This window comes from Sarcophilus harrisii, chromosome 4, assembly GCF_902635505.1.
Source record: "Sarcophilus harrisii chromosome 4, mSarHar1.11, whole genome shotgun sequence".
Classification (NCBI taxonomy): Eukaryota; Metazoa; Chordata; class Mammalia; order Dasyuromorphia; family Dasyuridae; genus Sarcophilus; species Sarcophilus harrisii.
The window spans coordinates 434,068,097-434,356,454 of NC_045429.1; the positions used below are offsets into that span (position 1 = coordinate 434,068,097).

Here is a 288,358-nt window from a genome sequence, read left to right on the forward strand (position 1 = left end):
TTGCCATTTCCTTCTCCAGCTCATTTGACAGATGAAGAAACTGAGGTGAATAGGATGGAGTGATTTGTCTAGGGTCATATAGCTAGTAAATGTCCAAGGCCAGATTGGAATTCAGGAAGATGAGTCCTCTTAATTCCTAGACTGGCACTCTATCCACTGTCCCACCTAACTGCCCCCCTATCTAATCAGAGTTGTCTTTCAAAACAGTTGTTTTGAGTGGTCTCTGGATTTTGATGAGAGGGGCTGGTTAAGCATCTGTAGTCAGTGACCGCTTCCGCTCACAGAATGCTAGACTTTCTATTTCAGGTACAAGGTCATCGTTCAGTGCTTTTAATAACAATAACTAACATTTATAGAGCACCTATTATGTGCCAGCCACTGTGCTAGGTACTTTATAATTTTTTTTTTTTTGGCAATAGTAGTTTATTTTTCCAAATATACATAAAGGTAGTTTCCAACATTCATTTTTGTAAGATTTTTTTTTTCTGATATTTTCTTTTTCTTTCTTTCTTTCTTTCTTTCTTTCTTTCTTTCTTTCTTTCTTTCTTTCTTTCTTTCTTTCTTTCTTTCTTTCTTTTTACTTTTTTAAAAATTAAAGCTTTTTATTTACAAAACATATGCATGGGTAATTTTTCAACATTGACCCTTGCAAAACCTTGTGTTCCAAATTTTCCCCTCCTCTCCACCCCCTCCCCTAAATGGCAGGTAATCCAATACCCGTTAAATATGTTAAAATATGTTAAATCCAATATATGAATACACATTTATACAATTATCTTCTTGCACAAGAAAACTTGGACCAAGAAGAAAAAAAAAACTGAGAAAGAAAATAAAATACAAGAGATTTTGTGTCCCAAATTTTTCTCTCTTCCTCTCTTACCGTCCCCTTCTCCAAAGCAGCAAGCAATCTGATATAGGTTAAACATGTACATTTTAAATACATTTTGATATTTGTCATGTTGTGCAAGAAAAATCAGGCCAAAAGAGATTAGCCACAAGAAAGAAAAGTACTTTACAATTATTATCTCATTTGATCCTCACAACAACCTTAGGAGGTGGTTGCTATTATCATCCTGATTTTATAGACCAGGACACTGAGGCCATCAGGTTAAATGACTTGCCATAGTTGTAAAGCTAGTAAATATCTGAACTTAAGCCTTCCTGACTCAAGGCCCAGTGTTCTATCTACCTGGCTACAATTTTTAAAAATAAGAAGAATATTGCTTCCTAAATAATCTGTTCTAGTGCCAAATGTCCTTGGTCACCAAGAAGCTCTTTTTTCAAGCTAACCTGAATTTCTGGGGCCACATTTTGGAATGACATTGATGAGCTAAAAAATGTCTAATCCATCTAGGGATGTGGCATAGGATAATTAGGAAGATGAAGGACTTTAATTTCAGGAAATCTAAAGATCAGTTGAAAGAACTGGGGATTTTTTTTTTTTTTTTTGAAAAGAGAAGTCTCTAACTCCATAATATCTGTCTTCCTTCAAGTGTAAAAGCGACTGTCTCATGGAAGAAGTGTTTGACTGACTCTGAGGCCAGAAGGTGGAACAAGGACCAATGGGTCAAAGTAAAACCTTCCTAACAATTAGAGATGTCCCCAAAATGATAAAGCAGATGTTACGTGCTAAGAACTGGGGATGTAAAAAGAGGCAAAAGGAAGTCTCTCTCCTTAAGGGGCTTGCATTCTAATGAGGGAAGACAATCCTGGAAAGCAGAGTTTGGGGAGGAGGTCAGTGCCAGAAGTGAAAAAAAGGAGGTAGAGGCAGAATGGACAATGCAAGAGTGAGATGAAACATGGCTGCGGTCCTTCTCAAAATGATGGGCCATTGAGCAAAGAAGGGTCCCAGAGGGCAATGGGGCAGATGAGGAGGAGGTGAAATCTGAAGAGATTGGAGGAAAGAAGTGGTGGGTTTCCTTTCACTGGAGATCCTTGAGCTGAGGCTGACTGGACACTTGTTGGCTGAGATGTGATGGGGATTGCTTCCTATTAATGGGTTGTCTGCTGAGGTCCCTTCTAATTCCTAATTCTCTCCCTTCTGCTTTGAGCCCCCATTCTGAGCTCTTTCCCAGAAACTGATTTGTACCCTTCCAATATTAAAAGAAGCAAAGAGAAACCTCCATCTTGTAGGGGGGACCTCTGAGGAGATCTCATGGAAAGACAAGAGCTTCCTGAGCTGGGAAGACATGGACATGCTGCAACCTTCACATGGGAATGAAGGAACTATAGGGTGATAGGATTATGTGAAATATCAAGGATAGTCGAAGAACAAGGGATCACTACAGTCTCCAGACTAGAAATGTCCCACCTACTCAGAGGATCAATGTAAGCCCAGTACTGTGCTGAGAGTGAGGGAAGGAAGGAAGGAAAAACGAAAAATGAAAAAAATGAAAAAGAGATTCAAAAATGAAGGAGAGATATGGGTCTCTTTCCTCAGGGAGCTCAGAGAATAGAAGGGAGAGAGAAGACCCATTAAAAAACCCCACAAAACCACTAAACCAACCCATCATTTTCCAACCATCAATTTCCATTTCACAAAATTCCAACCTCCATGTCTTTGCACAGGCTATATTCCAAGTCTGGAATCCTCTCCCTTCTGAAATCTTCTCTTGGAATCCTTTAACTTCCTTTAAGGACTAGTTTTTCCTTTCAAGAGACTTTACCTTCCAGGCATTAGTGTTCTATCCTACTTGGAATTACATTGTACCATATTTATTTTGAATTTAATATGCATTTAATCATCTGCCTCCAATAGTGGCAGCTAGGTTAGGGTGTTGGAGACCTGGAGTCGGGAAGACCAAATCTGGCCTCTGACACTTATTAGCTATGTGACCCTGAGCAAGTCATTGGAATTCTTTGTTTGTTCAGCTATAAAATGGAATAATAATGGCACCTGCTTCAAGGAATTGTTATGAGAATCAAATGAGATGATATTTATAAAGTCCCTAGCCCATAATAAGCATTTAAATGCTTATTTCTTTATGTAAACACTCTAAGGGCAGATACCATTTAATTTTTATCTGGTATGTAATAGGTACTTAATAAATGCTTATTTATTTGAGAAGATCAAGTCTAGAGGATCCTGCTCAAAGCCTAGATTTGTGCCATGGTCAAACATGCCTCAATAAATGCTTTTTGAATGAATGATTATACCAGTGCAGACTAAGCATTGACCTGGGGATATCTGTTTTTTAAAAGAATTACTTTAAAGCTCAAGCACAGATGTTGAAGCATATGTCCCTCTTCTGGCGACTATAAGGGGAAAACGGGAGTGGAATATTCCATATTCTGTCAGAGACATAACTTTATTGGTTATTTTTGTTTAACTGTTTTTGTTTGTGATAAAGGAGAGTTCAGTGGTGGTAGGGGAAGGATTTTGGGGAAATGTTTGCAGTATAAAAAACAAGAGGCATTAATACAACTATAAAAAAGAAAGTATATAAATTAAAGAGTAGATGGTTGATCAAAAGGAATTAATGTCTAATGGTGGAATTTCACTGAAGCTATTTTGATACAGAATTGTGACCTTCCTGGTGTTTATACCCCTGAGGTGGCAGGCCTAATCTGGGCCAGCAGGGTCATAAAAAGAGCCAGACAGACACATTACACAGACCTAAGGCACATTTACCTCTGCTTTTGACCCAGGATCACAGACACTGATTCTCAGCAAACCTGCCTCCGTGTGACTTACACTCATCCCATCACCCCAAATTTTGACTTCTGGAGAAAAACAATCCATATCAGTCATGTCAACTCATTCCACTTGGATTTTTTTAGCCCAAAATACTAGAGTGATTTGCCATTTTCTTTTCCAGTTTATTTTATCATGCAGTTGAGGCAAACAGGGTAAATGACCCAGGATCACACAGCTAATTAATATCTGAGGAACAGGGCTAGCACTCCATCCTCTGCAGTATCCAGATGCCTTAAGGTGGGAGTGATAGGAGTGATAGCATTCGAATTTTAAGAAAGACCCCAGTCTATAGCAATTTTTGAAGTCATTAACTGAATCCGTGTCCCTATCTTGATGTTTATAGTAGACTAGAACTAAGCAATTTGAGTAAGAACATTGTAAGGAAACATGGGCCGGGGGGGAAGCTAGTTTTATGGCCCCCACCAGCCCCTTATTGCTTTCTTGTTCAAGATCAAGACTGAAATAAACAGTGTGTGGAAAGGAGAGAGGATGGGGGCAGGGAAGGAGAGGGCTAGATCTTGCCTGTCGTCCCCCCCTTCCCTGCCTCCTCCAGTATTGTTCCTTCTCCCTTTCTGACAGCTACTCCTTACCTCTTCACGGCTCCTCCCGCAGCTCAGTTATGACAATATTGAAACAGGATGATTAAGTGAAATTACTTTAATTTGATCTGTTTAATGGGAAGAGAATAGAAGTGTGTTTGAAGACTCTGGCTTCTGGGATTTGTGAAATCCAGCGTGTGGGTTAGGTGTTTCCTAGAAAAGAACCCTATTCTTGGGCTCCTGTTCTCTGCCTCCCTCCCACACAGCCTTACTGTGCAAAGTAGTTACCACACACACACACACACACGTGCCACACACATGTACACACATACACAAACACACGTGTGCACACAAACACCTACAAGCATGCATGCACCTAAACAGAAGAAAAGGGAGGACATCAGAGGAAAACATCTCTTGAGTTTAAAATGACCTTCTGGGCCATCTAACCCACCTCCTATAAATGGCAAATAAGGACCTGAGTAAGACCCAGAGAGCTGGTCACTTGTCTGTGGATTCACAGGTAGGAAGCCTCAGAGGCAAGACTTGAATGTGGATCTTCTCATTCTAGAGTCAACACTCCTGTGATCTCATTTGATCCTTTCAACCACTTTGTGAGGTGGATTATTAATCAATCAATAAACATTTATTATTTTTATTATTTATTTTTTATGTATTAATATTAATATTAAAATATATTAATTATATTTATTATTATTATTATTATTATTATTATTATTATCACTCACTACATGACCAGCACTATGCTAATCACTGGCTTGTTATCATTATCATTACCATATTCCAAGTGAGAAAATTGAGATTGGAGATGTGGTATTGCTAAGTTTTCTTTTATCTTTTCCATCATCAGGCATTTCCCCCTTTTCCTCTCCTCCAATTAAAAAAAGAAAAAAGGAAAACAAATCTCTTGTAACAAATATACAAAGTCAAGCAAAACAATCTCTTATCTGGACTCTATCCAACAAAGTAGCACCCTCTTTTGAGTCAAGGAGGGACATCCTTCTTATTTCATTAGAGAAATTTTTACATGGTTATCACAATTCTCCAAAAGTTTTCTGAGTGTATACATTTTGCAGGGAATATGCTAAAACCAGTTATCTATATTGCTTTGACAATCCTGTTAACATAAAACGTCCTTGTCTAAATTAAGACTTGTTTGATAGTGATCATGAGTCCCTTCAGTGGTTAATTTTAGCATAAATCCTTAAATGATAGCTTTTTCAAACTCAAATGCAACTGGACGTCTATTCTATGGTTCATCTATTCCCAAAAGGGATTAATCTACCAAAAATATATAGGATGCCATTTTTGCATGATGATTTTTCAAAAAGAAACAAAAGTCTGCTACAAAGTAGGAAAAGAGTATAAGAGAAATGATAGGTCTACAAAGCACAAAAATCTTATCCAGTTATGTAAAATGAGAAATAGATATTTTCTATAGATCAAGGGGGGAAAGCATCACTGAGATTTTTTTTTACTAGTTTTCCAAACATATAGTTATTAGGATTATTTAAATATCACTTAAACCATAAAACTAATATAAATGATTCTATAAGATAATAGACACAAGTTACATATCATCAACCCTTATAGAGGGACACCCTTCTTGTTCCCTTTAGAGGAATGGCTGGTCTCTGAGTCTGGGAGACCTTTCTAAGCCCTACCAAGAGGGAGACTCCTCTTCCTTCCTTCATACTCCCTTCAGAATCCTTTCAAAAGGGCTCTTACTGTTCATCTAATTCTGATTTTACCAGTTAAGCTCTGAGCACAGTGCCTGGCATATAGTAGAAGCTTAATAAATGCTTACTGAGGTGAGTGAAAAAGCATTTATTAAAAGCTTACTATATGCAAAGCACCATGGTTTAGAAGATCTGTTTTTGGTAATGTCCAAGCTTTGCCACTTAATGCCCTTTTTGAGTAAGTCACTCATTTTAAGCCTCAGTTTCCATCGCTATAAAAATGAAAGTGCCAGGTAGGTGACTTCTGAGTCCTGTCCAGCTCAGAGGTGGTGTGACAGGTTCAATGTCCAGGCAGAGTCATCAGCTTCCTAGAGATGCCTTTATCCCCTGCCACTCATGCTATTTTTTATGGCTTCAATCTCATTTCCACAGCAACTCCTCTTTTTCATATCTAGCCATCCACATTCACTTGAACTCAGATTGTAATCCAAAGAAAAACAATTTGAATAGTTGGTTGATGCAGAACATTGTTGGTAGTAGCATTCCTTAGCGGCAGAAAAAGCCTCAAATATCCCATCCCTCAGAATGATGTTTCTTTCTCCACTTACTGTCTCCACTCACTGGACTCCATTCGTAGGAGGAGAAACCAAGATTTTCTCTGGCTAGATATAAACCTTTTCCTGCAGGAGGAAGAGATTACACCTGTCACTCATCGCTTTCTAGGGACCATTAATTTGAATGTAAAAGCTTTGCCTAAAAACCAAATGATTCCTGAAAGTCTTAATGTTTTTTCATCATCTTCAGTGGGATGATGGGATGAAATTTTCAAAATTCTCTTGCTGATCTTGGCTCAAATGATTCCTCCTGGTCTCCTATTGCTACAGTCAAAAACAGCTTCATCATTCACAAGATGAGGCTGGGAGGGATTTAATCATCTTTCTCTATGACCAGTCATTCCCATTCCACATGGATTGTCCTTAACCTCCCTTTAATAGTCAACACACATTCTTTCAACTAGCATTCATTAAGTGTCTAATCTGTGTGAGAGGCTGGGCTAGATGCTGATATTACAAATACACAAATGGCCCCTGTCCTCAAGAAGTTGACATTCTATCAGGAAAAACAATATGTACATATACAAATAGATATAAAATAAATATAATTTATTTGCAGGGAAATAGAAGCTGTTGGGGATCTGAGGGCATAATGTGGAAGACAGTGCTTGGGAGGATATGTGAAGGAAATGAAGGATACTAAGAGGGAAGGAAAAATGAAAAAGGGATCTAAAATTAGAGGAGAGATTCAATCAGAGGAGGAGACAGGGCCACCTTTAGGAATAGGAGAAAGCCTGAGAAAAGGCGCACAGAGACAGGATGGAAAATCATAGTTGAGAAATAGAAAGGTAGCCACTTTGGCTGGATCATAGAGCGAGTAAAGGAAAGAAGTCACTGATAAGCCTGGCAACGTAGACCACAGTCAGGTATCGAAGAGCTCTAAATGCTAAATAGAAAACTCCAGTTTTGTTCCTAGAGGTGATAGGGAGCCACTGGAGTCTATGAAATAATTAATCATTCATTCATTATTTATTATTATTCTATTCTATTATTTATACATATACTTTATATAGTGTTATATTATATATACTGTATGTGATATACACTGTATATAGTATATATATTCACTAAGAGATTAACAAAAATTAAAGGAAAGTGACTATACTTTGGGAAAATCATTTGGCAGATGGGAGGTAAGTTGAAATAGTTGTTGTTTATACTTCATTCTTGAAAAGGTAATGGGACCATGATAAGCAAGTGAATTGGACTGAAGTGAGGGAGGGCTGTGCAACATTACCTACCTCACTTTCTCCTCCAGAGTCATCTGGGTCCAGTTGGAAGGGAAAGACTTGAGAAAGAGAGATCAAAGAAGACCCTATACCATTAGCTCAGGTGAAGGGTGATGAAGACTTGAATTAGACCAGTATAAGTACAGATGTGTTGTGAAAACAGAAACAACAACTATTTGGATACGTGGGATGAGTGATGACCCTGAGGTTGTGAATCTAGGTGACTTGTGAAAGTTGTGGAAAAGGGAAGTTTGGAAAACAGTAAGTTTGGAGAAAATGGTTAGCAGTGAACCAGAAGATGGTGTTGTCCCTGAAGTCAAGGTAGAAAGAATTGTACAAGAAGAGGGAAGGGGAGTGAACAGAATTCAGAGCTGGAGAAGTCAAGAGAGATGAGGATGAAAAAAGGGTCATTGGGTTTGGCGAAGAAAGGTTATTGGTGACTTTTGAGAGATCAGTTTCAGTAGAACTGTGGGGGTGGAATCTAGATGGAAAGAAATGAAGAGTAAGTGGGTGGGGAGGAAGTGGAGGTATAGACAACTGTCCCAAAAAGTTAGTAGTGAAGGAATGAAAAGAGATGCAACACAATTTATAAGACAGAAGGGGACAAGGAATGTCTTTTTTGTTGTTGTTGAAGAAATGGAGAGATGATCGCTTTCATAAGGAGATTGACAAGCCATTTGTGAAGGAAGGACTGAAAAAGCAAGAGAAAGAAGAGAAGACTGCTGGGAGATGGTCTAGGAGGAGACTGGAGAGAAGGGCATCCAGGACACAGGGGTAAGGAGTAGGAATCACAGGATGAGAGTTATAAGTCTGGAAGGACTTCAGAGACTATCTAGTCCAATATAGATGAAGAAACTAATGCCCTGTGAGGTTAAATGCCTTGTCACCCAAGATGATAAGTAGCAGAGATGGGATTCATGCCTAGGACCTCTTCCATTAAAGCCACAGCTCCACCAGAGACATTACTTTTCTTTAAGTGGGAAGGAGGAGTGAGTGGGTGATGATGAATTCAACAAAATCTGATGAGGAGAGGAGAGGAGATGAGAGAGGTTCCTATTGGATCACCTTTATCTTTTCATTGAAAGGAGAAGGCATCCTTGGTTGGAAAAGATCCTTGAACCTCGGTTAAAATGTCATCTCTGATTCTTATTATCTGCTTGATCTTAATCAAGTCACTTAATCTCACTGAGCCTCAATTTCGTCATCTGTAATATTAAAAAGTTAGACTAATGACCTCTTCCAGCTCTGATCTAGGATTCTTTGAATTTTCTCTAAATATAGAAGAGATATGGCTTTAAATGCTTTGAATATGATACTAAGGATAAAAGTCCCTTTTGAAATGTAGGCAATTACTAACTTGTAATATAAACTACTAGTGTTTTGGAAAGGTTGAAGACTTCTCTTTTTGGAGTCAGAATCAATTATTCCCAATTATTTTGATCGTCAACTATATGAGGGATCATAGGCAAGTGTTTAAAAAGTAATTAGTGAGCTTTCAAGTCTTTTCTTTGAAAGTTTGTAGTTATTATGGTTCGGTTTTTATATGGTGTTCATCTATAATATGTATTAATGGTTTTAATATGAAGTGAAATATTTTGAAAACTACATATATTGCTTATAAAAAGAAAATGGAGTGGACAAAGACACTTTAGTAATTGAGGAACTGGACTGGAAAGTATATGAGAATATGTGAAATTTCACCTAATTTTGTCATTGATAAAACTGAAAAGCTAAATTTTGTACTTGAATGAATGTACTTAATGTCGTGTTAGGTACTTTGATTTAAATGTCTATAATGTGTCTACCTAAATATGGAAGAGGAAAAAAGAGCAATGTAAGGGATGGATGTAAGGAAAAATTCCCTTAGCGTTATCCAAAGGTGGAGGGGTTACTCAGTTACTCAAACTCAAACTCAAACAGCCTCAGAGGTTGGCTAGTTTGAACAAAAAGATCTCTGTCTAGAGCTATAGGATTTGGGTTCAAATACCACCTTTGATCTATGAGAGAGGTAGATTAGCTTAGCTTAGCTTTCCAGGCTACGATTTTCTTCAGTATTTATGATGGTGAGCCCTCTTATAACCTCATCACACAATTCATCCAAATCCACCCAACTTCAATTTGCTTTCTGCATCCCGATTCAGCCAAACAAGGATGAAGTTCCACAATGCGAAACATTAAGCCTTAGAAATGCACCAAATGCAGTTTAAAATTTTATAATTCCCCTCTCTGATACCATTTCCTGTTCTTTCAGTTTTCCCACTCTCTCTCCCACACTAGGAATAATATTTCACCTCTCAAGAATCATGGCCCTTTACTCCATTCCCCTTTTCCCAATCTATCTCCCTCTCTCTGGCTTCACCTTCTAAACTATCCCTGACCCCACAGTCTGCTGATTTACTTCCCTGAAATCCCCAGCCTCCCTAACCTTCTGTTCTCTCTATAAATCTTTGTCCTTGGACAACCCCCACTATTCACTTTCTCTATTCCTGTTCCAAGGTTATAGAATGTTCCTGGAGAAAAATCCAAAGATCAGTCTGATTTTTCTCCCTACTAATTCATGGTACCTAATCTCCGCTGGGACCTTGAAGCTAAATTATAGATTTAGATCTGGAAAGGACCTCAAAGGTCAACTCTGCATTTTACAAATAAGGGAACTAAAGCCCCAGATCATAGAGATAGTACCAGAAGTGGTATTTGAATTCTTATCCTTTTACTCCAGAGCCAGTGTCTTTCTGAAGCTCTCAAGCAAGATAGCAGGTTATAGAGAATGACCTGGAGGTCAGTAGGAAATAGGAAAAAGGATAAGAGACAGTGATTATTGGAATGGAGAGCTATCAAAAAGGGACCAGTCATTGAAGGATAGTGTTAGAGGGTCTGTTAGTGGCTCTGAAGAAGAAGGAATAAGAGCTGAGGGAGTGCTGAAGGCCCACTCCTTTTCAACCTCCTTGAGCCAGGAGGGGAGTGGGAAAAAGAGCAGCCTCCAGAGAAAAAGGCAGGGAATGGAGAGCCAAGTTTCCACTCAAAAAGAGGAGGTGATAGGAATGTTGGTTGGAGAGTTTGAGGCTTTAGAAGAATTTGCTGAGAATAGAGCAAGGATTTCAGAGGGCCCAGCAGAATGGGTGAACTGTGTGAGAATGGATTGGCGATGATTTGGATAGGAATAAAGGATGCAGATGAGGGAAAGTAGACCCAGCTTGTTCCTAGCTTGTACCTGGGTGACTACTAAGTCCCAGAGGCAGATGGACTGCTGTGTCATGTTCCATCAATGGAGAAACTTGCACAGTGAATCTGCCCTGAGAAGGAGGTGACAACATTATTGGAAAAAAGGGCATTCATTTGGGTTGGGGGTGGGGAAGGATGTCAAAGTGGGTAGAGAAAAAAGTACAGCAAGGAGGAGAATCAAGCATTATGTAGTCAAATGCGCCCGTAGGTGGAATTCACCAGTGGGAGAAAGAAATCTGTATTTTCCAAGGGGAGATGGATTTTCCAGGGTGAGAAGGCAGCTAGATCATAGTGGCAAAGTTTGAATAGTCAGAAGGACACTCAGGAGGAAAATTAAGTTGAAGAATTAAGTTGAACCTCAGTTTCTATCTCTGTCAGAGTGGAATAATTTAATGACCTCTGAGGTTCTTTCCAGCTCTAGATATATAATAATACAATTTTTCTGGTTGTCACTTTCCTTTTCTGTAAAATCTCTATGATCCTGAAATCAATCCACCTCTCTGGCTGGATTTGATATGACTCTTTCTAAGTGTGTGACTGTGCTCTTAGGCAAAGAACCAATCCTGGGCCCTTGGAACCATCCTTTCAAGTGTAGCCTTCTCTGCCTGCTGGTAGGGCTGGCACTGTCAGGATGCTAACCATCTTTATTGAACTGCCTTTTACAATGCAAAGACCATCTGGGCATGCTGACTATGCAGTAAATCTCAGCTCAAGGGGAAATGGAGTGATAACAGATTCAAAAAATAAATCTCTAGACTTATTCCAGCTTGCTTGGATAGATGCTGATGTTTAAAATGTGGACGTTTCTAGCTCATCAATCCTAATCAGAGCATCACAGACTTAGAGCTGGCAGTGTCTAATTCAATTTCCTCATTTATGGAGAAGAAAACTGGTGCCTAGGGAGGTAGAGTCATTTGCCGAAGGTCACCTAGGAATCATGGGGGATTTATAAAAAGTATGTTTGGCAAGGGATCTGAAGGGAGGGTGACTAGATTAATTTCAAGATTCTTGAGAAAAGATAAAAATAAATAAAGGGCAAAAAGGTTAGACAAGGTTTTATCAAATCAGAAACAGCCCTAGAAGACAAGTAAAAATGCCCTGGGTATGGTGAGAAAAGCTGTGCCCTTGAGAATCAGGAAAGTCTGAATTTTCCTTCTTGTTATCATCACTGACTTGCTATATAACCTTGAAAAAGTAAAGGCTGTTTTATTGTATTTTAATTTATTTTGTTGAAATTGCTCCAATGGCATTTTAATCTGGTCAGAGCTGCACTCAGGAGTCTTGGAAACTGTATTTGCCACCTCTGCCCTATAGAAACCAGGGGGTGAGTGTCTATTTTGAGATGAGAAATAAAGTCTTTACATTCTCCCCATAGCTCAAGCACCACTTCCTCCCCTCACAGACACATCCAAGTGTCCTAAATGCTTAATAAATGCTCCATCTTTCTCCCTATACAAGCAAAAAGGGGGGGGGTGAGAGAGAGAGAGAGAGAGAGAGAGAGAATGGAAGAAGGGAGCGAGGGAGGAAAGGAAGGAGGAAGGGAGGAAAGGAAGGAGGGAGGGAGGGAGGGAGGAAGGAAGAAAAAAAGGAAGGAAGGAAAGAAGGAAGGAAGGAAGGAAGGAAGGAGAGAGGGAGGAAAGGAGGGAGGGGGGAGGGAAGGAGGGAGGAGGAAAGGGAGGAAAGAAGAGAGGGGAGAGAGAGGCGACAGAGATGGAGCCACTCCAGGGGCCCGGAGACTGATGGTGAGGAAACCGAGGAGTCTCGAGATCGAGGACCAGAGCTAGGTGGTAAATCAAGGAATGTCAGAGGGCATCTAGTCCAATCCCTTTATTTTGCAAATGAGGAAACTAAAGCACTTGATAGATTGTGACTCCCTCAAGATCATCTAGCAAACAGCAGAGGTGGGAATTCAAACTCACAGTCTCTCACTCCATTTATCTTTTCATTATTTTTCTCTGTTTTTCTGGCATTTGAGACGAAGCCAGAAGGATGGGTAGAAGGAGCCAATAAGCAGATATGGGAACCTGGGGGAAAAGAAGGAGACTATTCCAGATGCGATAGTTAAAAGTAGCCCATAGAATTTATAGAGGAAACTATATATCCTCTCCTAAGATTTGAAAAACATTTCCTAGACTTCTTTCATTAAAGTCTCACAATAACTGGACCTTGTTTTTTACTGCTGTATAGAACTCCTTGATGAGAAAAGGGCACTGAGAGGCCATTTTACAGGTGAGATACAGAGGAGAAAAGTGATTTTTCCAAAGTAGAAAGGGATTGCTTTATGTGGCAAAGAGCGTGAAGGAGCATCCTGATTCCAGTCTTGTCTCTGATACTTTTTAGCTGTTTGACAGTTTACAAGTCACATACTGAACCTTGGCTTTTTTTGTCTATAAAACAGATCAATAGTACGGTACCTTCCTTGTGCTTGTTGTCAGATTCAAATGTGATAACAATAGTTTATATTGCTCGTTGTGGTTTGTAAAGTGCTGATGCAAATTGCTTTGTGGAAGAAATTGCTTCTGGAGAGTAGCATTAACAGGTAACAGGTTACAGGTTAAGTAACCTTAAATCTGGTCTCAGACGCTTAATACTTCCTAGCTGTGTGACCCTGGGCAAGTCACTTAATCCCAGTTGTCTCAGGGGGAAAAAAAAGTCCTAACAGGTTTTGATCATGTTCTTTTATTGCTCTCTCTTGGTCTGATTCTACTGATGCCCCAAATTCTTGGGCCTTCTTCCCTCTGAGGACACATGGCCTTGTGAAATGGGCATTACTTTGCCTCTGCATTTGTGATGAGTTTTTGAAGGTCAGGAGAGGGAGCCCCTGGGCTTCCGGATTTGGCAGCCATCCTAGTATCAATGTGTTGAGGAGAAATGAATGACCTTTGGCAGTAACCTTTGGGACTCAACCCAGCAGGAGCTGAGACAAAGACTCATTTGGCAGCCATGTAGCATTTGGACTTAAAAGTTGATAAGACCAATTCTCTGAAGGAACTGAACTAAGTCTGAGCTGATTCATTGCAGACTTAAGCATAAGTTGGGCATGAGGGGAAAGTGTGTACGTGAGGCACTGAGGAAAAGTGTGTGTGCAAGTCATTGAGGGGAAAGTGTGTGCTTGAGGCATTGAGGGGAAAAGTGTGTATGTGAGGCAGTGAGGGAAGGTGTGTGCTTGAGGCATTGAGGGGAAAGTGTGTGCTTGAGGCATTGAGGGGAAAGTGTGTGCGTGAGGTATTGAGGGAAAAGTCTATACTTTTGTTCTTTCTATATCTTTGAAATCAATAATATTTTATAAAAGCTAATTACTGTTAATTGACTAAATGGAATTGGGGCCAATGGTTGCTGTAGATTTACAGATGCAACTTGTGGAGGTGCAAGCCAAAGACAGTAGAGAAGACACACTCTCCAGCCTTCTCAGGTTATTCCTAAAACTTTGAGGAAATAAAATTGTGCACACCCTTTGACTCAGCAGTACCATTACTGGGTTTATAACCTGAGGAAATCATAAATGAGGGAAAAGGACCCGCATGTGCAAAAATGCTTGTAGCAGCTCTTTTTGTAGTAGCAAAGAACTGGAAAAGGAATGGATGCCCATTAATTGGGGAATGGCTGAATAGGTTATGGTATGAAAGTAATGGAATATTATTATTCTATTAAAAATGATGGACAAGGGGCAGCTAGGTAGTGCGGTGATAGAGTAGCAGCCCTGAAGTCAGGAGGACCTGAGTTCAAATTTGACTTTAGATACTTAACACTTCCTAGCTGTGTGATCCTGGGCAAGTCACTTAACCCTGATTGCCTGAGGGGGCGGGGGAAGATGAACAAGCTGACTTTAGAAAGGTCTGGAAAGATTTAGATGAACCAATGCTGAGTGAAACAAAGCAGAACCAGGAATACATCATACACAATAATAGCAAGAATGTTCGATGATCAACTATGAAGGACTTGGTTCTTCTCAGTGGTTCAGTGATCAAAGCAATCCCAATAAACTTTGGACAGAAAATGCCATCTTCGTCCAGAAAAAGAACTGTGGAGATTGAATGTAAATCAACATAGGTTATGTTTACTTCTTTTTAATGTTTTTTTCCCCTTTTGCTCTGATTTTTCTCTCCCAACATGATTTATAAAGCATTGTGTGTTCAGAATAAATAAATTATTTTTTAAAAAAACTGAGGAAAACATACAGCAGCTTTATTGTGGGAAACAGAGGCCAGAGTATATACTACACCTGTATTATCACATTTGGTTCTCTCAACAATTGTCACTTAACTTGGGGGTCTTGATTTAATTTTCTCATCTTTAAAAGGAGGAGACTAGACTAGATGATTTCTGAAATCTCTTCCAGCTCCTAACCTATGAGCCTATGAATTGCTCTCTAAAAGTGATGCTATTGTTATTTTTTTAATGAGTCAATTGTGCTTAAGGGACTTGCTCAAGATCACATAGCTAGGAAGTGTTAAGTGTCTGAGGCCACATTTGAACTCAGATCTTTTCCCCTCCAGGGCTGGTGCTTTATCCACTGGACCATCTAGTTCCTCTGATGCAATTATTCTTATCTTTGTGTTATAGATGGGTAGCTGAACCTTAAAAAACTACAGGGACTCCCCCAAGGCCACATGAGTTATAAATAAATGATCTTGACAGGACTTAAACTTGGTTCTTCCTGACTACAAGTCCAGCTCTGCACCCACTATGCCAGGGTATTTCTAAAGACAGACTACCATAGGCATGTGTAAGGAGCTTTCCAAACTTTATAGGGTTGAAGAAATATCAGCCAGAAGTGCAGTGATTAAAGTGCAAAGCCTGGATGAGTCTTCCTGATTCAAATTGACTCTCACATACTTCCTAACAGGGTGTGACCCTGGGCAAATCACTTAACCCTGTCTGCCTCAGTTTCCTCATCTGTAAAATGAGCTGGAAAAGGAAATGGTAAACCACTTTAGTATCCTTCCTGAGAAAACCCCGAAGTCACAGAGCCAGACATGACTTAAAAACTGAACAACAAACAAACAACAATAAATACAGAAAGAGTGACCTTTCCCCAAAAAGAATTCCCCTTCCTTTAAGCACATAGGAAGTGGACAATTTAATTCTTCAGTATCAAGGTCAGAAAGACTCAGGAAACAATCTCTTTACTAGCAGAAAAGATAATGAATCTCTCCCAGCCCTGGAAACTCATGTGGAAAAGAAATCTCTTTTTCACTGACAATTCTCCATTAGAAATGCAGGCTTTGGTTTTGTTATCAATAGATGGGTTTCATGCAACGAGTTTATTCCTTCTGGAAACTAAAACCCAGTACAGTCTGAACAAAGGACTTTTTGTGAGAGGGGAGCCAAAAGTTCTTCTCCCTGGGTCGCTGGGGCTCCTTACCCAGAAAGCAAAGGCGGTGGAAGAATTAGCCATGTCTCCCTAAGGGAATATTGGAAAAAGCCAAGATCTGCTCTGGTTTCTGCAATCCTTCCTCCCCTCCTCATCCCCCCACCCCCCTGCCCTGCAGCCCATGTTCCCACTTGGCCACCCTCAGGGACCTGGTCCACAGGTTGGGCTCCACCCTTCTGAGATGAGGCCCTATTTTTTCAAGTGTGAAAGGTCTCTTCTCCAAACTGAGAGCCACTCAGCCAGAGGGAGGCCAGGGTAGCAGAGAAAAATCTGCAGCTCTGAGCAAGCTTGTCCAGAGGCAGCCCAGGTCTTTGGCGTTTAAATCAATGGGGGTGACTTCTAGGTACTTCCTGCTGATCTAAGAAAAGCAGAAATCCAGGAAACAAATGCTATGGCCTTGTGGTTCCCCTCCCACTTCGGGCCCTTCGAATTCTGTGGTCATTGGTGGAAACCTCATCCTTTCACTACCAGTGACTGCTGTTTGCAGCTGTTCACACAGTAGGCTGTCTTAGTTTTGGAGAGAGCTCCCTCTCTCCTTCAATCTCTGGACTATTTCAAGCCTCCTTATATTGGGGGATAGATATCTTTCCAGTGCTGGCGTGGAAGTGAGGGGCCTTCTCCTGGAGAACAATGGGTAGAGGTTTTCCAGACTGGGCAAGCTTCATTTTGTCAACAACAGAAAGGGGGCGGGAGAGGGAGAGAGAAAGGGAGAGAGCCATACAGAGATAAGAGAGAGAAAGATAGAGACACACAGAGAGAGAGAGGCAGAGAGAGACAGAGACAGAGAGAGAAAGACAGAACGAGAAAGCAAGAGAGAGAAAGAGAGAAAGAGAGAGACAGAGAGAGAGAGAGAGAGAGAGAGAGAGAGAGAGAGTGTTCAGTGATAGTAAGAAACAGAGGACATTACAGAAGCAAGACCATCAGACTTTCACACAAGCAGCAGCTAGGGAGAGCTATCCAATCTTGCTGTGCCTGTGGGAGGTATCGAATGTATATTTCAATTCAATTCAGTAATATTGATTAAAGTTCCCAGCAGGCTCCAAGCTAGCGCTGGGGCTACAAAGCCTGACTCTTCTCAGTGTCTACAATCCAAATGGTTTGGCGTGTTTCCTGAATGAATAAATGTATGCAAAATGCGAGCCAGTGTTATTTTTGCGAGGGCACTTTCAGTAACAAGGCTGTATATAGAACATAGAGTATTTCTCCTACCCTTATTATCACCATATGCTGATGGAAGCTCCACAATAAGGGAGTCTGGATGGTGGGGGAGTGGAAAGGAGGTGCAAACGTGGAGTTAGGAAAGTCTAGTCCAAGGCTTCCCGGATACCTACAGGCTCTGAGACCTTGGGCAGTGGCTTAAGCTTCCGCTCATTCGTCCAACTATTGGCAGAGGCACTTTCCTCAATAGGAATTCCCAATGCCAAGGAAATCACAGTTTTGGTTAAAAAAAAAAGAAAGGCATCAGTCAGGAAGACCTAAACTCTGAGCCACATAATACCGGTGTGAGCCTGGGAAGATGATGACCTTTCTGGGTCTGTTTCTTCAAGAAGGAGCTGGACTTAATGACATTTAATGTCCCCCTTCTTCATGATTCTCTATGATCCAAGATGGAGGACCTGGGTTTGGGGATTCCCAGTACTTTGTGGGCCAGTTTCCTCATCTCTACAAGGAGAGGATATGAATCCTTGGCATCTGATGTGCCTTTGGACTCCTGCAAGCTCTCTCCCCGCGATAGTTCAGGGACTTCTGAGGTTGCTGCCAGCTCCAATGCCTCTGCTTCCCACCTGCCGCCGGGGCATTCAAGGGAAGAGGGTTTCTAGGAAAAAGGTGGGAGCGATGATCTGAGCCTTGGAGTGCCAGAGCTGGGAATGGGAAGTGGGTGAAGGGAGAGAGGGAAGGAGGTAATTGAAGCTTCTCCAATTTGTGGGTAGGACACGTCTCCTCCCCAGGGCCTGCCATTTCTCAAGAGATGAGTAAAGTTATGAGGGAGGGGCAGTTGTAGTAACACCTCAAATGCAAAGATCTTTGGTAGTTAAGACTTCTAGAAATTCAGAGGAAGGAGGGAAGGGAATAAGAATTTACATATGTATGCCAGAGACGGTGCTGATCTACGTAATATCGCGTTTGAGCCTCCCAATAACCCTAGGAGGCAAGTGCTACTGACCCCATTTCACAGATAATAAAACTGAGTCTAATAATTATTAAGTGATTTGAACTAGTTGGTTCCCGAGGCCAGTTGAGAACTTGGGTTTTCCGGACTTCCAGGCTCAGCGCTCCATCCACTGTGAGGAGAGCTGCTTAAAGAGCTAAATAAAAGAGTCTTTAGTGGTTTTCTGATATAACTCTCATATTACAGAAGAAGAACCTGAGGTTCAGAGTGTCGAGACTGCTGGCCCGAGATCACAGGCAGCCCTCATCGAAGGCGGGGTGGAAAGGCGGGTCTCCTGCTTCGAAGCTTCTAGAAAGGAACGGAGGTTCAGGGATGTGACTTGACTAAGGCCACGTCGATCATAAGGGGGCGGGCGGTGCATCTCCCGCGCGGACAGGTGGATGCGCGTCTGGCCCGCACATCGCGGCCGGCCTCTGGGCTCCGGTGAGAGAAGGGAGCTCTTGCAGGGCAGGTCTTTTGCACTTTTTTTTTTTTTTTTCCCCATGTCCAGTGCTCAGCCCAGTGCCCGTCACTTTAATAATAAAGGCTGAATTGATTGACACCCGGCCGGAAGGGTAAGCCCCGCGGCTCCTTCTCTCCGGCCCGGCTCTATCCCGAGGCTTCCAGCTGCCTGGCACAGGGGGCGGGGCTTGGGAGGAGCAGGGGGCGGGGCCCTGGAAGGGCAGGCCCCGCCCCGAGGCAGGAGGGGGAGGGGTGGTGCTCCAGAAGACTGCCGCGCGCTACGCCCGGCCGCGCCCCGCAGAGGTGTGAGCTGGACGCTGCGGGGGGCCGCCGGGGCTTAGAGCGCGCGCCGCCGGGGCAGTGGGAGAGCGGTCTTGCTGCTCACTGCCGGCTCGAGCGGCAGGTGCGCGGCCAGGACTACAAGTCCCGGCATCCCCCGCGGGCCCCCGCCGAGCCTCGGCAGCTACTCTGGAGAGCCTGAGAGCGGAGCCCTAGAGACAGCCGTCGGAGGCGCGGCGGCGCTGAGCGCTAGCTTTGCGTCGGGCTCCAAGGCGGCGGAGCCGCAGGAACAAGAGCAGGAGCCGGAGCTGGAGCCCAAGCCGGAGCAGGAGCAGGAGCCGGAGCCGGAGCCGGAGCTGGAGCCGGAGCCGGAGCGGGAGCTGGAGCAGGAGCAGGAGCCGGAGCAGGAGCCGGAGCAGGAGCTGGAGCTGAATTAGGGGCTAGACCCGGAGCTGGAGTAGCGGCAGCAGCAGTAGCACAGCGGCAGCAGCAGCAGACGCCTGCTGCAGGGAGCCCCAACCGCGCGCTCCGGCCGTCTGTGGCTCCCCGCCAGCCCGGGTGGCCGGGCTCTGGCTCGGGGCTCCTCCCGCTTCGCCCGCGCGCCCCAACCCCCCGGGTCCCGATGCCGAGGCATGGATAGAGCGGCGCTCCGAGCGGCGGCAGCGATGGGGGAGAAAAAGGAGAGCGGAGGGGGCGCGGCAGCTGCGGCAGATGTGGGGGCAGCTGGGACTGGGGCCGGGGCCGCGGCCAGCCGGGCTCTACAGCAGTGCGGGCAGCTCCAGAAACTCATCGACATCTCCATCAGCAGCCTGCGGGGGCTGCGCACCAAGTGTGCGGTGTCCAACGACCTCACCCAGCAGGAGATCAGGACCCTGGAGGTACGGAGCTGGGCAAGGTTAGGGGGGAACGGGGTTCTCTCCCCTCGACCCCTTCCCCCAGTCTGCTGTCCGGCCAGCCGGGGCAGGGGCAGGGGCAGGAGAGGATGAGACCGGAGAGAGGCGGGCTTTGGATCCGGTGCCAACTACCCCACCTCCTCCTCCACCACCCCTTCTGCCCACTCCCCTAACTTTGCAGCGTTAAGTTGCTTTCTGGGTGCTGTTGCAAATCCAGCAAGCAAGCATTTATTAAGGGCCTACTGTGTGCCAGACTCTGGGGATGCAAAAGCAAAAATGAAAGCCCTGGGGTTGGGGTGGGGGGTGGGGGGAAGTTCTGGGAGTCCTGAACCTAGCTCTCGCGCTCTCTCTCTCTTTCTCTGGCTGTCGATATCTCCTTAGATCTGTACGCCCCGGATCCCTTCTTTCCATGCTGCTGATTGGCAGCTGCACGTCTCTGAACTAACCGGAGCGAGTCTTTCCTCCAGAGTGCGGACTGCCGGAGTGGGGAGGGCCGGGGCTGGAGGGAGGTGAGGGAGAGGAGGAGACAGCCTTGTATTGCAGGACAAATTTATCCTTCTAGAGGCACGAGGTCCTTCCCCTTTTCAGGGACTTTGGGGGAAGAGGTCAGATGACAAGTTTTAGCTTCCAGCACCCCTGATGTCCCTCCTACACAGACTCCCGCCCCCCCCCCCCCTTCCCCCCTCCCGGTCTGTTCCCATTTTTAGGCCCGAGAGCTTCTTCGGCATTTCTTCTTTTGTCACAGCCCTTAACTATTCCATGTTCATTTGAGGACACTCCCAAGCCCTGCCTCCAGTCTGTGTTAATGAAGTCTCCCCTTCACAAAAGTCTCCCTTCCTCCTTCGCCTCTTCTCCTGGCCCATTCTTTCTTGCTGTGTGCCTGCTACATCCATGGTCCCTGCAGCATCTCTCTGCCAGCTGCTTGCTATGCATCAGGCTTAATTTTTTTTTTTTTTTTGCTGAATCGGCGTTTCTCTCCTTCAGTCATTTGTTGCCTCGCCATTGGGTTACCATGGTATTAAGCTAATCAAAACAATTACCCACCTTCTGTTCTGACTTCCTTCAAAAAATGGACTTTGGCTTATAGCAGATTATACTCAGGAATATAGCATTTTTGTGGGAAATAATCGCCATTGGAGGAGAGCTGATGACTGGGGGATGGGAGAAAGCTGCTCTGTGTGTGTGTTTTTTAAATGACATCTCCTTTCAAACTCTCCAAGGGAAGTGAAGGCTTAATTGGGGTGGGAAGAACAATGTAAGAAGGTAGTTAGGTTCAGAGGGTCCTTCCCTTCCCTTCACTTCCCCCTCTTCTCCCCTCCCCCTACACACAATGGGGGTGAAGATCAGTTCCTCCTTTCCAAACAGTGCTTTTGTCCAGAGACTTTAAAAGCTCTGTATGTCCAGTGACTTTCTAAGTTTTAAGCTGGGTGGTCCTTAACTGGGAATGGTCTCTGGGTTTGGGCATGGGTCATTTGTCAGAGGTAAGGTCATTTGGGCGGAAGCTTTTTTCCTCTTTCCTGCCCCAAAACATCCACTCCATAATTGTGGTTCTTGTTGTTCCTTAATTATCGGTCAGTTAGTTGATACAGAACTAGTTATAAAACATTTTAAAAAGGACGGGTCTTTCCTTTCTCCATATTAAATGGCCACCAAAAACCACCTTCTTATCCAAGTGACCCCCCTCCCTTCCTCAGGGTACAGGCTTCTCCCCTCTTACCATGGAAATCTATTTCTGTAAAGGTCACAGGTACCCTAGTAGTGGCGACTGGGGTCCTCCATTTAAACTTTTTCTTCCCTATAGTAGCTGACCCTCCTCTGCTCCTCCCTCTCCCCCTTTTCTTTTTGACATGATACTGTTTTCAAGTGCCCTTTGTGGGGACAGAATCTTGTTTCTAGAAAGAGATGTTTGAATGTGTTGGTTCGATGCAGTTGAGTGGCAAGATGAGGGGCTTGTATTGGTTCATTACAGCAGGAGGGCTGGCCCTGTGGTTGCTCTGTTTGGTTTCTGTATTGTCCAGCAGAAAGAAAGGGCTCCCTGGCCAGCTCTTAGACAGTGCCCTGCTGCTCTTGACCGCTGCTTACATCTAAGGAGGTTTTAAACAGTTAGTCTTGCTCTTGGAGGTAACACGGGACCATAACAAGACCGCTAAATTCTGAGGGCTGGAGATAGGGGCCAAAGAGGCTCTCATTCTCCTAAGTAACATGGTGGGGAAAAAATCCAAGGAACCAAGAGATCTTTCCTCTTACCCCTGTAAAGGTCACAGTTTTTAATTGTGAGGTAGGGGACCTAGGTTCAAATTCTGTCCCAGACACCTAGGACCCTACATTTTAAGTTGGAACAGACCTTAGGGGATATTTACTTCTTCCCCTTCTCCGCTCCCCTGTTTTAGAGATGAAGCACATGAGCCCTAATGACAGAGAAATAAATGGCTTCTCTGATTTTAAATCAAGTCCTTTTTCTCCTCCATTAAACTTCTTTCTCTGTATACTTGAGGAAAGGCCTGTGCAAAGGTACAGGGATGGAGGATAACCAGGAGGTCACTTTAGCTGGGCAACTTGCTTTATCTGTGGAAAAAAAGGGATAATGACTCCTATACTTAACAAATAACCTCTACTGTTCTCTTATTTGAGTTGTTGTGAGCACTTTGTTAAGCTACAGGGTCTATAGAAACGAGTGATTACAGTTTGTCTCCCCCCACCCCTTTTTTTTTTGGCCCTTGTGTGGGTCATCCACAGCCCCTGACCAGAGACTGTTGGGTCAGTGCCCTGGATGGTCTGGTGACCTCCCTTCTGTGCTTGTGGGTATTTCATTTGGATAGGGATTTGTCCAAAACAGCTCGAAGCACCCCAGGGATCCGAGAGGATTTGCAATGGTAATGAGGGGGAAATACTCGGTTCTTTGTCCTCTCTCGCCTAGTGGATCCAGATTCCTTCCCTTGTCCCTAAAAGAAGAGACTTTTTTTTTTTTTTTATTTTCAGGTCAGAAAGAGGAGATGCAAGTGTCCCCTTACACCAGGTGCTGTGACTCTCACAAGAGGGGGCCTTTTGGTAGAGATGAGAGAGTGAGGAGGAAGAGGTGCCCCTTTGGGAGCAAGCCCTGCCTTTCTGCAGCACTTTCACAGTATAAAGATGCTTTTTAAAAATCTTTCCATCTATCTTTCTATCCAACTCTTTCTCTCTGTTTATCTTTCTATCTGTCTACTATCTGTCCAATCACATATCTATCTTTCCATCTTTTATCTATCCACCTTTCTGTCTGTCTATCTATCTAAGCATCCATCCACATGTCATTTTAACTTCCTTCCTTCCTTCCTTCCTTCCTTCCTTCCTTCCTTCCTTCCTTCCTTCCTTCCTTCCTTCCTTCCTTCCTTCCTTTCTTCCTTCCTTCTTTCCTTCCTTCCTTCTTTCCTTCCTTCCTCCATCCCTTCATCCCTCCTTCCTTCTCTCCCTCCCTCCCTTCCTCTCTTCTCTCTTTTTCTCTCTCAGAGCAATAATGCTATCAAGGTGGCAGAACAGCATAGTGACTTCAGAAATGGCCCAGCTGGGTTTTTTTCCCCCCTCAGATCTGCAGAATTCTCCTGAATACCAGGCAACTGTTGTCTCTGGATAAACTTCTTGCAACATTGGGGCTGGGGTTCTTAAAGCCAGGTTTGGTCAAAAGGCTTATCTTGTGTAATAAAAGAGAAACACAGAATCTTGAAAATATTTATATTGGGGTGAGGGAGAGAAAGTGTTGGGGGGAGGGAGAAGGGAGAGTGGATGAAATGCCTCTGCTGTACCTCCCAGGTTTGGTGTGCTGGGAGAAGGTCTTGGGATCTAGGGTACAGGAAGACCTAAATTCATAGCTCCAGATGTTTATGTGTGATTGGGGATAAGACTCTTAACTTTCCTGATATTAGTTTTCTCATCTGTAAAGTGGAGATAGCACCTACTTAATTGGGATGTTTTCAGAAATTAATGAGATAATATATGTAAAGTGCTTTGTATATTTTAATGCTACTATACAAATGTTGGCTAAATGCCACCACTTCATATGTACATATAAGTGTAAATCTAAATCTATCAATCTGTCTGTCCATTGAGTTAGCCTTGTGATGAAGAGCTTGAGAGCCAGCTGTAGACTCTGGAAGTCCTGAATAGGAATAATGTCAAGTCCCACCTCTCATTCTCTCCCTTCCCCTCCTTCCCTCACTCCCTCCTGTTTGTCTCTCTCTGTTTTTCTCTCTTTCCCTTTCTCCCTCTCTTTAATTTTACTTTCTCTGTCTGTCTCTCATTCTCTCTCACTCTCTTTCTTTCTCTTTCCCTCTGTCTTTTCCCTTTCTGTCTCTCTTCTTTTCTCTCTTGTTTTCTCTTTGTCTCTCTGTCTGTATCTCTGTCTCTTCTTCTTTGTCTCTTTTTTTCTCTCATTCTTCTCTGTCTCTATCTCTTTGACTCTATCTCTGTCTCTTTCTCTCAGACACATACACAGAGTCATCCCAGTAATTCTCTAAGATGCTAAATTGTAGAGGAAGCAAATGCTCAGCTACATCTGTAGAGGAAGTTTCCTTTCCTGGAGTTCTTAATTCTGATAAAAACTCAGGTCTGGGAAATATAGATATGTGTGTATATTTACACCAATGCAAGGTTATATGATATGACACTGAGTCTGGAATCAGGAAGAATGGAAGTTCAGATCTGGCCTCACATGCTGTGTGACCCTGGACAAATCACTTAACCTTATTTTCCTTTCAGTTGGATAGTATAATAGTATCTATCTCCAAGGGTTGTTGTGAGGATCAAAAAGATAGTAACTGTAACTGTGTCTGACATAGATTGTAAGCTGTTATCAATACAGTGCAGTGCAGTACAATACAGAATATCTTTTTAAAAGTCTTTTTAAAAATTTTGTATATATGATAACATTGTATCAGTTGCTCAATCCTGATTGGAAATTACTTCTATCAAGACATAGAAAAAAAAACATAGAGGGATTTTATGTACATAGACATGTGTGAGTTCCATTCTGTTCTCTGAAATAAGGCTCTTTTTGGTGGCCAGAACACAGGTCTTGCTGTCAGAGAGACCTGACTTTAGCTTCTTATAAGAATTATGACATCACAACTGATGACGTGGCCTTTCTATGCCTCTGTTTCCCTCCTCTGTAAAATCATATAATAGCTGGAGCATTTCAAGGGCTGTTCAAGTAGTTTTGCATCTATAATGTGTTCATATATATCTATATATCTATTGTGTGTGCATATATGTATATATGTATACACATACATGTCCATATATACAGATATGTATGTATATACATATATAGGCATATATGTATATATACACATAAAAAACAAATGTGTATAGACCTGATATATATATATATATCACAAATATAGCTATATACTTAGGTAAAGCCCTTTGCAAACCTTAAAGTCAGTTATTTTGAAGAATGATAATAGCAGCTTTCATTTGCATCTAAAGTATCTTCCCAGAGTACATTTTCTCTTGATCCCCTTGGCAGCCCCCTGAGGTAGGTAGCACTGTGATTATCTCTGAACTAAGAAGCCTTTGAGGGCTGCTGATTTTATCAGGGTGGGTGTTTTGTCCTCAGGCATTAATCCACTGTTACTACTTCGCTTGGTCTCCTATCATGAGATTCTGCGATTGAAGAAAGGCCCTAGTTGGTGGCCTTCCTCCTGGAGACAAACCTTCCTCCATTTAACCAGGCTGGGCCCAGATTCCAGATGAATATTAAAATATCCATGAAATTCTTTGTAAAGATGTTTTGCGTATAAACAAAAGCTGCTGTTATTATTCTCCTAATGGTAATAGAAGGGCAGTACAGAGGAGGCCTGATAGGGAGTCACTTTCAAATGACCTTTAGCGACTGTGACTTTGGGCAACTTTCTCAGACTTTCTGAAAGCCCGTGCCCATAAGGAGTGGTAGAAAGGAATTTCTATCAGTGAAATCACCAGTCTGGTCTCAATTAACAATGAGAAATCTAATTAGTAACTGACAGTTATATAAACAGACTTGACTGTGGAATTCCCATTCTTCGGATGTATATATCCAAGCCCACAGAGATGAAGTCATGCTATGTTGCAAAACCAGCAAGCAGCAGGGTGGCAACTATCATTTAAGTTTTCCCATGCCAGATTCCAAGGTTCCTTCAGAGTCAGAATTGGTGCTCCTGCATTCTGTGACTTGATTCTGCTGACCTCCCTGGCTTCCCTTAAGTCCCAACTGAAACTCCACCTGCTACAGAAAGCCTTCCTTAACCCTCCTTAATTTCAGCCCCTTCCCTCCTCTAATTATTTCCCATTTATCTTTCTAGAACTTGCTTTGTATATATAGATTTGCATATTGCCTCCCCCATTGGATTGTAAGCTCCTTGAGGGCAGGTTTTGTCTGGCACAGAGTAGGCATTTAACAAATGTTTATTAGATTGCATTATTGAATCTTGTCTGTACTATTAACAAACTTTTCCCCCTTTCTGGGTCCCAGTTTTTTCCTCTGGAAGATGAAAGGGTTTCAAGGGGTAAATCACCCGGCATCCCTTTCAGGTCAAAGATTTGAGAAAAGATGAAAAAGAGTTCACAGAAATATTTGAAATGAGAACAATGTTATTTTAGAGATGGTGGATTTGGGATTAGGGGAGCAAGGGATTAGGCGAGTCATTGGATCTCTCTGGGACTTAGTTGTCTAAATGAGATGGTTAGACAAGATGGCCTCTGAGATTCCTTGTAGCTACAGTTTATAACCTGTGGGTCCCTTAATCTCCTTGTACCTCAGTTTCCTCATCTGTGAAAAGATGGGGTCAGACAAGATGACCATCTGTGCCATCTAAGGTAATACTTGGACTAAAATCCTATCAATTTCTTGTGAGGAAAGTGCATTGAAAACTTTTAAGTGTCTACTATTCATCCATTCATCATACTATTGATCTATGTGTATGTGTGTGTGTGTGTGTGTGTATATATTTATTTATTTATTTTTATTATTTTTATTTTTTTTTGCTAAGGCATTTGGGGTTAAGTGACTTGCCCAGAGTTCACAGCTAGGAAGTGTTAAGTGTTTGAGTCCAGATTTGAACTCAGGTCCTTGTGACTTCAGGACTGGTGCTCTATCTACCACGCCACCTATCTGCCCCCTATATATATATGTATATAAAGTAAAATAGTATATATAAAATCTGTTATCATCCTTATCTCACATTCCCTGACTCCAGGACTGGTGCTCTATCCATGTGCCATCTAGCTTCCCCTTCCCCCTTATCATATGTCAAGTATTTTACAAATGTTATTTTATTTGTGCTACAAAAATTTAGTTTGAAAGGTGCTACTATCTCTATTTTTCATATAAATATATATGTATGTGTATGTAAATATACATGTACATATATACATAATATACACATATGCACATGCATGCAAACATACACATATACATATATAAAAAAATCTAGAGAGGTTCAGGATTTGTACAGAGTGTCACAGCTAGTAGATGTCTGAGGCAGGATTCAAACTGAGCCCTCCACTAATTCATTGCCATAGGGACAGCTGACCTTGTAGGAGAGTTGAGGAAATTCCCCTCCCCTAGTTTGTTGTAGTTATAGGGGAGTGTGGAGGTAGATCAAAGGTTCTTCTCTTTGTGTATGCATCCTGGAGACCTTTGGCTGGGTTCTGGACTTGGGCCCTTTTTGGTTCAAGGTCAGCACTCATTTGACTACATCATCTTCTTGGTTGTTAGGGAGGGTAAATTTGGAATGTGCTGACTAGTGGTCAAGGCTGACCTCATCTCTCTTTCCCTAAATAACTAATTTTCTCAAAGTGAGGAGGAGCTATTTCAGAGAGTGTCATATTTAGAACTGCTACTCTAGACCTGATTATAGCTACCACTCCACAAAACTCTTGTGACCCAAGAACTTTCTACAGGGAAGCCAGTGCATATAAAAATCATATAATCATATTGTTTTCATTTTTGTGGTCTTAGCAGCCCAGAAGTTGACTAGGACATGTGTTAGTCTCCCATTTCATAGATGAGAAAACTGGGACTATTTCATGAAATAGAATTCTGAGCAAGGACATGTTTCCTCTGTTCTCTGACAGGCTGGGGACTGTTTGAAAGCAATGAAAGTAGAAAATACAATTTTGGGAGCCATTGGTTCAATTGTACTCCTAATCCAACCATATCTCAAGGTAGACATTGAAAAGCTGGACAGTATGTATCTAGGATGGGGAGGCAAGAATTGTTTTCAAGTGTTTGTGGTGCTATCACCCCGATGAGGCTCACAAGACAATTATTCCTAAGTTGAAAACAGAGTTCATTCTTGTTAGGAAAGTAGGATCCACAGAGAAGTCCCAATTATCACATGAAATTCTAGTCCAGGGTCCCACATGCCAGAAAGGATTTGAACCCAAAGGCCCTCTGCAGTCCTTGCTCTGTCCACTATCACTATCAGCTGTGTGATGTCCCGAGGGCAATGAACAAAGGCAAAAGAGGGAGATTGAGGCTCAATGTTTGGGGAGAAAGGGCTTCCCTCATGATGAGGGCTGTTTGTATGTGGAACATTCCCATCAGAGATTTTCTAGCAGAGCCTGAAGAACACTTGGTCATTATCAGATTGGACTAGATGGCCATTCCCCAGCCCCATCCCAGCTCCCTATTAAGTCATTCCAATTCTCTAACTTTCCCAAGGTACCCCTACATCTAGGAACTGGCAGGGTCAGGACCTGAACCTAGGATGTCTGTCTGCAGGTATAATCAGCTTCCTAGATAGAGAGATGGGGATTAAAAATGCACCAAAGCCCCCTGGTCCTTGTCCCCTCAGGACAGAGGAGATGATTCAGGAGACAATTTCCCTGTCTTCAGAGGGCTTAAGGGATTTTGACTTTCTTGCTTCCTCCTTCTATCCTTCTTCATTTAACCTCCGGTTTGTCTGATCATGTCAGACTGTCAGAAGTGGGCCCAGCTGGAGCATTCCCTGGCACAGAACTTGCCAGGTACTTCCAAGGTGTGTGGAAACCTGTAGGAACAGACCTAGTCAGTGCAGTGCCAGACAGTGGCCGTGGCTTATGTCAGTACTTGAAGACTACATTTCTTTCATTCATTCATTTATTTGGGTCTTTCCAGAACAAGAGGGAAAACCTTTGAACTAGAATCTGCCTGTAGGATTAGCAATTGGAGAAATCTTGACCTGAAACGTGGAATGCGCCTGATCTGGGACAGTTTCTAGAACCTGATCTTGGAGATGTCATTTTATAAAAGGGGAAACTGAAGAAAAGAGAAATGACTTGTTTAAATGGCTACAGGCAGTAAAGAGTAGAATCAGGATTTCAATCCAATTTAGTCTGGTTTTTATTAATCCCTTATTGTGTACAAAGACATAAGCAAAACAAGAAATTTCTGTTGTGCTGGAGAAACAATATATACATGTGTGAATAGAATGAGATACAGCCTGGATCTGTGCTTTTACTAGTCTTGATATAGAGAACCCTCTACTGAGGAAGCTCAGTGCAGGTTGGCAGCTTGCGGCCACATGCAATTTTTTTTTTTTTTAAATAGTTTTTTATTGACAGAACATATGCATGGGTAATTTTTCAACATTGACCTTTGCAAAAACTTCTGTTCCAACTTTTCCCCTCCTTCTTTCCCTGTCCCCCCAGATGGCAGGCAGTCTCATACATGTTAAATATATTAAAGTATATGTTAAATAAAAAAACATATATACATATTTATGCCGTTATCTTGCTGCACAAGAAAAATCGGATTAAGACGGAAGGTAAAAATAACCTGGGAAGAAAAACAAAAATGCAAGCAAACAATAACAGAAAGAGTGGAAATGTTATGTTGTGGTCCACACTCATTTCCCAATGTTCTTTCACTGGGTGTCACATCCAATCTTAAGCAGAGATTTTTAACCTAGAATCTGTGAACTTTTTTTTTTTTTAATATTTTGCTAACTATATTTCAGTATAATTGACTTCCTTACTAATATTATGTATATATTTAAAATAAAATATGTTAATATTAATTACATTTAATTTGCTATTATTATTAAATATATTCATAAAATAAGATATATTTACTGATTTTTAAAAAAGACAACATGATTTTGAATAGGGGTCTGCAGGTTCCACTAGACTTCTAGAAGGATAAAAAAAATTTGGTGAGAACCTCTGACTTACAGTCACTTAGCACTGGGAGGTTAAGAAGCTTGCCCAGGGGGTCACACATGGAAGAGGCTGGACCTAAATTCAGATCTTCATGGCTCTGAGGACAGGACTTGATCTACTGTACCAGACTGATTCTTGAATATGAAATTAAATATTCCATAAATAGTCATTCTTTTTGGGGGGAGAGTAGGAGACATTATTGAAGGAGGAGGAACACCCTTTATGATCAATCAAGACTCCATGTAAGAGATGAGCATCCAGGGGTCTCTGGAGCCCAGGCTGGGGCTTGCTCCAGAGGAGCCATTTGTCAGGAGTCTCATTCTCCACATGGGTTCAGGTCACTCTGCTGCTATCTCACCTTCCAGCTGGGCAAATTGCAAATGGGCAAAAAGTTCCTATTCCTAAGAAATAGTTACTATTATAGGTACCGGTGCAGGCTGAGCTAGATGCCAGCTCCACCTGATAATTGATGAGTTTGGGGTAGCAATTTCTTGTTCTAGTGAAGCACAATGCTCAATGCACGTGGGAAGAATTCACAATGCTTTCTTTTTTGCCAAAAGGTACCTTTATTTATGGGAAGAGCAAATTGAAGAGAGAAACACCGGCAGTGGTAAATATGAAATAGATTTGGGAAAGCATATAGTTAACAAGGAAAGAGGTTTTAACAGTAAACAAGGGAAAAGGCAAGTTCCCTAATGGAACTCACAATTAACGAGGAGAAAGGGACTGTTCTATGAGGTGGGAGTACACCATGGAGTGGCAGGCTAGATCCATAGAGGAGTTAGTGAGGTATAACAAGGAGGATACTAAGAGACATGGAAGGAGAAGACTCTAGAAGGATAATTTTTTTAAAGACCATTGGATCCTGAAGTGGAGAGATCATTGGTGAGGGAGAGAGCAGTTTCAATGGAAGGATGGGTATGGAAACCAGATTGCAAAGAATGAAGAATTGAGTGGGAGGTGAGAAAGTAGAGAGGCAATGAGCCAAGGAGGACAGCTTGGTTTTCTAGATCTTTGAAGAGGTAGCCTGGTGCCGGAATGGAAAGAACTTTAGATCGGGGTTCAAATTCTGACTACCTTTAATTTGGATGATGGATAAATCGCAGCTTCCTCATCCGTAAAAACAAAGGAGAGCAGCTAGATGGCTAGGGAGAGATGATAGTTAAACTTCATGGTCCTGAAAAGTCCTGAAAGTCTTAGTGTTGTTTTACAGAGTCCTGTAAAGGGAACTTTTCTGGACATATTTGACCTGATCGTAGTCTTATTTGGAAGTCCCGGGAATTCAACTATCATCTCTCTGTAGTTGACTCCATAGTATATCTCACCTATATACCTCAACGCTTTCACATGCCGTATGCTCTAGGAGGCCACGGGTTGCTCGGTGGTATTTCTGTGGTCAGTGTAGGTCTTGGAGACTGGTCCCAGCTCACCACTGCAGATATATTCCTACCCTATGCTTGGCTTATGAGCCCTAATTAAAAAGCCTGGCACAGCCAAGGGCCTCTTTCCAGCTGACACTCCTGCCTTTTTTTTTTTTTTTAAGGGACAAACCCACATAGCCTTGTCTGTCTCCTAAAAACCGCCAAGATAAGACTGCTTATTGATAGCTGCTAAAGTACTTCTGTTTTTTTTTTTTTTCTTCCTGAGAATGCCTATATATGAGACAAAATGGAAATTTCAAGGATTGAGGAGGTGAGGGAATCTATTCTGGCCTAGGCTGGGACCCTGGGCCCCCACGTAGGGACACAATGAACAAGACCCAAGGAATTCGTTGTTCCTTTATGGAAGGAGCCTGGGATAGTGTTGGATTGGAGTGGGTGGTTTCAGATGGCAGATAGCCTGGTTTTATTTATTCTAGAATTCTATAACTCAGCGGATGTTGTTTTCTAGCCCTCCCTCCCCAAATTGTTATATTCAAAGGGGTCAGTGTCCCAGAATATTAGAGTTGTTATTGGAGTCTTCAGCAAAGGGCTCAGAACCACTTTTCTACTAAGAAGAAAAGTTTTTATCCATCTTATTAAGATGAGCCGTGTGAAAGAAGACTTTGGGGACAGGCCCAGCTCACTCCCTGAGGGTTTGGGTCAAGTAAGGAAAAATGAGTTTTTTAAACTTACATTTTTTTCCAACTAACAAAAATGGAGTTTTTCTTCCTCTCACCTCCCCCTACCATTGGAACAAAATATAAATAAGGAAAACAAAACCCATGTAACAAATATGCTTAGTCAAGCACAACAAATTCCTGTATTGGCTGTGTCCAAAAGATTTATGTCTCCTCCTGCATCTTGAGGCTGTCACCTCCTGATCAGGAGGTGGGGAGCTGGAGAAGAAATGCGTTTTTTAAATAGCAGTTGTATCCCATGCCCAAGGCTCTGTAGTTTTTTTTTTTTTTTTCTTTTTTTTTTTTTTTTTTTTTTTTTTTTTAAACGAAATACCAGTGTTTTCACAGTGTATCAGGGCTGGGATTCTGGAATCTCATATCTGGAATTCCATATGTGTCTGTAAGGCCCCACTTTGTCTAGTCTCTAAATGGAAGATAAGACCTTTAGAATGGAAGCAGCCACTTTGTATAAAGATACCTTAGCTTGGAAAGGCTCTTTAGTCAGCTCCCTCTCCTCCCCTCTTCCTCATCTCCCTTGGCCTTCTTTCCTCCTTAACCCCTCTTACATGATGAAGTGGCTGACCTTACTCCTTTCCAAGGCCCCTCTTTACCCTGCATCTGCCTTTAACAGAGAAACTTGCTATATGATTTTCTTCCCAGTTTCCCATTGTCCTTCTAATTTTGGCTGCATTAATTTTGTTTGTGCAAAAGCCTTTTAATTTTACATAATCAGAATTCCCGTGTTCCTCACTATCTCTTGTTTTGGCCGTAAACTCTTTCCTTATTTGACTCCCATGCTCCCCTAATTTATTTGCAATATCACCCTTTTTGTCTAAATCATGTACCTATTAAGACCTTAGCTTGGTATGCAGTGTGCATTGTTAGTCTATACCAAGTTTCTTCTTTTTTCTAGCAATTTTGGCTAGTTCTTATCTCCAAAGCTTGGATCTTTGGGTTTATCAAATACCAGATTACTGTGATCTTTTATTACTGTGGATTGTGTATGTAATCTGTTCCACTGATCCACCACTCTTATTTCTTAACTGGTACCAGATCACGCCGATGATTATCTCTTTGTAATATAGTTTGAAATCTGGTACTACCAGGCTGCCTTCCTCTACGTTTCTCTGCTAGCTCATTTCCTGCAGTGTCCTCCTGGACACAATAAACTCCAGTAATCCTCTAGGAATAAAATCAAAATACTCTGTTTGGTGTTCAAAACCCTTCATAACCCAGCTGTCTCCTACCTTTCCAGTCTTATTATATCTTATTCCCCAATAACATGTCCTCTTCCATCCAGTGACCTGGCCCCCTTAATGCACCATGAGCAAGACCCTCCATTACTCAACTCTGGGTATTTTCTATGACTGTCCCCTATACCTATCCCTGTTCTTTATCTCCCAATTTTTGACTTTCCTGGATTTCTTTAAGTCCCTGCTAAAATCCTACCTTCAACAGGAATCCTTCCCTAATCCCTCTTAATTTCAATGTTTTCCCTCTGTTAATTATTTCTTATTTATCTTGGTTATGACTTTGTCTGTATTAGAGCAACCAGTGAGCTATGGACCTAGAGTCATCTTTCTGAATTTAAATATAATCTCAGACATCTGTTAGCTGTATGATCGTGCTTGAGTCACTTACCCTTATTTACTTTAGTTTTCTCATCTATAAAATGAGCTGGAAAAGGAATTGGCAAACCCCCTCCAGTATTTCTGCCAAGGAAGACCCAGATAGGGTCACAAAGAGTTGGACATGATAAACGACTATTGAACAATAAAAACCACAATTCACGGTTCATCTATCCATTCATTTCATTTATCTGTTTATCTGTTTGCTTATTCATTTTTTTAGATTGTAAACTCTTTGAGAGTAGGGATGGACTTCTACCAATTTTTGTACCCTTAGTGCTCAGCACAGTACGTGGCACATGGTAGGTCCTTAGTAAATGTTTATTAATTGAATTAAAGTAGGGAGACCTCTAGATTTGTACTTTGAGGACACGGTTTGAATCCTGTAAGTCACTTTCTTTCTGTCTCTGGGACTCAATTAAATGAGGGTGTTGATCAAAGGCCCTACCTAAGTAGACTAGACCTGATCCCTGTAAATGGGAATTTGTTTTTAAAAAGGGCTGGGTGTTCTGCCTCCCTTCCTTTGTCTCAGTTAGGCACAGGTATTTATTTGCCTTAAGGTTTAAAGGTTTATCAGAGAGCCAGGATGACCCAGTGGGTGAAGGGCTGACTTGGGCGTTAGATCATTTGGATTGTAGGCTTGGGGTGCCATTGGGCAAGACAATTAATTTTCTTGTTACCTCTGTTTCATCATCACCCATAAAGGTGTTGATTGTCAACTTACTCAATATCTGGCTTCAGGGTTAGGCCCTCTTAAAGAAAATGAGTCATTATGGAGAAGGGGCAAGTCTAAAGCATTGGGTACATACAGAGTCAGTGGGGGGTGGGGGGGTCAGTCCGTCAACTCAATGTGTGATCTTGGCCAATTCGCTGCTGGACTCTCGATTGGTTTTCTCCTTTATAAGAGGAGATTGGATAAGGGGTCAGTCAGCCAGTAAACATATACGAAGCCCCTACTATGTGCCAGTTATTGTGGAATCCTTCCAAGCTTACTGTTTTATGATTGAATGATATGGCTCTAGTCTAAGAAAGCATGAGATTTTATGTTACTTTTTAATTTTTTTTTATCCAGAGAGCCATTAATGTAATAAATAATGGAAAAAAAAAAAAAAGAAGAAGGGGAAGAACAATTCAGCAAAACTAACTGACCTATTGAAAGCACCAGACTTTGTATGCAACATTCCACAGCCACATTCTCCAACTTCTGCAGAGAATCAGGGAGAAAGTGTCAGGAAGCTTTTAAGAGAAGGGAAAATGAGTCGCATTGAATTTGTGCCATTTTAGAAAAAACACTGAAGGCTTAGAACATTCCTGGACTTCCCTTTTGGACTCTATACATGGGTGTGGGTATGGGTGTATACTTTGATGGATCTATGAGCTCATCATAGAATGCAAGATTAAGAAGTGTAAGGAACCCCAGAATGAATGAAAAAACTTTTAAAATGCTCACTATGTGCCCAAAACTGTGCTATTCCCTGGGATCTAGAAAATAAAAGGGAAATAGTGATGGCTTCGGGGGAGCTTAGTGGGGGAGATAGCAGATTAAATAGAGTTTGGCACAGGGCAGGAGGAAAAACCTAGAACTTCTGAGGGTTCAGAGGTAGGGCACATGGCAGAGCTCTGGCATCCTTAGCTTCAATAAGCAGGTCAGACTACCATATTAGGAAACTAAGGGAATGCCTGGATGACTTCCATCATCTTATCTCAAGGGATAGAATTGTTGACTCCCATCTCATCTACATCCCTTCTGCAGTCAAGTAGCCCAGAGGGTGGGAGTGGTAAGGGCAGGGGACAGGATAAATATCTCATCCATTGGGGGATGAGAGGGCCATATTTGGGTCAGTTAACTCCCATCTCATCTACATCCTTTCAGCAGTCAAGTAGCCCAGATCAGGTGGGAATAGTGAGGGCAGGATAAATCTTTCTATATCTCATCCATTGGGGGATGAGAGGGCCCTAAGTGGTTCAATTGACTCCCACCTCATCTGTACCCCTTTGGCAGTCAAGTAGCCCAGAGGGCTGGTAAAGGTAGGGGAAGTATGAATTTTTCTATACCTCATCTATTAGGGGACTGGTTCAGGCTCATTTTATAGATAAACAAACTGAGGCTTTGGAAGGTTAAGTAATTCACCTGTGGTCGCACGAGAAGTAAGCATTAGAAATGGGAATTAAATCCATTTCTTCTGACTTCAGTTCCTAATTGTTCTGTACCATGAAGCCTCCTAAAAGTCTCCTCATGTAAAAAAAAAAATGAGTTTTTTAAAAGACTTCCAGCTTCAAAACTGTGATCCATTACATACCCATATACATGTACATATGAATAGACATTCTATTAAATGTGTTACAGTGTACATGTGAATAGAAATTCCTACAAATAGACAAGCATATGAATAATAGGTATTTCTATTCATATACATAGAATGCATGTGCACTCCTATATACACCTATTATAGAGACCCCTATCTCTAGATCTGTGTCTTGGGATCTTTGCCATTGTCCATTTTGCTCAGTGGGTTGAGTCCTTCTGAACCCTTTTTCTCAACGTACCTAAGTTCCCTTGGCGAAGATGCCTTAGCACTCACTCCCCAGCACAGTTGAGTTTCTTCTGTGTGCTAAAGTCTTCCCCAGATTGTTGATAGTATTCCCCGGTGCCTGCCGCCATCCTCGCTTCTGCTTCCATGGGCGGTAGTGTTCCTTTGCTGGATGAGTTACCTTTGGAAATAAAAGAGGTGAAGTAATCTTGTTTTTTGGAGGCTTTCCCTATCTCTTGCTCCTTTCCTTCTGCCCTCAGAAACACGGCAACTGTGAATTAGGCCTCTTGTCTTAACTGCTAATGTTGGGAAAATGGAGCCTGAGAGACTGGTTAAGGAGCATCCTTTTTTGGGGATGCACGGAGCTTACATCCAGTTCCAGGCAGAAGCCCACAGGATCTTGGGAGAATCTTTTTGGTCTGCTATGACCATGACCTTGTCCTAGCTTAATCTGATCAGCTTGGAGATTCCTGGTTTGTTTGTGCACAAATCCTTCCTGATAAGAAATAAATGCCCTCCTATTAAAAATGGATCTCTCCAGGTAGTCCCATCTCCGTTACCTGTGTTTCAGGGGCTCATCCCCTTCTGGGGACCTTAGGATTAGTGCTCTATTTCCCTTTGAAGCTGTATGTCCTTCAGTCCACCGAGTAGTAACACTATGACAAACAGTTTTTGATTTAGTTTTTGAAAAGTGCATCATTTATTCTAAACAGAAATAAGCAGTAAGGCTGTGAAAGGCATTCATTGACCACTCACAGGGAGCCCAGCTTATCCCTCTTCCCTCGTAGGGGAATAAGTGGCCCCTCAGCACCCTGACTCTGGTGGAAGGTTTGGGGGGCAGCTGGATGGAGGGGTTGAAAGCCCTGCTGCACACAGCCCCAGCATCTCTGTTGAGATCTCTAGCTGGCTTCCTCAGCCCCACAGCAACTCAGATGCTTTTCCTTTCTGCTCTGGAGGAAACTTAAAACCTGCAATCTTGTGAAGATCTAGTAGAGATGGGGGCCAAGAAACCCTGAGCAAAGATCCCGCAGGGCTGATTTTAGAAGCCCCCTATGATCCACATGACTTCTGTTTCATTGTATTTTTATTTATTTCATTAAATGTTTCCTGATTCATTTTAGTCCAGTTTGGGCTGCCCTGGGGAGTGTTGTGGGCAGCGTGCTTGACCCTCTCCTCCTCCCCCATTAGAACCACTGCTGCAAACCTCCTCCCCCACTTCTGAGCTCCCCTTGGCTTTCCTACTTCAGTCGAGCTGCTCAGGATGGTAATTTGTAGTCATAGAAATATTATCATGAGCTCTGAAACCTGGAGCTGGAAAGGACTTAGGGGTGGTCAAGTCCAAGTCCCTTACCAGGTGATGGCTCATCCTGCCAATGAAGGGGGCTTAAGGGAGGCTGAGCTGCTCAAAAAACCCCTCCAGGCCTTGAAGCCCACTCGCCAAAGGCAAGACAAGGTCACCCTGACTCGTGATGGCCCCAGCCAGTCCAATTAGTCTGAGGTCCCACCCATCCAATGACTTAGGGCTAGGTAAACTGAGACAAAAGGTGGCTCCTTATTTTACAGATGAGGAAGATAATCCTAGTGAAGTGACTTCCCCAAGTGCTAGGAGGGATCTAAGTGGATACAGCACTGAGTCCAGAGTCAGGAAAAGCTGAGTTCAAATCTAGCCTCACACACTTAAGTCCCTTAACACTGTAGGCCTCAGTTTCCTCATCTGTCAAATGTGCTCTCCAGTATCTGCCAAGAAAACCTCAAATGGGTCTCAAAGAGTGAGATAGGACTGAAGAATAATGAAGAATAATAACTACTCTTTACAATAGTTCCATACTCCCCTCAGCCATTATTATTACTAGATCCCATTTATTTCAGATTTAGTGATTACACTGTGAAGTTGTAGCCTGATATAGTAAAATGATCAAATGAGAGAATAATTGTCAAATGCTAAGCACAGTTGTAAGCACTAGCTACAGGTTAGCTATTATTTATTCTTATAAATAATGACAAGAATGGCAATAATATCAGAACTCAGGCTTGAATTCAGGCTGTCTGATTTCAAATTCTAAACTTTTTCCTTTATAATCTGTTGCCTTTCCATTTTTGAAATTGTCTTTTTTAGAAATTGGTATCTTTTGTTTTTACTTCTGCTGTGTTTCCTGATGTGTCCTTCTCCCTTCCCCTCCTTCTCCTCTGCCTCCTTTCCTCCCTTTCTTCTTCCCTTCCCTCTCCTTTTTCTTCCCCTCCCTTCCCCCTCCTTTCCTTCTCCCTCTCCTCTACCAGTTTCCCCTCCCCCCTCTTCTTTCTCCTTTCCCTCCCTTCTCCCTTCCTCCTTCTCCTTCCCCTTTCTCTTTCATTTTTCTTCCCTTCCCCATCTCTTCTCCTATTCCCTGTCTTTCCCCTCCTCTCCCTTTCTCTCCCTTTCCCCCTCCTCTTTTATCCTTTCCCTCCCCTTTCCCTCTCCCTTTCTTTCCCTCTCTCCCTTCCCCCACTTCTCTTCTTTCTCTTCCTTCTCCTCTCCCTCCCTTGCCTGGAGAACAGACCCTCTGGTTCAGCTTAAGGCCTTCTATCTGCCTGGGAGAAAGAAATGAGGAAGGAATTATAAACCACTGAGTCATTAGAAAGAAATGATAAAGTCCTGAGGTTAAGTTGTTGAGGGGAGGGGAGGAAAAGGTTCTCTGTGGCCAGCTAATGGGAGCAAAGAAAGAGACTTTAGAATTAATTTATTTTCACAAATTGGGAAACTGAGACCAGTGTGAAGAGAAAGTGATTTAGTTTCAGTTTCTATGTTACTAAGAATCAGAGCTGGGCTTTAAACCCAAGCAGTTCTGTTCCATCAATTCAATAAGCATTTATTAAGTACCTGCTGTACCCAGGACACTCTGGCTATGAAGCAGCCCCTTCTTTGAGGGCATCATTCCAGTTTTCTCCTGGTGGGCACAAATAAATGAGTACGATATAAAGTTATTTGGGAGTAGGAGGAAAGGTACACTAACACTTGAGGGGAAGGGGAGATTGGGAGGGACTGTAGCCCCATCGTGTAACTAACTTCTTGAAAGGGAACCAGGGTACCCAAAGGCAAAGCTAAAGAAGGAGGAAATCATTCCTAGCATGAGGATCCAGGTGAGAAACCCAGTATCAACTTTTGAGTGCCATTTTGGATGGAACTTGAAGCTGTCAACAAGCATTTATGAAGCCCATATGGAGAGAGATGAGCTAATGGATGTTAATTGGTTCAATGGAACCATTATCTCATTTCTGCTTATTAACCGTATTTAAGGAAAATACTAGAATGAGGGTTTGAGCCAATAGCATTTATTTCATTTATTTATTTTAGCTATCCGGCTCTTTCAGGGCGACCCCTAGATCTCTTACTGTAGCAGGTTTCACTCTGGGAGGGAAATCCAGAGTTTCCTAAAATAACGGTGATTTCAGTATCTCTCTCCCAATTCTGAGGAGAACTGCAGAGAAGCACATGATGACTATTATTATTTATGAGCTGTGTCATTGGACTGTGGGAGGGGGGCTGCTCATTCCCACCTCAGTGGGCAAATGGATCTGCAACTTTCAATCCAAGTTTTTACTTCTAAAAATTCTGCCTTCCTCTGCTCCCCCATAGACCCTGTTCTCTGAGCCTTGGAGAGCTGACCCGGGGGATGGTCTGGGGAGAGAGGATCCCTAGGGGGAGGGAGAATTTAGCTGGGGAGCCTCCACTATGGTTTGAGTTGAGAAACCCCGATCCCTTCAATCTGGAAGGATCCCTCCTGTGGGGAAATCCGTCATGGGGGTAAAGTAGGGAGAGGAGAAGGGAGGAGGGGAAGGGTTGGAAACCGGGAATTCCTTTTAAAAAGAAAAAGGAAATGCATATTCTGTATGTAAAGGAAAGGAAGCAGCTTCCTGTTTCTGGTGGCCTTTGGAAGAAAGGAGGAGAGTTCCTTTGTGAGCCACTGATTTCCAGGGGCAGGTCAGAGGGCCAGGCCAGTGGGGATGTGGGGCAGCTGGCCCAGCCTCTGGCCTGCTTCATGCCATGCTGGCTGGGTTTCTAGCCGCAAAGAGAGCCAGGATTTCTTTTCCTTTGCATTTCCAGGAGATAAGTCAAATGTGCCGACAGATGGGGGTGGGAGGGGAACACACGTATATAATCTATAACACATACATATAATGTATATGGCACATGGACACATATTGTTTATTTTTTTGTTGTCTCAAGGGGGCCATGTCTTAAGAGTTGGTGCCATGAGATCCTACACATATACACAACATACACAAATATACATGCTCACACAGGTTTATATCCATGTAGCTCTATATGTATACTCACAAATACAGACACATATTTGGGGGAAGAAAACCCGAAGCTTTCCCTGATTGAGGTGCATATTTGCCTCTCAATTGGAAAATCTCTTTCCAATTTGCTCGACCTTTAGCTTTCTGGCTAATCTCTCCACAGGCAGGATGAGCAGCACGGAGACGGAGGGTGATGAATGGGATGTCTGGACAGTAAAGATGTTTGCATGAGGCATTTCCTTCCTGGTGGTATAAAGCGGCTCCCAATTCCTGACCCAGAGGACCAGGGAAGAGAGAGGGAAAGGCCCCTGCCGAATTCTCTCCTATCCAATATTTGGCAAATAAGTATAGTCAGTAAAAATAAACCGAGAGAGAGAGGGAGAGAGACAAAGAGAGAGAGACAGACAAAGACAGAGAGAGAGAGAGAGAGAGAGAGAGATGGAAGGGACTTTGGAGACCCTTGAGAGCCCACAGAAATTAGGTGTCATGCCCAGGTAGTGAATGACCAGGTGGACAGCCAGTCCCCTTCTGTCTATCCCTTTTGGATCTTTCTTATTGGAATCTTCTAGGTTTCCTGCTTTCCCCTGCCCTCTGCCACAGGGCAAAGACTCTACTTCGTCAAACTCGCCTTTGTTTTATCTTTTACTCCTCCCATTCAAGGAATGGGGCTCAGAGTGTCAGAAGCTGGAAGGGATGTCAGATCTCACTCCATCACTGTTCCCTGGGAGATCACTGAGTCTCACTTGGGAAGGGCCAGTGACCATGCTGGGACTGAAATGAAAGAATGGATGGACAAAAGCACAGGGCCTGGCTCATAGTAGGTGCTCTATTAACTGTTTTAGCTCAATTACTTAAATTAACTTAAATTAAAATTAAAATTTTAAATCATCATTATTCCTTTCTACATGTTAAGCTCTGATTCAGTTCATTAGGCATTTATTGAGCACCTGCAGTATACTATACTAAGCAGACACATGGCTCAGTAGAAATTGTTGATCTCGGAGTCAGAAAGACTCCAGTGTTTCCTCATATACTTGGTGGATAGCTGAGTGCTCCACTCCTTTCAGCCTCAATTTACTCATCTGTAAAATGGAGATAATAATAGCACTCACCTCCCAAAGATATTGTGAGCTGACATAGACAAAGCACTTTGCTAGCCTTCAAGTGTCATACAAATACTAGCTATGATCCCAGCTGATCCTCATGTGCCATGAACTGGATACCCCTTACTGTTTCTACTTTCCTTCCCCAAGACGGCCATTTATTCTCAATGTCCTTTCTAAAATGTGATGGCCAGAGCTAGCTAATAGTTTTACAGATGTGTCATGGCTATGGCAAAGGAGAATAGAGTCATGTCGTCTGCTAAAAGCGGATCTTCTTGGCTTTTTTGCTTGCGGTTGTAGACTGATTCTCAGCTTGTGGCCTGCTTGGATCCCTAGATCTTGCAGAGGCAATACTTCTTAGCCATTTTCCCCTCCTCCTATTTTGTGAAATTGATTTTTTGGCTCTACGCATTAGACATTAATACACTTATTATATGTCTGTTAAATTTAATTTTCTTGGAAATACAGTTAATGTTCATGTTGGTATTCGATGACCTCTTATTGTTTTTCTAAGTGCTTTCCAAACTGAGTCTTTAGATTTCATTCTAGAAGTCTTCCCCAGATTCTGGTTTGAAGTGTTCACCTTCTTCCTTTTTTTGAAAATTTCCAGTCCTGTGACTGCTATGATTTCTGACAGAAGAATAATCCTTGAGAACCCCTTTTGGCCGAACACTGGAAACTGAGGAGGGAGACTCTAGGAGGGGGGCTGAGAATTACCTTAAGGGGAAGGGGAGGTACAGGCGCCTGTCCTGAAGAGGTCAGTGGGAACAGCCATGCTGATGTCACCCATCCAGGCGCCTCATTTGGGGAAGTGAGCTTGAGATGGCGTCTGGGGAAAATCCCCCCTCCCCTTCACTATATTCCCTTTTCTTATTCTGAACTCTCTCTCCCCAGTTTTAATCTTGTGGAGGGTCAGAGTGGGAGAGTGATGTCAGTGGCCAGGGGAGGTTATGATTGGGTAGCTCTGCCCTTAAGGGAGAAGTCCTTGTTGTTAAGGAAAAAAAACAGTATTTGGGGGGTTGAGGAAGGGCTTAAACCTTAAGCTTGGTCCTCACAAGAATATAGAAAGGAAACAAGCACTTATTAAGCAGCTACTGTGTGCTAGGTACTGTGCTAACTCTTGACAAATATTATCTCATTTGATCCTCTTAGTCCCTTTTGGGAAGTAGGAATAATTATCCCCTATTTTCTGTCTACTCCCCACTTAGCTGATTTTAAGATAATTGTGACAGTGGAAGACCTGAAAACAAATTCTTCCCTTGATCACTGAGCATCGTGACTCTGAGCAAGTCATTTAACCCAGGTGAGCCAGTTTTCCCCTCGGTAAGAGAGAGAGGACTAAGGTCCCTTTCAGCTCTAATCCATAATCCATTGTGTGTGTATGTATCTGTGTGTGTCTCCTTCAGTCCACAGAAACACATTTTGGATAATCAGTTATTACGTTTAGTATCATCTTGGAACAGTCTGAGGGATTATTCTATGTACTGCAAATATCTCAGAAAATATGTCCAATGGCATTCACTTCTCATAGATTTTGAGCGGGAAGGAGACTGGGAAGTCATCTATTTCCATTCTATTATTTGTACAGATGAGGAAACTGAGGGAAGCTGAACAAGTTGCCTGAAGTCACTCAGTGGGTGGCAGTGGTGAGAGCTGAGCCCGGGCCCTCAGACTTCAGATTGGGTGCTGCTCCTAAAGGTTCCCTGGCCACCATTGAATTTTTTCTAGCTGGCACTATTAAAGCACTCTTTGATGAACTTTGCCCATATGACAGATCTGATCAGAATCAGTTATCTTGTGAAGTTATCAAGGGGTGAATGGACAGATTAGAGCCCCTTGTGTACCGAGCACTTTATGGTTTCCCACATTCTTACTGGCCTTTGTTCTTTACCAAACTCTTTGGCGACTGAGACTGCCATCGCTATCTCCATCTTACTTTTGAGGGACTCAGGGAGGCGACTTAATTTGATAAATAAAAACAAGGCTAAAGGTAAAATAAACACATCTGGATTTTGTATGTAACAATTGGGGCATCAGGAGTAGCCTTTGGGCAGAGCCTTGAATGCCATTCAAGAGCTGTAAGGAGCAAGCAGCAGAACCCCAGGTGGATGTTTTGGGATTGGGGTGAGTGGAAGTATAGGTTCTTTCCCATTCCGTCAATAAGCATGTTATGATTGGCAACATTATCTAATCAAACATTTATTAAGCACCTACAATGTGCCAGGCGCTGCGCCAAGTACATACAAATAAAAAAGAAGTCCCATGGCTGTGCAGCCAGGTGAGACGTGAGATGTTCCGAGCCAAGCTCCCTCCTCAAATGGAGGTTTAGAGTTCAGGGCTCCACCCTGAACAGTAGAGACCAGTGAGGAGGTTTTATTTTGTTGTTCAGTCACTTCCAGTTGGATTTTTTGGGCAGAGATACTGGAGAATTGGCCATTTCCTTCTCCAGCTCATTTGACAGAGGGGGAAACTGAGGCATACAGGGTGAAGTGACTTGCCCAGAGTCACATACTGGATCTGAACTCATACATGTGATGTCCATTATCCATCCTGCTCTCAGGATGATGAAGTTATCCCAGTTGTGAATCTAGTCCAAGTCTGCAGTGAGCTATTGTTACTCCTCTTGGTGACAGAAAGGCTCCTGACCCTTCTGTACCCCTGCAGACACAGTTCTTTGAGTCATTTACCTTTTTGCATACACCCCCAAGCCCAAGACTGCCCACTCCCCGCCCAGAGAGCTATGGAGGCCTCCACCTGAGAATCCACCTCACTTGGGATTCCTGTCTGTGGCTGCCATGACTGCTTCCAATCCGTGGATGTGGATTTCAAGACTCAGCCTTCCTATTTTATTCTAGGCTTCCCGAGCTTCCGCTTATTTCTTGCCTATGGGATGTTGGTTTCTTACCTAACAGGCTTGTGGATGGTCTGGCCATTGTCCTGTCCCCAGAAACTTGTCCAACCACTTCCTGGGCTTGACTGACCCCTTGGCTGGCTAGACCTGTATCACAACTGCCTAAGAAAGCATGACCTGATATTAGGAGGTTATTTAAGGATAATCACTTGTCTACCCACCTATGGGTAACATTGGGCAAATACGGTTTTGTTCACTTGTTGACCTTGTTACATGGGAAAGAAGTTCAGCTGAGGCTTTTCTAGAATAAAATTTCTGGCCTTTAAACAGGGATTTTTAAAAAAAATTATTTTTTTATTAACATAGTTTTGTTTTTACATCATCTGTTTCCCAGTGCATCTCTTCCCCCTTCCTTTCCCATTTCTTTCTTTTTCCTCCTTCCTTCCTTCCTTCCTTCCTTCCTTCCTTCCTTCCTTCCTTCCTTCCTTCCTTCCTTCCTTCCTTCCTTCCTTCCTTCCTTCCTTCTCTTTCCATTCTTCTCTCTCTCTTTTCTTCCTGCTGAAGCAATTGAAGGTAGGAAATGTTAAATGTCTGAGGGCTGGTTGCTCTAGCCACATGAGCTAGCTGTCCTCCCTTTCCCATTTCTTAACATTTAATTTAATAATTTAGCAAAAAAATTAACAACCATTTCTTTAAAATAAAGAATATAATAAAATAATTAAAAATAATTAAAAAAAGATGGAAAATAATTTAGCTCAATTTGTCAAAATAATCTGATATTATATGCAGTAATCCACATCCATAGCCCCTCGCCTCTGTAAAAGAGAGGGAGGGAGAGGTTTCTTGTCATATATAGTATTTTTTTAGAGTGCTCTTCTCCCTCCTAATATTGGAAAGGATGCTTTATTTCTGTGCTATCTAGATCATTAGTGAAAAAGATGAGGTCTTAGATCCTAGTTTTAGCTTTGTTAATGATAAGACTCAAGTTCATTCTGGAATATATTTCTCCTCTCTCTCTGTAAAGTAGCATGGTAGAGTGGGTTCAGAACCCACCGTACTGGTAGGTATTATCTGTTCAATTGTTCAATTAACTTCATCTCTTTAGCTTTCATTGTTTCCCTCCTCTGTAAAATTTGGGGTTTGGACTGGATTTCTAGGCTGCTTCCAGCTCTAAATCTGAGACTATGATAATTAATTTTTTAAAATAGTGATTTAGGATTTGTAAAATGTTTTCATCACAGTATTCCTGTAAGTGCAGGTATCATCGTTCCCTCTTTCCAGATGGGGAACCTGAGTCTTGAAGAGGTTAAATGCTTTTCTCCTTGGGCGTACAACTTTCTCAGAGTTTGAGCCAAGCCTCTGACTTCAAGCCCAGACCTGTTTCCATGGCACCACGTGCCCTTTAAACTTTCTATCTCCTGCTTCTCAGTCACCTTATCTATAAAGTGGAGCTAAGAATGCTCCAAGGTCCTCTTGGCTTAGGGGATTCAATTTCATTCACTTCTTCCACAGGGTTGAGCAAGCTAGCGTCCTTACACCAGAATGGAATAATGGGGTCCGGGGCTTATGCTTCTGAAATGTTGCATTAACAAAAACGTATTTTCATTGCAGATAGGTCTTATAATCAGGATCATAGATAACTCTGTCTTCCATGTCCCAGCAATAACTTTTTGAGGGGATATTTGGTGGTAGCAAGCACAGTTCCCAAAATTGGGTTAAGGTTTGTAAATAATAGCAGACCAAATATCTTGGTCCAAGTTAGGGGGGGGAGAGTTTGAAGACCCACCTCTCACTCATCATCCAGATTATTTTTATCCATCTGTTTCTCAACATAAAAGATTGCTTACTGGCTGACTGATAAAGGAGCTGCTTTAAGAAGGGCGGTATTTGTATTATGCACAGTAACAGCAATATTGTAAGGATGATCAGTTGTGAGAGACTGGCCTATTCTGATCAAGTCAGTAATGTAAGCCAATTCTGAAGGAGACAGTATGAAAAGTGCATAGACCTTCAGAGTAAGAGAGAGAGCTAATGAACTATAATGCACATTGAAGCAGACTTTTTGTTTTTACTTTATTTTGGGGGGGGTGTTTGCAATATGGCTAATATGGAAATATGTTTTGCATGATGTTACATATATAATCAATATCAAATTGCTTGCCTTCTCAAGAAGAGGAAGGGGTGGAAGAATGGAAGAGAATGTGGGACCCAAAATTTTAAGAAATTTTAAAGAGAAGAGAATTATTTGATTTGTAGGGGCCCACCCCTAATATAAGGGGTAGATCCTTAGCACATCATTAAACTGTTTTGGACCTAAACCCCTTTCAGTTTTAAATCTGTGAATCTATGATAGTATATTAGTGGACTGGAACTTATTGGGAAATAGTGGCTAAGGTACTTTGGGGTGGCTAATTGAGAGTGAAGTGTGTGTGTGTGTGTTTCTATTCTCCAGCCACATTGCTTATTCTTATTCTGTTGGATGTATCTCTACCCCTCCCCAAGAGCAATTTGTATTTCTCTGTGTCATTTATCACATTTTATATCCCATTTCATTATTTGGCTACAATTCTTTTTGCTCCCTATATTAGATTATAAACTCTCTGAGGGTAAAGATTGTGTTATCTTGTGGTCTTCCTAAGTCTTTTTGCCCTCTGTATTAGATTGTAAGCTCCCTGAAGGTAGAGATTGCGTCATCTTGGGTTCTTTCTAAGTCTTTTTGCCCTCCATATTAGACTGTAAGTTCCCTGAGGGTTAAGATTGTGTCATCTTGTGTTCTTCCTAAATCTTTTTGCCTTCTATGTTAGACTGTAAGTTCCCTGAGGGTTAAGATTGTATCATCTTGTCTTCTTTCTAAGTCTTTTTGCCCTCTGCATTAGAGCGTAAGCTCCCTGAAGGTAAAGATTGTTTCATTTTGTGTGCTTTCTAAGTCTTTTTGCCCTCCATATTAGACTGTAAGTTCCCTGAAGGTAGAGATTGTGTCATCTTGTGTTCTTCCTAAATCTTTTTGCCCTCTGCATTAGATTGTAAGCTCTCTGAGGATAAAGATGGTGTCATCTTGTGTTCTTCCTAAGTCTTTTTGGCCTCTGCATTAGATCGTAAGCTCCCTGAAGGTAAAGATTGTGTCATTTTGCGTGCTTTCTAAGTCTTTTTGCCCTCCATATTAGGTTGTAAGCTCCCTGAAGGTAGAGATCGTGCCATCTTGTGTTCTTCCTAAGTCTTTTTGCCCTCTCTATTAGATTGTATTGTCTCATCATCTTGTGTTCTTCCTAGTATTAAGCCCATGGTTGATGTGCTGCTGAAGTGAGGTATTGGAGCCTTGATCCCAGAATTGGGAGACCCCTTGTGATAATGCTGCCCACTCATTCGCGCTCACTTTTGGAGAATGACCTTCAGTCTCTCAAGGGAGAACATTGGCCAACAGACCAGCTTGATCTCCAAGCCTCTGCCATGCCAGCTCGCTGCCCTTTCCCACAGACTGTTTGCCCGAGAACTTGGTCCCAGGGCACCACGGGGCCGCCTCTGGCGCTTCAAGATGACAGCTTTGTGAGCTGCAGCCTTTATCTGCCGTCCCGGAGCTGCAGTGGTTCTGATATCAAAAGAGCTTTCGTTTCTGTTTTGAGACGGCTTCTTACCTCGGTGGGGAAGTTTGGTGCTGGGTGCTGACTCTGTGGGTTTGAGAATGGCAAGGCAGGTGTATATTTTTAGGTGTTCCCGGCCGACGTTGGAACCCAAAAGTGGGGGTGGCCGCCTGATGACACATGATAACAGTACCCTTTGAGGTCGCCTTCACTTGGACCCACTCGACTCCCCACACCCCTTCTGGGGAGAAAGGAACAAGAAAATCTCAAGTTGAGGGGAGGGTGGATGGGATGAACTTCCATCCCTTGAGGTTAAATGAAGATTTGGAAGAATCCATTAGTTCATGGAAACTTGTTATTTTAGGGAGGCAGAACTTTTTGGGGGTTAAGGGGGAGGGGAAGGAGCTCAGGCTGTGGCAAAATAGTAGGTTGTGAGATGAGGTAAACCTTGCAGATAAGACTACGTTCCCCGGCAGATTCTCAAGCTAGCTTGTTCACAATCCAAGGCAGAAACCCATCCCTCAGAAGGGGAGGTGGGGAGAGAGAGCTCATCCTTGCCAGGCGGCTGTTTCTGGGGGGGATGGGGGGGCCTCTGCCACCCCACTTCTTACAGCTTAAGAGGGGAAGGAGCACGCTCTGATGACATGGTCAGCCTCAGACCAACTGGAGCTGGTCTTTGCTTCAGACAGCTTGATCTTAGCTTCCTGTGTAGCCCTGTTTGGTTTGAGCTGCTTCCTGGTCTGAGGGAGACTCAAGTGTGGACAGTATTTGTTTTCTTTACACTTTTAAGCTGTTAAAAAAAAAAAAAAAAAGAAAGCGAAATCACTTTTACTTAGGATGCTGGGTATCTCAGTGCCGTGTGCTTCTGGATCTGAGAGGTAGCATTTTGGTGCCATCTGAGCCAGAATTTGCCAGTTCACCCTGGGCTTGTGGGTTCGGAGCTGGGGGCTCTGGGGTCATTCTTCTACCCACCCCTTGCTCATTTAACCAAGAAGTCTATCTAAAGAGTCTAGAAAATGAACCTCAGTTTCCTCTGTAGAAGAAGCGGGTTGAGCGAGGGAATCTCTCATGTCTTTGGGAGCATTCCCATATGACAGGACATTTGGATTTTGGGTCAGAAGTCCTAGGTTCAAATCTTGGCTTATCATCCGAGCAACTGGGACAAATGACTTCCTGTCTCTGGGGCCTGAGTTTGGCTCTAGCGGCTCCTGCAGCTCTAAATCTGGACTCCTGTGGACCCCGGTAGCCATAAATATTTGGTTCTTTGATTCACGGGGTAGAGAATCTCTTTCTCTGAGTGACCCATCTAATCAATCATCCCTGTGAGGGGGATCTCTCCTTGGTGATAAAAATCTATGGCTGTCCACTTCTGTTGGCCACCTGTGGGCATCTGTAGCCAGGCTTGCTTCTGCTGGCAAGACACATAATATGGGTATTCATGGAGCCGCCTTCTCAAGGCTTCCTTGGGTACTATAAATGCTTGAAGACATCTCTACAGAGGGAGGCCCAGGCTCTTATATTTTGCCCCACTCTAGGGGGCTAGAAAAACCCGATCCCCTAGAGGGGCGTTGGGAGGCTGAGAGCCCCAGCTGGGGAGTATCCACCTACTCAACTCTCTGTGTGAGCCGAAGTGAGTAATTTCTTTTCTCTGGGATGTGAGAAACGATGTGGTTTGATGGTGTGGGCCCGGTGACATAAGTTCTCACTTTGCTTCTGACATTTACTGGCGAGGTGACTTATTCTGTGCTTTCCACCCTTCTTTCCTCATGGGCATGTGGCTGTAACCTTTCTAAGCCTCAGTTTTTCCATCTGTAAATTGGGGATAACAATACATGTAGCAAGAGGCTGTGTGATGTAGTGGAAAGAGGAGAGCCTGCCTAGAATTGAGAACTGGATTCAGATGCTGCCTCTGACATCCTGATTGGCTGGGTGATCCTGGCCATATCACTCAGGGTCCCCATGGAACTTTCTAAGACTAAATGTCAGTCAGTCAATACCTTAAATACCCCCCTCCCCCACATACACACGGCATTATCTCTTAGTGCCCCACTGAATATGACTAGAAATTTTCCTTTTAAAATATGGGCTTTATTGGGGCAGCTACGTGATGTAGTGGATGGAGCACCAGCCCTGAAGTCAGGAGGACCTGAGTTCAAAACTGGTCTCAGACACTTAACACGTCCTAGCTGTGTGACCCTGGGCAAGTCACTTAACTCCAATTGCCTCAGCAAAAAATAAATAAATAAAAATAAAGTAAAATATGGGCTTTATTGCTATAATCTGTAAGAACCCAGAATCCCCCAGGTTATTCTGTGTACAGAACCAAATTTATCTTTCCTTCTCTTTCCTTCCTTCCTTCTCTTTCCATTCTTTTTTCTTTCTCCCTTTCTTTTTCCCTTTTCTTTTATCTTTCCCCCCTCTTTCCTCCCTTTTTTCTTTTTCTCTCTCTGTTCTGTTTCGCACACACCCTCTTTGCCCCTTCTATGTCTCTTTCCCTCTTCCCTCTCCTCTCTTTTCTCCATCTATCCCCTCTGATGGTCTCTGTTTGAGATCTGGGCCAATTGTGTCTTCTTTGGGCAGCCGGGAGGCCTCCTGGCTCCTGGGGGCCCACTAAGTTATTGGCAGACTTAGGGGGCTTCAGGCCTACAGCACCTCAGAATTCCTCAGTTTAAATAATCCACCAGCCTCAGCTTCCCCAGTAGCAGAGACTGAGGACTCACATCCCCTTCCCTTGCTAGACTCAAGTCCCTATGAGAACTTCTCCCTCCCACTGAAACGCAGATTCTGCTCTGTAAGCCCAGCCCTTAACCCAATGTCTGGCCCATGGTAAGTGCTTCAGGAAGAAATGCTTATTCATCCATTCAGAAGTGGGAAAGTCTTTGGACTGAGCTTCAGGGTAAAGGGGTGGAGTGAAGTGGATGTAAATGAAAGGAACTGTCTTCTCCAGACTAGGACAGGGCAGCGTGAGTGGGCACCTAAGCCTGGGCTTTCACTCCATTCATTATGTTACTTGGTGCTTCTCACTTTATTTCTTCATGCTCTCAGCCCTTGGTTGGGGTCCCTATTGATTCTGAGAAGCAACTAGATGGTTAGACTGAATTTACAGAATCCCAGAATGGCATCTCTTGGAAGAAGGAGGTTATCAAGTCCAGCCCTTTCATTTTACAAATGAGGAAACTGAGTCACAAGGAGATGTAGTTTGAAAACTTAACCTTGACCTCCAACTCTTGAGCCATCTGGCTTTCTAGATGGATAGTGAATTGGTCCCAGAACTGAATTAGGAGGAAGACTTTTATCACTGTGATTGCCAGGTGTGATAGGACCAACCCTTTTAAGAGAAGGTGATTAGAACATGGATCTCACCTAAGGAGAAGAGTTTCTTTCATCCCTGAAGCTTCCCGTCTCCCCCTACTTTTAGTCCCCTAAAACGTTAACTGATCAAGTCTGAGGAAGTCTCAGCAGTCTGCAGGCCTGTTGGCCGAGTCCCAGAGAACTGCCTTTATCTCTGCTCCCTTATTTGCTGCGACTGCCAATAGCCATAGACTCTCTCCGCTGTTCTGGGGCCCTTGGCTTGCTGCCACCCCTGTGGCTACTCATCTTTCAGCCCCAGATGCCACCTGCTGCAGTTTGCCTGTGGCTTCTCTCATCGCCTCCATTTCTTGGAAGTCTACTCTTGTTTTGACTCCTTTAGCATCTATATTTTTTCTTCATTCTGGTTACTCCTACTTGGTACCATCTGCCACCACCTTTGCCCCTCAGCATCTTGGGAACTGATGACTTTTCTTATTTGTACTTTGTTTGCTTTGCATGTACCCTCAAAAGGAAGCAAGGAAAAAGAGATGTTGTTGTCAGCTCCTACAATGCACGATTACGCATCTTTTATAGAATCATTGATTTAAAGCTGGAAGGGACCTTGGAGAGATCCAGCCCAATCTCTGCATTTTACAGATCAAGAAACTAAAACTGTTCTTAATAAACCTCCTCTCCTAGGACAAAGAATTAAAAAAGGGGGAAAAAACCCCCTTTGAAAAAATTAGGCAACATATCAGAAAAAGTCCATCTTTATATAAGGTGACATTGTACACTCAAAGCCTAGAAGGAATGGCTTGTTTTTGCGGAAATGATGTGTGGAAAAGCAGCAAATGAAAATGGAGTCACTAAAGCAGGGCCTGGTGCCTTCTTCATACCCCACCACCTCCCTAGATAGTGTGGAGACTCCATTCAGTGACACAGATGGTTGTGTAGACTTTTCTCTTAGATCAGGGGTCCTCAAACTACAGCCCGCAGGCTACATGCAGCAGCTGAGGATGATTATCCCCCTCACGCAGGGCTATGAAGTTTCTTTATTTAAAGGCCCATAAAACAAAGTTTTTGTTTTTACTCTAGCCCGGCCCTCCAACAGTCTGAGGGACAGTGAACTGGACCCCTATTTAAAAAGTTTGAGGACCCCGTCTTAGATGGTCATTGAGAAATGTGAAATACTCCATCACCTTGCAGCCAGTTTAGTGGTAACCCATCAGAGAGGGGCGTGGATTGGGCTAAATGGTCAGTCAAATCCATTTAATGTTTCTATGAAAGAATCAGGCTCATAGTTTTGCACATTTGGCCTAGAAAGGGACCCAAGAGGCCGTGTATCTTAATCCTTTCATTTTTTACAGTTGGGAAGTTAGATGATGTGCCCAAGGTTGCAAGTATCTGAGGCAGGATTTGAATTCAGGGCTTCTAGATCCCCAGCTCCACCTTGGGGATTTAGGGTAGCCTCTGTGCCTCCTGGGTAAGGAGCAGCGGTGGGAGAAAGCCATCTAACAAGACTCCTTGTCTCTTCTTTCCTGCTTCTCCCTACCCCCTCTTCTTTTTTGAAGGAGGGATGAGGTGAGGGTCAGCCTGTGCCCACAGTCTGCAGGGAGTGACATCAGAAGGAGGGAAGCGGATGTGTGAGTGGGGGGTGAGGGAGCAGACACGGATATTCTCTCATCCAAGTTTGCAATTCTGAAGCTCTTTTGCAAAAATCTTTGCCAGTCACAAGACCTGAATCCTCCCCTGGCAGGCATGGAACCATGGCAGCAGAAATGAGTGCTCCGTGGGTACAGCTGAGGGCAGAGCTCTGACCCCAGAGGGCCTCCACCCGCCCATGTTGCACAGGGGGCCCTGCCTGGATGGGAAGGCTGCTGGAAAGTGGGCTTGGGGAGCAAAAAAAGTGAAAAGGTAAAATAGTCCTTGTCTGTTAAGTCCAGGAAATACAAATGTGTTAAAATGCATCTAGAAGTAAAGGCTGGGACCCCCATCTAAGCCACTTCGTGGCCTCTTTCTCTTGGAAAATGATGGTTATGGCCATAAACGATCTAGTTCCAGGGCTAAAGCATCAGGGCCACCAGCGGTTGGTTAAAAAGAAACCTTTCTGTTTGTCAGGCTCTCTCTGTCTCTTTTTCTGTCTCTACCTCTGTCTCTGTCTTTATGTCTCTTTCTCTCTCTCTTCTCCTTTCCTCCCTCCCCCCCTCTGTCTCTGTCTCTCCCTCCTTCCCTCTCTTCCTCTTTTCCTCTCTCCCTCTCCTTCCTTTTCTTCTCTTCCTCTCTCTCTGTCTCTCTCTTTCTCTTCTCTCCCCCCCATCTCTTTCTCTTCTCTATCTCTATCTCTTTCTCCTGTCTGTTTCTTTCTCTTCCTCCTTCCCTTTCTCTCTCCCTTCCTTTTCTCTCCCTCCCTCCCTCCTTTCTTCTCTTCCTCTCTCTGTCTCTGTGTCCATCTCTCTGTCTGTCTGTCCATCTCTCTTTCTCTCTCCCTCCCTCCTTCCCTTCCTCTCTTTCTGTTTCTGTCTGCCTCTGCCTCTGTATCTCCCCTGCCTCCCCGGCTGCCAGTTCTTTGTTCTCTCTGACAGGACCGACCCAGAGCTCAGACCTAGCCTATTTTCCTGCAGCTGCTCAAGTTTCTTCTCCCTTTGTCCCTTCTGCTGGAATCCTTGACCCCTGACCTCTCGGGTCCATCTGGTTTTCCTACGTCAGCAGCGTTGGACTGGAGCCCCGACCACAGACTTAGACCTTCTCTTTGGTTTAAACCCAAGGAGGTTTTCTTTAACTGGATGTTCCAGTCCTAGCCTTTAAACTAAGCCGCTTCAGCCCATTTGACAGCAAAACAGTTTTCTGCTGACTCTCGTGTTGAAATGGGAGATCGGGAGGACCTGGATTCTAGAGACTTTAGCAGCTAAGTTTTCTCCGGTCTAAGATGCGGGATCTGGCCTGAGTGGTTTCTGAGGCCCTTCCAGGTCTGCAAACTTAAGGCCAAATTGAAACATGTCAAAAACTGTTCTCAGATTCTGACTGTGCAACATTAGGTGGCAGGGGGATGTGGCCTGGGAGTTTGCTGACCTCAAGTCTGTGGTGTCTGGTGTTTTGGGTTCCCTTATCCTGGAACACAGTTGTGGACAATTTAAGCACATTGAGACTGAATCAAAAAAAAAACCTGGGGGTTTTAGTGGACTGCAAGCTAAATTTGAATAACCATGTGATAGGCAGCTAGAAAAACCTCTGTGTAAGTTTGATGAAGGGAGTGTCTCAAGAAGGGACATGATGATTTTGCTCTAGTGTGCCTGGGTCAGAACAAACCTGGATTATTGTGTAATTCCCAGGTATCACGTTTGAGAAATGAGCTGGAACATTTATCTACCAGAGGACAGTCAGGATGGATTATCGGATCCTTGATCTAGAACTGAAAGGAATCTCTATATCCACTTAGTCCACTCCCATTTTATAGATGAGGAAACTGGGGTCAGGGAGATGAAATTACTTGCCCCCAGTCACATGGTGGAGGCAAAATTTGAATTTGGGTCCCTGTGTTTTCACTATTCTTTCTACTGTCTCAGATTACTTCATTATTCAAGAATCACTTGAAACACTCCAGGATGTTTAAACTGGATTAGAAAAGATTTAGGGAGAATTTGAAAGTTCTCTTAAGGGATAAAAAGGGCTAAAAAGAAGAAGAGGGATTAGGATTCTTCTGCTCGGCTGTAGAAGGCAGAGCTAGGAACAGTGAGTGAAAATGGCAGATTTAGGCTTACCATTGAAGTCAGCAAGTCTACAAGCATTTATTAAGTACCAGCTGAATTCTGGGACTGGATTAAGCTTTGGGGAAAACAGAAAGGAAAAATATGTCCCTACCCCCAAGGAGCTTAGAATAATAGTGAAGCTCACGTGTAAATAATGAAATAGGGACAAAATATATTGCAGGTAGACAGAAAGCGATCTCAAAGGGGAACACCTCTTGTATCTATTATATCTATTAGCAGAGGCTAAAAGACTCAACCACATGGGATAGAGACAGTTTATTGAAGGCCCATTGGGGTCCCTTCCAGTTCAGAGGCTGTGAATCAGAAAGACCAGGCTTTCAGAATGTGCTGTTTTACACCTAGCAATTCATCACCAGGTATTTCTGCTGTGGTAGTGGGGATTTAGGGGCAGCCGGGAGGTGCAATGGAGAGAACACTGGGCCTGGTGACAGCAAGATTTGAATTCAGTTCCATCTCAGCCATTTACTAGCTGGGTGACCCTGGGCAATCCATTTAACCCGGTCTGCCTCAGTTTACCATCTGTAAAATAAGATGAGAAGGAAAGGGCAAACCACTCTAGAATATTTGCCAAGAAATGGGGTCATCGAGCATCAGACACAATAGCAATAGGGATCTCTGTTCCTGTTCTCAGGAGGTCGTAGGGGACACCGAGACTTCAGTTTTGCAGTCATGGGTTTGGGGGCCACGAAGCAGCTGCTTGGACCTGCTTAGCACCTTGTGAGAGGTGGCTGGTCATGCAGGAATGCAGAAGGGGGTCTCCTCCTTGACAGCTTCACTGGAGCATTTGGAGGCTGTAACTTCAAGTCTAAGACAGCAACAACAACAAAAAAGTTTCATTTTAACCCCAAAGCAAGGCTGGATACCAAATAGTTTCCTCATCTGTAAAGTGGGAATAATGACACCTTCCAGGTGCTACTCTAGCCTGAGGGGCCATGGTGATCCTCTCTTTGCCCCTTTCCCTTTTTTGTTTTTAGTTCTTTTTAAAGCATGATCTTCCCCAGTTAGAAGATAGATATCTCTATCTAAGAATGAGATAATGTGTGTAAAGTAGAATGCCCGGAGTCAAAAAGACCTGAATTCAAATACTGTCTTAGACACTGACCCAGCTGTGCGACCCTAGTCCACTCAACCTTTCCCAGTCTCAATTTCCCCATCTGTAAAATGGGGATAATAATGGCACCTACCTCAAGAGAATTATTGTGAAACTCAAATGAGATTATATATCTATATATGTATATACGTACATATATTTAATGTTTTGTTAACTTTAGAGTACTATATAATTGTTAGCTATTATTATTATTAAAATTTTCTTATGAATTGTAAATACTAAAAGGATTATAGATTTAGAACTGAGAGGGACCTTTGAGATCACTGAATCCCACCCCATTCCCCTTTTTTTGTTTTTATCAATAAGACTTAAATTAAGTGACCTACCTGTAATTGTGGCAGAATTCAAACTCCCAGTTCAGTGTTCTGTGCACTGACTTTCCTTAAATGGATTATCTCATTGATTTGGGAGGTCCTTCCCATGCCAAAGAATGTGTCCCATCCATACCTGCCCATCTTTGTACAACTCTCATTACGCTTTCCCCAAAGATACTCTAGCATGGTCACCCAATCTTTATTTTTCTCTGGGTTTTAATAAGACTTTTTATAATAAGACATTTATATATGTGTGTGTATATATGTGCGGGTATGGGTGTGTATATATATATATACAGCCCCATATATATGGGGGTTAGGGTAAGACATTCGATAAAATATTTTATAAGACATTTATATATGTATACATATATAAGACATTTTATTATAAAACATATATGTGTATATATGATAAAACATTTAATAAGATACACACACACACACATATATATGATAAGACATTTAATAAGACATCTGGATTTTAATAGAACCATTGGGGTTCTCCATTAACTGTCCCTCTGTCTTCCCATAAGAGTAGCCCATCAATTGTCCCTCCCTCTGGCCATGGGAAAAGTCCATTCTTTCTTCTGTCCTAAGAAAGACATCCCTGATGATCTCTGCGACCCCTGCTTTTGAAGCCTCCTTGGCTGGCCGCTTCCCCTTCCCCCCATGTGCCCCACTCTGTCTCAGCACAGTTCTGATTTTTCATTCTCAGAGGCTCCAGCCGCATAACAGCCCTGGCCTAATGTCAGCATTGGAGAGATGGTCCTTGGAAAGTTTGAGGTCAGAAACAGAACATCCACATTTCTACTCTTCAGCTCCCAGCCCAGCTCCCTCCCTGGCTCTTGAAAATGTATGAACTTGAGGGGGGAAGGGAGGAATGCCATCTTTATTTCCATTAATCTTTGGCTTCCTTTGTAATCTTCTGTATTTTATTTCATTCCTTTAAAAACCCAATTCTGCAAAGTCAAGGTCTCCCCAGACTGCTGAAGGGGTCCGGGGAACACATAGAAGGTCCAGAAACCTAGTTCTCTTAGAAAGTCCATTCAAATGTTTATTTGAATCTGGGTAACAATCAACATCCACATCCCACTCTTGTGTGGAGAGTCTGGTCAAACTCCTTTGAGTGATTTACTAATCCCTTCTGGGGGATTGTAAAGAAAGCAGAGATGTCATTCTCTTTAGCACCAGATTAAAGTGTAATTAAGATACGTTTCACAAAATGAATAAAAATACAGCAGAGATACTGTTAATTTGTGCTTTTCTAATTCATTATGTGATGCAAGAATCCATTACTATTTGAATTTGAAGGCATTGCAGGAAAGCACTTTACCAATGGAGTTTTTGTTTGTTTTTTTTAAGGGGAGGACCTAAAAATGCTGCATTTCCCCCCCATTTTACAGATGTGGAAATTGTGTTTTGGGGAGAGCATCAGGTCTTAGGAGCCTGGATGAAGGGATTTGACCATTGGGCCACACAGCCAGTTGTATTTAAATCCCCTTCAAGTCCAGAATCCTTCAAATCTGATGATCCTTCTACTTAGTAACTCTCTTACAGTCAGTTGCTGGAAAATGGCCGCACCTGGACTTGAACCTAAGATTCCTGACCCCATATCCCTGGCTTTTTTTTTTTTTTTTTAAATAAACCAAATCACGCTGTCTAATGTTCCAGAATAGGGTATAATACAAAGGACCTTTGAAAACCCAGAGCAGGTTAGCAGGTTCAGAGTTGGCTGAATGGAGACTTGGAAAGAGCAATCATTCTGGGAGTGAGAGAAATCCTACTTTCGGTTCTGTAGATTTCCCCCCTGCAGTTCCAGGGTAAGCAGGTGAGAAGGAAACAAAGCCGGGCACTGCCTGGCATCGGGCGCCGCGTTCCGGCCTGGAATTGTGCAAGAAATCAGCCTCCTGGAGAAGCCACAGAAGCGTTTCTGAAATGTTTCTGAGCCCCTGATGCAGAAACACACGGGGCGGCCCTCCCTGGGGGCTCCTGCTGCAGGGTTCTGGGGGCCTCTCTCAGGTACACAAAGGAGCCGGGCATCCCGGGCTGACCGGCTTTACGTCTCGGCTCGCAGAAATGTATTTAAAGAATTGTAGCAGCTTGTTGCCTCAGCAGCAAACTTGCAAGACACATTCAGAGGGATATTTTAAGGATCAGTGTGGTTAAAAAAAGTGTGTGTGTGTGTGTGTGTGTGTGTGTGTATTTGCATGCATCTTTAAAAAAAAAAAAGCCAATTGGTAAAGTGCTCTCTCTTTCTCCCTTCTCTGCTTCTCTTATTCCTCCTCTCTACTCCACTCCCTCTTTCTGTCTGTCTGTCTGTCTGTTTCTGTCTCTTTCTCCCCCTTTCTCTCTATCTGTCTCTCTGTGTCTGTTTATCTCTTTCTCTCTCACCCCTTCTAACCTCTTCTTTTCTTTCCCTCCCCTTCCCCCCCACCTCTCTTTCTCCCGCTCTCCTCTTTTCTTCCTTCTCTCTCCCTCTTTCTCTATCTCCCCCTTTTTCTTTTTGTTTCTCTGTCTCTCTCTCTCTCTCTTCTCCCTTTCTCTCTTCCTCCCTCCTTTTCTGTCTGTCTCTCTATCTCTGTCTCTCTCTGTGTCTTTCTGTCTTTGCCTCTTTCTTTCTCTCCTTAAACCTCTCTATTTCTCCTTCCTTCCCTTTCTTCCTCCCCTCTCTTTTCTTCCTTCTCTCTCCTCCTTCCTTTCTCCTCTCTTTTTTCTCTTTCTCTGTGTCTCTCTCTTCTCCCCCCTTCTCTGTTTCTCCTTCCTTCTCTTCCTCCCTTTCTCCTCTTTTCTTCCTTTTCTCTCTCCCTTTCCCTCTCCCTCCCTCCTATCTTGTTTTCTTTTTTGTTTCTGTGTCTCTCTGTCTCTTTGTATCTTTCCGTGTCTCTCTGTGCCTCTGTCTCTCTCCAGTGACAACAGGAGTGAGGTTGAAGCAAAGAATCTCTCTCTCCTCAGCCTCTTAGGACTGAAATAATTCCCTCTTTAAACTAACCTGTGCAAGACCAGGGGAAAAAGACTATTTTTATCTAATTCAGTTTCTTCAGCTCAAATGGGAGATCAATAAATATATAAAAAGAAGGGTCTATTTTTTTTAAGCATCTTTTTTCTAGGACTTACTTAGCCTGGCAGAGCAAAGCTGCTTGAGCACAAACTGTTGAAATGGTTAAGATAGAAGTCATGGAGGTCAGCAGGCCTTGGGGAAGACGCTTAGAGCCTCCTGGACCATTGATGCTGACTTTCCAGGCCTTAGATTTGTATGGCTCCCTTCCATGTGAAGCTTCCTTTTCAGTCCAACTCCTGGATAAAGGAGGATAAAGGATAAAGGAGGTTTTTTAAAGCAGGATTGAAGTCTGCAGATGTGTCCACTTTTAAATCCCTGGGCCTTCAGGCTTTTGTAATCCATCGTTCCTCCTTGCCCTCTCTCCTTCCTCTCCTCCCTTCCCAGCTTTTTTCCTTGAGGGAAAACCACTGCAACCAGGCCCACCGCTGAGGCTAGAGGCTAAGGATGGTGGAAAGCAGTCTTGCTGAAGCATCTAGATTCCAAGCTCTTCCTTAGAATCATGGGCCCCATCTCTCTTTGAAGTTATTGCATTTCATACAAGGAGCTTTAAGCCCTCAACTTAACAGTCTACACTGGAAGGTTTCTTTTTAAAAACATGAATAAAATCCAGAGGGTAACCTTTTTCTCTGGATAACTGGAAAAAACTAAATCATGAATCATAGGATTATGACTCAAGAGCTAGAAAGGACTCCATGGACCATCTCCTCCATTTTATAGATGAGTAAACTGAAGTTAGGCAAAGTGAAATTGTCTCAAATGAATTCATTGAGGATGGGGGAGATGTTGAGCAATAAAATAGGCCTTTGGACTATAAGAAGCATCTGCTCATATGTAAGGGCAGCATGGTATAGTAGAGACAGAATGCCATATTTGTAGATAGAAGATTTGGGTTCAAAGTTTAGCTCTAGGGATAGCTAGGTGACTCAATGCTTAGAACACCAGCCCAGAAGTCAGGAGTACCCGAGTTCAAATCTGACTGCAGACACTTAACATATCCTAGCTATGTGACCCTGGGCAAATCACTTAACCCCAATTGCCTCAGCAAAAAAAGAAAAAAAAAAAGAAAGAAAAAAAGATCAAATTTTGGTTCTGTTGTGTGACTTTTAAAATAAGTTCTTATTTGTTTAGAAGAATTACACATGTTTATCCTATATTGGATTACTTGCGGTCTAGGTGAGGGGGAAAGGAGGGAGAAAACTTTGGAAAACAAGGTTTTGTAAAGGTGACTATTGAAAAGTATCTTTGCATATTTGAAAAAAAAATTATTAAAATTTTAATTAAAAAATAAAAGTAAATTAAATCTTACTAGTCTTAGTTCTTCATCTGAAAAATGAAGAGATTGGCCCAGTCCTTTGACACATTGATTTAGAGCTAAGAGGAATCAGTCCCCTGGAATCTCCTGGAGATAGGAAACCCAATTCTTTAAGGTTCTATTCTCCTAGAACCTCTTCTGGTTCTAGGTAGGGACCAGGCTCAGTATAGGGACCAAGAAATTGGTGATTATTTGGGTTCCATGTTTTCCATGAAACCCTTCCTGATTCTTTCCTCTTCCCCATACCTCCTCCCTCCAAACTGGGAGTCACTTCTCCTTTCTCCATACAGTTGGTACTTAATTAATGCGTTTTTTACTTCGGAAAAAACCCTTAACTTTTGTCTTCTCAAAGTTCAAGAGTTTAGATTTTTAGGACATTAAAAGAGGCAGCTGGTACTAGACACTGACCTTGAGGTCAAAGGATATAGAAGCTGAAAGGGACCTCACAGCTCATCCTATTTTGCAGCTGAAAAAACTGAGGTTTAGAGAGGAAAAGTGGTTTGCTCAGGATACCATAGCTAGTTAGTTGCAGGGCTAGGACTAGCACCTGGATCTCTTAATCTCCCCTTTTTTCTCTCCTCTTTATCCCAATAATGTGCTCTTCATACTAAACCGAGATATCTCCCATCTCAAGTGATAGTGGATCAAGGGGAGATTTGGAGCTCAGATATCAAGCTTCATCAAATAAGCAAAGTTGTCCTGAATTTATATCTTGGTATTTGTTTCTTACTTCTCTGTATATTATTTTTGAATGTAAACCTTTTTTTTTTAATTTTTCTTTGGGAACTCTGTGACGTCTTGTGCTGGCTAAGTATCTGAATGTGTGGTAAGGGTCAGGGTCCTTGTATTTTTTCCTTTGTGAGTCCTGTGGTCTTTTGTACTTTGCTCTGAAGGACCGAGAACATGCAGTAAAAATCACTAGACTGAGACCCTCTAGGTCTCAGTTTCCCCATCTGTAAAATGAAAGGATCTGTTCTTTGTGGGCGATCACTGTTTCTTTTTGCCTTTGCTCCTTGATAAGCTCTTGTTCCGTGGCCAATGGTCTATTACATTTTCTACAAAAAGCCTTTCAAGGATTCACTGAAATAAATCAGTGCTTTGGAGCTAAGACAATTCCTGACCGTGTGGGGCCTTCCCCAGCCCTGCTTGCCTCTCTGGGCCCACTGAGCTGGAAAGCCTGGTGCCTGTTTACTAACAGAGCTAAGATGGTAAACTTGTGTATGTGTGTTAAAGTATTGGAGGCTACAAAACGTGGCCCAGCTTGCTTGTCTAGGGGAGCTAGCTCCCCAATCAGGTTTGCCCTGTTCCCTTTAATACAGCATTTAGGGTTGGTCCTGGGAGTGGCCCTGAGGTCTCATAAATCTCAGATGGCGTCAGGAGCCCCAAGATCCTTCCGTGTTTCCTGTGGGCCTAGAAGGACCGGCGTGAGCAAGCTGGGGGTGCAGGATCGATCCTGGGACTCTGGCTCCAAGGCTTGTGACTCAGCCTGGCATATCTGGGCCCTTTGCCCCAGCTGCTTAAATGGGGGACATGGTGGAAGTTGGGAATGTTGAGACAGATCTGGTGGCTAAGTCCCTGAATAAGTGGAAAACCCTTGAATATAGAGTCAGAGGGAGGAGACCTTGGAGGGTGTGTGATGAGAAAAGCTGGATTTGGAGTTGAAAAATGTAGATTAAAGTCTCAGCTTTTGTGATACTGACCTCCTGGCCTCCTATGCCCTCCTCTGTAATAAAGAGATCGCATCGGATAGTCTCTAGGACCTCTTTCAGCTCCAAATCCACTGATCTGAATATTTATATTTACACAGAACTTTGTGTTTAATGACTTTAGGGAGACCCTCTGGAATGCAAAACAGGGTTTTTCTTATATTTTATAAACTATACATTATTTTATATATACATATATATTATTATACATACAGATACATATATGTACAGATGGGGAAGTAGAGGACATGACCTTGTCCAGCATCACAGAGTCAGTAAATGTCCCAGCTGACCCTTGAACCCAAGTTTTCTCATTGTGGCCAGTTCCCTTTCTACTGGACCCCCTTAATGGAGTGTGTTGAAAGCAGGCTACTGAGAATGGGGCTGAGTAACTTATTCCTAGAAGATAAGGGGTTTTTCTTTGGTATTATGTTACGTCTTTGCTTCTGCTTTTCTAGGTTACTTTGTAGGTGAAGGAAAGTAGACTTTGGAGGCCACACCATATTCTGGAAAGGAATCTCTCGTATTTGCTTTTCTTGGGTTCTCCTTTTCCCTTGATTTATCATAAATTTAGATCTCGAAGGGCCTTTGGTCCTATTCCTATGCCCACATTTTGCAGGGAGAGGAAACTGAACCCTAAGTCTTTTGATTTCAAATTCAAGGCACCCTGTACTATATTGCATCCTTATGTTTGTGTGGATTAAAGGGACTTGAATCCTAGTAGATCTCCTGCTTTTACATGCAGATGTTCTGGGACTGTTACCTCTGACTCAAGGGATGCTACAGCAGAGATCGCTTGATTGAGAAATGTGAAAATAGCTGTAGTGAAGAGACAAAGGCAGCAAGTGTTTTTGAGAGTCAGGGAACTTTTTATTTAGTTATTTATTTTTTGTTCTCCTATCTCCTGCTAAGCTGGCTTTTTTTTTTTAAAATTTTAATTAAGATAGCTTAAATTCTAAAAGACTTGGGATAGAAAATGCCATCCACATCCAGAGGGAGTTATGGAGACTGAATATATATCAAAGCATAGTATTTTCACTTAAAAAAAAAAAATCTGGTGTTTTTTTTCCCTTTTGGTCTGATTTTTCTTGCATAACACGACAAATATTTAAAAGTAATCTAAAGGTTTAGATTGCTTGCAAGTTATCTTGGGAGAGGGGAAGTACTTAAGTGAGAAAAATTTAGAACACAAAGTCTTATGAAAATGAATGTTGAAAACTATCTTTACATTTATTTGGAAAAATAAACTACTATTGGGATTGTCTAAAAAAATAAAAAAAAAAAGAAAACCAACCTACACAAAATTAAAAAAAAAATAGTTTAAAAAGTAATTCCTAGCATTCTTTTAACTTTCAGATATGTTGTAATCTCCTCGCCTCCCTAGAGAGCTAGCTACTTGTCAAAACCAACTTACGCAGCTACTAAATCTGGTAACATATGTAATAGTTTGCACCATGGTCCCCCTATCATTGCAAAGAAGCAAAGAAGTTACATTTTCTTGTCTCTTCTTTTAGAACAAGTTTGTTCACTATAATTACACATAGGTTAATCTTTTAATTGATTTTTCTTCTTCCTAGTTTCCCTGTCTTTTGTCTGGGAATAATAACTAGAGCCAACATTTATGGACCTCATTAAAGTGTTTAACATGAATTATCTTACTTGGATTTCCCCCTATCTCTGTGAGGTTATGGGAGCATGGTGGGGTTATTCCTATTTTCCACATGAAGAAACTAAAACTCAGTTTGATTTAATCTTGATTAAATCAAGATATTAGATTAAATTAGATTAGATTAAATCAAGATAATAGAATTATATTTCTAGTAAGTGTCAAAGGTAGGATCTCTTTAAGTCCATGGATATTGCTTGATCTATTTTCTAAAATTTGCTGATTCTTTCCGGGAGGGTGTAGACCAGGAAGAATCTTAGATTTGGAATCTGAATGCTGAGCTTCATTTCTTTGTCCTGCTATTTATTAGCTGTGTGACTCTGGGCAAGTCACTTCACTTTTCTCAGAGCCTCAGTTTCCTTATCTGTAAAATGGGGGTGATGGGAGAATTGGGCTAAATGGTCTCTGAGATTCTTTCCAGATCTAGGTCTACAATACGTTAATAGATCATTGATACTAGTAATGGAGCCAAAGCCAGACTGGGCTGCAAAAGTCGAGATGTTTTGTAGATAAAAGGGGAGGTCCGGTGGAAAGTGTTTTGAACTTGAAGGCTTAAACTTGAAAATTCATCAGATCTGCCTTTGGATCCAGGTTTTGCCACTTTTCCATGTAAGCTGGGGGAATTCACTGCTCTCAGTTCCCTTATTTTTTGAGAAATGAGTGGACTATATTGAGATGTAACCCAAGATTCATGCTAAGGCTAGCTATCTGATCCTAAGAATTTATTAGCAAGGACAGTTTGCCCTTTAGGAAGAAAGCAGTAGGAGAGTCATAGTAAACCTATCTGTTAAGAAGAGTTTGTTATTAGACTTTTGGGGTGAGTGTGTGTGTGTATATACAAACACCTCTAAGAATTTATTGGTTGACACTTGGTTTTTTAAAAGACGACCCAACCATCTCATTAAGTGCTGCAAGATAGGTTTTTATTAGTCTCGTGCTGGAGGGTTTATTTAAAAATAGCTAATTGAAATGACCTTTTCAAGTTTTGGGTTGTTTTTTTTTTTAATGTGTGTGGCTTTTCTCCCTCCTCCCTCCTCTTTCCCCTTGTGAATTAGAATGTCAGTTCAAAATCCTTCTCATCCCTTTTAACTGTGGTTAAAAACAGGTCAGCAGGAGTTGCTTGTCTGTGTCCTTTCAGCCAAAGACTTCTGTGAATTCATTTGGACACCCACATCTTGGGGCTCACAGAACCCCAGAGGCCATCTATACTGGAACAAGACTTCTCTATCACTAGACAATTCCTTCTCCAGCCAGTTAGTGAGAAAGAACCTCTCATTTTCCCAGGAAGCCCCATTCTGCTCTAGGATATCCCTCTTTGCAGAGAGATTTTGCCTTATGTCATTTATAAACTGCCTCCACAATTTTCAACCATTGCTTCCTGTTTAACCCTTGAGGGCCAAGGGGAATAAGCTTAGCCCTGCTAGAGTTGGCAGCCTTTTGAGTTCTTAGAAACAGCTAGGATGTTCCCCAGAGTGTTTTCTCTAAGACTGATCCTTGTGGGACGTGGTCTCAGACCTCTGGTGCTCTTGATTCCTGAAACAGGCTACCACAACGGAACATAACACTCCAAATGGTTCTACCTTTACTCCTCCTCATGTTTTTATATTCAACTATATCGTATCTATTATGTTCATTATTGCATAATATGACATTATGCACATACACACACACAGAGACAGAGAGAGAGAGAAAGAAAAAGCGAGCAGGCTGGAGTATAGCAGTTGTGAACATAAGGGCAGGTAGAGCCTGGCCTATGTGAGCCAGTGTCCTACCCATCCTTTTCCTCTTTGCTGAACTATTCATGCTAATGATTTCTAGCTCCTCCTCAAATTATTTTGTGTCCCAGGAAGGGCTTTGGAGCCAGTGAAATGGACTATTCAAAACCTGAAGATTCAGAGAAGCAATTATTTGATTTTTTTCAATAGTATTTTATTTTTCCAAATACATGTAAAGATTGTTTTCAGCATTCATTTTTGTCATTTATGTTCCAAATTTATCTCCCTCTCTCTCTTACCTTCCCCAAGTCAGCAAGCAATCTGATATAGATAATATATGTACAATACTTTTAAATGTATTTCTGTATTTGTCATGTTGTATAGGAACAATCAGAACAGAAGGGAGAGAACAATGAGAAAGAAAAAGCAAACAAATAAAAAAAGGTGAAAATACTATAAAGCAATTATTTTTAATAAAAATTTCCTCAGTGATGTCCAGGTGAAACTCCTATAAGAAGTTTTCATGAATTTTCAGATGTCTGTTCTGCTTATCCTATGGGCTACCTTTATTCCTCAATACGTCAGTTTCTTCAGCTGATCTTATTTAATCTATAGCATGTTCTTCTTATATTGTTTCCCAATAGGTTAATCCCCCTGCATGAAAAGTGCCCTGGTCTGTCAGGAATGGGGGTGATGGTTAATTCAAGCTCTGTGTATCTTCCAATATCTTGACCACCATCATATACATATATCTATATCTATATATATTTTATATATATATATGTACATATATATATATAATATATATATGTATGTATATCTATCTATACCCATTTACATGTTTTATCTCTATAATAGACTGTAAGCTTCTAGAGGCCAGGATCCATTTTGTGTTTTGTCTCTTTCTCAGACTGTGCCTTGTACATAATAATAATAGCTGACATTTATATAATACTTTAAAGTTTTTAAAGTACTTTAAAATATTATCTCGTATCTTCAAAACAACGTTGGGAGACAGATGCTGTAATAATAATAATAATAATAATAAATTTACGTGGGACTTACTATGCTAAGGAGAACTAACTGTGCTAAGTACTTTATAGTTAATGATCTCATTTGTTCCTTACAATCACCTTGGGAAGTAAATGGCAATAATAAAAAACCATTTATATAAGCTTACTATGTGCCAGATACTATACTAAGCATTTTATAATTAAGTATCTCATTTGATCCTCACAGCAACCTTGGAGTGTGTATCTGTGCTGTTATTATCCCTGTTTTACAGATGAAGAAACTGATGAAGAGATTAAGTGACTTGCCCAGGATAATGAATTCAGGTCTTTGGACTTATGTTGCATCTATATACTGTGGCAACTTAGGTGCTCCTATAATTTTAAGTGCATAAGAAACATTTAGATTGAATTAGATTGGATCAGACCAAGCTGGTATACGGCGGTCCTCTTGGCTCCTTCATCAAGGGCACCATTGCTGTTTCTGTTACAGATTCAGAGCTGGGAAAAGATCTTTCCTTCCATCGCCTTTATTTGATAATCAAGGGGGCTGCAGTGGAAATCTGGGTTAGAATCCTGGCTTGCCACAGATCACCTGTCCCAGTCACTTATCCTCTGACAACAATTTTCTGTGAAACAAATTATCTGACCAGTAGTCCCTGGGGTCCCTTCTAGCCCTGAGTGTGTGGTCCTCCAGTCAAGTGGAGACTGTAGAAGCCTTCCCGAGGAAAGAATTAGTGGCAGATTTTTGGACTATGACACCATCAAATTAAAACTTAGCTTTTTCTGCTGATGTCTGTTCTGTTTCTGTCTCACCCCCCTTTTTCTCCTCTTGCTCCTGTTCTGGGGGTGGCTGTGCCTGTTCTAGGTCTATTTGCCATCTGTTGGGGAAGCTCTTACTGTTAACCCAACCCCCAGATGTCTAATTTAATGAGCTGTTTCTCTTTTACTAGGCTCAGAAGTGCTACAGGGTCATGGAATTATTTATCAAGGCCACCATCTGATTTTAAAACAAAATATTACAACAACAACAAAACTTGGCCTGAGGACAAGCCCTGCTCACCCTAAATAAAGTCATAGAACATTTGGTGAATCCAGGAGCGCTGGGGCAAGGAGGGGATTAGGTGGTGGGTGACAGGACCCTCTAAAACATGAAGCACTTAAAGCAAAGACTCCTCATCTTTTTGGTGTCCCAGGTTCCTCGGGGAACAATCTGGTGAAGTCTAGGGACCCTTTCTCAGAATGAGGTTTTGAAATAATTAGAGGAAATGTTAAGTTCAGCTAGAGGTTAGAGAAATTATAAAGATGCCATTTTTTTTTTTCTCATCCACTTTCTCAGACTCCCCGAAATCTATTCCTGTAACCCAGGCTAAGAACTATTCTAGAGAAAGATTTTTTGAATGAAATTATTCTCCATACTCTTCTTGCCTGAACAGTGATGCCTGGAATCTAGAAATCCTTAATTTTAGAATCAATCATTAAGCAAAGGATTATGGGATCTAGAGTTAAAACAGACTTCAGCTTATTTTACAGATAAGGAAATTGAGATCCACATAGTTTATAGGATGATTTATAGGATTATAGATCTGGAGCTAGAAGGTATATCAAAGGGTTTCTAATTTAGCTTTTCTATTTTATAGATGGGGAATTGAAGCCTAGAGAAATTAAATGACTTGTCTGAGATCACAAAAGTAGTAAGAGAGAGAATTACAATTTGAATTTGGGGTCTTTGTCTCCAAATTCAGGACTTTTTCCACTACCCAGACTGGCTCATAATTACACTCAGATACTCTGCAGATCCTTGAAATTACAAGTACTAACATCCCTACCTCAAGAAGTTTGTAGTCTTTTGGGGGAGGGGGATTAATTTGATGATTTAGAAAATATACATACAAATATGCATGATTTTTTTGGGAGAAGTGCATTAACAACTGGGGAACCAGGGGAGGTTTCTTGTAGGAGGTGGTGGCTCAAAGATAAAAATGAGACATTTCCTGTCCTTAAAGAGCTTATATTCTAATCAAAGTAGGATTTCACTGGAATTTATATATAAGATTTTCTTGAAAAAATTCAACTCAACTTGATCTTTGCCAGAGAAACTTCCAGAGTACTTCAGAGAAGTTGAACAGACTTTCTGATTACTCTAGGTAATGGCATGGACTAATGAAAAAATATCTTGATAAGTCATTAAAGCCATGAATTAATCTTTATTGTCTGCCTTTTGGGGGAATTACAATGCAAATTCATTTCTTTGGGCCCACCAAGTCAGGGATTGACAATGGAGTTGACCAAAGATTTATATAGGATTTTCTGTCATTCAGTAAGCTCCTTGAGAGCAGGGGTTGTTTCATTTTTGTCTCTATACCTAAAGTATATGATTGTTGAGCTGAATTAAAGAATTAAATCATATCTAGATTGTGTCTATGTGATTTGAATATTATTCATTAAATCCCATAGTTAGACCCGCTGTATAAGAAAAAAAATCGCTATGAACTCAACTACTAATTAGCAAAAACCTTCACTAAAAATAAGAATATTGCTATTTATTTCTTCTAGGCAGCTTTCTTAAGAGAAGGGCCATTTATAACCCTTCAACTACAAACTTAAAGGGTATGTGACCTTCCTGGAAGATAAGAGTTTCCTGTCTTTGCTGGTGCTTTATACCTGTTGCTCTAAAGAGAATCTGTAAACCAGGTCATAAGTAATAGGAAGAATGGATTTTCCCTAGGGTATTGATTTGGGGTTGAAGAGAGGTGATTTCTTCCCTGTTAGAGACCAATATCCCTCCTATTCCACAACTGAGCCCTCTTTCGGTCCCCAGCAAATAATCAGCTATTCTAGAATCACATGCTTCTCATTCTAGTTGATATTCTTCCTAGTAAGCACCTCAAAGAGTCTGCCAAACTGCTTCCACTCCTGAAGTGACTACACTGAAGTGGAACTGTTCCAAGTACCTGTTATCCTTTATGTCTAAATTCTTTTTTGCTCCAGGTAAAAAATTCCTCAGTGTGATTCCTTTTTTTTTTTTTTTTTTTTCTCAATAGTATCTTATTTTTTCAAATACATGTAGAAATAATTTTCAACATTCATTTTTGTAAGATTTTGTGTGTTCCAAATTTTTCCCTTCTATTCTTACCTCTCCACTCTAAAATAGTAAGGAATCTGATATAAGTTAAACATGTATAATCCTTTTAAATATATTTGTCATGTTGTACAAGGAAAATCAGACCAAAAGGAAAACGATCACCAGGATGAAAAGGCAAAAAACAAACAAAAAGGTGAAAATACAATGCTTCGATCCACATTCAGTCTCCAAAATTCTCCCCTTGGATGTGGATGGCATTTTCCACCTCAAATCTATTGGAATTATCCTGGATCACACATTGCTGAGAAGAGCTAAGCCTATCACACTTGATCATCCCGTATGTTGCTGTTACTGTACACAATGTTTCCCTCATTCTGCTCGCTTCACTCGGCATCAGTTTGTATGTTTCCAAGTTTTTCTGAAATCAGTCTGCTCATCATTTCTTATAGAACAATAATATTCCATTCCATTCTTTTATCCTAACTTATGTAGCCATTCCCCAGTTGATGAGCATTCACTCAGTTTCCAATTCCTGCTGCTACAAAAAGCATGATTGCTTTTATAAAGCATTTTGGAAACTTGGACCTGAAGAGTTTGTGCCTTGGATGACTGGTACATTTTCTTTGTAATCCTAATGTTTAGTACAGTACCTGGTACAAAGTAGGTGCTTTGTAAATGCAACCCTAGTGCTTGGTACAGTACCTGGCACAAAGTAGGTGCTTTGTAAATACAACTCTAGTGCTCAGTACAGTACCTGGCACCTAATAGGTGCTTTGTGAATGCAACCCTAATCCTTGGTACAGTACCTGGCACATAGTAAGTGCTTTGCAAATGTTTTTCTGACTAATTTTGCCAACTTGTTGAGAGCCTCCTGGGTTGAAGTTTGCTCATGTGTATGAGGGAATTGAGTTCCATAATCTTTAAGGTACCTTCTAGCTTTCGGTCTGCGATTCTATTTATGATAGATAAATAAGCAACAAGATCTATATGCCCAGTGGTATATTTAGGATCATTATTCCTCCTCTACAGAATTTAGAGGAGTCTAGAATTTAGAGATGGAAAGGAGTTGGGAGACCATTTAATTGATTGTCATCTTAGAAATGAGGAAGCTGAAGCTTGGAAAGGAAGAAATAACTTGCTTGTAATCACACAAGTAGTGAACAGCTAAGGCAGTATTCGAACTTGGAGTCTTTGATTTCAATTAAATTCAGTATTTTTTCTGCTGCACCATGCTACCTTCTGTATTGGGCAGGAAGGCAAGTGGGTCTTTTATAGATGAGAAAGTTGAAAGACTCACATCACGTCAGCAACTGGGCTGAATCCTCAGTTTCTCCCTTTCAGGGTTTTCCGGGACACTTGACTGCCTTTGCTGAGGTTGGCAGAATGAGGCAGAGGTATGAGTCAGAGATAATTCTGTAAAACATAGATCTCTTCACATTTAATCCTTTGACCTGACAGGTTTTGTTTCTAAGCTAGAGCTGAGACATGGACTGATATCTCTTCATTCTGACTCTTCAGGGTATATTTGGAATTTGGCCACATGGGGTTGAATAAACATTTATATAGCATCTACTGTGTACCAGGCACTGTGCTAAGCACTTTTTATAAAAACTCTTTGGATTCTTACAACCACCCTTTTATTATCCCTGTTTTACATTTGAGGAAACAGGTTAAAAAGAGAGTAATGGACTTGCCCAGGATCACATAGCTAGGAAATGTCTGAGGCCACATAAACTTTAACAAAGCTTAGATAATTGTTTCCATCTCATTGATTACATGTGACCTTAAATCATCTACAGCTCAGGACAATATGCTCTTACTTTGTACTTAATTTGTGCTCTACTTCTGCTTTTTAATAACTTTTCCTTTTGCTTGTGTCATCAAGATAAATTTAAAAAATTTTAAAAAATCATCAAAACAGCATCAAATTCCTCATCCTTTTAGAACCACAAGGACACCCCAGGAGGCCATCTCGTTTAATCCCCTCAACCTACAAATGGGAAAATTGAGGCCCTTAGAAGTTTGAAATCTTGCCCAAGGTTTCCCAGGAATTAAGAGCGCCACAATTTGAACCCAGGAATTAGAGGTTCCTAACATTCTGTCTTCTCTCTGGACGTTGCCATCTCTTCAGCTTTTTTGGGTTATATAGAATCCCCCTTCTTCCCCACGTACACACATACACACACACCAGAGAAATCCATCAAGTTTCCATCTTTCTGGTACTTTGCTCAGTGGCTGATTTCAGTCATATCTGACTTCCTAATTTGGGATTTTCTTGGTAAAGATACTAGAGTGGTTTGCCATTTCCTTCTTCAGTTTATTTGACAGATAAAAGAAACTGAGACAAACAGAATAAAGTGACTTTCCTAACTAATAAGTAACTGAGGCTGCATTAGAACTCAAGTCCTCCTGACTCAGGCCTGATGCTTCACTTTGCCACCTAGCTACCCTGTCTGACTCAGAGTTAATAAATGTTTGTTAACTGACTTTTTCCTGGAGCTGAGTTTTTGTTATTCTCAATTAGGCTTCCAAAGGACAGAAATTTCTTTTTTTTTTTTCCTTTGTAATTTTGGTGTCTACCTTGGTGCCTGGTACACAGTAAGTGCCTAATGCTTGTAGAATAAATGAAAATTTGTCCCGTGACTTTAAAAGTTTCCCAGCTTGTTACCGTCCTATTTTGTTCCCTTTATTCCTGGTTAAGTGAGGTTTTAGCTGATGGCTGGATGTATCCTCCCTCTCTCCCTGCGTCTTTCTAACTAATCAGGGAGCATTTCAGGAATTCTGAGAAGCTTTTGATTTCAACCTCAGACCATCTCTGGATCCAGATGCTTTTAATATTCTGCCTTTGATGTCTGGGATCGAGGCCCGGAAATGTTTCTATGTCACTAGTAACCAGGAATAAGACTGCAGACTCAGTGCCCTGGATCCCTCTCCCTCCCCCCCTGCCCAGGCCGACAATAATGGAAACTTAAAAAAAAAAGGCTTCTAAGGAAGGCATAGGGACCTCACCAAACAGAGATTTGAAACTTAAGAATGAAAAGTCTTTGCCTCTTGGTGGTGGCGGTGGTGGTGGTTGTTTTTAAAAGGAAGTATTTTTAAATGTTCCTCGAGATTTCGGTGTGGGTCAGGAGAACTAGAAAGCAAAACTGTGTGTCTTGAGACACAAACAGCAGGAGCCTGTTTATTATACAAGGAAACGAGCTTTCTGGGCAGCGGTGGACTTGGAAAAGCCGCCTTTTCCTTATGAGGTAAGTGGGAGAAAGTTCCGAGATTCTGCTCTTTAAGGAGACCAAGAAACAGGGAAAGTTTGGGTTTCCCAAGTGTAGGGGAAAGGGACCTGGTCTTGGATGTGGGTTGGAATCTCAGCCTTGCCACTTATTCACTGTGATTTTGAATAAGTCATTTCTTCCGGACCTCACAGCAAAATGAGGGCATTGGACTATTGTCCCACTTCTCAACCGGCTGTTCTCTGAAGAGCTCATCTTTCTCTGGAAAAAGCTGTCCTGCCGGAGCCCAGGTTTGTTGGTTTTATCAACTTGAGCTGTTTTGATAATGAATTCTCCTGTTCACTCAGTCCACTGCCTCAGGCATTCCAGGAAGCTGCCTTTCCCTCTCATCCTGGCCTATTACTAGGTGAGGTCCGTTGGGTGGTTCCCTGGGTCCCAGAGGGCAGGGTGTGGGGCAGGAGTCTGGCTTGGCAGTCGGCTGGTTTCCAGGCTGGGACAGGTGCCTCAGGTAAGCTCCTGGCCAGCATGGGAATGGAAGGCTGGAAGGAAATGTTTCTCTGGCTCTCTGAGGTTGTTGGGGGTTGGAATGAGCTGGGGGAATATTCCACCTCCAGCCCCTGTTTTGGAAGGAGAGGCAGCTGCCTGCTCACCCCAGGGAGTTTCTCTGATAAGTGGCTTCTTTTAGACCGAAAGGCCTGTAAGTTGTTGTGGGGACTGGGGGCAAGAGATTTTCCTTTTCAGAGCTGGGCTGCGTCCCGGGAGGAGCTGTTCTACTCAGGACTCATTGTTACATTAGCAGAACTCCTTTTGGGGCCCTCAGATTTGGCTGCTTTTTGTTGTCTGGGGGATATGGGATCAGAATGGGTGATGACGCTGGGGAGACAGGCTTGAAATGAGAGCAAAGCCGGCACAGGTGGCTTAGGGAGATGCTCACTTGCTATAGCCTTGGGTACAAGCCCATATATTCCCCCACCTTGGCACGGGATGTAAGCCCTGAGCTGCCCCTCCCTTCATCTCTATTTTCATATCTTCCTTATTCTCCCTCTTTAAGAAGTTCTGTGACCATTTCAGCTCCAGGGAAGCCATTCATTTATAATTAATTGGGGGTGTGGAACTAGCAAGCAAAGCTGGGTCATAAAACACAAATTGGAGAGAGAAATTTGGGAAAGATTGTTCTGACAAGAAAAGAGTGAGTGCTTGTTGGAATAAGAAGGTCTGGATTCAAATCTCACTTTTCATGTTTGCTAATTAGGTACTTGAGGGAGCCATCTTTCTGGGCTTGAGATTCCCCATCTATGGTTGAACTAGAGTACCTTGGAAGGGCCTTGCAGTTTTCAGATACCATTTTATCCTAGGAGATTCCAATTTTACTTGTGTGATCCTGGGAGATCTCTGTTCTCTCTGTGTGATCCTGGGAGATCCCAATTTTATTCATGTGATCCTGGAAATCTCAGTTTTATTCGTATGATCCTGGGTAGGATTTGGTCCTCATCTACAAAATGTGAGCATCCTAGATGACCTTTGACTAAAAAACTAGAACTATTTTAGGAGGACATGGGGAATTGACTTGACCTGGAAGAGAGAGTTCAAGGCTTAGAGATGAATATTTAGTTCTATGCTATGAAAGAAATTCACTTATGAAGATTTTTTTTTTTTTTTGGTGATCTTGATTGAGGGATGAGTCCAAATGACCTGGACTTTTAAACTGACCCAGGAGCTATCGGTGGAAGAGATGAGCTGACCAGGCTAAAACTAGTAGATTTGGGAGTTATATTCAGAAACCTCTCCTGTGAATGTGGCGCAGCATCTTCCCTCTTTATTCCTCATGGATGCTCCTGGAGAAAGTCATTGTTGAGAGAGACCATATTTTAGGTACGCTTCACTTAGTGAAGTAGCAGAAATGTCAAAACTCGCTGTTGACAGGGCCGTGGGGAATAGGTAAGCTTGGGCTGGTGGCTGTGATTGTGACCAGGTGCTTTCTGGGAGGCGGACTGGCAGTGCCGAATGCCAGAAATATGTTGGCTTGGACCCAAGCTTCTATTACAGAGACTGTGTCTCAAGGAAGTAGGTTTAAAAAAATCTCCATATTACCGAGAGTTGTAAAACGGTGCTATTTTTAATGACTAAAACCCAGAAATAATTTAAGGGCTCAGTGGCTGGAGAGCAGAGAGATCAGTATGAGGGGCTGGACATAAAAGGGAGCTGTACAAAAGGTGAAACATGGGAGAGGAGAAGGGGGAGTGAGGGGTGCTGGCTATATCCAGTGGAGACTTAAAAAAAACCCAACCTGTTTATTAGGCATGTTTTATAAGAGGCTTTTTGGTTTAGTCACTGTGAGTGTTAGTCATATGTATGTTCAATTTTTACTGTAAAGCTGATGTAGTCTTTTAAAAGGTGGTAACTCATTTAAAAACAAAAGTACAGCCTTGAAAACTAACCCTAAGCAAATTAATAATAGCAATAATAATAATGATAGTGATAATTAATAGCAGTATTTTACTTAACAAAATTTGAATTTGTTCTCTTGTCAAATTCTCTCCCACCCAAAGGAACTAAAGTAATCATTGAGAGAAAGGGAGTTAGAGGGTGAGATTCCCCATCTATGGCTGAGCTAGAGCATTTTGGAAGGGCCTTGCAGCTCTCAGATACCATTTTACCCTGGGAGATCTCAATTTTATTTGTGTGATCCTGGGAGATCTCAGTTTTATTTGTGTGATCCTGGGTGATCTCAGGCAAGTAGTTAACTTCTCTAAATCTCCATTTTCTCTTCCATAAAATATGGGGGAGTGTATGTATGGGGGATGTACTAAATGATGACTTCAAAAGTCTCTTTCTGCTTCAAAAATTCTATGGATAAAATTCAACAATTTTTTTTCCACCAAATCTTAAGAGAAATCTTGCAGGTAATAAAATAGTTGAACTCTGCCCTCTCACTGGTAGTTTTTTTTTTTTTTTTTAATTCAATTACATTTAGTTTCCATGTCATTTTAATTTTCCAGTATGTCCTTCCCCTTCCTCTACCCAGCAGCACTGACAACATAAAAAAGAGAAGAAAAAGCAGTTTAGTAAAATGCCACTAAGTCTGACGGTGGAGGTACTGGTCATTCCCCATCCTTACAGACGAGGGTGATGTGTGTGAGTGAGTGAGTGAGTGAGTGTGGATTCAGGTCCTTCCTCTGATCCTGAGTGACCTTGGGCCAAGATACTTTTTTCTGGCCTTCAGTTCCTTCCTCTCTATATGGAGAGAATCAGGCTCCTCAATGACTTCTCAGGTCCTTTTCAACTCAAAACCTAAGGTGCAGAAGACCAGGTCCCAAGAAGAAGGAAGGAGTGTGAGTTGTTGAGTAATGTCCAGTTCTCCATGATGCCATGAGCCATGCACACCAGACCCTTTTAAAATCCACTGTCTTCCAAAGTCTATCCAAGCTCATGTTTGTTGCTTCCATGACATTCTATCCATCTCATCCTCTGCCTTCCTCCTCTCATTTTGCCTTCAATCTTTCCCAACATCACGATCTTCTCCAATGAATCCCATATTCTCATTATGTGGCTACAGTATTTAAGCTTCAGTTTCAGAATCTGATCTTCCAGGGAGGGATAACTTATTTTATTTCTGTCTAGCTATCTTCCAGTCATCTTCTGGGACATGGTTAAATTATATTCCCTCTCTCCTTAATGGATCACAAGAACTAGCTCTCTCGTAGGCAGGACAGGGTTTGACATTGTGAATAACAAGATTTTCAGTCTTGCCCCTTAAAAAACGTACAGAAAGGGCCTGGAATTGGGCTAGTGAGATTTTATTATTTTTTCATTTTTAATTAATAATGTTTTGTTTTTATTTCATCTTCATTTCCTGATATGCTCTTGCTTTCCTCATCTAGAGGACCATCCCTTACTAAATATGCTTTGCAAACTTTTGGGCCTCAGAACTCTTATACTCTTAAAAATTATTGAGGACCTCAAATGCCCTTTTTTAGATGGTTTATAGCTATTGATTTTTAACTTGTTAGAGGAACATTTATCACATTTTAAAATACTTATTCATTTAAACATAATAATAAACCTATTACATTTAATAGAAATAATGTTTTGATGAAAAAAAATCTATATTTTCCCAAACAGAAAAAAGCAAAAAGAATGGGATTATAGTTTTGCAAATCTCTTCAATATCTGTTTTAACAGGAGATGGACAGCTAGGTGGGACAATGGATAGAGAGCTGGGCTTGGAGTCAGGAAAACCTGAGTTCAAATGTGACCTTATTTGTCTCACTTTCCTCATTTGTAAATATGAGCTATAGAAGGAAACAATTCACCATTCCAGTGTCTTTGCCAGGAAAACCATTGGGGTTATGAAGACTTGAGCATGATCGAAATGACTGGCTATTCATTAATAAGAGGTAGCTGGCTTCTCACATATGCTTCTGCATTCAGTCTGTTTTGATTGAAATATGACAAAATCTCAGCCTCATATAGATATATAGCTGGAAAAAGGAAGACCGCTTTAATAGATAATGTCTTAGTGTTATTATGAAAATACTTTTGACCTTCCTTGTAGACTCCCTGAAATGGTCTTGGGGTTTGCAGATCACACTTTGAGTTACAGAATTAAAAAAGAAAGGAGAAAAAAGGTAAGAAAGCTATCTGAACACATCAATCTGGTTCAGTAGTGTATTTAGTATTCCACCCCAATAGATCCTCCACATCTTCAAAGGAAGAAGGTACATTTATTTAGAAAGCATTTTATAGTCCAGGAGTGTTGTGCCCCCAAAGAGGAATGCAGTTTAGTCAATCCAAGAAGTAGAGTCCTTTTTGTCCTTCTGAAGTGGGAAAAGGAGGCTGGACCTAGTGGAGACTCAATACTTTTCATTGTGGTCTCCATAAGAGTGTAAGAACTTTTGGAGATGTAACTGGTTTTCTAGCGTTCCCTAAATTCTTCTTAAAGTGTGGGAATCTGGTTTCTGGCTAATCAGGGTCTCCTCTGGGACCCTGGGTAATGGTGAGGGTAGCCACTGCCCTGGCTGATGGGTTTTACTTTGGATGGACTCCCAGGGAAAGCCTGACCTTTAACAACCTGGAGTGAGTGTGAACAAGCATTATTCTGGACCAGAGAGGGAATGGGGCAAGCTCTTGACCAGTTCAGACTTTTATAATATTATCCCAATGTTTTTTTCCTAGGGTATTAAGCTTTGGAGAAATGCTCTTTCTACCAGAAAGGGCTTTTTAATGTTTGTTAAAATGATGAATAGAGGCAGCCAGATAAATCAGTGGATGGAATGCTGGACCTGGGATCAGGAAGATCTGAATTTAAATCTGGGGCACAGATACTTATCAGCAAACCCCAAATAAAAACTAAATCACTTATTCTGGGCCCATGTTGATGAGGGAGGAGCTGGAGCCACCAGGAGAGAACTGCCTTGGACTCTTGGACTGGGAAGGATACTAGTAATGGCTAACATTCATATAATGCTCGAAGGTTTGCAAAGCCCTTTACAATTATCATCTCATTTGGTTTTCACAACAATCCTGAGAGATAAGCACTTTTATTAAGCTATGACTAATTAAGCACTCCACCCAGTTGATATAATAGCAGAGTCCCAGATTTGGAACAGAAATCTCAGCTGTGCCCCTTAATTGTCTGACATTGGGTCAGTCTTTCTTTCAAATTCCTCAACTATAAAATGAAGGGATTAGAGAAAGTGGCCTTTTGAAGTTCCTTTGGGGCTGCCATCTTTGATCCTGTCCACCTCCTACACCCATTGACTGTGACTCCTCAGCTAACTCCCCTCAGCTTTCTTTACCACTTCTCACCTCTTTAAGTCCCTGAGATTCAGGACCAGCTGATCTGAATGGCTGGAAGGAGTTTCCACACTAGGATAATCCCTATGGAAGTCAAATCATGGAGGCTATGTCATCTCCAGTGTAGATGGAGTTAGGGCTAAATCTATAATGATTTGGGAGATGGTAACATTAAAAAAAGAAATCTTAGTTAAGTCATGAAATAATTTCTTTAACAACTTTCTGGTCTGAAATCCACTATCCCAATTCAAGCTCATTTTCTTAAATTTTTTTTTTTTTTTCATTCTGCTAATTAAACACTGGGAGTTCCAGGTTTAATTCTAGAGGCTGTACTTACTAGTTACTTGACCTTCTGCTTTTGACCTGTCTTCTCATGTAGAGAGGGAGGGACCACAAAGGTCCCCTGCAGGTTTTAACATTTTGTGTTCCTGCACCTCGTTTCAGAGCTGCAGTAGTCATATCTGTGACAGCTGCATAGGCCCTTTTGAATTTTATTTTTTCCTTCTGATGATATAAACAGGAAATGTTAAATCATAACAGATCTGGTAAATTTCTGGAAGGCAAATGAGTGGTTTTCTTCTGTGGGAGAAGAGGTGGGGGGGAGTAGTGTATATAGAATAGTATGTAGTATATTGAAATTCCAGGGCTGAGTTGACTTGATACCCCCAAAGTCTCCCCAGAGCATCCTCCTGTGAAAGTTTGAGCTCTGGTGGTCTTCTCCTTCTCTGGACTGTGGTGTTTATGAGGTCATGTTCCTTTTCTCTCTCTCACCTAAGGACTCTCAGGATTTGGGGGGGGGGGGCCTTTTTTGGTTTCCTTTCCTCCACAAGGAAGGGCCTCCCTTGTTCTTGGGATGCCCTGTAGCATTGCTGCCGAGATCACTGGGGCTGGAGACTAACATCATTTATTCAGCTGTCATTTATTAAGAGGCTTTGTATTATGTCCCAGGCACCATATGAGAAGCTTGAGGATGGATACAGCAGGAAAAAAAATGAGAGGCAAGTCTTATCCCCAAACTGAGGTCCGTCCACATGGTGCTGTGGAAAAAAGCACTGGCCTGTAGTCAGGGGACTGGTTTGAAATCTCACCTCTGATGTTTACTGCTGATATGACCCTGGGCACATTACTACATTCCCTGGCCCAGTTTCCACAGCTAAAAAGCTCAGTTCTGTGATCCTCTGCCCTTTTTTTTGTAGCAGCTGGTGGATTTTAGACACTACTTTTAAGAGTGCTTTTTTTTTTTTTTTTTTTTTTTTTTTTTTGGTGGTTGTTGTTGAGGCAATTGAGGTTAAGTGACTTGCCCAGCTCGTCAGTGTCTAAGATCGGATTTGAAGCCAAATCTAGTTCAAGGTTGCTTTTAAAATTTTATTTTATTTTATTTTTGCAAATATTACGTTTGTTCAGGGCTCGGTGGCAGATTGGTGCCATCTTGTCTGCAAAGATATGTTTTTCCCAGCTGTATTTCTCTGTCCTCCATTGGACTATGGACTTTATGTTTTGGGAGACCCTCGCCGCCATTGCTGCTGCCCGATATCTCTAGAGTCAGCCTTGGCCACCCGCAGGGAATTGGCCAACTCAGATTGACCTTACCTATTTTGGAGCTGAATGTATTCCACCCCTCATGCCCACCTGGCCCAGAGCTTCATTCCCTGGGGACAGCCCTTTTTTTTTTCCTAAAAAAATCTTCCTAAATTTTTTTCATTCCCAATCCAAATCATTAGGTTCCCCCCTCTTTTTTTTAACCCCTTAGCTTCTGAAGGGAGTGGGTCCTTTGTGGAGGCTGATGGGAGGCTGGAGAGGAGAGGCGGAGTCTAATCTCTGGACATGTGTGAATTCACAAGAGACCATTGTATGGGTGACAGCTTTCCTTGTCCCGAGCCTTTTGCAAAGGAAGAGGCTCATTTATAATCTTATGGTGCGCATTCTGGGTGTCAGCACATTCTTGGAGCTTGCCTAGCCAGGGATAATCACTGGGCGGTTTGCAGATCTGGAGGGTTATGTCTGCCTTTGTGATGCTGGGAAGATGGCAGTGGGGGTGGGCTGGGAGGGGGGAGATGGGGGATGGGTCTTAGGTGTGCATAGCTTCTCACCCCCAACCTCCCCTAACCAGAAGGCCGCCCTAAACTAGTAGGCTTGGGCACCAGAGTAGAGCTCAGATGTTTGCTAGCTGTGTGATCCTGAGTAAATCATTTGAATCCTTTAATTGTTTCAATGTCTTCATCTATAAAATGGGGATAATAATAGCACCTGCCTCCAAACCTCCCAGAATTATTATGGGGAACACTTCTATAAAATGCTTTGCAAACTTTAGAGCACTTTTTATGTTAGCTATTTAAAAATATAAGTATAGCTCATATAAATATGCTGTGTATATGTTCTATCATCATCATCCTCATCATTATTAATGTATGTGTAAGACTTAGTACAGCAAAATAAATCAAGTCAGGACTTTGGGGTCATTTGCCTTATCTTTTCTGTGCTGCACAAGTAAGCATAGTGCAGTGGAAGGGGAACTTTCCACTGGAGTGGCTTGTCATTTCCTTCTCAAGTTCATTTGACAGACGGGGAAACTGAGGCAAACAAGATGAAGTGATTTGGCCAGAGTCACACAGCTAGCAAGTGGCTGAAGCTGGATTTGAACTCGGGTCTTCTTGACTTCAGGTCTGCATCACCTAGCTGACTTAGTTTACTCATTTGTAAAATGAAAAGATTGGATTAGAAAGCCTCAGGTCCTTTCCATTCCACACATCTGGACTACCCCTTACCCCTGTGGGGGAGAGAATGAGGTCCCCTTTTCTCTCGCTGTCCCTCCCCTCTGCAGTAAGAGGCCAGATTCTTCCTTTCTGTACTTGCAGCTGAGAGAGGATAAAGGGTCCAGGACCCAAGTCCAGATAAAGACCAGAGGTGCCAGATTGTTTCACTTCTCTTTAAGGAAAGGTCTTGGTTAGTGAGAGTCAAAAGGGTGGGATCTTTACAAGAATTTGTGTGAATTTCCTGCCAAATACATCAATTGTGAAACTTTTCACTTTTGTTCAAGCCCTGAAAGACATAAAAAGGGGAGGTGGTGTTAAGATTTATTCTGGATTCCATGGCTCCCGTGTGAGAGAAGAGGGGGAGAGGGAAGGGAGGGGACAATGACAGAGAGATGAAGGGGAAGAGGGAGGGGGAAAGGAGAGAGAAAAAGATAGAGAAAGGAGAGGCAGGAAGGGAGGGGGGAGTTACAAAGAGGGGGAGAAATAAGAGAGAGAAGAGATAGTTTATTTTAGGCAATTAGTCGAACTACAACCATTTAAGTGCCTATTAGGTTCTAGGGACATGAAGTTGAGAGCCTAAAATAACCCAGGCTTTATTTGGGAAAAAAACATATGCATAAAAGTAGGTAGGAAATAGTGGACAGTAGCCACCCTGAGTGTCACAGTTTCAGCTGTTCCTTGGGCAGGATGCTGTTCCAAGGCTGGTTCTGAATTGGGGGGGGTCAGTGTTCATAGGGGGTCCTATTATTCTTTTATCACCCCTGGCAGACTTTGGTTGCAAAATCTAGGGTATGGTTGGGTTTTAGGGCACGGTGCAGCCAAGATGCCAGTCTGGAAATGTCCTGGTCTTGGGTGGGGAAGATGAGATCTCTGGATGGGGGCCTTACATATGGGTCTTTTTCAGCAGAAGAACTCTCCACCTTGGCAGTTACCGGTAACCAGGGTTACATGGGGAAGGGGTCACAGAATGAGGAATGCTTTGTTTTTTTGGGGGGATTAGTTCAGCTCTGCCCTTCCAGAGATCTGAATAAATCATTCAGGCCTTGCTTGGCTTACTGACTGGCTCCTTGGGAGTAGATTGCTCAAAGTTCATTCCCAGGTGATACTGAGTGACGTTCCTGGGAAGAACAGGTTGGAAAGGTTCCAGGGCACCCCAGATCAAGATCTGGAAAGGGATAGCCATCGGGTCCAAGCCCCCTATTTAATAGAAGGCCACAGGCCAGGGAACTGACATGATTTGCACATGACCACATAGATAGGAAGTATTCTTTAAAAAAAAAAAATTAAAGTTTTCTTTAATTCTGAACCATAGTAGGAAGTCTTAATGGTGAATTTTGGGTCCCCTGACTCTAGATTTAGTGCTATTCCCAGGGTGGGTATTTTGGATTTCATTTATCCAAGAGGAGGACAGAGAGAAAGGTCCATCTGCTAGGCTCTTATGGCTTTCCCTTCCTGTGACTCAACTAAGGACTCTAGCCACTCTAATGGCTTGGTTAATTCCAAACAAGAATATTCGCTGGAGAGGGTCTGAAAGAAAATCTTGTCATCTCTCATAGTCAATCAGTATCAATCTATGAACACATTAAGTACCAGGCCCCGAGCTGCGTGCTGGGGATATAAAGTGAGGCAAAAAACCATCCCTGTCCTGGACAGGTTACAATTCAATGATTATCATCAGGCTTACCCTCCTGTTTTGGGATTCTCTTAGTCATGGGAATCAGCCTTAGTCAGACTAGACTAAGGTGAGCTCTCTAACGCTATTAAGCCTGTTCAATAAAAAATTCTGAGCCCCCAAATTTGGCTTCCTGGGACTGTCTCCTCCCTTCCCCTTCTTCAGTTTCCCAGTAAATGATAACTTAGATTTTCTTTTTAAATATGAAAAAAGGCAGGTGCCTTTTTCACTGAAGCTTATTAGTTTACCCCTTAGTGGATTGGAGGGCTAATGCTTTCGGGGCCACCCGTCCCTTGAATGAAGGGTTCATTGCTTTCCATCTTGTTCTAGTCAACCACCTTTGGCTTGGTTTTCTCCTGTGAGATGACAACGCCTGGAGCCCCTACCCCTTCCATATTCTCGGATTCTTGCTGGGCCACCTCTGATTGCCTGAGCCTGAATGTGCAGACTTTGCCCCAGCCGCCTGCTTCTTTCTATCCTGGTGGGGCAGTGAGGAAGAAGGGTTCTCAGGGGAGTGCTCTTTATCTAGGGTGTGTTTCAGCAGGTGTTATGGAAACCCCCAAACCTTGACTCAAAGGGAGATGTGTGTATGTGGGGAGGGGACATTCTGGGAGGGGTAGGGGAGCTTCTCTCAATCTGGCCCCTGTAGCCCCCTAGTTGGCAAATGGGAGAAAAAGCAAGCTGTTTCTGAGTGGGTAGGAGAAGGGGCCCAGCTTCTCAACAAAGTAAATAGCACTCGGGTCCAGGAGCCAAGGGTAAGGGAGAAGCTGGTTTTCCCTCTCTGAGTGGGGTACATGTATGTCTGGGATCAGTAGAACCCTTTTATATCAAGGAGTCCCCTAAATCATAGACAGCAGGTGAGGGAGACTTGTCTTCAGATCCTTTTCCAGATCTAGTATCCCTTCTATCCCCAGCCACTCAGGTGGGACCTGGGGGAGATTGGGGTATAAAGTCTGCCTTTGGTGGCTGCTCTGATCTGGGAAAAGCATACATTTGGTTAACCAGTGATTTCATTGTTTATTGTAGGGACCTGCAGGTGAGAAAATCACCTCTGCCAACAGGCTCTTTCTCAGTTTATAATTTTAGAGAGTTGTCTAGGGCAGGAGATAGGGCAGGAGATACAGTGACTTGCTTGGGGGTCATACAACTTGTTTGTGTCAGAGGTGAGATATTAAACCTGATCTTCTTGACTTGATCCATTAAATTGCACTGTCTCATATAGATATGTATGTGTGTGTGTGTGTACGGGCATGTTTGGGTATATGTATAACATATAAACAAGCAGACGCCACCAGCTGTTGCCAGACGTCCAGGTCTTTCAACTTGACGAGCAGGTGGGAGTAAGTTTCTTAGGCAAGAAGAAGGCAGGGTTTATTTGTTATGGCAGCTGCTCTGGGCTTTGTGAAAAGAGGGGCAAAGTAGGTCAGTGACTCTGGCTTGTTTAGCTAGAGAGATTCTCTCTAAAAATCTAACTTCTCAATGAAATATTACCTGAAAATACTGGAAGCTGCTGGGTAAGTCACATGGACCATGAGTTTTAAACTTTCTAAGCATCAGTGTTGTAAGAAACAACATTAAAAAAAAAAAAAAAAAACCCAAATTCTTTGTAGTTTTGCTTAGCCTAAACTTTCTACTCATGGATGTGAACTGATGGAAGAAAGGGCCAGTTGAGCATTGAGAAGATGAATGTTATCTTGACCCTTGTCCCAGGGGAGGGCGTGAGCTAATGAAGCTTTCTGTTTCTCATCTCCTCAGTTTTATTTTATTTTATTTTTGTGGTAGTGGTTTGTTGAATTAGGGACTGTCCCCCTGTGAATGAGGGGAGTCAGGTGGTGTTGTTCAGAGATTGAGCGCTTGAAGAAACTTGAGAATTTGTCTATTTAAACCTTCTCATGTTTTTGAGATAAATTCTAGAGAAGTGGAAGAATTTAGGATTATAGATTTTGAGCAGTTCAACCCCCTCATTTTACAGATGGAGAAACTAAGGCTGAAGAAGTTGAAGTGACTTTGTCAGTGGTCACACAATTGGTAAACCTAAGAGTTGGAATTTGAACCCAGGTCTTATGATTTTTTACTCTCCTTCTGTTTTTTACTTTTTTACTTTTTCTCACCTGCAGGTACTTTTTTTTTGTTTTTACTCTCCTAGGTAAGACTCAGGCATCTGGCTTCTTTTCTTGGCAAATTATTTTTAATGCAATCTAAAGTCCTAATGACATAGGACTGCTTGAAAACTCTGTGTGTGTGATAGGCAAAATGGCCAGAGTTGCAGTTTCTGTTGGTTACTTCCCCTTCCTTGGATTCCCTCCTTGGGTTACTTGGGCTCTATGATGTTTTCTTGACTGGATGACTCTGAGAAGTCTCTGTTTTCACTTGCCTTCTGGGAGTAGGGATAACAAACTTTTTGGGGAGAAAAAGCAGCTCTTCTAAATGGGGACCATGATTCTTGACTGCAGGTAGAAACTGGCCTGAGGTAGGATACCTGTCCCATACTCTTTAAATGAGATGACCTCCCAGGTCCTTCTAGTTCTGGAGGTGTATCCTTTGTTCCAAACAGGTGCTAATATTGTTGACTGCACTTAGACCAGTGTGATAGCAAGAGCACAGGGCTGGAGAGCAAACCCTTGTTTGACACTTTAACTTGGGGCCAGTCATTTCCTTTTTAGGAGGCTCAATGTACCCTTCTGTAAAAATGAAGGAGCTGACTTGGGTCATCTCTCATGTCCTTTATGCCAGAGGTGTCGAACACAGACCCCAAATGATCTATGATCATTATGAATTGATCATTATGATGAAATAATCATTATGAATTATGATTCATCATTTTTCCTAATTATATTTTAATTTTATTATCAACTGCAGACTGTGGCCCGACAGCCCTAAGCCAAACCCTTCCATAATTATGAAAATTAATAAAAAACACAGTAATATGATTTTCTGAGTCAAAATGTGGGGCAGAGCATGGAGATGAGGGATTCTCATCTAGGGATTAGTTGAGTGTGATCTCTGAGATTGGTAAGATGCAAATAAGATGCTGAACCCATTCATTGGTAGAGAGAGTTTTCTCTGGCAAGTTCCCTAGACCAGTGAAATCATAGGCGCAGTCCCTATTCCTGTCCCTGCATTAAACAACTCTTGGCAAATTTAGATTTTTGCTGTCAGCTGTTTTGCTTCTGTCAAAATGTGGAGGACAGATTAATAGTGGGGTTTGATGGATGGAGGTCTCCATTTGCTGAGCTTGCAAATACCAACTTGTTGGTGGTGGGCAAGTGGCCCCAAAGCATGCTGGGAAGCAGCAGGAGACCACTATGGTAATTTAAAAAGTTATCATCTTGGGGGGGAGGGGAAATTTCAGCAAATCTCTAAAAGCCTCTTTTGGTGGTCTCTGGAAGAAAGATCCAGTAAAAGCAATTTTAATGGGTGTAGCCAAGAGCCAAAATTGTTCTTGAGTACTCAAACAGACAATTGTTGTTTTGAAAGAGTAGAAGCCAAATCTGTCACTTCTTCATTATTTTTCTTAATTAACAAGCATTTATTTTTCTCTCCCTCCTATTCCTAATCATCTTTTCCCCCTTTAAAAAAAAAAAAAAAGAAAAGAAAAAGAAAAGCCTTATAACAAACATGTACAATCTGGCAAAACACATTCCCACATTGACCAAGAACAAAAATGCATAAATCTACCATTTTCTGAGCCTCTGAAACTGGACCATAAAAGGAGGTATCTACAATCTGGTGAATAGGACTTCTCCATCCCCTGCCTCCAATTTTAATCTTGGGTAACTCAGTCCCATTGGTTGGACCATTTGGACTCTCTGACATTTTCCTATCCTCTCCCACCTACTGCTTCTCCCCCCAAATTGTACATATTAAATTTATTTACTAGGATTAGAAAAGTCTCATTCAGTTCCCCATCCTTTTCTTCCTGGTCTCTGGAGCAGGGCAATCTGCTTTCTTTGCCCCCATCCACCCTGCCCCCACCTCCTGCTTGCTTGTCTATCACACTAGGAAGTTGCCTAACTCGGTGTCAATGACACATGGGCACTAGCCTCTGGTTTACTAAGTTTGCTAAGTTTACTCACTTTTGCAACTGGAGAGTTTGTCAGGAAACAAACCATGCTTTTATAGTACAAGCTGGTCCTGCCACCAGAATGGGCTTTGGTCGGGTTAGAAAAACACATTAAGGGCTTAAGTGTCCCACAAACAGTCAGACTTGGCTTCTTTCTAGATTTCCTGACCCTGTACTCTATCCTGAAACAGAGCCTAGCAGGAGAATGTGGGGAAGGGGTAGTAGAAGAGGGGGAGCAAGCAAATTCACCCCAGATTTAGCCCTATTTAGGCTGGATGGTCTTAAGGTCTCTGCTCACTCACAGTTAGCAATTCTGGCAGTATCCTTGGATTTATCTGATTTATCGATCAGCAGTTAACCCTTTGCACATTAAAGACATCTGTAAATTAGCATTTACCCCAGCTCCTCTATCTCCTAATCCCCCTACATTTGTTCCTGAAATTTGAGAGGAAAGTAAGATACTGAGAAGGGGCGGGAGTTAATGTGTGTGCAATCTCTGACATGGAGATCAATTAACTATAGCAATTAATTAAAAATAATCAACAAATAGGGAAATGGCCAGCTACATTTATTAAGTATTTACTAGAGGGCAGATGCTATTCTGAGCTCTGGGGAGGCAAGAAAAGCTAGCAAGTGCCTGTCCCCCTGGAGTTTGCATTTTAATGAAATAAATAGTATCACACCTTGGGCATTTATTAGGTACTTACCATGAAATTATACATGGTGCTAAGTCCCAGGGGTACTGAGAAAGGCAGCTAAGAGGTTCCTATCTTCAAGGACCTCACAGTCTATTGGGGAGAATAACATGCAAATAGCTATTTGCATGCGAGATATGTTTAGTGTGTGTGTGAGGAGACAGATACATACAGACTGAGATAGAGACAGAAATAGACAGGCAGGGACACACATACATAGACAGACAGACTAAGGGATGAGTGGGTGGATTTTCAGGGATGCAAATTTAAGCATGATGTAAGGGGGAAAACGCTCCAGTAATGAAAATCATCCTGAAGTGGGCCCGGCTGCCTAAGCATTGGTGGTGAACTCACTCTCACTGAAATTTCTTGGAACAGTAATGAGATTGCCTTTTTCAGTGCATTGTTTCAGGGATGTTTTTTTGGGTATGGGTTAGCGTAGGTGACCACCAAGGTCTCTTCCATCTTTATAGTTTGTGATTTTATAAATATTAAGAAGGAAACAGAGAAAGTGAATATTTCTCCAAAAAATGACTTGGATTCTCAAAAGGTCTGAATTGATTCTTCCCAACAAATTACTTTCTGATCTCTAATTTGGATTTGCCATCAGGCAGGAGATGGCCTAAGCAAATGATCAGGTTATCTTACTTTGTCAGGTAAATTTCACTCGTATATTTAATTCTGCAAATATTTTTAAAGTGTTTGCTGTGCACCAGACAGTAGGTTAGGTGCATTGACAAATGGAATGGCCTGCTCTCAATGAACTTACATTTTCTGGAGGTGGATTGTGTGTGTGAGGAGGCACAGTATACATACAAATGAGTAAATGGAAGGTCATTTGGGAGAGGAGTGAGGACCATCCAGGAGAATTCCCGCAATGCTCTCCTGGAATGGGGTGTGACTATTTTGCTGATGCAGACTGTGGCCTGACAGCCCTGAGCCAAACACTTCCATAAATCCCACATCGATTGCTCTGGGTTTCTCTCCTGGCCTCTTGACATGGCCTGGGGATTTCTGGGACCCAGAGCCCCTCCACCATCCCTTGCTCTCCCTGCCTGACTAGCCCATCTTTTTTTCGTTCATGTGGAGCACTTTTATGCTACACATTTATAGCGTGCTCACTCCTATGTGCTCATCCATTGCCCTTTGGGTGATAATTGACTTCAGTTTTTGGAGACTGCCATAGTTCTGACTGAAAGCCATACATTCTCGGGGCTTTGTGTTTCATGACTCAAAGCCATACCTTGTTGGGACATCTGTCCCTGCGTTCACTCGCCTTAGATTGTTATACTTGTATTACTGTGAGTGTTGTGTATATTTGTATGCATGTGAGTACACAATACACATTTGTGAGTAAATACACAAATACAATGCTATATGTTATGTGTAGGTATGATATATGTATATATACACAGTTATGTGTATACACAAGCACGTGTATAATGCATGCATATTTGGATACATACCCATGCACACTTAGAACATATATGCACATGTGTATACAACATATACACATAATTGTGTATATCTATACATATCTACACACAATACACATGTATGTGTAGGAGAGGATACACACATAACACAATATATGTATAAGCATATGTATTCATTATAATGTATATGTTGTATATATAACATGTATATGATGTATATTTAATACTTATTGTATGTGCATAATATACACATTATATATATAAATGTGTACCATACATGTATGTTATAAATGTGCATTATAAAATGCATTTTATAATTGTGTATGTATAACACACAATAATGTACATAACCCACATGCCTGCATTTGGTAACATGCATGTTGTGTGTGTAATGTGTATTCTATGTGTATGTAAATAATACCCATGCCCATGCACAATACCTATGTAATATGCATATATGTAATTTGTATATGTACTACAGGGGTCCTCAAACTACGGCCCGCGGGCCAAATGTGGCAGCTGAGGATGTTTAATCCCCTCACCCAGGGCTATGAAGTTTCTTTATTTAAAGTCCCATAAAAGTGAACTGGCCCCCTATTTAAAAAGTTTGAGGACCCCTGGTATAATATATATGTATATTTTAGATATCACATTTTATAGTATGTATATATAATACATGTATTGATAATACAATAACATATACATAATAATATCCTCTATTTGCCTTGGATAGTTTTCCCCCTATTTCTTCTCTCTTATTTCTTGGTGCCACTGGTAACTTTATTGCCACTAGACCCACCCACCTCCCTTCATCCTTTTCCCCTTCTTCCTTTGAGTGAGCTATTTCTGAATTATCCATGCATCAGGAAACAAGATAATCAAGCTTGTCAGAATTCTGCCTAGACCAAGAATAAATAAGCCCCAAGGAGCTTCCCTCGGAGCCAAGTTCTTGGGGGCTGAGGGATGAGGACTGTGTGGACTTTGTGATGCAGGACATCAGCTGTGGTTGCTGGGAGACTTCTTGTGTGTGGCCCTTTAGGGTTAGGGCCTTTCTCACAGATAATTGAAGTATGTAAATAGTTGTAGTGACGTTTAAACATTTAAAGCTCAGCTCAGCTTTCCAGTGGAGGGGGCAATGTATATACACACACGTGTATATGTATTCTACATTGTGCATATATATATACTTATTATATATATGTATACATGTATATATATATATATATATATATATATATATATATATACATACATGTAATCTGTAAAATGAATCCTCTCAGTCCCGATTAACCAGCGCTAAGCTACCTGTCTCCCTAAACTGAAAGCTCAGTGAGAGAAGATATGGGATTTCATTCCTTCCTCCTTCCTTTTTTTTTGTCCTCCATAGCAAACAGCTTAGTGCCTTGTATACTGCAGGTGGTTAATAAATGGAGGGGGAAGCTTAGCAAAATGAAAAGAATGTTGGCAGGGTTTTGCAAGGGTGAATGTCGAGAACTATGTTTGCATGTATTTTGAAAAATAAAAAGTTATTAGTATTAAAAACAAAAACAATAAAGCAAAAAGAGCATTGCACTTGGGGTCAAGATTTGATGGTTCAGATTCTACCTCAAAAGCATAGTCTATGTGACTCTGGGTAAGTCACCAATCTTCATTTTCTGAGCTGAGTGACAGTTGCCGATCTGTTTTGGTAGAGAGAATTTCTTCACAGGAAGTTTTCTACACTGTGGACGCATAGTTCTGGAAAAAAAAAAATTAAAAGGGGAACTTAAGGCCACTTGGTCTAAACCCTTACTTTTACAGGTGAGAAAACTGAGGCTCAGGGAGGATCTTGCCCAGTGGTGGAGCAAGAGTTTAACTCTTGGTTCTTTGCCTCTAAATTTAGTGCTCCTCCGGGGCTCAGTTTTCCCATCTGCAAAATGAGACAATGCACTCACCCCCTGCCTTTTAGGGTTGTTGTAAGGAAATAGATTTATAAAACTTTTGAACCCCATAGAAAAATAATTTACAAATTATTATTATGTCTTTGTTAAATGAAATAGTGAAGCCTTTTGCACAATGCCCGGGCAACCAACCATCCTGAAAAGAAAACCAAAGGCTTGAGGGGTTTTTCTGCAGTGGAATTGTCTTTGCCTTTGGGAAGATGAGCTCAGTCCCATACAGAATCCTTCCTTTCATACCTAGGGGGGGAGTCTGGAGAGATGGTCTTCTCCTACATTTGTTTCCCCTGATTTGAATCCTTCCCCTGACCTGAATCTCCATCTGTATATTCTCGTGGTGCTGGTAAAATAGAGGCTCCTTCACAGGGGTTTCCTGAAAGGTTATAAGATATGAATGTAAGGGGAAGGCATCTTTTGGGATGTCAAGGAAACCGGTTGAGAATTCTGCCAATCGGGAATAGATTTTGTTTATTTGGTGTCTACTTATTTGAAAACCTCTTTAAAAACACCTTCATCAATCAATCAAAAACCTTGATTAAGCACCTACTGTGTGGCAGGCACTACGAGGTACTGTATGGAGCACTAGTCCTCCAAGAGCTTCCTTTCTTCTCCATTAGTGAGAGTATTCTTATATCTTGAAGGGTAGAGCTTGCAAGTGCCAGTTGCAAACTATCTACCATACGTGGACAGGTCAGTTTAAGAACTCTGGGAACAGCAGCACCTGCTCCAGCCCAGCCTCTATCTCTTCATCCAGGAAGAATTCTGCTATGGAGGGAGATGCAGCTTTGGTAGCAGCCTTGGTCCAAGCTCCAGGAGACCCATAAAAACAAGTTCTCACCACCAAAGCCCTTAGCACTGTCAAAGGAGCAAAGCCAGAAACAGAAATATTTTTCCAGTGGAAATAACAGCAAAAAAGACACTACTACTTGCTTTGTGGTTGTACTCTAAGGACATGAGACTTTTTTCCATCTGACTTATAGCTGAAGCTCACTGTGGGTATTGTGTTCTCCTTGAGAGTAGAAACGGGTTTGGCTTTTCTGTTTGTATCCTCAGCCCTAAGTATAGTACTTTGCACATGCTAGTGCTTAATACATTCTTTGGGCCATTTTTTAGAGCATATTTTTATTGCTCATTCATTTTATTCATTCTAATGGAGTGTGATTTCGACAATGTCAGCACTTGTATTGTTGAAGAATTTGAGAAAGGAAAGGAGAAAGCAAGCATTTATATAATTCCTACCATGTGCCAGGTCTGTGTTAATTTATCTTGTTTGATCCTCATAGTAATTCTGTGAGGTATAGATGCTCATTTTACAAATGAGGAAATCGAGGCAGATAAGTGAAGTGAATTGTCTGGGATCACACAGCTATTGAGTGTTTGAGGCCACATCTGAACTCAGATCTCCCTAACTCCAAGCCCAGGGCTCTATCTACTAAGTCCAGTGATTCCAATGGAGGATTTAAAGAAGGAAAGAAGAAGACAAGCATTTATATAGTATCTACAATGTGCCAGGACTGTGTTAAGTATTTTACAAATATTATCTCGTTTGATCCTCAGAATACCTCTCTGAGGTGTAGATGCTATTATTATCCCCCTATTTTACAGTTGAGGAAACTGGGGCAGACAGATTGAAGTGAATTGTCTGGGCTCATACAGCTATTAAGTATCTAAGGCTGGATTTGAATTCAGGTTTTCCTGACTCCACACCCCGAGCTTTATTTAGTGACTTGACAAGGCTCCTAAATTTCAGAGATGGGATGCAAGCTACTTTCATTGGACCTCCTACCTTCCTCCTTCTGGGATGACTTGGGACTCAGATTCTGTGATTCTTGCCTCTTCTCTTTCCAAAGTGTTTATTAATTTCATTTTTATTTTATTTTAACTCTAGATTCTATTTAGTCTCTGTTTTATTTTCAAATCTCTCTCCCCATAACTAGAAGGCATTGAGACTTGCATTTAAGATGAGCTGGATTTAATTCATGCTTCTGTCCTTTAATTTCCAGAAGTAAGTCCTAGTGATTATATTTCTGTAATGTTCACCAAGATCTTTTCCCTTATAGCAATCTAGTGATAGAGTTAATCCAAGAATATTCATCTTTATTTCACTGAGACTATTGGAGGAACTGAATAGTTCCCCCTTTGTCCCATAGCTTGTGGAGTGTGTGAAATGACATAATGTGGGATGGGGTAGATGGGGGAGGATTTAGATCCTGTTCTATGGAGATGGCCAGGGCTCTTCAGTCCCCCAAGCCATGGGAGTTGAGTGCCCGGTTCTGCTGGCCGAGGTGTGCCATTTTTGCCCTCCCGCATCCTTCTCTGGCTGGACAGACTTGCTGAAACCAGGCTTCCTCTGTCCTCCCTGACATTTGACTTTAGATGAGCTCAGCGGGGAGCTTTATCTGCCAATCCGAAGGCCTTGGTGTGGAATGATAATCAGGCCCTTGTGTGTGTGTGTCCCTTTTGTCTGCATGAGTTTTTCCATTATAAAACACACACAGAGGGAGTGACAATGGGGCTTTCTTTTACCTATCTCCCACCCCCCTTCTTTTATTTGTGTGTGTGTGTGTGTGTGTGTGTGTGTGTGTGTGTGTGTGTGTATGTTAAAGGGACATTTCAGCAGGCTACTGGCCAGGGGTCCAGACAGACATTATTTACAAGTGTCTTCTTAGGATTTTTCTCTCCATGTTATGTTGACCGTTGAAAGACCCGAGCTCTAGACAAGCCCTTTCTTAGTGGGCTGGGGCAGTTTTGGACCAAATGTAGTCATTTAGAAGCATTCTGGAACAGAGCGGGTGAAGGAATCAAGGTGTAGGGTTATTCCTGGGTCAGTGGAAAGAATGTTGAACTTGGTTAAAGATCTGAATTTGAATCACCATTCTGTCACTACTTGTTTATTCTTGGGTAAGTAAATTAGGTTGGGCGCACCTCAATTTCCTTATCTGTAAATTAAAAAGGTTGGACTATATAGCCTCTGGCTTTAAGTCACTACTGATCTGTGATCTTTGGGTTCAGTTTTCCTCTCTGTTCTCAAAGTGTGGTCCACGGACCCCTGGAGATTCCTAAGACCCTTTTGGGGGAACCCCTTGAGGTCAAACCAATTTTTATAATAATATTAAGATGATATTTACCTATTAAATTACTCCTTCCTTCCCCAGTTACATATCTGTGACACTGGAGTTTCTTCCTATACTTCAACCAAAACTACATTGTCACCCAGATTGAATGCAGAAACAGAAAAAATTTGCAAGCTTCTATTAAACCAGATGTTAGAGATTTACAAAAACATTCCCCCAAACAGTCATTTTTCTCCCTCATTTTTTGAAATGAGTTAGATTTCATAAAACATTATGTTAATTAAATTAATATTTTAAGAATGAATCTTTTAATTTTCAATATAGTAAATAGGTATAACCCATGTAAACAAAACCTTTTGATGGGGAAGGGGCTTCAATTTTTAAGAGTGTAAAGGAATCCTGAGACCAAAGTACTTGGGAGCCACTACTCTAAAGAAGTGGATTCCATGACCTCTGAGGCTGATTCCATGACCCCTCAGCTTGAAATCTATGGTCCTGTGAAACGGTGAATTCATCCAATCTTCAGTTTCCTCATCTGTAAAATGGGAACTTCTAAATGTCCTTCCAGCCTCAGTTCACCGGTCTTATTGCCCAGTGAAATGGAACCATGCTGGGGATTTGGGGAACATGAATGAGAACTTGCTAAGATGTTTTTAGGGATGCTGTAAAGGGTGTTGAGACCTGTGAGTGCATCAAGTAAAGAAAGTTTCCACTATGGAACCTCTGCTTTCTTAATTAAGACTCTTGAATGTTTCTGTTTTTTGCCTCTTTCTGTCTCCTTAACACTCCCTTCCCCAGTTTCCAAGGGACATAGAAGAGTTATTGTATGTGTATTGTCACTCGGGCCTCTGTCTGGTTTAAACTGTGTGTTGTCAATTTCTTGGAAATAGATTAATTAGACTTTGACTTTCCTTTCTCTTGTACTTGGGAAATTCCTCTCTAAAAATGGAAACATTAATTCGTTCCATTGCTACAGTGTTCTAAGAGTTACAAGGTATCGTCCCCATGCCAGTGAGGGTAAGTCATTAGAACATTATCATCCTCATCTTTTGGGGGCCTGTTCCAACCTGTGTTTTCATCAGGGAGGAGAGATTTCCTCTCCCAGAGCTTCAGGTTCCAGCTGAGATTTAAACTTATTTCTGCCGACTCCAAATCTAGGTTCTCTCTGTGACTCCCACGCTGCCTTAGTATTTCAGTGGGGAGAGCACATGTTGCTTGTAGTTGGAGGCCTGAAGCACTCAGCACAAATCCTTTTCCTGTTCCTAGAGAGAACCTTGGTCAAATAGAGTCAGATCTAGGGATAAGTGAGAAGGCTCTTCTATCAGACTTGTTCTCTGTGAATTCAGATCATTTAAGACATAGAAAGAAAAGTCAGCTTCTCTTATATTGAAGCCTTCTGCAACAGTCCCACCCTCTACCCTCATTTTGTGGTTCAGTCATTTTTCAGTTGTGTCCAACTCTTTAAGATCTCATTTGGAATTTTCTTGCAAAGATACTGGAGTGCTTTGCCATTTCCTTCTCCAGTTCATTTTACCGATGAGGAAGCTAGGCAAATGGGTGAAGTGACTTGCCCATTGTCACACAGCAAGGAAGTGTCTGAGGCCAGATTTGAACTCAAGCCTTGTGGCTTCAAATCTAGTGCTCATTCTACTAAGCCATGATGGTTACTCATCTGATTTCTGTACTAAATGTGCTTCCCATCATCCTGTACTATCTTGCTCTTTACCACCTAGCTGCCTTTTCTTTTAGGCCTCTAACTTGTCTGACTTGGCCCAAGGGATAAGGCTTGAGCTCCTTTGCTTTCATGTGCTGGCTCTTTCTCTCTCTTCTCTCTCCCTCTTTCTTTCTCTCTCCCTCTCTTTTCCTTTCTCCCTTCCTGTCTCTCTCTCTCTCTCCTCCTCTCTCTGTCTCTGTCTCTATCTGTTTCTGTCTCTCTATCTCCTTCCCTCTGCCTCTGTGTCTTCTCCCTCCTCCCACCCTTGTTTCTGCCTCTCTTCTTTCTCTACCTTTTTTTTTCTCCCATCTCTCTCTCTCCCTAATTTGGAAAGCTGGCAGGAGGACCATCCCCTCCAGGAAGTAGTTAGTTTAATCCAGTTTGTGGCCACTTGTACCTGGAAGAATTCAAAAGATCTTACTTTGGATTTTAATTGAAACCATAAATAAACAGCAAACCAGAGGCTTATTTGGAATTCTTGGGGAAGAAGGCAGGGGGAGAAGAATCCAGTGTAGATCAGCAGCTACAGCCCTTGGAAATGTCTGGAAGGATTGGAGAAGACTTCCCAGGACCCTTTCCAAACATGCTCCTTCCAAGGTTCACCCCTTGATGTATGTTATCTCGTTTGGTGCTGGTTATGAATGTGAGTCCTTTGCTTGCAGTGACATGTTCTGCACCAGGACCCCGATGGGACTTTGGAAACTTGAGTTAAGCCTTCCACATTCTCACAATACAATGGTAGGGCCAGATGGGCTTCAGTACTTTTGAGGGCTTAAGGAATCTTTTTTTGTTTTGTTTTGTTTTAACAACTGGATTTTAATATATTTTTATTTATTTATTTATTGAGGCAATTGGGATTAAGACTTACCTAGGTTCACACTGCTAGCAAGTATTAAGTATCTGAGGCTGGATCTGAACTTGGGTCCTCCTCTTTTCAGGACTGGTACTCTATCTACTGGCCATCTAGTTGCCCCTTTTCTCCCCCTCCCTCCAACTCCCCCATAGGGAATCTTTTTGCTAACTATTGGTGTCTTTTATCTGTTTTTTTCTTCTTCCGAGCTGCTTTTGCACTTTCAGAGAATTGCTTTTATCTGAGATTGTTGGGATATGATTGTTGAGGGTTTTTTGGGGGGAGTTTTAATGATAAAAGGACTGTTTTGAACCCTCGGACTCTGGGCGGCACATTACTGTAGAACCTGCACTAAGACACTTGTCTCTTCCTTGTACTTGTTTATACCAATGGCATCCTCTTGAGGTCCTTTCTCTCTGAAATTTAGGAACTACCTTTTTAGGTCTATCTTGCTAAGAGGGGCATTTTTGAAGATGAGAATGCACCAAGTCCTTATTGGGAGATGGTCAGTCAAGCATTTATTAAGTACCTACTATATGTAAGGTATGGTGCTTAGCACTAGAGAAGAATCGAAAGGAAGAGAATAAACATTTACTAAGTGCCTACTGTATGCCAGGATCATGATGCTAAGCACTGCAAATAGTATCTCATTTGACCCTTGCAGCAACCCTGGAAGATAGGTGCTATTATCTCCATTTTATAGTCGAGGAAACTGAGGCAGATGGGGTTAAGTGACTTACCCAGCTAGGAAATGTCTGAGAATAGATTTAAATGAAATCTTTTTGATTCTAAGCCTGTTGCTTTATCAGCTTCATCACTGGATGTCTGAAATTCCTATATCACTTTACAGTTTTCATAATTCTGTTAGAGGTCCCCATAACTTTGGATGAGGTAGATTCTGAGAGCTCCATCTTTACAAAGCACAGCACTTTAAGGTTTTGAGATGTAAAGTTTGTAATGTTACATTACCAAACCAAGAAGGAGAAGTAGATGAAAGATAATTTTCAGAGACAGTCAACAAAGCATTCATTATATGCTTACTATGTGCTAGGTACTATAATAAATACTGGAGAATACAAAAAAAAAAGGTCCACACAATGGCTATCCTCAGGGAGCTTACAGTCTAAAAGGGAAGACAAAAAAAAATAAATAAAAGGGAAGACAACATATAAATAACTAGGTAAGTACAAGATATTTACCAAATAGATGGAAGGTGATCTTCCAAGTCAGTTAATCAGTAAGCATTTATTATGTGCCTACTATATGCCAGACACTGTAATAAGCACTGGAGAATACCAAAAAAGACAAAAACAGTGTTTATCCTCTGGGAGCTTCCATTTTAAAGGGGAAGATGACATGTAAATAAGTAGGTAAGTATAAGATATTTACCAAGGAGATGGAAGGTAATCTTCAAAGTCAGTCATCAGTAAGCATTTACTATGTATTGGCCATCGAAAGTAAAAGGGAATAAAAAATAAGGCAAAAACAGTACCTGCCTCAGGTCTCCTTAAGGAGACCACATGTAAATAAATAATGATGTAAGGTGATCTCAGAGGGGAGTACATAAAGGAAAGGGAAGAAAAATTTATTAAGTACTTACTATATGCAAAGCACTTTAGAAATAATTCATTTTATCCTCACAAAATCTCTGGAATCATTAAATCATTTTTAGTGGTTTTCAATGCTCTGTACTGTATCATTCCCATTTTACAGTTGAGGAAACTGAGAATTATGAGGTGATATGTAGGGTCAGAAGCAAATCTTGACTCTAAATCTAATATGTTGTAATGTCTCTAAAATATATGGTTGAATTTTCCCCCTGAGCTAGCATTTATTTACTTTCTAAAATCTGAGCTTTTCTTAGTTCTTACTCTGTCACCAAGGACTCATGCTGTTCTCTTGTGATTCTCCCATGAGGCACCGTGCCCATTTGGAGATGCTGCCAGCATGTGGCTTGTAAATGCTATCCGGACCAAAATCAGTTCTCTAAATGTCAGACTGGAAAATCTGGTAACTGAATCTCCGATCCAGAAAACAGTTTTCACCAAAGGGGTTGGATTAGCTAAATAGGATGTGGGTTTGTGTTCTGAGACTCAGCTGAGAAAGTGCTGCTGAGTTTGGAGCCAGAGGTTTTGAATTCTGCCCCTACCCACCTGCTAATGGTGTCGTATACTCAACTCACTTTCATTCCTGGAGCTCCATTTCCTCACCTGAAATAAACCAACAAAACCCGAATGGTATTGGACCAGATAACCTCTTGGAATTCCAAATCTGTGATCAGAAATCATAAGGTCCTTTTTCTTCCCTGGCTTGGGTATGGTTGAGACTTTTGGCAAGTTTCCATCAAGAGTAAATACAAAATCTAATTTATATTTTAATATATTTAACATCTATTGGTCATCCTGCCATCTGGGGGAGGGGGTAGGGGGTAAGAGGTGAAAAATTGGAACAAGAGGCTTGGCAATTGTTAATGCTGTAAAGTTACCCATACATATAACCTGTAAATAAAAGGCTATTAAATAAAAAAAAAAACCAAAAAACAAACAAACAAACAAACAAAAAACGAGTAAATACAAAGGAAAGTGACTGGGTGAAGGAGAGTTTTCTCTGGGTCAGCATCAAAGTAATCTTTTAGTTTTTTCTTACCTCATAGTATTTAATTTTTAAAAAATTACATGTAGTTTTCAGCATTCACTTTTATAATATTTTGAGTTCAAATTTTCTTCCTCTCTTCCCTTCCCTCTCCCCAAGGCAGCAAGTAATCTGTTACAGGTTATACATGTACAATCATATTAATCATAAAATAATCTTTTAAATACCCAATTGTGGTGGCACAGCAGATCCAACTCCCAGAGGCTGTGCCCTGCTTGATGTATAAAGGATGGATGGGGTTCACATTGGTTTAAATGAGCTGAATTCACTTTCTCCATCTTTGGACAAGAGCTGAATGGGGTCTGACTTGTTGATAAATATCATTTGTCTTTCTTTATATCTCTTCCCAGGAGCACAATGCCTGGAATTTAGTAGATGCTTAATAAATGCTTAATGAGTGACATATTGTCTGAACTTTTTACAAGTTGTGGGGTCTACCTCCTTCCTTTCCTTGAAGATGTGGAGGACAATGAATATTGGCATATTATAACTGATGTTTGTTTGTTAAAATCTTCCCTTCCCTTCCTTTTAAAAAATGCTTTCTAAAAAACAAGGGAGGCTTGTTGATTAGGAGAGAAAAGGGATACATTCCAAAGTGAATTTAGTATAAAAACAAAAGGCACTAACATATATTGTATCTAAGATATACTTTAACATGTTTAACATGTATGAGACTGCCTGCCATCTAGGGGTGGGAGTGGAGGGAGGGAAGGGAAAAGTCGGAACAGAAGTGAGTGCAAGGGACAATGTTGAAAAATTACCCATGCATGTGTTCTGTCAACAAAAAGCTATAATAATTTTAAAAAGGCACTGATAATGCTATAAGTAATTCAACAAAAAATAAAGATCTTGGTACTTTTTAAGTTTGAAAAAAGGATGTGCTTTTAATAACAAAGAAGCCAAATTATTTGACATCTGCATGTGAGTGCACTCCCAAGGGGCATCTAGAGTCACAAATACTCCTGATTCCCTCCTGATGGAAGCATCCTGATATATGATCATCTCCTCTCCTGGTGCCAAACGAAGGAAACTGTATTACTACTGTTGCTAGTACTAATAACAACAACAACAACAATAGGAGGAGGGGAATAAGTATTTATTAAACACCTACTGTATGCCAGGCACTCACATTTATGTCTGTTATTGTTCAATTATACCTCACTCCTCATGATGTGTAACTACTAATGCTGCTGCTGCTGCTGATAGGAGGAAGGAAACAACAAAGCATTTATTTGTTAAGCACCTAATGTATTCCAGCTAACTCACATTTCTATTCAGTCATTTTTCATTGTGTCTGACTCTTTGCCATATGTTACTATGATTGTTAATAATAATAGGAAGAAAGAAACAAATGAATATACTTCCTGTATGCCAGGCACATTTCTATTGTTGTTCGGTTGTTTTCAGTTGTGTCTCTTTGTGGTGTGTTATTATTGCTAATAATAAGACGAGGGAGAAACAAAGAAGCATTTATTAAGCACCTACTATATGTCCGACATATTTCTATAGAGCTTTAAGGTTTGTGAAGTAATTTACAAATATTATGTTCTTTTAAATTCAGAGTTATCATCTCCATTTTATAGATGAAGAAATGAGGTAGGTACACAGAAGTTGTGGCTTACCCAGCATGGCACAGCTAGAAAGTGTCTGAGGCTATATTTGAGTGGAGCCAGAGGCATTTTAAAAGAAATGTTCTATAACCTGCAGCAGGGATTTTAAATTCTGGGCCATTGGGGAAATTCATAAGAGATCTGAGGATCCTTAAATAAGCAATGAGGCTATTAAGTGGACAAAGAAGTAAAAAAATAAATAGACTGAATGAATAATACATATCTTGACACTTATGGATTATGTGAATGAAGGGAACTGACTTGGGCAGTCTCCCTACATTGCAGCTGGTCTTTGGGTAAGGAGATGCACTAAGAGGATGTCTTGCCCAACGTCATATTGCTAGTTCAGTGTCAGAGGCTGGATTTGATCTCACATCTCCCTTACTACAAGCTTAGCACTCTTCCCCCTAGACCAAGGGGGTTCTTACTGTGTTCCAAATGAATGTAGATACATAATGTAGGCATAGAGATCTGGACTTGAAAATCTGAAAGACCTGAGTTTCAACCACTTACTAACTGGAAGTAGGATTTCACCTTGTTGGACCTCAATGTCCTCATCTGTAAAAAAGGGATAATAACATCACCTATTTCTCTCAAGATTGTTGTGAGGCTCAAATGAGATAATATGTATGTATCTGGCATATAATAAGTACTGTGTAAATCCTAGCTGTTATTGTTATTATTATTGTTTCGAGCGCAATTGAATTCATAATAGTTTTGATTAATCATTTATTTTTCTTGTTCATTCATTTCAATCATGTCCACCTCTTTATGACCCCATTTGGGATTTTCTTGGAAGAGATGCTGTAGTGGTTTAACATTTTCCTTCTTTAGCTCATTTTTCTAGATTTGGAAACTAAGGCAACCAGGGTTAAGTCATTTATCCAGGGTCATACTCTAGGAAGTGCCTGAGGCCAGATCTGAGATGTGACACTTTCTCCACTAACTGGCTCCCTCCCCTACCTACCACCCTTAACAAATTACTCCGAGGTTGGGAATTGTCCAACCTAAATGGAAATGAGTGATGACTGAGACTTGATCTATGCTTTCCTCACCAAGTGGATGAGACATTTCACTTCCTTCAGTATTTTCATTCCCATCTATGCAGGTACAAGAAATCCAGTCCTAAATCACTGTAATCCCTTGTGCCCCTACCCAAGTTAAGGACTCTAGAAGTTGCTCCTCCCCCTGTCTAAGTCAAAATAAATTTTAATTAATTTGGAACTCTGTCTATATATCTTCATTCATCCCAACTTTGGAACTCCTTTCTTGGAGGGGTTTCAACTGCCTTGATGGGTAAGTATTAACCAAGTGCAAAGAAGCCTATTATAACTAGCCAGCCCATCCCAGAGCAGATGCTTTACATTCCATCCAGCTGTCCACCCAGGCTGCCTGACCTTCTGCTCTGCCTGCTTTCCCTTTAAAAATTTTTATTTGAGTACAGCCATCTAATTTTCTAATCTGCATGATTTCCCTTCTGGAAAAGGTCTCCATTGACTGCCCCATTGCTCCACCCATCTTCCCTGAAGCACTCCATAGCAAAACTCTCTTCCTTGGCTACCATTACCCTTACTAAAATGTAAGCTCCTTAAGGGCAGGGACTATCTCACTTTTGTTTTTGCTGTCTTTGTGGTGGAATGGATAGCGTGATGGATTTAGTCTGAAAGACCCTGCCTCATACCCTCCTTGTGAGATCATAGACAAGTCAATTAAATCACACTGCTTCTCAGTTTTCTCATCTGTGAAATGAAGGGGGCTCACTTATAAGATTGCTTTTAGTCCTAAATCTATGATGCTGTATTCTTAAGTGATTAATATGTGTCTTCATTTGTTCAGCAAACATTATTAACACCATCTGTGTGCCAGACATTGGTACTGGAGATAGAAAGATTAAAAAATAGAAGAAGAAAGACACATTTCCTGCCCTTAAGGAGTTTATGTTCTAATGGAGTGGGGAGTCTAGAAGAGGTACACAAATAAATACATTTTAAACAGTTATATTCAGTGTAATTTCAGAGGGAATTCAACACCTGCCTACCTTCAGGCACTCACTTAATACTAATCAAGGCAGTTGAGCCCCAGGGAAGGGGTTCCAAAGTTGAAATATAAAACCTGTGATGAGAGGTGGGATTTAAAAAACATTTTTTAAATTAAGTTTTGTGCATACAGACCTTAAATACCTTGGAATGGATAGTACTTTAAAATAAAAATACATGTGTCTAAAAATAGTCTGTAGTTGAAAATGTTCTGATGGCTTCCCAACTCCCCCACTTGTCCAGAGCAGTTTTCCTACGTCTAAATACAGAAGGCAACAGGAGGATTATTCTCATTCTTTGCAATGTAAGTAACCCAGAATGTGGGTAGGGCATAATCCAATCATAATAACCTGCAAGCCTCTGGTTTTGTAGCAATTTAGGCCAAACTACTTTAACTCTAAAGGAGACCAACTTGGATATTATTATAGTAATTCTTTCTCATCTGTGCACAAACCCCATGAAAAAGAAAAGGGAGAAAATCTGACCCTGACTGGAGAACTGCAGAGAACCTATTGCCAGCCTTGTACCCTCCCGGCTGACAGGCTTCTGCTTTTCAGGCCTGTGTGTGGAGTAACCTGTTGAGAAATGACTTCCTTTCTCAGGAAGAAAGCAAAAGTTCTCCAGGCTTGAGGAGACTTTAAAATAGCAGAAATCATGCTCAAATGGGGCTTGACTTGATACTAGGAGGGTCTCTCAAATTTTATCTTTATCCTATTACAAATTATTGAGGATCTCTCCAAAGCGTTTTTGTTTATCTGGATTATATTTATAGACATTTACCATATTGGAAATAAAAACTATTTTTGAATTTGTAGACCCTCTAAAAGGGTTTCAGAGATCCCCAGGATTTTCTAGAGACCATACTTTGAGAACCACTGGTCTACACACTAGAAGATCAGTCCTGGTAGTACAGGAATGTAAATTATTTGAGACAATATAGTACGGTAGGTAGTGTACCAGGCTTGGAATCTGACACTTAGCTGTCTGCTTCTGGGCTTGTGAGTGAGCCTCTTTTTCCTCATCTGTATAATGGGAATGATGATATCTATGGTACCTTCCTCATAGGCTCCATTTTAAAATAATCTGTAGAAAGTAGCTTGTAAACCTTAAATGTTACATCAGTGTCACCCATCATCATCGTTATTATTGTAATGTTATTCTACTCACCTTGATCAAACTAACTTGGGACAAGTAATTTTCTTGCTCTTCTTATATCCAATATTCTTTTTAAAAAATCATTAAGGCTTTTTATTTTCAAAACATATGCATAGTTTTCAATAGTCACCCTTGCAAAACCTTGTGTTCCAAAATTTTTTCTCCCTCCCTTTCTCTCACCTCCTCCTCTAGATGGCAAGTAATCCAGTATATGTTAAACACATGCAATTCTTCTATACATATTTCCAGATTTATCTTGCTGCACAAGAAAAATCAGATAAAAAAGGAAAAACAAATTAGGAAGAAAACAAAAAGCAAGCAAACAACAACAAAAGAAGTGAAAATATCTATGTTGTCATCCATATTCAGTTCCCATAGTCCTCTCTCTGGGTACAGATGGCTTTCCCCATCACAAGACCATTGGAAGTGGTCAGAATTACCTCATTGTAGAAAAGAGCCACATCTATCAGAATTGAGCATTGTATAATCTTGTTGTTGCCATATACAATGATCTGGTTCTACTCATTTCACCTAGCCATCAGTTCATGTAAGTCTCTCTAGGCTTCTTTGAAATCATCCTGTTGATTGTTTCTTATATGTTTCCTAGTTTCTATACTTATAATAATAATTATTATTAAGTAGCATTCTGGTAAAGGGATGGGTTCTGAGTTAAGAACACCTAAGTTGAGTCCTACCTTTGACCCATACTGTCTGTGTGACTTTAGGCCCATTGCTTAACTTCTCAGTGCCCCAGGTGATACTCCCGAATTGCAATGAAAAAGGTGAGAGCAAGTCCAGACACCAAAAAATTACAAGTCTCTCTCCCTTTCCCAACTCCATATCCCCCTTTCCCTCCAGCTTTGATAGGCCATGATTGATGACAAGTTTATATTTTAAAGGTTTTGATTCCTGTTTTGTTGTTTTTGGTTTTGGGTTTTTTTTTTTTTTTTGTTTTTTTGTTTTGATTAGCTGATTTTGATTCTAACCCCGCAGTATGTATGTATAGAGCAAGCTACCTATGTCTGTTTCTGTCTCAGGATGCATGCTTGTCCTACCTGTATCAATCAGCCTTCTTCTGCTAAGTGAATCTGTGTAGGAATATCAGGCACTGCAAGGATCCGTGGGCCATTTGAGTTACTCCCCTGGCATTCCTTGCTGCGGTAGAACTTCCCCCTTTATGGCTCTTAAAAAACTTGTGTGCCTGGGGAAAACCTCAGTCTTGGGGAATGAGAGCTGTGTTACCGTATGTGTAAGAGTGTATAATGTAAATGTGCACCTTTCCTAGATGGCCTTTGGAGATGCTGACTTTCCCTGGATGTGGTCATGTTAAAGTTCACTTCTCTTTGTGGTCTGTGTGTAAGTAAAATTCTGGATTACTCAAGAGGCTGCACATATATTTCTCTGCTCTAAACGGCTATACCAGCCAGCTAAATACAGAGGGGTTCTTTCAGCTCCTAGGATCAGAGAACTATAAATAGGCCAGACCAGAGAGCTTTTTTATCCTTTCTCCACCCCCTGAGGAAAGTAGGAATAGAACTGTTGCTTGCAGGCTCCTAATTAGGAGAGGAAACTACATAGGGAAACCATGTACCTGACTGACGTCCTGTAGATGTTGCTTATTCCATGGGATTCTTTTTGGTCTTCTCTGCCCCATCTGATTAATGACTCATTTTCCTCTTTCTTGGTTAGAAAGAAGGTCAGCCTTTTTGAACTTGACCTCTAGTTTCATGTAGGTATCTTTTCTTTTCCCTTGATCCTTAAGCAGTCAAGCAGCTGTGAAAGTCAGAATCACTGTTTCCCTATACAGTTTTACTTGGGGAGCCCAATTAGGTGGTAATCTTGTCTCAACTGCAGGCCCTGGGAGGAGAGCAAGCTGATCCTCATGCTTCAATACAAAGGGCCCTGATAGTGCTTTCTCTTCATGTTACAGGTGCTTAATAAGATCTGGGTCATTACTTTTCAAAGCTAATTGGGTCCCATTACTGTCTCCTTTAAAAAATTCTGCAAGCTTCTTATGAATGGTATAGCTCAAGAACTTAATCTAATAATTAATCTAATATTTAATGATTCTAACAATCAATTTGCTAATTATTAATTATTGCAATCATTATCTCTCCCTCATAATAAATATATGCTATCCAATAAGACAAATTCTTACATTGGCCATGTGTACAAGTGTATGTCCTTAGCGTTTTATCAATCCTCTGGCAGGGGGTGGAACTTATATTTCATCTACAGTCTCAGGCTCATGGTTTCTTATTGCATTGATCAGAATTCTTTCTTTTTATTATTATTATTAAAGCTTTTTATTTTTTAAAACATATGCATGGATAATTCTTCAATATTAACCCTTGCAAAACCTTGTGTTCCAACCCCCCCTCCCCCTTCCCTACATGGCAATATGTTAAATTTAGTAGAAATATATGTTAAATCCAATATATACATACATATGTATACAATTATACAAGCATATCAAATCCAACCAGAAAAAAAACGTGAGAAAGAAAATAAAATGCAAGCAAGCAACAACAAAAAGAGTAAAAATGCTATGTTATGACCCACACTCAGTTCCCACAGTCTTCTCTCTGGGTGTAGATGGCTCTCTTCATCACAAGATCATTGGAACTGATCTGAATCACATTGGTCAGACTTCTAAAGGCTTTCAAAGTCACTTTTCTCCATAATATTATTGTCATTGTGTACATTGTTCTCCTAGTTCTGCTCACTTCAGTTTGCTCCAGTACACAGATATCTTCCCATTTTCCTCTGAAATTGTCTCTTTCCTCTTTTAAAAAAATAACCCACTAGTATTTCATTACATCTGAATCTATGGAGCTCATCAGATTTTGTTCTCCCATTCCCCTATCTATGGACACTCCCTTAGTTTCCACGTGTTACTGTAAATATTTTGGCACATAATTTTCTTTTGATCTCTTTGTTAGGACATGAAGTGATACAGTCGAGTCAAAAGGAATGTCCAATTTAGTAACTTTGGGGACATAGTTCCAAATATCTTTCCAGAATAGCTGGGCCAAATCACAGCTCCTTTAATAGTACTTAGATGTCATGGGCTGCAGGCAAATATTGGTTATTTTCTTGAGGGACTGTTTTAAAGCTGGCATCTCCCAGCAGCAGCATCCTTCCAGAGGAGTGTCTTCTGTAGACAACCCCTCTCAGATCTTTGCTTCGGATTTTAGCTTCTCAAACAGCCCCATGAAATGTCTGTCTTTGCCTGGGAAAGACACTCCCTTGCTTTGGCTCTGGTAGGCTCCCTCATAGACCTGCAGAGTTACGTGATGTGGCCTTGCTCTTTTACATTTCTAGGGTGCATTGGGGAAGTGCTGAACTTGGGAATCAGAAGTCTTGGTGTTTGCATTCAGGATTGGCCATTGTGTGACTGACTAAATCACTTTCTCTTTCTTGGTCCATGAGTAGTGATGGATGGAATCATGAGGAGGATCACTTAGTTCTAGAATTGTAAGGGCAACTGAATTATCATGGACGGAGCAGGGAACCAAAGGAAAAATCAAAGATGATTCCAAGATTTGGAGCTTGGGTGATTGGGCATATTCTGAGTGCCATTTTCAGAGAGGGGCAGGTGATGAGTGCCACTTTGGATATTTTGGGTTGGAGGACACCTTGATTTCTCCATAGGCTCAGGGAAGTGAAGATTGAGTGTAAAAATTTTGGAGTTATCTGCGTATCGGGATAAGAGCCATAAGAGAGAAAAGATTGTTGAAGGTAAAAAGACAGAAGAAGACAAAGCCTTTGGGGACAATAAGTAGGGGAAAGAGACCTAGAAGAATCAGTCAGACAGATGATTAAGGCTGAGACACAGACACTCAAAAGAGAGAAGGTCAAGAAAGGGAGTATTATGACCAATAGTTCAAATGATACAGAGGGGTTAAGGAGAGTAAGAACTGAGAAAAGGGCTCATAAGGTTATTGTTGAGTTCCGTGGGAGCAGTGGGACAAAAGCAGGATTGTAAGGGATTGAGATAATGGAACAAACAAGTATAGATTTTTTTCTACAAATTTAGCTGGAAAAAGGAAAAAGAACATTTAGGATAATAGGTTGAGGGGATGATAACGTCAAAAGGAGATAGAAGAGAGCTTGATCTTATAGGTCCTTATGTACCTAGAGAAATAGAAGACTAGCAGGCAGCCTTTCCAAAGCTCTTCAACTACCAGGGTATCCTCCTTTCAGTTTGCCTTCATTTGCTCTTTATCTTAGATGTATGTAGTTATTAATGTATTATTTTCCCATTAGAATATGAGGGCAGTTACTAGATTATTATGATTTTGTTTGTTTGTTTCCCTAGTGTTTGGTACATAGAATGCTTGTTGACTGACTGCTTTCTCTCCTATTTCTCCCCTTTTAATCAATCACAAGTTTCCTTTTTAAAAAAGTGTCAGTATTTGACAGACATTCCCTGCATTATCAGAATCTCAAATATCCATCTTTGTGAGCCTTTTCCAGGGAGAGTTTCGTCACCTTACTACAAAGACAGTTGGAATGGAAAACACTTAGGGTATGTGCATGTTAGCCAAAAAACAAAACTAAAAATGGGATGTGTGTGGTTCCTAAATGGCAATTCTCTTTCATTTCAAAGAATACATAAATTTAGATTTCTGGGGTTATATTTCTGGTCAGTTTGTCTGAGGCAACATTCATTCTCAGCCCAAAATCACCAAATACAAAACTATGCTGAGTGACTAGTTCAAGACTAGTTAAGAATTGAGACCAAAAATGACTAGTTTGCCTTCACAAAACAATCAGTATGGGCGGGGAAGATCCTCAGAATTTCTGTCCAGAACAGAAACAATTATTATTTACACTCATTCTGAGCCATCCAGACCCAAATTATTGGGTTTGGGCGGGGATTTACTATTGGCCACTCACTGAGAGCCAGAATAATTTTAGTTTAAAGGCACAGCTTCATTTGAGTCTCAATGGACTTTATCAAAGCCTGGTTTTTCAGACCTGTAGTAGTACAAGAAGTCATAAATGAAAACTATAGGAAACAAAAGAGTTCATTGTCCCAGATTTTTTGGGAAGGAAAAATACAGAAAACAACACCACAAATAATGATGGAATAAACAGGAAAGAAAACAAAAAGTCTAGTCCCCAGATGCTAATAAGAAGCTTTGCAGAGTATAAGCAAACAAAATATTTATTCCTTTGGATAGAGCACCCACATGTAAGGGAATCAATGGTTTGACATTAATTAAGGAGAATGTGTGAATGCAAAGGTGTAACTTGGAGTAAATTAAACATACTGATAGAAGAAATGACTTCAAGTTTTGCCTGTCCTTGGTGGGTATATATTGATTGAGTGATCTTGGTCACTTATATCACAAAATGTTTTGCCTATTAGTACTAGCAAAACAATAAAGATTGTCACAATATGGTATCTATTGACATCAATAAAGTCTCTAAAAATGTAGAGCCTTGGGTAAGTAGGTGATGCAGTAGATAGATGTACACTCAGGAAGACCCGAGTTCAAGTATTACCTTAAGTACTTACTGGGTGATTCTGAATATGTCACTTAATCCTGATTGCCTTGTTTAAAAAAAAAAAAAAAAGAAAAAAATTGAGCCTGTCTATACCACTGAGCAGCTGGATGACCTATAGTCATCTAACTCCTACATATGAGACAAGATTTTCTGATTCCAAAGCTAGCCCTCTGTTTACTATAGCAGATTACCCTTTCTCCCCTTGCACAGAATTGGTGCTTTAATTGCTGTTTGTTAATGAAAGTAAATGAATAATAGATTTCCATTTAGTAGGGAGGACCCAGTTGGTTTTGAAAAAAAGCCATTTGAGTTTCAAAAGTTGATGCCTTTTGTCACAGTGCCTTCTTTTCTGCATTTGTTCCTCTCCTCTCCCTTCCCTTACAAGTTATACCTTATAATAAAAATTTTAAAAAGAAAGCTGGAGAAAAAAAAAAAAAAACTCAGCAAAACTAACCAGGTCTTCAACTAAATCTGATGGTTTGTGAAATATTTTCCACCCACTGTCCCCTCTATCTCTGCAGTAATGGAATGGAATTGCAGTTTCTCGACTGTCACCTAAATCTTTGATGATTATAATGAGGATGCATGCCTTTCATTTTGTTGTAGTCATTCTTTTTCTAAATTGGCTTACCTTAATAAATTTAATGTACTTTCATTCTAATACTCGTTTCTTTTCTAAATTGGCTTACTTTAATAAATTTAATTTGCTTTAATTCTAATACTTTTAAGTATTTGCATCAATTCATGTAAATCTGACCTTGCTTTTCATCATTTCTTATAGCACAGCCACCCATCCATAACCCATCCATAATTTGTTTAGCTCTTCGCCAATTCATGGGACCCAGTTGATTTTTGCTCTATGAGTATGGAGTAGATCCAGTCAGCATAGTTTTGTATTTGGTACTCTTGGGTTGAAAATGAGCAGGTCAGGAATAGTGGACTGACAAAAGTGAAGGAGGGGAGTGAATCCTAAGCAGAGATTATGGATTATAGAACAAGGAAGGATCCAGGGTCTCGGAGGTCACATGAGAAGGAGAGAAAGCAGGTTTGGGCAGAGTGAGGCTGTAGGAGAAGTGGAAGGACAGGACACTGATCAGAGAAGGGAATGTCAGAGCTCAGATCTTTGGAGGTGGAGCAGTTTCAGGAGATGCAAGGTCTCAGGTGTGGAACTTGATGCGTGGCTGAGGTATAGTGAAGATGGAGATCATTCCATTTGAGAAAATTAATATATAATTTCTATTCTATTCTATAAGGAGAAAAAGACCCTTTTCTAATCATCAGGCAATTAACTAGTATTTATTGAGTGCCTGCTGTGTGCCAAGCACTGTGCTAGGAGCTGAGGGTACAAGGGAGCAAGTGAAATGGTTTCTGCCCCTGTGGATTCTTATACTTCTTGGGGGAAGACAATGCATACAACATATCCTCATCAAATGTATAGAATGCTGGTCTTGGAGTCAGTCCACAAGCATTTATTAAACACTTATTGTATATCTAGTACTTTGCTAAGTGCTGGGGATATAAAGGAAGGCAAAAACGTGGTTCTTCTTTGTGACCCCCATTTGGGATTTTCTTGGCAAAGCTACTGGAGTGGTTTGCCATTTCCTTCTCCACCTTATTTGACCGATGAGGAAACTGAGGCAAACTGAGACCTAGGGTTTCCACAGCTGGTAAGTGTCCAAGGACAGATCTGAAGTCAGAAAGATGAGTCTTGCTGTCTTCAGCACTGGTGTTCTATCCAATGTGCCACAGTGTTTCAACAATACTTATACAATGTAAATGGTGGATGATCTCAGAGAAGGTACCAGCAGCTGAAGATCAATGCAGACTTTGGCACCTGATTTGAGTGAGCCTTGAAGGAAGCCAGAGAAAGGATGGGAGAGGGGGAAACAATTACAGACATGGAGACTGGCCAATGAAAGGCTGTTGGAGTTTGGAGTTGGTGTGTTGGACCATGGAGTGTATGGGTTCAAGTCCTTCCCCAACCATGTTAGCTGTGTGATGTTGGACAAATCACTTAAATTCACTCATCTCTGAAGTGGGAAGGCTAATATCTCTTAGGATTGTATTTGCATACATTAATGTGTGGAAATCAAATGAGTTAATGTATGAAAAGTACTTTGCAAACCTTCAAGGGCCACATAAAGGACATTACAGAATACTGAGAGCTAAAAAATATGCAAAATAAAACACAAGATAATTGGGAGAAGTGTTTCTCTGACTTAGAGAAACGTCCTTCCCCAGACATTTGTTAGCTTTCTGATGCTGGGCAAGTCACTTAAATTCACTCATCTCTGAAGTGGGAAGGCTAATAACTGTTAGGATTGTATTTACATACATTAATGTGTGGAGAGCAAATGAGTTAATGTATGTAAAGTACTTTACAAACCTTCAAGGGCCATATAAATATTACAGAATATGGACAGCTAAAATATGCAAAATAAAACACAAGATAATTGGTAGAGCATTTCTTTGACTTAGAAGAGCTGAGTTGTAGTCTCAATTTTCACTTTAATGGAAAGTAATTACAGTTCTCCTGTAAAATGGGTATATCTTGAATGAATGAGTATACACACACACACACACACACACACACACACACACACACACATTCCTTGCAAGATTATTGTGGGGGAAGAAGTGCTTTTTAAATTTTAAAGTGCTACAAAATATTGTTGTTGTTTTTAAATCAAGGGTGATGACAGGATTAGGGAAAAAGGAACACTGAAAATTAGACCCATGGAATTTTAGAGCCCACAAGTGACTTTAGAAGTCTAGTCTCATTATCTTATTTTACTTTGAAGGAAACGGCCATTTGAAGAAGGCCCAGTGACTGGCTAAAGTCACACAGCTGATCTTTGTTATCCTGTACTAATCCTGCCTTGATGGGCAGCATTATATCCTTATTTTTATGTCCTTATCCTGGTGGGGTTTCAGTCTAGGGGCTGTTCCCTTTTTGACTTTCCATAACCCATAATTATTATCAGTTCTACGTCCTTTAAGATGATGGCTTTTTGATGTCTCATGGAGAATAAAAAAAAAAAGTGACTTTCCCAGCTCCCTGACCACATGTAAAAAAGAGCTTTTTAAAAACGCACAATCTTGGGTGGTCTGGAAGTGCTGGCTCCAAGCCTTTGCTTCCATCTCTAGATTGGCCGGCTCTCCTATGGCCCGTTTTCTGGGGCTGTCTGCCCAGCAGTTCCCATAAAACTGCCTGTCCTCTCATCGTCTTGGCCCGTCCCTTATCCTGGAAAATTGGTTTCTGGGCTGTGGGATCAATGTCCCTGTAGTCACTCGATATTCTCTCCAGATGGCCATTGAGAATTGACGTCAGAGTCTGTCTTAACATGACTGTTGGTTGAATCTCCACTGCTTCATGTGGTGTGGAGATCCCTTTGGCTTCTCAAAGGCAGGCAATTCTTAGAGCTTGGCTAAAAAGTTTGGGATGGAGAGGGATGCTGTGTGGAAGATATTCCAGCTGCTGGAAGGAGCATCCCATCTTCCAGAAATTCAAGACCAAGGCTTTGCGTGTAGGTATATGTGTCTATTTGGAGGGAGGGGATTAGAAAGATAGAATGGTAAGCTGCAGGAAAGGAGATATCAGTGCCGGGGTGGCAGCCCAGGGTTGGGCAATGACCAGGTAGTGGTTTTCTGCTGCACAATTCAAAGATGGCAGTCCTGAATTCAAATTCAGCCTGGACAAACCACAGCCTCTATATGCTCCTTCCTCCTTTCAATTTCTTTCTTTGTAAAATGGTGATAATAATTAGCATCCAACTTTCAGGGTTGATATAAAGATTGAAAGAGATCATAATTGTAAAGCACCTGGCACAATGCTTGGTACACAGAAAGCACTTAATAAATGCTTGTTTCCTTCCTTTTTTTCCTTCCCTACTGTTGCAAGGAGGAAGTGTTCTTTTGATCCTTAGTTATATGCATTCTGGGTCATTGTACCTTGCCTTATTTCAGTCATGCTCAACTATGGCCACAAAGCTCAAGTTTTGTCAGATTCTTTCAAGACAGAAAGGCTTTGAGTTCAAGTTTGGAAAATGGAAATCCAGAGACAGAGACAGAAAGATGGGCAGGCAGAAAGATGGGGCGAGGAAGAGGAAGAAAAGAAGTGTTATTTTGCTAAGTCTTCATTAATTCAGAGAGACTTTTCATTAAATGGTTGGCTGTTGGATAGAAACATTACACACATATATGTGATGTATATATACATATGTGCATAGACAGACAGAAATGGAAAGGTAGATAGTTCAGAGACAAATAGACAGATAGACAGACAGATACACAGATAGATAGATAGATGTATTTGACATCAACTCATGAAAGTTTCAAGGCAAAGAAAGTTGGAATCTATCTTGATAGAAGGATTATCTAGATGGGCAAAAAAGGGGATATGTGACCTATATGAATGCATCAGGTCCTCCCTCTGCTCATCACCAACTCTGGATCAGCATAAGAGTAATAGGTACCTGGAAGTTAGGTGGTCTTAGTTTGGTGTTCAGGATGCCAAACTTGGACACCAGAAGATCTGAGTTCAAATTCTGCCTCAGATAGTAACTAGCTATGTCATCAGCTGGAAATGATTTAATCTCAGTTAAGTCCTCCTTTGTAAAACAGGGACAATAGTTTCTTGCAGGTTGTTTTGAGGCCCTAATAATTTTAGATTTAGACATCAGTCAAAGAAAAAAAAAGGTTAATTTATGTAAGAAATAAACTTCAAGCACTCCTTTGCCTGAGAAAGCCTTTCTCCTCCTCTCCTTCCGGAATCCTATCATTCCTTGGAAAGCCAGGAAGGAAAGGGCTCTTAATAGTCAAAATGCTAACAAAAATGTTCTTAGCACCATTATACAGATGTGGTTTAGTGAGTTTTATTTCTTAGATGGGGGCAGGGAAGTGCTTTTCCAAGGTCTGTTTAGCACTATTTCTGTCATTGTTGTCGAATCAATATTTGGTCATATCTGTCTCTTTATGATCCCACTTGGGGTTTTCTTGGCAGAGATATTGGAGGGGTTGGCCATTTCCTTTCTCATTTTACAGATGAGGAAACTGAGGTAAACAGGGTTAAGTGATTTCTCCAGAATCTTTGCCAAGAAAATCCAAATGGGATCATGAAGAATCATATTTAATTGATATGATTGAACAATCAAAAAAAAATCAGATTTAGAGAGAGAGGGGCACATTGATCACTAGGTACCAATTTTACTTTGTATATAACATCTTGGGAATATCATCTCCCCAGGTGTGGAAAAGTTGATTTCTTTGTTGTCCAATTATATCTATGTACCAATGAAATCACCACAGTATTGAGTGTGCCATATTGAGGTTGAAGTAATAATTATTATTGTCATTGACTGCTGACATGGTGGTTTAATGTTTGCAATGTATTTTACAGAGGAGATTACATTTGAACTCACAACCACTTTCATCTCAGATCAAAAATTGTCCCCATTTTGTAGTTGAGGAAACTGAAATTTTCATGGATATACATTTTGTAAGTATCCAAGGGGATTTGGACCCAATTTTTGTTTATCTTCATTTCACCTTGCTTGCCCTGACCAAGAACTTAGCAGCCAACATATCATGGATGGGACCAATAATATATCATAAAGTTATAAACCCATGTAATTAAAATAGTAAGTTAGTGTTTAATTGTGTCCATCTCTTTGTGACTCCATGGATCATCAGGCCCTTCTGTTCTCCACTATTTTGTTAAAGTCGTCCAAGTTCATGTTGCCCTAAGTCTAATAAAATGCCTATCCCCAAGCCTTACGCATTAAGACCTGGGCTCCCTCTTTTTTGTGATGGCAAAGAATCAGAAAATGAGTAGATGCCCATCATTTGGGGAATGGCTGAATAAGTTATGATCCATGAAAATAAAGGAATATTATTGTTCTATAAAAAATGATGAACAGATTGGAAAAATGTACATGAACTGAGCGAAGCAAGCAGAACTGGGAAAACATTGTACACAGCAGCAACAAGATCGAGCAACGATCAACTATGATAGACTTGGTTCTCAGCAATTCAGTGATTCAAGGCAATCTCAATAAACTTTGCATGGAAAATGCCATCCACATATTACTATTCTGTAAGAAATGACCAACAGGATAATTTCAGAAAGGCCTGGAGAGACTTACATGAACTGATGCTGAGTGAAATGAGCAGGACCAAGAGATCATTATATACTTCAACAAAAATACTATATGATGACCAGTTCTGATGGATCAGGCCATCCTCAGCAACGAGATCAACCAAATCATTTCTAATGGAGCAGTAATGAACTGAACTAGCTATGCCCAGAAAAAGAACTCTGGGAGATGACTAAAGACCATTACATTGAATTCCCAATCCCTATATTTATGCCCACCTGCATTTTTGATTTCCTTCACAAGCTAATTGTACAATATTTCAGAGTCTGATTCTTTTTCTACAGCAAAATAACGTTTTGGTCGGGTATACTTATTGTGTATCTAATTTATATTTTAATATATTTAACATCTACTGGTCATCCTGCCATCTAGGGGAGGGGGTGGGGGGGGTAAGAGGTGAAAAATTGGAACAAGAGGTTTGGCAATTGTTAATGCTGTAAAGTTACTCATGTTTATATCCTGTAAATAAAAGGCTATTAAATAAAAAAAATAAAAAAATAAAAAAAAAGAAAATGCTATCCACATCCAGAGAGAGAACTATGGAGACTAAATGTGGATCAGCACACAGTATTTTAAACTTTTTTTTCCTTCTGTTTTTTTTTTTTTTTCCTCATGGTTTTCTTTTTTGTTTGGATTTTTTTTCTTCTAACATGACTCTTATGGAAATAGGTTAAAAAAAAATGAATGTACATATATAACCTAAAAAAAAAAAGAATGGATTAATTAAAAAGGGTGGGGGTGGGGAGAAAGAGCTGGGCTCCCCTCTATAAAATGCTTACATGATACAGCAATGTTATAGTTCTCAAAATTCAGGTCTAATGCTGATAGGCTGGCTTTAATAAGCACTAATAAAACATCTGAGTGAGTTCCTTCCTGAGACTCAGTTTCCTCATCTATGAAATAGGGATAATAATATCCATAGTTTTTCCCTCTCAGGATGACCATGATGGTCTGTGAAATCTTTGAAATCTTGAGAAATCACTGCTAAGTGGTCTGTTGATCTTATCCCAAATCCCCCTGAGAACCTGGCTGTGAGTGATAGAGGTTGACTTGAGGGCCAGGGCTTTTTCCAGGGTTATCTCAAGGCTTTAAGTAGAAGTTTTAAGTGATTTCATATGACTGATTGTTTGGTTGTGCAGAACCCCTTCTGCTTCTTTGGGAAGCTGTGGAAATGGTGTTGAGGTCATTAATATGGACCATCTTTTTCTCTTTTAAAAAAATTTCAAAAAATATCTCTTAATGAGTGTTGCTGAGATGGAAGTTTGGCTGCTTTCATTTGGAAACCTGGAGAGGTTGCGAGAACCAAGGGGAAGGAAGCTTCTGGTCTTAATGAGTCCAAGGAATGGAAGGAAGAATGAGATGGACAATTTTCAGGGTATCTAGGACACATGTGGCATTGGGCAGAATAATTGATGCAGGTGATCATTGGTTAGCTGGGGACAAGCAGGGCAAGCTTCCTGTCCTCTTGTCCGGTGGCCATGGGGTCTGGTGGAGATGCTGTGGCTTTGCTGGAAAGCTCTGATCTCTGATTCTGATTTGGGTCAAGGTTCCTGCTATCGTCACCATATCTGCTTTCCTTGGGAACTTGACTATAACAATAACAACTTCCTCCTTTTTTGTGTTTATAGAATGCTCGACTTACCCTGTTAGGGAGGTCATGTTGAGGTTTTGGGGGCACCTGTGACTTTTATCTGCATGGTGAACTCCTGATGTGAAAATTCCTTCCATAAATGCATGTCAGCGGAGTTGGAAGGGACTTCAGGGAACAGCTAATCCCCAGCCTCTCATCTGTAGATTGAGACTCAGAAGGATTAACTCAATACACATTTGGTATCTGAGGCAAGATTTGAATACAGATCATCAAGACTCAAGTCCTGTGCTCTTTCTTGTAAAACACAAAGAGAAAGTGGTAAATTTGTGGTTTAAATAAAAGATCACAGACAAAAAGGATCTTATAGGTCATTGGATCTAGATAACTCATTTTGCAAGTGAGAAAAGTGATATCTACAGCAGACGTTCTTAATCTTTCCCCACTTGTGGCCCCTTTTTTTGCCTGAGAAATTTTTGTGTGACCATGATATAAAGGCATACAAAATAGGTTTATAGATCAAACATTTATTGATAGTAAATCAAAATTTCACAACCCCTGCAATTATGAGATCCCATATGAGATTTCTCAATGACTACTAAAGGACTTTTCTATCCTCATGCATTTCTGAGTCCATTTCAGAATTTCAAAGAAAGTGGGCTCTAGATCACGGTAGCACTTTGCCTTTCTGAGACCTTTCTATAGGTCTCAGGCAGGTAGCTTTTTAAACCATATGATTCTATTTTTAATTGTACTATGACTTTTACAGTGGGAGATTCCATGTGGGCACAGATCCATTATGGGAGATTTATAAATAGAGTTCCTCCTTCAACTCAAGGAATGTGGTCAGCACTGAGGTCAACCAGCCAAGGTATATATTCAGGCTACATCCAATGCTTACACTTGAATTGGCTGCTCCATGATCCAGCCCACCTCGGGCTCACCTACACCATTTCCATGGTCCGTCTCTAGACCATTGCGCAGGTTATCCCTGCACCTGGATTATAGCTTCCTTTCAGTTGAAAGGATCAAAGAATCAGACATTAATGGTAAAGGGGATTTAAGCTGATCTCAAATCCAGCCCTCCTATTTCACAGAGATATTGAGTGATTTCTCTAGCTAGATGGGATTTAAACCTGGGACTTCCTGATACCAAGCCCAGCATTTTATCTGTTCTCTTCCAAGCTCTGGTTTCTTTTAAACTCAGCTCAAGAACTATCTCCTGATGAGTATTTCCACCAGCTCCTAGTGTCCATTCCCCCATGTACTTTTTTTTTTTTTTAAAGGCATGTACTTATTGTGCACTTATTCTGAATATATTTCCCTCTGTACCTGTAGTATTGCCTGATAGGATGTAAGCTCCTTGAGCACAGGGCAGCTTCATTTTTGTTTTTTATTGCCCCAGTGCCCGGCTCAGTCACTACTTAATAAAATGCCTACTGATTCCTCACCCTTTGGGGCCATTTGGGAGTTAGAAGGAAAAGGAAGTGATTTCTCAATGACTACTAGGGGACTTTCTGTCCCCGTGCATCCCTGAGTCCATTTCACATCTGTAATCTGTCCTAAAGCTTTGGGTTTTGTAATACCACATGGCCCCCACCTCATTAGGGGCTGAAGCTGAACCTTCCCAAATGTGATTATTCCATCTACTCCATGAGAAAGTCTGGCCTTGTGGTCTTGTGTGGACTTGTTTGTTTGTGTTTGAAGCTTTCCAACTGTGACTTTGACGTCATGGCTAGGAGGCAAAGCGGGTATCCCAGGAGGGACAGCTGGTTATTTTGTCTCCTACAAATGCAGGACTCTGGCAGGCATCCCTGGAGGAGTTTTAAGTGGGAGGTAAGGAAATGGGATGGAATGATGGGATACCAGGCTGAGCGGTGGTTTGGGGTTGAAGGTGCTGTTTCCTTCCCATTTCTGCCTCCCTTTTCCATGTGCCCAGCTGCCCTGCCCACAGCAGCCTGTGCCTTTGGAGGGAATGATGGTCAGCTTTCAGGCAGGAGAATACAGGAATCCTGCCAGCAGCTTCGTCTCCGCCCAGTGTTTGTGGTCTTCTGGTCAACCCCATGTCTCTGTGTTGATTTCTTAGTTGCGTCAAAAAGCCCAGAAGGTCTCCTAAAGATTCTCAGAAAGAGGTTTTGCAACAAGTTGGCCTTGACTGCCAAATGATTGGATTTTTAAAAAAAGTTTAATCTGCTGTCAGGAATTCAAAATTTCAGCCTTGGGGATAGGGAAGACTAAGTTTAACATTTTCAAATAGTGAAAAAGAATTAAAGAATTTGGTGGATAAAGGTCTAGATTTGGAGTTAAGTTTTAGCTCTCTCCTGATACTTGCTAGCAGTGTGATCCAGGATAAATCATTTCACCTCTTTAAATCTCCGTTCTCATCTGTAAAATGGGGCAGCTTTATTTTCCTGACTGAGTTCAAATCTGGCCTCAGACACTTACTAGCTGCCTGACCGTGGGAAAGTCACTTAACCTGGTTTGCTTCAGTTTCCTTATTTGTCAAATGAGCTGGAGAAAGAATAACAATCCCAAATGGAGTCACAAAGCAGCAGGCATGATTAGAATGATTGAATAAGAACAAAATGGGGATTATGGGTCCTGGAATGCTCACAGGGATGCTAGGGAGCCACAAATCAGATAAGGCTCATAAAGTGCTTTATAAACTTAGAGGTATTCTATCCATTATTATAAAGGAAGGAGGGGACTGCAAAGTGCCACTCTGAATTTCTGAGGGGCAGGTTTAGAGAGAGTCTAGGAAAGAAATCACAAGAGACTTCTATATTTTGGCAATTTCCAGTAATTTGGGGTGGGGGGAAACAATGAGAAATTGATTGAGAGGGCTATGGAGAAGTACTTTAATGAAGAAGGATACAATGAAATGGTAACTTATAGCCACACATCCATCAATGGAGGTCATCTGGTTCCATTTTATAGATTAAAACACCAAGGCCCAAAGTGAGAAAGTGACTTCCTTTTTTTAAAATTTTTTTTATTTTTTATTTAATAGCCTTTTATTTACAGGATATATGCATGGGTAACTTTACAGCATTAACAATTGCCAAACCTCTTGTTCCAATTTTTTACCTCTTACCCCCCCCACCCCCTCCCCTAGATGGCAGGATGATCAGTAGATATTAAATATATTAAAATATAAATTAGATACACAATAAGTATACATGACCAAAACGTTATTTTGCTGTACAAAAAGAATCAGATTCTGAAATATTGTACAATTAGCTTGTGAAGGAAATTAAAAATGCAGGTGTGCATAAATATAGGTATTGGGAATTCAATGTAATGGTTTTTAGTCATCTCCCAGAGTTCTTTTTCTGGGTATAGCTAGTTCAGTTCATTACTGCTCCACTGGAAATGATTTGGTTGATCTCGTTGCTGAGGATGGTCTGGTCCATCAGAACTGGTCATCATATAGTATTGTTGTTGAAGTATATAATGATCTCCTGGTCCTGCTCATTTCACTCAGCATCAGTTCATGTAAGTCTCTCCAGGCCTTTCTGAAATCATCCTGTTGGTCATTTCTTACAGAACAGTAATATTCCATAATATTCATATACCACAATTTATTCAGCCATTCTCCAACTGATGAACATCCATTCAGTTTCCAGTTTTTAGCCACTACAAAAAGGGCTGCCATAAACATTCGTGCACATACAGGTCCCAGAAAGTGACTTCCTTAGGATCATACAAGTGTTGTTGTTGTTTAGGCATTTCCATGACCCCATTTGAGGTTTTCTTGGTAAAGATACTAAAGTGATTTGCCATTTCTATCTCCAGCTCATTTGACAGATGAGGAAACCGAGTCAAAAGGGGTGAAGTGGATTGCCCAGGATCACCCAGCTAGGAAATGTCTGAGGCAGGATTTGAACTCAAAGATGATGAGTCCTCCTGACTCTGGGCCCCATCTCTATGCACTGATCGTACAGTGACAGGATTTGAACCCTGTTCCTCTTACCCCACCCATCATAGGCAAATCACAGACTCCTGCAACATAACAAGATGTGTGTCCAAGTTGGAAGCAATCTCAGCAGCCATCTGTTCTTGATGGAGAGTCTTTGACCAAAGACTTAGTCTTGGCTGAAAGATGAAATTTGCTACCTTCCAAGGTAGCCAGCTCCACTTTGGCATAGCTCTGGTTATTAGGATGTTTTTCCTTACATTTAACCTAAATCTAACTCCTTATAACTCCTCTCCACCTCCTCCCCAGGGGGCCAAAAAGAACAAGCTAGATTAATTCTTTTTCCACGTGACGGGGTCACCACAGTACTTACTCAATGGAGCTGTTATGAATCTTAGATATAAAGTGCTTTGCCAACCTTAGAGTTCTTTATAATTTTTTTAAAATGATTAGTCTGGTCAGGTCAGCCAGGGAGGTGAGCAAGGGACTTGCCTTAGAGACTTGCATGTCTGTGCACGTGGCTTCACTCCTTTGGGGTCCTGCCTCTCACTCCCAGCTCTGGGGGACCCAGATCAGCAGGGGTCTGTCATGGAGAGCTTTCTAGCTGCAGGGACCTCCTTTCTGCCCCAAATTACTGGAAACTGTCAAAGCTTCAGTGATTTATTATCTGAGAATCAAACCAGTTCTCCAAGTTTCAGATATGTCCTTCAAGCCTCTGAGGTATAGTGGGGGAAAGGGGGAGAGGAGAGAAAAAGAGGAGGGTAGATAAAGGGAGGGAGAAGGAGAAGAGAGACAGCTGGAGGGAAAGAGAGGGAAATAGAAAGAGAGGGAGAGAGAAAAGGAGAGAAAGAGGAGAGTGATAGACACAGAGAGAGGGGAGTGTTGGGGAAAGGATAGAGAAATGAAGGGAGGGAAAGAAAGAGAAGGGGGAGAGAGGGAGAAAGAGAAGGAGAGAGAAAAGGAGAGAGGGAGGAAAAAATGAGAGACAGAGAGACATAGAGAGACAGAGTGAGAGTACTCCTTCTTATTATGGTCATTCTGGGATGGGAATCCCTGTTTAGCAGGGGGCCTCAGGACTAAGATTTCTCCAAAGTGATTGGTGGGAGAGCTTCTGGGCTTGTGGAAGCATTTGAAAGCCTTATCCTACCTCCAAATCTAACCTTTCCTCCACTATGTCATGCTACATCTCTTGAGTCATCCCAGCCATGGTTCCTCTACTGTATAACTGTACACTGAAGTAAACTGTACTCTGAAGTAGAGTCTACGTCTCATTTTCCCATGATCTTTGTGGGGTATCCAGTCAAAGTAATCTTCTGTATCCCCAGAGCCTGACGGAGAGAGCAGCCACCTTACCTCCTTCCAGAGGACCAAAATAGCAGATGTGGATTAGAATTTATCCCCTGTCACCCAACTCTGACAGTAATTTCTGAGGTCATTTCAAAGACTCCCATAGATTCAAGGGCAGCGATGTGAAATGTTTTATTTTTATTGATGTCTCTGGTTTTTATATCACTTCCATGTCCAAATATATCTCTTCCATCTGCATTGAACCATCCTCTGTGGCAAAGAATAAAAAAAAGAGTTAAAAAAGAGATCCATGAAAGCATCCCCAATGCATTGGACAGTATATGCAGCATTCCATACCTGTGTGTTCCCACCTCTGGAAAAAAGGAAGGGGGGGGTGCATTTTCTTAGTTTTTCCCCAGGACTGTCCTTGTGGGAATTGTTTTTCATTTTATCTCTGTCCTTTGCCAAAGTGGAGAGAGCATGGGATGGTGGATAGAGTCTGCTTCAGAAAGAGCTAGCAAAACCAGGTTCTAGTCCCACCCGAACTCAGCCTGTTACCTTTTGTAACTCAGTGTGTTACCTTTGTCTGCTTCAATTTCTTTGACTTTTAAATGGGGATACTAATAGTACCAACTTTCAGTGCTGTTGTGAGAATCAAATGAAGGCATTTTAATAAAGTTTATCTTAGCACTGTGCCCAGTATATATAGTAGGCATGTTTCTTACCCCTTCACACCCACTCCTGAATAACTTATTTCATCTCTGAGGTCCTCAGTTTCTCCGTCTGTAAATGAGGGTATTAGATTAGATGCTCTCTATCTATCGACCTTTCAACTATATAAATCTAGGATTCTTTTCGAGTGTTGGATTAGAAGCTCTCTGTCTATTGACCTTTCAACTACAAATCTAGGATCCTTTTCAAGTGTTGGACTAGATGCTCTCTATCTACTGACCTTTCAGCTATAAATCTAGGATCCCTTTTGGGTGTTGGATTAGATGCTCTCTGTCTACTGACCTTTCAGCTATAAATCTAGGATCCTTTTCGGGTGTTGGATTAGAAGCCCTCTGCCTACCAAACCTTTCTTTCAGCTATAAATCTAGGATCCTTTTTGAGTGTTGGATTAGAAACTCTCTGTCTACTGACCTTTCAGCTATAAATCTAGGATCCTTTTCGGGTGCTGGACTAGATGCTCTCTATCAACCTTTCTTTCAGCTATAAATCTAAGATCCTTTTCTCATTGCTTTGTGTATAGTAGCTCCTTGTTGAACTAAACCAATTGCAATTAAATCCAAGTGAATTGGCTGAATCCAAGAGCACTGGCGAGTGAGTGCGCTAGAAAGTAAACGGACTCAGTGGTGGTTGCTGTTGGAGATGAATCTGTGCCGAACCAACCCAGGATGTTGATGTTTCTGCTGCCAAAAGGTGTTTTGCAAGCCAGGGACCATGCGTGCATCAGTCCCGGCCAAATGCAGCGCTTACAAACTCACTTGAGATTCTGCCTGGCCTCTTAAAGTAGCTGCAGTATTCCAGCTTCTTGTGAATTTCATTTTCCCTTTTTCTCCCTTCCCATGAATTAGCCCAGAATGTAAACTTCTTGAGTGCAGGAATTAGGGTTGCCTGGCCAAGTCTCATGACCCTATGCTTCGGTGCAAGCTGGTATGCTGGATTTGATTTCCCTGCTCATGGCCTGGACTCCGGTCCTGCAGGTGGGCTTGTGGAGTCAGGTGGAGCATCACGCAGGGCTTGCTTGGTTGTGATTGTGCAGAAACTTTCCTTTCCTAATGAGTTTTTGGGGAATATAAGCTCATCAGATTTTCAAGGGGGAAGGCACCCTTGGAAACATCTATTTCTGTTAAAGTCCACCCTTCCAGACTCCCAGGTTGACAACAGAGATGACATACTTAAGTCATGTGGCCAGCATTGCTCCATATAGACCTTCAATGGCATTTATATCTGGTTCTTCTCTTCCCATCTTTACCTCCCAGGAGGCCTCCTTCAAGCCCTCATCACTCTATTCAGGACTATTGATAGTCTCCCAATGGTGTCTCTACCTCAGGTTTCTCCATCTTCCATTCAGCCTGTAGTTTCTTTCTTTCTTTCTTTCTTTCTTTCTTTCTTTCTTTCTTTCTTTCTTTCTTTCTTTCTTTCTTTCTTTCTTTCTTTCTTTCTTTCTTTCTTTCTTTCTTTCTTTCTTTCTTTCTTTCTTTCTTTCTTTCTTTCTTTCTTTCTTTCTTTCTTTCTTTCTTTCTTTCTTTCTTTCTTTCTTTCTTTCTTTCTTTTCTTTCTTTCTTTCTTTCTTTTCTTTCTTTCTTTCTTTCTTTCTTTCTTTCTTTCTTTCTTTCTTTCTTTCTTTCTTTCTTTCTTTCTTTCTTCCTTCCTTCCTTCCTTCCTTCCTTCCTTCCTTCCTTCCTTCCTTCCTTCCTTAGCAATTGGAATTAAGTGACTTGCCCAGGGTCACATAGCTAGGAAATGTTAAGTGTCTGAGATCAGATTCAGGTCCTCCTGACTTCAAGGCTGGTGCTGTAACCATTACATCACCTAGCTGCCCCTAGAATAACTTTCTAAAGCATTAAGTATTCAAAAAGAAATCAGAGAGGATCCATGAAACTATTCTAGGATGCCACATGACTTAGAAAACCACATATTAATGTTATAAAATTTATATGTTATTATATTTTTATTTATTTTGTTAAATATCTCCCAGCTATATTTTGATCTAGTTCAGGCCCCAGTCTGGAGTATTATGGGACAAATGTGGCCTGGATCTGTATTTAACACCTCTGTTACCAAGTATGGATCTGGCTATGTCTCTCTCCTGGTCAGCAATTTCCCATGGCTCCCCATTACCTGTTGGACCAAATATAAATTTTTGTATTTGGCATTCAAAGCTCTTCATAATTGGGCACTGTTCCAGTTTTCTGCTCTTATTATACAATCCAAACTCACAATTTGAGTCCTACCTTCCTGGCATTCTCAATATTCCTAGCACATGACCCTCTGTTTCCCACCTCATTGTCTTTGCATTCGTTGCCACCATACCTACAGCATCCTATCTCCTCCTCGCTGTCTCTTGGACTCTCTGATTTTCTTCAAAGCCATCTTCTGGGAGGAGCCTTTATGGGCTCCTCAGCTGATCATGCAACCCTCCAAGGTTACCTGGGGTCTGCTTGGTCTGTGTCCGTGTGTGTTTATGTTGTCTCTGCTATTAAAATGTCAGCTTCTTCCAGGAAAACACTGTATGTGATGTCTACAGCAATAATCTGAATGTTGTGAGATGATAAAGAGCAAGCTGAGCTCCAAAGAGAAGACAGGAAGAAATACCTCCTCCTGCTCTTTTGTAGAAGTGGAGGTCCAGGGATGGGAAAATTGCATAGAACATCAGAAATTTTTTTTCATAGGTTTTTGGTTTTTGCTAAATTCTCTCTCTCTCTCTCTCCCTCTCTCCCTTCTTGGCAGGTGCTAGTCCAGTGTTTTATTTAACAGAGAAGGATGTGGAGGACTAGAGGGAATATGACTTGGTTAGAGGTCCCAGTAATAAGAGCCAGTGTTAGAGCTTTTGTTTTGAACCTATGTCTTTGTTTCAATTTTTGGGAGTACCAGTTGGGTGGTCCTGTGGATAGAGCTGTGCCCCTTGAGTCAGGAGGACCTAAGTTATAAACTAGCCTCAGATATTAACTGGCTGTGTGACCTTTGGCAAGTCACTTAATCCCAATTGTCCCCCCCCTTAAAGGAGCAAATCCAATTCTTCCTGCACACACACATACACACACACACACACACACACACACACACACACACACACACACTGCAGATTTGGCTTCTTGCTGTGCTTCAGAGGGCCGAAGGCTGTGGGGGATAAGTACGATTTCCTGGTATGTGAAGTCTGCCTCTCTTGGAAATTAGTCTTATCGAAAGGGTGAAGGGGCCCTTCCTGATTTGGGTATTCTGGCTTGAATCAGCTTCCTGCCTATCCCTCTAGGCCTGGCTGGCACAATCAGCTAATAGTTTGGGGCTAAGTTTGATCCTGTGTGTGTGCAAGTTGGGGCAACCAAGCGTTTCCGGAGTAGTGAGCCATCATTTGTGGTCACGTCCTTGGAGGCTCCCAGTGGGGAGATCCAGGCACCCTCCTAGATTTCCTTGAACCATTCCCTTCATTATTCCAAATGTTCTTACATATCTTCAGCATTCTGTCGCATTCATGTAACATTACTTGCTCAACCATTCTCCATTGCTTGATATCCATTTCTTTACCATAACAGAAACAGTTTCTATAAATACTTTATTACTGTCATTATTATTAATTATTATTTAGTCATTTTAGTCATATCTAATTTTTTGTGACTGTAAATACTTTATGGCTATCATTATTATTAATTATTGTTTAGTCGTTTTAGTCATGTCTAATTCTTTGTGACGACATTTTGGTTTTCTTGGCAAAGAAAGTAGTTTGCCATTTCCTTCTCCAGCTTATTTTACAGATGAGGAAACTGCGGCAAGTAGAATTAAATGACTTGTTCAAGATTATACAGCTAGTAAGTTGAGGACAGATTTGAACTCAGATCTCCTGAGTCCAGGCCTGGTACCATGGCGTCCCATAGTTGCATCAAATAATAATAGTTAACATTCATATAGCACCTACTATGCATCAGATGCTGTGCTAAATGCTTTACAATTATTTCATTTCATCCTAACAATATCCCTGGGAAGTAGTTGTTAAAATTATTATTTTTATTTTATAGTTGAAGAAACGGAAACAAACAAAATAAGTGACTTTACTAAAGTCGCACAAAAAGCACTTGAAGCTGAATTTGAACTCGGAACTTCTTGGTCCAGGGCCAGAACTCTATCCATGGTACCACCCAGCTTCTTCTGACTTGCCTAAGTCACAGCTACTTTCTCTGATCCCTTTGGGATATAGGCTTAGTATTACAGCATCTGTGATTCACTTTTGGTTCTATAACTCTACGTGTGACCTTAGAGAAATAATTTCTCTCTGGGTATTCCATTCCTCCTTTGTAAACTAGTACAAAAGACTGCAAATAGAGGTCGGCCCCAAAGCCATGGATGACCCCGTGCTCCTTCTTTGGATGCATGTGGCACCAGGAGGGGACATCAGAGAGAGAGAGTAGTGTTACTTCCCTCAGTCCTGGAGCCAGATCTGTTTGAATTTTCAGTGCATGGAGATGAAGTCAGGGAAGGTGATGTGACTCAGGGAACTGAGAATTTGCTCCACATGTTTTCTCCAGCAGAACAGAGATCAAGGATTGTCTCTTTTTGCCTTTATATCCCAGTACTTAGCTCAGCACCAATGAGATAGATGATACCCAATAAATGCTTGTTGGTGATTAATTGGAGGCCAAGTAATAAAAGCCTCACTTTTCCCCATCTATGAGATGGGAATATTAATTGTATGCCCATTCCATCACTATTTCAGGAATAGCTTAGGATTATCTAGAAGAGGGTTTATTAAACCTTTTCCACTCACAACCTTTTTAGCCTGAGAAATTTTTAACACGACTGCAGGTATATAAAATAGGTATACAAATCAAACATTTACTCATAATAAATCATAATTTTGTGACCCCCACATTCAGGTATAAGACCCTATAGAGGTCATGTCTTACAGTTTAAGAAGCCTGGACCTAGAAGGCTTGCTCATATATGCTTGGATTTCTTTGTAATATTAGGAATATTGTGGGATAATATTATAGGATAGAAATTATATACATAAATTAATTACTTATGTATAGAGAAGTTATAGATACTTATGTATCTATCTATATGTATATAGATATCTATATCTATAGATATAGATACTTATGTGTAGTTATAGATATATGTATCACACAAGTTATATAAGAAGTTCATTTATGTTTATGGAGTCATTTTGTCTATTGCTTTCTTGGGTCTGTTTCCCTCTTTCTGTATCAGTTCATAAATCTTCTCACATTTTTCTAGCATCATATTTATAATTTCTTACCACACAGTCATATTGTATCCCATTTATGGACCACCTGTGTTTTAGTGTTTCTCAGCACCCTGCTTTGTTTCCAAAACTTTGCTATTTGGTTTCCTTTCACAACCAGAACACAATGTAATGAGGTTGGATCTTTAGGAGGATGAGAGCCAAGACATGGAAGGGGCCTTGGAACTGATTCAGTTTGGAGGTCCTCAACCTGGAGTCTGACCTTTTTTTTATGCCCCTGGCGATTTAATAACTGTATTTTAATATAATTGATTTCTTTTTTAGTCCTATTTATTTTATGCATTAAAAACATTTATATTGAAAAGTGGTACACAGGCTTCTGCACACTGCCAGAAGTCCATGAGGCACAAAACTGTTAACAGTCTCTGCTCTCGTTCATGCCTCTCATTGAAAGATGAGTAAACTAAAGTCCAGAGGGATTGGTCCCACACTTTTTAGGGTCAGGGCTAAGATCTGAACATAGAACTTCCGACTCCAAATAGACCCAGTTGGGACCTGAGAGGCCATCAATTAGTCCAACCTCCTCATTTTACAGATGAATAAACTGAGGGCTGAGACTATTAATTGACTTCCCCATATATCATTTATCACATATAAAGTCAAAGGTAGTTCCTCTGACTCCCAAGTCAGAGCTCATTTCACTGCAACATGTATCCCTTCTTCTCCCAGCACTGCAGATTTGGAACACACCTTCTGTGGTCAGGATGGGGCAGGGAAAAGAGAGTTTTAGAAATTCTTCAAGTCTGCCTACTGCTTGATTCTCCAAATATATTTAATTTTTTACTCCAAAAGCAAAAAAAAAAAAAAAAAAAAAAAAAAAAAAAAAAAAAAAAAAAAAAAAGAAAAGAAAAAAAGCATTTTATTTTTTTGGTGGAGAGAAAACACTACTGGGTGTTAAATTTCCTCCTGGAGGGTACTTTGTAGTTATCATCATGCCCCTCAGTTCCTCCATCACGGCCAACTTTTGGAAAAGCATGGCAAAATTAAGAGAAAAAAATTATTAAAATTCTTTTGGACTTGAAAGCTGCATCTTTCCTAATGCTGCAGGCTATTTGCTTACTCCATCCTCAGAGGATGAGACACTTCTTGGCTTTTTAAATATCCCAGATCTGCCTGAATCATTTCTTCTTATAGGCTTTGCAAGTTTCATGAGCTTATGGCCGTCAGGTTTTCAGAAACCTCTCGGTTAGGGGCCATCTGGCCCAATGGCTAACACAGCTACAAGTGGTTTTTACATTATTAGCTGGATGCCGTTATCAAACATCTGTGCCAGCTCTGTACACTTAGCCATCCTATCTTTGGAATTCTCTCCCATTCTTTAAAATTGAATTCTTAATAAATGAAACAAATTCTTAGCAAATGTAATCGTTTTCCTTTGCCAGACCGGCTCAGATTTTGGGGTGTGTGTGGGTTAATCAGGGTTCAATGACTCACCTAAATCAGAGCTAGTAAGTATCAGATATCTGAGACCAGATTTGAATTTATTTATTTTGCTGTGGCAATTGGAGTTAAGTGACTTGCCAGGGTCACACAGCTAGGAAGTGTTAAGTGTCTGAGACCAGATTTGAACTCAAGTCCTCTTGAATTCAGATGCTCTATCCACTGTACCATCTAGCTACCCCACTGCTCAGATTTTTAAAGTAATATCATGTTGTGACTTGGCACTTAAACGCCACCCCCCCTCCCCATCTTGATATCTTCATCCACCTTGTTCCTTGTTTGTGTATATTTGCATACTTATATAAGAATCCATCTTTGTACTTTATATATTGTTTAAAAAATTCACATTCTGGTTTTAGTTTAGTTAATCTTGATATTAGCTGGAAAGGTCTAGCAACCTGACCAGCTGGGGAGTTAATTAGTTTAATAAGCAGCCTCAGAATGGATTTGGGTCCTGCATTCTCTAGGGGGAAGACTTGGCAGAGAATTTGGTATATGACATATAAGGGATGGTGCTTTCCCCCCCAGAGTCTATACATAGATACCCAATACACATACACACAGGGATGCATTGCAACACACATGTACACACATGCATGTTTTTGTAAGTATTATACATGTACATACACAGTTTGTGTATGTGTGTGTGTGTGGGGGGACCCTGCCAAGATTTCAGCTCATGGAACACTCCCCATTTGTGCTGATATACGTGGGAATGACTGGTGCTGTCAGAAGGAATCTGGGCTATATCTCCGGAGGGGGTTGGAGGAGTTCTGGCTAGGAAGCTGATGGAGTTGGGTGCACAGGTGGTATTTTCATTTCTTCTTCCTGTTGGTAGTTGTGACAGAAGAAGAGAAAGCATTATATAGGGAGGGAACAGCTGGGTACATAAGTGGTGGAGAAGAGGATTCGATTTCCTGGAACACGGCCTCTAGTTCCAGAACGATGGGCAAGGAACAAAGTGTGCCTGCCTCCCCTGCTTGTGATGAAGGGTGTTGTCATGAGATCATGGCTTTAGAATTGGGAAGGAATCTTCCAATTCAGCTCATTTATTTTACTGATGAAGAAAGTGATCCAGAAAAAAAGAAACTGCTTATCTAAGTCACATATAAGTTGTAAGTTATTGATATATATGTACTACTCCACTACTTCTAGACTTCCTAGCTGTTTACCCATTTAACCCTTTTTGCCTCAGTTTCCTCATCTGTCAAATGAGCTGGAGAAGGAAATGGCAAACCACTGCAGTATCTTTGCCAAGAAAACTCTAAATGGGGTCACAAAGAGTTGTTCATAATTAAAACAACTGAACAACAGCTACGAAAACTTCTAGACAGTGAGCTCCACGTATCTTATTTTGTTATTCTTTTTTTACTTGGTTCGGTTGGGGCCCAAGCTATGGGCCTTTGTAGATTCCCTAGCACCTCACACAGCAGCCTGGGATATAGAGCAAAGATTGGATATGGAAGCAAAAATCTTGGATGCAAATGCTGACTTTGTGATTTGCCTGCCATTTGGTTAAGAGCTAGCCAGTTCAACTCTTTAGGGCCCAGTTTACCCCTCTGAAATGACAGCCTCGAGTCAGAGAATAAGTCCCTTCAGTTTAAAGTAGCAAAGCATTGGATTCAAAGCATGGTATAAATTGGGGAATGACTATATAAATTAGGGTACATAATTGTGATGGAATATTATGTGTCATTAGAGACAGCCCAGTGTAGGGAGACTGGGGTGAACTGGTATGCAGGGAAGTAAGCAGAGCTAGGTAAACTAGTAAACAACATTGTAAATGGAATTACGATCTGGGGACAATGGACTTTTTCTTTTTCCTGGCATATGACACTTCCAATCCCTGAATCTAGACTTTTTTATCAGTTGTGCTTTATGGAATATTCTCCTTTCTTTTGCTTCCTGAACTCCCCAACCCTTCTTAATCCTAGTACTTTCCCTCTGTTATTAATTTCCTATTAATCCTGTAAAGGATTAATATATATGTGTTTACATGTTCATGTCACCATTAGATTGTAAGGTCCTTGAGGGTAGAGATTGTCTCTTGGCTTTTTTAGTATTCCCAGTGCTTGGAAAAGCACCTGCATGCAGTACGTGCTTAATAAGTGTTTATTGATTGATTCAGCTTAAATCACACTTTCTATAAGGAGCAGATTTTATCTGCAAAGCTCTTATCCAGTAACTGATGGTTAATAATTCCTTGTTCCTTCTCCATTCCCTATTCCCCCTAAACCCCCATTGCTAGTTCCACCTCCTGATAATGCCTTTCCATTGTTTTCCATTTATGCTCTCTCTTGTATGCTGTAAATTGTTCATATGTTGGCTCCTCCAATAGAACATAAACCCCGGAAACTGTGTTTTGGATTTTCTTAGTATCCTTAGCACTAGTAGACGCTTAATAAATGCTGATGATTGATTGAAAAAAGAATAAAATAAAAACTGAATGTTGTGTAAGTACAATAACCAAGTTTGGCCTCAAAGAACACATTTGAAAATGTACAAGTGATAAAGTGGGATGCTATGGATGTGGAATGTTAAATAGTTTTTTGGAGGGTCAGTCAACAAACATTTATTAAACATTCTCTGTGCCAGGGACTGCCCTGAGACTTAGGGCATCATTACATGTGGTATTGTGCTTGGCTTATGTATTGGCTGGTTTTGTTGAGATTTTTTCCTTTTTCTTTTTCATTATAAAATGGCTCCTGAGAAGGAATATGCTAATAAAAAGATAGTAGTATTGATCAAAACAAACGAGGAGGAGTGGAAGTAGAGGTGGAGCAGGGCTAGAACTGGTGGAAAGCTGTACAAAATGACCACTCCCCTTCCTTTCAATTCCAAGACTGATTTTGTGAGGCAGGGGGGAATGGCTATTTACCTCCAACTGCAGGCAGGCTGACTGTCACCAGAGAAACAGAGGTGAAGCGGAGCTCAGATCCTATCCTTTGGTTTATATTCCAGTAGGACAGCGGTCTGTGCTTGGTAGCCACAGTCCCACATCTGGCTATATATGAAGCAGTTAGGGAAACCATTTATCCTGTTGGGAGAGGAAAAGTAAAATCGGTCCCACAGTTTTGTTTGACACCGAAGATGAGGGCGAGAGAGCAAACTCAGAAGTGTTTTCAAAATTTAACAAACAAACAAAAACATTCCTCCCTCTCCTTAAGGACCAGATATTGGATTTGGGGTTTAATTTGTAGTCTGGTGAGCATCTGGTGAAGAGATCCAGTGAGGAAATACCTGATTTAGACAGTTGAAGAAAAGAGTGATTAAGAGAAGTTTGACGATTTCCTTTCTCTTAAAGGGTTCCAGGAAATTTCAGTCAGTCCAGGCTGTGCTTCTGAGAGATGGAGTGTTGACAATTAGGATTACCTAATTGTATAGCAGCAGCAGCAGTAGCAATAATAGCAACAGTAATAGCAGCAATAGTACCTGTAGCATTAGTGGTAGTAGTAGCAGCAGTAACAGTAGCAGCAGCAATAGGACCTGTAGCAGTAGCAGCAGCAGCAGCAGTAGCAGTAATAGTAGTTGTAGCAATAACAGCAGCAGTAACAGTAGCAGCAGCTATAGTAGTGGTAGTAGTGGTAGCAGTACAGTAGCAGCAGTAGCAGAACCTATAGCATTAGTGGTAGTAGTAGCAGAGCAGTAGCAGTAGTGGTAGTAGTAGTAGCAGTAACAATAGCAGCAGTAGTAGCAATAGTACCTATAGCAGCAGCAGCAGCAGTAGCATAATAGTAGTTGTAGCAATAGCAGCAGCAGCAGCAGTAGCAGTAATAACATTAGCAGTAGCAGTAGCAGTAATAGTAGCTGTAGCAGTAGTGATAGTATTAGTGGTAGTAGTAATAGTAGTGGTAGTAGTAATACTGTAGCAGCAGTAGCAGCAGCAGCAATAGCCTTTTCTTCTGTCCAATTCCAAATCTCTTTTTCTCTGGCTATCCAAACTTATTTCAACCACTTGGGTAATGGTGGTGGAGAGTAGACAAATGACTTGAAAAATAAAGTTGTTATTGACATATTTGTCTTTAGTCATTTTTATTTCTGAATGTAAGCCTGGTTGTTCCTTCCAGCAAGCCAGTTCTTATAATTAAAAAATCCCTCCAAAACAATTCTCACCCTTACTAAAAACAACAAAACTTAATTGGAAAAAATAATAAATCTAAAATTTGAAAAGAATGGAATATTAGCTTAAATAAATCACTCAGACAAGGAAGAAGCTGTATGTTAGTACCCATGAGGTGTCCCAGATCATTGCATAATGCTTTCCCAGCCACAAAGCAGAACGCAGCAACTGCAAAAATAAGAAAGAGAGAGAAGGGAAAGAATAGAAAGCAGTTCAGTAAAACAAAGGCATCAATTGGGTTGGATTGTAAATGTGGTATTCTATACTCCTAGACCCCCCCACCTCTTTGATGAAGGGAGGGACATGTTTTCTTGCCTCTTCAGCAACAAGCTTGGTCCTTATAAGGCAGGAGTATGAATGATGAGAGTGACTGACCCTGGTGTCTTTTCAGAGAGTTTTCCTGCTCTACCCTTTTTTTTTTTAAAGTCATGATCGAATCTGTATGAAGTAGGACCTGGGTTCAAATTCCATGTCTTCTTCTTACACTGTTGTATATGTACAAGTTCCCTCATTTGAACATTTTTGGGTTAGATTAGCTGTTCTCACAAATCCTTTCTATCTCCAAATTTGTTCAGAAGCTATGAGGGGGAGCAGAGTTAGACCTGTCTGGAGGACTTGAGTTCAAATTCTACCTCAGACATTGATCGGCCATGCAACTCTTGGCAAGTCACTTAAGAGCTTTCTGCCTCAGTTTCCTCATTATATAATGGGAGCAATCATAGCACCTACCCTCGGGTTGTTGTTATAACTTGTGAGCTCTTTGCAGAGGTCAGAGGCTGGGTAAATGCTGGCTGTGATTCCAGGCCCCTTTAAGGTTCTGAGCTGATCCGACTCACCCCCACTTCAGGGTCCAAATCTTCCCTTGGCTATTGGGCAGAGAGGCGAGTGAGGTCATGCTTTGTTAAATTTCTTGTTTTCTGGGCTTCCCAACAGGCCAAACTGGTTCGGTACATTAGCAAACAGCGGCAGTGCAAGCTCAGTGTGGCCCCTGGGGAGCGGACAGTGGAACTCAACAGCTATCCGCACTTCAGCGACTGGCTGTACACCCTGAACGTGAGGACGGAAGTGGGACAGGTGAGTCCTGTGGGGCGGGGAAAGGGAGGGGTGCTGGGGCATTGGGGTCTCCAGTCATAAGGGGTGAAGCATCGAGAACTCCAGCGGCCTGAGCTTGGGTGAGGTGAAACAGGACAGATAGTATTATGCCTGTTTATCCTAAATCCTGTGCTTGTTTTTAGCCATTTTTCAGTCATGTCTGACTTCTTATTTGACCCTATTTGGAGTTCTCTTGGTAAAAAAATGGAGTGCTTTGCCCTTGCTTTCTCCAGTTCATTTGATAGATGAGGAAATTAAAGCAAATTGGGGTAAATGACTTGCCCAGGATCTCATGGATAATAAGTTTCTGAAGCTGGATTCAGACTCTGATCTTGCACGATGATGTCCCCTAGCAGCCCCTGATTCCTATAGATTTAGTGGATTTTTCTGAATTTATTTCCATAGATAAATCTGTGCCAGGATCTGCCCCTGTTTGGCTCTTTGTCATAAAATGGCATCAAGGAAAGGAATGGGGGGTGAGGAATAGAAAAGGAGGAAAATCATCTAACATATTTGGGCTTCTATTTTCTTATCTGTTAAATGAGAAAATTAGAAGAGAGAGCCCCCATACTTTGGTCTATTTAGCCAGAGGAGAATGGAATAAGTGCTGCGTGAAAGATCCCTTCATGGATGGCCTTCCGCAGTCACAATAATAATAGCTATTTTTTATTGGGTTTGCTTTTCTATATGGCATGATATGGGATCATGGGATCATAGGTTTATGTAGAACAGGAGGTCTAAATGTGTTTTGAGAGAGGCAGTGTGAAATCTGGAGATGTGGATTTGGGGTACCGGTTTTTGTCTTTACTAACGATGTGGTTGTGGAAAGGGCACTTAGATTCTTAGACCCTCACTTTCTCATCCATGAAATGGGGATGATGTATACACACTGCCTACCTTGTAGTGTTGCAAATAAATGTGTGTTTTTATTATTGGGCTTAGGCATTTAACGTGGGATTTGTAGGTCATTACAGTTGGTGTAGTTTGTCTGAAGGTTTTTTGCAATAATAAATAATAATTAAAAAACTAATTAATTAGCACATCTGAACCAGTTGGCCAGTAGAATCCAACCCTCCGTTGTCTAATTGATTGCTGCCAGGTGTCCTGTGAGCAGGAGAGAATTAATTGTTAATTATGAGGGTAAAATATTCATGTGGCTCACACAAGTTGATTTCTAATCGAGGATCCCCTTATTGGGGATACAGGGCTGGGAGGAATTAGACACTCCTGGTCTTGGGGAAGAAGCTGCTAGAGAGAAACAAAATGAAGCTAAAAGGGAAGGATGGGATGATTGAGAGAGCTAAGTGTTATAAGAGCAACAAGAAATGAATTCAGTTGAGTGACCAATTTAATATTAAATTGAATGGGTCATAGAAAGAACATTGTATTAGTGATTAGGGAATGATAATTATAAGCAGTGTTTTTATGGTACTTAGTTTTGTAGAGCATTTTACAAATATCATATCATTTTATCCTCATTTCCTATTTTTAAATATCTCTCTCTCTTCATATCTCTCTCTCATTCAATGACTTGTCCAGGGTAATACATTAGTAAATGTGTAAGGCTGGATTTGAACTCTTGACTCCAGGGCTGGTGCTCTATCCACTGGGCCAACCAGCTGTTCCTACAAATTGTCTCTTAATGGCTTTTTCTCTGTCTGACCTCTCAAAAACCTTTCATGTTACCGATTCCCCTTTTCTTGATATTCTCTTCTCCTCTAGTTTTCATGACACTGTCCTATTTCTCCTATTTGCCTGATCTCTTTTGCCTTCTCTATTGGATTCTCAGTTGTGTCATGGCTCATGCTATGGCTCAGCCATGTCAATAGTGGGCATCTCCTACAGCTCATTCCGGGGCTCTTGTCCCTTCTTCCTCTTTACCATTTTCATCTGCTCCTGGAGTTTCAACCATCATCTCTACACAGACCACACTCAGTTCTCTTTGTCCACCCGTAACCTCTTTCTTGACCTCCAGTTTCAAATCTCCAGCTCTCATCTTGAACTGGGGAACTCATTATTTTGCCCCCAGACTTTTCCCTCTTCTGAGGATCTTATGAGCAAATTCAACACATCCAAAACAGAACTCATCATTTTGCCTCCAAACTTGTCCCTCTTCTGAGGATGTCTTGTAGAAAATTTAATTTGTCCAAAAGAACTCAACATTTTGTCCCCAACTCTCCCTTCTTCTGAGGATGTCTTGTAGAAATTTAATTTGTCTAAAACAGAACTCATCATTTTGCCCCAACTCTCCCTTCTGAAGATGTCTTATGAGCAAATTCAACATATCCAAAACAGAACTCATTATTTTGCCCCCAAACTTTTCCCTCTTCTGAGAATGTCTTATAGAAAATTTAATTTGTCCAAAACAGAACTTGTCATTTTGCCCACAAACGCTCCCCTCTTCTAAGTTTCTCAATTACTATCAAAGGAATACCATGCTCCCAGTCACGTGGGGTCACAATGTAGATTTTATCTTCATTTTCTCACTCTCACCACTCTCATATCAGTCAGTAGTCAGATTCTTTTATGTCTTCCACTCAGTGATTAAATTGATTTTCCTAAAGCTCAGGTTTGATCTATCACTCCTTATTCCAGTTCTATAAACTCCAGAATCAATTATAAAAATCATCTTTTTGTCTTTTAAAGCTTTGCATGATATGGCTTTTATTGCCCTTTTCAGTCTTATACCTTAATCCCCTTCTGAGAACCAATGCTACTGCTTTCTTTTGCTGTTTCTGGTAGATGATGTGCTGTCTCCTGACCCTTGAAGTTATTGTCAGCTGTTCCCCATTCTTGGAACTCTCTTCCTCCTCATCTTTGTCTCTTGGCTTTTCAGGCTTCCTTCAAGTCATATCTGAAGTCGGCATTTTCTGCAAGAAGATTTTCTCAGTTCTCCTTAGTCTTAGTACCGTCTCTCTGACATCATCCTCAATTTATCCCATATAGTTTTTGTTTATACATAGTTGTTTGCATGTTCTGTTCTCCCATTAGATCATGAGCTTCTCAAAAATATGGACTGTTTTTTGCCTTTTTTGTAACTCCATCACTTAGCACGAAGCCTGGCACATTGTAAGTGATTAATAAATGCTAGTTCACTGACAAAGAGTAGCTGATATGAATTGCCAATTATTCTGAAATGCCATTTTACCCTTCTTCTTTCTTTCCCCTCATTATTATTCTGCCCTTCAAAACACTGATCATTGGAGAAAAAGAAGACTTTTTAATATTCTTTGCATTCCCCTTCCTGACCATTCCCTTGTTTCTGATTATCTTCCTCCCTCCTACTCCATCCAATAAACTTTGTTACTCTTGAAACAGATAAAAAAAAAGTCATTTCAGCAAAACCAACCAACACATCATTGGTGTTTGACAGCATGTCATAGGATATATGTGCAATCATGTAAGACATATTTCTATATTAGTCATGTTATGAAAGAAAATATTGGCCAAAAAAACTACCATAAAAAAAGTGAAAAATAGTATTCTTCAATTTACATTCAGACTCCATCAGTTCTTTCTCTGGAGGTGGATAGCATTTTTCATCATGAATCCTTTGGAATTGTTGTGGATCACTGTATTGCTGAGAATACCTAAGTCATCATATAATATTGCTTGGTATTGTGCATAACGTTCTCCTGGTTCTGTTTACTTCACTTTGAATCAGTCTTTTCAGGTTTTTCTGAAATCTAGCTATATAGAAATATAGAAATCTAAGAATACCTCACTTCTTTTTCCTTCCTTTCTTCCTTTTTTTTTTGGCTGAGATAATTGGGGTTAACTGACTTGCCCAGGGTCATACAGCCAGGAAACATTAAGTGTCTAGGGGCAGATTTGAACTCAGCCTTCCTGACTTCAGGGCTGGTACTCTATCCACTGCACCAATTAGCTGCCCTCTATTCTTCATTTCTTATAGCCTAATAATATTCCATTATAATCATGTATCATACTTGTTCAGCCCCAACTAATGGGTATCCCCTCAATTTTTTTTGTCAGAACAAAAAGAGTTGTAACTCCTTTATTGACAATAGAAATAACTGAACTTAACATTGAGATTAACAAAACTGATTAAAATGGGACTTCTTTTCTTACAGCCCAGGCAAGATTATTTAGTTTAATTATTTCTAGTTCTTCTTTTTTTCTAATCTTTCTACTCATCTACTTTTCTATTTTTCAGTCAGTACCAAATAATTTTGATATTCTGATATAATTTGAGATTTGGTCTTTTATTCATATTTTCTTAAAACTTCCCATAGATTTTAAGCCTTTTATCCTCCCCCCGAACCCAAACGAATTTTATCATTATTTTGTTAATTCCTTTAGTAGTATGACTGGTATAGCATCAAATCTGTAAACTTAAGTCATCAGAATTTTTCTCACTCTCTGTTCTTCCTTTCCTTGAGAAGACACATGTCTAAATATTCCTTCGTGGGAGGAATGGGAACAACTTATTACATCATGGAATTGGAAAAAAGTTCTGATAAGTTGGAAAAGCCTGGCACTTTTTCTAAAAATTAATTAATTAATTTGGGGGGTGAGGCAGTTGGAGTTAAGTGACTTGTCTGGGATCACACAGCTAGTAAGTGTTAAGCATCTCAGTCCATATTTGAACTCTGGTCCTTCTGACTCCAGGCTTAGTGATTTATCTCCTGTGCCATCTAGTTGCCCCAAGCCTAGCATCTTTAAATGAGATATTAAGGTGGCTGTAGGACAATGTGGGATTTGATGTGGGCAGGAGGCAGCCATTCTATGCTTTTTAGTATGGGGGTGATTCAAAAAATACCATATCACTGTTTCCAAAAAGACTAGTATAATTCCTGGCACTGGTCCAGGAGTCATTTTGTATGGTCATGGAGCTACTTTTAAAAACTTAAGAATGCCTTCTTCACTTTCATTAATATTTGGTATAGACAATTACCTATGAATTTATAATCCTCATCCTTTTTTTTTTTTTTTTTTTTTTTTTTTGCTTCCACCATTAACACTTCAGGGGTGGGAGGACAATGAATTCCAAAAGATCACAAAAACACCCATTTCTTAAAGCACTATAATGGTCCTTTGAAAGTGTCTGGGGAAGGAGATCAAATATACATATATCCATAGTCACGTTTACTATACATATATTTATATTTCCATATATATCCATATATATGTATGTATATATGAGATATATATATATATATATATGCTTACATATGTACATATGAGCGTAAATATTTATGTATATATTTTAAAACACACAAATATTGTTAGCAGCACTTAACACAGAACTGGAAACAAAAGTAGATGCTCAGCAATTGGGGAAGGGCAGAACAGATTGTGGTGCATGAATGCCATGGATAGAACTGTGCTGTAAGAATCGATGAATTTGGTGATTCCAGAGAAGTATGGAAAGACTTACAGGAACTGATACAAAGCAAAATTACCGGAACCAGGAAAACACTATACATCATAACTACAGTAATATCAGTGAAAAGAGTGATCACACCCGATACAGTTCAACAGAACTTTGCAAAATCATCAAGAATAGAATTGTACCCAAAGAAGGAAGATGTCTTCCCTCTTTCTTTACTCTTTTGTGGAGCAGGGTAACATATTGTATGTAATAGCAGATTTTTGAGCGAATGTGTTGATCTCTCTTTCTCTCTCTCTCTCTCTCTCTCTCTCTCTCTCTCTCTCTCTCTGTTTCTGTCTCTCTATCTCTGTCTGTCTCTCTCTGCCTCTCTCCTTTGGTGTTGATCTCTTTTAATGGATTTTTTCTTCCATTTTTTTTTTTTTTTATAAAGTTTGGTTCTCTGGGAAGGGGTAGGAGAAGATGTAAAGGGAGAAATCTAAGTGATGTGAAAACAGAAGATCAATAAAAAGGAAAAACATTAACTTAGGGAAAAAAAGTTTGAAAGGAGGGAGTATGTCTGTCCTGGGATTCTGGAATTTGATGGGGGGCATATCTGGGCTGACCATCTCTGCCTTCAGAGCTCTGACAAGCTTTGATCCTTCTGTCCTTGGCTTTCAATATTTCTGGCCTGCCAAGTCTTACGAAAACAGTGTCAGAGGCAGATTATCCCGACAGCTGTGGCTACTCTTGCCAAGGGAGATGGAGAATGAGTTACCTTTGTGGGTGAAAAGCTGCTCAAAGTAGGCTGGGGAAAGTGAGTTCTGCCTTCCCCTGGTGGTGGGTGAACTCAGGGCAGGTAGTATGGATAGGAAGAGTCTGGAAGGGTGGAGAAAGGGGGCAGTTGTTCTCTCAGTCGGGCTCAGGTTTCTAGGGTGAATAGATAGACATTGTCTGCCCAGCTGTGAAAATGCTTCAGCAGATGTAATGAGAGAGCTCCTCCTGCCCCTCCTCTGGGGTCGCCTCAAAGTTTCTGGGACTATCGGCTCATATTTCTTCCCTCCCTCTTCTTGGTTGCCTCTTGAAAGGCATTCCTCTGCTAGAGTGAGGTATCTAGACACAGTCCATCTGCTTTCTGAAATCCTAAAAATGGTCTTCATGGTCTTTCAGAGTTAAGTCTCAAGTGGGGATAGTTTTAAAATCTTGTTCTTCCTCTCCGTTAAATCATCTCTATTCCTTCTACTTGTCTCTGTGTAGTAAATCTCTTCTGAGAATCTGAGTACCTTGTATTTTGTGCCTAAATTTATTTTTACAATCAGACCTTCATTACACAGTTGGAAAAACAGAGGCCTAAATCTCATTCCAAAGTCCTGTCACATATTAACTGTGAAACCAGAACTAGAGCTGAAATCTCTTTAAAACTTTTAATCCAGAGTACTTTAAACCAAAGAAATGAATTTTTCAAAGCCTATTTGGATTTAAAAGTGTGGACAGAGGAACAGAGATTAGCAGAGTTGAGATTCATACTCGGCTTCTCTCAGATCTGTTAATAGGGTTGAGAAGGAGAAGACACTTTTGAGATCATCTAGGCTAGAGGTTCTTTTGTATTACTGAGAATAGCAAATTCACAGCTAGTCATCCCAGAGCATTGCTGTTACTTTGTATACAGTACATTTCACTTTGCTTGAGTTTATAAGGGACTTTCCAGATTTTTTTTTTTTGGTTTGTTTTCTTTTTCTTTTTTTTTTCATGGTCACAAGCATTTATTAAGTGCTTCCTCTGTGCCTGGGGTGAATCTTGGGGTCTCAGACCAAGAGTCTTGTGCAGTGTGGACACAAACACGAGGAATCACGTGGGTGGGGGCCCTGATTTCCCTTCCTTCTGCCCCTACTCCATTTACAGGCTGGGAAATTAAACTGTTTTATTTTTCTGAGAGCATCCTGTTCATCATTTTCCATAGAACAGTAATATTCCATCACAAACACACGTCATAATTTAGTGAGCTATTCCCCAAATGATGGGCATCCCCTCAATTTCCAATGTTTTTTAGGCTAGAGGTTCTTAATCATCTGTTTTGGGGGGATTTTTTTTAGTTAGTGACTCTTTTCAAAATTTGATAAAGCCTATAGACCCTTTTTCAGAATAAATAAAACTTCCTTTATTTTTTTTCAGAATAAACAAATCTATATATATTTATATAAATCTACACACACACACACACACACACACACACACACGAAGCAGCAGGTTCTTCGTAGGGAACCTGACAAGGCCAAATGCAAGTTTTGCTCCAGTCCTGATGTAAAGAAGTAGGGAAAGGCAATGTTTTAATCTAGATAAGAGAGATTTTTTTAAAAAGTATTTTTTTAAGATTATACATTTGCATTCATTTTTAAAAAACATATTTCCAGAGAAAAATCAGAATAAAGTAGAAAAATAATGAAAAAGGAACAAAAGAAGAAAAAAGTGGAAATAATGTGCATTAATCTACATTCAGTCTCCACAGGTCTCTCTTTGGATCCAGATAGAGTTTTCTATCCAAAGTTTATTGGAATTGCCTTGGATCATTGAATTGCTGAGAAGAACCAAGTCTATCATAGCTGATCATCCATCGCATATTTTTGTAGTTGCTATGTACAATATTTTCATGATTCTGCTTATTTCACTCGGCATCAGTTCATGTAAATCTTTCCAGGCTTTTCAAAATCAGCCAGATCATCATTTTTTATAGAACAATAATTTTCCATGACATTCATAGATCATAACTTATTTGACCATTCTCCAATTGATGGGCATTTACTCATTTTTCCAATTTTTTGCCACCAAAAACGTTATGCTACAAACATTTTTGCACATGTGGGTCCTATCCTCTCTTTTAAGATCTCTTTAGAATATAGACTCAGTAGAGACACTGTTGGAGTTTTATAGCCTTTTGGGTGTAGTTCCAATCTGGAGAATTGGCTAGATTAGTTTGCAACTCCACCAATGATGCTTTAGTGTCCCAAATTTTTCCACATCTCTTCCAACAGTTAATTATCTTCTCCTGACATTTTAGCCAATCTGAGAGACATAAGGTAGTATTTCAGAGTCGTTTTAATTTGCATTTCTCAAATCAATAGTTTATTTGGAACTTTTTTTTATGTGACTATAAATAGCTTTGTTTTCTCCATCTGAAAATTGTGTGTTCATATCCTTTGTGTGGTATTCTCTTCTTTTTTATAACATATGATGGTTCTCTGTGGGAGCAGGTTTCTTGGGGAGGTTTTTGGAGGCAGCCTTGGTTTCGGTTCTGAGTAATAATCACTCCAAATGCAGCCAGCTGATAAAGTCCAAACATTTATTTTCTTCTTCCAAATCTCATCTCTTTCCTTGGGCCTGGTTAGCTTTCTTAGAGGCCTATCTTTCAGTGGAGAAGCAAAGATGGAGAGCTTGCCACCACGGAGGTGTGAGATGGGCTGAATGAATCTGGTTCCATCTCTGAGTGGGCTTCTTCTGAACTGACTCACTTCACTAACAGCTCCTTTTTATGCTCTTTTAGAGGTGTGAACTCAAAGGTTGACTCCTCCTCTGAGAGAGTGGGATTGTGGGTTTCTGACTTGTGAATCTCATACTGAATACTGACTTGTGAATCTCCCAAAAGTGGGAACTCCAATGAGTATTTAATACATTAGTGAGCTAGAGAATTTGCTAAGTACCATGCTAAATTAGGCAACTGACTTATCACTTTGTAAGAATTCTAACACCTTTGACCATTTATCAGTTGGGGAATGACTGGTATTATAAATTTGATTCAGTTCTCTCTCTGGGAAATGAGGCTTTTATCAAAAATACTGGCTATAAAAATTAGATGAGAAGGAAAGCAGAAAGCTGAAATAAGAGAGACTTTTAAGTTTCTGGTTATAGCCTTTAATCATCTCACCTACTGAAATCAGAACCTTTTCCTTTTTGTCTGATTCGTCCCACCCAAAGGACTTTAGAGAAGAAATATTATTTCCTCATATTTCTAGAACAATATTTCTAGAGAAGCTAAAAGGGGGATTGTTAATATGCTTCCACAATCAAACTGAATGGTCTTTTCTTTCTGCTTCAGGTTTTCCATTTAGAAACTGAGGTAAATCTGAGAAAAGAAGCTTCATAACAAAATCAAGCGGAATTTTATTTTCTTATTTTTTTCCCTGTTTGATCTGATTTTTCTTGTGCAGCAAGATAATTGTATGAATATGTATGCATCTATTGGATTTAGCATCCATTTCTACCATGTTTAACATATGTTGGATTACTTGCCATCTAGAGGAGGGAGTGGAGAAAGGGAAGGGAAAACTGGAACACAAGGTTTTGCAAGGGTTAATGTTGAGAAATTATCCATGCATATGTTTTGAAAATAAAAAGCTTTAATTAAAAAAAAAAATCAAGCAGAGTTGGAGGCTTCCAAATGGGAGAGTATGTATTTGCAGGTTATTAAAACAAAACTGGCTGATGGCTTTTTTAGACCTCACATCTAGCCCACCTCTCAGCTCATCAGCTCTTTTGAGGGGGGAGGGGTTAAAGTTCCCATATTGGAGGTGGGGGCTTCCCAGGTGATTAATTGGGGAGGAACATATTTAAAAAAAAATGACTCAGTCCTCATTCTTGAGGAGTAAGGGAATTAACAGCCACACAGTCCCTAAAACCCAACAGTCTTAGTTTGCGCATTAGAAGCTTGGTCTGGGAGTCCCCAACGACACCAAAAATAAATCCCTGTTACGGCAGAACATGGGCATGCATATCAGTCTGCCTGTCCTCTGAAATATAGCACCTGCTCTCTCCCCTCCTCCCCCTAGTTTTGCTGACTCTTCCAATCCCAGTGGCACACACCTATTTTTGTTCCTTGTGGAGTCAGGAAAAAACCCAGCAGGCTCTTATTCTCTTCTTCATTGCTGGAGATCCCCCCCGGTGCCTGGCGTTTCCCCAACCCTAATCTCCTACGAATCAATGTTATCAAACCTGCCATGCACTGTTTATGGGGCTGGGTACCTGCAAAAGCTCCTGGACCTCCGTCACCAGTGAAGCTGAGAGAAGTTCAGGACTCGGGTTCTGTGGAACTGGTGAGCTCCCAGGTATGTGGTCCCTGTCTCTGGGGTCTCCAAGCATCTTTTGGAGTTATTGAATACAGGGAAGAGAGGGGGAATCTCCAGTAGAAGCATAAAAAGGTTAAGATTTGGCAGCAGCTCTGAGTTGTTTCTCACTCCTGTTTTTTCTGATGTTTAAATCTTTTGGAAACCTATAGCTTGAGAGTGAATTCTTCCTGAAGGATGAGTCCCTGTGTCCTAAGAACTTTTCTAAGCTACAGTCTTGTCTATAAGTATAGGACCGAGGAAGGACCATTCTTCAGGGTCTCTGTGAAGATGAGTTGGGATATTTTTCCAAAGAGCATTGTCTGGATTTGGAGGATATGTTCAAATCCTACCCTCACTTGTCACTTGACCTCCACGCACCTCATCTGTAAAATGAAGGGTTGGAACTTGATGATTCTGAGGTTCTCCCAGTTGTAGGTCTAGGATCATGTGATCTTCCTTTCTCTCTTCCAATATCTTCCTCAACATTTTTCGTTTGAGCAAACCTTTCCTGGATATTCAGCTCTTCCAAGGCTAGACTCTTTGAATGCTACTGGTAGAAAGGTAACTTGGGAAAAGTGAGACCTGTTGAGGTTATGGTTTGTACTTGTAGCAGTCCTAAACCATTAGGTCAGTTGTAACAATAAGAAATGAGAGGAGAGAGTATGGTTCCCCAGAACCAGTTTGCTTTTGTTGCCAGAGGGCTTTTGCCACATGAAAGAAGATGGATTAGGAAGGGTGATTCTGGACAGTGATGAAGCTGCCGTGGAAACAACTAAAACATAGCAATGATCTCAGCTCCTCTTGGGACAGATAGTGATGTAATTTTCTTGTTTTTTTTAAATTGATAAAGAAAAAAGCAAAGGAAAGTTGGATCATTGCAGATAGGAAGACTTGAGGGTGGAGAAATGTATCTTTAGGGAGTGGTGGCCTTTCTTTTCCCCATTTTGTAGAGATGCTGAGCAGCAAGTCATGGTAAGTGACTTAATTAAAGATGATGTAGCTTGTCTGGTGGAGGAGGGGAGACTCAGGTCCAAAACTCAACACTTTCTGGACTATTTCAGTTTGCTATCTGAGATCACTCACCGAGTTTCCTAAATTAAGTGTGTTGGAGAGGTATCTAGGAAGACAGAAGAGGAGTAGGTGCTTAATTTTATGTCTGGAAAAGAGAAAAATTCTAGATTGTAAGCTTATTGAGGTCAGTAACTAGTCTACCTGTTGTTATATCTCCATCAGCACCTAGGACAGCACTATGCATTTCTTCCTGCATCTTTTGACCAAATAAATGAATAAGTTGAAGAAGGGAGAAACTGGCATTTGAAGGGACGACTTAGGTAAAATTCATTTCCACCTGAGTCAGGGAGCTAGTTGGGTATAGTAGAAAGAGCTTTGGTTCTAGAGACGTGAGTCCTGGGTTCAAATCCCACTTCTGATGGTTAATATTGGTATGACTGTGAAAAAATCACTCATGGTACTTTTGCAAAAGGAGGACATTAGATGACCTCCAAGATCCCTTCTAGCTTCAGGTCTAAAAAACTATAATCCTGTTTCTTATTTCTTCATTTGTAAAGGGGGGGAGAATAATGGCACCTTCTTGACTTTGACATCCACAGCTCAAGTAGTTGGGTACAGTGGAAAGAATTCTGGGTTTGGAATTTGGAGACAGGTTCAAAACCTGCCAGCTGCTTAATTGTCTGGGCAATTAGGTTGTAAGTAAGTTGTAAGTAAGACTCTGGGCAAGTGAAGTTACTTAATTAACCTCTTTGAGCCTCAGTTTACTTTTCGGCAAGCTAAGAGGTTGGGGGTGGACTAGGTGACCTCTGGGTGCCTTCCATTCCTAAGTCATGATCCCCTGACTCTGAGTCCCCTGCATTTCCCATCTCCCAAAGAGGGAACAGCTTCTGCTTGGATCTCTGAGAATGAGAATAAGATTCTGGTCCCACACGACCCATAGGAAGAAGATACTGGGGAGAGCAACAGCTGTTCTTTTGGGGACTTGGCCAGATTTCTTTTTTGGGGGTCACTGGATTTTTACCCAGGCAGAACTTTTAGATTCATGTATTCATATTCCCTTTAGAAAAATCCTCACACTAGTTTTTCATGTCTCTCAATTTCTGTGTCTGTCTCTTCCTCTCTCTCCCTCCTCTCTTTTTCTCTGCCTTTTTCTCTTCGTCTCTCTGTCTCTCTATCTCTCTCTGTCTCCATCTCTGTCACTTTCTCTTTTTGTCTCTATTTCTCTGTCTGTGTCTCTGTCTCTGTCTGTGTCTCTGTCTCTGTCTCTCTCTGTCTGTTTCTGCCTCCAGGAGTCGTAGTGTTGGTTTGGGAGTCAGACAACTGGTCTTGAATCCTAGGTTGGTTTCTTACTTCACTCATGTGACTTTGGATGAATCAACTCACTTCCCTTTTCTGGGAGTCCTCTTCTGTATCATGAGGGGGCTGGACAAATGACCCCTAAGACCCTTTCCTGCTTTGTCCTGGGGTGCTGAGTCTGTAAATCCCTCCTCTGAGGCATTGGATGTGCAGAGGTGATTTCAGCAGAAAGAAAATCTGTTGCTCTGCAGTGTCAGGGACGTTTGTCAGGGAGGCTTGTCCCCTGACCTCTGTCTGAGTCATTATTGCTTCTGAAGCAGCAGACTATATTACTGAGTCATTAGGTCCTGGCAGGTGTGTTCCTTAAGCAGTTGCTGGCTCTGGGGAGATGGGGAGGAGCCCGGTTGCCCCTGGCCAGTGTGGAACCGGACCCCAGAGGGGGGTATGGGCAAATGAAAACAGAGCTGAGTTCTGACAGGGCTCCATCTCTTTTTCCACTTCCCCAGCCCCCATCTGCAGGGGCCCAGGCCAGCTAATTTTATATTAAGCCGCTACATATGCCTGGCACATGAGGGCCTGCTGGGAGAAAGCTGCTTATTCCTTTTCTTCTTTTTCTTTTTTAACCTTCCTTCTTTTCCCCTTCCCTCCTCCCCATAGGACTTAAAAAGCTTGATACTAGGTCCAGAGCACAGGCAGGAGGCAGACCTAGAAAGCCTGGCTGAGCCAAGGTTGCGGGGCCTGTTGAGCCAGCCCCACGAGTGTTTAATCCCCTTATAAACTTGCCTATCGCTGGCTGCTCCTTTTGCTGAAATTGGACTCTGGTCAAGAAGAGCCTAGTGGCCATGAGTTGTGGGTTTCCCAGGAGAAGTGTGGGTAGGAAGGAGCTTGTGGATTTTCAGCTGAAAAGAAGTTATCTATAGCTTTGGTACGGAGAGCTGGGCTGCTGATGGGGGTGGGAGTGGAGGACTCCGTCTCCCCGAGTTGCCTCAGTGGGGAGATTATTCCTGCTTTAGCTTTGGAGCCTTGGAAAACAGCTCTCTGTAGTCTAGTCTTGGGGGTGCAATGGGCACACATCCACTTAGGCACTGGCCAGGCTGTTACTTCTGGGGGCCTGTTTTTCACCGCCCCCATCCCTATAAACCCTTCTTCCCCTGTATGACTGTTACTGACTGCCCTCTGGCCGGGTTCTTCCCATTCCCACCTCCCTTCTCAAGTGTGACATACTCCCCAACCCATGCTGGGTTTAGAATGGGCTGAGCTGCCTGTGTGAAGGAGGCACTTGGGCAGACACTGAGATCCAGACCCGGCTCATGGTCTCCCTCCTTTGGGGTGGTTCTGGGCTACATGGCAGGAGCTGCCCCACCCGTGACCTCTCTTCCCACCATCCTCCAGGCCCATCGGCCCTCTGGCCAGCCTTCATCCCCAGGCTCAATCAGGGCCACACTCAGACTAGTTCCCGTCCTTGGCAGGGAGTGTGGAATTAGCCTCGCCTCACATAGCTGAGCTTTCTGTCCAGGGTCTGGTGCTCTGTACATATTATCTGGATTCCTGGGGAGGGGTCCTGATTCAATTCAGTTCTACAGATATTCATGGTCATCTGAAACACTTAGGGGGCAGAAAGCACCTCCTGGGCCCTTCACAAAGGAGGAAACTGAGACTAAGAGACATTATGACTTGTTTATGGCACACTAAGCGTCAGACGTGGGGTTTGAACACACCATTTCGTGTCACACTATGTTTTAGACACTGGGATTTTTTTTTTGGGGGGGGGGCTTTAAGGAAAGGGAACCAAATCTGTAATTTCACTGGAATATGAAACTCCCTCTTTTAATGCAAATTGGCAGCCACTTTGTGATTTTATAACCTTGGTGAATTAATTAAGAAGCAAACTGACTTCCTCGGGGTCCCACAGCCAGCATGTTTCAGAAAGAGAATATCTTTTTAAGCTGGGGATTCTCCAACACGGAGCCATTTGGGCTCCTTGGATTGGACAAAAGCCCCTGGGTATGAGTCTCTCTCTCTCTCTCTCTCTCTCTCTCACACACACACACACACACACACACACACATGCCTCCACCTGGGTCAGTGAGAAATTGTCCACTTTCCATTAAACAATCAATCCCCCCTGGAAATGGGCTTTTTGTTCACAGTTATGTTTGACACTTTTTCCGCAAGTAACTGAATTTAATAATAATGCTAGGTCATATTCATGTGTCACTTATTGTGTGTCGGACCCTTGCTTTAGAATCATTGTCTCCGTTTGGTCGTCACGACAATCCTGGGAGGCTGGTGGTTCTCTAGTGGCCGGTCTTTTAGCCCTTGGTGATGGGGGCCTTGAAATCCTTCTGCTTCACCCCTTGCCTGCTTCTGCTTGGGTGTCATGGTGCCAGAGACGGTTCCCACTCCTCTCTGCTGCTCCTGCTTTTATTGCTCCCTCTAGTTTTGATAAAAGGGAATTGGGTTTAAAGTCAGGGGTCCTTCATTCAAAGCTCCTGCCTTGCCCCTGAATTTCAGCTTCTTTGATTGTGAAATAAAAAATTTGAGCTGCCTAACTGAATCTGAATCAATCTCTCTCTCTCTCTCTCTGTATATACACATATATACATGTGCATGCAGACACATACATATACATGCATGCATATACACACAGACATGCATGTATACGTATATGTGGGCACATATATGCTTATTGCACACATATACATGCACATGCAATGTAGACAAACACACCCATCCATATCTATCTCTATCTCTATCTCTTTTTTCTCTCTATCATCTCTCCTCTCTCTCTCCTCTTTTCTCTTCTCTTTTTTTCTCTTCTCTCTCTCCTTCCCCCCTCTCTCTTTCTCTCTCTTTCCCTCCCTCCTCCCTCCCTCCTTCCTTCTCTTTCTCTTTTTCTGTTTCTCTCTGTATGTCTGTCTGTCTCTCTCGCTAAGTGGTACAATGGATAGAGGCAGGCTTGGAATCAGAAGGACCTGAGTTCAAATGTGGCTTTAAACACTCTTGGGAAAGAAAGCCCCAATATAAAGTCAAATATATGACAGATGACGGTGTTGGGTTTTTGTTTACTTTGTATAACATTTCCCAATTACGCTTTAATTTGGTTAAGGCTGCGCTTGAGGTTTATGAGTTTAAGAGGGGAAGGACTAGATTATCTACTTCTGAGGTCCCTTCCAAGTCTCTGAAGCTTGTGACTCATCCTTTTCCCCCGTCCACACAAGTGGGGAGGCAGTGGGAGAGAAGGGAGATCCCAGGGTGAATGATTGCCCCCAGCTGTTGCATGCTCCGGCTTCTTTCCAAGCACAGCCACCCCCGAGGGCTGCCCCAGTGGCCTTGGGTTTGGGGTGAGGTCATGGAATCTTTTTGCTGTGACTTTGGAAGGGGATAACGTGCGCTGAATGCACCCTGCCCTATCATTTTAATTTTATAATCATTAGAGAAGCACCTACTGTGTGCAAAGGGACTGTACTGAGAACAGACTAAAATGGATGATTATTCCCAGCCCCGTTTCGGTCTGGATGAGCCTGATTTCTTTCGTGTTCTGAGTCTAGACTTCTGCCCCTGTGTCAGACTCCCAGGGTCAGTGATGTCAGGGACTTCTGAGGCCTTCTCCTCCAGACTTCTTTTTAGAAAACCAGACTTTTAGAGAGAAGGGAAATCATTTGCCCAGGGATACCAAGCTAATTCCTGGCAGAGCTGGGTTTAGAGCCACACTCCTCCTGGGCTGGGGAAGGGGAGGGAGGAGCACCTAGTATGTCCAGAGGAGAAGGGGATGTTCCAACAGGAGGGACCCCATTCCGAGAGTGATGGGAGAGCTGGAATATTGGGGGGGATGCGGGGTGTGGAAGGAAGATAGGCCTTGCTAGGGCCGCTCAGCTTCCCAGAGATGGGCTGGTCCCTTCATTTCCCTGCCAATCTCCATAGAAACCCCCCTCTCCAGGCTGACGCAGTTAACTGGTTAGGCCCCTCCTCTGCCTCCCAGAATAGCCAACTATTCTTGTCCTCGTGTCTCTCCTCCCTCTCCCTAAGGTCACTGCCTGAGCCAGCAGGAAGAAGTATCTGGGAGGGGGCTTCTTGCCAGTCTGGGGCCCAAAGGCTCCCATGGCAGCCTCAGCTTCCAGAGGGAATATTCTGTCAGCGGGTCTTTCTGGGGCCTCCAGCCTCACTCCTCAGCCTGGAAAATATGGGGCTTTCACTTCTTGGAGATGTCCAGCAGCTGCAGAGAGACTAGACTAGTCAGTGACTTTGAGTTGAAGGACCTGAGTTCAAATCTTCCCTCTGGCATTTAAGTCATGATCTTCCCGAGTCTTAGTTTCCTTTTCTGTAAAAGGAGAAGGAGAACTAGATGAACTCCACCTCTAGATCTGGAATCCTATATCCCAATCTTGGGGAACTTAGGTTGATCTATAATAAACAATTAACATTTGTATATTATATATAAAATATTATATATTGTTGTCATTATCCATCTTCAGTATTAGCTGCGCAAATCATTTAACTTTAGAGACTATTCCTTCTACATAAATTAGGAGTGGGAATAAATACTTTATGCCCTTTACCAGGTTATTGGGAAGATAATACTTGGGAAGAACTCAATCAATAAACCTTCATCAAGTTCTTCTGTGTGCTCAGGGTTAGGACTAGAAAGGACAAGAAACTTCTAAAATTTTTGTCAGTTTTAAAGCACTATAGAAACGTCAATTATTTTCTAAATTCTATTTTAAGTCTATATAGTTTGAAAGGTTTTTTTTTTTGTAATCCTGCTTATTTCATTTTATGCATTCAATGGGATGATTCTGAGAAGGGTCCCTTCCTAGGAGTCACCAGCCTGCTGCCTAAAGGCTCCCCAGACTTGGCATTCTCTAAGGCCCATTCCATCTCTAAATGTGGGGCACTTTTATTTTTTAATGTTATATTATTATGTTTATTATGTTATCTTATTATTTTGGCATTTTAACACTGGTTTCAGAGGGACCTTCTTCCATTACCAAATCTATCCAAGGCATAAAAACTTAATATGAGCTAAGAAGTCAACCATCTTTCTATTTCTTTTTTTTCCTGAGGCAGTTGGGGTTAAGTGACTTGCTCAGAGTCACACAGCTAAGAAGTGTTAAGTGTCTGAGGACAGATTTGAATTCCAGTCTTCCTGGTGCTCTATCCACTGCACTACCAACTACCCCCATCTTTCTATTTCTTTACCCTTTTTCATCCTGCCTTGAAGGAGGCAAGATGGGTAAATACCCTTCAGATAACAGGAAGTTGGGGTTGGGTGGAATGGCCCTTTTTTTGGTTGTCCTTATCCCAGAGGAGAGGGACCTGCAGGTGTTCTGAGATCCCAGGCTAGGCTGCCACATCTTGGGGGTGGACCACCCTCTGCTTCAAGGTGGACAGGGGAGCTTTTAAAAAAGCATTGATCTGAAGATGAAGTAGGGGCCGTCTATGGCAGAAGTGTGAAACCGTGGCCCCATGCAGCTGGCAGCACTCAGGAGCCACCCTAATCAGACTGAAGTACAGTTGGGAAACACTGAACAAAACAGATAAGAATACAGTAAAACATAGATAATGTTACATTTTAATTTAGTCCATGTGTGACCTACAGGGATCCTTAGCAACAGATTGATGACCTCAGTTTCTATTTATTTGATACTACTGGTCTAGGAGGTCTTAAGGTGAAGAATGTCTATGTGGATCAATCAAGTTTTGCTTTCTGTCCTGGGCTCCACTGTGATGAAGATGGATTAAGGATGCTGATAAAACAGGAGTATCCAGTTTGGTGGAGAGCTCTTGGGACAGTGAAGGGTCTTCAGTCTGGGTCACATGATGGTCAGTCGAAAAAACTGAACCTGTTGAGCCTGGATAAGATTGTGGGCGGGGGTATGGTCACTATTGGAAGGGCTGCCTTCTGGCAGAAGAGTCAATGGTGCTCTGTTTGGCCCCTAGGAACAGGAAACAGAACTGGCCAAGAAACTTCCTAACTTTGAGGGCTGCCATAGGAGGTGATGGTTTAATGATAGTCGCTCACAGTTCTGTCTCTTAAAGATTTACATCTGTTATTTGATCTTCAACCTGGAAGGTGGGTGGTATGATATTTTTCCCATTTTATGGATGAGGAAACTGAGGTAAACAGGTGAAGTGACTTGCCCAGGGTCATGCAGCTAGTATGTGTTGGAGGTAAGATTTAAACCCAGAACTTCATTGTTCCCAGTCTAGGCCAACTAGCTGCCATGTTTCTCTACTGTGCACCAGCTCTTTAGCTAGAGTCTGCATGACCATTTATTAGGTATGTTCCAGTGGGGAATTCCACTGGATTTCCAGGATGGGATTTCTATGATAACCTAATTCCTAGCTATGATTACCAGCTCTCTGATTTTACAGGTTTGAGTTGAATCAATCCAACAGGCACTTACTAAGTGTTTTCTGTGGGCATTCCAGGTGCTGAGGAATATAAAGGAAAAACAAACCAAAAAAAAAAAAAAAAGAACCAAACTATGTCTCGCTTTCCTGGAGTTCACCTTTTCCTCCAGGATCCAAACGTGAATAAATGGAAGTTGAGGAAGGAAAGAGTATTAATAGCTGAGGTGATCAGGGAAAGCTTCCTGTAGGAGGCAAGTCTTGAGCTGAGCCTTGAAGGAAGCTTAGGATTCCAAGAATGAGGAAGAAAGAACTCTGACCTGTCCAAGCTCACATAAGCAGCCAGTAGCAGACTGGCTGAGTTTCAAATCCAGGTCCTATTGTAAGGAGGCTGAGCCTCAGTTTCCCCATCTGTCACATGTTTATTATCACCTCTGCAACACTTGGCTCTCAAGATTTTGGCAAGGATTGAATGAGACTGTAAAGTTTACATCTTGTCAGCTTTAAAGGGTTATGGAATTGTCAGCTGTCATTATTCTTAGCCCTCTGTGCTGGCCCGTACCCCCATTCCCATGAGCCAAGGATGGAGAGAGCAGATGGTCAGACTTCTTCCTCATTCACTGGAGGGGCCCATCCCTGCCAGTGTGCCTTCTCAAGAATCATCCAGTCTCGTTGAGTTCCTCTTCATGCCCAACTGAGACCCCCATTCTAAGGGGATGCTATTGGGGGTAAGAGAGTGGACATTGAACAAGCATTTATTATGGGTCTACAGTATACAGTTAATTGTGCTAGGATCTAAAACTTCAGCAAGGGGCTAAGTTTAGAGGGCATCCTGGTCCACCCTTTGCTCAGATGCAGTGAGATGGCTCAGAATATGGGGCCTGCAGGCAGTAAGTTACTCACTTGTGCCTGATGCCCCATTTCCAGCTGGGGTGGAGGGTTATATGAGGAGCTTTAGCAAAGTCAGAAAGGGCTGGTTTTTGTTTGTGTGGATTTTGTTCTCTATCAGGGGTCTCGGTGGGCAAGGTGAGTGGCGGTGTGGACAGAGCAGGGCAGGTAGGTCTGAGGGCATGGAGTCTGGGTAGGATCTGTCCAGGGTTCTGGCCTGGTTTGGGACAGAGGGACCTCACAAAAGCTCCTCACTGATGGCACTTCACCAGAGCCACTGGAATTCTTCAGGAAAGACTAAAGATGCATTGTAGAACCAGAAGGGACCTCAGGGAAGGGAATTGACTTGTTATGGTATGTCAGACATGGAGTTTGAATCCAGGTCTTTGTAATTTCAAAGCCCAAACTCTGTCTACTGTAACATGCAGCCCTTCAACCTGTTGTACTGCTGAAGTGATTCTTGGGTGATGGAAATCCCCTCTGCCAATGAAAATCCCAACCTGCTGTGTAATTTGTGATCTGCCTGTATCAGAAAGTGAGACTTGAATCCAAATCTTCCTGCCTTGACAGCTAGTTCTTTCTCTACTGTACCAAGATTCTCCTTTTTATTTATTGCCATGTTTCTGTAGCGGGCTACGCTGCTAAAAATGTTAAGTTCCTTAAAGGCAGGACTTGGTATAGTATTGTACCTCCTCCCCCCTGCCTCTGCCAAGTGCAGTGCTGCATACAGTAGGTGCTTAATAAATGCATGTTGAAAGACACAGATGGTTGATCATAGGATCTTCTATTTATTCCTAGGCAAGAAAATTAAGCTTTCTGCCTGAGACTTCATTTTTCCGGTTAGTAAACTAGGGAAGCTAATTCCTCCAAACCACCTTCATTTATTAAGACAAAACCCTTTATTTAACATGGGAAATCATTAACCTTGGGAACTGATGCTGAACAAAAACACAATGTCGAATTTGCTTCTCTTTTGTTCTTTCTCTAAACATTAGTCAGAGACCTTAAGGATAGTTAAGTGAATTAGGACTCTGGTCTAGAACTGGGAGAGATTTGGGAGATTCCTCAGTAGAGGTGGCAGTGATTTGTTCAGACAGCCATCATCATTTGAATCCAGGTCCTTTGATTCCCAGCTCCCCTTTCTTTAGCAGGCATGGTTGGTGAGTATAAAAGGGAATATTTGTAGAGTCAGCAGATCAAGGAAATTTAGAAATTTCTAAATAATCAAATCACTGTTTCCAGAGGGGTAAATTGAGAGCTTGAAAAGAGAGAGGAGACAGTGGCCAGTGTCTTGTGTGAGGTCATAGACTCTAAGTGGTCAAACTGGCAGAGTCCAGGTTATCTCTTTCCAAATCCAGTTTCCAGGGCACCATTGATACCTTTTAGTGTTTACACAGACACAAGCCCACATATTACATCTTTCTGTTTTGCTGGTCGCTTTTTCCTTGACCACCTGTTCAACCTGTAAAGATGATGATGATGATGATGTCTGTGACCTTTGTCAAATCATTGCTTCCTAAGTATAGGTTCTAATGTCATAGTTCTGCTGAAAGTTTTAGGTTGGCAAAATTGAGATACTTGACCCAAGCTACCCTCCTCACCCCTTGTAATAACCTGATCTGTGACTTCTCCTTCCTTCTCCTTTCCCTTCACTTCCTGTTCACAATAAAAAAAAAATAAATGCAAGAGCAGAGCTGAAAATTATTATTTGCGTTTTGGCAGAACTCATTCACCAGCATAAAAACAACTGAACTTAGAAAATAATAAGCAAGACTTTTTAATTAAAGGAAGGAGCTAATTAGATGGTCTGTTTTCTTTACTTCTCTCTAGGACATCCTCTTCAGTCACTCTCCTTGATCTCTATTTTCTTCTTCGATTCTCCTTGCTCTTAGGTAATAGACACTCTAGCATCAATCTCTTGGAATCTCAGGATTTCAATCAGTCAAAATCTGCTCCTACTCTCACCATGGAGCTGGTGCACTGAAACTTCTCCTCTTCAGTTGATAATGATAATTACTGTATTGTTTTCATGTCATTACAAAACTGATTAGAATCTCTGATTGGTATTATCTGCCCCGTGTGCAAAAATCTCTACTTCATGAAGTCATATTGATTAGGCAAGCAAATGTTCTGCATCTATGTGGGAAATGCTTTAAAACTAACATCCTTCGCAGTTCACCTTAGCATCTAGGGTTCTGATAAACCTTAGGTTATGCCTTTGGAGTTTGAGAGAGGTCAAAAATTATGTGATAGAAAGATCCTAGAGCTAGAAAGTTGTACCCAAAGTACAAATCTGAATACCCACAAAGTTCATTAAAATTTTTTAAAATTTTATTTACACACATATATGTATATATGTGTGTAAATGCCCCCCTGAATTTTTCCTTTCCCCCTTCTCAGACCTGTCTATCAAGAAAAAAGAAAGATGGGAAAAAGAAAAAAAAATCAGCAAAACTAATCAATATTCTCATTTTTTTTACTCTTGAAAATAAAGTTTTATTGATATATCTTTTTTTTCATTGCCCATGTAAAATACAAGAGACATAATTTCTTGGTAATTAATAATCAATTTATTAATTATGGCTAGCAAATAGTTAATAAAATATGGTCAGTGATACTCTTGGAAGCCAAAGAGGAGCCTTGGGAGCTACTAAATGTTGAAATACCCTTGAGTGGATGTTTCCAAGGCAGAATCAACTCTGATGGGTTAACAATTGATGTGAGAATGAATATTATAAAGAAGGGTGATCTTATTCTAATGAAGGGTTATATCACTATTGGACAAAGAGACTTATCTCTACTCAGACCACTCCCTTCCTACCTCAGAAATCTAGACAGAAGGTTCTAATCTCCACTCAGTTTTACCTAAGTAGAAGAATGGTCTTTTCATTTCTTCATCTTAAAATGTCCTAGCTCTAAATCTATCATCTTTCCTTTGTTTCTTATGGAACTTTGTGCCTTGGGAGTAATTCCTTTATATTGGGGTTGCTGGAAGTAGGATGCCCAATTGACCCTCTCTCAAAGAAGATCCTGTAAGGTCTGCCAAAACCAGTTTTATAGAAATTGAGATTCTTGGATTTAAAGCCAATTTGTTGCTTTGTATTTAAATCAGTAAATATTTGTTTAATATCTAATGTATGTAGAACACAGGATCTAAGGGTAATAACAAATTTAAATAAGTTTCCCAAAGAATTTAGTAGGGAGAATGATACTTATTAAAACTATCTTCCTCAGTCTAATATAATTTCTGGCATGTGGTGGGTATTCAGTAAATACTTATTAAATTGAATATAAACCATATTAGTACATCATAGTAATAAAATGCAAGTGTCTATTTTTTAGTTTTCAAACAAATTCAATTTTACTTGATTTTCAGATTCACATTCGAATTAGATAATATTTGTAAAATGCTTAGCAGTTTGATAACTGTTGGCACTGTATAAAAGCTTATTCTTTTCCTCCATTTCTCCCCATCTTTCCCTCTTTCTTTCATTGAGAAAGCAAGAAAAACAAATCCTGTTACTACAAATATGTAAAAGAAAGTGGGTAACATGTTTCATCAAGACTCCTCTGAAATTAAGGCTGGGCAGTGAATCGATATGAATTTTTTGGTCTTCCAAGATTAATACAAATATGCTAGAGAGAAGTAAAAAATGGTTTTGCATAAAGTGGTGTTTCATAAAGTTGCAAAGGAGAAAATAAAGGGAAATGGGGAGGAATAGAGGGGTATTCATTACAACTAAGAAGACTGGAGAAGAGCTCACAGAAGATAAGCCATTTAGTTGGTTGTGTAGCATATGTCAAGTTCTCTAGACCTCAAGGATTGTTAGATTGGCTCAGGGTTAGTGAAACCAAGAGAGCGTCAAAGTCGGTAGGTTAACCTTTGATTTCACTTCCCAGAGGTGGTGAAACTGGCTCATTCATCTCTTTCCATTTTCAGTATTATCAAGAAAAATTGAAAGAAAATCATTTTGACTCAGAAATTTCTCCAGTGAGGGGGTTGGATTGGATGATTATTTCTCATATCCCTTCCAGCTTTGACATTCTGTGATTCAGAGTTTCATTATTCCTCGACATAAGGGGCAAGTCTTCAGTGCCATTTGAGCCTTTTCTTTTTGGGGGAGAAGCAAATGTTCCCACTCACTCCCCACTTCAGTCTGAAAAGGTTAGATGATGCAGTTGAAAGAATTCCTGCATTGAGAATGAGAAGTAATGGGGGTTCAAATTCAAGCCGTAACTTGCGTGATTTTCCATAAACTACTTCATATACCTGATCTTCGTTTCATTGTAAAATAGGAGGATGACCTCTGGAGTTCCTTCTAATTCTAACTCTGTCCTCCTGAAGGTTACAAAGGTGAAGTTTAAGACTCCAAAGAGGTCTTAAGCCAAGGAGGAAGAATTGTAGGATCCTGGGGACCATAGGGATAAAACTAGAAGGGAATAAAGAAGAATAACTATCCCATTTTGTAGAGGAGAAGACTGAGTCCAGAGAGACAATGCCAAAAGTAACCTCCACTCCATTGATCAAAGTCAAGGTTTCATGGAGTACGCACTTGCTTGGACTCTTAACTATGTTGTAGAGTATGAGAAGGTTACATCTCATGTCCCAGCTCTAAATCTATGATCTTCCATTCTCTCTTATGGAATTTTGTGCCTTGGAAGTAATTCCTTTATTTTGGGGTTGTTGGAAGCAAGATGCCCAATTTGACTCTCCCTCAAAGAGAGTCCTGTAAGGTGAGACTGTGCCACATATGCTAAACCACACAAGTGAGTCTAATCCAGGTACAGCCGTGGATGGAGCTGAATCTGCAGTCAGGAGAATCCAATTTCAAATCCAACCTCAGACTCTTACTAGTTGTGTGACTGTGGGCAAGCCATTTAATCTCGATCTGTCTTAATTTCCACGTCTGTAAAACAGATCATAGTAGCACCTACCTCCCAGGGTTGTTGTGATGGTCAAATCTGATAATATTTGTATTATTGTTGTTGTTATCATTCAGTCATGTTCAACTCCATGGAATCCCTTGGACTTTTTATCTACAAAGATACTGGAGTGATCTGCCATTTCCTTTTCCAGTGTGTCCCCATTTTATAGACGGGGAACTGAGACAGAGATTAAGTGGCTTGCCCAGGGTCACACAGCTAATAAGAAGCTGAGGTTGGATTTGAACTTAGATTTTCCTCACTCCAGCACTCTACTGAACTATCTAGCTATCCTTAATATTTACATAGTATTCCACAAACCTTAAAGCACTATATAAATGCTATTATTTATATATCATAGTATATATATTTATATAATATAGAATATAATTTATTATGTATTATATATTTATATATTTCATTATATATTCACACAGTATATTTAATTATGTATCTATATAGTATATTTTATTAAGTATTATAAATTTATGCTATATAACATATTATATATTTGTATAATATATTTATTAAATATTATATATGTGAATGATATATAACATTTTTATTACCTGTTATATATTTGTATAATATACAATATAATAGTATATATTATTCTATATTATAGTACTATTAGTATCACTATCAGTATTATCATTTGGGATACTTGCTACACAAGAAAAATCAAATCAAACAGGAAAAAATGAGAACAAATAAAATGTAAGCTAACAACAAAAAGAGTGAAAATACTATTTTGTGAACCATACTCATTTCCCAGTCCTCTTTTTGGGTATTATCCCTGGATCTCTTACTTCCTATGTGGTGCTTGATAAGACACTTTTCCTCTCTGGACTAATTTGTTCATCTATACCATAAGGAGGCCGCAGAGAATAGAAACCCATATGTAACAAATATTTAAGACAGTTATTTTTGTCGTGGCAAAGGACTGGAAGCTAATGGTGGACTCTTTAATTGGGGAATGGCACGAACAAATGAATGGAATATTATTGTGAAATCAGAAATTACAAACCTGGGGAAGAGACTTTTATGAAATGATGCTGAGGGAATTGAGCAGGACCTAAAAAACAATTTCACAACAATAGCACTATAGAAATAATATTGGAAGCCTTAAGAACAATGCTTCATGCAAGAACTGATTAATTCCTGAGGCCCAATGATGAAATATGTTATTCTCCTGATAGAGAGGTGATAGATTCAGGTTACAGAAGACAGACATTTTTAGATATGGCCAATGTGAGATTTTTTGGTGTATAGTGTGTTTGTGTGTACACACATACATATATTGTTGTGTATGTATGTATATATGTAACTATATATAAAAAATGTATATTTGTTACAAGGAGTTTTGTTTTCATTTTCATTTTTCCAATGGAGAAGGGGAGATGAGAGAAAAATAAATGCTTATTAATTTTTAAAAATTAAATTAATAAATCAAGAGCTTTGTTGAGAGTTGAGCTGGGTAATTGACTTCCAGGGGTCATTTCTATAGTTTTGTGATCCTCTGTATAAAAGGTATGGGAAATGGGAGAGGGCTGGTGATCTGGGGCAGTAGGGTAAAGCTTCATCCAGGATGTTAGAGTTGGCCCTCAGGAATAGTAGAATGTAAATTGGTTGGAAAAAGGGTGGGGAGAGGAAAATGAGAAGTAGTAACAACCACTTTAAAAATTAGTTGTGTTTATGTAGTGTGCTGTTTTCCTGACATGTTTTTCCTCATTTTCTAAGCTGAATCTGTGAAGTGAGGAGTTTTATTTTACCCATTTTGCAGATGACCAAAGCAAAGTTCAGAATAAATGAACAGACTTGCCCCAAATTACACCGTGGGAATGTTATGCCATTGGATGAAATTTGGGGGCAGGCCCAGATTTCTGGCTTGTCTCAGATCACAGTGGTAGGCAGGGAGTTTTTCCATTTCCTTCAATTAAGTTCAAATCCTACCTCAGACAGTAGCTGTTGACTCTGGCCCAGGCTCTATCAGATTTTAAAATAAGAGTGTTAGACTTTATAGCCTCAAAGCTTTTTAGCACCAAAACTCTCATCCCATCAAATGTGCCTCCCTCTCTTTACAAAGATGAGCTACTCTCTATTTTATTCTTTTTTCTCCTTTTCTCCTTCCTTCCTTCCTTCCTTCCTTCCTTCCTTCCTTCCTTCCTTCCTTCCTTCCCTCCTTTTGTTTTTTTAAGGCAATGCTCTAACTACTGTACTATCTAGCTGCCTCCAATGAGAGACTCTCTGTGTGGAATATTGCATATACACTTAATATTTAGTTTTGATAAAGGTTCCTTTTTAAACAATTTTAGTCACAAGGGCTAGCTGCCAGAGAAGGGAAACAAAAACCAATATATTTAGAAATGAAGATGATGAAAAATAAAAGGATTATCCTTTTTAAAAATTTCCTCCTTTAGGAAAAGAAAACTTAGGTGCCACCTCCATGAAGCCTTCCTAGATTCAGCTTCTCACTGAAAGTGATCTCTACCTTCTACTATTTCTCATCACATTTTGTCTGGGCCTCTTGTTTCACCTTATCATATTCTGCCTTGTATCACCTCACATTCTAACTTATCTGTGTTCATCTCTTCCCTCTTCTTGCCCCCATGAGTCCAGAAGCTCCTTGGGAGTAGGCCCTAGACATTTTCTCATCTTCCCATCTTAACACCTAGAACAATGAGTGCCATGTCTGATCTTAGATTCTAGTTAAAGGCTATTTAATTGAATGTGGAATGACTCTTGGTTTTCTTCCCTTTCCCCATGAGCCATCAGTGGGAGAAAGAATAATTCAGTGAAGGAATATTGGAAAGGAGGGACAGAATTACTTGAATTTTTTCTACTTTTTGATAAAAGATCCTCATCAATCTTGTAAATCTTGTAATCTTGGTGGGATTGTTCAGAGCAAGACCTTATTTCTTGGAATCTGAATCCTGATGTGCTATTGACACCTTTCTGTCCCTGCCCCCATGAGAAGGTGAAACAAATGGGAATAACTCTCTTTAAGGAGGTGGAGATTGTGCCCTCAGAACTGATTCTATTCAGGAAGGTAACTGCTCATAACTTTCTTCTTAATCTAGGATACTGTGTCTTTTACAGCCTTGTCAAACCACAGAATTTCAAAGGGATCCTAGCAGCCACTTCTAACCCCCTAAACAATCCCTTCAACAACATACTGATCAAGTCTCTGCTGGATGGTCTCCAGTGAAAGGGAACCTGCCTCTGTGTTCTACTTTTGGCAGGCTCTAATTGCTGTCAGGCCTCTCTTTGCAGCAAGCCCATATCTTCTCCTCCTTAGCTTCCAGTAGCTGTTTCTCTGGGGCCAAGCAGAAAAATCTTTCCTTAGATTAAGAGTGATCTTATCCCGGAGTCTGGTAGATTTCAGGGTAGGGGTTGGGAAATTGGATGTGAAAAAATGACATTTTTCTTTTTGCTAATCTCTAACTGAAATTTGCCATTTCCTTTAATTGTATATAAAAAACCATTCTTTTAAAAAGGTTTAGTAGACTTCACCAGATTGCAAATGGGATGGATGATAATAAAAAGATTTAAAAAGTCTTCACTTAGATGCAGAACATTTCCAGAAATTTTGAAGCCATAGAAAAACATGTTTGTGTTTTTCCTTCTTAGGGAAAAAATAAAAGGTCATTTTTTTTGCACAATTTTAAAATAAATATGGTATTAAAAAATCATACTTTTTGGTTCCCTGTTAGCCTAGGGGCAGAAATTGGATTCTGTAAAGTGTAAATGACTCATAAAATGACATTGTGTGTTCAGTGGAGTTCACTTCAAAGCATAGTTTGTTTGGGTGGTGGTGAGAAATATGCTAATTGAATTTACTTTGGAATATTTAATTTTTTTTGGGGGGGGGGTTGGCAATGTAGCTGCTGGAGATGGAATCATTGAATACACTGAGCATCTCTTAGTTTCTGTGATTTCAGCAGAAACAGGTAAAATGGGAGTGGAAAAAACCATCTATGTGGTAGTTCAATAGGGAAAGATTGTTTGTCAAGCATAATTTCCACCATGGCAGGGACAGCTATGTGGTACAATTGATAGAGTCTGGAGTCAAAAAGATTCTTCTTCCTGAGTTCAAATATAGCCTGAGATACTTACTATCTGGACAAGTCATTTAACCTTATTTATTTCAATTTCCTCTTTTATAAAATGAGCTGAGGAAAGAAATGGCAAACTCTGGTATCTCTGCCGAGAAAATACCAAATGGTTTCACAAAGCATCAGACTTGACTGAAACAACGAACAACAGTCCAGCAAGCCCTTACCTTTTTATATAAAAAACAAACAAACAAACAAAAAACACATAACAAGGAAAGAAATGTCATTTAAGCAATTTGGCTCAAATGAACAAATATTAATACCTGTTTTGTCCAGAACACTTTGAGTTTCTTTGGGAATGGAAAGACACAAAAGAAACAGACCTTGTCCTCAAGGAGTTTACATTCCACAGGAGAAAGATACACCCTTTATATATATATATATATATATATATACAAAATACAGAGTTATTTAAGGAAGGAGGAGGACTAACAACAATTTTCTGGGATAAATGAGCCATATTTTGAATGGAAGGTAGAGATTCTAAGAAGAGAAGATGAGGAAAATGGGCATGCTAAGAACAGTGGACATCCCCTACAACGGTCTGATGGTTGGAGATGATATATGTATAAAGAATAGCAAATAGAAATACTTTGGCCAGAATAGACAGCATAAAAGGAAGTAATTGAAAAATAACAAGGAAGTACTTCCCACCAAAATTTTTGGCATTGGTTTGGCGTCAGAAATGGTTATGATTTTTAAAATGATACTAAAAAGATACATTCCCAGCTGCTTTGCTGCTGAATTCTAAGGATCATGGGGCTTTTCCATGTGAGCTGTGGCAGAATTCATCCATATATGTTGTCTTCCTCGTCAGAATGTGAGTTCCTTGAGAGGGGCTGTCTCTGCTTTTTTATGTGTATTTCCAGTACTTAGCACATTCATACACAGCAATTGAGGCTTCCAGAGATAAGATGACCTACCCAGGTTGGCAAGCAGTGGCTTGCTTGGATTCAGTCTTGGATCAATAATAAAGTCAATCAGTAAGCATTTATTAAGTGCCTACTATATGCCAGTCATCATGCTAACTGCTGATTTCTCTTGATTCCAAATCTGGTGATCTTTCAGTTACAAAGTATTTGACCATTGACTGATAGAGTTAGAAAGAGCCAGAGAGGCTAGTTACCACAACCTTTTTTCCATTTTACAAATGAGAAAATTGAGCTTGTCTGAGCTATAATGGTTTGCAATTTTATTTGCATCAACTTTTCAAACTTTAGGAAACTGAAAATTGGCCAGGAAGGCAAGCCAGCTTTTCTCCCACTTCATATGTTAATAACAACTGACATTTATAAAGCATTTTTTTTTTTTTACACATTATGTCATTTGAGCTTCACAACAACATTTTGAAGTAGATAGTCCAGGTACCAATAGTCCCATTTTATAGGGTATTGATACAGAAGTTAGAGGATTCAGCCATGTTCACATGGTGAGGAAGTGTCAAATCTTTTCTGAGTCTAGGAAATCAGAAGGACCTCTCCCTTATGTCATCTTGCAGAAAGATTTTGAAAGAGCAATTTCTTTCTATACCCATAGAGAATGGAGACTTCAAGGAAAAACTGAGTTCGAAGTCCTGGGCATTACAGGCACCATATTATAGGATGGTTGTCTCTGGCAGAATCCCTAGCTACTTACTTGGGTCAGAATGTCAGTTACTGTCGGAATGTCCCCATGCCTAGCCTGACGGGCTGATCTCACCTGGTGGTCTTGTCACCTGGTCCTGCCAACCTTCTATGCCAATTTTGCCCCTTGCTTCCTTCTTGTTCCAAATGGTTCTTCTGGAGCAGGAATTGGCTCATGACAATTCATCCCATTTCTTAAAATAAAATCTCTGTGCTTTCTCTTTGTAAGTGGAAATCCACTGAGAGTCTCTAAAGCAATTAATTTTATCTGGACCTTTTCCCAGATAAGAGTATTGAAGAGACTAGGGGAGAGTCAGATGCTTTGAGGGGTTTACCCACAGAGTCTATTTAGAAGTTATTGGTGGGAAAAGGGGGTCCATAGATTTGTAGCTGAATGAAAACTCACAAATCCTCTAGTCTGCCATAAAGGTTCCAGAAAACCAAAACCAAGAAACATACTTTTTCATGGTAAAGAGATGGGGGGAAATTATGACAGAATCTTAGATACATTATTAGACATGGTTTCAGCATCAGATTTTTGCTTAATGACTATGATATAAAGGTAGAAGGCATCAGTGAGACATTTTTGTCATACTAGAAGGGACCTCAAAGACCATCTGGGCCAAGCTTTTCTTTTCACAGATGATGACACGAAGGGCCCATAGCTGTTAAATGACTTGTCCAAGAACACCCATTTGGTGTCAGTGATGGAGCAGAAACTAAGTTCTTTGACTCTAGAGACCAATTTTTATTGTTCCATTTTTGTTCTGTTGGCAATTTATAGATGAGGAAATTCGACTACCAAGGTAATAACAAAGCTTTCTTAAACCATCTACTTTTTCTAACACACACCAAAAATGCTAGTAATATGAAGGAAAACCAAGAATAAATAGGCCCTACCCTCAGGGAGCTTACATCCTTATGAAAGAGATAACATATAAATAATGAGATACCTACAAAGTAGGCACCAAGTAACCTTAGAAGTTAGTTCCAGCTAGATGGTGCCATAGTGCATAGAACTATGCACTATGAATTAAATTTGGCTCAGACACTTACCAGCTGTGTGACTATGGGCAAATCATTTATGCCTTTTTGCCTAAGTTCCTCATTTATCCAAGTGGCAAACCACTTCAATATCCTTGCCAAGAAAACCCCAAATGGGGGGTTAGTTTGGGCGTGACTGAAATGACTGAACAACGTCAACCTCAGAAAGATTTCTTGGGAGGACGAAGAAGGGCCTCCAGGAGGGAAATAGCATTTGAATTGAGTCTTGAAGGAAACGATGGAATTTCAAGAGGAAGCATCCCCGGCATGGGGGAAAGCCAGAGAAAACGTCCTGATTCGGGAGGGTCTTTTTCCAAAGAAAAGGATGGGGCTGCGTAACTGGAACTTGGAGTGCATGAGGGGATATTAGGTGTGAGAAGATTGTAAAGGTGATAAGGGGAGAAGGTTATGAAGGCCTTGAATGCCTGAGGATGAAGACCTTGAAATAGCAACATATATGAACTTCTATTTGATCCTATTGTACTTGGGAGCCATTGCAGTTTATGGAGTAGGAGAGTGACTTGGTCAGATATAAGCTTTAGGAAAATCACTTTGGCAGCTGCTTAAAGGATGGACTAGAAAGGAGATGCAGAATGGAAGTAAGGAAGCGATTGCAGTAGTCCAGTTGAAGAATGATGGGCCCCTGAACCAAGATGGAAGCCTTGGTTGTAGAATTTGGAGTGGAGAGAAGGTGTATATGAGAGATGTGGAGATAGGAATGTCGGGTCTTGTGATGCTAATCCAGCCCCCTTTTCATGACCACAAAATAGAGAATTGTCTTTTTTCTTACTTAGTTTAATCATTTTGTTATTCTTAAAATTAAAAAAAAAAATCATACTCTAAAAGCTTATTTTCCAAGGGGGAAAAATAGACACAGTAAATGAGGGTAAAATATTCTCTAATTCTCCCCCACAAAACTATTGATTTTTCTTCACCCACCAGTAACCCTGTTGTGCCTTCACCCCTCTGTCTCAGCTGCTGTTTTCTGGAGAAAGGAGGCGGGGAGGGGGGTAATATGGTGGTACAGAGTCTGCTTCCACAGACAAGCAGCTGCTTCTGGGTAGAGGCCAACTTAGCTCCAGCTGCCCTTGCCACTCAGCTGCTGTTGGGCAGCCAGAGGGAGGGGAAGTTCATCCTTCGGTCTTTGGTCACCCACCCTCGTTTTGGGGGCTGTGACTCTCTGGAGCTGGGGGTGGCAGACAGAAGGGGCATCCCCTACACACCCCCAGGCTGCCCGGGAGCCGTGTCCAGCCACACACTCACAAACACACTCTCTCTCTTTCCTTCCCTCCTCTGTTTCTCTTTCTCTCTGTCTCTTTCTCTGTTTCTCTCTCTGTCTGTCTCTCATTCTTTTCTTTCTTTTTCTCTTTCTCTCTTTCTTTGCTTTTTTCTTTCTCTCTCTTTCTTTTCTCTTACCCACCCCAGAAGATCTCCGGGGAGCTCACACTGGATGCTTTGCTGGAGATGAACGAGACGAAGGTGAAGGAGACCATGAGGCATTGTGGTGCCAACGCCGATGAGGTCAGCCGTGTCCACTACGCCCTCTCCTGCCTCCGGAAAGTGACCGGCTTAGGTAGGGCTTCCTTTGCCTTTCCAATGTGGGCCTGAAACCGAAGCTCTCCCCAGCCATCTACCCACCCTCTTCTGTCACTCAGGGCTCCTGGAGGGGGGCATGCTCAGGGGCTCTCAGAGGGTCAGGACCTGCTGCCCCACAAATTGGGTGAGATTGATGGAGACCATGAGAAACTGAATCAGTGACCCATTGGTCTGGATTAGAAACTGCCAGGGACTTTTTTCATTGGATGGGAGTGGGGAGGGGAGGTAAGAGTACAGTAGGGTAGGTCAATGGGGTAAACAGACAGAGGGGCAATTTATAGAACCTTCTATCTGGGAAGTCGGGGTTGTTCTTGTTTTAAGCTATTATTTATTATAAATTATATAATTATTTTGAAAATGATCATATTTATCAATATAACCTCAGGTCTGGAAGGGACCTTAGAGGCCATCTAGTCCTACTCCTTCATTTTACAGATGAGGAAACTGAGGCTCAGGGAGGGGAAGTGACTTGCCCAACTTCACAGCAGGTAGTAAGTGGCAGAGCCACTTGAATCCAGGTCCTCTGATGCCATATCATGTCTGTTCATCTGTTTTCTTGTCTGTTTGTCTGTCTTTCTGTCTAATCTTCACTAATTAATCAGAACTAATGTTTTATAGACTCTAAGAATGATTTTTTCCTTCTCTGGAAATAACCTGTGAGGACTTTAAATACCTAAACCAAGCAGCTTCCCCTGGGGTCCAACAGCTGTGTGCTCTGGGAACTCACAACCCCATTTTGCAAATCAGGAGGCTAAGACTTGGCAAGGTGAATTACCTTGCCCCAGGGTCCCATGGAGAGACAGAGTGCTCCAGTGGAAGGAGGTTTGGATTTAGTCAGGGAGCCCGAATTCGAATTCTGAGTGTCCTCCACAATTTGTGTGACCCTGAACAAGGCTGTTCACTGTCTCTGAGTTTCCTCCTCTCACAGTGAGGGGTTCAGATCAAGTCATTTCTGAGGTCCTTCCTGCTCTAGATTTAGGACGTGTTCCAGTCTGGGGGAGCCCAGGCCTCCTCTTCCTGGTTTTCAACCTCATCTTGTCTCAGTTTCTACCCGGCTGAGGCCAAGAGCAGTCTTCTGCCTGGGGGCTGGGGCTAGGGGCGGCCCACTTAGAACTGAAGTCTTTCTGGCTTAGGATAACATCTCTGACCAGGGATGCATCATGGGTCCCAACCATCCCTACCTGAGAGGCTCCATAAGGTCAGGGCGGCACGCCCGGCTTTTCCAGATACAGACACATTCACGGGATGGGAATGGGGGATTTCTAGACCTGGTAAGGAAGGACCTTGGGCCAACCCTCTCAATTTACAGAAAATGACACTGAGCCAGGGAGTGAAAGTGTCTTGTCTAAGGTCATATGGCTAATAAAGAGTCGGGCTGGCGTGGAAACCCAGGCTTTCTGTCTCCAGCTCCAGGCAGCTCTCTCCTGACTCATGCAAGTTCCCCCAGCTTGCATATCTTGTTTATTCTTATTTAATATATATATAGTATATGTCTTGTATATCTGATTGAATAAAACACACAAGTGGGGCGGCTGTGACTAAGAACACTGTAAGGCAAGTGAAACCTGCCTTTGGAGAGTCGACCTCTGAAATGCTGCATTTTGGCAGCTTAGGTTTTCTCAGAGCGAGGGTCCCCCAGACCCCTTACTAACCTCTTACAGATCTGCCTGGGGGGTTGCTTCCCCACCTTCCTCCACCCTCCCCCGAGCTCTGCTCAGTAACTTGATTAGGGTAATGTAGTGGGCAGAGGCCTGGTTTCTAGTCCTAGGTGCACGGGCCTTGGACTTCCTGGGGGGTTCCGGGCGAACTCCCACCCCTCCCTGGGTCTCAGCCTGCTCCTCCGTCAGGTGAGAGGGTTGGACTAGTTGGTATGGAGGTGCCTTCCAACTCTGACCTTCTCCGGGTCTGTGATCTGACCCCCTGGGCCCACAGGTGGGGAACCAAAGGAAGACTCAGCATGGAGTCCCCTGGATGCCCGGCGCGAGAGCGGCTCGGGACCTCCCCCGGACACCCTTTCCCCAGCTGGCTTGACCTGGACTCCTGGGGCCTCCCAGCTTGGCAAAGGCACCGGCAGCCAGCAGCCCCGCTCCATCTCGGTGTCTGCCCTCCCCACGTCGGATGCCGCGCCCCAGGGCCAGGGCCTCGGCGGCTACGGCGAGGGCCTTTCGGACAGTTACATCTCCCTGCATCACAGCGGAAGACTCACCCCTCGCACCCCGCACAGCTTCATCACGCCCCCCACCACGCCGCAGCTGCGACGGCAGAACAAGCTCAAGCCCCCCCGGACGCCGCCCCCACCCAGCAGAAAAGTCTTCCAGCTCCTTCCCAACTTCCCCACCCTGACCAGGAGCAAATCCCATGAGTCTCAGCTTGGAAACAGAATCGACGAGGTGCCCTCCATCAAGTAAGTGTCTCTGGGGAAACGGAGGCTGGTCAGAACGCTGGCTCTGGCCCATCCTAGCTGTGGGACAAGTCTCTGACTCGATTTTCTTAAAAATGGGGATAATGATACATGCAATACCCACCCTCTAGGGGTGAGAATCAAGTGCCTTGGACGCCCATTTCACAGCCTGCTATTTTTGTGCTGTATTTTGTAGAGTTTGGCCACTTCTATCCAACTCGGAGCCCCAGGCCTTTCTCTGCCTAGATTTCCCAATCTGTAAATAGGGTTTGTTGGCTAGGTCATTAAGTGAGTGGAAATCCCTTATTTGTAGGCGTGACTAAGAGTAGTCTACCAATAAGAGGTAACCCATAAAACCATTTGGAGTTTGCAAAGTGCTTGCAGATGTCTCTTGGGATTCTCCCAACAACCCTGGGAGAAGGTTATTATTGCCATTTTATAGATGAGGAAACAGGGTAAGTGACTTGGCCAGTCATTCAGCTAGTAAGGATCTGAGTCTGGAAGTGCTTGCAGAGTCTCTTATGATTCACTGTGCTAGAAAGTAGACAAGTTTCAAAGCAGAGATTAGAGAGACCCCCCTGCCCTCTTGCAGCTGATACACATTAAGGGGGACAAGGAGACAAGGAAGAGACCTGTGTGAGATAATGCCTCAAGATAATATGGGTACTAAATTATGGAAGGCCTTGAATGTCAACTTAAAAGTTTGTTTTTTATCCTAGTGGAAGTGGGAGGACAGGGAATGATACGGTTGCTTTGGGAGATTCAGTTTACAGGCAGGCTGTATTTTCCCGATTATTTCCTGTTCCTCTCTGAAGCCCACTCCTCCTCAGGAGGTTTAGTTTGCCCCAGGTTTTCTTCCTCTCTCCTTTAGAGGAGGAGGTTAGAGGTTCATTTAAGCCAGCTTTGCTGCTATGGGAACAGGGGGACTTTGATGGCTTTGTCCTTTCACGTTTAACATCTTAGACCAGCAGAAGTCTGGGATTCAAATGTTAAATCTCATTTTCTACCATGAAGTAGACTGAGTTACAGGATCCATAACCAGGGGCCAACAGAAGCAGTAGTTCAAGGTGTTGGTGGCCAGGATTGCCATAGGCATCAAACAACCATATAATGAAATGAATATAATTCATTTATGTGAATTATAAAATTCATATAAATTGAAAGAAATCCCAGATCATTTAACAATTGCCTATCGTTCTGCAGATGGAGAGACTGAGGGCTCATGGAGGGACAGAGACTGCCCTGCACAGAATATGGATAAAGGCTATTTTTTTTTTTTTACAAACACTGGCAAAACAAAAGGGGAGGTAGTTCATTAAATTGTGACTCTCCATTAAATAGATAGAACTTGCTTTACACAGCTTTGTTGATACAGCTCTGTGTGGGCTGATAATGCAAATATTAATAATTTTCATTATTAATGAAACCTAGGCTTAGAGGCAATAAATTGACCACAGTCACCCATCAAGTCAATAAGTATTTAAGGGATCCCAAGAATACAAAAACAGCCCCTGCCCTCGAGAACTAATGGAGGAGACAATTAGGTGGATATATAAAAAGCATATCTCTCTATCTATATTGGATATGTTGATAGAAAGAACTTATAGAAAGAAAACTAAGTAGATAGAAAAATAGAATGAAACACAGGAGGAAAGATTTAGTGATAGAAAGAAAGAAAATTGGTAGAATGAAAGATAGATTGATAAAAAGTTTGGTAGATAGAGAAATATAGATAGAAAGCTCAAGAAGCTTACTTTCTAATAGGGGAGATAACTAGATAGATAGATATAGTGTATATCTGAATCTATTAGATATTACTTCTATCTATAATATAGTATAGATTGTAATCTATACTATATCTATAGATTTTTTTTATCAATCTATTAGATAGATTGATAGAAAGATAGAAAGTAGGGGCAGCTAAGTGGCACCATGGATAGAGCAACAGCCCTGAAGTCAGGAATACCCGAGTTCAAATCTGGCCTTAGACATTTAACACTTCCTAACTGAGTGACCCTGGGCAAGTCACTTGCCTCCAGTTGCCTCAAAAAAAAAAAAAGAAAGAAAGATAGAAAGTAGATAGAATGATAGATTGCTAGAAAGGTAGATAGAAAAATAGAATAAAAGATAGAAAGGAAGATAGATTGATAGAAAGATACATAGATAGAAGAAAAATCAAAAGAATGAGAGCTAGACTGATAGAAAGAAAGTTTTGTAGATAAAAAGAGAAATGGAAAATAGTTAAGGAAAAGTAGATAGAAAAATAGAATGAAAGAGAAAAATAGAGAAAAAGAAAAATAGAATGAAAGACAGAAAAATAGATAAAAAGAAAAAGAAAAATAGAATGAAAGATGGAAAGATAAGAAGATAGGTTGATAAAAAGAAAGATGGAAAATAGGTTAAAAGAAAGATAGGTAGATAGAAAATAGAATGAATGGTAGAAGGAAAGAAAAAGACAGATGGTAGATAGAAAAATAAAAGGAAAGAAAAATAGATAAAAAGAGATGCAAAGATAGATAAAAAGAAATAGAAAATAGAATGAAAGATAGGAAACTAGATAGACAAAAAGCTAGAAAGATAGATACATAAAAACAAAAGGTAGAAGGTGATGTCTGGGAGGACAAAGTATTGGCAGTGGTCATTTGGGAGAGGTTTCCTGGAGCTGGTGGGGTCTGAGTTGGGTCTTGTAGGAAGCCAGAGGTGAGGAGGGAGGACCTTCCAGGTGTCGAGCCTGACTGGCCTGCCCCAGGCCTCCGGGCCCTGATTCCATTAGCTCAGGCGTCTCTAACGGTCACCTTACCCCGAGCAGGGTGTCTGCCCCCTGGAGTACCAATTCTCCCTTCTTAGCCTCCCTTCTTAGCATTTGGGAAGAGGGAAAACCAACCTAAGTTAGGGAGGGAATCCTAGCTTCCACCCAGTGCTTGTGACTGACAGCTGCTTGATAGGTCAGACAGCTAAGTAAACACAGTAAATGAATCGATAGCAGTGCTCCTTGATCAAGGGTGTGGCTAGGTTGAGAGCAGGGGCTCTGACGGTGCAAGGATGGATGTTTCCTGGATCTGGGATGGCCCAGTTGGCAGGACCTTGCCATGCCCTTTGTTCCAGAGGCAGAGAGCAGGCTGTATCCTGAGGGCGAGGGCAGAGCTGTGTGTGCCCCAGGAGAGCTTAGGCAGGATCCAGTCAGAGAAAATTCTCACCCTTTATTCCACCATTGCTGGGACCCAGGGAGGAACAGTGATGATTTTACCTCTAAAAATTATAGAGAATAATTAAAGCCTCGGGTTAGCATATGACAGGAGGTAGAGAGAGGTGACCTATGCTGTCTTGTTGTGATCTTGGCCAAGTCCCTTAACTTGTGAGACCCCAGAGTTAAAGACCGATGCGAACATTAGTTTCCACTGAACCCGGAGAGGAAGTTTCCCACATGGAGCTTGATGAAACTACAGGACCAGTCTAATACACATTTAAAACATGTACCTATACATATATAGTACACAAACATGTGTACAATGCAATATGCATGTATATTATAACACACACACACATACATGTGTGCTAAATTATACACAAACAAAAGCACCTGTTTGCCCTAGTTTCCTTCTCTGTCAAAATGAGCTGGAGAAAGAAATGGCAAACTGCTCCAGTGTTTTTGCCAAGAAAACCCCAGATAGGGTCACGGAGAGTTGAACAGGACTGCAATGACCAAACAGCAAGAGTTCTGGGAACCAGAAGTTTGAGAATTATTCTAGGGACTGGGACTAGTAGGGCACAGATTCTGGAAAGGGCTCCAGCTGTGGAGGCAGAGGACCCAGATTCAAATTCGTTCTGCTACATACTTCCCAGTGGCTGTCGGCAAGTCCAAGTCCCTCCGCCTCTCTGGAACCCAGATTCCCCTTCTGTAAAATGAAACATTATAGGGAGGGCCTCCAGCTGGAGATCTGTAACCCCTTGACCTGGAAGACCTTGGATCACTGGGACCCCTTGGTTTCCTCATTTGTATAATGGGCATAATGTTTTAGTACCCATATCCTCAATCCCAAGAGGCAGACAGTGGCTGTAGCACAATCTTTGAACTTTGACATCTTCAGAAATGTCCATTATTCTCGGTATAAAGCCAACTTGACAGGATGTCCCAACAGCCTTTAGTGTCACTTTGAGGTTTGGGGCTTTAAAATACTTTTTCTTTCATTAATCAAGAGATTTATTTTGAGTTCCTGTTGAGTACATACTGCTGTGGGTGGATACAAAGAAGTCAGGGCCTTGGTCCCCATTTTCAATAATTATAGGGATCCAAGGCAAGATCCATGTGCATCAATCAATCCATCAATCGATCGAGTCCTATTAAGCATCTCTTGTGTTCCAGGCCCTGTCCGAGGTGCTGAGAATACAAATTAACTAAGAAAGGAACAAATATTTATTTTTAGTACCTGCTATTTGCTAGGGCTGGAGACACAACTCAATCAGTCAATTGGCAAATGCTTATTAAATTGTGGTATAAGGGATACAGTGATTTAAGAGTTTACAAGAGGAAGCGGTCCCTCTGGGCTATAGGCAGGGAAGACTTCCTGGAGGAGGTGACATTTAATTAGAGAAGAACAGGGATTATAAGAGATGATGATGGATTACCTCCCAGGACTTTCCCATTCAAACATCTCCTTTTAAACTGAGTCAAGAGCTGGCAGATCTTGCCCCAAGTGGCACAGCCAGGTTAGGTTCCAGCTCTAGCCTAGAACTTCCTCTCCAGAGGTGAAACGTTCTAGAAACCAGCTAGACTTCCTGGAAGAGGTGACATTTAATTAATTCAGATTTTGAAAGGAGAATGGGAATTATAAGAGATGATGATGGATTACCTCCCAGGATCTTCCCATTCAAACATCTCCTTTTAAACTGAGCCAAGAGCAAGCAGATCTTGCCCCAAGTGACACAGCCAGGTTGTGTTCCAGCTCTAGCCTAGAACTTCCTGTTCAGGGGTGGAACTAGAAACCAGCCATCCCCACTCTGCAGCTTGCCTTGTGTGACCTTGAGCCAAAGTCCTGACGTGTTCTTTCTCTTCTCTCCTCTAGGTTCGGTAAGAGAGTTTGCTTTCCCCCTGATGCGTGCTTGTGCCTCCTCGAGGGTGGGAGAGCATCATCCTCTCCCACACTGGGGCTGCCCTCCTGGGTCCCTCCTTCCTCCATCCTTTGGAGCTTGAAAGCAATGATGTGGCCAGATGTGTTTTGAAATAGCTGGGAGCTCTGAAACGAGTGGAATTCAACTACAGCAACATCTCAGAGAGGGCCCTTGGGCCCCAGGGACCCCACAGCCAGTTTGACGTGTGCTCCATTCGCTGGGGTCCCTTGAGTACCCACATATGTCTTCTCTGAAATTTGGATTATTTCTTTATTTGCCGTGAAGCAGCTGGGGTTTGGAGGAGGGGAGGGACTGGTTGGAAGGTTGCAGAGTTTTTTAGTACATCTGGGCTGCTGCCGCTGATTAGGTTCAGGCATAATGCAGGGCGTCTTAAACTTTTTCCACTAGCGATGACCCTTTTTTGCGGGAGAAATTTTGACATGACCCCGGGTATATAGGTATATAAAATAGGTTCATGAATCAAACATATACTAATAATAAATCGTAATTTCGTGACCCTCACATTCAGTTACATGGGGTTTTGACCCACAGTTTAAGAGGCTGGAGACTATGGCTTCCAATGCGTTTTGTCAACTGTCCGCCCCACCCTTGCCAGGTTATTTTTGCCTTTATCTCCGAACTGGCTTCTTGGACCTCCTTCCTTTTCCTGAGAGGAAAGCCTCATAGAGGCACAAAAGCCATGCTTGACTCAATCATCTAAGAGTCGGTTCCATCAAGAGACACTGGCCGAGCAAGCACGCACTCTGTGTTTAGCCTGGCTCTCTCTATTATTGTTCCGCTTCCCCAAGTAGGATGTGAGGGAAAGAATTCTGGACCCAGAATCAGGACAGACCCAACTTTGAATATAAATACTACTAGCCCAGACCTTTTTCCTGGCCATATGCTATGGGCAAGTCATGTATATATCCATATGGCCTCCATTTCCACATCTGTGTAATGGAGATAAAAATACCAGTGGCTTTTCCTTCCGAGGATTTTGGGGAGGCCAGCGAGATATTTTAAAATTAAAAAAGAAAAAAGCTAAATGTAGATCATGGGATCTGCAGCTAGCAGGGAACTCAGAAGTTGTTTCAACCCCTTCATTTTGCAAATGAGGAAACTGAGACAAAGGAAAGTGACTTGCTTGGATCACACAGAAAATAAGCATTGGTGGGATTTGAAACATGCCCTCGGAATTCTCTTTGCAAATGTTAAAAGGAACCATAGAGATGGCATTGTTGTTGTTGTTATTGCTATTACAGTTTGGCCATCCCTAATTTCCTTTAATTTTCCTTTAATTATAACTTGTTATCAATAAGTCTTTAAAATGAAACCTCCACCATCGACAACTTTCCCTCAAGAAGTCTGTGCAGAAACAGTCAACTACCGTGGCCTCTTCCTGGCCAACCTAAGGTCTATGGGTTTTATTAGTTGAGTGGGGAGACAGAAAGCCTTGGGAATATGCATGTATCTCAATTGCCATCGCAGTCTATACCCAGGAAACAGCCATGAGGGACCTTGAATTGTAGAGGGAGGAGCGCCACCTAGAGATGGCCAACTGGAATTTTCCACGCCATCCCTCATAGATTGTGATGATGGTGATGGCGGTGGTCATGATGGTGATCGATGATGGTGATGGTGACGGTGATGTTGGTGGAGATGATGATGCGATCTCTGATTTCACTGGTCTAGGAGCTCCCAACGAAGGAATTTCCTCTACCAGGGCAGCTCTGTGCCTTTGAAATTTAGAGTCTCCAAGCAAGGGTTCTTAGATTTCTGTCACAACTCCTTCCAATGAAGCCTATAGCCATAGGCTATAGAATAATAAGCTTCAGAATAATGTTTTTAATACATAGGATATGTATTAAATATGTGTTAATTATTATATGTTATATAATTAATGAATAATTATGCATATATGTAACAATGCATATTTTATATAATTAATAATATGCTATTATTAATTATATATAATCAATAATCTCATTCCCTCAGTATTCAATGATATTATAATTCCCTCTATCAGTCCAGCTCTGTATCTGCTTTGAAACTTAGACTCTCCAAACAGGGGTTCTTAGATTTCTGTAACAGACTCCTTCTGGTGAAACTTATGGCTCCTCAGAATAATGTTTTTAAAACATAGGATGTGTGTTGATTATTACATATTATATAATTGATAAATAATTGTGTACAATATATAACAATTCATGTTTCATATAATTATAATCAATATTATAATTATACATAATGTATTATTTTCAATTATATATTATGTAACATCAATAATATAATTATATACTATAAGAAAAATATTACATAAGCATTAAATATTATGTTTTTAAAATGCATAGGATAACAAAGGAAAGCAGTTATTGACATGTAGTTATCAAAATGTTTTTAAAAACAAGCCTACAGACTACAGGTTAGGTATCCTTATTTTACAGAGTTTCCTGGGGCCACTTAGAGGTCAAGCATCTTGTCCAGGGGCACAGCGCCAAAATTTGTTAGAGATAGAAGCAGGAGCCAGGCTTTCCTGATTCCAAAACCAGCTCCCTGTCCCTCTTGGGAATATTACTTTCGTTTTTATCATTATCATTCTTGACCATGTAACCTTCCTCCGGGGCATGAACCCAGGAGGAGGAGGAGTCTATTGGGAAAGAGTGCCTAGTCTTGGTTTCATCCCCACCCCATGGGCATGAAACACCTTAGTGAAATGGTCTACAAGCTCTCTCTTTTCCAAATGTCCTTTAAAAAGAGCACAGAGAAAAGCTACATTCTTTTCTTCTGTTTACAGTCCTTGCTAACATGGGGCAAGGAGCATGGGATATTGGGGAGAAGCACTGATTTAGGAATATGATGACTCGGGTTGAAATCCTAGTCCTACTTTTTAGTAGTTGTGTGACCTTTGGGGAAATCCTCCCTTGTGATGTGAGAGGGCTAGGCTAGATTATCTCTTAAAGAATTCTTCAAGAGGTTGGTTCCAATTTTAGGTCTGATGATTTGCCTTAATTATATGTCAGAGCTGCTTGTGCCCGATCTATGGCAGAGCACTCCAAGCTCATATTGGTCTGATCAGCCACAGTTGGGCACACTAACTCAACTTGAACATAGTGATGCCATCTGGGGACCTTTTGAGAACTAAGGACAGCACTCAACCTAACCAATGTCAGAGTACTTTAAGACGGCCTTCGATAGGGGCTAGAAACCTCCCTCCCCCAGACCAACCGATTCTTTCCATTGCCATGGAGACTGGAGACTTTGTCCCCGTACTTGCACAGGAAACCTAAAGAAGGGCTTCAGGCTTGTGGTCCAGTGAGATTTTCTTAAGTCCTTGTTTGTCCAAAGCCTGTTTTTCTTTTCTTAAGGTAGCTGCTCAATTCCTTTTAGGTCCAGGAGTCTGTCTGTTTTAGGTGGTCTCACTTGTGGCCATTCCATTTTGGACTTCTCACTGTTTGGAAAACTGAAATTGTGTGTGTGTGTGAGAGAGAGAGAGAAAGAGAGAGAAAGACAGAGAGAGAGAGATCTTTGTATTTGTAAATTCTGTATTGGGAGAGCTAGTTAGCCTGTTATAAGCCATGTGATTGGTAGAAAATCTGATTTTGTGTGTATATGTGTGTATATATATGTATGTGCGTATATACAAGAAGCAAGGGAATGAAGAAATGAAAAGGCATGTATTAAGTGCTTACTCTGTACCAGGCATAGTACCAAGGCTGATTAGGGATTCAGATACAAAATAAGACAGTCTCTGCTCTTGAGAAATTTACAGTCTAATGAGGGATGGGGAGAAAGAATGGATATATTGAATGAATGAAAAGTCATGCGTTAAATATTTGTTGTTTACCAAGCACAATACTATGCCTAGCTAGGCTTACAGATACAAAACTGAAGTGGTCTCTTATTTCAAGAAATATTCTAATGGGGGGGCGGGGAGAGACGAGAACAGATATATTGAATGAATGAAAAAAGCATATATTAAATACTTATTGTATACCAGGGATAATGCTATGACTTATTAGGGTTACAGATACAAAAATGAAATGGTCTCTTATTTCAAGAATCTTACATTTTAATGAGGAAGGGGGGAGAAAGAGAATGAATGAAAAAGCATGTACTAAGTATTTACTGTTTTCCAGTCCTGAGTCTGGCTAGGGAATCTAGATGCAAAAGGTAAAGTAATCCCTGCTTTCAAAAAGATTACACTCTAATTGTGCTGAATTAGGGTAGGAGAAAAGAAAAAGAAATGAATGGAAAAGCATTTATTTAGTGCTTGCTGTGTACCAGATACAATGCTAAGCCATGGATGGGATGAACAAGCCCTAGCTGACTCTTTTAGCATCCAGCCTTGTATGGCATCTCTGAGCCCTGATGAATCATCTCTTTGTAGATGTCTGTTTTTCCCCTCTGGCCTTGGGGCTTAATGCCTGGATCAGCTGTGGGCTTTGCCACTCTCACCCTGCAGAGCTGATACATAGCAAGGAGTGCTCTTTGCTGGACTGAGGGGCTTGGTGAGAAAGCTCTCCTTCTCCGAGCAGATCAAGCTCCAGTTCCCTTCTAAACTGACTTAAGAATATGTGGGCATTTCCCTCCAGGGCTCGTGGCCCAGGAAGCCTCGGGAAGGAGCCATATGAAGGGGCAGGACTGGCTAGGTAGCCCTTGGAATGAGAAAGGATCGAGTTTGAATCTTTAGATACTTTCTGAGTCACTTCACCTGTGAATCTCAGTAAAGTCTATAAGGGAGGAGGTTGGGCTGCTCTAAATCTGTGTTGTTGGGATTTCCTCACTGTGAATAAAAATCACGAAAGGCTCGCTCTGTCTGCCAGGGGCTCTGATAAACACAGAAGATAAAAATACCAAAGCAGGACATTCCCTGACCTTAAGGAGTTTACATTCTAATAGGAGATGGTACCTAGAGGGAAGCACTAGCCTTGTCTTGTTTTGGAAAGTCATGGGACTGAGGGGTGCATCTCACAAGGAATCAGCTTGCTCTTTGAAGATGACAATATTGATTTGATGGCAATTTTCAAACCAAGAAAGCAAAGGGGATGACAGGGTACATGTGCAGATGGCAAGAAGACACCAGGGTAGATGGCTGGAAATGTGATCTGGGGCAGCTAGCTAGAGGGACATGCTCTGCCCACCTCAGGTGGAAAGACTTTTGGATTTGAACTCAGAACACTTGGGTTTACATCATTTGTTACCTGTTACCTGTCTGACCTTGGCAAGTCATTGGGCCTCCGTTTCCTCATCTGTTAAATGAAGGGCCTGGTCTAGATGGCCCTTCCTAGTTCTGAATTTCTCTTTCGTTGAAACTATAATCTGGGATTCAGGTCCCAGGGCTTCCATTGATTACCTGTGTGAGCTTTGCTTCTCTGAGCCTCAGTTTCCCCATCTATAAACTGTGGGAGTTGGCTTCTGAGGTCTCTTCCAGGTCTAAGTCTAGGTTCTTAAATGTGTGGATGTGTCATACATACAACCCTAACCTGTTATTCCTTATAGTTCTGAGATTTTCCATGTTAGGATGTGTGGAAGCTCGATGATGGGGAGTCACGGGATCTATGACATGGTCTGTAAAAGAGAAGAAGGCAGGGGAGGGGAGCATGGAAGCAGCTTAGAAATGATTTCAACAAGAGAAATGTGCAAGCTTAGCTTGGAGCCCCCAGGAAGGGAGAGGGACCACTCGGTTTTCCTCTTCCTCCCCTTTCCTTTTCTGGTCTGAGCTTGGTTTCTGACATGTACCCAAGAAGGGAAGGCACTCCTCACCTTGCCCAAACCCCATTCTTTGCCATCAGATCTCCACCACGGATCCCCACAGACTGAAAGAAGAGACATTGGCCTCTCAGTGACCCACAGGTAAGCCCTCTTCAGGAGATGTCCTGAAAAAGCTGGCTGTGACCACTCAAGCTTCCTCCTTCCTGTGGGGTGGGGGGGGGGGGGGGGGGGGGGGGAAGTTCCATGAGGGATCTCAAAGTGCTTAGTGTCTTTTCCCTCAGGAAAGTCCTGTTACCTCTGTGCTCTGTCCAGTTTCCAGGCTTCTGAAGCTTTATTTAGGTTAGACCATACAAAATGCCTGGTATTATTTTGTTTTGTTTTATGTACTAGCCGGGGTCCCAGACAAGAAAAACAGAGATAGAGAGCAGCAGAGAGCACTACACTGGAAGTTAGGAAAGCTCTTGTCTACTGAGCAAACTATGTCTCCTCCCTGACCCTCAGTCAGCTAAAGAAGAGAATTGGATTCTCTGGTCCCCAAATCTTCCTAAACTTTGATATCTCTGTCATCCTGGGGGCCAAATAATTTTCTGAGTCAGGGTTCCATCTAGGAGGCAGCTAGATGGCACAGTGGATAGAGCACTAGTCCTGAGTTCAGATCCAGCCTCAAACGCTTAATACCTCCTAGCTATGTGACCCTGGGCAAGTTACTTAACCCCAATTGTCTCAGAAAAAAGAAACGGGGTTCCAATATAGCCTGCTTTTCCTCTGAGGAAACAGTGAGGGAACTTCCTCATTCCTAATGAATAGGTCACTATTCATTATCTTTTTTTGTTCTTCTATATTCTTTTCTTTTTTATTGTAGTAAGTTTATTTTTAATACACAATGCTTTATGAATTATGTTGGGAGAGAAAAATCAGAGCAAAAGAGAAAAACCATAGGAAAGAGGAAAAAAAACAAAAAAGAAGCAAACATAAGATGTGTTGTTTTACATTCAGTCTCCTTAGTTCTTTTTCTGAATGCCGATGGCATTTTCTGTCCAAAGTCTATTGGGATTGCTTTGGATCACAGAACCATTGAGAAGAACCAAGCCTTTTATAGTTAAGATTCATTATTTTTCTCCACTGTTTTTCTACTTCTTAGACTTCTCTTCACTTACCTTCCTGGGATTTGACTGACTTACATTAGAACTGGGGAGGAAGGGGCTCCAAAGCTCAGCCCTCATCACTTGGGGCAGGGGTTATGTGTTATTTCATTTTGTTCAGGTTCTCAACAAAGTCTTGGCTGTCCCAAATTTGTCACGTGTGCCAGAAGAGCATGATGTTTGGAGTGAAGTGTAAGCATTGCAGGTGAGGACGGGACCGGGGCTGGGATCACAAGTGGCCCCTAGGATGGGTAGTGAGCCTCTGGCCAGGTGGGCAGGGGTCCCTTGGCTCAGGCAAAAAGACTCATGTTATCCATGTAACCCTCTGCTCCTTCCTGGCTTCCTTCCCCCCTTCCTCTTCTTCCTCTCTTTTAATTAAAAAAACTTTATCGATGTTGTAAATAATAAAAATAAGCAGTAGCATGGGCAAGCAGATTTGTTCTTATTATTTATTTCAGCCATATTTGGAGTTTTCTTGGCAGAGATTCCTGAGTGGTTTGCTATTTTCTTCACTAGCTGATTTTACAGATGAGGAAACTGAGGCAAGGAGGATTACTTGACTTGCTGAGAGTCATCAAGATAATAAGTACGAAGGCCAGATTTGAACTCAGGAAGATGAATCTTCTAACTTTAGACCTGGCGCTTTGTGCATTATGGTACCTCTAGTTGCCTTGCATAACAGCTAAAGTTGGCCTAAAAGCCAGGAAGACTATTTGACTCTATGACCCTCAGCAAGCCACTTACTTATCTGCTTATATTTCTAGGCTACTATAAGACTTATCATTTGCAGAGAAGATGTTGACCTGTTTTGGTAGAAGGGATTTCCTTACTCAAGTATTTCCTAAACTGGTGAAATCATAACATCCCTAATAACATGAATAATTGTTGCAGAAAAATTAGGTCTTACTATTATTAAGGACTACTATTATTAATAGCCAATAATTAACAAATATTATTATTAAGAACAAGATGTGTTGCTGAGAAATTATTTATTAATAGAATTGGAAGAAGAAAGCCCGGTTTAGAATCCTGGCTCTGCTACTTACTCTCTGTATGACTGGGCAAATCATTGGTTCCCTTTAATTCTATCTATGTATGATGTTTCCCTCCTTTTTTTCTCTATAATTTCCATTATTCTTTTAGAGATTCCTTGTGCTCCCTAAGTTATCCTTAATTATCAGTAGCTCCTACTTACTTCCTCTTTTAAGTTTTTCCACCAGCTTTTCCTCTTCATCTTTCCTGGACTGTCTTTCTAATATTTAACAAGTCCTTGGATACCCTCGAGGCCCATTAACCCCCTGGATCCTGTTGCAATACAGCCAGTCTCTAATTTATTTCATTAATGCCCCCCTCTTGCCTTGCTTAAGGGAAGTCTCAGATCCCTCAGCAATACACTCATCCTCTAATTTGTCTGTTTTGTTCATTCTAATTTAGTTCTAAAAGTGGAGTCTATCTGTGCTAAGAGAGTGGGACTGGAGAGAAAGGGCAGGGATGATTGGCCTCCAAGGAAAGCAGAGGAATAAGGGAAAGGAAAAACAAGAAGTATACCATTTGGGAACATTGAAATTTGGGATCCATGCACAGGAAAGAAAAACTGAAGAAACTGCTCTCAGTCCTTTCTTCCTGAATCAATGGCGGGACTGCCTAGGGTCCTTTCAAGTGTTTTAGACATCCCCATGTGATCCTCAGGAGAGTCTCATGAAGACTGTTACTTTGAAAGAGCCCTTAGAATTTTTTTCTCTACTTTGTATTTTCAATTTGGAAAAGCGGAAGGGGGAGAATGAGAGATAAAGGAAGGGAGAAGAGAGAAAGAAAGAGGATGAGGAAGAGAAGAAGAGGAAAGGAGGAAAAGAGATAGAGAAGGAAAGAGAGAAGGGAGGAAGGGAATGAGGAAGGAAGTATGGGAGGTAGGAAGGAAGGAAAGAAGGAAAGGAGAGGAAGGGAGGGAGGGAAAGAGGGAGGTCAGAAGGAAAGACAGAAGGAAGGGAAGGAAGCATTTTTTTAAGTGTACCAAGCAAAACAGAAGAAAGGCCAGAAAAAAATCACAGACAATTGAGACAGCTTTGAAAGTTGAATGTTAAAATGAACATATATTCGAAAAGAAAAGTAAGTTGCACATAATGGAGACTTTTGCAGTTCCATGTACAATCTTTTTTTCCCCTGTTGTCCTATGCATATGGAAATGCTTGTGTTATTTGCTGTTTTAAGTTCAAAATGGAAAAAAAAAAATTAGATGAACTTCTTGACCCACTCTTGGTTCTCTTTCCTCCGCAGGTTAAAGTGCCATAACAAATGCACAAAAGAAGTCCCTGTTTGTAGAATATCATTCCTACCATGTGAGTCTCTTGGGTTTTTTAAAATCTCATCTGCTTTTCCAAACTAGGTTAAGTCTTTTTTGAAGCTTTATTGAGATTCTAGCCCACCCTGATTTTCTTCTCCCCAGTGTCTAAACTACGGAGGACAGAATCTGTGCCTTCAGACATCAACAACCCAGTGGATAGGTCAACAGAGCCCCATTTTGGAACCCTCCCGAAAGCACTGACAAAGAAGGTAAGGTAGAGACTGGCCCTGATTGGATAGAGGATGAAAAGGGCCCAAGTAGAGCTCTATCTTACAGCCTAGATATATATCCTAGCCCTCATCCCTTTTCAAATTATATTTCTGGGCCCCAGTGGGCAAGATCCAGCTTCATATCGATACTTAGGGCATTTTAAGATGACTTTGGGAAAACACATTTGCATAAAATGCCCAGATTACAAATGATTCTTACTTGGGCATTAAAGCAGGTCTGATAAAACCTTCAACAAACAAACCCTTATTCATCCTTGCTGTGAACACTTATGCTTAACTATACCAAGGATTTGTAATTTTGTAGGTGCTTTCCACCAACATAGATCAACCCTCTCATGCCTTGGTCACTGTTCTCTGAGAGTTGTTGTGACTCTCAAAATCCACTACAAGTGGATGGCCTGGGGAGGGACGAGTATCTTCAAACCTAGTGAGGACACTCTGCAGATGATGGAGATGCTGACCATTTATAGACTCCTAAAAGGCAGCTAAGCAGCAGCAGGGGCTGGGTGGGGATGCAGGAAGACTCATACTCTGAATTCAGATACTCACTAGCTATGTGGTGAGTCATTTAACCCCTCAGTTTCCTCACCTAAAATGAGAATGATTATAGCAACTACTCTGGAGCTGGTGTTCCATCATCATCAGCCAGCTACTCTGAAGTATCAGGGAAACGCTTTGCAAATGTTCAAGTGAAAAGTGTTATGTAAAGTGTAAAAATCCTCTTAGCTCAGGAGCTGAACAAAAATAATTGGGGGTCCAGATTTGACCCCGGGGTCACAATTTTCAACTCCCTTAGTATACATTATGAGTTTATACTTCTGCTAATTTTTTCTTAATTCAGACTTGTCTCCTTTACTATGGAGCATTATATGCTCTATGAGCGCACACCTCCCCCCCTGACCTTTTTTCCTTGAGTATCCAAATCCCATTTGTTTTCCAAGACCTAACCCAACCCCCATCTATTGATCTGGACGCCCAGAAAATGTAGTCCCCACAATCCATTTGGGCGTCCTTCAGTCACTTGTAGGTTCTAGAGGAAGAAGAGGATTTACAGACTCAATGGAGTCAGGGATCAGTGGATCTGCCTCTTCCCGGGTGTGGGGATCTGGTGGGTGACCAGGTCAGCTACAGTTGGGGCTCTCCCACAGTGCTACGCTACCTCCGTGACTAACCCTCATGTCTTTTTAATTTTTTTTTTATTATAGTAACTTTTTATTGACAGAATCCATGCCAGGGTAATTTTTTTTACAACATTATCCCTTGCACTCACTTCTGTTCCGATTTTTCCCTCCCACCCTCCACCCCTCCCTAGATGGCAAGCAGTCCTATATATGTTGAATATGTCCTAGTATGTCCTAGATACAATGTATGTGTGCAGATCCAGTTTTCTTGTTGCACAGGAGGATTGGATTCAGAAGGTGAAATAACCGGAAGAAAAACAAAATGCAAACAGTTTACATTCATTTCCCAGTGTTTTTTTCTTTGGGTGTAGCTACTTCTAGTCCATCATTGATCAATTAAACTGAATTAGGTCCTTTGTCAAAGAAAATCCACTTCCATCAGATTACATCTTCATACAGTATCATTGTTGACGTATATAATGATCTCTTGGTTCTGCTCATTTCACTTAGCATCAGTTCATGTAATTCTCTCCAAGCTTCTCTGTATTCATCTTGCTGGTCATTTCTTACAGAACAATAATATTCCATAACATTCATATACCACAATTTCCAACCATTCTCCAATTGATGGGCATCCACTCAGTTTCCAGTTTCTAGCCACTACAAACAGGGCTGCCACAAACGTTTTGGCACATACTGGTCCCTTTCCCTTCTTTAGTATCTCCTTGGGGTATAAGCCCAGTAGAAACACTGCTGGATCAAAGGGTATGCACAGTTTGATAACTTTTTGGGCATAATTCCAGATTGCTCTCCAGAATGGTTGGATTCGTTCACAGCTCCACCAACAATGTATCAATGTCCCAGTTTTCCCACATCCCCTCCAACACTCATCATTATTTTTTCCTGTCATCTTAGCCAATCTGACAGGTGTGTAGTGGTATTTCAGAGTTGTCTTAATTTGCATTTCTCTGATTAATAATGATTTGGCATAATGATTGGATTAATAATGATTTCATATGAGTGGTAATGATTTCAATTTCATCATCTGAAAATTGTCTGTTCATATCCTTTGACCATTTATCAATTGGAGAATGGCTTGGTTTCTTATAAATTAGAGTCAGCTCTCTATATATTTTGGAAATGAGGCCTTTATCAGAACCTTTAACTGTGAAAATGTTGTCCCAGTTTGTTGCTTCCCTTCTAATCTTGTTTACATTAGTTTTGTTTGTACAGAAGCTTTTTAATTTGATGTAATCAAAATTTTCTATTTTGTGATCAATAATGGTCTCTAGTTCGTCTTTAGTCACAAATTTCTTCCTCTTCCATAAGTCTGAGAGATAAACTATCCTATGTTCCTCCAATTTGTTTATAATCTCGTTCTTTATGTCTAAATCATGGACCCATTTTGATCTTATCTTGGTATACGGTGTTAAGTGTGGGTCCATGCCTAATTTCTGCCATACTAATTTCCAGTTATCCCAACAGTTTTTGTCAAATAATGAATTCTTATCCCAAAAGTGAGGATCTTTGGGTTTGTCAAACACTAAATTGCTAGTTGACTATTCTGTCTTGTGAACCTAACCTGTTCCACTGATCAACTAATCTATTTCTTAGCCAATACCAAATGGTTTTGGTGACTGCTGCTTTATAATATAGTTTTAGATCAGGTACAGCTAGGCCACCTTCATTTGATTTTTTTTTCATTAATTCTTTTGAGATTCTTGACCTTTTATTATTCCATATGAATTTTGTTGTTATTTTTCTAGATCATTAAAATATTTTCTTGGAAGTCTGATTGGTATAGCACTAAATAAATAGATTAGTTTAGGGAGTATTGTCATCTTTATTATATTTGCTCGACCTATCCAGGAGCACTTGATATTTTTCCAATTGTTTAAGTCTGACTTTATTTGTGTGGAAAGTTTTTTTGTAATTTAGCTCATAATTCCTGACTTTCCTTTGGTAGATAGATTCCCAAATATTTTATGCTGTCGACAGTTATTCTGAATGGAATTTCTCTTTGTATCTCTTGCTGTTGGATTTTGTTGGTGATGTATAAAAATGCTGAGGATTTATTTTATACCCTGCAACTTTGCTAAAGTTATGGATTATTTCTAATAGCTTTTTTGTAGAATCTCTAGGGTTCTCTAAGTATACCATCATATCATCTGCAAAGAGTGATAGTTTGGTTTCCTCACTGCCTATTCTGATTCCTTTAGTCTCTTTCTCGACTCTTATTGCCGAGGCTAGGGTTTCTAATACAATATTGAATAATAATGGTGACAGTGGGCAACCTTGCTTCACTCCAGATCTTACTGGGAAAGATTCCAGTTTTTCCCCATTGCATATGATGCTTACTGATGGTTTTAAATATATGCTCCTGACTATTTTAAGAAAAAGTCCATTTATTCCTATACTCTCAAGTGTTTTTATTAGGAATGGGTGTTGGATTTTATCAAATGCTTTTTCTTCATAACCCTCATGTCTTGCAGGAACACCCTCCAGCTGTGAACCACCTGGACTCCAGCAGTAACCCGTCCTCCACCACCTCCTCCACGCCATCCTCCCCCGCGCCCTTTCAGTCTTCCAACCCTCCCAGTGCGACGACACCCCCGAACCCCTCGCCGATGGCTCAGCGGGACAGCAGGTTTAATTTCCCAGGTGACCGCTCAGGATGTGATGCTCAGGGAGCTCCGTGGGTCCGCGGCATGTTCTGTCTGGGTGGTGGATTCTTTGTGTCTTCAGTGAGCTTTCTCTGTTCACTCCTCCTTGGGTCTCCAGGGTAACTGCTGCTGGTCAAGATCTGCCCCTGTCCAGCCTTGGACTGTACTTATGATTTCACTCTTTATTGAGTGGATTTTACAGTATTGGATTTCAGGTCTATTCCTAGGAGCCACACTCATTCTGTCCATATTTCTTGAGTTTTTCTTTTGTTTTACTTTTGAGAGGCAGTTGGGTTAAGTGACTTGCTGAGGGTTCCACAGCTAGTAAGTGTTAAGGGTCTGAGGCCGGATTTGGATCTAGGTCCTCCTGGATCCACAACTGATGCTCTCTCTACTGTCCCTCATATTCCCCACTGGGCCTTTGTTCTCAATACACATTAAATCCAGGCCGATAAATGTATGTGCTGGAAGAAGGATTCCCAGCCCTGGGAATCTTCCGTGTACCCTGAGGGGTCTTGCAAAGCCCTCAAAAATCCTTAACATACAACTTAACGTGATTCATTTTAATTTGAAGATTGCACTTTTATGGTAAAATAATGTGCTGAGCATGGGGTCAAGAAGACCCGAGTTTAAAGTCAGCTTCAGTCACTCATTAGTTGTATGACTCTAGGGATAAGTCACTCAGTTTCCTCATGTGTTTCCTCATTGGAGAAGGAAATGGCAAACCTGTCCAGTATCTCTGCTGAGAAAACCCCAAAAAGGGGCTACAAAGAGTCAGACGTGACTAAGAAACAATGTTTATAGTAGAAGACAGTGTGGTATCATAGGAAGCACGCTGGACTTGGGGACAGGAGAGACCTGATTCTGACACTTACTAGCTGTTGGATAACAGACAAGTCCCTTAACCTCTCTGAGCCTCAGTTTTCCCATCTGTAAAATGGGAATAATTCCACCCATTCCACAGGGCTGTTGTGATACTGGGGAAGGGTATGTCTTCAGAGTACTTTGTCAACCACAAAGCACTTTATGAACACCAGGTGTTCACTTTAGAGCCACGTTTTGAGAAGGGGGTTAGGGAAGGATGTGAGGTTCAGTGAGGAGCCCATTTAGAAGGAGTCATCTGGGAGAATCCCATCTTCTCAGCTTTCATTCATGGCCTGCTTCCCGTTTCTCTTACATTTATTTGATGGGTAAAGGACAATAAAATGGATTGTGGGGCAGGAGTGAGATCTAACCCATAGAGGAGACCTCCTGTGCTTTCCCCTAAACAAATTTGACCCCAGTCACGGCCTAACTGCCCATGCCATCTCAGCTCCTCAGCCTGGTAATCCTTTGGCCTTCCTTGGGGACAAAGAACAATGACCTCAGCCTCGGGGCTGAGTTTTGGGGGGCAAGGTGGATGATGGGAGGATTGAGTGGGGAGGGAAGGAGGAGGAGGAGAGTGGGCAAGAGTCTGGTTACAGCTGAGAGCTGCTTTCCTCCCGAGTTCTTGTCTCAGTGCTATGCATATGCTGCATGAAATCTGGGTGCCTTAAATTGGGAGCAAATGTAAATCACCACAAGCTCGTGTCAGATTGAATGATCTCAGCATGAATGCATGTCTGCCCTTCTCTTCTGCTTCTTAAAATCCGTTTCTGAGCAGCTGCTGCCTTTCTCTATGACCTGTTCACCACCTCGAGGATGATGGGGTGTTCGGTCTCAGGGATGGTTTGGTAGGCTGAGGCTCTTGTGGATTAGAGCGCGTCCACAGGACCTGGGCCCTTCCTCTCCTGGGACCCCCGACACTCCTCTTCCTCCTCTCCTGGGGCCCCCCGCTGCTCCCTCCACCTTCCGATCTCCCAGTCTGCCATTCGTGGCTTCCAGGGTGGGGATGGGGGCTGCATGGATGCATTGCTCCTACCTCTGATTCCTTTCTCTAGTGCGAAGTCTCTCCCTGAATGTCTACTGCACCTCCTTTGTACAGACCCAGTACAAAGAGTTTGCTCTGGTCCCTGAGTGAGCTTCATCCCTCCCCGTCCTTATTCACGTGTGAATGGATGGCTGAGGAGAGATCTTCACGCCTCTCAGAGAGGGGAGTTACCCTCAAAAGTCCTACACCGAGGCTTTCCTACTTATAGCCCTACCCCCAAGTTGGAGAGATGCCCTTTGCACCCTCATACCAGTTTGTTATACAGATCAGCAATCTGAGCCCCCACTCTTTGGTTAAGGGATCATTGACAAAGAAGATCCTGACTTGGCTTTCCAGGGAGCACTTTTTACTTTCCCAAGGTGCTTTTACCATTTACCTTCACCCATAACTTGGGGGACTGAGGGCAGTTAACCCTCTTTTAGACAATTAGGAAAATGAGACCCATTGAGCCATACTTTGAGAGAGGGATTATGGGGAGTGATGAGAAGGGCAGGGCCCCAGACCCTGTCTCCAGAGAGTCACTTGGGAGATGCAGGCCTTCATGAGTGGCCTGTTTCAGTATCTCTCATACATGTATTTGGGTGAGTTGGGGAGGGGCAGACAGTCTAAGATGCCAACTTCTGACCCATGTCTCCTATCTCTGAGTCCTCCTCTCTTCCCACACAGGCAATAACACAGAGCCCTTTGGCTCTGGGCTCTCTGGGGCCTGTCCCCATTTCCAAGCAGCCCCTTCTCCCCCTTTCCCCACCAGCTTTATTTGGTCCACACCCCCTGCCCTCTTAGCCTGCTTCTCCCAGAGGCTTGTGGGGAGCAGCCACGGGATCCAATTAACCATTGCCCTGAGCCTCCCCCAGTCTGGCTCATTGAACGCATGTGCCTGCCACTGACCAACTCTGCCATTTTTCTCCCGGCTGTTTGCTGTTTGTTTGTGTGATTGGCTCTCCTCTTGTATTTCAAGCTGCCCACTACATCCATCATAGACAGCAGTTTATCTTCCCAGGTGAGTATGGATTCTACTAACCACTTCTCACTTCAGTTAATGCTGCCTTTCTTGTGTGGGATGACCCTCTCTTTGGAGGACTCCTGTGGGATTGTGAAAGCCATGTTGGATGAGGGGCTCCCATGGCCCCAGGTGGACTGTGAGAGTGGTGTTGGGTGGACTTCTCTCTGGAGGGCACTCGTGGTACTGGGTGGGATTGTGAGAACTGTGTGGGGTGACCCTCTCTCTGGAGTGGACTTTGAGAGCTGTGTTGGGTGAGCCTCTCTCTGGAGGGCTCCCATGGGACCAGGTGGAATTGTAAAAGTTGGCCCTGAGCTCAGTAGACACAATATAGGAGCATAGAGAGGGCAGTGCAGTTGGAGGTGGGGATGGGAATCATCCTCTACCTGGTGTGATGCTCCCTTCTCCTTAAGTGTAATCAACCCAGTCCTGGCCTGAGACTCAGGTGACCCAGGAGTAGATCTAACTCTGTTCCCAACTCCACGAAATAAGGAGATTAGCCTAACTGATTTCCAAAGGTTCTTTTCTCTTCCTGATGATCCAACACTTTGTGCCTACCATGTGCTAGCACTTCATGAATAATATTTCAGTGACTCTGACAGTGGGGATGCAAAGCAGAGAGAGATGAAGTGACAAGTGTTTGGGGCCATATTTGAACTCAGATCTTCATCTCTGTAGGCCCAGGGCTGTATCTACTGTGTTACCTACTTGCTTTTAGGAGGCAGATGGGATGGAGATGGGAGAGGTGTGGATGACTGAGGCAGCCTAGGAGTCTTGAAGGAACTTTGAAGGGGCAACATCAATGAGAAGGGAAGATGAATTCCACTCTGGACATGTTAAGTTGAAGTTGCCCTTGGGACGTCCGAAGTGGAATCATCCAGCACACAGGATTGGAGCTCAGAATAGAAACTGGGGCTGAGCAAAAAGACATGGGATATATCTCCCTACATATAATTGCTGAACTCATAAAAGTTGATAGAATCACCAGGATTGGAGAATGGATGGAGATAAAAGGAGGCCCATGGCAGAGCCTTGAGGGATACTTGGGCTTAGGAGGAAGGTGGTAGATGATAATCCAGCAGAAGTTATTTAGGAGGGTGACAGAGGAGAAGTAGGAGAGAGCAGTGTCATGGAAACCAAAACAAAGTGGGTATCTTGTCAAAAACTGAAGAGACCATTGGATTTGGAAGGTAAGGGATGGATAAAGGACTTAATTTCAGTTAAATGGGGGAATTGGGAATCAGGTTGCAAGAAAATGAAAAGGGAAGGGGCAGGGAGGAAAGAGCTCCACTGAGAGGAGACCGTTCTAGGATTTGAATCATGAACAATGGCTCAAAAGTGGGGGTGGGTGGGTATATTTGTAGGCATTGGGAAAGAAGCCAAGACTATGGAAAAGGAAACTGTGTCCCCAGTAGTTGAAGTACTTTTCATGAGGACACAGTCATTATCCACTGATTTTTATCCTTCCCCCCAATACATACACATTCATGGGATACAGCAGGATCTCAGATTACAAGATAAGCAGGACCCTTCTTCTCCTTCCCTCTTTATACTGGTGGTACTCTAAGCTTTTTTTCCACTCATCTTCACTACCTGTGGTTGCAGGGCAGATACTATCCCATTTTACAGGTGAGGAAACTGAGTCTCAGACTTTCACCCAGAATCTATGCTCAATCCATCTCTTGATACAGCCATTGACCTGCCTAGACTTGTTGCACAGCGCCACCTGCTGATCATATTAAGAAATATCTCCAGATCACAAAAAAGTTTTTGGAGCAGTTTGATGAAGGGACTAAGCACAGTTTTTGATTCTGGGATCAAAGCTAGATCTGACAGGAACTTCATAAACCATTAAACCTCAACCCCGTCCTGTTACAGTGGAAGAAACTGAGTCCTAGAGAAGCTAAGGACTTACCCCTGACTACCCGGGAATTTATAATAGAACCAGGATTTGACCTCAAAGCTCCAAGTTTTCCCACTGCACCATGCTAGCCGATTGGATTTAGAGTCTGTGTCCACTTTGGAATGTAACAGGGAAATTCTTGCCCTTTAGTCCTATAGTATCTATGGGGAAAAAACTTTAAACAGGAAATTCTTTGGCTGCCGGACACTGGGCGGTGCTAATGAGTAATGTGGGTACAGACACGCTCTTCAGCAGCTGCTGCTATCAGTGAAGTTTTACCTGCTCCTAGAGTTCAGAATGGCAAAGCAGAGAGGAGCTTTGACGCCTTTCCCAGGGACTGATCCCTATTTTACAAAGGAAGAAAGAGAATTCTTTCTAAATATTGAGTTCTTTTCCAGAGGCCACATATTAGGAGGAGGGTAGTAAGCTGGAGAGTCTCCAAAGATGGCGATCAGTGTGACAAAGGACCTTAGACTGATGGGATAGTAGAGCTGTCTGAAGGACTGGGCGTTGTTCAGTGGGGACAAGAGACCGCTGGGAGGGGAGAAAGAACAAGCAACTGAAAAACGGAAGAATGGAAGGATCCTATGGAAGAAGAGTTTGGCTTGTTCTTGACCCCAGAGGGCAAAACAAAAAGTTATGGGTGGGAGTTACAAAAAGGCAAATTTAGGATCAGACTCAGAGGCTTAAAGCTCCAAGGCACCCCTTGGGTTAACATCTTCATTTTACAGATGAGGAATTTGAGTCCCTGAGAGGTTTAAATGTAGCAAAATGCAAAAAATTTGAACTCGGTACAGCATACAGTGCAATTGACTTGGCGCTCAGTATAATTGACATAGTATACCATGACAGTTGACATGGTACAGGAAAACTGATTAGTTAGTGTGTTTGACATGTGTCAGTACCATTGACATGACTCAGTGCAGTTGATATAGCTCAGTACAATTAATATGGTATAGTACACTTTGAGACAATAAAGTATAATTGACATGGTGTAGTACAACTGATATAGGTCAGTGCATTTGACATGGCTTTGTGCAATTGACATGATACAGTGCCTTTGACATGATACAGTGCAATTGACGTACAGTACATTTGACATGATACAGTGCAATTGACGTACAGTACATTTGACATGGTATAGTGCAATTGACATGGTACAGAACAACTGACATGGCTCAGGGCAATTGACATAGCTCAGTGCAATTAACATATGATACACTTGACACAGTAAAGTACAATTGACATGATATAGTACAGGTGACATGGTATAGTACACCTGACATGGGTCAGTACAATTGCCTTGGAGATCTAAGAACCTGAGTTCAGATCCCAGCTCTGCCATTACTAACAATTAATTTTTTTCCTCTCTCTGGCCTTCAATTTCTTAGATTAGATAATCCAGCTCTACAATAATCCTAGGGGAAAATTTTTTTACAATTAGAGCTACCCAGGAGTGGACTGGGCTATCTGGGAAGGAACTTTGGTTGGAGATATATCTTCATTGACTATTTCCATCCAAAGGCTGGCTATTTATTTGTTTGGTCTGTTGTAGAGAAGAGGCTTGTGGAGGGACAGGTTGGACTGAGTGGCCTCTGAGATCTATTCCAGTTCTGAAACTGTGACTATTAGTAAGTCAGATAAGGTTCAATTCCAGTTCAGATGAATTGGCCAAATTCCCTCAAAGTCGGAGCTTGCATTCATGGATGTTCATTAGTCATACTGAGTTGTCTCTATCGTCTGGTGGATGGTCGATGATCAACACTATATTTCTCTCTCCCTTCTCCTCCTCCCTATTTACAGAGTAGGGGACACACAGATAGACAACTGGTATAGAGGAAAGATTGCTGGATTTGGAAGCAGAGGAGCTGGATTCTGCCTTGTAATCTTAGGAAAGTAACTTCTCTCTCAGATGCAATTCCTCATCTTTAGAGTGAAAAGTTGAACCAGATATTGCTGATCCCTTTCAGCTCTAGATCTATTTTCCTATATATCCCAGCCACAAATAAAATTCAGATTTCTTGGTTCTTATAGAGTATATAATATTGGTTCTTATATTGTATTCTGTCCAAACTGCATACTTTTCTACATCTTAAGGACATTATATATGTATATATATTTCAAATTTGAGTTATTTGTCGTGTGTCATTTAGGTTCACTGTAATATATCAGTTAAATATTCATTTTTTTAAAACATGAATTCAATAAATTCAAAATTCTATATTATAGTTCACAAAAATTTACCTCAATACTATTTTTGAATTGAGTAAAATCAGACTAGATTAGAAATATCTCCTTTTTTTTCCCCCCCTTTTCAAATGAGGTCTCTCCATTTATCCCAGACTGGAAATATCTAGATTACTCATGAGCCCAATCATACTACTGTTTGGCCTTTTTCTAACTTTTAAAGTGGGTTGGTTTGCCCTTCCTTAGACAATCTGATGATCCAATCTCAGGGGTTTACCATATGGTGTTGACTTAGAGCAGAGACCCAATTAGCATAGCCTAACCAACTCCTAAGTTCAAGAAATCCACCAATTACAGCATCTCTGGTAGCTAGGATTACAGGGTGCACCATCTTGCTAAACAGCCTGACTTCTTTAGTCATATGGAATGAGTAGGATAGAGGCAAAGAACAAAAAAAATAACACAACCCAACTCTTTACATAAAGAAAATTTGCCTAGAAGGGGTATGAAGGGTAGACGGGAGAGAGACAACAGTAGATCAGGAAGCTCTTTGGGGCTATTACTGCAACAGACTTGGTGGTTGGGGATGAGGTTCAGAGTCTGATTGAGAGCAGTGGGGTTGGGTCCTAGCATGAGACCAGCTGAGTCCCAAGAAAAGTAAACAGTCTGCCCGGGGTTATACAGTTGGTATATGTTAGAAGAAGGACTGCTGGCTTCAAGACCTGCCTCAGTTCACCACCTCCTAGACTGGTGATTAACAAATGTTTTTTGATTGATCATTTAACTTGCAAAATGCACTTTTATTGAAGTGGAATGCATGGTGGACATGGAAATAAGTCTGTAAAGTCTTTCCTTTGGTTTAGAAGATAGAAATCAATTTGCTTAAGAAGTTATTTCCAAACAAAAGTTTGAACCCATCCCAGCTCTGCCCCCTTGACCTTCAATGACTGAGAAACATGGCCCCTCATTCTTAGTGTCATATTTTTGTTTTTTCTAGACATCTCTACCCCATCCCAAGCACCCCAAGTCCCTGATGCAGCTGAAGAGACGCGGTAAGCATCTACCTCACCTTCATATCCCTCTTTCCAGCCAACAAGGAATTCCTTCATCTCTATTTAATTCTCTTTCCCTCTGCTTTTCTAAGTTAATAAAAAATAAACTCCAAATTTCTTCAAAATAACATGGTTGTGAGTTAAACCTTCCTGTTCTTACCTGATTATTTGTGGAATTGGTATTAGTAGATTAAAGTTAAGCTTCCTTGTCAACATAGATATTTGAACGGATTACCCACTTTGGTGGCCCAAAATATTTTATTGGCTTAATGTTCAACTAACTGGGAAGTAGTGGTGGTGTTAATCCCTGTTACCTACATGTAACATTGGAAGGTTTTGTGGTATACTATGGATGTAATATGGGAGAAAGTGAAAGATTAGACCTAGAAAGAACCCTATCAGTCTGAGTGAGTTACCTCATATTTTTTTTTTCAATTAAAAAACATTTATTTTCTCTCCTTCCCATTTCACATCTAGTTTAATAAAAAGAAGAGAAAAAACTTTTGGAACAAATATTCATAGTCATACAAAATATTCTCCACATCTTGAGGTAGAATATCATGTTTCATCATTGAATCTGGAATCATAAGTAGTTATTGCATTGATCAAAGTTCTTAAATCTTTTAAAGTTGTTTGTGTTTTCCATGTTGTTATTGTCTAAATTATTCCCTATATCAGTTCCTTCCTTTTAGGGAAGAAGAAACAAGTCCACATTGGGGAAGTGTCTTTTCCAAGATCACACCAAAATTAGTGGTAGCAGAGCTGAAGTTAAAACTTTGGTTTCCCCATTCTAATCCTGTGGGAGCTTTTTAATCCTCTAAGAACCCTTATAGGGACCTGAATACCACCATATCCTTTAGAGATGAATTAAAAACATGTTTTCTCCAGGAACATTTAGTAACTTGACCATAGATAGTTATCTGACATTAAGAATCATGGTTTTGGCTTGGGGGGAACCAGGCAGAAATCTCTAAATCCAAACTTGCTTACAGCTTAACTTTCCATCCTTATGAAAACCATAATGCTCTGCCTTTAACTCTCTTTGATAAATTCTTCTCTCCCTAGGGTCAATGACCAGCCAAAAGCCAGCATGACTGAGGACCATGAAACAGAGGTGAGCTTGGAGATGGCACAGCAGAGCTCGCTGGGTCAATCACTCCTCTCCTCTGCCCCACAGAAGCCTTAATGATACTATCAGAGTGCAGTGGGTATAATTCAGCTTTCTGTTCATTTGGGAAAGTTGAGAAATGGAGTTGTAGACAGCTTCATTGACCCAATTATGTTATAGAAGGTTCTAACAATCCACAGAAGGAAAGAACAATTTAAAAATTTGTGAATTATGCTTCCCTTTACATGTGCATCCTTAATACTAGTACTTAAGTACTACTTCTAATACTAATAGCTAACATTTATGTAGCTCCTTAAGGTCTGCAAAGTGTTGTTATGTGTTAGCTTATTTGATCTTCCTAAAACCCTGAGAGGCATTTTTCAGATGAGGAAGCAATAAAATGATTTATCCACAGTTATACAGCTAATAAATGTCAGAGGCAGGATAAAAATTCAGGTCATCTTGCATTCAAGTCTATCTCTCCAGCTAGCTGCTTCCTTAAGACCAATTTGAAACCAGGTTCTATGCATTGGGAGCCTAGAGTACCAGGCGTGGAATCAGGAAGACCCAAGTTCAAATGTGACCTCAAATACATGATAAGCTGTGGGATCTTAGGCAAATAATTTAACCTCTGTCTGTCTCAGTTTCCTCATCTATAAAATGAGGATAATAGTAGTCCTTATTCCAGGGTTGCTATGGAGATAATAATTTTAAAGCTTGGCACATAGTAGGTGCTTAATCAATGTTAATTGTTATCATCATCATCATCATTATTATTCTACAGCGTGATTATAGGATGTGGCTTGTGAAAGGGAGAGAGATTTTGATTTACTAATGGTCTAAAGGGTAGAAACAGTTTAATGATAAAAATTATTTACCAACCTCCCCCCCCGCCCCCCCAAACAAAAACACATTGAATTGACCATTCTTCCTCATTGCTGTGGCCACTAGCAAAAATCTGTATAATTCTCTAATGCTGCTCATTAGTCACTGACAGATCATGGAATATAGAATGTTGGGGCCAGGTGGAGTTCTTGATGGCTCATGGAATCCAACCTAACCAAAGCCCAAATTGGGGCTAGGATTCCTACATGGTCGCTCAGAGATAGAGCCAGTGGCTCCCTCATTGGACCACACAGCTTCTATCTATCTCATAGATTCTTTTTGTTTGTTTGTTTTCATTCTAGGTGGAAGAACAAGAGGCAAGTAAATCAGAACTGGAGGATGATGAGGATGAACTGGATGATCTCCCCAATTCCCGGAAGCCGTGGAAAGGGATGATCTCTCGGAAAGCCAGCAAGACCAGCGTCTACCTGCAGGAGTGGGACATTCCCTTTGAGCAGGTGGAGCTGGGGGAGCCGATCGGGCAGGGACGATGGGGGAAAGTGTACCGGGGCAGATGGCACGGGGAGGTGGCTATCCGCCTTCTGGAGATCGATGGCAACAACCAGGACCATCTCAAGCTGTTTAAGAAGGAGGTCATGAATTATAGGCAGACGCGGCACGAGAATGTCGTGCTCTTCATGGGAGCATGTATGAATCCCCCCCACCTTGCCATCATCACCAGGTAAGCAGAGGGCCTGTGGCCCAAGCTCACTTTACCTTTTAAAATTAATTTTATCAGTATTTTTTTTTCTATATCACATTCATTCCCTAATACATCCTTCTTCTTTTTTTTAAATAGCTTTTTCTTTACAAGATATATGCATGGGTAATTTTTCAGCATTGACAATTGCCAAACCTTTTGTTCCAATTTTTCCCTTCCTTCCCCCCACCCCCTCCTCCAGATGGCAGGTTGACCAATACATGTTAAATATGTTAAAGTATAAATTAAATACTATATATATATACATATATATATATATATATATATATACACACACACACACACACACACATACATATACATACATGTCCAAACAGTTATTTTGCTGTATAAAAAGAGTTGGACTTTGAAATAGTGTACAATTAGCCTGTGAAGGAAATCAAAAATGCAGGCGGACAAAAATAGAGGGATTGGGAATTCTATGTAGTGATTCATAGTCATCTCCCAGAGTTCTTTCTCTGGGTGTAGCTGGTTCACTTCATTACTGCTCTGTTGGAACTGATTTGTTCTCATCTCATTGTTGAAGAAGGCCACGTCCAGCAGACTAATACATCCTTCTTACACTTTTGATCTAGAAAATCATCTCATTAATAAAATTAACCAACTTGTCAACCAACTTGGTTGTGACCCACACCCAAGTCATTTAATTTCTGCCTGTCTCCATTCTCTCAACTGTAAACTGTAAAAATCTCCCAGAATTATTGTGATGATCCAAAGAAATAATATTTTTTTAAAAGTCTTTAGCATAGTGCCTGGTACTTATTAGGCATTTAATAAATACACATTTCTTTCTTTTTCTTTCATGTAGCGAGGCATCAAAAAAAATCTGATTTCCCAGATAATTTTTTAAAACAGGATCTTATTGAATAGGATTGCTTACCTTTTTTTTTCAACTTCATAGAGACAGAGATCTTGGCTACAAGTCCTCTTTGACTTAAGAATTTTCCTTGACTTAAGGCTTGGCCCTCAGACCTAGAAAACTCAGTACAAATTTATTATAGATTTTATTAAAGCATTAATAAGAACTTATTAAATCTCTGGAAAACTTGTTATAGAATATAGAATAATGGAATATTATATCTTTGCTGCTGTATCATCCATTTTTTCTTGGCTATCCCATTTATGAGGGCAGGAACCATGGCCAATTAAAACTTTCTCACCCAACAGCTATTGCAGAAATCTACAAACAGTAGCAGTTTACCAAATCTCTTTTATTTTATTATGTTGTATTGCAAGCACAACCTCTGAAATTTCTGCACTGACATCATTAAAATTCAAAACTCCCCCAACTGGTACATGGGCCCTTTTTTAAAGTTTTTTTTTTTTTAAAGCTTACTTTAAAAAATAAAAATGTATTACTTACATCCATAGTCTTCCCTTAGTGAAGGTGAAGGGGAGCTGTTCCAGGATAATACAAGAAGGGTCTCCCATGTTGGAAAGGCTTCAAGCACTTCTATTGTCTAAGGACCAATAGAGAGACTGTTATCTAGTTGGCTAGAGAGGGATGGATTTTTTGGCCACAGCAATACTTAGGGACCATTTAAGTGTTAGAGCAAAGCTTAACCGGGGGTCATGATCCCATATGGGGTCTTGTAACTGAATGTGGGGGTCATGAAATTCTAATTTGTTCCTATTTTAAATGTATATTAAATATTTTATATACCTATATACCTGAGGTTCTGTAGAATGTTGGGGGTGAAAAGGAGTTGTGAGTGGAAAAAGTTTAAGAAGCCCTCCCTTAAAGAAAGTTATTATCTGAGTGTATGGAGAGAATAAAGCCACAGATCATCTGAGCAACAAGCATTTATTAAGCACTTACTGTGTGCCAGGCACTCTTCCAGATCCTAGAGGAACAACAACAAAAAAGTGAGCCAGTCTCTGTCTTCAGGAAGCTTACATTGTCTGGGGAGAAGCTACATGTAGCTCTATCCAGGTGAAAGAGAAAGGAAATAAAAGGGAATTGTTATGGGGCAACATTGGTGCTTGGGGGGACCAGGAAAAGCTTCCTAATAACCACACTAACAACTAATACATAAAACATTTAAAGGTTTGCATCTTCTTGTTTCATCTTTACAATAACCCTATGTAGCAACTGTTATTAATTATTCCCATTTTACAGATGAAGAAACTGATGATGAAAGCTAAAGTGACTTGTGGAATGTCACACAATAAGTGTCTGAGGCAAGATTTGAATTCAAGCCTTCCTGAGTCCAGATCTAGCATGCTGTTCACTTTGCCACCTGTTTCAGTGACATAAATCGATGTTGCTTCATTTCCTTGGGCTCAGTGAAAGAATGTTCCATTATTTGGGGCATGTCTACTTGTGGGTGACCGCCTTGTAGGCTTGGTCAGCCTGCATCCACATAAGCGATTGTTCTCAGTCTAGATTTGGAAGAGATCTCGGGGGCGATCTAGTCCAATCAGCTCATTTTACAGATGACAGAACTGAGTTTTAAGGATTTAAAATTACTGCCTTAGGTCACACAGGGAGAAATCATCAAAGGTGGAATTTTTACTGTATCTCTTTACTTCCTCTTTTACTGTATCCCATTCACCCTTCTTTTTACAGATGAGGAAACTGAGTCACAGGGAGGTTGTCTAAGGTGGCAGGACTAGTAAATGGGGAGGGATCAGATGGGACTCGAACCAAGCCCTATCGCACCAGAACCAATTCATTTTTCACTCTGTCCATCACTCAGAAGATGTGAGAACTGTCAGGGTTCCCCCCCTCATTGTACAGAGGAAACATGGGGTCTCTCTCTCTCTCACCCTCCCTTCATTCTCCTACAGTTTCTGCAAAGGGCGGACGCTCCATTCCTTCGTGAGGGATCCCAAGACCAGCTTGGATATCAACAAAACCAGGCAGATTGCCCAGGAGATCATCAAGGTAAGCGGACGGCTGCCTTTCCCGTGGGATATTCCTTCCAGCTCTTGCTTTCTTGCCGCCATGGCAATGGTGTAAAATAGATCAGAAGCTCCTTGAGGGCAGGTAGATACTCTTTATTTCATTTTTATCTTTGTACTACAGTGCCCAGCATGTAACTGATTGAAATGGTCAACTTTCCACCCATGTGTCCTCCAGCAATTCACAGAACCTTCCCTACCCGTGATTTATAAAAATGACTGTCGAATAAAATAGGGGATTCTTATGATTGTTTATGTCCCCGACCCTTTGGGTCACATTTTGGTGACACCTCTGGACCCCTTCTTAGAACAGTGAATAAAATAAAATATGCAGGAGGGGGAAGGGAAGGGAACCAACATTTATTAAGAGCCTATTTTAAGTCAAATGCTTTATAAATATGATCTCATGAAATACAACAATCTTGGAGACAGGTGCTATTATCATTCCCATTTTACTGTTTTATTTTGTTATTTTCGGGGATGAGTGACTTGCTCAGAGTCACCCAGCTAGGAAGTGTTAAGTCTCTGAGACCAGATTTGAACTCCTGATTCCAAGGAGTCTGTCTTTTGCACCATCTAGCTCCCCACCCTCCCACATTACTATTGAGGAAACTGAGGCAGAGATTATGTGTCTGTCCAGGATCACATAGCTCTAGGAAATGTCTGAAGCTGGATTTGAACGCGGGCAAATGAAACCGATTCTGTGGAAATGGAGTTATTAAAATACTGATAAACACAAATTCACAGACTCCGGGTTCTGAACCCTTGATTTGTCAGGAGGAATTTGTTTGGCTGTTTGGAGACTCCAGTAAGCTAGTTCATGCAGAATATTTTGCAGATTGGGCTCTCTGTGAATGTCAGTTATCATCATTATTTTTAATGCATACGAGTCCCCACCCCCTCCCCTTCCATGTGCAAATCAAGGAACAGGGGGAAATTGCTGGTTTAGGAGTCACATCATCACTTTGCCAGTTATTATGTGTATGAATTGAGCAAATCACTGTCTAGGTCAGTCTATGAATCTTTAATTGTTCCACCAAAGAGCATGCTGATAAAATGTTTAACAATCAGCTCTCCAAGGTGGGGAATGGGTGGGGGATGAAAACTTGTACTCAGGACACATTTTAAGATTATGCATTATTAATCTTTTCTCCCTCAGTTTCTTAAGTCTAAACAATCAACAAAACAATAAATCAAGCACTGATTTTTATCATTTGCTGATGTCTAAGGGGTAAATGATCATCCTGAGATATCTCTATTCTGTTGTACCTCCCTGCTCTCACTCCCCCCACTTCAAAATATTTCCAAAGTTTAAATCTTCCCTGAAATAGGTGTGACCCTGTCACTTTTCCTGAAGATTCCTAATCCCTGAGCTAAGTGTCATAAATGTGGACTTCCCGTCCAGAGGGTTTACAGGAAATGGATGATATTCTGAGAGGAGGAATGATAACCCTCTGGAGGCTCCCTGCCTTTATCCTGATTGTACTTTAGTCAGTCAACAAGCATTTGTGAACCCATAGCACATTCAGCGTCAGGCAACCTCAGTCTTCCAAGTGTTTATGATCCAACATATGTCTCTAAGTAGGTACAGGACACAGGTAAAGGAAATGCGTGGTCATTTGGAGGAGGAGGTACTGGCAATTTGTGTGTGTGTGTAAGTGGGACAGAAAAGACTTCACGAAAAAGATGAACTAGGCTGAAGGGGAGAGCATTCCAGCCACAGACTCAGCTCCTGGAGTAGATGGGAGGGGGCTCCAGCTTTGGGCAGGTGACTAGAAAGGAAATGTCAGGGGGGAGAGGAAGGGCAGGAAAAATGAAGATGGCCCAGTTCACTGTCCCGGAAATGCTTGGGCCTATTTTGGATCCGGGAAATGCTCCTTTTCTAGAAATCTATAGCTTCATTTCAAGTGAAAGTTGATAGTCAGGGTAGTGAGAAAGGGGAAGGAAGTCTTCTTTCTGAGACTCAGGAGAAAAAGACCGAGCTGATATAGCAAAGCTAATTCTTCATGGCTAAGTCATGTTTCTGTTTCTGTTTCCCAGAAGTGGCTCCTTTTCCCCCTTATGCATTCATAGCTCCTTTCCATCCTCATCCCTTACCCCATACAATCAATAATCAATTAACCAATCAACCAAATAAGTATTTATTTTATGCCATGGACTGATCTAAGCTGGAGATAATCAAGAAAAAGCAAAGATAATCCTTGCCCTCAAGGGGCTTCCATTCTAAGCATATAAAAATCAGAATACACAAGATAAACTGAGTCTTTTTTTTTTTTTAAAGAATAGCTTTTTATTTAAAAAATATATGTTCCAAATTTTTCTTCCTGCCTTCCTTCCACCCTCTCCCCATGACAGCTAGTAATCCAATATATGTTAAACATGTATATAAAATAAGTTTTCAAAAAAAAAAAAAAGGAATTTTTCCTCCCCAAAGGCGGGTTTAGATACTAAATAGGCTGACATGGAGAAAATAGGAAGAAAGAGATTTGACAGGTCAGAGAAAACAAGATGAAAAACTTCACATCCTTCTGTAGAGTTAATGTCACTGAGAGAAGGCTCAATATAGGAAATGGTTTGCCCCACCATAACCTTGTTCAGCTGTTCATCCTTTCTTATATAGAGAGATTCAGTTTTGACATCTATGACTCTGTTTCCTCAACTAGTGAGTATTTACTATGTGCAGGCTGCTCATGGTAGACTTTAGAGTAACCTAGAATATAAGGTCCTTGAGGGCAGTGCCCATTTTCTTTTTGTCTGTCTGGCTTGGTTCCTATCTCAATGTCTTGCATATAGTGAGCATTCCATTAGTGTTGAATAAATCATGGTTTCTAGAGCTGGAAGAGACTTTTCCCCCAACACTCTTAGTTTTACCATTGAGGAAAAAGATACCCATAAAGGTCAAACTTGAGGTCCAAGATCACACAGATGGATCTTGGGTTTGAATCCCAAGTTTGCTACTTGGGGAAACTTGGGATTCAAACCCAGGGCCTCTGATTCTACATCTAGGTTCTTTCCACTACCCCATGTTTAGAAATTTAATAAATGCTTATTGATATAACTTGTTTGGACTTGATTTCTGATACTCTCTAGCTCTGTGACCATGGGCAAGAAAGTCCCATAGCTACTCTAAATCTCTGTTTCCTCATCTGCAAAATGGATGTGGTAATATTTCCATAACTTATACCTCAGTCATTGAGATGGAAGTACTTTATAAACCTTAAATTGTTTAATTCTATTCAATTTAACAAATATGAAATGCTTACTATGTTCAAATAATGATAATAAAAGCAAACATTTATGTAGTGCCTACTGTGTGCTGGGATAAGCTGGAAATAACCAAGAAAAAGCAAAAATAATCCATGCCGTCCTAAGGAGGAAACAGCATATAAAAGCCAGAATACACTGGGCTGAGTGCTTTACAGTTAGCATTTCATTTGATCCTTATAACAACCTTGGGAGGTAAATACTTTTATTGTCCCCATTTTACAGATGAAAAAACTGACAGGTTAAGTGACTTGCCCAGTGTCACACATCTAGTATAGACTGGCCTTGGGTTGAATCAAACCCATTTCTGAATTCTTTGGAATTAATGTCACTATCTTCATGTGTTTAAATATATACCTGTTACTATTTCTTCTTCACTATTTTGTCCCACTCCAATGTGTGTGTGTGTGTTGTGTATATATGTACGTATATACATTTATATATGTATGTATGTACACACACATACCATACTCCACTTTTGAGGGAGCCATGTCTAAATCAAGCAGCTTCGGAATCACAGTCCCTGGTTCTAGATTCAAGACCCTCCCTCCATCTGACCTGTTTTGGGGCTCTCTTCCAGGGTATGGGGTACCTGCACGCCAAGGGCATCGTTCACAAAGACCTGAAATCCAAGAATATCTTCTATGACAATGGCAAGGTTGTCATCACAGACTTTGGGCTGTTTGGGATCTCCGGTGTGGTGCAGGAGGGCAGGTGAGGCAGTCAAGGAGCCGGAGAGGCTCCATCGAGTCCAACTCCCTCATTTAACAGAAGAGAAAATTTTGATTCTGGTCAAGTAATGAACAACTCCCATCCCAGTAAAGACAATGAAATAATTTTAGAAACCCAGCCATCTGCAGAGAGCTGTTCACTCCTTTTGTGGTATGCCTTTAACAAACCAACGCAAAATTCCCGCCTAATAATGATTTGGGATTTTACAGATTAACTTTGCCTGCTGGGTGATATATTCATTTAGACCCTAACCTCTTAAACTGTGCTTCGAAATTCTATATAGGGTTTTATAATTGAATATGGGGGTTGTAAAATTATGATTTATTACCAGTAAATGATTGATTTGTATACTTATTTTGTATATTTGGATTACATAAAAATTTCTTGGGCAAAAAGGGGCCACAAGTAGTTAAAGTTTAAGAAGCTCTGATCTTGACTTTTTTGGCTTGTGTTTGTTTTGGACCTCTTAGGCAAACGGTGGGACCTCTTCTCAGAATCATGGCTTAAATATATAAGATAAAATACATAGAATAATAAAGAAAATCAATTCTATTAAAATATAGTTACCCAAGTATTTTTAAAAACCAAATTCAAGGACCCTGGGTTTAGAACCCCCTAATCTAATCTGTTTGTTGCCTTCTGTAGCTTAGATATGGTGGAAATTTCACTAATCTCCTGCATGGAAGCAGAGGGGAAGCTGGAATATACCAAACTCTCCCAATTCTTTTTTTCTTCCTTTTTACAATTCAGGCGGGAGAATGAACTGAAGCTGCCACACGATTGGCTGTGCTACTTGGCCCCTGAAATCGTTCGGGAAATGACTCCAGGGAAAGATGAAGATAAGCTGCCCTTCTCCAGAGCTGCTGACGTGTATGCCTTTGGGTAAGCAGAAGCCTTGGGGGACCTGCAGGGGCTAATCAGGGGAATCTGGGGCAAGTCTCCCTGTGTTCCCGTGTTAGCGGTCAGTGAGTCAGCAAGCATTCATTAAGTTCCTACGTATATTAGGCACCTTGTTAAGTGCTGGGAATACAAAGAAAGAATAAATAAACAGGAGCTTACAATCTAATGGAGAGCAGGTAATATAACATATCCCAACAAGACATAGACAGGATGAAATCTTAACGGGAGAAAGTACAAAGCTGAAGGTGAGAGCTTTGGCTGAGACTTGAAGGAACCCAACGAGGTCGGGTAGAAGGTCAGCTAATGATTAACTCTTTTTGGCTTTGTAGACCTGCCCTCTCCAGCGATTATACCGCTCCTGAAGGGCCCTTTGGCCACCATGAGTGAGTCATGGGAATAGTGGACCTTTATGAGGAGGAAAGATGGCACAAATAAATTGTTTAATTGTGTTTAAATAGATAAGTGAAAGAAATTTAGAAATTAACAATATGCAATTGTTGCTTGATGTGCCAGTGGTTACATAGCTGGTCAGTGGGAGAAGCAACATTTGGTCTGCTGGACCCTCGGGTCTAGCTCTGTATCTACTACTGCTCAGCTCAGTAGTAGATATATATATATACACAGAGAGAAAGAGAGAGAGAGAGAGTGTGAGTATATATATATATATATATATATATATATATATATATATGAAGAGACAGAGAATATATATATATAGAGAGAGAAAGAGAATATATATAGAAAATATTATATATAGAGAGAGAATATATATATATAGAGAAAAAAATATATATAGAGAATATATATATATATATATATATATATATGGAAAGAGAATATATACATATATATATATAGAGAGAGAGAACATATATATATAGAAAGAATATCTAGAGAATATATATATATATATATATATAATATATATATATATATATATTCCAAGCTCAAACCTATTTTAACACTGTGTGACCCTGAGCAAGTATTAATTTGTTTGCCTCAGTTTTTGCAGCGTCAAATGAGCCGGAAAAGGAAATGACACAGTTTCTGGTGATCTTGGTGGGGGTTATGGCTCATGGAAGGCTTGGTTGGCAGTCATTGAATCCAGGCCTGGAGCAAGAAGGAGCCCAGAGGCCGCTCAGGCCGGCCCAGAGTCCAGCTTCGTCCCCCCTGGCCTGCTTTGCTTTCTCTATGGTCCTGATTCAGTCTGGATGGTCTTTCCAGGACGGTTTGGTATGAACTACAAGCAAGAGACTGGCCTTTCCAGACCCAACCTGCAGAAGCCCTGATCTGGCAGATTGGAAGCGGGGAAGGAGTCAAGCAAGTCCTGGCGGGGATCAGCTTGGGGAAGGAAGTCAGTGTAGTGCCCCCACTCAGCCGGGTGCCTCCTGGGGAGGCAGGAGGGCAGGGCCGGGCGGGAGGGGTGCCGGGGACCCGGGGCGTTGAATCTGGGCTCCATGAGCTTTCTGAAAAACTGTTTAATGGCGTTTCAGTAGAATTGGTGAACTCTGCAATCTTCATCATGTACTTTATACATTTAAAGAACATGATTCTGGAAAAGGGCTCTGTAGATAATGCTCATCTGGGGGCTTGTAAGTCAGCATGTGGCCCACCTTTGCCTAGTTCCCCCCATGCAATCCCTCCATGGCTCAGTTGCTGTAAGAAGCCTTTCCCAATCTCCCCAAAGATTAGTGCTTCCTCACTGCCTAAATTACTTTGTATTTCTTTATCTGTTGAGTCTCCCCATCCCTACCCCTAAGGTCCTTGGCAGCATGGATAGAGATATTTTCTTTTAGTCTTTCCCTCCTTCTTTCCCCCAACTGTGCCAGATTCACACTGGCTCTCATTGATTGACCAACCATAGGTTCCCGACCAAACCCCACTTGGCCATCGTTTGGGCCTAGATTGGCTAAGAGTGAATATAAATACTAATTGTTTCTGTTTGGGGTCTTCCCCTCCCAGACTAATTTTTTTTAACTAGGTAAAAGAGGCCATTCTTTGCCTCATTTCTTATCTAACCTACTAAGTGCTTCACAAATGCTTGTAGAACAAATAAACGAATGTTTATTCCTGTTGCAGGAGATCCTGTCTGCTTGCTGGGCCTTTGACCTGCAGGAGAGACCCAGCTTTCCCCTCTTAATGGAAATGATGGAAAAACTGCCCAAATTGAACCGGCGCCTCTCTCACCCAGGCCACTTCTGGAAATCGGCTGAGTAAGTATCCCCCAGAGCAAGAGGCTCTGCCCAGATTTCCGTGCCCACCCTTAAGACCTGAAGCCTGTGAAGGTATGGCCCTGACTCCCTGTCCAAAGAAAGTTACAATGGGGGCCATTGAAGAAGAGGGATCATTTATATGGCAAGGGGGCTTTGGGGAGGGAAATCAGGCCTGGTGAACACCTTTCCCTAAGGGCTCTCCTGTGCCAGTTTCCAGTGTTCACCTAAGAAAAGGAAGGGGAGGGATTCAAGAGATGGCATTTCCTTCCACTAAAGTGTTGGCTTTTACAAATTTTAATGCTGAGTGAGAGATGAGGAAGCATTATTTACACCCCTTCCGCTCCCCACTCAAAAATTATTTTTGTACAAAAATTGGATTTTTTTCAGATGAGCTTGCTCACACGATAACTACCTTTATTGAGGAACACCCAAGCTTCTGGGTTCATTTAAAGCCATTTCACATTTTCCCCACCTTCCCCTCAGGACAGTCCTGGGACATACATACACACACACACACACACCCAGAGGTATCATAGATGAGACCAGAACCTGGGGTCCCCTGGGTGGTTGACTTTGAAGTCAGACTCTACCAGCCTATACTATGTGTGACATAGAAGGCGGGTCACAAATATGGGGGGAACACCCAGGTGGGAAAATGTAAGCCAGGAGAGAGCCTGTGCCCTGCACGTGCTCAGTTTACAGGCAGTAAGTAGCTGAGCCAGAATTCACACCAGCATCTTCTGACTTTGCATCCAGGGCCATTTGTAGCATAGAAGAAAGCCCAGATCATAGACTTCATGAAGACCTAACTTGGTTAAGCAGAAGCTTAAATTCCTGTGTGATTTTGGGCAAGTCACTTAACTCAGCTGGGCCTCTTACCTGTAAAACAAATAAAATTACTAGGTGGTGCAGTGGATAGAGCACTAGCCCTGAAGTCAGGAGGACCTGAGTTCAAATCTGGCCTCAGACACTTAACATTTCCTCTGGGCAAGTCACTTAACTCCAATTGCCTCAGGGGAAAAATAAATAAAAGTAAAATTAGATTTTTTTGAAGTTAGATCCCCTCCAGTTCTAAATTTATATGTTTTTATATCTACATCATCTTGCCTCTGTGTAACTACAGGACACACACATACATATACACCCCCAAATAAAATATAGAAATCTCTTAGATTAGGTCCCTAACATGCCCAAAGCACAAATAGTGCCCCCTGAATTTTTAGGGTGCCCCATTTCAGGCCACCTGCTTAGAATATAGTTTCCAAATGCAGCCATGCCAGAAAGCTGTCTGGTATGATTGGTTCAAACACAGACTTGTGTTTTGAGGCGTTTTCATTTGTCAAAGATATACTGGCAATCCTGAGATGGGAACACTCAAGGGTAAAATGGCAGCCCCCAATGAGCTGTTGGTGAGAAGGAATATGGTTATACCCAAACCTCAAGCTGCATTTCTGTAGTTCTCCTCTGGGGTCTGTCTTTATCTTTGAAAAGGGAGGAAGTCAAACCTCCAGCTTTGAGCTAGCTGGAGGGAAGATCGCTGAAATCTTAACTTTGAGATTTAGGGCTAGAAGGGAACTTGGGTGGGGGAAGGGGTTGTTTATGCCCCCCTTCTTATTACAGATGAAAGCTGTAACATGGTAAGAATGGATTGCTAATCCAGACTCTGAAAGGCGTAAGATTACCCCACAAAACTTGGTATAACAGTTTGGGGTATAACAGAGATTTTATATATATATATATATATTTTTTTTTTAAAATTTTTTTCATTGTTTTATATACACATATATAACATTTTATTATATATAATGTAATAATTATATATAATACTTTATTATATATAATATAATAATTTTATATATATATATAAAACTCTGGGTATAACAGAGATTATCCATCCTCTCTGTGGAACATCCATCCAGTAATACAGATTGGCACTTTCTCTTGATGAGACTTTGATGGGTTATAAATAACTCACAGACCAAGGATATCTTACGAGATCTTAGACATTTCAATTTGAGTTCGTAGAGTTCAGTTTACTTCTCTGTAAAATGAGGAGATTGCACTAAATGGCCCCCAAATCCCTTCCAGTTCTAGATCATGTGATCCTGAGGTCCCTTCCCCCTCTTCTAATGTTCTGTGATTCTGGGATATAGCAATGCAATTCCATCAAAAAGAAACCTTAAATTCAAAAATTTTTTAAAATGATTGTTTAAAATTATTTTTTGCTTTACAATTGGGAAATAGTTAATGAAATATTTTAAAGTGATTTTCATTTAAAACAAAAGAAGAGATCCTTTTAAAAGGGAATGTTTTCATAATCCAGGGACCCAGATGCCAATATATCTGCTTGAGTGAATACCAGTACCTTTCTGTTTGTGATTCCTGCTTTCCCAAGCCCAGCTTCTAATTCTCATTTTTCTCTTTTCTTTTCCATTGGTGTCTGTCCTGGGGTATATTTTTCCTCACACCTGGCCTGTTACATCTCTCTCTCTACCGTTGCATTTCCTATCGTGTCTTCCTTCACCTTGTCCTCATCTCAACCCTCCGTCCTGTTGGCTTCTGACTGTCCTGGATGGCATTCCACACTCTCCAAACGTCAATATGGCGGCACGGCTCGGCCCCAGTCGCTGGCGGAATCGCTACTCCAAAGGGCGCTACTACCACCCAGAATTTAGGGGAACCTTCCGTCCCCTCTTGGAGGAATAGCGTGTGTCCTGTTGGGTGCTCGTTTCTCACCCATCATACATCCTGCATCCATTCTTCCCTTCCCTCACCCTTCTCCTCTAGCTCCTGACTCATGTTTTTTATTTTTTATTCCCATGCAATGAAGTGTGTTTTTTAAAAAGTTGAACCGGCAAGTTGAGACATTGATGCTTTCTTATTTTTCAGTGAATTATTTAAGTTCTCAAGTCAAAAAGCAGTAATGTAAACTTGGTCCAAACCACTTCCGTGTCTTCCTGGTATTCCCAAGAACCCCAGAGTTGGAGGTCCTTCAAATGCCCTCCCTTCCCCCAAATATAGAAGTTAATTATCACTTCATTGATTACCAGGGAAGGGCAACGTAGAATAACTGGCAGAGGACTAGCTTTGGAATCAGGAAGACATGTACAAGTCTTCAATCTGACAAAGCTGACTAGATCACTGAGTTAATATTTATAAAATCCTTTGCAGACCTGAAAGCGCTACATAAATACTGGTAATTATGATCATGATTTTAGTTTTGTAACTGGGCAAGTCACTTAAACTCTCTGTGATCCAGGTGAATTAAGTTACTGAGGAGTGGCTGATTTTTAACAGCAAAGGGACTTTCCACAATGGGAATTTCCCAAGACAGTGAAATCCCAGTTTTCTCTGCTATTTTTCCATTCTGGGTATTGGACCTTAAGGAAATCACAGGAAATCACAAAAAATGATAACTCCTTTCAGGGGCCCTCAGGGCAATTTATTGGTATGGTCTTTTTGCCCAGTCTGGTCTGAGACTTCACAATATCCTAGGCACATTTGACCACTGAAAGACACCCCAAGACCACTGCAAAAAGTGTTCTGATCATGGTTTTGTGTCTCACACATAAAAGGGCTCCCTTCCCCTCAGCACCTTTCTCCTTCAGCTGTAGCAGTTTTGGAGAGCATTCCCATCATTGGTTTATCATTAAAGTTCCTCTTTGGTTTAAAGATGGTGGTTTTCTCTGGGTTCTGGCTTTTATTTCTGCCTTCTCTCTGCCTGTACTGGCTTCCCTTTCACTGCCAAATTCTCTTGTCTGATAACCCTCTACTCTAGACAAATACACTGGGCTTCCTTTCTCCTTTTGGCTTTGACCTTATCCATTAAGCTTTTTGGGCAGAGGGAAGGTAGCAACAGTAATATGTTTCCTCTGAGGCTGATAGCTTAATGTGATTTTATGTTTGGATTTTGGAAGCTTACCTCGTTAAATCCCTTCTCCCAAATGAAGGGCAAATCCCAAGAGTGCAATGTTGCGCTATTAGTGCTCCATGTTCTTCTATTATCAATCAATCAATAAGTATTAATAAATAGCAATAACATCAACAAGCATTTATTAAGTACCTAATTATGTGCCAGACACGTGCTTTCTATATATAGTCCCTGTCTTCGAGGATCTTATATTTTAAGCATGTGCCAGACATTGGAGATACTGATTCAAAGAGTGTTGCTTGAAGTATATGAGCCAAAGCCTGGCTAGAGCTTGGAAATCTTATAATAGAGAATTTTACCAAAATGATATTTTTATTTTGAACAGAGAGCATTTCATAGTCCCAAGAAACTCTTGGGACTTCTAAAGTGCTTTATGTCACTAAGTGCAGAAACCTTAACTAGGGTGAGGCACTAGGGGTTCTGACTCAGAGTGCCAAAATTTATAGGGTGCCATTAGCACTTTTATTTCTTGAGATGATTGTGTGAAAAATCTTCCAGATGTAGATTTAGGATCTTACAAACCCCTGATGTTGCCAGGTTCCTGCCAATGGAGCAGCTGCCCCTTCTCTCCATCTGCCACTGCCCAAGTCCCAATGACCATAGCTCCCATTTCTACTGTGTTTCTCCTTGGGGGAAAAAAAAAAACATTTTGGGGGCTGAGGCAAGCAGCACAGGTGGCTTCCCTTTTGGATACCTGAGAAAGCAGAAGCTCAGACATGTTAATTCACTCACCCAAGGTCCCACAGCTAGTAAATGATGCCAACAGCAAACATTTACAGAGCATATTAAGGTTTCCAGATTGTTTCCCATGCATTTGATCTCTCCTCCAGCTTGGGACCACAGAGCTATTTAGCATCCAAGGCAGGATTTGCACTCAGCCCTTTCTGAGGCCAGGTGTGGCACTACCCATTACCCATTCTGCTTTTTGAATTTAATTTTTAGTTGTGAGTCAGTGTTATAAGTAATGTGGTGGGGAAAACCCCAGATTTGGAGTCAGAGACTTCAAAGCCTGCCTCTCCTATTTATTTCAGTAGTGAATTTGAAAGAATCACTTCCTCTTGGGGCCTCAGTTGCCTGTCCTCAGTAAGATAATCTGGGCTTGAATTAGTTCTGTAGTTCCCACAATTCTTTTGTTCATTCTTCGGGCACAGTCTAGGAGAGCCCCCGGGAGATTCTTTTCAGTAATAGAAACCCAGTTTTTGAGCAAATTCTTTACAAGATAAAGGTTGGGAGAATCTTATTTGTGAAATACGGAACTTGTCCTATCATGTATGCAGGAGAAGTTGCTTTTAAAGTAAACAAAATTATTTCTAAATTTCTTTTTGGCCGCAGTAACGTAATTTTCCAAACCTTGGGCACAGCCAGTGGAATTTAGGACCTAGTGGGGTGCTTTTGAGAATCCCTAGAGCAGCTGACCTTGAAGTCCCTCCCAGCCCTAAATCTCCTGATCTTTTGGATTTCCTGAGTCAGGGCTTGCAAGCTAATCATGTAAGATCAGGCACGATCTCAAAAGACATCATTTAGCTTGTTTATTTTCCAAATCTTGGTAAGAAAGAACCGAAAAGTTGGATATGGTTTTTAAAAATCTACATTAGTGATAGGTCAGCATTAACAAGTTTCGTTTGAGGGTCTGCTGGTTTGCGTGGTTGAGCTGCTTGTATCAGTTGATACTCATTTGCCCACCCTCTATACAGAGAATATTTGGGGTATTTATTTTTCTGGGTTGTCACAATACATGTTCAATTTAATTCACCAAGTATTTACTAAGTACTTACTGTATGTCACATGCTAAAAATATAGAGACAAAACCAAATTGCTCCATCCTCGAGGAGATTATATTCCACTGGGAAGGTAACCTATACAGTCCGTTACGGTCACAAATAAATCACACCATTTCCCCAGATCCAGAGAGTGTCCATTGTCCAGACCAGGATCTCTCCTAGGGACTTGGGCATATCCCAAGCTAACATTTCTCTAATGTCCGCTTCCACTATTTTTCAATGATCGCTAACTCTACAACGGTTTGTGCGTATTGGCTGTTTTTTGTCTGTTTGTTTCCTTTTCTAGGTTGTAGCTCCTGGCGCTGCCTTGCATGTCTCCTCGGCTTTTTTCACTCTCTCCTAATCGACTTCTCAACTTCAAACAGTTGCCTCTACTGACTAAAATGCAAACCCGGATTCTTTGCATTAACCAGGGGGATGTAACTTCTGCCTGGCTGAATGCTTTCTCCAAAAGTTTTTTAATTAAAGAAAAATCCTTCCTGTTTTGTTATTGTTATTTTTATTTTTTGCTTGTATAACACACTTTTTGGGAACTAACTCCTTCGCTAACTGTGGGATATGGCTGCCTCTGTTTAATCCCCCCCCAAGCACTTTGATCGGCTTTGCAAACTCTCTCCTGGATGTACCTTCGATGTTGTGAGCAATTCTTTCTCACTATTCCCGTACTACCAAGGCAGAGAAAGGGCTGGAGCCCGTGTTGTAGGGGTGAGGGATGTTTGCAGTTTACTCCAGTGACTCTTCCTATGAGCAGCATCCTAAGTTTGAGGATGTAACAAGAGCATCTAAATAAATCTGAGAAAGGTCTGCAGCTCTTTCATCTGAGGGAAGCGTCAAGGCAGAGTCCATCTCTGCTACTGACTATCGGAGTGACTGTGGGCAAAACACGTAGTCCAGCTGGACTTTAACTTAGGGGTTCTTAACTTCAGTGATGGCCTCCTTGGGCAGTTTGGTGAAGCCCGTGGACTTCTCAGAGTCATGTTTTTAAATGCTTAACATAAAATATGTAGGATTACAAAGGAAACCAGTTCCAATGAAATACAGTGATCAGAATTTTTAAAAGAACAAGTTCACAGACTCCAGCCTTAAATCCATGGTCCGATGATCAGGAGGACCCCAGCCTGGGATGTCCATGGAAGAAAATTTCTTGTAGCTGCTGCTTCTGTTCCCGTTATCAGTATGGATGAATGGGTCAATGTCACAAGGATTACCCTTGTAAAGATGACACCCCAACTTTTCCCAACACTTCGGGCCCCACAGTTAATGCAAACTTTTTTTTTAATACAGCAAAACTAAAGGGTGTGTTTTGTAGGGCAAAAAATATCGGATTAGGAATCTGAGGTTGTGAGTTCTGTTCTTTTCTCAATTCCTGTCTCCCTGTGTGAGCTTGAGGGAGTCACTTGCTCCCGAGTTAGCTCATCTGTTAAAAATGAAAGGGATGGGAGAGATGATCTCAGAAATTCCACTGGACCCAAAATTCACTCTGGGCATGGGCCGGGATTGCTGAGTGCTGTGAATTAGGACCATGAGAATTTCCTGATGGGAGGCAGGACTTCTGCAGCCATCTTGCTCATTAGACTCAGTTTACTTGTTAATCTTGAAAAGTCAGTTTAAAAAAAAAACACCACAGTGTTTTGTTTTTTTTCTAAAAAATTGTCTTGGTGCCTTTTGTTTTTACATCTGAATCTTTTCCAGATATGCCTCAATTCCTCCTTCCCCTGTAAAGTCAGCCTTCTATTATAACAGGATAAAAGACAATTAAATAAAACTAACTCACAGCGACTGTGTATGCAACATTCCACGCCCATAGCCCCCCGCTTCTCCAGCCCAATGGAGATAGTAAAGACATTAATTTCATGATTTCAAAAACGTCCACTTTAATGGCTCTTTACTCAAACAGCTGGGGCTCTCCGGTGCTTTAAGACTCCTGAAGCACTTTGCAGACATCATCTCACGTGATCCTATGGTTATTATTATTAGCCTCCTTTTATGGCTAACGATGGCTGACTCACCCTGGGCTGGGCACAGTAAATCACCAAGTTGGAACTTGAACCTCTATTTCTTTGATTTCTGGGCTTCCTCTGCTTATCAGATGGGATCCCCACCTCTAGGGCCCCTGTTAAGATTCTTTTTGTCACAAGGCTCGGCCCTTTGCTCCTCATCTTCCCCCCAAACCTGAGAGGGGTTTTCTGGTCCATCAGGACGAACAGCCACGAAAGCAAAACGGGGGCTCGTCTTCCTAAGAGAAGGGGTGGAAGGGTCTCCTGGCCTGGTTAATGGTGGCATCCCTGTGACCCTTTTGTCAGATGTCTGGGATCAGGGCTGGATTGTAGATTCACCCCCTCTCCCCACCTGTCTGATAAGTTTAGAGACTCCCGTGGCAAACCACCAGGGGCTAAAACGTGTTTCTCTTCCTTTTTTCAGCATTAACAGTAGCAAAGTTGTGTCCCGGTTTGAAAGGTTTGGCATGGGCATCCCGGAATCCAGTAATCCAAAGATTTAGCCTGATGTGCAATGTTTCTCACCGCTGTTGGATTTTTATTTTACTTTTTCCTTGGGGGTTTGTTATTCTCCTTTATTCTTTGTCTCTCCTCCTCCTCCTCCCCCCAAAAAAGAACTCAACTCTGCAAAACATCAGCCACCTTCTTAGAATCGTCCCAGCCCAGCCAGCCGGGAGGCTGCCGACCTGCCAACGTGTCAGCCTGTTTGCACACAGACCCTTGTGTCCTGAATGTAGAGCGTGTGTGTGTGGACACGTACACAGGTATATGTGCACACACACACACAGACAACTGTGCGTACGGACATCTACGGACACACGCACACAGCGGTTCTCGGTGTATATGTGTGTGTGAAATCCAGACAGACGATAAGTTTACATGTACTTTTTTGTTGAATGAACTTGGGTTTTTTTTTGCTAGGTAATAATAAAAGTGACCCACGTGTTTACTGCATGGATGTCTGGTTAACCTGAAAGGTGGTGTCAGGGTGAAAGCTTCCTTCCCTTAGGAAAGGGCATCCTGGAAATCCATCCGACTTCTCAAGCTGGGACACATGTTCAGGAGGGGCCCAAAAAATAGCAAGCCAGCATAGGATTTCTTGGGGAGGGGGAGGGACTATCTCCTGCCCTTCCTACCTTGGAGGTCATCAAGCAGAGTTTGCCGGGTGGCCACTCGTCAGGTACGTTACAGAGGGGAGCCGTTTTTGTCCTGGTTTGGTGAATTCATTCTGGGACTCCTATTACAAACATAGCACTTGCTGCCTTTAATTAGCCAGTGAAAAATGGGTCTTAAAAGGGAGATCCTTGAAACCTATGGGCCAGCAAAGTACAATGGAAAATATGGTATCTGATGCTGAAGAACCTGCGTTCAAATTCCACCTCTGATGTTTCCCACTCTGTGACTTTGGGCAAGTATTTTTTTAAGTCTCAGATTCCTTATTTGTGATGTGAGGGGATTGGGCTAAAGTTCCTTCGAGCTCTAGGTGTATGGTTTGAATCTATAATCCTTTATTCTGCTAAGAATATCAAGCTGGTTCCTCTAGGCAGACCACCCTGGATTGGAAGAGCTGAGCATACGCAGGGGTCCTCAAACTACGGCCTGTGGGCCAGATGCGGCAGCTGAGGATGTTTATCCCCCTCACCCAGGGCTATGAAGTTTCTTTATTTAAAGGCCCACAAAACAAAGTTTTTGTTCTTACTATAGTCCGGCCTCCAACAGTCTGAGGGACAGTGAACTGGCCCCTTATTTAAAAAGTTTGAGGATCCCTGATATAGAGCTTTGCTCCACAGTGGATGTCTCATGGGAGCTTTCAGGAAGATGTAGAGTGAGATGGAGCTGGTCTCTGTTAATGGGGGAGAACCAGAGCCACCACCAGAGACCCCTGGCCCAGGTGGAGACAAAAGTAAATGTCCAAGATGAGAAATAAGGAGAGAGAGAAGCACAAAGAGCACTGAACTCCATGTGTCCCTTTTCCCCATCCCCCAACACAGCCCATTGATGCTGTCTCAAGAGCCACTTTTAACCTTTCCTGGTTGTCTGACGCTTCTCTTTAATCAGTTATTAGTATTTATTAAGCACTGCTGTGTTCCAGGCACGAGGGACACATGTAACAGTACAAAGAATGAATAATCCCTCCTCAAGAGGAGTTGGTAATTTAATGGAGACAAGTTCCTCTTGGCAGGATCTTTTGTTATTCATTCATAAGTACTTATTTCTGGCACATTTCTAGATCCCTGCCCTCAAGGAGGGAGATTTCAGCTGTGTCATATTTGGGAAAGTTCCAACTTAGAAGAACACTTGTCTACCCCACAGTCCTAAGCTGATAATTGTCATGGGCTAAGAATAGCTAAAGATAGAGTCCTTTCCCATGATGTGAGCAGCCCCCAAGGGTGGATGTGTGAATTGGCCTTAGAGAGAATGTCTCAGGAGAGGGGAGAAGGGGGATCTCTGAAATCTTTCCTTTAATTCCTTAAGGATTCATGAACCCCTGATCTAGTCCCACCCTCTGGTTCTGAGGAGGAAGTCTTGCGAGGGCACATGAGTAGGTGGGCTTCGAGTTCCCATCCTCCAAGGCCTTCCATTGTGGATTTGGATTAAGTTACTGGATGTGTAGTATAGACATGGTCAACATTAGCCATTTGCCTCCATACCTCCAAAAATGGGATTTGGAAAATGAAGGCTAATCCAATAGGGATCATTAAACCTGGAGGAAGAAGAAAAGTTTGGTTAGAAGAGGCTGCCTGGAAAAAAGCCCAACTTTTCAGCCCAGCCCAGAGGTTGACTAGGGCCCGCTACTTGAACAATGCCCTTCTTTATTGCTACTGAAAGAGTATTGGGGTATTGTAAAGTCATGGTCAAACTCACCTCATCCGCATTCTGGGACCCATGGCAGTTAAATCTGGGGCCTTCCCCACAGAACTGGGGAGGGGCAATTACTCAAGCCCATCCCTCCTCCCTTATTCATCTTCACTGGTACTCACTCTGTCTTTAGCCTGTTTCCTCAGTCAGACCCGAAGGACCCCCATCCCCTATCCCCACTCTAGGAAAGGTACAAGCTCTTTGAGACTCTTTTTCATAAACGTTCTTGTAAGTCTCATGCCATCAAATGCCATCACCCTTCTAAGCAGAGGATCCACCCATTATTCCAGGACCTGTGGGGGTTCCAAGAGCTTTTTTCTGGAAATGGGTGAGGGTGAGGAGATGAGAAATCACCCTTTTCCAGCCTTTCCTTTGGAAGTATACCCTGCAGGCCACAGAGCCCAGGGATTGCTCCTGAGGGAAGATCAGGGGAATCTTGGGCCCTGCCGATTCCTCTCACTTTAGCAGAGAAGTTTCCTTTGAACACTTTGCATCACTTGTCCCATATTTTAGAATCTGAGTCATACAATGTTCGAGCCAAAAAGAGACTTAGAATCCACTGAGACCTTGTTTCAAGTGAATGAAGTCAAAACCCTGGGAGGGGAAAGGATTACTGGTGAGTTATTGGGGACCTCAAATGGGTCTCTGGGCCCCCAGCTCAATGCTTGACAAAGGAAGAGGGCAGAGGTGCTTATTTCTGTTGCATTTAGTTAGATGTCCTTGTGTGTGCATAGGGGTGTGTATGTGTGTTTGTACCAGATTCCACTGGGATTTTCCAGGCCAGACCTCCATCCCCCCTTTCCTAATTAGAGAATAGGGGTTTTCCCCAAACCTTTAGGGTGCTGGCTGTTTGCTCCCTTCAGCCTCAGCTTTACAGGCCACTCCTGTTTTTTCTCCCTTTCAAGCATCCTCTGCCCCACAGGCTGCTGATTTTGTGCCTCCCATTGAGAAAATAGAGCAAAGAAAGGCCCTAAAGTTACTGAAAGGGGACAAATACAAGAGATAAAGTAAAGAAAGGCCCTATAGTGACTGAAAGGGTGCAAATACAAGAGATGGAGCAAAGAAGGGCCCTTTAGTGACTGAAAGGGGGCAAATATAAGATACAAAGAAGGGCCCTAGAGTGACTGAAAGGGGACAGATTTGACAGTGTGAAGGAGTGACTAGGGACCCAGGTCTTCAAATCCTAATCCTTTGTTTCAAGTCCCTCTTTAAAGTTATTATAGTTCATTAGCATTTATTAACACACCCTATGGGCCAGGCACTGTGCTGAGTGCTGGGGATATCAAGAACCAAATATGTATGTTTACCAAGAATAATATTGCAGGCCATAGTGTCTATGTGACCCTGTGCAAGTCATTGTCCCCCTCCCCAATAATTCTCTATGAGCAGGTGTCATTCTGTGTGCAGAAGGAATTTCCTCATTTGGAATTCTCTACACCAATGAATTTTTAAGTTCATCTAAAAGAAAAAACGGGGGGAAATGAACATTTAATATTGTTTTGTGGTAGACAGGAATCTGAGTCAAGATCAGGGCATGGGAATAGAACAGACACCCCCTGGATTCCCTCACAGCTTGGTGGAATGGATCTCCCAACATGAATGTAAGGTCATATTTCTTTAGCACTCAAGAGGAGCCGTTAGGTCCCCAGTGACTCCATTCCTTTGTCAGAGAAGGGCTAACCTCCTTTTCTAATTCATTTCCTATGTACTTACTAAAGGAAGAAGCTAGCAAGCATCTAAACTTCCTTTCTCTCCTTGCCCTGTCTGGGTTGTTTTGGATTTTGGGGGGTAGGATAGCTTATGAGGGGGTGAGAACAACACCTAAAACATTTGACCCCCCAAATGGCTTTCTTGTTCATCTTTGAGGTGACTGTGCAATGAAATGTAACTGAATTGATTGCAAGTGCCTGTTTCCCTAGTTTTGTCTATGAAGTATTTTGGGAAAATAATAAATACTGTGAATTATTAGCAAGATAAAAAGCTCTGGAGTCCTTTATGGGCTGCAAAGACCTTTGATTAGAACCCTGTTTGGGAATTGGTTCTTACCCAATTTTTTAAAAAGTAAGGCCCAAATCCAAATTCTACTTGAGATGGGGAGTCAACTTTAGACCTTAGAATTCACTTCCTATTTTTAAACAAAGACTCATCGCTCCAGGGAAGTTCTATTTCTTGGCAATCCCTTGCTACCCCTCCTGATGCTGGCTGGTGTTCTTTATTTGGATGTCCAACTTGGTATTTTGAATTCTAGTAGGTTGTAGTTTCCTCCAAGGATGGCAATCACAGACTGGATTTCTCAATGGCCATTCCTTAAATATGCATGAGGTGATGGAGTCATTCTGTGGATTTATGATGTTTTTGATGATATTTAAAGATGTGCTTAGCACTGTCGACCTGTATTTTTATTTTGGGTTCTTGCTAATTTGGGGGGCACATAAATGTGAAACTCATGTGGGAGAGAGAGGGTCTGGTATATCCTCTATTGCTATATCCTCTGAGATTTTATCTGTGTGCATAAACAGTCTCATAGGGTTAAAAAAAATTGACTTTTTTTTCTCTTTGAATGTGATGTAAAATTTGTACAGCAAAAATTTTTATATTTTCTATCAACTGAGTTTGTCTTCCACAGATGCTATTAATTTAATTAAAATGGTTAGTGTTATTAACAAGTGTGTTGTATTAGACATTATGTTACTGGCAGGAGTACCTTCAGTGCCAATGGAATTCTGATTATTTGGAGAGCTCTTCAGTGAATAAAATCGATGTGCTCCATCAAACCATGACCTGCCAGAGTCTGTGTCAGTTTTTGCTTCATTGCAGCTAAGACCGGTGAATATTGACTATGTAGCCTAGACCATGACTCTTACCGGCTTGAGAGAGAATGAGAAAGGAGGCATACAAATAAATTATCTGTCATTAGTAACATGAACACTTTGGGGCCATGGAGAAACACAGAGAGAAATACTATATTACAAAATGGTAATCACCAAATCTCTTGGGTATTGGTTGAAAAATAGAAAAGTTAATCAGTGAAACAGATTAAATACACAAAACCGGGAAGAAATCAAACATTATAAGAAAACACTCAATAAATCCAAGCATGTTGACCTATAGGGATTAAGATTCCCTAATCAACAAAAACTTCTGGAAAAACTGGAAAACAATTGGGCAGAAATTAATAAGACAGCATCTCACACCATATTCCACAATAAGCTACAAATCAATTCATAACCTAGTTTTTAAAATAAGTTATATAAAATAAAATAAAGTCATAAATAAATTAGAGAAGGGAAGGAGATACTTCTCATGAAGAGTTCTTGACTTAACAATGAGTAAAGAAGATCAGAGAAGATAAAATAGAAAATTTTCCATAAAATTGAAAAGTTTTTGCACAAACAGCAATGCAGGGAGACTAAGAAGGAAAAACAGTTGAGTGGGAAGAAAATCTTTGTGGGAAATTTCTCTGATAAAAAGAAATTTCAGTTATGTCTTACTCTTGTGATCCCATTTGGCTTTCTTTTGGCAAAGATACTGAAGTGGTTTGCCATTTCTTTCTCTAGCTCATTTTACCGATGAGGAAACTGAGATAAACAGGGTTAAGTGATTTGCTTAGAGTCAACAGCTACAGGTGTCTGAGGCCAAATTTGGACTTGGGAAGATGAGTCTTTCTCACTTTAGACAAAGACTTTAGAAGCTCTATGTATTATGATACCCTGTAGCTGCTCTGAAAAAAATTTCTCCCTCCCTCTCTATCTCTGTCTCCTTCCTCCCTCTCTGTCCCTCTCCTCCCTTTCTCTCCCTCTTTCCCCCCTCTCACTCCCTCTCTGTCTCTCTCCCTCTCTCTATAATATTTGTAGATCTATAGATAATAGATAGATAGATAAATAATAAATTGATACAAATGAATAAGAACATGAACCATTCCCCAATAGATTAGTAGTCAAATGAAATGAACAGAAAGTTCTCAAAAAAGAAAATCTATCAACAACCAAAATATTAAAAAGGCTTCAAATCAATAATAAGAAAAGTTTCAATTAATTCTTTCCTGACTAGAACAGAAGTCGTGAAGACCCATTATCCTGGACTCTCCCTACTTTCAGGTTTAGGGATACACACCTATAATTATAAGAATGTTTAAAAACTAGCAGAGTAGGGACAGAAAGATCAGCAGGTCACAGGAGACCTAGAATTATTTGACCTGTAAAGAGACTTATGATATTACAGGGGAAACCAGTGAATTGTTTACACATGTACTCAGACAATACTAGTATTTGCCTATGAAAAGTGTGCTTTTTGTTCACTCTTCATTGATGCATGGAGTAATTATAGTATATTTGCAAGCCTTAGAAACACTTATCTATTATGCATAATTTTCTGTTTGCTTTTTTGCACAAGTGTTACTGTTTACACGTTATAGTATACATTAATTATTATAGCTGTATTCCTTTTTGTGCATATTTACTCTGCATGTATTATTGTAGAATGTACTGTCACAATATCCTGTGTATCATTTGGACCCATAGTCACAAGAAAAGTCCAGAATTTAGGACTAAAGACAAATATGCTCAGATATCCTGATTGATTTGCTAGGGGCAGCAAATATTTTACTGGGCGGGGGGGGGGGAATCTAGAACCTACTCACATATTAGGAAAAAAAAAATGTCAACACTGAAGTGATAGACTAAATGTCAATGAAGCAGACACAATAGATGATCCCTTTGAAATGAGAAATAGTCCCTTCAGTGAATCAGGAGGAATAAAAAAAAAAAAAAAAAAAAAGAAGAAGCTCTCTAGGGTGAAAAATTGTGCTTGGTTGGTTGGTGTCCTTCATTCCTAAAGAGGAAATAACATCACTGTTAGAGTCCAGTTACAATGTGTCCAACTGTGGCTGATCAGACCAAAGTGAGCTTAGAATGCTCTATCACAGGTAGGGCATGTGAACATTTGCGTTAGATTGTCTAATGTGCATCTCCCGTTTCTCTACATATTTACACATTAATCATGCTGCACAAGAAAAATCAGATTAAAAAGGAAAAAAAATGCAAAATGAGAAAAAAAGCAAACAACAAAAAAAGTGAAAATACTATGTTGTCAATCCACATTCAGTCTCCATGGTCCTCATTCTGGATGCAGATAACTTTTTCCATTGCAACTCTATTGGAATTGGCCTGAATCATTGTTGAAAAGAGCTATGTCCATCAAAGTTGATCATCACATAATCTTCTTGTTGCTGTGCACAATGTTCTCTGGGTTCTACTTAAGGACTAATTTTTCTAAAGCACATGTCAGATTATGTTCAATAAACTTTGTTGAGTAAGTTTGAGTATCTTTCTCATTGCTTGTAGAATAAAATAAAACTTGATCTGTTTTGGGGGGAAAACTCCGAGCTCCCATTTTATTTATCAAATTGGCAAAGATGGGGGCAGAGCCAAGATAGGGGAGTGAAGTCAGGAAGCTGCTAGAGCTTTCTCACTTTCCCTCAAAAACCACATGAAATCAAGCCTCTGAATAGAGTCTGGAACAAACTCTTCTCCAGCTCAAAATAGATTAGAAGGACTTCAAAAAAGGTCAGTCTCACCTGGGGTGAAAAGGGTGCTCAGTCCAGTAGATGATGTAGGAGAAAGGCAGTGAGAGAGTCTTAATCACAACAAATCAGCAACTGAGACCCTTAATCCTGGTTCTGTAGCAGAGCAGATCAGTGGAGTAATCTCTAGTCCCAGTGCAGAAGACAAATCACTAGCCCAGGAAACCAGTATTAGGTAGGGCTACCTTGCTGTGAGCAAGACACCAAACACAAGGAAACCCTGTGCTCAAAGTCAAGGTTCAAAGCTGCACAAGAAGCTTAGGGCAGAGCTCCCTGTACCTAGGAGCAGAAAGAAAGAAAGAAAGAATAGGAAGAAGGAAGGGAGGAAGGAGGAAGGAGAGAAGGAGGGAGAGAGGGAGAAAGAAAAAAAATTAACAAGAAACAAAACTTTCACCATAAGAAGCTGCCATGATGACAGGTATGTGAAATATGTGAAATCTCAAAGGATGACGTGAATTGGTCTCAAGTCCAAAGAACCTTTATGGAAGTGTTTGTAAAGGACTTTAAAAGTCAAAAAAGAGATGTAGAAGAAAATCTGGGGGAAAAAGTATGCAAGAGAGAGTCAGCAGTTTGGAAAAGGAAGGACAAAGGTTAACTAAAAAAAATTCCTTAAAAGATACAATGGCTAAATGCAAAACAAAAAAACAAACAAACAAAAAAACAAAAAACCCAAACCTGAAGAAAACGTTTTGAAAAGTAGAATCAATCAAATGTAAAAGGAGATACAAAAGCTAAGTGAAGAAAATTATACATTAAAAACTAGAACCAAGAAAATGGAAATTAACAACTATGAGACATCAAGAACCAGTCAAACAAACTAAAAAAAAAAATGAAAAAAATGGAAGAAAATGCAAAATGCTTCATTGAAAAAATAGCTGACCTGGTAAACAGATCTAGGAGGGACAATTTAGAAATTATTGGTCTAGCTGAGCCTGGATCGCATTCTTCAAGAGATCATCGAGGAAAACTACTCTGATATAGTAAAACCAGACATGAAATAGTCATTGAAATTGACAAACATGGCAATAAAAATTGCATCTTTTCCTGTGTAGATCTTTTCTCATTGTTTCTTCTTGGTGTACTGGTGAAAAAAAATTTTAACTTGCTATTAAGCTAGAACTGAGTATTCATCCACAAATCACACGATTTCTCCTACTCTTTCTTGGGGGCTTTCAAGAGAGGAGGAAAAAGAATTGTTGTAAGCCTCTAAGTTCAAATCAAGTGTCAGATATTTATTAGCTATATGATCCTGGGCAGGGCATTTAACCATGTCTGTTTTAATCCACTGGAAAAGCAAATGACAAAGCACTCCAGTATCTTTGCCAGGAAAACCCACAATCTCAGTCAGAGAATCCTGTTTGAGATGGACAGGTCACTGTGAGTTAGGTAGTCTGCAATCATTTGTGCATGACTCGGCTTCTGCTTATATAGGGAGTAAGAAGCAGGGCTCGAGACAGTTGTGCTGCCCATTCAGAGGGGCACCCTGCTCCAGGAAAGAAGGATGAGGCCTGGAGTAGCGCCACCTGCCCCCGCCCAAGATACAGATCTCTGAGCATGCACAGTTAGACCATCAAGGCAGGCAAACTCCGGACTTTAGAGGCCTGAAACATCCTTTGAGAAGGCTGAGATATCAGTTAAGAACCTGGGGTTACAGGACTGGAGACTGCCAAGGGCAATCAGGTACCTGATTTCTGGTTGTTTCAAAAACAACAAAAAAAGCCACACACTGACTCTGCCAGAGCAACTCCAACAGAATAAGGGGTTCCAAAGTTAAAGCATAATCAGCAGTCACATTCCAGTAGGTTTAAGCAAGGACTAAAAACAAAAAAGGACTGCTTAAAGGACTTCCAATTCAATCTAAACTAGTGAGAAAGGGGGTGGGCAGAATTACCTAGGGCAAAGTGAACAGGAAACTAGGGGTTCCCATTCTTCCTCTTCCCCCAATTTCCTATCGCTTCTTCTCTCTCTTTTTCACTCAGGCAAATGGAAACCTCAAAAAAAAAAAAAAAAAAAAAAAAGCAAGTAAATTGTCAAATAACCGTCCCACATATAAATTGCAAGAGTGAATTTCTACATATATCACAGTAACATTTCCCAAAAATCATTAAAACATAACAGTAGGAGTGACACAATTTTAACAATTTCCATCTCAATTTCAACACACAATAATAAATGACCCATTCAGGGTTTAACAATCATTCATCAACCATTGTCCAAATCTCCATATCAGTTTATCAGGGACAAGGGGCAAAGCATCTCATCCAAAAACTGCTTCATGCTGGTAAGGGGCGAAGACAGTCTGAGATAGAAAGACTGGTCCACAAGGACTGCTGCAAGATGTGGGGAGGCCAAAAGAGATCGGCCAGCAGAAAGAGACATGCTTGTCTCACAGGACAGCCAATCGGCTGTCAGCTGTAGTCCCAATAAAAACAGCAGTTAGGTTTCACAGACCACTGTCAATTGTCTTCTCATCATTTAGAAACCTTTAAAAGCCTGAAAATCTTTGGACACGAATGTCTAGTATCAGATAGATAACCAGGCTAAACACTCATTTCCCTAAGTATTTAGGATATAATGATTAGATATAACCAGACTGGAAACAGCAAGGTATGACACAATTGAATTGCATTAACAAATTCTGACCATTGGCTCCTATTAGGCACAGGAGGAGAAAAAAATGCAGAAATGTGAGTATAACATAATATAAAAACTGATCCTTCAGCACATACAGGACAAAGGATAAAAGAAGCCTTAACCCAGATATACTCTAGGTAATTGTCCCACTAACCATCAGAGGGTGGAGCTTAAAAATTCCCTATAAATATTAAGTACAAGCCCAATAAATTTTATCTCCAATAACAAATTTCATTGAACAAAGTTTCAGATAGATCCCAAACAGGTATTTACCATGATCTTATATTGATAACAATAAGAAATTTGTTCCTGTAAGTTCGAACTCATCTTTCAAATCTAAGCAGGCAGTGTCATAAGTTGAACATTATACAAAAAATTTTGCTTTAAAATACCTAATACTTTGAAAAATTCCAAATTACATATTGCCCATAACAGAGCATTTTCAAAAGGACAAAGAAAAACTTATTCTTTTCAGAAGTCCTTTAAATGATGGGCATACAATCAATACAATCAATTAAAACTTATTCAGAACATCCTATACAGAATATCCTAATACCACATAAAAGAATCTGAAAGATTCTTTAAAACATCAATTAAACTTTAAAAAATGACTTTATCAAATTATAGATAACATTTATGACTATATTCCTTAATCAAGGAAATCATTATGTATCCAAAAAACCCCAAAAAACAAAAAAGCAAAAACAAATGTAGGCTGTCTCTTTAAAATCACAGTTGCTCCTGTCAGCCAGCTTTGACTTGACAAAAAAGGCTAGAACACACCTAGTTGGGGGGTGGGAGGGGGGAGGAGAGAGGGGAAAAAGAAGGTGAGCTAAATCTGCACAAAAAATTCCCTCCTGTTCCCACTCAAGCTTCCCCACACAGAAATCCTTCCATTAAAACCTTCCTTTTTCTCTTCCTACTTAACTCTTCTCTTTCCCTCAGCTACATACGATGAACCCATTTTAATAACCCTTCTACTAGATGCTCCATTGCTAAAATAGCAGAAGCAGTGGTGTGGAGAGTTGTGAGTTGAATCTTTACTTTTGAAGACAAAAGCTCCTCTCCCATTTCTCTTCCTCCACCTCTTCTCTTTCCTCACTCCTAAAACCCTTCAACCTACAACTTCTCCTACAAATCAATCTTTCATAAATCACCATCATTCTCCTTTCCTTTTGCCGTCAGAAGTTTTAAGATTTATAATACAATAAATAGCTAATAATTCTATAAAACCCACATGTCCAGCAAACATAACCCATAACGTTAACAATGTTTCAGAAGCAAACCAAATAGTTTTTTTTTTAAGTTTTTTTTTTCTTCCTTCTGCCTGAGTGTTTCAAGGCCACTAGCAGAAACTTCTTTTTCCCAGGTGGCATTAAGCAGATAAGGTTTTATCGGCGTTACTCCTCTCTAGCAGGCTTTGAAAACCTGCTTTTCAGGGAAAACTTCTCCACCAGTTAAAATAGTCAAGTTTTTTGTTCTTTTACTTACAAATGTGTACAACAGGCTAAAAAGTTTAAAATCACAAAAAAAAAAAAAAGTTTTTATACCAAGCATAGTTGCAACATGGAAAGAACTAATTGCCAAATTTCTTAACCATTGTTCTTAAAACTTAACAGAACTGTTTAAATCAACACAACAGACAGACAAGTCACAAATACAGAACACAAATCACACAGCCATAGGTGGCACAATTACAACATTAAACAAAACATTTAACATATCCAGACTAGGGGCTATTCAGAAACCCTAGAACAGTCTTGAGTTCGGAAGTTATTGCAGCTTGAGAACCTTTCTCCCAGAATGCAAACGGAGCTGTTTAGGCTTTGGAGCCTCAGTTTGGTGCATTTCTCTGTCTTCACAGAGAATGCCCAGAGAACCAGATAGTGCCAAAAGGCACTCAGAACCAGACTTGTGCCACTGGCACACAGAACCAGATAGACACAAGTACACTTAAACACAAAGAAACAGTAGACAAACAATTCCGGAACACCACAGACAACCAACCAGCCAGGGCACTCTGACAGCTCCTGTGGAGGCCAGTAGGCATTACTATTGCTGCGTCCAGTGTAACCACCTACTATCCCAGAGTACTCACCGATAATTAAACTGGTTCCCAGAATGCTCAAAGCCAATTGAGTCAAATTTATGTCTCCTCTCCTGATCCAAAAAAGTGGATTACTGAGGTCTGAGGCAGAGGAACCTCTCTTGTTGGCCACCCTCTAGAGCCAGTAACCCCCTTCGTCCTCCAGGGAAAGGGACTGGCTGTCAAACAGAGCCAAAATCTATCTCACTGGAAAGCCTCCAAATGAAGTGCCCAGGTGAGAGAAAAACAGGGCAGCCAAAATAATGAAGTTTTAAGAGCATTTATTACTGACTAGGACTGATATCCCAACACCAAGACTGGAGGGGTCAGTAATGAGTGGCCTCAGGGCCATTTATTTATACATAGAAGAGAGAGAGAGAGAGAGAGAGAGAGAGAGAGAGAGAGAGAGATGAAAATTTTTCTTTGATACATTTATCATCATAAAGGAATTTCTATTCTAAACAGGAGGCAAAAAGTTATCACTCTAAGGGGGTCATTCCTGTGCATACCTTTGATCCAGCAGTATTACTCCTGGGCTTATCTCCCAAAGCAATACTAAGGAAGGGAAAGGGACCTGTATGTATCAAAATGTTTGTGGCAGCCCTGTTTGTAGTGGCTGGAAACTAGAAAATGAATGGATGCACATCAATTGGAGAATAGTTGGGTAAATTGTGGTATATGAATATTATGGAATATTATTGTTCTGTAAGAAATGACCAGCAGGATGAATACAGAGAGGCTTGGAGAGACTTACATGAACTGATGTTGAATGAAATGAGCAGAACCAGTAGATCATTATACACATCAACAACAATACCAGATGAGGATGTATTCTGATGGAAGTAGATATTTTTGACAAAGAGAAGATCTAATTCAGTTCCAGTTGATCAATGGACAGAAGCAGCTACATTCAAAGAAAGAACACTGGGAAATGAGTGTAAACTGTTTGCATTTTTGTTTTTCTTCCCAGGTAATCTTTACCTTCTGAATCCAATTCTTCCTGTGCAACAAGAGAACTGTTCAGTTCTGCACACATATATTGTATCTAGGATATACTATAACATATTTAACATGTATAAGACTGCTTGCCATCTAGGGGAGGGAGTGGAGAGAGGGAAGGGAAAAGTCAGAACAGAAGTGAATGAAGGGATAATGCTGTAAAAAATTACCCAGGCTTATGTTCTGTCAATAAAAAGTTACAATTTTTTTTTAAAGGACAACTTCCAAAATATTTGAAGCCACGACCACTGTTCGTTATTCTGGAGAACTAACTCTGGGGACACCTACCAAATAATGAATATTTTTCCCTCCTAACTTCTATTTGCAAAAAGTAGTTCTTCACTATTTAGCTTCTCTGACAATAACAGTTAGTTTTCATGAGAGAATTACATGGGCGAATTCAAGCCCTTAATGTTCAGTGGCATTTTATTGTAAACTTTTTATTATGTTTCAAGAAGGAAGTATGGCTTCTCAGACTTTTGTTCTCAGTATCTTAATACTATTGAAATTATTGAGGATCTGTCAAATAAAAAAGCTATATAAAAAAAAGAAAGAAATGGCCAGAGCTGAACTTGGACAGGTCCTTTGGAAGATGTCTGCAGTTCTGGCTATGTAGCCAATGAGAAAAAACTCCCCCAGCCACAATAGGTCAACTGGAAACAGTTACAGAATGTCCGTATGTGTACTTCCTTCACATATCACCACGATTCTCCTGGAAACAGCTTCTTGGTGTTCTCCACATTAGCTGTTGGAGTTTCCATATGAATCAGACTCCTCTTACACTTGCTTACACTTATTTCAGGTCATGTAAGTTTTCCTTTACATTTCTGAATTCTTTGTTTTATTGTTTCTTATAACACATATTCTATCTCATTCACATACCATAAGTTGTTTAACCATTCCCCAATCAATGGACATCTATTTTGTAATTCTTTGCTACTACTATTGAAAATTCCGCTATATGTTGGTATATGTGAATTAATGAATAAATTGATGTATCAAAATGCTTTTAGGCACTATTCTAGGACAGAAATACAATGTGAGACAATCCATGTACTCAAAAAGTTTATATTCAAATGGGAAGACGCTAATTGTCATTATTATTATCACTATAATAATAATTAGTAATAGTAGTACTTGTACTATTAGAAGTAATGAACTTTTTTTTAGGTCTTTTAAGATTTGCATAGAGATTCGTAAATATTACTTCATTTTATCCTCACAACAACCCTCAAGTAAACAAAAGGTAGGTAGTATTCTTTTTCACATTGTACAGATGATTGAGCAGAAGGACAACTGGACAGTGCCTTGATTAGAGAACTAAGTCTGAAAAAACTTATTTTCTGAGTGCAAATCCAACGTCAGACGCTTACAGTTCTCTTTTCTGTAAAATGAATTGGAAAAAGAAATGGCAAATCATTCTGTGATAGAATGTGCACCAGAAATGGTAAATATGAAATAGACTGGAACAGCATATGAAAGATCAGTGGAACTCACAATTACCAGTGGAAAGGGAGCATCCCATGAGGCTAGGGAATGCCCTTAGCTAGCAAAGCTAACTGAATCCTGAAAGGGACTTAGCACCCTAAAAGAGTTAGCTATAAGAAGGAGAAGTGGGATCAGGAATATAGTGGAGTTATGAGAGATACCATGTCTTATGGGGGAGGGTTAAGAAGAAAGCCACAGAGTGCCTTGGCTGACTGACCCAAAGGAGGGCAGTAATGAAACCATGGGCCATAAGTTGCTTTATAGGGAAAATTTAGCCTAAGGGACTTGACATGACTTGGATTTTTGACTGGATTCCTTCCAGAGGGTGGGACCATAGAGCTAAATAGGGCTCAATTATCAGAGGCTTCTTCTACCTGATCCGGAGAATAATTTTTTTTTTTAATCAATTCTTCAGTTTCTCTTAGCCAACTATACCCTCAATTCAGGACTTTATCAGGACCAAAAAGATGAAGCTCCATGTTAAGAGGAAACTGCTGAGTCTGGCTTTGGGTGACTCTGAGAAAGTCTTTCCCCCTCAGATTGAGATTGACTTGGGCATCAAATCAATGGAATTTTACTTTCTAAATGTGAAGGAATTCAGACCTGAATGGGAAAGTGAGACCTCCAAGTTACAGCAAGAGTTGAATTTGTATTTGGCTAGGACTGGCTACTTGTGATTTGTTTTGAAGCAACTCCTTAGGAGGCCCTTGACCCATATTCCATTGTTTGATTCAGGAGTGAGGAGAGCAGGAGATTGTGAACAAATACTCTTGATACCTTGGGCATCCATGTTGAACATTTACTCTGGGAGTAGCAAAACTGGCTGGAAACCTTCTGAAGGAAACTTCTCTGGGCAGTGATACCTGAAAATGTCTCTACTGCCTTCCCACCTTCCTACAAGTGGGCCTGAGAATCTTAACCCTCATTCAGTAAATACTAAGCACATCTTTACTATACTTATAGAGATATGTGGAGTATTCAGGGAGGGCCAGCATCTCTGGTGGGAGGGCTACCAAGCCCTTTTTTCAGGATTGCTCAATCACCTTTGGGTCCACCTTCACTGAATTCTCACCTACCTCCAAGAAACTGGAGCATGCTTACTGGCCACATCCCCATAAAACAGTCTGGACAATAAGCCAAACAAGGTGGAAGGTAAATCAATGGGTTTCAAACCTTCAGAGAGTTAGGGATGTTGACTCGAAGCACATGAAGACTTTGCCTGGTAGAATTGGCAGTTGATTCCAATGGGCATGGACATCAGTGGTCAGTGCTCTGGAGCAATTAGAGCTTTGTTAGATCCTGGATCCTAAACCATTGCCAGTCTTACTAATTTTTATCCTGCCACTGGACTTTGATGACTGGAACAGCGAGGCTGACAATTTTGTGCAACTTTGTCTCACTTAAAAACAGTTCATGAGTAGATCAGGACATTCCCCGAAATAAATGTCACTGGTCCTCTTTCAGGATGAAAGATGAACAACTGTGCTCAAAACATTGTAGGAGGATGAGAGGTCTTAGGACCCTAGCTGACTTTCAGAAGCCACTTAGTCCAATTACCTCATTTTATAGAGGAGGCAACTGAGGAACTGATCTTAACTGTCTTGCTGAATCCTCATAGATGAGATTTGAATCTGGGTCCCAATGTCTTTTTGTGCTCTTCCTATAAATATACTATGAGTATATTAATTTGAATAGGATAAAATTAGAGGCATTGGGGTATAGTAGAAGGTAGCCAGGACCAGGTGAGAAGTCTGAATGCTGTGTCACTAAAGAAATGTTTGAAAGAATCTTTATCCTAGAGACGATCTGAGAGTTGAAGAACTGTTCAATGATCATAGGGTTATTTGCTTGTTGTATTGGGCACTGGATATGTTAGGGGTCATAGCCACTCCCCCCTTCCTTGCCATTAGGACTGGAAATTGAGTTTTATATGCCATTGTGACACAATGAAGGATAGAAAAGAAAAACAACATCCAGGTGCCCATCAGGTACTCTGACTCCTTCCTTGTCCAAAACTACCCTGGGAATAGAATTATGTTATCTCACCTCCTGCCTAAAAACCTAAATTAAGCCCTCATAACATTATGTCCCCCATCCAAGAATGGTCCCCTCCTTTGTGTGACAGGCCTGAACCACAATCCCCAAAGTTGTAAATACCAAGTTAACTCCCCTCTTCCTACTCTCTCTCTGAAGTATAGACAACAACTGCCATAAAATGTTAGACTAATTGCATTCTCAGCTTCTGTATCTTGCTTGCAAACCCTAGTTAGCTAAAACCCTATATAAGTTCCCTGCCTCAGTTCTTCTGGGCTGAAATGCTTTGAACAAGAGTCCCATTTTGGTTGGCTAGCCTAAACTCTCCACATTAAAAGATTAAAAACCAATCTCTGTTTTGCCAAAGTTTCTCTGGTATTACACTAATAGTATCTATTGAGCCACATTTTAAAGAACGAAAGGAAGGGAATCTATATAAAGCACAAGGAATGGTGGGGGAGTACATTACCAGGCATGAAGTAGGGTCAGTGCAAAGCCATGTCCATAGAAATGGAGTGTCACGTGTTAGAAAGAGAAAAGAGGTCAGTTTGGTTGGACTGGAAAGTGCATGGCTGATCAGGAGGAAAGCATAAGGAAGGGGGGATGGCTATGACACCCAACATATCTAGTACCCAACAATATCATGGACCCTTAGGGCAGTCTGGTGAGATCTATGAACCCCTTCTTGTATAATGGTTTTAAATGCACAAAACAAAATCACAGAATTACAAAGGAAACCAATTATATCAAGGGCAGTATCTGTTTTTCATTTTTAGCTTTTGCTTTCCCAGAGGGGGTATGTAGGTGTTGCAGTGGATAAGGCACCCACGCTGGAGTCAGGAAGAAGTTCTGAATTCAAATGTGGTCTCAGATACTCAATAATTGTGTGATCCTGGGCAAATTACTTGAATTCTATTTACCTTAATCTATTGATTGAAAGGAAATGGCAAACCACTCCACAATCTTTACCAAGAAATTCCCATGGACAATATGGTCTATAGAATCACAAAGAGTTGGAAAGGACTTATCAATAACATTCCTGCCATGACTATCATAGCTCTTTGTACAGTAGGATATCAAATAAAAATTGCCACATTCTCTTTGTTGATTTTCAGAAGGGACCCAAAAGTTTGGGGGTAACAGACTGGTGTTGTGTGGTATCTCAGAATTTGCAAGCTTGAATCCATGTGCAAGTAAAGGGGCAAAGTTTATTATGTTTGTAATGCCAGTTGAAGGGGACTAAGTTCTGAAAGAATTTGGCAAAGAGCTAGGAGCAAGGTGACAAATTTTGTCACTTCATGTCACTGAAATGCTAATTTTATGGTCCAGGGGTAGAATTGGGGGAGAAGTGGCTAGCAGATTATGTATCTGACCAGGCAGCAATATTTGTAGCACTTTTCTAAGGCCAGAAGATTTTAGAATCTTGATAGACAGATTGTTAGAACAATAGCACTCTAAGGTCAGAGGGACTCAGGATCCCTAATATATCTTCCCTAAAGTCTAAGGGAAGAAATAATATTATATTCCCAGGCCAGAAGATTTTTTACAATCATTGATGGACAGATTGTTAGAACAAGAGCACTCTAAGTTGGGGAGAGGTCCTCAAAAGCCAAAAGACTTTAGAATCATTGATAATAATTTTAAGATCTTCTGACCTGAAGGTGCCTCTATTCTAACAATCTGTCAGTGATTCTAAATCTTCTGGCTTTGGAATCTGTGATCCTGAGCCGCTCTGATCTAAGAATGCTATTGTTCTGTCAATGATTTTAAGTCTTCTGGCATAGAAATATAATAATATTTTTTCCCTTAAACTTTAAGAGAAGATATATTAGTGATCCTGAAACTCTAATTATATGTAATCAAATTCAGACAATCTAGTTCTGTCAGTGCATCTAAAAGTCTTCTAGTCTTGAGAATAGGTCCTCAGTTCAATGATAATCTAGATTACGCTCAAGACCACTCCTCACGTATACTGCCTCTAGCCATAAAACTGGAACCATATCAGTAGATCATGAGAACTGAATAAAGGTGTCTCCTTTCCAGTTATTCCTTTGTTAAAATCTACTGGATAATTAGGAAGTTAATTGGCATTACAATTACATGAAACATTGTCCCTATGATAGAACTGGAACCATTCTCCAAGCTAAGTATTCAGGAGTAGAAATGAAGGTGCACATAATCACCATTAATATCTCAATTTTGATTACGACACATGAACCAACGCAAGATATGAGGAAGATCATTAAAGAATTAGAGTAGATAGAAACCAAATTGATTCACTCCAGATGCAGATGATAGAAAGGTTACTGAGAAACCTTCCAGAATTCTACTAAAAGCATTTAAAAAATTGACAATTTAGAAAGTTGGAAGGATAATAAATAAGTGCCAATAATCCTAAACAATTTTTATTAGTGCTACCACCAGAATCCAAGAAACTATTAATGCAAAGAAAATTACATCAAAATTAACATGTGATAGAACAAAGTTAATCATTTAGGGAATCTATTACAAAGGAAAGTCAGAATAAAGGTGATGCAAAATTACAAAACACTTTCCACACAAATAAAGTCAGATTTAAAGAATTGGAAAAATATTAAATGCACTTGGATAGGCTGAGTGAATATAATAAAGATGACAATACTCCCTAAACTAATCTATTTATTTAGTGCTATATCACTCATACTCCCAAGAAACTATTTTAATGACATAGAAAAAATAACAACAAAATTCATATGGAAGAACAAAAGGTTAAGAGTTTCAAGGGAATTAATGAAAAAAAAATCAAATAAAGGTGACCTAGCTGTACCTGATCTAAAACTATATTATAAAGCAGTGGTCACCAAAACCATTTGGTATTGGCTAAGAAATAGATTAGTTGATAAATGGAATAGGTTAGGTTCACAAGACAAAATAGTCAACAATTATAGCAATCTAGTATTTGACAAACCAAAAGATCCCAACTTTTGGGATAAAAATTCATTATTTGACAAAAACTGCTGGGAAAACTGGAAACCAGTATGGCAGAAATTAGACTTGGTCCCACACTTAACACCATACACCAAGACAAGATCAAAATGGTTCCATGACCTAGGCATAAAGAATGAGATTATAAATAAATTAGAAGAAAAAAGGATAGTTTACCTCTCAGACCTGGGGAGGAGGAAGGAATTTGTGACCAAAGACAAACTAGAGATCATTATCGAACACAAAATAGAAAATTTTCATTATATCAAATTAAAAAGCTTTGGACAAATAAAACTAATGCATACAAGATTAGAAGAGAAGAAATGACTTAGGAAAACATTTTTACAGTCAAAGGTTCTGATAAAGGCCTTATTTCCAAAATATATAGAGAATTGACTTTAATTTATAAGAAATCGTGCCATTCTCCAAATGATAAATGGTCAAAGGATATGAACAGACAATTTTCAGATGATGAAATTGAAACTATTTCCATTCATCTGAAAGAGTGTTCCAAATCACTATTGATCAGAAAAATGCAAATTAAGACAACTCTGAGATACCACTACACACCTGTCAGATTGGCTAAGATGATAGAAAAAAATAATGATGAATGTTGCAGCGGATGCAGGAAAATGAATCCAACCATTCTGGAGAGCAATCTGGATTATGCCCCAAAAGTTAGCAATCTGTGCATACCCTTTGATCCAGTAGTGCTACCACTGGGTTTATATCCCAAAGAGATACTAAAGAAGAGAAAGGGACTTGTATGTGCTAAAATGTTTATGGCAGCCCTTTTTGTGGTGGCTGGAAACTGAAAATGAATGGATGCCCATCAATTGGAAAATGGTTAGGTAATTTGTGGTATATGAATATTATGGAATATTATTGTTCTGTAAGAAATGACCAGCAGGATGAATACAGAGAGGCTTGGAGAGACTTACATGAACTGATGATGAAATGAGCAGAACCAGGAGATCATTACATACTTTAACAACAATACTGTATGAGGATGTATTCTGATGGAGGTGGATATCTTGGACAAAGAGAAGATCTAATTCAGTTCCAATTGATCAATGATGGACAGAATCAGCTATACCCAGAGAAGGAACACTGGGAAATGAGTGTGAACTATTTGCATTTTTGTTTTTCTTCCAGGTTATTTTTACCTTCTGAATTCAATTCTTCCTGTGCAACAAGAGAACTATTAGGTTCTGCACACATACATTGACCATAACATATTTCATATGTATAAGACTGCTTGCCATCTAGGGGAGGGAGTGGAGGAAGGGAAGGGAAAAGTCAGAACAGAAGTGAGTGCAAGAGATAATGTTGTAAAAATTTACCCAGGCATATGTTCTGTCAATAAAAAATTATTTAAAAAATAAAAATAAACTTTGCCCCTTGTCTTGGATATGGGTCAAAGCCTGCAAATTCCCAACCTCAACAATTCCAGGTGGGGTTTTCTGCTTTCCAGAATGCTTGTATGACTTTCCAGAAGAATTGACATTTTAATATATCAAGTGCCATCTCTTCCATGAAGCCTTCCAGGAGTTCCTTGCAGGCATAGGGGAGAGTGCTGGTTCTGGAGTTAATCAGAGGATCCTGTATCCCACTCATTGCCTGGGTGACTTTTTCAGCAAACAAGAGGGTCAGATTTAATGGCCTGTGGAGCCTTTTCAAGTCTAAACGTATGTTTTTTCCCAACTCCTCTCTCCCTTAATGAACTCTCTTGGATAATTTCAGTTTCTCCAAAACCTTCACTTCCTCATGGCCAAATTGTTTTTATGTATGCATGCATTAGTTTCCTCTCTCCATCAAACTGCACATTTCTTAAGTACAATGTATTTAAGTACATAATTTACATAGTACATGTACAAAGTACAAAAGTCCTTAAGTACATAATTTATATTTCCGCTGCATCTCCATTTAGAACAGGGCTGGACCCATAGCAGTTGCTCAGTAATAGAAACCTCTCAGGTGAGTGAGCAATGAAATCAACAAAGTATATACAAACGCCACACTCTTCTCTCTGTCCACACTGGCTCCTCTGTTACTGCTTCCTGTCTACAGCTCCCCTTTCTGCCAGGTACAAGTCTCAGAGGCTTTTTCATTTCTCTCCCAATCTCCCCCTCCAAACTAGGGATGCACTTTTAGAGGGGTCTAACCCTTTTTATATAATCTCAGTAGCACAGAATCAAGGGAACTCGGCACCTGGCTACGCTCTTGCTCAGTTAGAGGGGAAAGATGTCAGATGGCAATCTGGCACCATACTTATCCCGACCTTAACCAGATATCAGATTCTGTTACCTGATAGATCTGTTAGCAGTCTCAATAAGTTCTGGGTCTTTGCCCTTGAAGACTGGCATTCTAGAGTTTCTGCCTCCCCACCACAGGATAGTCACCTAGTGCTGCCTTTCCTTCAGGACCTCTTGTCTGAAAGTCTTCCTTTTACGACCCACATCCATAACTGAATCTGTTCTAAAAAATGGCTTAATCCTGTTTGGGTGCTACTTGCCCATCCCCCCAAACTGCTACTTATGCCTCTGCACTTGTAACCCTAGCTTTTGAAAGTGAAAAAAGAGGACATAAGACAGTATGATATTTTTTATTGGTGTGTTATTGGGCAGGTAGTTTAGTTTCCTTGGGCCTCAGTTTCCTCATCTGTAAAATAAAGGGGTTGGACTGGGTACCCTCTGAAGTTCCTTCTAGAATCCTATAACATGAAGCCCCTGCCCTCAAGGAACTTACAAACTGGCTGATTTCTTCTTGTTCCATGTGACTAAGAGACAATTTATATCAAGTGTTCAGGAGAGCAGTAAGGATCCCACCTGTTTTAGGAGCTCTACCCATTGGGAAGGGTTGCTAGATTTGGAGTAAAGGCGTTTGGAAGTGAATCCAAGCTCGGCCACTGATTCTCCCTGGACCTTCCTTTCTCTCCTGGCAAATGAGGGAGTCTGTCTAGAAAACTTAGAGGAAGATTCCTTTCACATCTCCCTTTGTGACTAGTTTCCTTCAAGTACAGCTCATATGACTCCTCTTAGTCAAAGCCATCGTTCAGGGAGGCTCAGTCTCTGGAAATGATCCTACATCTATGGACCTAAGTATAGGAAATATTGGGTATATAGGTAGATCTTCTCTTGGGGTAGAATGGAAAGCATAATGCCCTTCTACAGAGATCTATCTCACCCAGATTTCCCTGCTCATTTCCGTCTTCTCAACAAGGCCCTCCCCTTGAACAGTTGCCAGGTTAGTTTTCTATCAGTTTCTATTCCCCAAAGAATCCTCCTCTTTCCAAGCTTTTGGTTTAATAAAGTAACTGCAGCAGCAGCAAGTATAGGAGCAGCAGCAGCAGCAGCATGTCTTTCACCCAGGCTCCCTACCAGAATCCGGTGAGTCTGCTTGTGGTGGGCTCCACATAGAGGAAGTGGACTGTGACAGAGTGACATGGACTACTTCCATGCATCTATAAGGAGCCTGTTCTGAGGACATTCATCTGGGTGACTGGAGGAAATAGAGGAGAATGATTTACATTAGAGAAAACAGGGGGATGAAGGGCAGCAAGCACCGTGCTCCACAGAAAATGCAAAAAGGTTTGAAGCTTCAGATGATCCAATCCCATGGTCCTTTCGGCCCAGAGGTCTTTCCTTAAGAGTGACCATGCTGTGACAAGGATGATTAAGTATTCTTCAAGATGAAAAATCCTGGGTCAGTAGTGGAGTGTGTGTGGAGGAGGTAGCTATTTATTTCTAACCCAGAACAGTCTTTGAGTCCCTTTCATTCCACCTTCCCAGCCCCTGGTTTCCGATGTGGATGACTCCATCTTCCCATGAAATATCCCCAAATCCTAGAAGAATCATAAACCAGGCCTGATAATTTAGAGCCTAAGACACCTTAGTGGTCATTTATATTATAATGGGGTTGGACTGAACCAGTGGTTTGCTAAGTCTTTGGTCTCAGTACCCCTTTAGGTGCTTAAAAATGATTGAGGATCCCAAAGAGTTTCTACTTATGTAGGTTATAGATCTTGATATTTACATTATTGGAAATTAAAATGGATCAAATAAAAATTTTTGTTAATTCAAAATTCAAAAAATGAAAATAATTATATTTTCCAAAACAAAAAAAAAATGAAAAATAAAACTATTTTTTGCATATTTTTGTAAATCCTTTTAATGTCTAGTATAATAGAAGACAATTGTTTGTTATGATACATTATTTTGGCTGAACTACATGAAGAAAAGTCAGCGTCACACAGATAAGTATTTCGAAAAGGGTGGAGCATTTTAAGAGAGTGAGAACATTAGTATTATTATAAAACCAATTTTTATCTCAAAATCTTCCCCCCTCCACCAAAGGATTCAGGGAGTCTCTCCCCTCAGTTTCCCCCACCCAAGGGAACTTTAAGAACTATTGACTAGATAAACTCCTAGCTCTATATCTAGAATCTTTTTAAGTAAGGCTTTTTAAAATAAATTTTTATTTATAATTTATATATACATATATGTGTGTGTACATATGTAATTTATAAATGAGGAATCCAAGGTCCAAGGAGCAAATTGGGGGTCCCAAGGCCCCATCCAGATTCAGCTGAGTATATGGAGAAGAGAGGGGAGAAAAGGCATTAGATAGCAGATTTAAGACTGCAATGATCCTTGGAGACCACTTAATCTGTGAAAAATCAGTTACATAGGAAACTTGGGGAACCAGGAAGATCTGAGTTTAAATTCTGCCTCAGATACTTACAAGCTGTGTGACCCTGGGCCAGTCACTTGACCTCTCTAGAGTCTCAATTTCCTTAGCAATAAAATGGGGGAGGGGGGGGATAATAGCACCTACCACTCAGGATTGCTGTGAGAATAGATTGAGAGAATATTTGTAAAGTTCCTCATGTTTAATAAATCTACATGGTTTTTCATGCCCTTTCCCTACTTCTACAGGTTTTGAGTTATTAACCCTTTCTGGTCCTCAGTTTCCTCACCTGTACAGATTAAACTAGATGCTAAATTAAGGCACTTTCAACTCCAAAAACTGTGCTCCTCAGCTCCTCCCACAGTGTGGAGTAGGTCAGTCTCATATCTGTTTTGCCCTGTTTCAGCCTTGCTTTGTACTGGACTTGTTCTCAGTTCAAGAAATTCTCTTCCATTTCAGGAAATGCTAGCTCAAGTTCACGCCAGGGAATCTGTTCCTATAGGGCTGGACTTGGTGCCTAGATGCTGCCCCGGCTCTGTAGGTTAAACACACGTTGCTTTTCTGCCGCTGGCCTGCTACAGTTGGGGGACCAGCAGGCCATTTGGTGAGTGGCTCTCACATTTAGGAGACAAGGGGAGAAAAAAAAATTAGAATGGATGTTGGCAGCACTTAGTGGCTGTCTGAGACCTGAGAAGCAGCCACTGAGTCGGGAGGGGTTTGGATATTGGGCCTGAACTTTATATGATCTGTACTCTGACCCCACTGCTAAGTCTATGGCAACTGGGAACAACAATTCATGGAAACTGAAAAGTGGCAGTGGAAAAATAGAGAAGTTCCGTTCCTGACTTTTTGAGAAATTAAATAAATTCTTCTCTGGATTCCTGTCTAGAAGTCATTCTAACCCTCTCTTGGTTCCATGATGCACCTTCCATAATGGAGACCGGGTGATATCATGGAGACTGATGAATATGGAGTCAGGAAGAAACCTTAAGCTCCATCTCTGAAGCGTACTAGCTGTGTGATCCTGACCAGGTCACTCCCTATCTGGGTCAGAGTTTCTTCCCTGTAAAGGGAGATGGGGGTGGGCTAGATGGCTTTCCCAGAGTCTAGCTCAAAATCTATAATCTATTAAGTCATGAATGATTTGCATAGACCCTTCTCACATCCCTGTCCTCACAACACAATGGTGTGGTGGATTCCATTCTGAAACAACAGCTGGAAGGGCTCTGGGGCCTCCCCTTCAGCTGTTTCCATTTCCATTTATAATTGGGGAAACTGAGGTCCAGAGAAATCGATAGGTTCCTAGATCTAGGACTGCCTCAGGGGCCATTTAGATCAATCCTTCCAATTTCCAGAGAAGGAAATGGAGGCATGTGGAGAAGAAGAAATTTGCTCAGCTCCCACAGCTAGTAAGGATTTGCAATCTCTTCTTCCCAATGTTAGTTCCAGCTTGCTCCTCACAGCACTCAGTGCCTCCACACCCTTGTTACTTCTCATTCTCATGGTTTCAGAGATGGGGGAGGGGTGCAGAGGTCTAGGACAACCCTGGAGGTCCCTATTTAATCCAGGGGGAAGTAATCTCATGGCTAAAGTCCTAAAGCCTTGGGTTCTCTGACTGCTTGAGGTTTGGAGCTCAGAGTTTGGGGCAAAAAGGCAAGTTGTCTAGCCCAGGGTGCTGCCTGTGGAAGGAAATGTCACTTTTAATGAGACCAAGGAAAGCATAAGGCTCCTTTTTCTGATGTGCCATTATGCAACATTGGAACAAAATTCTACCTCAGTTGCCCATGAACCAGACAGGAGCATCTCCTGAGGCAGGTGTGTACTGGGAACCAGCTAGTGAGTTGTTGTTCACTTGTTTCAACTATGACCCCACTTGGGGTTTTCTTGGCAAAGATACTGAAATGCTTCACCACGTCATTTCACAGATCAGCAAACTGAGGCAAATAGGGTTTACATTACTTGTCCAGGGTCACACAGCTAGTAAATATTTGAACTCAGGAAACAGAGTCTTCCTGATTCCAAGTCTGTCACTCTTTCCACTCAGCCATCTACCTGTCCCATTTTATCAATGAGAAAATAGAGATTCAGAGAGGTAGTGACTTATCTCAGGTCACACAGTGAGTAAATATCAGGCAAGATCTCCACTGCACCATACTTTATTTTAATTTTTTTCTACTACTTAAAAGTGCTGCCTAACCATTTTCTGTCCCCAAGGCTGAACTTTAGTTTTAGGAATTGCTGTCGGCAGATTAAACTCTTTAAAAAAGTTTAAATCCAATCATTTGGCAGTCAAGGGCAACTTAATATAACACCTCTTTCGGAGACTCTTGTCTGGGTTTTGTGATGCAACTGACAAGTCAACACAGAGACATGGGGTTGACCAGAAGACCAAACACTGGGCGGAGAGAAGCTGCTGGCAGGATTCCTGTGTTCTCCTGCCTGAGAGCTGACCACCATTCCCTCCAAGGCACAGGCTGCTGGGGGTAGGGCAGCTGGGCACATGGAGATGGGAGGCAGAGATGGGAAGGAAACAGGACCTTCAATCACAAACCACTGCTCAGCCTGGTATCCCATCATTCCATCCCATTATTTCCTTACCTCCCACTTAAAACTCCTCCAGGGATGCCTGCCAGAGTCCTGCTTTTGTAGGAGACAAAATAGCCAGCTGTCCCTCCTGGCTATGACATTAAAGTTACAGTAGGAAAGCTTCAAATACAAATAAGTCCACAAAGACTTTCTTATGGAGAAGATGGAATAGCGGCATTTGGGAAGGTTCAGCCTCAGCCCCTAATGAGACAGGGGCCATGCAGTATTACAAAACCCAAAGCTTTAGGATAGATTACAGATGTGAGGATGAAAACACAGTTCTGAAGTGGACTCAGGGATGCTCAGGGCCACACAACTGGTAAGTGTCTGAGGCTGGATTTGAACTCAGGAAGATGAAACTTCCTGACTCAAGGTCCAGCTCTCTAATGCTCTATTTAGTACCACCAAGAGCCCGTGGATAGATGTGTCAATAAAAAATATACTAGATCATCTCTAAATTGCCTTCCAATCCAAGAGCATCCAAGAGCTGGAGGCAGATGGAGGAATCCTTGACTCTCCTCGCCTGCCCTATAGGCTCTCTGTGGGCAGAAGGCAACAAAAAGACGCTTAGGAGATACAAACAAGATCATTTTGTTACTATTATGTTACCTTCACCCAGGAAACGAACTGATATGGCTTCGAGTTAAGCTGTCAGTGCAACTTCAGGCTTCAGAAAAGAGTTGCAGGAAATAGTTTCCAGAGCCCCTGATATCACCTCAGAAGTGGCGAGCTCAATTTCACTGAGGCCGCATCTGCTCACAATCCTGGGGAGCCAGATGAGATGAATTTATCATGTTTCTAAGTGAGGAAACTGAGGCACCAAGGAGTGAAGATTTGCCAGAAGTCACCCAAATAGTAAGTGATAGAATTAGGAATAAGGTGTGGCAAATACCTATGGATTTGAGACTAATCTTCTTGGGGCAGGTAAATGGGGCCATGAATACAAGGCAAACCCTGAATTCAAATGGAGGGAGACAGAAACAGACACAACCCAAGAGAGATAGAGAGAGACAGAGATGGAGACAGAGAGACACAAAGACAGAGAGACAGAGACAGAGAGAGGCTGGAGAGAATAATCTCTAGATGAGAAAGAAGTGATAAGCTTGGAGCCAGGACTCAAACCCAACTTCTGACACTGGCTGTGTGAACTAGCAAGTCACTTAACTTTGCCTCAGTTTCCTCATCTGTAAAACAAGCTAGAGAAGGAAATGACAAACCCCTCCAGCATGTTTGCCAAGAAAATCCCAAATGGGGTCATGTAAATTCAAGTTCCACTGAAAAATGACTGAACACACATATCTTTTCTGACTCTAGTAAATTTTTGATTTAAAACCAAAACAAAATGCAAGTGTATACACACAAACATGCAGTGGAAAATATTCTGAGAATTTTATAAGCTCTCTTGTTGAGAGATGGAAATTAATTTTTAAATATTTAGTCACCTATTGAATAATAATAGCTTACTATGATGTGAAATATTTACTTTTGTACTAGCTAGTGACAGTACGAAATGATAAAAAGTACTTGAAGTGCAGTTGGATATATGACTTCATTTGAAACAAATTACATTTGTTTATGTAATATATGCATATGATCTATGCAATATAATATATACATGTGTATATATTATATAAGCTAACCTTTATAAGGAGAGAATCCTTTTAGATGCAACCTCTCTCACAGAGCGACTCTCACAGAAATTCTACTGTAGGACTGTTACTAACTGGTTTATTTGAAAATCTACCAAGTTGAAGTATTGTTATCTGTACAAATGATAAGTTTAAATTGGAAAATAACCTTAATACTGCTATGAGAGGCAATACATTTGTTTCTGCAGAATGTTTAAGGTTAAGGTTTAAGATAGCTAAAAACAAATGCATCCTGGTTTTCACAGTCTGTTATCTGTGTTGTAAGAATGAAGAAGTTAGGAACACTTTGATCACAGGATTACATGGCTGATGAAGTACAATTGGAGGTAGCAGGAGGAAAGGGGAACTACTCAGTTGTACAGTTCCTAATAAGAGCATGTGCATGGGTCTGATATATTAGCAAGACTCTTAAGAAGAGGTTCACGACTCTAGTAAATTTCTTATCACTCTAGCAAAGCAACTCTTGAATAGTGTTGCTCAAATTTTTATGATCTTAAGATCTCTCTACATTCTTAAAAATTACCGAAGACCCTCTAAAAAGTTTTTGTCATGTGAATTTTACCAGTTGATATCTATTATATTAGAACTGAAAATGTCTGTATTATTGTAAAAATAATTTTGGCCTCATGTACTTCCTGAAAGGAACCAGATTCCTGAACCATAGTTTTGAGAATGCTGGTCTGGAAACAGTTGTAAATATTTGTTCATCGAAGATATAATGGAAAAGGAGATTGGACAGGGGAGGATTGCCGATTAAAAGTTATGGGACAACTGAGGACTTTGGGGGGAAGGAATTGCTGGAGGATATAGTAATAATATTGCAAAAAAAAAATTTTTTTGGAGTAATAAAATAAACATTTAAAGCATTTAAACATTTAAAAATGCATAAAAAGGAACAGAAGTAAGTTCAAAGGGGAAAAGAGAAGCAGGAATATGTGTTGGAACTGTCATGTGAAATTTAAAAAACAAAGTGCTCATAATAGTAGTTCATAGTTTGATGGGCATCTGGTGCATGTGTAGACCCCATCAGTTTTCCAGTATGATCCTGGCAAGATACTATTTTCCAAAACTAAGGGCCAGCAAGCAGCCTGTGTCCTGATGTTGGCAAAACAATAATCCTTTGTATTCTCCTTCTGGATGATCTCAGCCACAGCCAAATCCAAGAATTGTTTCCTAAAGGCATCAGGTGGTCTCTGAGCTTAGACAAGCACCTCTTGTACCCATGAAGTTCTTTAATGAGTCAAACTTGTCACATTGTTATTGTTACCCCTCATTGTCAGGGCTGCAGCTCACTTTGCAGCCATTGGTATAAATATTGAGATCTCCCCACAGCCAGGAGTAGGCCTTGGGCCCATGTGTCTTTGCTTGCAAACTGTTGCCCTCACTTTGAAATTAAACTTCTGTTTGATTCTTGCCTCTTCTGTCTCTAGCTAGCTTTGTTTGGCTCTGGCCACTCACATGTTAGAGACCATTCTGGTCTGGTTGACAGTCCATACAAGCCTGATTCCTATTTCAATAATTTCTTATATAATACTCCCTTTTTTGTTCTTCTTTGCTAATTGAAATATTATTGATGTCTATTAAGATCATAAAAACAATAAAATAGGAACAATAAAAAAAATTGAAAAGACAGCAAGAAGTTCTGAAAGGGACATAAATAGAACAATTTTGTTACTACTAAGTTATATTTTATACAGACTTTCTGAAAAACAAATTATATGCAGGAAAAATTTACAGTTTCATATTGAATTTTCTTTTTTGTTCTACATTGAAATTCATATATTTGCTAATGGTTGCTAAGTTTATAATAAAAAAAAGAAAAAAATTTAAATGACTATAGAAAAAGATTCAGAGGAGAAAACCATTGTCTCAACGATAGGAGGGAGAAAGACCTCCTCCCTTCCATTCTATAGAGTGATGACAGACAGTAGTAAAATCCCAGAGGGCCATCTCATCAAGTTTTGAAGGCCTTGGTCTGCCTCAGCTTTGACTCCAAATCTAGACCCTAGAAGATAGAACCTTCCTGGACTTTGTTTTTGCTTAGAGACCTAGAACTGACAACTATACAACTATGTCCTTCATTCTTTCTGCAGAACATTCCATTTTCTGGACCTATCTATGGTGGACTCAAAAAAGGACATGAGATTGCTGTGAATGGGTTGGTCCCTCTTACCGGTGGGAATAGGTATTTGTTTCTTCTCTTTTACTCCTACATGTGAACCAGGTACCCATCAGCAGGTGCAGGTATGAGTAATGATTCCAGAATTGTCCCTGGCAATTGCTTTGACCTCTCAAGTTGTTCCACCAGACTTCAGAAGCTGACCAAGCTCATGGGTCAGAAAACTGTATAAAGATAAAAATCATATGGCAGTGATCCCCTGACTGGCCCTTCACAAGACTTGAGTTTATAGCTCTGATCTAAATGGGAACCACAACAGTTAAAAAATTGGATCAATCTCTGGACCTGATTTTATATGAGAGGTGACTGGTCAACATTCAGGGCATGGTCGCTAACCTGGATACAGTTGTTCAACTCAATTTAGCCAACTTGTCTGAAGTTCCTACTACATATAAGAACCAGGAATAGCAACTTTTTTTTTTCTGTGATGAGTGTTTCCCCTCAGGGAACCTACATTATAATGTGAGAGGAGTGCAAGAACTACATGCACACAGAGCTGAGTAAATACAACATAGGTTGTAATGAAAGGAGAGGAGAACTCTAGGAAAAAAAAAAGTCAATACTGGAAGAGGAGGGTATGGAGAAGAGGGTCATGAACTGAGGGAGAAAATCACTCTACTGAGTGTTATTATTATTTTTTTCTTCCTGAGGCAATTGGGGTTAAGTGACTTGCCTAGGGTCATACAGCCAGGAAGTGTTAAGTGTCTGAGATCACATTTGAACTCAGATCCTCCTGACTTCAGGGCTAGTGTTCTATCCACTGCGCAATCTAGCTGCCCCTCTACTGAGCCTTAGATAAAAAGATGAGAAATCTGAAAAGCAGAGTTGAAGCAGCAAGCACTCATTCTAAGCTAACCTTCAAGTAAATGCTCAGAAATGGGAAATAACATCTTAGTTTTATCAGACTTTGACCCTTGACCATGTAGGAATGGAAGGTGGTACATGAACCCCTCTGTTCAGTCATTTTTCTGTCATATTTGACCCTCTGTGTCCCATTTGGGCCTTTCTTGAGAAAGATACCGCAGAGATTTGCCGTTTCCTTCTCCAGTTCATTTGACAGATGAAAAAACTGAAACAAATGGCATTAAATCTTGTCAGGGTCACACAACTAGGAAGTGTCTGAGCCAGATTTAAACCCACAAAGGGCCCAGCACTCCACCCACTGCTAACCCCTTAGCCTCATTACCAGTCTACTAGTCTGTAAAAATCAAGGAGGGCAGATCTTATGTGATCTAAATTTTGTAGCTTCCCCAGAATCTAGCTTAATCAACATTAATGAATTGAATTTGTAGGTCACCCTAACATACTCAGCTAAACTAGGTATATGAATCCAGAACATTGCCAGGGAAAATAAAGTATGACATTAAATCAAAGAATATTTCTTGAATCTGACAAAGTGCTCATGTGAAAATAGAGTGACTTTGAGGCAAGATTGTGGGTACAAAGTAAAAAAATGTCTGGTTGGGAATCAGACCCCAAGGAAGTCATTTCTCTTCAGTGGCCTTCACTTCTCTCTTTGGGAAAATGAGGGTGTTGGATAAGATCAGGGCTTCTTCTTCATCTTCTTTTTTTTTTCCTGAGCATCTTTCCTTTTTTAAATTAAAGCTTTTTATTTTCAAAACATATGCATGGATAATTTTTCAACATTGACCCTTGCAGTCTTGTGTTCCAATTTTCCCCTCCTTCCCCCAACTTCTCCCCTAAGTAATCCAATACATGTTAAACATATATGTGAAGTCCAATATATGCATACATATTTATACAATTATCTTGCTGCACAAGAAAAATCAAATGAAAAAAGAAAAAATGGGAAAGAAAACAAAATATAAACAAGAACAAAGAGAGGAAAATGCTATGTGATCCCCACTCAGTTTCTGCAGTCCTCTCTCTGAGTATAGATGATTCTCTTCATTATAAGATCATTGGAACTGGCCTGAATCATCTCATTGTTGAAAAGAGCCAGGTCCCTTAGATTTGAAGATCAGGGCTTCTTAATCTAGATTCTAGCCTGTGAAACTAGATGGCAAAAAAAGCTCTTCCTTTCATTGTAATGAAGTGCATTTAAAAACATGGCTCTGAGGAGATCCAGGAACTTTACTAGGATGCCAGAGGAAACAGGATACTTAAAAGATTAAGAACTCTAGTACTAGGGAATATCTAAGGAGAGCACTGCACCTAGTTAGGAGACCTGGCTTCTAATCTAAGGTCTGCTACTTCTTCCCTGCTACTGGAGGAGATGCTCCATGAGGACAGGGACTTTATGTAGTCTAAACAGTAGCAGGGGGAAAGTAGCCTATGTTTTGAAAATAAAAAGCTTTACTTTAAAAAAGGAAAGATGTTTAAAAAAAAAAAGAAGCCCTGATCTTGTCCAACACCTTCATTTTCTCAAAGAGAGAAAAGGGGAATGATAGAGAAAGGAAAGAGTTAAGACTAAGGAGTAGTCTCTGGGCCTGGTGTCTGGGACCCAGCCATCATCAGAACATAGCCTCCACTAACTGCTCTTAATTTTTTGGCCCCTGAACTAGTTTTACTGTGAATTTTCAATGTGGATTTTCTGGAAACAATATCGCCTTTCAATTCAACCCTCGATTTGAAAAAGGTGGCTATGTAGTGTGCAATACAAAGAAACATGGTTCCTGGGTGGCATTTGCTTCTAAACCTTCGCCTGTATATGGGGGTTTGAGTCTTGTAGTTAGTGGGGGTTAGGTTGTGCTATTGTTGTTAGCTTGAATAGTACATTTTTGGGGTTGATTGTATTTTTGATTTATTTGGGAGGAATGTTGGTAGTATTTGGTTATACTGCTGCTATGGCTACTGAAGAGTATCCTGAAAGTTGAGTAGGTAATATGGTGGCTTTTAGTATATTGTTATTGAGTTTATTGATAGAGATGGTTTGATTAATAGTATCAGGGGAAGTAGAGGTGGTTACGGCTGTTGAATTGTTTGATTCGTTGGGTAGTTATTGTGTAGGCCAGGATTGGAATGGGGTATCTTTGTTATATGGTTGTGGGGGTTGAGCTATGGTATTGTTAGGTTGAATTTTATTTATTACTATTTTAGTAGTTTTGGAAGTTGTTCGAAGTTTTTAGTTATAGAATCAGGAGAATTAGTGTTATAGAGATTATGAAGGAAAGGAAATAGTATTTGATAAATCCTTTTTGAGTGGAAGTAAAAGCAGAAGATATGAAACTATGTAAGTTAGCTTGGCCTTTTGGCCCAGTTTTTTCATATCATCCTAAATCAATTAGTATGGTAGCGATGTGTTGACCTGTTTGTAGACTTGCTAGGGGTTTTAGTCGATGGAAAATGTGTGTGAAATAGCCTAGTATGTTTGAGAAGTTATGTGTGTGGATTAGAGGTGTGATTGGTATTTTGTTGGTTAATATATTTAATTCAATTGAAATTAGGATGCCTGCGATAGTTACTAGCATGGCCGAAATTTTTAATAGAGCTGGTATTGTTATAGGAATTATTGTAGTAGGAGGAATACTTGTTCTGAGGAAGAAGCCTGTAAAAATACTACCTAGAGCTAGTCGTATGATAGGGTTGGTTATATTTGGGTTATTCTCGGTTATTGGAGAGATGGGTAGGAATCGTGGTTCATTTAGTAAAGCAAAGTGAATTACTCGTATACTGTAAAAAGCTGTGAGTATAGTGGCAATAAGTGTTATGCATAGGGCTCAGGTATTTACATGTGATGTATTTATGGCTTCAATGATTGCATCTTTTGAGTAGAATCCAGCTAAAAATGGGGTTCCTATGAGGGCTAGACTACCTAGTATAATTGTGGAGGATGTGATTGGGAGAAGTATGAGTAGTCCTCCTATTTTACGGATATCTTGTTCATCATTGAGGCTATGAATAATGGAGCCAGAGCATAGAAATAGTATTGCTTTAAAGAAGGCATGTGTGCAGATGTGTAAGAATGCTAGGTATGGTTGGTTTAAGCCTAAAGCTACTATTATTAAGCCTAGTTGACTTGATGTAGAAAAAGCTACGATTTTTTTGATATCATTTTGGGTAATAGCGCAGATGGTTGTAAATAGGGTTGTAATTCCTCCTAGACATAGTATAATAGTTAAGGCTGTTTGGTTATTTTGTGTAGTGGGACTAAATCGGATTAGTAGAAAGATACCTGCAACAACTATAGTACTAGAGTGTAGTAATGCTGATACAGGAGTAGGGCCTTCTATGGCTGATGGTAGTCACGGATGCAAACCAAACTGGGCTGATTTTCCAGTTGCAGCAAGGATTAGTCCAAGGAGGGCTAGTGTATCAATATTTGTTATGAAGATATGTTGGATATCTCAGGAGTTATTGTTAATTATCAGGCATGCTATGGTTAGTATAAATCCAATGTCTCCAATTCGGTTGTACAGTACAGCTTGAAGGGCAGCGGTATTTGCGTCGGTCCGTCCAAATCATCATCCAATGAGTATAAATGATATAATACCTACACCTTCTCATCCAATGAATAGTTGAAATAGGTTGTTTGCAGATACAAGAATAATTATCGTAAATAAGAAAATAATTAAGTATTTGAAAAAACGGTGAATGTTTGGATCAGCATGTATATATCAAATTGAGAATTCTAGAATAGATCGTGTGACGTATAATGCAATTGGGATAAAGATGATGGAGAAATAATCTAGTTTAAAGCTTATTGATAGGTTAAATGCATTTATAGAAAATCATTGTCAATTTGTAACTGTAGATTCTTGTCCAGAGTAGATGAAGAGTGTTAATGGGATAAGACCAGTGAAGAAGGCTAGTTTAACTATAGTTTTACATAATAGTGGGAAGTTAATGGTTTTATGTGGTAGAAGAATATTATAGGCTAAAGGAAAAGTAAGTATAATGATGGCTAGTAGAAGAAAGGTATTTAATAAATAGTTAATTACTTTTATTTGAAATTGCACCAAAATTTTTGGTTCCTAAGATCAATGGATGACTATTATCCTTTAAAAGTGAGAAAGCCATGGGTGTTAATCAAGGGGTCAAGAGTTAGCAGTTCTTGTAACTTTCTCGGGTATATAAGGGGGTTTAAACTCCTAATTTTAGATTCACAATCTAATGTTTTTATTAAACTATATTTGCAGTATGTAATTCCGAGAATAAATTTGGGGCAGATGAAAATAATAAGTAAAGGTAGAAGATGTAAGGTTATTAGTATGTCTTCTCGGGTGAAGGTTGGTTTGATGGGATATATATGGTCAGTGAATTTACCTCGTTGAGAAGTAATCAATATATACAATGAATAGAGGGCTGTGATGACTGTGTTAGTACCTAGTAAAATAAGTGACAAGTTAGATCAGGAGAATGAGGTTATAATTACTAAAAGTTCTCCTAGAAGATTAATAGAAGGGGGCTGAGCTAGGTTGGCTAGACTTGCTAGTAGTCATCAGGCGCATATTAGTGGAAGGATTTTTTGTAGTCCTCGGGTGAGGATAAGGGTTCGGCTGTGAATGCGTTCGTAGTTTGTGTTGGCTAGACAGAAAAGTATTGAGGAGGTGAAACCGTGAGCGATTATTAGTGCAGTAGCTCCTATGAAGCCTATAGGAGATTATATGAGGGCTGAAATAATTACTAAGCCTATGTGGCTAACGGAAGAGTATGCAATAAGAGATTTAAGGTCTGTCTGTCGTAGGCAAATAGAGCTTGTTATAATTATGCCTCAAAGAGATAGAATTATAAATGGGTAACATAAAGTTGATGTAGATGGCTCTGTAAAAGCTGTGATTCGTATAATGCCGTAACCGCCTAGTTTTAGTAGAATGGCAGCTAATACTATAGAACCTGCGATGGGAGCTTCTACGTGTGCTTTAGGTAATCAAAGATGGAGGCCACAGAGTGGTATTTTTACTATAAATGCTATTATGCAGGCATATCATAGTAAAGAAGTTGATATAGAAGAGTCCAGGGTGGGTGATACTAATGTTATAGTAAGCATATGAAGGGAGCCTAGATTATTATGTAGGTAAAGTAATGCTACTAGAAGAGGAAGGGAGCCTACTAGAGTGTAGAAGAGGAAATATAGGCCTGCATTAAGTCGTTCATTTTGGCTACCTCAGCGTGTAATAATAATAAGGGTAGGAATTAGGGTAGTTTCGAATAAGATATAGAATATAATTAGTTCAGATGAGGTAAAAGCTATGATTAGGGAAAGTTGGAGGATAATAAGTGTAGTTAAGTAAATTTTTTTTCATATCAAAGGCTCATGAGCTAGGTGATTTTGACTAGCAATAATTATTAGTGGAAGAAGTCAGCATGATAGAATAAGTAGTGGGCCTGATAAGGAGTCTAAGGAGAAAGAATTATTGTAGTTGTAGCCCAAATCAGAGTTGTGATAGAATAAGGTTAAGCTTCAAATGCTAATAATAAAGCTGTGTGTAGTGGTATTAATTCATAGTCAGGATTTTTTGGAGTATCATGTTAGGGGGATAAGTATGAAGGTTGATGTGAGAATTTTTAGCATTGTAATAGGTTTAAATTTTGGATGTAATCGTTACCATGGGTTGTTGAGATTTTTACTAGCAGTGCAAGACCAACCCCTGCTTCACAAGCTGAGAAGACCAGTAGAATTAATGGTGTTATAGATATTGAGAATATATGGAAGTGGGTGATTAGTAGTGTTATAAGGATGAACAAGGACAATATTATCCCCTCTAAACATAGAAGGGTTGATATTAAGTGTGATCGATAGATTAAAACTCCTGTGAGAGCTAATATGAAGGCTACAATAAGGTTTATGTTAATAGAGAGCATAAGGTATTCATGGGTTAGAACCATGATTTATTGAGTTGAAATCAATTATCTTAATTAGATTAAAAACCTATTCAGTTCATTCAAGGCCTTTTTGAAACCACTCATATGGGAGACCTCCTGTGAGTAAAATGATAATGGAATATGATAGAATGAGTATAGTGCTGGTAGTAGGTAGTTGAATAGCTCAGGGTAGGGGTAGGAGAAGGGCGATTTCTAAATCAAACAATGGGAATGTAATAGGGACTAGGAAGAATTTTATTGAGAAAGGTAGACCAGCGGAGCCTAGGGGGTCAAATCCACATTCATAAGGGCTTGATTTTAAGGTATAAGTATAATTGTGGTAATCAAAAGGCAATTAGTACTACTATAGTTGCTAGAGTAGAGTTGATTAAAAGGGTTAATATTAGGTTAATTATTTTTCTCTGGTTTTACCCAGAACTTAATGATTGGAAATCAGTAGTACTAATTATACTAGAAAAATAGGAGCCTCATCAGTAGATGGAGATATATAGAAATAATCATACAACATCCACTAAGTGTCAATATCAAGCTGCAGCTTCAAATCCAAAGTGATGTGTAGATGTGAAATGATAGAAAAGTTGTCGGATAAGGCATAGAATTAAGAATAAAGAACCAATAATTACATGTAAACCATGAAAGCCAGTTGCTACAAAGAATGTTGATCCGTAAATCCCATCAGAGATAGTAAATGGGGCTTCCTAATATTCTGTAGCTTGTAAGATTGTGAAGTACAAGCCCAAAGCAATAGTAGTTGTTAAGGCGGTTACTTTCTATTAGGCTATGGTGTGCTCAGGTAATGGAGACGCCTGAAGCTAGAAGAATGGCTGTTTAATAATGGTACTTCTAGTGGATTAAGAGGATGAATTTCTACAGGAGGTCAGCAGCCTCCTAATTCTAGAGCTGGGGACAGGCTTGAGTGGTAGAAAGCTCAGAAAAAGCCTAGGAAAAAGAAAACTTCTGATGTAATGAAAAGGACTATGCCGTAGCGCAGGCCTTTTTGGACTACAGGGGTATGATGTCCTTGATAGGTTCCTTCCCATACAATATCTCGTCATCATTGATATATCGTTAGAAGTATCGTTGAAAGTCCTATAAATAGGAGTAGTGTAGAATGGAAATGGAATCATATAATTATTCCTGAGGTGAGGAGTAGCGCTGATATTGCTCCTGTCAGTGGTCAAGTGTGGGGGGGGGGGGGGTCCAGCTTATGGCGAGAGTGGGGTTAGGTTATCAGCCGGTGTATCCCATCAAGGGCTGACATAAAGGTCCCATAGGGAAGCAGCCGTCCTCCTGGGAATGGAGGCTGAGAGGTGTTGTCTTGGTTCCCCCTCCAGATGAAAAGTAGTTGTGGCTGGTCCCTGGGGTAAATGAAGGGGGTTAATAAGTGCATTAGGGCCTATGGGGATGTTTTCCCTGTGGAGGCTTGATAGAGAGCTCCCACTGCTGCCCAGGTGTCCTGGAGAGGCTGTAGGGACTTGAAAAGGAATCATTAGTAACATCCTAAGAGCTGTCCTGCCCCATGTGGGGAAGGATGGGGGTGGGGCATCAAATAGGCTCCTACCCAGGTCTCACCAGCTATCAACAGAGCTCAGAAATGTGCTCCTCAAGTGATCTGTTCATGCTTCTGCCTGACCCCAACCCTATGGTCCATAGGCACAGTGCAGGCGCCACTGGAACCCGAGGCCTGTTCCAGGGACTGAATAACATCAGAAACAAAGGCCGGGCCATTGTCAGACTCGAGGCAGAAGGGGAGTCTGAACTGGGGGAAAATTTCAGTCACAGAATTCTTGGCTACTCCCAAAGCGGGTTAGGGTTTTACAGGAAAGGCTTTGGGCCAACCTGAGAAGGTGCCAACAAAAAGCAAAAGAAAACAATGTCCTTGAAATTGGGTTTCCATGTCCGTGAAATCAACTTCCCAGTGTCCCCGGATGTTAGTCCTCAGGGTGCAGGGTGGGCACAGTGGGGGGATGGGCAGGGGTCACCTTGGTGCAGGTCAGGCTTTGTGGGCAGCAGTCTCAGGGAGGGATTCCATTCCAGGTGAGAAAAAGCAATGGCAAAGCCGATCACATAAGGGAGTCCCCCAAAATGAGTTAGAGAGAGCAGTTCTGAAACAAAGGATAGCTCAAGGCTTTTAAAAGAATCACAGGTCCTCTGGAGGGCCCCGCCAGCCCTGGCCATCAACCGGGCCAGGAGGATTTTGAGGCCTGTAGGAGAGTTGGTTTCCCATAGGTTTCATTGAACTCTCCCTTATCTGGAGTTGGCACATGTACAAGTAACTAGCTCTAAGGTATATCAGTCCTCCTGAACAGGAGTGGGGTTTGCAAACAGGGGAACTGAGGTCGAACAGTTCAGAGAAACTGAGGTAGAGCCATTAAGGGAACTGTGGCACAACAGTTAAAATCATTGAATTACTTTCCCCTACATACTTGGAAGGTCCCAGAACCATAATGCTGACCAACCTTATTTGAGGCAGATAAACAAAAATAGAAGTAGAAAAATGCCAGGACTTATGTGGCAAGGGCAAGTCTCTCCCTGACAACCCCAAAGGCTTCCTGGTGCCATATGACAGAGGGAGCACCATCTCAGCCAGAGAATCCTGTTTGAAATGGACAGGTCACTGTGAGTTAGGTGGTCTGCAATCATTTGTACATGACTCAGCCTCTACTTATATAGGGAGTAGCAGGGCTTGAGACAGTTGTGCTGCCCATTCAGAGGGACACCTCACTCCAGAGGAGCAGGGTGAGGCCTGGAGTAGCTCTACCTGCCCCCCGCCTAAGATACAGATCTCTGAGCAGAGCTATCAGAGCATGCACATTTAGAACATCAAGGTAGGCAAACTCTGGACTTTAGAGGACTGAAACATCGTTTGAGAAAGCTGAGATACCAGTTAAGAACCTGGGGTTACAGAACTGGAGACTGCCAAGGCTAATCAGGTGCCTGATTTCTGGTTGTTTCAAAAAAAATGCCAAACACTGAGTCTGCCAGGGCAACTCCAACAGGATAAGGGGTTTCAAAGTTAAAGCGTAACCAGCAGTCACATCCCAATAGGTTTAAGGAAGGAGTAAAAAACGAAAAAGAATTGTTTAAAGGACTTCTAATTCAATCTGAACTAGTGAGATAGGGGATGGGCAGAAGTACCTAGGGCAAAGTGAACAGGAAATTAGGGGTTCCCATTCTTCCTCTTTCTCCAATTCCCTATCTCTTCTTCCCTCCCTTTTTCTCTCAGGCAAATGGAATCGTCAAAAAAAATTAAAAAAGCAAGTAAATTGTCAAATAACTGTCCCACATATAAATTGCAAGAGTGAATTTCTATATATATCACAGTAGGATTTCCCAAAAATCATTCAGACATAACAGTAGGAGTTACACAATTTTAACAATTTCCATCCCAATCTTAAAACACAGTAATAAATGACCCATTCAGGGTTTACCAGTCATTCATCAACCATTGTCCATATTCCCATATCAGTCTATCAGGGACAGGGGGCGAAGCATCTCATCCAAAAACTGCTTCATTCTGATAAGGGGCGAAGACAGTCTGAGATAGAAAGACTGGTCCACAAGGACTGCTGCAAGATGTGGGGAGGCCAAAAGAGATCGGCCAGTAAAAAGAAACATGCTTGTCTCACAGAACAGCCAATCAGCTGTCAGCTGTAGTTCCAATAAAAACAGAAGTTAGGTTTTACACACCACTGTTAATTGTCCTTTCATCATTTAGAAACCTTTTAAAGCCTGAATATCTTCGAACACGAATGTCTAGTAACAGATAGATGACCAGGCTAAACCCTCATTTGCCTAAGTATTTAGGACACAATAATTACATATAACCACACTGGAAACAGCAAGGTATGACACAATTGAATTGCATTAACAAATTCTACTGACCATTGGCTCTTATTAGGCACAGGAGGAGAAAAAACCGCAGAAATGTGAGTATAACATAATATAAAAACTGATCCTTTAGCACATACAGGACACAGGATAAAAATAGTCTTAATCCAGTTATACTCCAGGTAATTGTCCCACTAACCATCAGAGGGTGGAGCTTTAAAACTCCCTATAAATATTAATTACAAGCCCAACAAATTTTACTTCCAATAACAAATTTCATTGAACAAAGTTTCAGATAGATCCCAAGCAGGTATTTACCATGATCTTATATTGATAACAGTAAGAAATTTGTCCCTGTAAGTTTGCAACTCATCTTTCAAATCTAAGTAGGCAGTGTCATAAGTCGAACATTATACAAATTATTTTGCTTTAAAATATCTAATACATTGAAAAATTCCAAATTACATATTGCCCATAACAGAAGCATTTTCAAAAGGACAAAGAAAAAAACTATTATTTTCAGAAGTCCTTTAAATGATGGTCATACAATCAATAAAATCAATTAAAGCTTATACAGAACATCCTATACAGAATATCCTAATACGACATGAAAGAATCTGAAAGATTCTTTATAACGTCAATTAAACTTTAAAAAATAACTTTACCAAATTATAGATTACATTTATGACTATATTCCTTAACCAAGGAAATCATTATGTATCCAAAAAAACCTGCAAAAAACAAAAAAGCAAAAACAAATGTAGGCTGTCTCTTTAAAACCACAGTTGCTCCTGTCAAACGGCTGATACTTGATAAAAAAGGCTAGAACACACTTAGTGGGGGGGGGGAGAAGTAGGGGGAAAGAAAGGTGAGCTAAATCTGCAGAAAAGATTCCCTCCTGTTCCCACTCAAGCTTCCCCACACAGAAATCCTTCCATTAAAACCCTTCATTTTTCTCTTCCTACTTAACTCTTCTCTTTCCCTCACCTACATACTATAAACAGATTTTAACAGCCCTTCTACTAGATGCTCCATTGCTAAAATAGCAGAAGCTGTGGGAGGCGGAGTTTGTGTTGAATCTTTACATTTGAAGACAAAAGCTCCTCTCCCATTTCTCTTACCTCCACCTCTTCTTTTTCCTCACTCCTAAAACCCTTCAACCTGCAACTTCTCCTACAAATCAGTCTTTCATAAATCACCATCATTCTCCTTTCCTTTTCCCTTCAGAAGTTTTAAAATTCACAATACAGTAAATAGCTAATAACTATAAAACCACATGTCCAGCAAACATAACCCATAATGTTAACAAATTACCCAATGTTTCAGAAGCAACTCAAATAGTATTTTTTAAAATAATTATAATTTTTTATTGACAGAACCCATGCCAACAAACTTCTAACTACAAAGGTTCAAGATCATGTTTCTCACTGTCCCATTTGGGGTGCTTTTCCACTTCAAATGAACAGACTAATCCTTCACTCTGTCCAATCTGGATCAGGTGACTGTCAACCAGTCGGAACCATTGCTTAGTTCTGAAGTCAAGCAGCTGACTTGCATAGGCAGGATTGAGATAAATTAGAGCAGGAAAGTCAGACCGTCCCTTCAGCTAAAATGATGGGTCAGTCACTTTGTTAAGTCTAACTGGTAGAGCCCATCAGAGCACAGGAGGTCAGGTCAGTTAGGATAGGGAGTGAATTGATCGGGACAATGAGAACAATGGCAAAGACAGCCCGCACAATTAAAATTGGGAGCCCAACTCTCAAGATAGTACAAATAATTAGACAATTGCTCATCAAGAACAGGGAGTTATTCAAGTAATTCATATCTAGGAGACTGTCAGATCACTTTAAAAAAGAATTCAGACAGCACAGTCAATTAGGGCAGTTTGAGGATTGAGAACAACCACCAGGACAGTTAAACAGGCTTATTTCATCAGTTAAATAAGTCAGGTCATTTAGAATAGGGAATTTGGTCAGTGTCTCTCATGACTGTTAGAATAATGGGTGAATGAATATTGTCAGCAACTGTTTAGTCAGCAACACTAGCAAGCCACACACAGGCACAGGCAAAAGCCTGTTTCCACCTGAGACGCTGAAAGGACAAGGGCTCAGTTGCCAAAAGAAAGGGAACTTGGATTCTCAGGGCCACCTCACCTCAATAGGTAATGTCAGACGCATTACCTCCTTTAAAGTCTCATTAGGGAAAAGCCTAAAACAACCAGAGATTGTCTTGAATGAAAGAGCAGTTTGAGAATGAGTTTCTTTGGTCCCTTCCTTCTCATTGCTATCCCCCTAGGTGGGAGAGTAAAGGGACACCTGCACCAGAAATCACAACTTTGATTTCTTACTGTTTAGAGAATCATATGAACTTATCCCCTGGGAGAAGAGATGTCTCCAATGCTAGATAAGGAGGCAGGGGAGAAGTAGAGGAATCCACTTCTAGGATTGTGGGGGAGGTGGATTTGGGCAAACAGAAAGGAGATATTGCAGCCCTTCCTAGAGCAGGGGCTTAATCTTTTTCTGTGTTTTCTGGACCTCTTCAGCAGTCTAGCGAAACCTCTGAATCCCTTCTCAAAATAACAGTCTTTAATATTTTTTTTATTTTGAGGCAATTGAGGGTTAAGTGACTTGCCCAGGGTCACACAGCTAGATGTATTAAAGGAACCTCAAGTCCTCCTAAATTAGGGGTCTATGCCATCTAGCTGCCCCTCAAAATAATAGTTGTTTTTTATTTTAGCTTAATTTATTTTATTTTTTTATAATTAAACTTTTTATTGACAGAACATATGCCTGGATAATTTTTTACAACATTATCCCTTGCACTCACTTTTGTTCTGACTTTTCCCTTTCCTCCCTCCACCCCCTCCCCTGATGGCAAGCAATCTTATACACGTTACATATGTTATAGTATATCCTAGATACAATATATGTGTGCAGAACCAAACAGTTCTCTTGTTACACAGGGAGAATTGGATTCAGAAGGTAAAAATAGCCTGGAAAGGAAAACAAAAATGCAAACAGTTTACACTCATTTCCCAGTGTTTTTTCTTTGGGTGTAGCTGCTTCTGTCCATCACTGATCAATTGGAACTGAGTTAGTGCTTCGCTTTGTCAAAGAAATCCACTTCCATCAGAATACATCCTCATATAGTATTGTTGTTAAAATGTATAATGATCTGGTTCTACTCATTTCACTCAGCATCAGTTCATGTAAGTCTCTCCAAGCCTCTCTGTATTCCTCCTGCTGGTCATTTCTTATAGAACAATAATATTCCATAATATTCATATACCACAATTTACCCAACCATTCTCCAATTGATGGGCATCCATTCATTTTGGTTTCTAGCCACTACAAACACGGCTGCCACAAATATTTTGGCACATATTGGCCCTTTCCCTTCTTTAGTATTTCTTTGGGATATAAGTCCAGTAGTAGCACTGCTGGATCAAAGGGTATGCACAGTTTGATAACTTTTGGGGCCTAATTCCAAATTGCTCTCCAGAATGGTTGGATTCATTCACAACTCCACCAACAATGCATCAGTGTCCCAGTTTTCCCACATCCCCTCCAACATTTATCATTATTTTTTCCTGTCATCTTAGCCAATTTGACAGGTGTGTAGTGGTATCTCAGAGTTTTCTTAATTTGCATTTCTATGATCAATAGTGATTTGGAATACTCTTTCACATGAGTGGAAATAGTTTCAATTTCATCATCTGAAAATTATCTGTTCATATCCTTTGACTATTTATCATCTGGAGAATGGCTTGATTTAGAGTCAATTCTCTCTTTATTTTGGAAATGAGGCCTTTATCAGAGCCTTTAACTGTAAAAATGTTTTCCCAGTTTGTTGCTTCCCTTCTAATTTGGTTTGCATTAGTTTTGTTTGTACAAAGAGTTTTTAATTTGATATAATTAAAATTTTCTATTTTGTAATCAATAATGATCTCTAGTTTGTCTTTAGTCAAAAATTCCTTCCTTTTCCACAAGTCTGAGAGGTAAACTAGCCTAGGTTCCTCTGATTTATTTATAATCTCATTCTTTATGTCTAAATCTTGGACTCATTTTGATCTTATCTTGGTGTACAGTGTTAAATGTGTATCCACAGTTATTTTGAATGGAATTTCTCTTTGTATCTCTTGCTGTTGGATTTTGTTTTTTGATGTGTAAAAATGTGGAGGATTTATGTGGATTTATTTTGTATCCTGCAACTTTGCTTAAAGTTATATATTATTTCCAATAGCTTTTTTAGTAGAATCTCTGGGGTTCTCTAAGTATACCTTCATATCCTCTGCAAAGAGTGGAAACTTGATTTCCTCATTACCTACTCTAATTCCTTTAATCTCTTTCTCAACTCTTATTGCCAAGGCTAGAGTTTCTAATACAATATTGAATAATAATGGTGATAGTGGGCAACCTTGTTTCACTCCTGATCTTACTGGGAAAGGTTCCAGTTTTTCCCCATTGCATATGATGCTTCCTGACGGTTTTAAATATATGCTCCTGACTATTTTAAGGAAAAGTCCATTTATTCCTATCCTCTCAAGTGTTTTTATTAGGAATGGATGTTGGATTTAATCAAATGCTTTTTCTGCATCTATTGAGATGATCATATGGTTTTTGTTAATTTGGTTATTGCTATAGTCAATTATGCTAATAGTTTTCCTAATATTGAACCAGCCCTGCATTCCTGCTATAAATCCTACTTGGTCATAGTGTATTATCCTGGGGATGATTTTCTATAATCTTTTTCGCTAATATTTTATTTAAGACTTTAGCATCAATATTCATTAAGGAGACTGGTCTATAATTTTCTTTCTCTGTTTTCAACCTACCTGGTTTAGGTATCAATACCATGCCTGTGTCATAAAAGGAATTTGGTAGGACTCCTTCAATCCATATTTTTTCAAATAGTTTATATAGCATTGGAGTTAATTGTTCTTTAAATGTTTGGTAGGATTCACATGTAAATACATCTGGTCCTGGGAATTTTTCTTAAGGAGTTGGTTAATAGCTTGTTCTATTTATTTTTATAAAATGGGACTGTTTAGTCTATTTACTTCTTCCTCTGTTAACCTGGGCAAGCTATATTTTTGAAGGTATTCTTCCATTTCATTTAAGTTATAGAATTTATTGGCATAAAGTTGGGCAAAATAACTCTTAATTATTGCTCTAATTCCTCCTCATTAGTGACGAGTTCTCCCTTTTCATTTTTAGGACTAACCATTTGATTTTCCTTTTTCCTTTTTCTAATCATATTTACTAAGGGTTTGTCTATTTTGTTGGTTTTTTCATAGAACCAACTCTTAGTTATATTAATTAATTCAATAGGTTTTTTTTTTTACTTTCAATTTTATTGATCTCTCCTTTTATTTTTAGAATTTCACATTTAGTGTTTGACTGTGGATTTTTAATTTGTTTCTTTTCTAGCATTTTTAGTTGCAAGCCCAATTTATTGACCTTCTCTTTCTCTATTTTATGCAAGTAGGCATCTAGAGATATGAAATTCCCCCTTAATACCGCTTTGGCTGCATCCCATACATTTTGGTATGACATGTCATTATTATCATTTTCTTGGGTGAAGTTATTAATTGTGTCTATGATTTGCTGTTTCACCCAATCATTCTTTAGTATGAGATTATTTAGTTTCCAATTATCTTTTGGTCTATTTTCCCCTGGCTTTTTATTGAATGTAATTTTCATTGCATCGTGGTCTGAAAAGGATGCATTTGCTATTTCTGCCTTACTGCTATTTTCTTTGTGGTTTGCTATTTTCTTCACCAGCTGATTTTACAGATGAGGAAACTGAGGCAAGGAGGATTATGTGACTTGCTGAGAATCATCGAGATAATAAGTGTCTGAGGCCAGATTTGAACTCAGGAAGATGAATCTTCTAACTTTAGACCTGGTGCTTTGTGCATTATGGCACCTCTAGTTGCCTTGCATAACAGTTAAAGTTGGTCTAAAAGTCAGGAAGATTATTTGACTCTATGACCCTCATCAAGCCACTTACTTATCTGCTTATATTTCTAGGCTACTATAAGACTTATCATTTGCAGAGAAGATGTTAATCTTCTGTTTTGGTAGAAGGGATTTCCTTACTCAAGTATTCCCTAAACTGGTGAAATCATAACATCCCTAATAACATGAATAAGTGTTGCAGAAAAATCAGGTCTTACTATTATTAAGAACTAGTATTATTAATAGCCAATAATTAACAAATATTATTATTAAGAACAAGATGGTTTCCTGAAAAATTATTTATTAATAGAATTGGAAGAAGAAAACCCGGTTTAGAATCCTGGCTTTGCTACTTATTCTCTGTATGACTGGGCAAATCATTGGTCCCCTTAAATTCTATCTATTTATTCTCTTTCCCTCTTTTTTTTCTCTATAATTTCCATTATTCTTTTACAGATTCCTTGAGCTCCTAATTTATCCTTAATTATCAGTAGCTCCTAGTCACTTCCTCTTTAAGTTTTTCCACCAGCTTTTCCTCTTCACCTTTTCTGGACTGTCTTTCTAATATTTAACAAGTCCTTGGATACCCTCGAGGCCCATTAACCCCCTGGATCCTGTTACAATACAGCCGGTCTCTAATTTATTTCATTAATGCCCCCCTCTTGCCCTGCTTTAAGGAAGTCTCAGATCCCTCAGCAATACACTTGTCCTCTAATTTTACTGTTTTGTTCATTCTAATTTAGTTCTAAAAGTGGAGTCTATCTGTTTTAAGAGAGTGGGACTGGAGAGGAAGGGAAGGGATGAATGGCCTTCAAGGAAAGCAGAGGAATAAGGGAAAGGTAAAACAAGAAGCTCACCATTTGGGAACATTGAAATTTGGGGTCCATGCACAGGAAAGAAAAACTCAAGAAACTGCTCTCAGTCCTTTCTTCCTGAATCAATGGTGGGACTGCCTAGGGTCCTTTCAAGTGTTTCAGACATCCCCATGTGATCCTCAGGAGAGTCTCATGAAGACTGTTACTTTGAAAGATCCCTTAGAATTTTTTTCTCTTCTTTGTATTTTCAATTTGGAAAAGAAGAAGGGGCAGAATGAAAGAGAAAAAGGAAGGGAAAAGAGAGAAAGAAAGAGAAGGAAAGAGAAGGATAGAAAGAAACAGGGTGAGGAAGAAAAGAAGAGGAAGGGAGGGAAAAAGAAAGAAAAGGAGAGAGAGAAGGGAGGAAGAGTATAAGGAAGGAAGGACAGGAGGTAGGAAGAAAGGAAGGAAAGGAGAAGAAGGGAGGGAAGGAGTGAGGAAGGACAGAAGGAAAGAGGAAGGAAGCATTTTTTTAAGTGTACACAAGTAAAACAGAAGAAAAGCCAGAAAGAATCACAGACAATTGAGACAACTTTGAAAGTTGAATGTTGAAATGAATGTATATTTGAAAAGAAAAGCAAGTTGCACACAATGGAGACTTTTGCAGTTCCAGTACAATCTTTTTTTCCCCTGTTGTCCTATGCATATGGAAATGCTTGTGTTATTTGCTGTTTAAAATTCAAAATGAAAAAAAAAAATTAGATGAGCTTCTTGACCCACTCTTGGTCCTTTTTCCTCCGCACGTTAAAATGTCATAATAAATGCACAAAAGAAGTCCCTGTTTGTAGAATATCATTCCTACCATGTGAGTCTCTTGCTTTTTTTTTTTTTTTAAAGAAGCAGACACAATAGATGATCTCTTTCAAATGAGAAATAGTAGTCCCTTCAATGAATCAGGAGGAATAAAAAAGAATAAAAAGAAGGTCTCTAGGGTAAAGAATTGTGGTTGGGTAGTCGGTGTTCTTCATTCATAAAGAGGAAATAACATCACTGTTAGAGTCCAGTTACAGTGTGTCCGACTGTGGCTGATCAGACCAACATGAGCTTAGAATGTTCTGTCACAGGTAGGGCATGTGAACATTTGGATTAGATTGTCTAGTTTTGTTCATCTCCTGTTTCTTTTGAACTACTTTATTTCTGTTTTGCTCATAGAACATAATATCTTCTCTGATAAGGGCATGCCATGCTGGGCAATCCTGTGCAGTGTGTCTCATGTCGTACAATCAATTCTAAAGTTCTTGAGACCTTGAGAGTGTCCTTGTATCACTTTTTCTGACCGCCACATTGGCACTTGCCCTCTGTAAATTCTCTATAAAAAACAGCCTTTTTGGCAAGTGTACATTTGACTTTTGAACAATGTGACTAGTCAGGGTAACATTTAAAAGTCAGTTCATTGACTCTAGAAAATAGACTTTTGAAGAGGAACCTAGGTTCTGAAGGGGTAGGATGAATATACATTGGACTAGGACAGTAAAAAACACAAAAGTGACAATCAGCCTGAGGGTACTTGGTCCGGCTGGCACAAAGTATACTAGGATTGAAGCTGTATTGATGAAATTCCTCTTGCTGTACATTAAGACAATAATCCTTAGCTCCTTTTTCTCTGTCTTTTCTTTTGGGCAAAGGAAAATCTGTTTACCCACCTTTGTTTTGAAATATTTACTTAAACATTTTTAACCAATAGCATTTGTCTAAGCAGTTTACTTATTAAGAATAAAGTTGGGGAGACAACTGAAAAAACAATCTCCCAGAAAAAGAGAAATTTAACACTTAGATGTTTTGCCAGAAGCACTTTTATCTGTCTGGGAGGCTGGAGCAAGTAAAAAAAGAGAACTATAAATCCCTTGACACTACTTCCTAGAGTGAAGAAGGGACACTTATGAGTTAGTAGAAGGTCAAAGGTAAATTGAATACTAAATAAAACAGAAATACTTCTGTTGTATGTACACATCCATAAATACTTTTAAATTAAATTAATGAAAAGTTCTTAGTTTGATGTACTGGATTTCCTTGGAATGAGGATCCTGTTTTTATATTTGTATTTGATTTTACAAGCTCTAGTAGATTTTACTTAGGGTTGTTCATTAAAGAACTGCAGATATTACTCTTTTTGGTGCTACAGATGTTTGATTTCAAGTCACTCTAAATCAATCACTTTTAACAACATTTGTGGAACTGAGTGCTGACCTAAAGCACACAGAGAGGAAGAGTTTAGGGAAGGAATTGTGAAAACTTATTTTAAAGTCCCTTTTTGGTCATTTTACAAGGTTTCTATATCAAATTTAATTTTTTCCAAACAATTCCACCACAGAAACTTGACATTCAGTGAAATACTACTATTAGTGAAAACTAGCTCTTAGATAGCTGAGATTTCCACTTCCACATCTCTCATGTTTTTCCTTTTCTCTACACTTGTATATATAATCACTATCCTTGTTCAGAGCCTCCTAATTGGTGGACCCATCATAAATTTCTCTTCTTTCTAATCCCTACCCTCAACACAGCTAATGAAGTGATATTTCTTTTTTTTTAATAATAGCTTTTTTATTTTCAAAATATATGCAAAGAAAATAATATATGTTAAACAATGCTATTTTCTCTACATATTTACACATTAATCATGCTGCACAAGAAAAATCATATCAAAAAGGGAAAAAAATAAGAAAAAAAGCAAAAAACAAAAAAAGTGAAAATACTATATTGTGATCCACATTCAGTCCCATGACTGAATCCCATGGTTCTCATTCTGGATGCAGATTGCTCTCTCCATCACAACTCTATTGGAATTGACCTGAATCATTGCTGAAAAGAGCTATGTCCATCAAAGTTGATCATCACATAATCTTCTTGTTGCTGTGCACAATGTTTTCTTGGTTCTACTCATGAACTAATATTTCTAAAGCATGTGTCAGACTATGTTCAATAAACTTTGTTCAGCAAGTTTCTATGTCTTTCTCATTGCTTCTAGAATAAAATAAAAACTAATCTGTTTTGGGAAAAAAAAACCTCTGAGCTCCCATTTTATTTATCAAATTGGCAAAGATGGGGGCAGAGCTAAGATAGGGAAGTGAAACCAGAAAGCTACTAGAACTTTCTCAGTTCCCTCAAAAACCACATGAAATCAAGCCTTTGAACAGAGTCTGGAACAAACTCTTCTCCAGCTCAAAATAAATTGGAAGGATTTCAAGAAAGGTCAGTCTCAGCAGGTGAAAGGGGTGCTCAGTACAGTAGATGATGTAGGAGAAAAGCAGTGAGAGGGTCTTAATCACAGTAAATCGGAAACTGAGACCCTCAATCCTGGCTCAATAGCAGAGCAGATCAATAAGATAACATCCAGTCCCAGTGCAGAAGACCAATCACTAGCCCAGGAAATCAAGCAACAAACAGCATTAGGTGGGGCTACCTTGCTGTGAGCAAGACACCAAACACAAGGGACCCCTGTGCTCAAAGTCAAGGTTCAAAGCTGCACAAGAAGCTTAGGGCAGAGCTCCCTGTACTCTAGGAGCAGGGAAAGAGAGAGAGAGAGAGAAAGAGAGAGAGAGAGAGAGAGAGAGAGAGAGAGAAAGAGAGGGAGGGAGGAGGAAGAAAAAGAAGGGAGAGAGTAAGGGAGGGAGAAAGAAAGAGAAAATTAGTAAGAAACAAAACTTTCATCATAAGAAGCTACTATGGTGACAGGTATGTGAAATATTTGAAATCTCAAAGGGTGATGTGAATTGGTCCCAAGCCCAAAGAACCTTTATGGAAGTGCTTATAAAGAGAGGTAGAATAAAAATTTGGTGGGGGGGTATGCAAGAGAGAGTTAGCAGTTTGGAAAAGGAACGACAAAGGGTAACTGAAAAAAAAAATTCCTTAAAAGACACAATGGCCAAATGCAAAAAAAAAAAAAATCAACTGAAGAAAACATTTTGAAAAGTAGAATTAATCAAATGTAAAAGAAGATACAAAAGCTAAGTGAAGAAAATTCTACATTAAAAACTAGAACCAAGAAAATGGAAGTTAACAACTATGGGTCATCAAAAATCAGTCAAACAAACTAAAAAGAATTAAAAAGTGGAAGAAAATGTAAAATGTTTCATTTTAAAAATAGCTGACCTGGTAAGCAGATCCAGGAGGGACAATTTAAAAATTATTGGTCTACCTGAAGGCCAGGACCAAAAAAAAGAGCCTGGATAGCATTCTTCAAGAGATCATCAAGGAAAACTACTCTGATATACTAAAACCAGAGGGCAAAATAATCATTGAAATTGACAGATATGACAATAAAAATTGCATCTTTTCCTGTGTAGATTTTTTCCTTCTTGGTGTACTGGTGGAAAAAAATTTTTAACTTGCTGTTAAGCTAGAACTGAGTATTCATCCAAAAGTCATAAGATCTCTCCTACTCTTTCTTGGGGGCTTTCAAGAGAGGAGGAAAAAGAATTGTTGTAAGCCTCTAAGTTCAAATCAAGTGTCAGATACTTATTAGCTATATGATCCTGGGCAAGGCATTTAACCATGTCTGTTTTAATCCACTGGAAAAGCAAAAGACAAAGCACTTCAGTATCTTTACCAAGAAAACCCTATGGACAATATGGTCTGTAGGATCATTTTGAGTCAAATAACTAAATGACTCAACTGACAACAAGAGAAAGGTAAGATGCCTTATCCCCTCATCTGGATTTTCATCTGACCTTATATCCCTCACCATCTCTGTCTTTTCTTTCCCTCCTGTATAAATTCTTAGGTAACGAAAAATAATGGACTCTGTTCCCAGCTTCAAAAAATCAGAATAGCCACTACCAGATGGAGGACCAGCAACAAGAATTATGAGTGGTGAATCTCTCTGTTGAATCTGTGCAAATAAAAGGACCAGGAAGACTCTTGTATGAACTCGCTGCTATGGCCTCTTCCTCTGTACCCACTGAGAGACTTATGGTAGTTTGTACTCAGTTGGAAGGGAGAGATTTCATCTGTTTTTGCCTTTTGTTTGCATACTCAGTAGCAGCTCAGCAGCCAATTAAATGGCTTTTTATCACCATAGATTAAGCCAAAATGGAAACCGGGAGAGAATGCCTACATATTCTTCAAACAGGGAGATGGGTCCCTCTGTTACCCAAAAGAACATTTCTAGAACCAATCTCTGTTTCCTCATGGATTGATTCCAAGGGGAGCATACTGGACATGCCCTAAAGACTAGGCTCTGATTGGCTAGTCCTCCAACACACACACACACACACACACACACATTCATACAAATACTCCTGCTGTATAAATAAAATATGTTGTTGTTTATCCTTTGTTTTCGGAGAGAACTAATGACATCATAGGTAGTATCTTAATTTACACATGAATTGGATTTAAATGAGGCACAGTTGCACAAAGTCACATAAATATCATATATAAATTATAGCTATGTAAACATGTATATATGTATGAGTATTATACACACATGTATATATACATATACATATGTGTGTGCAAATGCATAGTCACTGTATGTAATAAGAGAATGATGTGTTAATGTATGACTAAGTTGTTAATATTCTTATTACAAAGTATGACTTTCTCTGTGATGAGTTTGAAGGGGTAATTCCATGTTGGGTGGAAATTGTCTACACCCTTATTAACTTTCTGTGGCTAAGATTGTGTGGGAAGATAGAAATTCATTCAGTAGAGGATACACTATCTAGGAACTGGAGAATCGGTTTAAGGTCTTTTTGAGAGAGTTTACGGTGAAACTGAGAAAGTAAGAGACTCTCACCCTGCAGATGGACATATAATCAAACAGTCATTCAAACCCTGGAAGCTGTTTTAAAGACTGAGACCTCTGGCAACAGAAAAAGAATTAGTCATAGACTTGAGAGAAATAATTCAGGTAACCAAAAACTTCTCTACAGAGAAAGAGCATCCAGATGAGTAACTTGCCCAATAGAAAGAGTCAAAGAGCAATTTTAGGAAGACCCCATGAAGAGAGAAAGGCATTGAGGGCCTGAAGTATCAGATTCCTGAGCTGCCTCAGCTACATATGTTTTCTACATGTCTTACTATGATTAAACTTTAAATTGCTAATACTGTGTTTGTTGAAGGTTATGGCTCAAGCTTATACAGGAAAATTTTGTAGTTATACTACCTCAGTAAATGCCTTGGTTAAGAGCTAATGGTATTTGCTGGCTGATTTTTTGTGGAAACTTATCTGTGGGGGCTCATGATCTACAGTTTTAGAAGGGTGGTCTTATAAGGAGCATTTACCCTTTTGGAACCAGAAGTATGAGTGGAAATTGAGTATAATAGCAGGGAGAAGTACTACATATTCATTCCTACAAACATGAACATATGCACATATAACATGTATAAATGTATGATTACATACATATATATTTGTGTATGAGTTTTCTTTTTATTGATTTTTGGCTTGAATTAGATTACTTCTAAGGGCCTTTCTGGGGCCACTAGGTGGCACAGGGCCTGGAGTACAGAACCTCAGGGATTGGTGACATTTTCACAAAGCTGGTTAGCACATTAACATGTGACAACTCGATGTAATAAAAACTTTTAGAAAAACAATAAAACAATAAAAAGGAATAACACTGAGGCCCTTTTTGGGGGAACACCAAAGCTTTAACTTGTGGAATTTTATAATCATATAACTACTAAAAGGAGGTCTCACCTGACTCTTTTTTTTATACCTTTGTTCAGGAAAGGATGGGCCAGTGGAGGAAATAGCCACTTGGATGAAATCACAGATAACTTTTAAAGTATGGAAGCAAGATAACGCTGCGGATAAAGTACTGAATTCAAATCTTGCCTCAGACACTGGCTGGCAGTATAGATTTTGGCAAGTCACTTGGTCTATCTGTTCATTTTAATTTCTTCCATCACTTAATTTCTCTGGGCTTCAGTTTCCTTATCTATAAAATGACTTTTGGGGACTCTTCTAGCTCTGAATTTAGAATCCTATATTCAAGCTAAGTTCCAGAAAAAATCCTGGGACAGGACTGACCATATTCTTAGGCTCTGGCACATCCTTCTAAGATGAAGTGCACAGGTGATTGAAAACAAAATGATGTTACTTCAAGAATGTTTCTGTAGAATAAGCATATATATATATATGGAGAGGAATGGAAGAAGCATTCATCCTGTCCTTATTTTGTGTCAGGGTCTGTACTAAGTCTTTACAAAGGTTATTTCCTTTGAGCCTCACAACAATCCTGGAATGGTAGGTGTTGTAATTATCTTCATTTTATAATTGAGGAAATAGAGGCACACAGAAGTTAAATGACTTTCTCAGGATCACATATCCAGGAGTCAGGATTTGAATCTAGTCTCCTTGAATCTAGCCTCAGTGCTCTACTCACAGAATCACCTAGCTGTCTCTGGGCAAACACGGGACAAGCAGGATGACCCATATCCCATTGGAAATATGGCCACCTCTGTTGACCTTGGTTACAAGGTTCACAGAAGCAATCAGTCTTTTAGAACCTATCTTAATAGACACACCACGATTTGAGAAAAGGCACAGAATTGGAATCAGTGGCTCTTTTCATCTCTACTTCTTAGAATCCTTAACTTCCTTCAAGGCTCTGAAGCCTCCCTTGATCACTCTAATAGCCAGGCCCTCTTGGAGTTGCTTCTCTGTTTACTTACTGTGTGTATGATTGGTCTCTAAGGTCCTTTGTAACTGTTGAGGAGACAATGTGATTACTGATTTACAAGGTGTATCTGTTTCTGTGAAACTAATATTGCTTTATAACTCCCACCCCTCCTCCCCCCCAATCAGATATGTAATCTCCTTGGCTACTAATAGATATTTATAGCTTGTGTGATCACCAAAAAGGGTGGAGTCAAGCTATTTTCCTGAGAGAATATTGATTAAAGAGATATGAAAACACATTTCCCACAGAATCAATAACTCTGAGAATTAGAAGGAACTTCAATGGTTTTCTAGTCCAGCTCATACACAAAGGGAATACATAGCACAATATACCAGACCAGCAATTGGCTTTCCTCTATATGGAGATCACTAAGGAATGGAGAACCATGATTCTCTATATGATTGGGAGGGTGGGTAGAGTAGTGAGTAATGGGAAGGAGGGAGCCCTAAGTCTCTCCTACTTTCAACACACTCTCAGTCATCACTGGGATCAAAGGAGTCACTTTGGTTCTAGAGACAAAAATATCTTTTTGTCTAATGTCTAATGAAAAAATGCATTAAAGAAATGGCCAGAAATAATGTTTGTGGCAGCCCTCTTTGTAGTGACCAGAAACTGGAAACTGAGTGGATGCCCATCAATAAATTGTGGTATGTGAATATTATGGAATATTATTGTTCTGTAAGAAATGACCAGCAGGATGATTTCAGAAAGGCCAGGAGAAACTTACATGAACTGATGTTGAGCAAAATGAGCAGGACCAGGAGATCATTATATACTTCAACCACAATACTATATGATGATCAATTCTGATGGATGTGGCCCTCTTTAACAATGAGATGAACCAAATCAGTTCCAATAGAGCAGTAATGAACTGAAACAGCTACCCCCAGCGAAAGAACTCTGGGAGATAACTATGAACCACTACATAAAATTCCCAATACCTCTATTTTTGTCTACGTGCATTTTTAATTTCCTTCACAGGCTAATTGTACACTATTTCAAAGTCCAATTGATTTTGTACAGCAAAATAACTGTATGGACATGTATACGTAACTTATACTTTATTTAACATGTATTGGTCAACCTGCCATCTGGCAGAAGGGGTGGGGGGAAGGAGTGGAAAAGTTGGAACAAAAGGTTTTGAAATTGTCAATGCTGAAAAATTATCCATACATATATCTTATAAATAAAAACCCTGAAAAGCTAGGGTCTCTTAGGATCTGGCCACACCGACTCACAGTGTCTCAGCATGCTCTCAGAGTCTCAGAGCCCAGATGCAGCACAACCATTGCAGTCCTGCTAGTGCTTCACTGCTGCTCCCCCCTGCAGTCGGTAGAGGAAGCTCAGTAACACCATCCAGCCCACCCTCCCCCCTCCAAAAAAATAGATTGCATTTATTTTGGGGTTTGTTTTTTGTTTTTTTTTTTTGCTAATTTGTCTTCTTTGATTCTTCTGTGACAAAATGAGCAAACAATATAAATGGACCTTAACCATTGATAGCTTCTATATGGATATAGAGCAGACTTTAAACCCTGAGGAGACTAAAACAGACTGTCTCCAGATGAATGCCCAAAGGGGGATATCATCTGGTACTTAACACAAAAGACTCTCATAGAAGAAATTAAAAAAGGCTCTCACAAGAGAGCTAGAAGAAAAATGGGAAAAGGAAAGGGAAGCTTGGCAAGAGAGTCTGGATAAGTCATCCCACTCATTTAAAGATAGAGTGGATAAAGAAATCAAATCCTTGAAAATCAGAATTAGTGAACTGGAAAAAGAAAATATCTCTCTAAAAAATTGGCAAAATGGAAAAAAATTCCATAGAACAAAACAATTCACTTAAAAACTCAATTGGACAATTAGGAAAAGATATTTAAAAAGCGAGTGAAGAAAATACTTCATTGAAAATCAGAATCGAACAAATGGAATTGAATGGCTCGAGGAGACACCAAGAATCAGTCAAGCAAAATAAAAAAAATGAAACAATGGAATAAAATGTCAAATACCTTCTTGGGAAAACAACAGATCTGGAAAATAGATCTAGGAGAGAAAATCTGAGAATTATTGGACTCCCTAAAAAATATGATGAAAAAAAGAGCCTGGACACTATCTTCCAGGAAATTATCAAAGAGAACTACCCAGAAGTTATAGAAACAGAGAGTAAAATAGAAATTGAAAGAATTCATCAATCATGTACTGAAAGGGATCCTAAAATGAAAACACCAAGAAGTATAATGTCTAAATTCCAGAACTATCAGACAAAGGAAAAAATACTGCAAGCTGCTAGAAAAAATCAATTCAAATATAGAGGAGCCACAATAAGGATTACCCAGGATCTAGCAGTGTCCACATTATAGGATCAAAGGGCCTGGAATATGATATTCTGAAAGGCTAAGGAACTTGGTATGCAGCCAAAAATAACTTATCCAGCCAAAATGAGCATTGTTTTCCGGGGAAGAAGATAGACATTTAATGAAATAAGTGAATTTCACCTCTTTTTGATGAAAAAACCAGAACTAAACAAAAAGTTTGATGTACAAATATAGAACTCAAGAGTAAAGGTAAAAAGAAATCTTGGGGGACTATATTTTTGCTATAAAGTGATACAAAGAACACATGAATACTTAGTTCTAGAAACTAGAAGTGGAAAGGAAATTGTACCCAGAAAAGGGTAAAGTGGGGGTACTACATGTCATAAAGAGGCAAAGGAAAACTATTATATCTGAGAGAAAGAATGGACGGGGATGAACATAGTGTGTATCTTACTGCCATCAGAATTGGATTAAAGAGAAAAATATTAGACATATTCAATTTATGGTGAAACTTCTCCCACCTCATTGAAAAGTGTGAGGGGAAAAGTGAAAAAGGAGAGTAAGCTAAGCAGAAGGGAATACATAAATTGAGGAAAAGGAGTAAGATAGGGGGAGGAACTCTAAGGTGGGAGGAGGGATATTAAAAAGGGAGGATGTAAGAAGCAAGTGGTGCTCACAAGTTTAATACTGGGGAGAGAGGGAGGGGGAAGGAAAGGAGAAAAACATAAACAGGGGTTAACAAGATGGCAAGTAATACAGAATTGGTAATTTTAACCATAAATGTGAATGGGGTAAACTCTCCCATAAAGAGGAAGCAGTTAGCAGAATGGATTAACAGCCAGAATCCTACAATATGTTGTTGACAGGAGACATACCTGAAGCAGAGTGATACATACAGAGTAAAGGTAAAAAGTTGGAGCAGAATCTACAATGCTTCAGGTGAAGTCAAAAAAGCAGGGGTAGCCATTCTGATCTCAGATCAAGCAAAAGCAAAAATTGATCTAATTAAAAGAGATGAGGAAGGGCACAATATTTTGCTAAAGGGTAGCATAGATAATGAAGCAATATCAATATTAAACATACATGCACCAAGTGGTGCAGCATTTAAATTCTTAAAAGAGAAATTAAGAGAGCTGCAAGAAGAAATAGACAGCAAAACTATAATAGTGGGAGATCTCAACCTTGCACTCTCAGAATTAGATAAATCAAACCACAAAATAAATAAGAAAGAAGTCAAAGAGGCAAATAGAATACTAGAAAAGTTAGATATGATAGACCTCTGGAGAAAACGAAATGGAGACAGAAAGGAGTACACTTTCTTTTCAGCAGTTCATGGAACCTATACAGAAATAGACCATATATTAGGACATAAAAACCTCAAATTCAAATGCAGTAAGGCAGAAATAGTAAATGCATCCTTTTCAGACCATGATGCAATAAAAATTACATTCAACAAAAAGGCAGGGGAAAGTAGACCAAAAAATAATTGGAAACTAAATAACCTCATACTAAAGAATGATTGGGTGAAACAGCAAATCATAAACATAATTAATAACTTCACCCAAGAAAATGACAATAATGAGATGTCATACCAAAATGTATGGGATGTAGCCAAAGTGGTAATAAGGAGAAATTTTATATCTCTAGAGGCCTACTTGCATAAAATAGAGAAAGAGAAGGTCAATAAATTGGGTTTGCAACTAAAAATGCTAGAAAAGGAACAAATTAAAACTCCACAGTCAAACACTAAATGTGAAATTCTAAAAATAAAAGGAGAGATCAATAAAATTGAAAGTAAAAAAAAAACTATTGAATTAATTAATAAAACTAAGAGTTGGTTCTATGAAAAAACCAACAAAATAGACAAACCCTTAGTAAATATGATTAGAAAAAGGAAAAAGGAAAATCAAATGGTTAGTCCTAAAAATGAAAAGGGAGAACTCGTCACTAATGAAGAGGAATTAGATCAATAATTAAGAGTTATTTTGCCCAACTTTATGCCAATAAATTCTATAACTTAAATGACATGGAAGAATACCTTCAAAAATATAGCTTACTCAGATTAACAGAGGAAGAAGTAAATAGACTAAACAGTCCCATTTTAGAAAAATAAATAAAACAAGCTATTAACCAACTCCCTAAGAAAAAAATCCCCAGGACCAGATGGATTTACATGTGAATCCTACCAAACATTTAAAGAACAATTAACTCCAGTGCTATTATTTGAAAAAATAGGGATTGAAGGAGTCCTACCAAATTCCTTTTATGACACAGGCATGGTACTGATACCTAAACCAGGTAGGTTGAAAACAGAGAAAGAAAATTATAGACCAATCTCCCTAATGAATATTGATGCTAAAATCTTAAATAAAATATTAGCGAAAAAGATTATAGAAAATCATCCCCAGGATAATACACTATGACCAAGTAGGATTTATAGCAGGAATGCAGGGCTGGTTCAATATTAGGAAAACTATTAGCATAATTGACTATAGCAATAACCAAATTAACAAAAACCATATGATCATCTCAATAGATGCAGAAAAAGCATTTGATTAAATCCAACATCCATTCCTAATAAAAACACTTGAGAGGATAGGAATAAATGGACTTTTCCTTAAAATAGTCAGGAGCATATATTTAAAACCGTCAGGAAGTATCATATGCAATGGGGAAAAACTGGAACCTTTCCCAGTAAGATCAGGAGTGAAACAAGGTTGCCCACTATCACCATTATTATTCAATATTGTATTAGAAACTCTAGCCTTGGCAATAAGAGTTGAGAAAGAGATTAAAGGAATTAGAGTAGGTAATGAGGAAATCAAGTTTCCACTCTTTGCAGAGGATATGAAGGTATACTTAGAGAACCCCAGAGATTCTACTAAAAAAGCTATTAGAAATAATACACAACTCAAGCAAAATTGCGGGATACAAAATAAATCCACATCAATCCTCAGCATTTTTATACATCACCAATAAAATCCAACAGCAAGAGATACAAAGAGAAATTCCATTCAAAGTAATTGTCGATAGCATAAAATATTTGGGAATCTATCTACCAAAATAAAGTCAGGAATTATATGAGCAAAATTACAAATCACTTTCCACACAAATAAAGTCAGATTTGAATAATTGGAAAAATATTAAGTGTTCTTGGATAGGCCGAGCAAATATAATTAAGATGACAATACTCCCTAAACTAATCTATTTACTTAGTGCTATACCAATCAGACTCCCAAGAAACTATTTTAATGACCTAGAAAAAATAACAACAAAATTCATATGGAAGAACAAAAGGTCGAGAATTTCAAGGGAATTAATGAAAAAAAAATAAAATGAAGGTAGTCTAGCTGTACTTGATCTAAAACTATATTATAAAATAGCAGTCTCCAAAACCATTTGATATTGGCTAAGAAATAGATCAGTTGATCAGTGGAATGGGTTAGGTTCACAAGACAAATAGTCAATAACTATAGCAATCTAGTGTTTCACAAACCCAAAGATCCCAACTTTTGGGATAAGAATTCATTATTTGACAAAAACTGTTGAAAAACTGGAAATTAATATGGCAGAAATTAGGCATGGACCCACTCTTTTTTTTTTTTTTTTTTTTTAATTTAATAGCCTTTTCTTTACAGGTTATATGTATGGGTAACTATACAGCATTAACAATTGCCAAACCTTCCCAGGCAATCTTCTGAATCCAATTCTTCCTGTGCAACAAGAGAACTGTTCGGTTCTGCACACATATATTGTATCTAGGATATACTATAACATATTTAACATGTACAAGACTGCTTGCCCTTTAGAGGAGGGGGTGGAGGGAGGGAAGGAAAAGTCGGAACAGAAGTGAGTGGAAGGGATAATGTTGTAAAAAAAAAAAATTACCCAGGCATATGTTCCGTCAATTTGAAGTTACAATTTTTTTTTTAAAGGGCAACTTCCAAATTTTTGAAGCCACGACCACTGTTCCTTATTCTGAAAACTAACTCTGGGTACATCTACCAGGTAATGAATATTTGTCCTCCTAACTTCTATTTGGAAAGAGTAGTTCTTCACTATTTAGGGTCTCTGACAACAGCAGTTAGTTTTCATGAAAGAATTACATGGGTGAATTCAAGCCCTTAATGTTCAGTGGCATTATATTGTAAAAATTTTTATTATGTTTCAAGAATGAAGTATGGCTTCTCAGGCTTTTATTCTCAGTATCGTAATACTATTAAAATTATTGAGTCTCTGTCAAGAAAAAAGCTATTAAAAAAAATAAATAAATAGCCAGAGCTGAATTTGGACAGGTCCTTTGAAAGATGTTGGCAGTTCTGGCTATGCAGCCAATGAGAAAAAACTCCCCCAGCCACAATAGATCAACTGGAAACAGTTACAGGATGTCCATATGTTTACATCCCTCACATATTACCACGATTCTCCTGGAAACAGCTTCCTGGTGTTCTCCACATTAGCTGATGGAGTTTCCATATGAATCAGACTCCTCTTACACTTGCTTACACTTATTTCAGGTCATGTAAGTTTTCCTTTGCATTTCTGAATTCTTTGTTTTATTGTTTCTTATAACACATATTCTATCTCATTCACATACCATAAGTTGTTTAACCATTCCCCAATCAATGGACATCTATTTTGTAATTCTTTGCTACTACTATTGAAAATTCTGCTATATGTTGGTATATGTGAATTAATGAATAAATTGATGTATCAAAATGCTTTTAGGCACTATTCTAGGACAGAAATACAATGTGAGACAATCCATGTACTCAAAAAGTTTATATTCAAATGGGGAGACACCAATTGTCATTATTATTATCACTATAATAATAATTAGTAATACTAGTACTCATACTATTAGAAGTAATGAACATTTTTTCAGGTCTTTTAAAGTTTGTATAGAGATTCGTAAATATTATTTCACTTTATCCTCATAACAACCCTCAAGTAAACAAAAGGTACATAGTATTCTTTTTCACATTGTACAGATGATTGAGCAGAAGGACAATTGGACAGTGCATTGACTAGAGAACTAAGTCTGGGAAAATTTATTTTCTTGAGTGTAAATCCAACCTCAGATGCTTACAATTCTCTTTTTTGTAAAACGGATTGGAAAAAGAAATGGCAAATCATTCTATGATACAATGTGCACCAGGAATGGTAGATATGAAATAGAGTAGAAGAGCATATGAAAGATCAGTGGAACTCACAATTACCAGTAGAAAGGGAGCATCCCATGAGGCTGGGGAATGCCCTTAGCTAGCAAAGCTAACTGAATTCTGAAAGGGACTTAGCACCCTAAAAGAGTTCGCTATAAGAAGGAGAAGTGGGATCAGGGATATAGTGGAGGTATGAGAGATACCATGTGTTATAGGGGAGGGTTAAGAAGAAAGCCACAGAGTGCCTTGGCTGACTGACCCAAAGGAGGACAGTTATGAAACCATGCCATAAGTTGTTTTACAGGGAAAATTTAGCCTAAGAGACTTGACTTGACTTGGATTTTTGACTGGATTCCCTCCAGAGGGTGGGACCATAGAGCTAAACAGAATTCAATTATTAGAGACTTCTTCTGCCTGAGCTACAGAATAAAATTTGTTTTTTATCAGTTCTTCAGTTTCTCTTAGCCAACTACACCCTCCATTCCGGACTTTATCAGGACCAAAAAGATGATGCTCCCTGTTAAGAGGAAACTGCTGAGTCTGGCTTTGGGTGACTCTGAGAAAGTGTTTCCCTTTCAGCATTGAGATGGGTCACTTAAGCACCAAGCCAATGGGATTTTACTTTCTAAATTGAAAGAACTCAGACCTGAATCGGGAAGTGAGACCCCAAGTTATAGCAAGAGCTGAATTTGCATTTGGCTAGGACTAGCTACTTGTGATTTGTCTTGAGGCAGCTCCTTAGGAGGCCCTAGGAGATATTGGACTTTTGCAGCTTGACCCATATTCCATTATTTGAGGTTAAAAATAGAAATGATTTAAGAGTAAGGAGGGCAGGAGATCTGAAACAAATACTCTTGATACCTTGGGCATCCATGTTGAACATTTACTCTGGGAGTAGCAAAACTGGCTGGAAGCCTTCTGAAGGAAGTTTCTCTGGGCAGTGATACCTGAAGATGTCTCTACTGGCTTCCCACCTTCCTACAAGTGGGCCTGAGAATGTTAACTCTCATTCAGTAAACACTAAGCACATCTTTACTATACTTACAGAGATGTGTGGAGTATTCAGGGAGGACCAGCATCTCTGGTGGGAGGGCTACCAAGCCCTTTTTTCGGGACTGCTCATCCACCTTTGGGGAACACCTTCACTGAATTCTCACCTAGCTCTAAGAAACTGGAGCAAGTTCACTGGCCACATCCCCATAAAACGGTCTGGACAACAAGCCAAACCAGGTGGAAGGTAATCAATGGGTCTCAAACCCTCTAAGAGTTAGGGATGTCGACCCCAAGTACACGAAGACTTTTCCTGGTAGAATTGGCAGTTTATTCCAATGACCATGGACATCAGTGGTCAGTTCTCTGGAGCATTTAGAGCTTTGTTAGACCCTGGATCCCAAACCCTTACTAATTTTTATCCTGCCACTGGACTTTGATGACTGGAACAGTGAGGCTGACAATTTTGTACAACTCTGTCTCATTTAACAACAGTTCATGAGTGGACCAAGACATCCCTCCCAAATAAATGTCACTGGTCCTCTTTCAGGATGAAAGATGAACAATAACTGTGCTCAAAGCATTGTGAGAGGATGAGAGGTCTTAGGACCCTAGCTGACTTTCAGAAGCCACTTAGTCCAACTACCTCATTTTACAGAGGAGGCAACTGAGGAACCAATCTTAAGTATCTTGCTGAATCCTCATAGATGAGATTTGAGTCCGGGTTCCAAGGTCTTTTTGTGCTCTTTCTATAAATATACTATGAGTATGTTAAGTTGAATGGGATAAAAGTAGAGGCACTCTTTGAGTTGGATAAACAGTAGAAATGACATTGGGGTATAGCAGAAGGCAGACAGGACCAGGTGAGAAGTTTGAATGCTGTGCCACTGGAGAAATGTCTGAATCTTTATCCTAGAGAAGATTTGGGGGTTGAAGAACTGTTGTATGATCATAGAGTTATTTGCTTGCTGTGTTTGACGCTGGATATGTTAGGGGTCATAGCCACTCCCCCCTTCCTTGCCATTAGGACTGGAAATTGAGTTTTATATGCCATTGTGACACAATGAAGGATAGAAAAGAAAAACAACATCCAGGTGCCCATCAGGTACTCTGACTCCTTCCTTGTCCAAAACCTGGGAATAGAATTATGTTATCTCACCTCCTGCCCAAAAGCCTAAGTTATGCCCTGATTATAGTCCCACTATCCAAGAATAGTCCCCCTCCTTTGTCTGACAGGGTCTGAATCACAATCCCCAAAGCTGTAAATACCAAGTTAACTCCCTTTCCCTACTCTTTCTCTATGAAGTAAAGATAACAACTGCTACAAAATGTTAGACTAATTGCATTCTCAGCTTCTGTATCCTGCTTGCAAACCCTAGTTAGCTAAAACCCTATATAAGTTCCCTGCCTCAGTTCCTCTGGGCTGAAATGCTTTGGACAAGAGTCCCATTTTGGTTGGCTAGCCTAAACTCTCCACATTAAAAGATTAAGAACCAATCTCTGTCTTGCCTCAGTTTCTCTGGTATTACAATAGCATCTATTGAGCCACAATTTAAAGAAAGAAAGGAAGGGAATCCTATATAAAGCAGAGAGAGTGGTGGGGGAGTACATTATCAGGCATGAAGTAGGGTCAGTGCAAAGCCATGTCCACAGAAATGGAGTGTCATGTGTTAGAAAGAGAGAAGAGGCCAGTTTGGTTGGACTGGAGAGTGCATGGCTGATCAGGAGGAAAGCATAAGGAAGGGGGGATGGCTATGACCCCCAACATATCTAGCACCCAACAGTATCATGGACCCTTAGTCTGGTGAGATCTATGAGCCCTTTCTTAATATAATGGTTTTAAATGCACAAAACAAAATACACATCATTACAAAGGAAACCGATTATCTATCTATCTATCTATCTATCTATCTATCTATCTATCTATCTATCTATCTGCTTTCCTAGAGGGTGTATGTAGGTGTTGCAGTGGATAAGGCACCCACCCTGGAGTCAGGAAGAAGTTCTGAATTCAAATGTGGTCTCAGACACTCAATAACTATGTGATCCTGGGCAAATCACTTGGATTCTATTTACCTTAATCCATTGATTGGAAAGGAAATGGCAAACTACTCCAGAATCTTTACCAAGAAAACCCCATGGACAGTATGGTCTATATGCAGGGGTCCTCAAACTACGGCCCGTGGGCCAGATGAGGCAGCTGAGGACGATTATCCCCCTCACCCAGTGCTATGAAGTTTCTTTATTTAAAGGCCCACAAAACAAAGGTTTTGTTTTTTACTATAGTCCGGCCCTCCAGCAGTCTGAGGGAGAGTGAACTGGCCCCCTATTTAAAAAGTTTGAGGACCCCTGCTAGGATCACAAAGAGTTGGAAAGGACTTAACAATAACATTCCCAGTGTGGCTATCATAGCTCTTTGTACAGTGTAGGATATCAAATAAAAATGGTCACATTCTCTTTGTTGAGGTTCAAAAAGGACCCCAAAAGTTTGGTGTTAGCAGACTGGTGTTGTGTGGTATCTCAAAAGAATTTGCAGGCTTGAATCCATGTGCAAGTGAAGGGGCAAAGTCTATTGTGTTTGTAATGCCAATTGAAGGGGACTAAGTTCTAAAAGAATTTAGCAAAGAACCAGGAACAAGGAGACAAATTTTGTCACTTAATGTCACCGAAATGCTAATTTTATGGCCCAGGGATAGAACTGGGGGAAGAGTGGCTAGCAGATTATATATCTGACCCGTCAGCAATATTTGTAGCACTTTTCTAAGGCCAGAAGATCTTAGAATCTGGACAGACAGATTGTTAGAACAATAGCACTCTAAGGTCAGAGGGCCTCAGGATCCCTAATATATCTTCCCTAAAGTCTAAGGGAAGAAATAGTATTATATTCCCAGGCCAGAAGAGTTTTACAATCATTGATGGACAGATTGTTAGAACAAGAGGACTCTAAGGTGGGGAGGGGACCTCAAAAGCAAAAAGACTTTACAATCATTGACAGTGGGGGAGGAAGCCTTCTTACTGCTCTTTCTCCTAGAAGCTATAATTCATCATCTTCACAAATCACTGAAAAAGTGAGCCACTCCCACAGCGGTTACAGAGAAAAAGAAAATAATTGGTGGGGGATGGAGATAAGCAAGGGAGGGAACAGCTCACAAAGGCAAAACTCAATATATGGTCACCACCATATTAATGTCTTTCCTTTGTCTGGAGAGTCCCATCCATTTCTCTATTAGGATTCATTATCATTTATAAAGGGTCAGAAATTTGAAATAAAAATAGTCAGGAGTTGAGTGAGCTAGACTTAGAGAAAGTCTAGTAACTAGGTTTATTCTTGTACCTCCCAAAGGAAATGGAAATCTTCACCTCCTGACCTAATCCCCTTGACACCTCTCAGTCCAGATATTTTTAGTTCCAGGAAGCAGTGACTACAAGTGAGATTTTAGCAGCTCTCAAGGGATTGATAGCTCTTAACCTTGCTTCTTATCATGGACTTTGACCTTGAAAATAGAGTCAGGCTCACTACCATCTAAAGTGGATGAGGAGTGGGAAAGTGACCCAGTGATCCAGCCTGGGTACTGAAATGGGGAGGAGGCTGGGTTTCTTTCCCCTATTGGTTATGGAAGCCAGATTGCATAACACTACTGGCAGAAACACATATGGTGTTTAAAAAGAAAGAGGAGGAAACAGCTGAGTTGTCGCTTCCTTCATGAATCTTTTTTGATCTCCCTGGTTATTAGTGATCTTCCCATTGTCCCCAGATAAATAAAAGTATTTATTTCTCTGTAGATGATAGATAGTGGAAAAATATGACCTCATAACCAAGAATATCTGAGTTCAAGAATAATTTGTTATTCAGTGTTTTCAATTGTATCTGACTTCATGATCCCATTTGGGGTTTCTTGGCAAAAAAAAAAAAAAAAAAAAAAATATATATATATATATATATTAGCTGCTTCTTTCTTCAGTTCATTTTACAGATGAGGAAATTGAAGCAAATAGGGTTAAATGAGTTGCCCACAATTGTAAGTTTTTTCTGACTCCTAGCCTAGAGCCCTCTCCATTTCACCACCTGGTGGTCCCTTTCAGGCTCATACAAACTAATTTTGTGATTTTGGACAAGTCATTTAACCTTTCAACATCCTCAATCTCTCTAAGAGAGGTATCTCTCAGATTACAAATTGCCGAAAAGGCATTGATAGAGGGAGTTTCTTCATAGAGATGGGAAGTATCTTTAAAATTTCTCATTTTGTTGAAGGTCCTCATAGAAGATGTTTCTCACAGACTTCCTTCAAATTCTCCCCATTTCTACAAACCTCCAACCAAGGAGGTGGCTTTGTTCGATCACTGATAGAATATTACCTTAACCTTCCTAAGACTCTCTTCCCCCTTCCTATTTCACACGTACAATATCCAAATTTTGTGCC

At 40.7% G+C, this 288,358-nt stretch overlaps 1 protein-coding gene across 6 annotated transcripts; it reads left to right on the plus strand.

Annotated features, from left to right (window-relative positions):
- The first annotated feature begins 19,635 nt into the window (after positions 1 to 19,635).
- Positions 19,636 to 219,620, plus strand: KSR1 (kinase suppressor of ras 1). Of its 6 annotated transcripts, none has more exons than XM_031967660.1 (20): positions 19,636 to 20,143; positions 136,031 to 136,171; positions 169,290 to 169,437; positions 171,393 to 171,864; positions 176,925 to 176,929; positions 182,763 to 182,823; positions 183,946 to 184,029; positions 186,099 to 186,160; positions 186,268 to 186,374; positions 190,009 to 190,177; positions 193,047 to 193,088; positions 198,176 to 198,230; positions 199,296 to 199,344; positions 200,526 to 200,905; positions 203,735 to 203,831; positions 207,693 to 207,826; positions 208,595 to 208,726; positions 209,969 to 210,104; positions 210,824 to 210,957; positions 219,091 to 219,620. In XM_031967660.1, exons 1-20 carry the CDS (start codon positions 19,898 to 19,900, stop codon positions 219,167 to 219,169), a joined length of 2,733 nt encoding a protein of 910 aa, XP_031823520.1. In that variant the 5' UTR covers positions 19,636 to 19,897; the 3' UTR covers positions 219,170 to 219,620. The 6 variants fall into 6 exon arrangements, with proteins under 6 accessions (XP_031823520.1, XP_031823523.1, XP_031823519.1 ...); XM_031967663.1 differs by lacking the exon at positions 219,091 to 219,620 and adding an exon at positions 216,956 to 219,083; XM_031967659.1 differs by lacking the exon at positions 219,091 to 219,620 and adding an exon at positions 213,582 to 216,949.
- Positions 219,621 to 288,358: the final 68,738 nt, after the last annotated feature.

Excerpts from the sequence above, each read along its gene's own strand:
- KSR1 (XM_031967659.1), top strand. The coding sequence starts at position 19,898 with ATGGATAGAGCGGCGCTCCGAGCGGCGGCAGCGATGGGGGAGAAAAAG. Across the intron at positions 186,375-190,008 it reads CGAAAGCACTGACAAAGAAG|GAACACCCTCCAGCTGTGAA; the intron begins GTAAGGTAGAGA and ends CATGTCTTGCAG. Across the intron at positions 198,231-199,295 it reads GATGCAGCTGAAGAGACGCG|GGTCAATGACCAGCCAAAAG; the intron begins GTAAGCATCTAC and ends TTCTCTCCCTAG.